We start from the raw sequence: 262,794 nt of genomic DNA on the forward strand, positions 1-262,794 counted from the left end.
CACACAAATTTTGGGCAGGAGACTTCTTGTGTGGACTGGGAGACCTGGACAAACAGAGGACAGGTGAATCTCCTCACCTCCTGAGAGCAATAAAGGACACAGGAGAAAAAATCTCTGATATGCCTTAAAATAATGTGGAGCAGCACTTTCCTGTGGGTTTTAGGACAAGGCAATCAGTCCCATTATTATTTTACTGCCATAAGGGAGCTCTCTTCAAATATATGGTGATAGAGCAATAATCTACAATGTACATCCTTATCATCACTTGTAAGTGAATCATATAAAACTCCTCCATTATCATACACCATAAAAAGATTAAGCCACATGCACATTTTAAGAGGTAATTATTACATTTAAAGAAATGAAACTGCATTCTGAATGATCTCACTACCTTATTTAGCGCAAGAGACTGCACCAATTTATTTTTTTCTATTAAAGCAGTTTTTCACAATTCCTTTTTGTTAGAAGATAAAAGCTTAAAGCCAAGCACAGCTGCTGAAAAGCATTAATGAAACCTGTGTCTGCCTAACAGAATCGAAGCAGTAGGAGAGGTGGCAGCTAGCCACAGAAAAGGGCAGATGAGATAGAGAAAGCAGGAACAAGGGAAGCACAAGATACCGGGAGATAGCAGAGAATTACAAATGAGTTACTTGTTGCCATCCGTTACCATCTATATCTGCATCTGGGAAAAAATGTAGTTTAGACGATTCACAGTTTTGGAAATGTCAGTGCATTATGATAATATCAAAACGGAACACCAAAATGTTCGGAGTGAATTACAACCACATTATATCCAGTAGGGTGTGGGAGACCTGGTTACATCTAAATAAACGTGCATTTGGAAACTGTCATTTATGTGGTTGGGTGCTTTCTCAAATGCATATGCATAGTGTGCTATTAATCAACTGTTTCTTACAGACAAATTAATATACTACTTTTTACATTTCTAAATTAATTTATATAATAAAATGTGTTCTTTAAATTGAAGTAACGCAAGTTGATGTGCTTTCCTTGGTGAAGCAGATGTTTTAATTGTTAGATAAGCTCCTAATCATTTGCTGACCTTTTTTTTTCCTTTTTTTTTTTTTAAGGAAAACGAAAGTATATGAATGACCTCTCCTCCCCATGGCTTTCAGAGCAGCTACTTTTCTTGAAGATTAGGAGTCTCTTGGACTCAAGCCCTAACTCCTCTTGTTTCTGCAAAGTAGTCTGAATTAGTTTTCTCCTTTAACAAAAACTCCTGCTGTGTTGGAGAATCTCTTAATTACTTTTCAAGCTTCTCCTGTTATTGTGGAACTCTATGAAAATCTGATTACAGTGCTAATAAAAAGAGTGAATAATTGTTTTTTTCCATTTCATCTGGAGGCTTCAAAATACAAAGATACACAGTCACATAGCAAGATTGTGTTAATATAAATATATAAATGGTGCCAAATGAGAACCTTATGTCATAAAAATTTAACCATGGGAGCTCTTGAATCCACATCCAGTAATGTGAAGGAGTAACGAACAAAATTTGGTGATCTAGGTGTTTGAAATTCTTTATCAAGGAAGTTTATAAGACTAAATTTTTTATCCCTTCTGGGAGCTAAGAAAAAATATCCTTATTTCCCACAACCTTTAACTAAAAAAAAGGGGGGGGTGAGGGAGGATTTTAGCTCCAAGAACACCCAACCAGTTTGAACTGCTACAGCTGATAGTGGTACTTCAGAGGCTGGTCTGCTTCCAGACATAAAGATTCTGAGCACACGGTCAGAGTTGCTTCAGTGGGAGCTGCTGTCTTTTTGATAGCAAATACAGACTTAAAGCTCTGCCCAGCCAAAATTATAGAGTACAAGGCCGAAATGGAATACAGAGCTCTACAGCAGGGAATTGCAAATCTTTTATGGTTTAGTGGGTGCTCAAATAAATCTTCATCTCTTCTGTATTATGTCTTTATCCTAGGCCAAAACTTCCTATATCCCTTACCCATGGCAAAGAAATTCACAAGTCCCCAAACCACGACTTAAATGCTGAGGGTCAGGATAGAAGAGTTTCTTTTTTTTAAAGATAGCAATGTGTCCGTGGGGGAGCTGAAGAAAGCTCCTGCAGATATAGCCCCAGATGATGAGACTCTTCACCGCCTCATTGGTTTTGTCTGTAAGAGAACAACTTCTGTTATTTTCTTTTTAAACTCTGTCTCCCCAAGTCAATTTGGGATGTATTTATTGTTTCCTCTGTAATTTATTCACTGAGTGAGTAGCTGTATATATGGCAAGGCTTACCCTACCCAGTATTGGAAATCAGTGGGAAGACTATAGAAATTTGTTTTAAAAGCCTTGCCTTGAAAATACGTGTGCCCAATCATCATAAAAAGCATAACAGCAAAAGGGTGGTGTGCCACATTTTTGAATCAATGATGCTGACATAAATATAGTGAAATGTGGTTGAATTCTGTGTTTAATTTTTTACTTTGTTTTTAGAGGAAGCAAAGTGAAGTGATGGTGCTTCAATAGCCATGTGGCTCTGGACTTGCACGGTGAATGCCAAACCAGGCTGCTCAGCATTGCCTGCAGGAATTTAGCAGGAGCTGAAGCCACCGCCTGCCTGGGAGCAGCAGATCCGCTGCATCCTGCCTGCGGGCTGAGCTCCTGTAGGCATTTTCAGAAGCTAGACATCTGCCTTAAAAAGTGGCACTTTGGAGTCATTCAAAATAAAGGAATGAAGGCACTCCACATCACTCTTTTCAGGCATCAGGCACGTTGATATATACAGAGCGTGCAACCTCACTTTGGTCCCCTGAGTTTTATGCCAGCATTCAGCCTCTGCTCCCCTGGTATTCAGAGAGATCTAGGTGCACAGGCTGCTCTGTGCAAGTTATTACTGCTTCGATGAACAGTAGCTTCCTGGGCCTCCCCGTGGAGAGCTGGGCAGCTTTTCAGGGACATTATACCAACTTTGGCTTCTTGAGCTTTTGTACTGAGCACAGAGCCCTTCTTGCCTGCCTGTGAGCCCTGGATATAAGGAACTATTGCGGTCCCACACCCACAGTGTCACATCGCCCTTTTCCCACTGCATGGCTTTTGCAGGCACTCTTGATACAAAGTCACTGGTGCTACAGCCCCGCGGCCCTCAGCATGCAAGCCAAGGCAGCAAGGGGTCCTGGTTATTGTTGTTTAGCTCTGAGGGAGAGGTGGAAAACACGTGTAAACACGAGCGCTTTGTTAACATTTAAATCTGTCTGCTGAAGCTAATGTGCCAGAAGAGGGAGAAAAAGTAAAACAAAGGCTGTTTGCTGTGCTGGCTGGCTGTCCTCAGGAGACTGACCCGCTGCCGTCACCAGCCCCAGCGCTGGCAGAGCACAGCGTTCCTCTCCTGGTCCTTTCGCCGCCGTCGAGATCGGCAATTCCCCACTCAATACCCTGCTGTAACAAATGGGTGGTGGAGCACTTCTCTGTGGTTTTGTTTTCTGTTCCTTTTTTTTTTCTTTTTTTTTTCCTCTCCTGTAAATTCAGAGCAAATTAGATTTGGTGCTCTGCCAAGAACAAAATACTGTCTATTATTGTGAGTATTGTTATGGGCCAGATCTTCAAATCTTGACTACTGGCAAAGTGTGTTTGTCCAACTATTGAATAAGTAAGGTATCTGATTTGGCCCAGTATCTTTTACATCTATGCCTTTAACTTTCTTTCCTTCCAGAACATGAAAGTGAATACAGTCCCTTGAACAGAAAAAGAAAGGGTAGGATTAAATAAGCCATCCAAGCAGTTCAGGATTCCCTGCTGCAACTATACGTGGCCTAGCTGATTTGACATCTCTGTTTTAAACAGCAAAATTAACTTTTATAATATACAAATAGGAGCTCTGATGATTCCAGCATTATGTGTATGGGTGGAATAAATCAAATCCAATGTGAGCACCCAAGAGGAGAATAGAGGTCTAAATAATGCAGTATCTAGCAGCCACAATAATAAGTACCTCGTGGAAAGTTGGAAATGACTTCTGTTTTCCTTGCTGCTCTTTCTAATGCTTGTAATTTTCCAGCTCCAAAGCATCTTAGAGTTGGGACAAAACAATCCTTACGACATTTGTTAAAATTTCTTTCATGTTGGCTTTCTGTAAACACTGTGTATTTCTAGCCAAAATCTCCCCTTTTGCACTTCACAAAAGGACAGAGCAGACAGCTTAATGTAATCCCAAAAGTTCAAATTTCAAACTAAGTTATTTTTTGACGAGTCTCACAAATAATTTTAAATCATTCCGAAATAGTTTAAACATGTGTGATATATGCCCAGACATTTAAAATTCAAAAAGAAGAATTCAGTAAACAAAAGTTTCATTATAATTGATTTGCCTATCTCTGTCTCACAAAATTTTCCCAGCATTGTCTGGGTGCGATGATGGCTGCTGTCATGAATACGAATTACATGGTTTAATATCTTCTCTTTGCTGTGAAAAAGTGATTAAAATAGAATTTTAAATTGAGTTGGTTTATAAAAAGGTTACGAGTTATTAGAGAAAATGTATTTTTACTGTAGAATTATTTTAAAATGACAGAATATGGAATGGAGAGGCATTCTAGAAGGACTGGAGACCTGCAGAGAATTTTTTTTTTTTGAGGTGAAAACCCTGGTGTTTTAGTAACAGCCTTCTTTGATAATCAGATTTGTTTTCAATTAATAGTCTGTTCAACATGTGCGTTGCATTATCAGGAACCGTTGTGCTTCAGAGACCTCGCAGTGAAAGCAAAGACACAGTAGAGGGTGGTGCAAAGACGTTGGAGGTGGAGGCAGCCACACTTGGGCTACACCTGGGAGGAGCAGATTCACATCAGCATGGTGCTGTGCACTGCGGCTTCTGCCAAGAAGCGTTTTAGCTTGGAGCTAGTGTCTCTGTGCAACTGGGATTGCCCAGGCCACATGAACATTACCCACTATACGGTATGGACAAACCCTATTTCTACTAGGGTAGAAAATAATCTGGAATCAGGTTGCACAGTAATACAGCTGACCAAATCCACAATGGCCAGGTTGAATAGGGTAGCAGCTAAGAGTAAAAAAAAATTGTTGAATCATTTCTTTGTAGAAAAGGGACTGAAAATAAGAAAAAAATAGCTTCTTTGTATTCCTACCCTTTCTATTCTTATCACTTCCATAACTGACCTCACAAAACAGTCACACCAGACATCAGTTTGCAGCTATTTCTGATGTCTTTATATGTTCTCAAGATAGCTGAGATGAGAAGGGGACAAAAAATCTAAGGCTTAGCCTATGTGAAAGAATAAATATTGGTAACTGATGCCCACGGGAGGTGAAGCTGAATGCTTATTCTGGCTGAGGAGATGCCAAGATCACTGCATTTATTTTTACTAAGAGTACCATCCTGGTGTTAACTGTGATGACATGTATCTCACAGAGTCACATAAATTAATCTGGATTTACATTGGTGTCATCTCTTGTTACATTCTGCTAATCTTACTGATGCTGAGTTCTGTATTACCTTCCCAGCCCAGATCCCTCCAGCAAAAGTGTTTAAGAACATGCCCTTCTACCCAATTTGTACTACTGCTAATTACAGAGGTATGAACAGTCCCTGAGTGATCACACTAATTTCCTTCAGCAAGTGGATGTAGGAGAGTGCTCAGCCTACTGAAGGTAATGTCAATGCCATCTCAGTTTACGGAGTTGATGTGTTAAATCACTTTGTGACTGCAGAATATTGACTATAAAAAGATTGAGATTCTTCTGGGTGATCACCATCTGGGATTGCTGATCTGAGACAAGGGTGTGAAAGCATGCAGCCTGTGTGAATTGTCTGTATCCTCCCAGTTGCTGCTGCTCTGCGTCATTCTTTGAAGTATTCCCCAAGGAATGGCATACTACCCAGCTGAATCAAGTACGGTTAAAGCTTGCCATAATATCACATTTCCAAAACTGGTCTATTTTAGCCTGAAATGAGTTATTTGCCCTTTGTTTGTATATCTTGTTTCTAAACCTTAAAATATGCCTTTAACAGAACAGAAAGAATTCCCCCCTGAAAGTGTGTTGAAAGAGATGTGATAAATCAATTAGCAATAAGATATGTAGGGCTAGCTTGTTCAAACAATTCTCCTCTTGACCCATGCTTTCTCTGAGTCTCTCTGAAATTTAATTAAAGAATATTTCAAAACACTAATTCTGAAAATATGGTTGATGTTTTGTGTTTAATCAAACAGGATGGTTTCATTCTGCATGTAAACTGACTTTAAGAAATCACTTTATTATGACTTGAAGTTAAAGGAAACTCCTTCTCGGTATTTGTCTTCCTCCCTACTAAGACTGATTTACCAAAGCATCCAAGTTCAGCACTTAAATGGCACCTTGGACCAAAGCATTTGTGCACAGACGTAAAACTACAGCCTGGGTCATGGCAGCAAACATAGGTATTACTCAAAAAGTAGTAGAGGAAAAGACACAGAGAGAGAAGTCTCCTCCTTATTTTGAGTGCTCTAATACAGCAGAGTTGTTTGGTTTGCTGACCAGTATTGAAGGGAGTAGAGACACTTCTTGTCTTGGGCAGTGCCCAATGAAACTGTAAGACAGTTGCCTTTCTTATGGTCCTTCACATCCACACACCTCAGATTTAATGTATAATTTATGTCAAGTCCACCACCCATGCAATCCCATGATATTATAATTAATTACAAAAAAAAAAAAAAAAAAAAAAAAACACCACCCTTCTGACAGTACTATTCCTGTTTTAATTCAACTCTCCATCTTACAGTTCTTCTAAGTTGATGTTAATCTAGAAATGTTTTCCACTTCTGAAATCAATCATCAATGAGACTGCTACTACTGTACATTAGGATCCCTTCTATAGGTTTCCAGATGTGTTAAAAGCATAAACCAAGGCCATCACGAGGTCTTCAGACTAAAAAGGAAGAGTATCTGCTCATAAATGCCATATTTTGAGAGGTTGGAGGCCCTATATCACTAGATTATGATACATCCCAATAGAGAGAGGGTACGATTTCAACTACTGCCTTGGATTTCGAGGAAATCTGACTTTTAGTGTGGATGGTATCATAGCAGAACTCATGCAGGGGAATAAATATCTGCTCTTACTTACAACTGCATGTCACCTCATGATGTTATAACAACAGATACAGTCATGCAGGAAACAGCACTAGATAGGTATCTGTTTGTGCTTTGCCTTTGAAGGTAGTTTAGATACTCAATGCCTGGAAGATAACAGTTCTCTCTGATTAACAGTCTCCCAATTCATCGTCAACCAATGATCTGTGAGTTAGTTTGTGAAGTGAGGGACTAAGGCATTTACTTACATTATCACATGGAAGGAAAATATGCACAACAGATTGGACTGGAGGAGGGAAGATCATCCAGGGACAAAGTCAAAAAAAAAAAACACGTGCAAAAAGAAAACAGGGAAAAATAGAGAGTGGCTGGAAAGGGGAAGGGAAGCAGGGAGGAAGAAAAATAGCAAGCAGTTCAGGTAAAAAGGCCATATTCAAAGAAAAACAGAGAAAAAAGTAGCAGGTAAAAGAAAGTGACAAAAAAAAAAAGTGAAATGAAAGCAAAGGCAAAGGTATAGAAATGTGTAAAAGGACAATGGGAGGCTTATTGAAATAGAAAGAGTATGAAATGCTCTTATTATTCACCATAGCCTTTTTCTTCCTAGTGCAACTCTTTTCCACTTGCTGTAGGGTTTTTTTTTTTTTTTTAGTTTTGTGTTTTTTTAAAGCTTGAAATACTCAGCTCTATGAGTTTTCTCAAGGTTAATGAAAGAGAACATTCCAGATGTGAAAATCTGTTTGCTACTAAATAAATAAATGAATAAGGCCATAAACTGACAGACAAGTCAAATTTATAATACAGTATCATCTGTTCGTTGAAGGGATAGAACTTTATTTGTGCATAGATACATTTTGCCTTGGCTAGCAACCTTTTAAAGCAACATCATGTGCAAAACAGGTTTTACACGGAGTTCCCATAACAATCATATTGCCTGCAGAAGGCCAGCTATGAAAGCAATCCCCGCCTTCAAAAAATAAAGTGTGAAGCCTCAGAAGGAAGCACAGAGGAATGAGACAGGGCTGTGGCTTTTCTATTTGGGTAGCTATATGAAGAGTCCTCTGAAGCAAACAACAAGCAACCTGGGGCTTTGTGTTCCTGGAAAATCTAAAAGACACTGTGAGCAAAAGAAGAGGAAAGTCCTACTGAGGTACGTGCCTTCCCAGAGTACATTTTCTTGGTACCAAGGGGCTCTATGTGACTTTAAAGCTGTGACAGATGTGAGGTTTGGATACTGGGGTATTTTAGAAACTATAGGATTGTCATGAAAGACTGCAAGAAAGAGAAAACCGCAATAGGATTCATTAAGAACACTGAAGTATCCACTAAGGACAAAGCTCACGCACCTGTACCTGGTACCTGCCAGGCACTCATACAGAAGGGCAGCATGTGGCAAGCAAAACAAGTTTGTAGATTGGTTATTGTTTTGAAATACATCTTTTCTGTAATACTTTTGCCATCAGTAAGTAGTAAGGTTGGTCGGTTTTTGATTAATTCCGTCTTTGTCCCTGATATTCAAGGCCAGATGCTGAAGCCCCTGGGATAACACATTGGGGCACACAGCTATAAATTTTTGCTATGAACAGCAGGGAACACAGGTCCTAATCTTGAATCCCACCTAAAAGAATACAATAATGCAAGATCTACAGCTTGTGGCAAATTATATTGAAGGGGTTGAAGTGGTGACTGCTGTTCTCAAGGAGTCCTCATAGAGGTTACCAGACTGCTCCCGGAGGTTGCCACCTCCTAACAGGGTGGGCTGAGCAGCTCATGAATCAGCTCTGAACCACCACAGCTTACAGCTTGGCCTATTAAGGTAAACCAACATTGATTTTGGTTTATGCTAAACTGTAAGGTTCAAGAGCTGATTCACGAGCCGTTCAGCCACCCCTGCCACAGGGCAGATGCCTCTGGAAGGCAGCTGGGTTGGGGGCATTAATTAAAATTCACGGGCCACTGCATTTTAAACTGCCATTAGGTGTGTGTCAATGTGTTTATGGGGAGTTCCCTGTGGAGAAGACCACAAAAAATAACAACCAAACAGAAAGTTACAGCTCAGTCTGAAACTGTGATAATCATCATTTGTAGCTTACTTAGCATCTCTGTCTTCCCATATAATTTTTAAAACTGTACATTAGTGTTGTTATCAAGAATACAGCTGTCATCTGCAATCTCAGATGTAAGTTTTCTTCTATTTCAGGAGTGAAAAAATGGTACCACAGTTTACCTTTATAGCTATGCTGTGGAAAATGAAAGTATTCACTGGTGCTTTCAAGAGCTATATTAATATTTTGAATCTTGATCTGAAGGACTCATAATTCTTTACAAATATTGGGGGGGGAGGGCTGAGCTTTTTGAAATCCATGTGACTATTATGAATATGTTATGAAAGGGAAACTAAGGAAAAGCTACTCAGTTTTTGTAGTCACACAAGTAATCTTTGCTCTCCTGACTTTACATCCCAACATTTACCAGAAAAGACCATTCATAACAAAAACTGAAACCACATGAAACTAGGCTGGTTTAGGGTTTCAGTGCAAATTTTAAACTTAGCCCATTTTTATAAAAAGGCTTACTATGACATTCATGAGCTTTTGCTTGAATCTAGATACAGTTCTGAGCAAACTTGCCTATAGATCTGGTTTGATGATCAAACTATGTAAAGTACATGAAACCAGATCACCCAAGATTTGATACTTCTTAGTCACTTTTGGTTTGCATTTTGGAGTTTTAGACCAAAATCATATTTGAGGGAATGAACTGTTATGAATCAGAATAAAGAAAATGTTTATGTGAGGTTCTCCCCATCCCAAAAAACCACAGACTTCTGCACAGTTCTCTGTTTTCCCTACAAAATGAAATAGTGCTTTAAACCTTCCTTCAGAAATAGACTAAATTCTTCTGTCAGAGGGCTTACCCTTGGTACAGTTTCTAAAAAGACATCCATTTTAAAGAGCACATTCCCTATAGTACATTCAGGACTGCTTTATTAAAATACATACATGGCAAATAATGTATGGCATCAATAAAAAGGTTTTATAGTGGCAATTAGGATTTGATCCAAAGTCCATTAATGTCAATGGAAATGTTTCCACTGATTTCAAAGGAGTTTGAAGCAGGCCCACATGAAGAAAATGTATATCTGCTTCTAGGCCTATCCTGGCCTGCCTAGGTGAGAAGAAATCCGTGTGTGTTTCACGTCTGCCCTACCTTCTGTGCTCTTACCAATGGATTTTTAATTGCCAGTAATGGCCAAACCATTATATTTAAATTGCCAGCCAATTTCTGGTCCATTGTTTCAGATTTGTGGGCTCTGCGAGCAGATGCCGAGGCAGCTGTGAAGCTCAGAGCTTCTGTGGCATTCACCTCACAGGAGATGTAGCATTGCAAGCCATTTAGCTGGTGTTCCCCGCAATAGGGAGCTCTGGTCCGGTACAACAGAGCTATCCAAGCTGCAGGCTCACAAGAGTGAAAAACTATTGCTGAAACTCTTCCAAAACCAAATTATATCTTCCATTGTCTCAAAGGAATAATAAACCCTGACTGGCTGATTGTGGAATATAATAATCATCTAGCTGAATTAGTGGGCATTCCTGGGAGTGACTGATTTCTGCTTTTCCCAAACAGCACTTTTTTTTTCAAGATAATAGTTCTTCTTATCTAAAAATCGGGATTTCTCTATACATAACTACATGACAACTAAAATTAATGTATTTAGAAGTGGTGAAATTCAGAATTATACTCCCTGGGTGCTCACAGTCAAAATGAAGAAAATATGGCTGTTGAAAGCTATTTTAGCCAACACACTGGTGGGGTCCCTAAGGCACCACCAGGCCTGACTGACCCTGCTCTCCCTGGGGATTGCCCATCCCAGGGTGGGGAGTAGATCTGGGAGTAGATCCCCCACCCAGGCCCTGGACCCCATGTCAGTGCTGAGGCTGTCAGCCCCTGCTCCAGTGAGGCCACAGCAGGGCAGGCCTGCCAGGCCAGGCCATGGGCCCCACCTAGGCAGACCCACCCAAAGGCCCATCGCCTGGCCTCAGTTTGTCCCTGTCCCCAGGAAGGTGACAAGTGCTGGTGCTGCCCTGGTGCCCCCAGCTGCCCTGCTCCTGTCTGGGGCAGTGGGACGGGCCTGCCTGCCAGACCCTGTGAATCCCATGGGGAGCCCCTGGCCCCAGAGAACAGCCAGCCATGGAAGCGCCCTGACACGCAGCACTGCAATAACATTTAGACAAAGATGCCTTCATTGAGACTGGCGATTCACCTGGAATACCAGGTCTTTTGGGCTCACTCAGTCTGAACTGGGCGCTTGAAAATCCCAATATTGCGTAAGTGCAGTCTCATAGCATGTGTGAATCAGTAACATGCATTTTGAGACTTCAATTTATTTTTCCAGATAACGGTGCCTTGTGGTATTTTCTGCTTTTAAGTAAGTGATGTCTTTGATCTTGTGAGTGGAACCCCAAATTTTGATGGCACCAAGCAATTTAACACCTATTTCTAAGCCCGATTATGGTTTCTCTATCCCACCTACAAATACTGGCCTCATAGAGCAATCATTCCCACCCTCATGAAAGAACAGGCATAAACACTATTGAAATGGGAAGCAGTTAGACTTTTCACCAAAGGTGTCAGAGACGTGGGCACAAATTGTCTGTTTTCCTGAAGGGACACGTTATCTCAGGTTGCTGCCTTGAAAACAGGCCACGGCATGGAAAGGGGATGGGGGACTTCTTAATCTCTCTTGCTAATGCTGTTCCATTTTGAATGGGATCATTAAATATTAAAAGAGTGAAAGATCAAAAGATACAGAATGACTTTTAGCCTGTTTGTTAGGCCTCTCACGTTTGCAGTTCCAATCCAGCGTAGACGTAGATATTTTTTAGAGATAAGAAGAGTTGGAATGAGAAAGACCAAATAAGCCAGGCACCAAAATGCCATAGTGGTTGAGACACACTTCTGGGAGTTAGAAATGGTGTGGTTTTGTCCTTTCAGTCAGCAGACAGAATTAAATCTCCATTCTCCACATTCTCAGCGATGCCTCCATCACCAGAAAATTGAACGGGCAAGGGTCTTCTGCTCATTTAATTCCAGGAGATGGATGTAGGAACCCCCTAACTAGAGGCCCCTACCAGCTATAAGTACATATATTTTTGGAAGATACTGTGCTGCTGTTATCTGTCTCCTTGCCACTTCCTAATGACTAGGTTAACCTGCTCACTACTCAACCAATTATTCGTGGACCTCCATTGTATTAATACCTAGCTCTTCTGACGTATTTCACTTGAAACATATGGTCCTATCTGAGAACTGTGAATTTCATTAGCCAATAGAGTTTTTATAATTAGAAATTGCAGCCAGGATCCCAAATTGTCTTTGTGGGCCTAGTCCTCAACAATGGTTTAGATTCCAGTTCGAAGAACCTTGCCTAAAACAGGGAATCAAGACAAAGAGGCATTTCAAAGAGAAACTGTAGGTTGGATTATCTAATTAGTTTCCACTAAACTATTAAACTATTAAAACTAGGTACTTTTATTTTCCCAGATACTGCCTATTATATTCATGTGGCCTGCAGAATCATTGCAATATCTTATCAACCCTTTTTGCTGGAGCCCATCTGAAATATGTAATCCCTCTTTTTATTTCAGGTCTTAGTCAAGCATCCAAATTTAGACTCATGCTCAATGATTGCCTCATATCTGTTCAAGCCTCAACTAACAGAAAAAGTTTGAGCTATGTCTGTATAGCTGAGATGAGCTGAGTCCAGCAATGTCCAAACACCTGCTTGCACTGCTTAAAACTGTGGTACAGGAAGAAGTCTGCTTGCTTAGCAAGTAGATGTACACCTGTGTTGTGCCTTGAAGCTTTTTCAAATGAAGTGCATGCTTCACCTGTGTCCTCCCCACTGCTTCCCCATGACTTCATCTGCAGCCCTGGGAACAGTCCCACAGTGTGATTAAGAGTGCCTGTCCCTCCCTGAAGTTGCTGCTTTCACTGCTTGCCTACTTCCTTGCAGGTCAGTGAGGAAGAGAAGCACTAGCTGCTCTGTTTCCTGCTCCCTGAAGGTCTGCGGGAGAAGCTTAGGGAAAAGCAGACAGGAGTTTGTCAGGGTCTACCTGCCTATAGGCAAAATCTTTTACTTCCTGCAACAGTAACCACTGAGGATGAGACAAAAGATATTTATTTCTTCCTCCATTTTTGCTTGTACTTAGAGACTGGTTAGCTACTTTATTGGCATTAGTTGTGTATAAGGTGCCATAAACCAGAAGGGATGATTTAGGCTCATCATACTGCAGACATTCCCTTTTATTCCTTCCAAGTACAGCCCAAAGCAGGCTGTCTGGCCAGGATCTTCAGGAAAGAAGTGCAAAACATGAGTAGTCTGACTTACTGCTGCAGGGGACTTCCATTTCACTGGGGGAATCCCCTGCAGAGAACATGTGGGTAATTTCCACTCTCTACAAGGCAGACAATCTGCTTCAGACTGATTGTGGTCCCTTGGGTTTCTGAAATACATTTGGTCAATCATATTGAAAGGATTGAACGAGCTTGCTATATGGGGTTTGGTTTGCCTTGGTGACTGCGCTAGCCTACTCCTTAAGCATGTATTAATCATGCATTAACCATAGAGGATATTAGCCCACATTCTCCTGGAACCTTAACTTTATTGAAAGGGAACAGGAGTGCCCACGGCTTCTCTTTCTGTGTAAAGATGTAACTTTCCCTACAGAACCACAAGAGATCCTCAGAATTTTACCCATTTCTAACCAGAAAAACAACTTCTGATCCTGTGAATTAAGATGCTATGAAAGCAAAAGGAAATAAGAGAAATGTGGAGGTGCTGAAGAGGGTGCAGAAATAACACCTAAAAAACCACAATTTTCTTTTCTAACCTATCATCACTTTTCAACATTCTCTCCCCCATATGGTGATGAATTAACACGGGCAATGCTGGGAATTTTTCCAGTTACAGGTCACTGCATTACAATAGCTTTGGAAATAAAGATTTTTCCCTTCAGTACATACAAGATGAGATTTTTAAAACTGTGTCTTAGTCTAGGAGTCGGTTGTTAACAACTTCTGTCTAGAAACTATCAGAGAATTATCCTGTGCAATTATCTTAAGTTGGGCTCTAAACCAGCACAAACTTCCATTCTGGACACTAAGCAGTGATTTATTCCCTGTCTTCAAGAAAAATCCAGGCTTTCATTAAGGACATGGAAGCAAGTTAGTACATCTCCCTCCCACCCATCCCTAATATGTTTTATCTTTATTCTTTACAATCCTGGATAGCGATGCGCCTGAGAGCCATGAGGATCTCTGATGCTGCATGGTTATTGTCCCAGTTGTTTCTCTGGTTCCAGCTGAATGACAGCAGGAGCTGTTCTGCTTCTGAGCAAAGGGGAGGAGGAGGAGCTGCAAATTCTTATTTTTTTTTAGGTGAGCACAGTGAAAGAGATCTTAAATTGTTTGCATCACAACTTACAACTCTGTTCATATTTAATGGCTTGAAAAGATTAAGGTGAAGAAATTCTAATAATTTGGGGGTTTACACTATTGTAGAGCAAATAAAGAAGGCTAGTAATAACTTGTCTCTGTGCCCACACAATCATTTTACTTCAGAATGCCATGAAAATACTTTAAACAGATTTCTGTCAAGGCAGTATTTGAATAATAGGCTTACCTGGTGTTCAGGATTCAATCATGTTTTCCATGACACAAGGTGTCATTTTTTCAAGGATGAGGACATATGCAATTAACTGAAAAATCTAATAAAATTTCTGCTGCAGATACTTTCCAAAAATCTGTCCTTGTTACTCCACTTCATTCTACATGATGATAGCTGTAAAACAAAATGAACATGAAGAATCCCCATCTCTGAATCACTCAAACGCTACTTCTTCAGACACAGCTTCAGACGGCTTCAGATATCAGGGTAACTCTGAATTTCAGTTTACATTTACCAACATACGGTGTGGCATTTGGCCAAGTAGTGACAAAAGCAAAGCAGGATCATAGAACAAAAAAATAAAAATAGATGTGCTGTGAAAATAAGCTAACTACAAATGGGAGGAAAAATTATCAGGGAGAAAAAAGAACAGAGAACAGGCCAGATCCTCTGGACTGTCCTTGTGGCTTTATGCCATCACAATAGTACAAAGAAAGCCAGCTATGGGAGAGGAATCCCTTAACGGCATAAAGCTACTGTAAAGACATGCCATTCTGTATTCCCCCTTCAACTCAGGATGAAGGGCAGGAGGGATGTCCCACTGCAGAAAGCTGCCCACTATCTGCTGTGGGGCCCAAAATGCATCAAATACATTAAGCAGCAGGGAAGAAACAGGGAGAGGGTGACACAGGCTGGGATAGCTCCTGCAGAGCTGACACTGATACAAGGTAAAGAATGAAAAAAGCACTGTCATCCCCTTTGCTCCAATCCTCTGCTGACAATGCTTCAGATGGATGAAACAATCTAGTTCGTCATGATTTGGTTGAAAGAAACTGACAGAACAACAGGACACCCCATGGATAATTGAGTATCTTCAACCTCACTCTTTAATATAAAACATTAAAGTTTTGAAAGTCAGATGCTGAGAGTTGCTGTTATATTTTCAGCACTATCATGGTTGAGATACTTCCTGGTCTTTTTCTACCTCAAAAAAACACAATCCCTTCAATTTGATTGGCCAAGCACGCAAATTTTTATCAGGTATAACTTGATCATGATGTACATTTACCAGCTTAAATAGCACTATTAAAAGGATTTCCCATTTTAAATGTGAATGGACAATAACTCATAAATGCAGAAGAAACCTCAAAGTTGCATTTTTCTATTTCTTAATTTGACATCTAACAATAATTCATCATTTAATTTCCATGTTTTTTTAACTGAATAAAGATGGGTGAAACTTGCCAGAGATGAGATCTCAGTACAGCTAAATATGTCTAAAAACCTAAATTGATCCAATACATCCTTAAATTAAACACTCTTAAATGGAAACTTGGCTCAGGTTTCTCCAACTTCATGAATTTTGATTGATGTATCTGTCCTCATAGCAGACACTCTAAATCAAGAGGCCTTAACAAAAGTGTCCTTAGCTGTAACGGTCTGACAGCATGACTATCTGTGCCGGGTGCGCTGAACCCTGGTGTGCTTCTCTGAGGAAGCTGTAAGCTTCTGTATGAGTAAAGGTTGTTTTGGATGTGTCCAGTATTGTAAATAGTGTCAGCTGCTAGAAACCACACAAAGCTGAGCAGGGAAAAAAAAAAAAAAGAAAAAAAAAACTGTAACCCTCCAGCATGGGTGAAACACTGGAGTATTGCATCCAACTTCAAGAGGGCCAGGATTTCACCTTGTGTGATCTAAACTGACAACAGCCTTCCAGAGAATTTTAAATAACACACTGTTGTACAACCTTTAACATCTGAGGGCCAAATGCATTATTTCAAAAGGTCAAAAGGATAAATATGGGAGCAGCTGACTACCCTGCCCTCTTTGCTTTACCACTGCATAGGTAGGGCTCCTTCAGAACCTTCACTTCTAAAATCACATGGCACACCTCAGCGTGCATGTCCTGGTCGTGAGGCAGGACAAGCCTTCTCCCTCGTTTGGTTGCCCTTAATTTAAGCTACCATCTAGGGCTCTGGGCCAGAGGTTATGCACCAAAAGAAAAAATCGGGGCCTGACTCTGAATGACTCAAACCCTTCATTTGGTGCTGGAACACTTCAGCACTCCCTTGATTTTTTTTTGGCACGGGGAATTTGTGACCCAGATTCTGGGACATGGTTTGGCCCCATCCTACCCCTGTCTGAATTAGGCTATTCACGGCTCTTCTCCCTCTGTGCTTCCTGTGGATTCTAACAGAAAAGAAGAGAGATAATGAAGCACACCGAACTGTCACCGAAGTGAAGTCCTGACACGGGCTGAGGAGTTGCAATAGGAGGGGTATTCTAACAGGAAAATGTACACCTCCTTTAAGGTACCTTTAAGCGATATTAAGGAAATGTGGCTGGAGACTCACTGAGAAGTGTATTTTTTAGCTTCCTGGATGGCTTTCAGGAGGTCTGTTTTGGAGTGCCTGAAAGAAAAAGGCACGTTTTAAATGATTTTAGAAAAGGGAACCGTGATGTCAAGAGCATGCAATGCAGCCAGCAGCCTTCCAGCATGATAAGAAGCATTGCTTGCAGAAGATCTGCACTGTTTAAAATATTTTTATGCATTGTATTCTGTTGATTACTTAGTTATTAGTGCTTGTAGAAGTCAACACGTGCCCACTGATAGAAACCCACCTCGATGACATCAGGGGCTCAGTAAAAGTGGGGAAATATACTGTAAATGCACACAAAATAAGTAGAACTAGCTGACTGTGGCGTTTTTAAGTTTAGGTGAAAACGTCACTGGGATTATTTAACAATGAAACAGGAAGAGACAATAAAGCAAGCTATTTCAAAACAATTTATCAACAAAGAGCAAGATTAATTTTATGTACAGAGAAACTGCAAAAATCACTTCTGCTGTCCGGATATAGCATGAGAGCCGGGTGCCAATAAAGCTCCTAATCCTTAAACGTCTCGGCAGCGCTTCAAGTTCTCAATTTCTGTATGTTTGGTAGCCTGGACTCCACCTACACCATAACCATGAGTCAGAAAAAGTATAATGCCCTGCAGCTCAAGCAGGGAGAAACTTTTCCTTCTGCATGCGGGATGGCAAGAAGGCGTTCGTAAATTCCCTTTCGCCGGCAAAAAGGGGGAAATATTTTGACTCCTCGACCCGCGGCCGGCGTGTTGGCCGAAGCCGGGCTCGATGAAGTAAAAGTTGAGACAGCACAGGTGAGCTCCACTTGCTCGCTACGCCCGGAGCGAAGCGGCGGCGGCGGCCCAAGGCTCTCCCTCAGCTAGGCCAGCGGAGCCGGCTCCCTGACAGCCCCGGGGGCCCTGCCTGCCCCGGGGGGAGCCGCTCGGCGGCGAGCTTTGCCCCCGGCCTCCCCTCACCTGGCCGCCGCCGCCAGCCCCCCGCAGCCCCCTTGGGAGCCCCGCGGGGCGCTTGGGCACCGTAGGGGGGGTCCCGCGGAGGAAGGGCCGCAGCTGGGAGGTCCGGGGCGGGGGGGGGGGACACAAAGGGCGAACAAACTTGGCACCGCGCGGCCCCGCGGATGCCGCCCCCGGCCCGGGGTCCGAGCCGTGCCGCGCCGATCCCAGCCGTGCCGACCCTTCTCCCCCGTCCCCCGTCCCCCCCCCCCCGCTCCTTCCTGCCCGTCCCCGGTGACCCCGCCCCGGCCCCGAGCTTCCCTTTAACGCGCGCTCCCGCGGACGGCTCTTCCCCCCCCCCCTTTCCCTTCCCCCGCCCCAACCACAGCGGGAGCGCGCACCCCCTTCCCCCATCCCCTCGCCCAAAGCGCGTTCCCGCGCGCCCCTCCCTTGAGCGCCCGGGCTAATTGGCTGGCGGGGGCGCGCGCGCGCGCTCCCTGCCTCCCTCCCGCCCCCCCCCCCCCCCCCCCGCGGAGGGAGGGGGGCGGAGAGACAGAGGGAGAGGGAGAGCTCTCGGGAGCGCGCGCGGCGGAGGCGTCGGCGTCGGGGGCGCGCGCGCGCGCGTCCTCGGCGGCGGCGGCTTCACTTCTCTCCGGGCAGCGGGGGCAGGAGCGGCGGCGGGAGCAGCAGCAGCACAACAGCGGCCGCCGCCGCCGCGGCTCGGGGGGGTGGGGGGGCAGAGAGAAGAAAGGGAGCGGGCGGCGGGCAGCCGGGGTAGGGCAGGGCAGAGCGGGCTCATGACTCAGTGACCGGCCGCTGCCCCCTTCCCAGCCCCTCGCCCGGCCACGGATCGTCCCGCAGCCCCGAAGCAGCGAGAGCGACCCGCGCTCGCCCGCAGGTAGCAGCCCCCCCCCAACCCGCCCCGGTCCTGCTCCCCCCCCCCCCTGCAAGCCTTCCCCCCCTCCCCATCCGTTTAACGACCCTCGCTCCCTACCTTCATCCCACGCCTCCCCTTCTCCCCGCACCCCCGAGGGCTGCCCCCCCTCCTTGTCACCCCCTCTCCCACCGCTGCCCCCCCCCATCCGGCCCCATCCATCCCCTGGCTCCAGCCTCCATTGCTCCCCGGCCCCCCCCCTCGCACCCCCTCCAACAACTCTCCCCTCGCCCCGCTGCCCCCCCCCCCCACTCCCTCTCTGGCCCCCCAAGTCCCCCCCCCCTTCTCCTTTCCCCCCTTACCCCCCCCAGGAGCCCCGCTCGCCCAACCCCCTCCCGTGCCCCCGCCGCCTTCCTCTCGCAGTCTCCTCCTCCTCCTCTCCCCCCCCCCCGCTCCTCTCCCTGCCGTGCCCCGGCAGAGGTGCGGGGAGCACCGGGGGTGCCCTCCCCACGCGTGTGCGGGGCCGGGGGGGGGCCCACGGGGCCGGGCTGCCCCCGCGCTCCCCCCGCTCCTTTGCGCTTCCTACTGGAGATGGAGGAAGGCGGCTGCTGCTGCCTCTGCTCGCCGCGGACCCCGGAGTGCCCAATTTGTCTCCGCTCCTAGGAAATTAGGGGCGCCTTGGGAAGGCATCATCGCCAGCTCGGCCGCCCGCGGGACCTTGCCCTGCCCGCCGGCTCTTTTCCCTCCGCTTGCCCGGCAGGGCAGGGAAGGGACGGTCCCCGCGGCTAAAAATGACAGGGGCCGGCTCCTTGGGACCCCCACGGCTCGCAATTTGCCGTCGAGGCAGCGCTCGTAACCCCCGGCTGTGCTGAATCATCCCGCGGGGTGCTGACCTCGCAGCCCCCTCCGGCCGCCCCTGGGGTCCGGGGGGGGGTCCCGATCCCCGCAGCCCCTCCCGGCACCCCGCAGCCCCTCGCCCCCTGCCCCTGCTCTCCAGCTTCAGGCGGCGCCTCGCGTTTTTCCGCCTGGCTTCGTGGCAGCGAAATGTTTTCCTAACGCCCTCGTTCCCCGCTTGATTTATTTATCCCCCCCCCATTTTTTTTTTTTTTATTCGTACCTGCGTTTGTCTCTTCAGTATGACCGCGTTTCAAGTGTCTGACTTGGGGCCCTTTAAAAGGCACTTCGCCGAGCATCCCTGGAGCTGTGCGTTATTGCTAAAACTGCAGATATCGGGAGGAGAGGGCACGGCCAGAGTTGTCTGGGTGTCAGAAAGGGGAACAGAGAGAGGAGAAGAGGGGGGAGGGAATAAGAAGCTAGCCAGACACCGAGTGACAGATTTAAGCATTTTCTTGCTGTAAATGCTGGCATTACATGTTACAGTAATTATATGCTCTGGGCTACTGTTACAGTGTTTGTCTGCTGGATAGTAACCTGAACTTATGAAGTGATACAGTTGTTTTGGGATAATAGTAATATTTATAGCCGAGATTATTCGCAGCAGATGTCCTATGCATATAGGCTTCATTAAAAATGCTTTTAACTTTCTGGCCTGCAGTGTTAAAGCATATGTACGTTGTGGAGAGAATTTTCTCTTTAAAATTAAACGTATTAAGCAAAGATCAGAACTAAAATCTAAAGTAAATGAAAGCCATCACAAGCTTTATTAAAAGAGGCCAGATTGTGTTTTAGCTATATGTAGAAGACTGGAACCTACTATTGAAATTTCATTATAGCTATTAAGTGCATATCTTGACTTGTCAGAGTACGGTACTTTTGTGTTTTATTACCTCTAAGTCTTCTGTTTCTTTTATCTTAACATCTGACAAGCAGGATCTAAATATCTAGACGTTAACCTGTGTACATATGTGAATTGTGTTAATATGTTGTAGCTGTACTGTAGGGAAACTTATTCCGCTAAGAATGAACAATTCCTTAATTTTCATGTTAGGAATCAAACCCGCCATTATTTCAGTTATCTCATGCAGCAGGCTGGCTGTTGTGTTTTAATATAAATTAATACATGAAAATATATTTCAAAAACATTATTTCAAAAATGAAATCCAAATGTAGCATAAGCTGATGAGGGGAAAGCTTGTACTATATCCATCACGTACTATTTCTTCTAGCGTCTAAACATTTTGAATGTTTCAGACGTTCAGGTTTTCCTTTCCGATTAGCTTCATCAGTTAGACCAAAAACCCCTTAATTCCTCCTGAAGTTAGTTGGACTGAGTTGTGTGAATAATGCCTGAAAAGATTAGTTCTTCACTCCATGCCATGTGCTGGTTGATAGCATCAGACTTTGGCAAGGCTTCTGCAGGATAGGAGCAAATTTATTCTGTTATATGCAACTGTAACTGTAACACTTAGGCCTTTTTGAAAAGTGCCCTTTTTAACATAACCCTGTTGGCATTGATGTTACTTTACTTTTCCTTTGCTGCCTCTTTCCATAAATAAGTGCAGGGAGACAAACTTTGTTTAATCCACTGAACGAGCGTGGCTGAGTCTGAGCCTGCAATCTTTTTTTTCTCCCTGGAGAACATATTAAAATGAATAATTGTCAAGGTGAATGGTTATGTTTTTAATTGTGATGGTGTCTGTATATAGGTAAAAGGAAAAGCAAGTCGAAGTTCACAGCAATTTAAAGCTCTTTGTGTATGAAAGAGCAAACTCCTGATTCAGACAGATTCGATCAGAAAAACCACCCAGATACATGGGGATTGCGTGGGTGTAAGCGAGTAACGTTTGGGCCTGTGTGCTTTCAAGGTGGCTCATTTGTAACAGAGGAAGATAGATAAAATACATCTATAAGCTGTGGATGTGGCCTTAAAGGAAGGACAGTGTGTGTTTTTCTTCTTTTTTTCTTTTTTTGGTGAAATTTTCTAACAGTCATTGCCACCACATATGCTAATTTACTAAGAGTTTTTCATGGATATCTGCCCTTCATTAGAGCAGTTTGAAGAGTCATGACAGCTGTAACAGTGGGCTTGTAATTCCTCATCTGTCGGCATATTGTTATACTATTTAAAATGAAGGAAGAAATGAAAATAGCTAACTAGTATCAGAAGCGTGCAAATAAAGTGTTAACTTGACTTCTGGAAATATACTGAGATTTCTTGTAGCTTGTGTTCCCTGACAGCTTTGTCGTCTCATGTCGCTTGAACAGAATTTGTCAGAAAAAACTTCTTGCATCCCCTACCAGTGTGCTTACCACTCTAGCAGCGTACCGTTGCAGTAAACACAAACAGATCTGTGTTAGTGCCTTTTGGTTCTGTGAATGTTTCCATCAAGCATGCCAAGATGTGGATTTTGTAATGTGGAAACCCACATTATAGACTTGGAAAGAGCCCACAGGTTTATTTCATATGGGATAGCAGAGAGTCTTAAGATAGTCATAGTTCTCAGTTTTTAACAACTGGGCTGGATGTAGACTGGTGGCGTGGTGATGAGAAAGTTAACTTATGATATGGCCGAGGGGTTGGAAAATCTCATTTACAGCAAATGGTATTATACTTGCACAATCATGTTTCCTGCTTAACTACAATAACTTATGATTTTCATATGTAGAGAGGATAGGTTTATTATTCATTTGGTATGGGATTTAAAATGACCAACTCCTGAATTATTGTTAGGATTTTTATGGCAAAACTCTACAGCACCTCAGTAATCTTAGTACTGAAATGCAAGCATTTCTGTATGAAGGCCTAAATCTTGTGTTCTATTTCCTTAAGGGTTGCAAGAAATATTGTTGGACAGTTTCTTCTGAAAAAGCTAACTTTTGTTGTTTGTGTTTTTCAGTGCAGCATCTGCCATGTCTACGGAGGGGCAGAGAGTTGACGATAGTCCAAGCACTAGTGGAGGCAGCTCTGATGGAGATCAACGTGAAGGTGTTCAGCAGGAACAAGAAAGGGAGCAAGTTCAACCCAAGAAAAAAGAGGGCAAAATATCAAGCAAAACAGCTGCTAAACTGTCAACTAGTGCTAAAAGGTACAGCGTTCTGTTTCTCTACCTTTCTCATTTTTTAGCTGGCCATCAGATGTATGTAGAGGTTCAGTATATTCATTCTCTTATTGTTTTATTATAACATTATTGTGTCAGTGTAATAGTCTTTTGAGGCTGGTCACGATAATGAGACCTGTATATTTTTTTCCTTTCTTTGACAGATTGGCTCTTTCACATGGTTTTAATAGTAGCTTGCATGATAAAAGCTGACATTTTTTTATTGCTAGTAAAACTCAGACAGTTTTGTAGCCTTATAAAATATATCTCTGTATGTGTACGTATGACTGATGTTGAAACTTGTCAGTGTAACTTACAGTTAATTAACCATAAACATTTCAGACAGTTCAGTAACTCAGCATGTTAGGACTACCGTAATACCTATTGCTGTAAAGTACTGCATTTCCTTTTCCCAGATGGTCAGGTCAGAGATATTTGAGTGAACAACAAATGCATGTTGGTTTCATTACTTTAAACTGTGGTCTGTTTTAATACCCATTTCTTTTCCGTCTCTTTTCTGCTTGAGAGGGAAGGTGGATTTGTGAAATAGCTATTTAAATTATTCTAAACTATCACGTCAATTTCCAGATAATGACTGTCATGCTTGGACCAGCCAGAGGGAACTTACAGCTTCGCGTTGCTCCATCAGTACGTGTAGGGGTGTTAGTCCAGGCAGCAGAATTCAAATTGGAGTACAGTGATTGTAGTTAAATGCTTCTAAAAGAATCTGGTGAGACCAATTCTGCAGACTGTCCTGATGCAGAATTCCCAGATCCTGTTTTTCACTAATTTAAGGCAGTGTAAACTGCAAGAAAAAACATTGGAGTTGTGCCACCGTGGTAAAGGAGAAGCATCAAGGCCATGTCACTGTAATTTATAACACATGCTCATAGGAAGAGGCCATAAATGCCGGTGTATGAGCATGTGTCTACATCTCATCAAGATTCAAGCCTGTGTCTTGGCTTAGTCTGGCCCTTACCATTTGATTACTTCTCTGTCCTGAACACTTCTGTCTTTCTGGTGCAGTGGAAAACTCATTTTATCCTGTTTCTCTTCTACCACAGGCACCTGCCTTACAGCTAGCCTCTGTGAAGCCTTTGCTTTTTTTTTTTTTTCTTTTTCTTTTTTTCCACGTGAGATGTGTTCTTGAGACCCATTCCTACTATGATGCTGTTTGGAGATTACCTAGTCGTGTTGGTTGTGGGATAGCTGGCAATGTTCCTTTCTGTGACTAAAACAAAAACCAAAATGAAACAACTTTCACTTCAAAGTGCGATGTTATTCATGTAGTTAATCCTCATAGTCATTGTTTCTGGGCTTCTTCTCTTTTGCCTGCTTCCTGCTGTTGTTATTTCACAATATTAGCAATATTAGACTAGACAGGATATTTGAGGTCATAAAATCCAGTTTTTAACATCTTTAGTAAAGAGTCTCTGTATTCTGAATTTTGTACAATGCCTAATGTGATGGTGCCACAATTCTGACAAGGGCCTGTGGACACTATCCTATTAAAAAATTAATAACGATATGTCAGAAATTGGTCTATTAATCTTAGCTTTGTATCTTCAAAGCTTAGAGCTTTTATCAACACGCATTTCACAGTGATAAAATTACTTAAACCTTTTAAAGTTTAATCATATCTGCTTATGGTTCTGCTGAAACTAATTATGCCAGCTGCTGACATCAGTATGTTTGCCAGTTAGGCTCTAAAGCAAGTTTCACATGTTTACTAATATTGAAGAAAAGCCTTTGATTCTGCATTTTAAAAGCTGAGATGATTTTTATAAATATGAGAGTTCTGTAGAAAAGGACATAATAAATAATACTTTTGAAAAAAATGTATTTTTAGGAGCGCTGGTTGTCACAGCACTGTGTAGAAATCCCAGCAATATAGTCTTTATAGTAGTATAGTGGTTTGTTTATTTGCTTTTTTTTTCAATAGTAGCATAGCTTTTTTTTGTAGTATTCAGTAGTTTGTGAGTGTGTTGGAATAAAGATAACCTTTCCATAAGCATTCTTAATCTGGTCAGGTTTTCATGTTACTTGTTGTTTTTGTTGTTTGCTTTTTAATTAAAATCACTAAAGCCTGAAGAAAGGAAAATCAGAAATTAGAGTAGAGATGAAGAGGAAGGGAGTAACATCAAGGAAGGAAAAATATATTATCACATATTGAGGATTCTATCCCTATGTGGTTGTTTTATATGGACAGTTTCTATACTACTCATTTTTGTTCATTAGAAATGAACAATATTGTGGGAATAAAGCTACATTCCTTCAATCGGAATGTTGTTTTTGGCCAGGTTTAAAAAAAAAAAAGTGATCTCTTAAAAATTGAAACAAATTGCAGCAATTCAGCTGTCCTAGTGGGGAAAAAAGACTGGATATAAGCTTAGCGATGTTTTCCTTCATTAGCTTTGTTAACTGTGGTTTTGTATGGCATTACACTAAGGTGACAATAATTTTCACGTAGTTAAGTGTCAGCCCTGCTGAAATCAGTGAAAACCCCAAACGGCAGAGCACACAATAGTTAAGGCTTTTGTCAAAATTCCTTAATTTCTATTTAGAACAGAGAGTGCTAACAAGTTAAGAGAAAATCTTTCTTTGGGCTTTAATTCGCAGACTACAGGCTTGGTTCTAACGTGAATTTGGAAGCCACGTTTTCACACTTGAAGAGCTTTTTCATGCATATGGAATTGTAGTCACAGTAGTTTTGGATTACATTATGCTACCTAGTGTATATAGGATTAGAATTAAGATTTGTGCATTTGTAGTTGGAATAATTCTGTTCTGCTTTTTATTTGCATGTTTATGTAGTCAATTAGATTTACTTTCAAAGAATTTCCAGTAGTATTGACTTTATATAAGTCAAGATTTAGCAGTGCTCTTTCTTTCACTGCGTAAACATACGCTGCTACCTTGTCTTGCACAGGAGTGTACTACACCAGCAATTTAATGCTTTCCAAAATGATTTTATTATGAAGGATATATGAGACTGCTTGAATTTGTATTTAAGTCACAGCAATTTTGGTTTTCTTCTGTTAGCATCACCATAGATGGCATCAAGAAGGCAGAATGCCATCACAAGCTGCCCTTCTCTGTTAATAGTTTTAAAGCTAGCTGCTATACAGGTGTAATAGCTTACAGCATATGTCGTACAGTGTGCCGGTCCTTCAATTTTCCTCACCCTGAGGGCATCACCCTAAATAGCAACCTTTCTTACCTAACATGTCAAGATTGAGAAACTCACTGCATATCACAATTACAGTTCAGACACGGAATTGAATTGCTGTCCTTGAAAACAGCAGGCATCTTGTTACCTCTTAAGCAGCAAATCTTAGCCTGACCTTTGGATTGAGAGAAGTGTAACCATTCTTGGCTGACACAGTAGCTCAACAAATAAATGCATTGTTTTGCTTGGCTCTTGAAGTTGATGGTTGAAAATCTGTCAACCTTAGTGTCCAGTCTTGGATTTCTTTTTATAAATATCTGTACTTAAAATGAATTGTGAACTCTAAAACTTAAGTTGTAGGCTTTTCTTGTTGCGTAGAAATAGCAACTAGGTAATGGATTAAACTTGATTAGAAATCAAATTAAAATGAGCTGGTTTTTTTTCACCCCCCTTTTTTTTCCCCTCAGAAGTTTATCACAGCACTGTTTCAAGGAATCTAAGAGTTATATTCAGCATGTTGAATATGGTGGAAAAATGGAGTGCTTTTTCTTATATGAAATATCGTTGTCATTTACATATGCATCTAATATGAAAGAATGAGTATTTCTCTTCCTTCATCATGAATCTAACCATCTTTAGAAAAATTCCATGCTCAGTCACAGTTTCTGTAAGATTAAAATTTATACTAGCGATTGCATTTCTTTATAACATGTTCTTCAGTATGGTGCATTGGTTCACGTAACTTTTATGCATAAAGAGGTATGTATTTTAGAAAAGTAGATGTGGTAAAATAGGTTATTGTTATTAGTCCTTTCTTGCTGCTTCTCCTATGAATTATATCGGGGAATCCTCTAACGTGTTCAGTTCTCCCTAAGGTTTAGAGAACTTTAACTGTTTCAAGAAGGAAACACCAGATAGTCCCCCTAGGCTTGGAACAGCAGTAAATATATGTCTGTAAGAATTAATAATATCTGAAATCCACAATGTACTCTCATGCTTCTGAATTTAGGGGTAAATTAACCTTTGCACTATTTCTTGAAGGCAAGTATGCTTGTTCTTTCCCATTAGTAAAGTGAAAGGAAAACACAGTAATAGCAATTTTTTCATATATATATATATATATATATATATGGAGAGAGGGAGACAGGGGAGACAGGCAGAGGTCAAATGACTTCTTTTAAGATCAAACAAAGAGCATCAGATCTGACATTGCAGATTAAATGTCCTGTGTGTACAGCTCAGGGCTTTGATTACCAGAGAGACTTCTCTTCACTGACCCACCTCCTCCCATTCCCCCAAATATATAGAGTAGACCAGCATGTCATTAATTTAAATCTAAAGTGTGTGTGTATAATTATTTTAATTTAGAGCCCTTTTTTACTCGCTGACATAACAGTACTTACTGAGCCAGAAAATCCAAAGAAAGAAGTGTCAGAGAGGACCCTGCAAAAAATGTCATGTTGCCAGAGGCCACGCGCTCTCGCGGTGAACCCTCTGTGGTCAGCAAAGGAAATGAGGCACATCCTCTCCTATGCCAAATTCTGAAGACAACTCAATGGAGATATGAAACAAGTGCCAGAGCAGTGGAATAACTCATGCAGACAAAGGCTAACTTGCGCATCAGAGGTCTCTGTCAGTGCAGGGCTCTCCGGGATGTTATCTGGTGATTTAATTGTAACTTTGAATGCCGTGACATGTGAACAAGCTATTGCATGTCAGCCACTCTACAGAAACTGTTTATGAATGTGCTCTCAGCATGAATGCAAGGTAAATTAAAGTTGCAACAAAAGAATTGTAAGGTGTATATATTAATTTCAGTCTGGATATGCCACAGAGGAGGAGAATAAGCATGGAGTACTTGTTGAGGAGTAGTTGATGGACAGTATCATATTAATGTTGCAGCTTGTTTGTGTAATAATGATAATCATGAATGAAACATCGCTTTATCTTAGATGCTTGCTAAAGCAATTAGGACTTCTGAACAAAAATAGAAAGTATCATCAGATCAATTTTTATTGCTTGAAGAAGCAAGGTGTTTTGTTCTTGCTTTCTGAATCACGGGAAAAGCTTGATCTAGGATTATTTTAGTGCTCTTGGCATTTGAAATTAGAAATTTTTTTGTTAAGCTAGAACAGAGGGAGAAAAAGAAAAGGCCCTGTACCCATTTCTTTTCAGAATGGAAAGGAAATGGACTAGGATTTAGGAGGATGATTGGAAGGTTTTTGATCTAGGGCTTAAGCTACACTTGCCAATCCATTCTTGATGTCTCATGGGCTCATTGTAATGCAATGAAATATTAACTGCTCCTATTATTATATGTAAAGCAAAAGAATTGTCCCTGACTCTGTGGAAGTTCAATACCATCACTCGCTAACTTCCCAAAAGGCAGAGAAAACAAATCAACCCATAAAACACAAAATTGAAGGAGGCTTCATGCTATTTAAGTTTTCTGTTTTGAATTTGTGATAGCATAAATTTCAAAAACATGGTAGAACTATGTCATAGACAGAAGAAATATTTTCAGCGTCTCCCACAGTTGTAGGATCTTCTTTCTCTTAAAAGGTGTAAATTGTTAGGATTGTTTAAATCCAGTGACTTTTTAAAAGAAACATAAATGTTTGGTGTGCTTAGACTTCACTAATCAGATTTTTCTTTCTAAAAAAGGTGTTGGGCTTGCAGTATTACTACAATGACTTACTGCAAATATTGATTAAGCAGCCTCTGTTTGTATCTTTACAAGAAAAAAAAAGATACTTATTGGTAAAATTCTACTTCCTGGAGATGTAAATATTTCCATGAATAGAATAAACAAATAAACATTGAATTTGTTTCTCTCTACAGGAATAACTGGTGTTTGTATGTAGGGTTGGGATGGACAGGGGTTGAAAGAAAAGCTAATGTGTCTGAAAGACTGTTTTTAATCTTTTCAACAATGTTGGCTGGTCTAATAAAAGATTATTACTTCTACCTAACAATCTTGCTGATGTATGTCCTAATTATTTCAGAATGTGAATGATAAAGAGTTGGAATTTCTGGTTCCGGCCAGTTCCTCTACTGCTTTTGGTTTGTTGATTCATTACAGCCATAAAATCAACACATACTGGCATAAGGGGAATTTTGATAGTGGCTGTGAGACTCCTTAGCATGTAAGGTTGTATTTGGATCTTGACATTACGTAGAGAATTAGTGTAAACTGCTCATTTCCGTGTTATATGTGCCAGTATATGTGAATGTTTATTTTGAGATACTTTTTTTTTTCTTTTCTGTATTTATGTGCAAGATGGGTGGCAGTCATTTTTAACAGGATGTGTGTGTACTTCACGTCAGACCTGAGATCTTTGGTTGTGGCTTGAGCACCTATCTCAGGAATTTGAATGGTGTTATCATTTAGGTTTTCTTTCTTAGTGTGGGGAATACAAGTAGTAGTAATCTGCTCCTGTAGTACATGAAATCTTGAGCAGGAGAAAGGGAGAAGAAAATATGGAGGGAATGCTGTCTTTTCATTCCTCCTTCTAAATGTTTGTGTTTTTGCCCAGAAATAGCAGCCTATAAAAAGGCCTTGGGGTATAGTTTATAGGGAGAGTGGCCATTGCGGTCCTGCATGTGGCACTCTGGCATATCTTTGGCAAATATAAACTCCTACAAGCTCCTTTGGGAGCTCGGTGAACTCCTACCATGTACACTTGCATTTCTATGGAGTGGGAGATACTGACTTCCACGGAGACGCTGGTATAAAGAAAAGGAGCCATATCGCCAGATGTGGTGCAGATTAAGAATTCAAGGGCTTGGCATGGTAATATAAGCCTTGTAGTACCCAGAAATCCATAAGAACTGCATTGCAGTGCCTGGAAGAACAACTCCAGCAGGGTGCCAGTAACAAGTGAGCATCGCTGTGTCGGCCTGCACTAGGCCAGTCCAGCCTCAGGCCTGTATCGGTGGCCGGGAGGATGTGGCCGAGCACACGCTCTCATGTTTGTGGATGATGGTGAACTGGGGGGAGCAGTTGGTACGGGCGAGGGTAGGGCTGCTGCTCGGAGGGACTTAGGCAGGCTGGGTTGACGGGGGACTCAAGAAATTCAACAGCATCCTGGCTGCGTTAACTGGAGCATAGTCAGTAGGTAGAGGGAATCAATCACCCACCTTTACTCACCACTCGTTAGGCTGCATCTGCAATAACCTTTCCAGTTTGAGGCCTATTAGTACAAAGAAACAGCACGTTCAGCAGTAGGGGGGCTTCGTAGCAGCCCCCCGACACCTGCAAGGAGACTATGGAGAAGGCTGGACCAGGCTCTGTATGTCAGAGCAGGGGTGAGGATGACAGACAACAATGTTGTACTGATGGAGCAAAAAAACTCAAATGCACAGGAGATATCAAGCTAAATGTTCTGGAGAGCAAGGCAGAGGGCTGTAAGGCATATAGACAGAGGGTAAATGGAGAATTAAGGTGTATGAGAGCTGAGAACCCTGACCTGTAGGAAAAGCAGGGTTTTGTAGGTGGCTGTGCATGGAATAACTCATCCGATATTTGGGTGCTCATTTAAAAAAAAAAAAGTTTGTTTTTTAGCATCTTAATCTCAAGCAGTTTCATGAAACCTTATAGCATTATCTTTCCATTAGAAATGTTAAGACATTATTATTATTAATTGCTGTAGAAATGTTTATGAAGTTGAATGAAATATTTTGCAAAAATAAAGTCCTGATGTCTTTTTTTTTTCTCCTTCTCAAGAATTCAGAAAGAACTTGCAGAAATTACATTAGACCCTCCTCCCAACTGTAGGTAAGTTCACATGGATTTCTTTTAATTTGGAATATGGAAATGGAATATGTGGAATTGTGGAAAATACATAGAGGACAGGGGTAACTGTATCCACTCCTTTATGCTGATGAGCAGTTTTGGAATAAAAGATGACAGATAACATGTTTGCCTGCATACAAAGAATTGATGTGACATACTTCCTGGTAGCAAAAGTAATGGTAAAAACTAATGAAAAGTATGATGTGTTGATAGATACAAGGTAAAAATCAAATCATCTCTTATTTGAGGTATTAAATAGCTTTTTTTTTTTTGATTCTGTGAAGTGTAATTTTGGTGGCAGTTACTGGTGTGTTTGATTCTTTTTTCTTGCAAATTGTTAACACACTGTGAATATAATGGAGAAGGAAAAATGCTACAAGCGCAAACTATTATTAATCTTCTGACTGTGTTTCTGGTGATCAATTATGATAGTGGAAACTTCCTGAAATGGAGGCTATCATCACATATGCTTCTTAATAATTACCGCTTTTTTTTAATTTTTTTTTTTGGTGAGGTATTTACTTAACGGTGTTTGTTAAATCTGCTTTGAAAGGAGTAATGAGGCAGGCCTAGAAAACCTCATTGCTTTGCAGCTGGGGTGGTGTGTGGTTGTTTTCAGATGTCTGTCCGGGGCTTCTTGCCCATCAGCTTGAGACGTGGTCTGTGCAGGGCATGCACGAGGGCTGCTCAGCACTGTTTGGTGAAGCCGTGCAGTGGTACTGCTGGCAGTGAGCAGTTGGGCACGGGGCAGGTGAGCAGCTCCATCCTGTCCTGCCGGCTGACTCCAGCTGATGTGGTTGCTCGCGTTTGTTCTATCGGCGTGGTAAAAGGCAAGATTGATAGAAATGGCTGATTGCACGCAGCTTTTGTAATGAATCCCAGTACGTTTCAGTATCGAATTAACTAAGCAACTGGTAGTAAAAATGACAGTTGGCTTTATTGTTTTGGTCTCTTGACAAAAGCATGTGTGAGAAAATATTCTAACAAGATTTGATGTGGTTGTGCTGGGTCTCAAGATGTAAGTCAAGTGGCTACATACTAAAGCATTGCATAGCAAAGTAGCCTTGTAATAATAGCATTCAAAGAGTATTTCAGTCAATTAGGATGAACAGTTCTTTGCTAGATGAAATATTTTAATAGCTAAGCTGTTCTGTCATACTTACGACTGTGTGCGATTCCAATCACTTCAAAGCTGTTTCAAACGGCAGGTCTTTACTTAGGTGTTGATGACTGATGCCTATTAGTGGATTGATTTGCTGAGATGAATATGAAACTTCAGTCTGTTGTAGAAGAATGCGTATGTCTTTGAACTGAGTCTAGAAGACTTATAGTTTTTACAGCAGTAGCATTTGTTCTGGTTTTCTGAATCCTTCCCTTGTAACAAAGCAGTTTTTTCAGTGTACAAAATACTGTTGTTTGCTTTTCTTTTGCTAGCAAATGTAAACTGAGCATTGGCTGTCTTAGTAGAAAGCCCTTTGGTGACTTGCAGTTAAAAAAAAAAAAAGTGAGCTGCAGATTTCCTGTTTTGCTTTGTTTTTGAATTATTTACACTAATGATAAAATAGCAATGAAATGCACTGCATGCTGCTGTTTTGCAAAATCAAAAAATTGCATCTAACTTAGTGTCTGCTGTGATCCTGATAGATAACCATTAGTAATTTTACTATTAGCAAATATGTTTTATAGTCGATTCGGAATTACTTCATTTAGTTTTATGCTCTGTTGACACAGTCTAAACAGTGTTTTCATTTGAACTTCATCTATTTTCTATTATAGTTAAACATTACAAAATAAATATATCAGCCAGACATGGTTCTTTAGCATAATGAAGAAAGCCAAGCTGCAATAGACTATCTCTTACCCTAAAGTATTGACACATACTTTCTTGTTTTTAGTAGAAGTTAGGTCATTGTTATAAGTGGTGGTATCTTTTCAGTTAAGAAGTTACATTTCATAAAAATAAGTTCCTTACAAATTAAGGCTGCTTGAAATGGTTGCAATTCCAGCCTCCCTTTCACTATGTGTCCTTTCTTATTTCAGTGGGGAATTTTATATATAAAATAAATCATGCTTGGGCAATAGCTATCTGATAAAGCTCCAAACTAAATGTCACCAGATGCAAAGGAAAACGTCAAAATTCACGAATACTATCTAAGCAGGTTCTTAGGAACTTTTGATACTCAGGATATTGAGCTGAATTGGAACTTGGGTGGAATATCGCAAGGTATGCTGGAAGACTTCCAGTTAACTACAGCAAGCCAAACCTTCGTGTTTGTCTCTTTCTGGGAGGAAAAAAAAAAGAAAATGGAACAATTTCTCTAGTACAGTAGCATCTCTTAATGGCATGGTAGGCTACCGAGTCGATACAAGCTCCAAGGGAGTTGCAGCTTCCACTTCTGCGGCAGCTGCAATGTTAACACTTCCCCCTCCTCATCCCCCCAAAAAGAATAGGCTATATAATCTTCTTGTTTGCCTGAAAGACAAAAAAAAAAAAAAAGTCTTGCTTGCACATGTGCTTTGTAATTGGCAGATTATCACTGCTGTGACTTGCAGCATCTTTTTCCAAAACTATGGAAAGCTGTGTATTTCAGAATTCATTTAAAAAATAATAAAAAAAAACCCTATCACATCCCTCTTTAAAAGAGGATTTAATCTCATAAGAAGTCAGGGTTGCCTGTTTCCCTCAGTAATGTATTTTGTATGCTGTAGTTTGTGTTCTGGCAATAAAAGGAGTCCTGTTGACAAACTTTGGATCATTCCCCAGGACCGAGAATATATAATGTACTAAGTGTCAGAAAGTCAGGTCAGGGGGTGTGTGGGAGTTGAGCGGTGTAATCATTGCTATTTTCGGAGGAAGGCATGTAAAATAAAGTCTGTTATACATCACGTTTTACAGAAAGAACTGGATGTTTTCTGGTATGTGTTCCCCCCCTTTTGTGCAGAGCTTAATTTATTGTCAAGGAGAGTCATGAATGCTAAGCAGGTACGTTTGTATTTTAAATCAGCAGCATTGTGACATTTTAGTTTGTCAGGAAACAATATAGCTAAATTGTAGAGATTTTGCAGCCTGCTCTCTTTTTTTTTTTTTTTCCTTCTCACTGAAACACCACAACTTGATTGCTGAAAATGTTGCGCATCTGATACCTCAGAGTAATACAGAGTATACCTTTTCTCACAGGTGATTTAAAAACAAACAAACAAAAAAAAAACCTAATCTTTCAGTATCATTTTCATATGTTGCACTGCTAGAATATAGGACTAGTTGGGAATTTCTGTAGCTAAAATAATGCCATTTAAAACTTTCCTATATTTTGAACAGCATCTTGTCAAAGACAGCAGATATCAGAATACACCTATTGTCAGCATTGTATACTATTTCCCTTCTTGCTGGCAAGAGAACATCTCTGTGGCAACTAATACCAATTGGTTACATGGGAAAATAATATCTGGAAAGCATTTCATGTATTTTTAGCTTCTTTCAATCTGAACTTAACAGCTGGAAACAAGGAGAGCCAGCATAAAGCGAATAGCAGCTCTCTGTGGACAACATTTGGAGCAACTGCTCAGAATTTTCCTATTAAGTCATTGTTGTTACCGATCTTCCTCTGTGTTTTCTTTTGATGTCCTCTGCAATAGGTGTCACCGTCCTTCTCTTTTCTGTGTATTTACTGCAGTTCTTTTTATGTGTATTCATTTTATTTCCTTTTCCCTGTAGCAATATGGGTGATGCTTGAGGCTCAGAAATAGACTTTAAGCAGCTGTGTAGCTTAGTGGACAAAATGACTGATACACGTTCCAAAATAATCAATTTAACACCCTGCATGTAGCTTTATCTCTTCTATTCGTTTTGAATCATTACATTAATTCATTGCTTCTTATGCTGTCCGCAAAACTGACAAACAACCAACATATCTGACCGTCGTATTTCAGCTCTGAAAGCCAATCACACTGAAAAGATTGCTAAAACTCAGTTCTTCTTGGGGTGATATAGAGAGGAGTCAAGTGGAGCGGGAAAATTATTTGACTTGGTTTAGGGGGAGAGGTCAGTGTGCCTCATGCATGCCTCTTGTGCTATTAATGACTACATTAAGGCTGACATTCCTGTTCAATATTGCTCTGGCTCTGTTTTTGTTAAAATGGTGAGGCCATGATCTTCACAACTCTAAGGGATTATGTGAATCCCGTCGATCTAAGTTCTTCTCTTGGGGCCATTTGTTTAAGCTCTTGCCTCATAGTACTTTAAAGCTAAGGAGATGGCACGTGTCAGGAGCAGAAAACAAACGTTAGCACGATTTCATAGGAAGACCAGAGGGAAAGGACTGTCAGCATTGCTCCCCAATGCAGAGTGATAGAAGTGCAAGGAGTTAGAGCAGCAGGTACGGTCACTATCTGTCATGCTACCCTGGCCTACCCAATTCTCCTTCATTACCTCTTGCTCAAGGAGATCTTCCCCTCTTCCCCATGTGCATACACCCATCTCAATCATGGATGCTCACATTGCTTTACAATGTGAGCAAATAGATGCCTTACTGTTTTTTGATCTGGTTTTGTTTGTTTTGTTTTAGATCTTGTGCTCATGACATCAGTTTCTTCTGGTAGGGATTTCATTGAAGGAGAACCTGGGTGCCAAATTCAAGTGGGGAAAAAAAAAATCCCTCAAGATATAGCAGCTTATATCTCTATTTTAAAATAAACTGCTCTCAGTGACTTTGATTGTTTTAGTTAAGGATGCATCACTTTGTTGCCACAGGCACATGACTGTGATGCATGTGATGCTAATGTGTGAGCAAGATGAAAACGGGAATAAGGAATGCTTTCTTTGAACATTTTTCTTCACAAGCATTTCCAGCTTCCTTGGCATAAATCTGGGCTCTCTTCCTGTTACGTTACATTACCCGTGGAGTTTACCTTCTGCCTATGTAGGCTTACTTTGATCTGCAGCTAATTTCCTATAACCTTTTAGAGAAAGTGTGACACAAAACTATATATAACTTCTCCTGGCTGGACCTCTTCAGAATTTATAGCAAATAGCAAAAATTCATCAAAAAGATGAGCCTCAGAGCGGTGATGTTAATGCTCAGGATCCCGTTGTTTTAAATCTATGAAGTATCAACATTCATTTGAGGGTAAAAGAATGAATGTAAAACCTTTTTGAGTGCCATTGCAACTGCTTTATTTTTTAATGTTGATTCCCTTTCTGCTTCAAAAGCAGCAAGGAACATATCCTAAGAACAAGTAAATTGATGATTGCACTGGGATTATATTTTATAATAGCAACTATATTATATTTTATCACTTGAGTTTGCCTGTTTTTTTATAACTATTATTTTGGATTTATTACCATGATATTCTGAAGTACCTTGGATGAAAAGGGTCAAGTTACATTTTAATATATAATCTTTTAATTCCTTTAGCTATTTTCTTTTAGGACAATACAGGAAAGTGTCAGATGTGCCTTAAGGTCTGAAATATGCAGCTCTACTAAAACATGTTTTAAAAAAATATCTGTTTTTGACTGTTGAAATGACCTTTTGATGGAGTATTGTTCTTGAAGTATCTGTTATTAAAAATAATGCATGCATGTTTCTTTTTGTGGGTTTTCCATGTGTCAAGATGCACTGTACTTAAATATCTAAAATATAGCTGATGTTTCTTAGTGATCTGATATCTTGGAAAATGTATGTTTGAGATGAAAAAGTACTAGACAGCACTGTGCTGGCCACTGCCTTTCCCTTTCATAGGTGTAAGATAGCAAAGAAACAAATTACATATTTTTTTTAATTTAATAAACTAATGTTTGAATCTCCACTTGAGTCATTTTCTGCTTGCTGTAGAGGGGGTGATTTTAGGATTGGCTAGAGGTAGCCCTCAAAAGCTGCAGGATCCGTTGCAGGCATTGGTGGCTAGAAGCCTAAGCAACCCTTAAAGAAGACCACTGGGGAGAGAGGAGGGGCGGGGGGAGCAGTAAAGGGATCCTGCCGCTGGCTGCTTGCCAGAACTAGCAACTTCACTCACCCATGACAAAACAAGGAACAGGCTGACAGCACCCATGGGTACCTCCTGGTGTAACAATACCACTGTATTATTCCCACCAGTTCTGCCAGTTTTCCAATGGTGACCCCTTCTCTCCTAGAAGGAAAAGAAAGAGAAAACTGTATTAGCAAAGAATGAAAATAGTTCAGCAAGCATTGTGTTAGTGTACATTTGGAAGAACAAGGGGATGCCATAACTTGTTCCCTGGAACAGCTGAACCAGAAGTATGGGTGGAGATTTGGATGTAATGAGGGGGTCATGATGATTGCCCGTTCTTTGAAGCAGAAAAAGACATGCAAGTGCCCAGAAAGGAGTTTATAGGGGACATGGAAGGATCTGTGGATCCTTGATATTTGTAGTGTGTTTAGTGTACAAGAGAATTAAAGCTCTAGTTTAAACTCAAGTATTGGGAGGGTGGAGTGGATGATTATACCAAGGGTAAAATAAAGTAAAACAAAAAAACACTCTAATATTTATGGTGCAGAAAATCCTGAACAGAGAAATTTTTCTTCCAGTGGGTTTATATCTGGTTCAACTTGTCTTTGTAAGCTACCCTGTTAGGAAGTATAACAAGGACAGTCCTCAATGCTTTCTGGTCCAGAATTTTTCAGACTACCTTCCATAGACATTTCTTTTGGCCTCTTATTTACCTGAAGAAAAACTTTTCCTGCCATCCTGAACGTGGTTTATAGCATAAAAATGATATTGTATGCATATGTTTTTGTAATCTCTTCAATACAGCCATCATAAAACACCAAAAACCAATGTCTCCCCACCAAAACCTAAAATAAGTGTGTCAAATAAACAGTCATTGCTTGCCAGCAAGGGAAACAAAACCATGTTGGCTGAGACTTTGCCTTGTTGTTAGGAGACTTGGTAAAGAAGTAGTTATATTTGTAGCTTTTAAATTCAGTTAGCTGTTTCTGTGGTGCTTTTTTCTATTTTTTTCTAAATGTAGTCTAGTGTTTTGTATGAAAACCACATAAGAGTCAATTTCTTTGCAGAAATTTGATAGAGCAGAGTTATTTGGAAGTGACTGTAGTAAGTATTGTTGCACTGAACAAGCAGTTACTTACATTTCATAATAATCATGTAAGAAACATGCTTTTATTAGCAACTCATTACCCTTTAGTAAATTACTCATTATTGAATAAATGGGGGAAATGGAAGGTACTTTGTCTGTTGGTTAGGACTGACAGCATTACTGATAATGAAGTATTTGTTTCCTTAAATAAATGGCACAATCTCAGAAGCGCCGAATACTGTTGAGTTCAGTACGCCCACATTTGATCAGAATTTGAATTCTGATCTTTAAAGTAATACTGTAAAAATATTTCCTTTTTAAGAAAACTTTAAAAAGGCACGTAAAAAAGTCATGTTATTTCCTGAATGCCATTGTGTATCTTTTATGTCTGCGAAAGAAAAACTAATGATTTTTTTTCCCTTGGGAATCTTAATAAATAAATAACTAAATAAATCTTTCTCAGTTTCAACACCACGATTCTGCAGCTTTTTAACAGCTGTTAACTTGCATACTTTATTCTTTCATCTCTTTGCTTGTTTTGTTTGTTTGTTTGTTTTTACATAGGCATGACAGTCTAAGGCAATGCTGTAATTTGTCTTTTATTCTTAATATATGCTAAATGTTTACAGATTTACAATTAATAGTCTAATGAAATAGTTTTCCAAAATCTCCTAGCAGGCAAGCTGCAGTTTAAGAATAAAAAGTCATGAACTAATAACAGAGCATGCTTTACAGCCTTTCGGGAACAAACTATGAAATTGATCTGGGTGCTGTTTTCTTGGTGTGCAATAAAACTTATTTATGCTGTAGTTACACATTTGCAGCTTTGTTACAAGCTTTTTGGGGTATCTAATTGGCTACAGCTTTGAATCATATCATAACACATGCCAAATGTTGCTAATTACAATTAAGATATCTACTTGAAATAATCTTTGTTTTCATTTTCTCTGACAATTTATTTTTTCACTTATTTACATGCCTTTAATTTTTCATTTTAACAGTTCTTGCAGCACTTTAATTTATTTTTGTTTCAAAGCTGTGGAATTGGATTAAACAGGGTTTTTTAAACACTTCCATGTTGCTTGGAAAGAAGCCAGTTACTGTGTATCGGCTTAATAGAAACCATGCTTAGCAGCACCTCACATATGGCAGCTCGTGTTTGTGTGGTAAGGCATTATGTATTTTAAATATTACCTTTTATATGATAGTCAAATTTATGCCAGAATCTGAAGTTTCCTCTGATTAATGTTAACAAAAATAGCATAGAGCCAACTGTTTCTGTTTTTTACAGAGAAATATGTAATTAAATACATGATTTACTGTCTGCTATGCACAAAAGCCGTATTTATGTGGCCTTTATTAACTTGAGATGCATGCAGTGCCTCGAGAAGGCTATAGGTGAGTGATAATATGCTTTCTTGATGTTTGTAGCCTTTTAATGCTGTAAACATTGTGGAGGCTGAGATGTTGATTCTCTAGCTAAGACTAAAATAGAAGGGTTTGTACCTAATTTAGGAGATTGAGTTATATTTGAAGAATAGGCTGTCCTCTGTTACATCAATTACTCTTTCAGTAACACCTGACACAGCTGACAACTTAGAGCTTACATCTTTCATGTTTATTTTTTAAGTTTAAAGCTTAGCATAACAGTTATGAAACCTGGACCTTAGTATGGCCTTTTTGAAATTTAGAGCTTTTAAAAGCATTTGTTCTAAATTGCCTGAATATAGATAGTCTTCTTATATAAAATCCAGTAGTGTCTCTTCATACAGAAATTTGTTTAGCTGAAAATGATGATATTGTTCAGTGGAGAAATAACCAAAAATTTCATTCTTTTGAAATTATTGCATTCCTTTTAGTATAGGTCCACTTTTATGAGAGTAGGGCTTTTTATATCTTCATGATTAGATGATATTCAATTTAACTTTTGTTGGGGAATCATTGACAGTAATGACCACTGAAAATCTATGTTCTGAATCTAAGAAAGGTGATTATCCTTCTTATTATAATTTTAAAACTGCCGAAGAAGATTCTTTTTTTTTTCCCCTATAACACCAGGGCTGTATTTAATACATCTGTCGTAATTACATGGGTAATGCATAAAAACATGTAGTAACAAATTAGATTTATTTTACATTTTACTGTGTTCTAATGCAAAAATGACAAAATTAATGTTTTATTACACTAACTTGTAATTAGTCTGCTAACAAGTAAGAAGGCAGTGTCTAGGACTTTATACTACTGAGCAAAAGAGAGATTTTTGAGTCCTGTTTTACCATAGATGTGATCCATAGAACTTAAAAATGCTGAGCACATATTATTTGGTACCTTGGGTAGCCTGCATAAGACAAATAAATATATGTATTACCTGTAAAATTAGGCATGTTATATCCCTTCAAAATTGTATGGATAGCATGCGAGTAATGCATTTAATTTCAGAGAAGTTTATGAATGAAGTATTAGATGTCCGCCTAGCACAGAATTTCAGATTTCTTGATTACAAATAACTGGTTGTTAGGCTCATGGCTGTGGTATTTAGGCTAGGGTTGCAAACCTGAAAAAAAAAAAATCAGTTTCGAATGTGGGGCTTGCAGCTAGAGTGGCTTCACAGGAAAGCCGGTTTCAGAATTAAGGTTAATGCAGCACTAGTTGGTGTAGTAACAGAAAGTAACAGTGGGTGGGATTTGCTAAAGTTTCTAGGTTAAGCCACTGGCTGGAGTTAACTGGACTTAATCGTTGCACAGAAATTTAGCTGAAGTCTCCAGTGTGAAAATGGACTGTTCCCCTTATTTCAGATTTTGCTGGGTAGCTTGAAACAAGTGGCATTCTTGATTGAATTGCTTTATAGAAGCATGTCTGGCTTCTGACTATTGGACAGGCATTAGCATTGATCCATGTTATACTGGGATAAGTTCACTTTTCTGCAGCAAGCATTGTAGGAAACATCCTGGCTTGCTCATTCACAATTCTTTGTGGGAGCATGGGCACTGTTATCTCCCACCCAGGAGGAGTGACTTTGGCTGGGTCAGCAACACACCTGCTTATACCTAATCTGCCACAGTGCTTGCCAAAAATGATCTCCTGGGGTCACTTTGTGCCGAAGGTACAAAGAGCATGTTCTTCATCTTGCTTTTCTCTTTCCTGAGGTTCTTGGATAAGGTCTGCTGTAATTTGGCTCAAAGTTAGTAGCTATCTCTAGGGGGGAGGAAAAAAAAAAAAAAAAAGAAATACCAACACCTGCTTGGCCCCCAATTAGCTGTTTGTCTTAATTATTTGTGTTCTGTTGCAGATAAAATAAGACCTGTCTATAAAATATTTGTGAAAGAGAGCTTGCTTCACTGCCATATCTTATTCACAGGGATGTCCTGTCGGTAGCAGTGAGAGCAGTAAAACACTGACACACAGTGCATATGTTACAGAAATGAAGTGTCATATCAAAAATGGCTGTAAACATTTTCACAGTCCCTTGTCATTGCAAGTTTGAAGGTGGGAAATTTTCAGAGAGGATGACTATTTTCTTCCTTCCTTCCACGTCTGGGGTGCCTTAGAAGGGAAGAAGCATCTATATAATGTGGTATCACAACGGGCTGTTGTGGACACAACTACTGTAATCTGTCTATCTGGGTATACCCTCCACAGTCTGATCTGGCATTAACTGAATTATAGGTCTTCTGATTTGTAAGCTGTAGTTGTGAACAAAAAGATCAGGTGATCAACGCTATCGTTGGGATGGGAAACTGTCTAGCTGATAGGCGTCACGTTATCAACTTGAAAATCTCATTTGGGTCTGGAATTACTGTATTGTAAATCAGATTTAAATTCATGATTGAAGTATAATGACCTAATGCATTACAAACCTCCCTGAGAGATACTTAATTAATAATGTATATTAACTGTGAGTGTTTAGGCATACATGTATGGCATACATTTTCAAGTAGCCACAAACACAGCCTCAGAAGCCCACAGTGTGAGGGCTCTAAGATGACGCATTTCTAAACTACTCTACAACAACCTGCTTTGCTCCTTGCTGAACACAAATAGCTGAGGGATGACAGCTATCTCAGTTTCAGTAGAATCTTTATGATTTATATGATAATGATAATTCTATTCAGCTGCCAGTACAGAGCACTTTGCAGACTGATATCAAGGTTAATTGTCACTTTGAGAAGAAGTGAAGCACAGTCTGCCAACCTGATGCTCTGCTCAACTGAGAAAGATAATTGTTATTCAAGTAGTATTTAAATGAGCTCAAATGCTGATAAATACACAACCAAAATATTTTATTTTTTTCCTCTCATGTTCATTCACTGTGCTAAAGAATGAGGTCATCACTGTGTATAAATATCACTAATGGACGCCGTAGTAAAAACATGCTGAGTATTTACAGAACTACAAGGAGTGGGTTTCCCCCAGTGTGGGCTGTGGGGAAATACTTTAAACTTGAGTTCCTCTTGTCAACACATCCTAATTCTTTTATGTCTGTGGTTGCTTTTTGCAGCTATACTGTTACCTTATATATGGTTTCTTATGCACTGTGACTTGACCTTACCAAGGCATCTGGGAGGTCATAATTTGTGCTGTGCCTTGCAAGTTGTTAGCGTTACTCCATGCATTTCATGCTGATTTGAGAGAGCCTTTTTTTAAAAAAAATATTTATTTATTTATTATTTAGGCCTTGGTAGCTATGCAACTTTCTAAGGGAGCTGATCAACTGTATAAAACAGCATAGTCCCATGTCCCAGAGAGCCACAAGGCTGTCCCGAAATTTGGGACTGGCAATGTTCAATTTACATAACTCTTTCCGCCTTAGGGTGTTCAAAATTAAGATTTTACCACATAGATTTTCTTCTTTTCATAATATTTTAATTTAATAGAATGCATACGCTTTGTTCCACCTGCTGTCCCCCCAGAGGGTTTTTTTTTTCCTGTGCTGTTTAAAAATTATTAGCTGCAGGGGTCTTTTAGCCTTGAGAATTGCTAATTCATTTTTATGCAGCAGTAGCTGTATCTAGATACTGGTGTTCCTTCTTGCACTGCAAAACTGACTTTACCCTTATTCACATGAGTACCCTTGGGTTTCTGATCAGTGATTTACTTGTTTTCACTAATATTTCAACGAAGTGAGTTCTGTTCCTTTTTTTTTTTTGTTAATTTGATGCTGTTTTTGTAGTAAATTTGTAACCGGTATAACTCTACTAGACAGACTATATTGTAAATATGTCTAAAACTTGTACAAAGCACATTAAAATGATATAGTTACTTTAAAGACTTCAAAAAGTAAAGAGAAAATGAAGTTATGCTGGTAATTTTTTTACCATGACTATCTGTGGATTCATGGGTAAGGTGTTTGCATACTACTTGTACTTACGAGTAAGTCATTATTACTGGTAGGAGACTGCTTTCTTCTTAATTTAATTCTGTCATTTAATATTCATTATAGTCTTATGGCTAAGAAACAAATTCTGAAATGGTTTCTTTTCACTCCTAAACACTTGCATACGTTTTTGTAACATTTTTAGATTCTGTATGGCTTAGTAGCTTTCCACATGACTAATGAAGATTTTAACAAACAAAATGGAAAAGGGCCAACTTGTAATTGTTAGTGCAGTGGCATAATCAGCCATACATGGTTTGTTTGTTATAGCTCAGCAATAGAACAATGTTTCAAAGAGAAAACATGCAGAGATGATTAGTAAGTACCACAATGATGTGAGACTGTCCAACTGCAGAAGTGCTCTTGTTGGGTTATTCATATGAATACTTAAGTATATGCTTACATTTTTCTTATCATAATGGACACTGCTAATGTCTAATTTTAGTAGCCATTTATATTGAGTTACTAAGAAGAAATAAATGATTATATTTTTTTTTGCTTGGTTAAAAGGATGTGTTGCAGACATGCCACAAATGCCATCTAGTAGTTTGTACAAAATATCAAACTGATTAGAGGTGACTTTATGCAAATATGAAAAGGTGATAAATATCCGTCAGGAGGACAGTTACTTTTAAATAACTAAATGTTTATCAGACATTTATCAAAAATATAAATAAGTAACTTCAGTTTTTATGTCGCTGGCGATTACCAAGGCTACAAAACAGGCATCTCTTCTTTATTTCATTGTCTGAAATAAAGAAATGGAACCAGAAACAGCAATATGGTGTGATAAGTAATGGAGAGAAGACTCAATTGCATAATAGTCGTTATTACTACTTTTGATTCTATTTTGCACGTGTTGCAAGCAAGCTTTAAACCAACCAACCACCACCACCAAAACACACAAAACCCAAAGCACAGCCAGGAAGTACCAAAACTGATACTGAGAGTTTAACCAAGAATCCAAACATACTGATTCTTAAAACTGTGCCATTGCTTGGTCACTTGAGTAAGTTTAAAACTTCTCGTATTTCGCTTTTAGAAGTTTCATTCTCCCCAAGAATTTCCAGTGACTTTGTGTCCTGCATTAAGATAACATTCCTCCAGCAATTCCTCCTGCCTTTCTCTCAGTTGTAGAAAGTGGTCAGTGACTTGAGAATTCAATATCAAATACAGAATGCTTGTATAGTGAATAGAAAAGGTACGTTTGATGCTTATCTGTGGAGAGACAATATATTAGTGTTCATTTTTCAAGAATAAATGCCGTTCAGCCCTAAAATTTCCATTGAGTTTAGAGTTTGATTTTGCTTACCTTTTCACTCATCTAGTTGGCTTGCAAGCCTTATGCTATTTTCTTCCAGCTTCTGTTACATGTTTTTATCCCTTTCATACAGTGACGTGATCCATCAGCTTTATCTAAATATGCAAGCCATGCAAGTTGATGAATTGGTTGAATTAGTTTTAAACTGATTTTAATTAAAAAGTGTCGAGATAGATTTTTGAATTCTTTTGTTTCTGTCTTATTTAGCATTATATTAAGTCTATTGATTTTAAACTGAATCAATGTAAACCTTGTTTCTAAATGTTCCTGCAGCTTTTTGACTGGTTTAGCTAAAAATAGTCTTAAATCATGTGTTTTCTTGAACTGTGCAAATTTATGCATAGGAGAGCCTTCATGTAGATGTCCGTTTTGCTATTTTCTCCTTAATTCTTCCTGAAGAGAAAAATAAAAAGTTGGAAACTAAGTAGTATGCTGGAGAAACACCAACTAACCATAGTTAACTTCTTTGTCTTTACAAATTTTATTGGTTTCAGTGATTTTATTTGCTGGGAGCCTTACTTTACCACAAAAGATACTTTCTGATGGCAAGCTTAATATGTGTCATACAACTTGATTTCTTTTTTGATGGAATCTGTTTTATGGTTTTCATTATAATTATAATGTAAATTGTTTTGTTGAAAAGTATGAATTTTCCAGCATTTTTGAACTGATCAATCATTTAAAAACTTAAAGGTCAGTTTATATAGTTTTGTGGGTTTTTTTGATTGAAACAATTAGGGTGACATGCAGCTGGCTCACATTCTGTGAGTTTTGCTTTATTTCGTATATAAACACATTCATTGCATATTTTGCTATTGTTGCACCATACTGTGCAGTGTTTCTTGTTAGACCTGAGTGCAGCTTGTGTTTGTGGATAATGAATTGAAACTAAAGGATGTACTTAAAGAAACTGTGAAATGAATGTACAAATCTTTTGCCCTTTTTGAATTCTGTTAATTTTGGCCTGACATTTAAATTCGTTAATTAAACCTCTGTTTGAGAATTTTGCAGAACTATTTTGTTTGAGCAGTATGTAACTGCTTTACTCACCTGTATTGCGTTATTTTATTTTTGGATTTCTAATAAGTGTTGGCCAACTGTTGTCTTTAACAGTGAAGTTTAATGCTGTTAAGTGCTTTCATCTGCTTACTTCAATGAAGTGACAGAGATGAAGAACTCTGTTCTTTTTCCTGAACATTTTTTTTTCTACACTTGACAGTTGCTGGACTTCTTTGCAATTATTGTATATCCTTTTGAATCAGAAACCAAGAGTCAGCCACAGTTCCTTAAGGATTTCTAAATGCGGCTCAAATCCCTCTTAAACATGTAACCCATTTCATGTACTCAGACACGTCTCACCCCAGTTGTAGATTGTCCAACAAGTAAATTCGGAGCACTTCTACAGAGTTGCTGGCCACCTCTTACCAGCAATGGTGTGGCTCCTGCCCTCCCTTTCTCTCACTGACACGGCAGAATGGTAGGAAGTGGTTTAGAAAAAAATCCCATATTACTCAAAATTTTCTTTTATATCAGAACAGTAAATATGCATTTTTTTTCTTTTCTGCTCTGAAGGAAGTAACTAAATAGCTCCATAAAAAAAAAAAGAGCAGGTGACTTGCTTAGACTTTAATTGCCTTGCAGTAGTATTGAGCCATCAGAAAGGCCTTGCTGATGAGACATTGCACATGTTGTGGGTTAGGTGAAGAACTGGTGCTGAATAAGAAAAATAATAATTCTGGACTTGCATTGTCTCTGTACAAAGCCATCTCATGGGCCACTGTACTCTTTCTGAAAATCATTCTTAGGAGGCACAAGTGGTATTCTCGAGATGGAAAGCAGAAACATTTTCCACCAAAGATGGGAGAAGAAGAAATGATTTTAGGGCAGTGCTGCTGATTTTCCATGGAGAGACTCACCCTTGCTCTCCCTAGGGAGAGAAGATGATGATTTGCTTGGGGGACAATAGTGTAGGATTCAGACTACATTAAAAATGATAGTTATGTTTTGTTTTGAAACAAAACGCTGTTTTGTTTCCACTCACAAATAATATTCATACGTTCACTTGAAAGACTATTTCAGATGAGTACAAAATGCATATAATGTAGGGGTGAAATTCATTAAAAAGTTTAAAAAATTGGAAAGAGGATTTTTAAAATGGCACCCATGTTACTTTAAAAAAAAAAAAACACTTTTCTGTTTTAGTACTTTTTGTTAAAAAAAAAAACATATTTTTAAGAATGCCTTTGACAGGCTGTGTAGTAAGGCAAGGTGTATTTAGCAATCAGGAATGCAGTTCTCCAGTGTTTGCATGATTTTGGTGTTGGGTTTTTTTTGTTGTTTTTTTTTTGTTTTCAATTTAATTTAACCAAATAAAAACAAAAAATCAGTTGTTCCTTTCAGCCCAGTATCTTTCTAAACCACTAGGATTTCATTTGTGGACAATTTGGTTCATTATTCTTACCGTAAAGATTTTGTTCTCTAATTCTCAAGACTTAACTGTTAACACTTGTGACTTTCATTTAATTGTCTTGCTCCCGGTAATTTTAATAAGTGGAAATTTTATTCTTTAACTACAGTTTAATGGAGAGCAGACAGCATACGCTCAACACTGTTTTAGATGAGCGTTAACATCAGGAGGGGTATGTCCTGTTGCTGACAGTTCAAATACTCCTTTAAAAGAGGCGTTTACCTGAGTTAATGATGTCTAAAGAGCCATACGATTCCTCATGTAAGAGCTATAGATTCCTGAAAAAGCTTTTGAAAGTATCCTTTAAATTGTCATCCATTTTGAAGTAACCTACTTGAAGATCCAGAGGATAAATTTAACAAGAGTACCTTTGCTGCCAATTTGGTCTTGTATACACATACGTATTGTAAATAGACATATGTTTAAGCAAGAACTCTATTTAGACCTTGTGGTTAGTGAACCTGTTCATCATTAAAAATGCCAGTGGTAGAGCATGTGACATAGCTGTGGCCTTTTCATACCACTGAAACTAAAAGAAATGATATTCACAAAGTAATCTGGCTAAATGTCGAAAGCAGGGGGAAGCTTTGAGTATATTAATTGGGATTTCACTGGGCTCTGTGAACATGGCAAGAATTTATATCTAGATCAACCACTGAGTTGCAATTGGGATTAGATTGTAAATTATCTACAACAGAATTTGGGGAAAAATACTTCTTGCAATGTTAATTGCCCTGAAATACTAACAACAGTAAGACCAATAAAAATATATTGCTTCCAATATTTCTCCTGAAGTAACGGGGTGGGAGGTGGGGGAAGGCTATTTAACATCTTTGGTAATAAGATGTTCATCCCTTGTGTTGCTTCTTGGCTTGTCCTAACCCCTTCAGTTACCTCCCTTTATTTTTTATGTACTACCACTTTGTGTTCACAGGGCAGGTAAGCCCTCTGGACTTGTCACTTAGGTCTATAGTGATAAAACAACACTACCAGAGGGCATTCTTGAACCGTGAAACTCAGTTGTTTATATTACTAAATTATTAGAACAGTCTGCCAAGGTGTTGGACAGCATCAACCAGTGTTCTCCTGAAAAAAATCCTGCTCATGGCTAGGGAGAGGGAAAGCTGAAAGACGTTTCCATCAAACAGTTGTATATGTTGAAGGGTAAGGGTGTATGGACACAGGCAATTCTGTGCCAGCTGGCCTTAGTGCCAGCAGACAGTCTTGGCATATTTAATTTACTGTTATAGGCACAGTCTTTGTCTTGTACACCACCACGAACAGAAACTGTGCGAATCTGGGCACCTTTCCATGCTGAGGGTGTATGTATGAGGGGTTATATATCACTTGTCTATTAGATTGCTTTCAGGTTTCTCCCTTACTGCTGGGTGCTGTTGAAAGTGTAACTTTTATAGCTGTGATTGGGCCATATTTATTCAGAGCAAAGGCCACCAGGTGTCTCTGGGAAATACCTCCGTGGGCCGTGGTTTTGCATAATTGTCTAGACAGGATGTTTTCGGAATGTAGCTTGCTCTCCTGAATGCAATGTTGTGCTAGGAGTTTGGTAATGCTCTACAGCAATAATATAGTTATTAAGTTCATGTTTTAAGAGACATGAATAACACTGATTTTAAAAGGTGATAGAAATTTCATGAAAATTGTGCATAAATTCAGAGAACCCTGTGGAAAGGGAACAAGGCAACTGCGTGCCTGGCCTCTACTGAGAGATTCAATCTTTGACATGTGATCCTAGCTGGCTGCCAAGAAATATCACCCATATTTTATTATTCAGGGTTGTTGGCATCAATGATGATCACTGTTGCTGGCCGTGCAATGTGGAAAGACTATTCCAAGGCTGTCACTTTAGGTATGCGTCTGTGGACTTTTCAGATTACATTAAAGGTGATACGGATAAAAAATAAAATAAAAAAAAGTTTTACTCAGAAGAGTATTGGTGTCACGCTTTTAACTTGTGTTGGCCAGAAGTATGAGACTTAGCTTTGCAATGGCAGAGTTTTATGAGTTTCACTCTTCAGATGCAGAATGTCTGAGAAGAGCTGCCATCCTCTCCCAAAGCAGAGCCATTGTTAACCTGGTCAAAAGTTACCAAAATGGGCATTATAATTCTTTAAATGGCTGCATGGTGACATTTTACATGGGAGCGTAATTGATGGTGTCAGTTTTAATAAATAATTCAGTAGTTCTTTCTCTTTGATTGTATAGCAGGATTTGTAGATGATAGAGGTCTGAGGACTAAGTGTGACTGATGAGAATGGATGGCATATTGTTATCAATCTTGTCACTTTTTACCACATGTAAAAATTGAATTTGAATTATTGACCATCCCGCAGCATACTTGTCCTCTCATTGTGTGTGGACTGAAAAATGCTCAGAAGGTAATTATTACACTTTGTGTGCCTGAAATAACTGAATAAATGCTAGTTATATAGCTTTACTGATATATTTTTGTTATTATTTACATGCTAAATGGATAAGCAAGCAGTAAAAGGAGAATCTGAAAATCACTTAATTCTTAATTTCATTGAATTTAATTTTCTTGTACTTTAGCTGAAAACGGTTACATGTATTTACTGTTCTGAAGTCAAACTACACTTCATGTAGCGAAAATGAGTTTATTTGAATCTAGTAATTATGATGAATGCTTTATAGTAAAATGACATGGCCAATAAATGAAGATGTTATAATAGCATTTATTTTTCTGTGTGACTCTGCTTGACATAAGAATAACCGTCTTTGGCTAAATTTGCCTGATTCCCCATAACTACCTTTTTTTTTGACCTTGTCCCTCATTTTTGCCTCCATTGCATTTCAATACTCATCAGCTTGGAGTCTTTTGCACTCTCTGTTCATCTTCAGTTCTTCAGTCTTACCAGGAATGCTGGTCAATTGCTCTTGATTCATAGGCATACCCTCGTGTATGGTGATGCCCAGAATTCAAAATATTACTGGATATTTCTTTATTTGGGTGTGTGCAGGGAGAGCATGAGATCATTTCTGCCTACCACATTTCTTGTGGTTTTGGTTTTTTTTGATTTTGTGTGTGTGTTTTTTCTTCCATTGGAGGGTTGTGTGGTTGTGGTTTTGTTGGTATTTTTTTCTTCTATTTCTTTTTTTTTTTTTTCCTGGATCTATCACTCATCCTTTCCGGGTTCACTGAGCCCTGAATATGTTTGAAGTAGAACAAATAAATTATTTTTCTCCTTTGAGAGACAATATATTATTGCAACTTTGGAAGTTGGTTTGTTTAAGGAGTACCATAGAAGCTTTCCAACCTCTTAGGTAGTTTCCCATAAAAGAAAAGAGAAGCTATTCCTGAAAATGTGGGAGTAGAAAGCTTGGCTTCTTCCACGTACACATAAGAGTGCACATGGAGAGATTTTCTCACATCATGACTCCTCATCCAGCGTAAACTCCGTTCATCCCCAAAGTTGTCCCTCTCATGACTCTTCCCTACACCACTTAGTCAACTGTGCTGTCTCTCTGCCCAGTGGATAGTGCTCGGAACACTCCTGAACTTACAGCTCTGAACTTTAGGCCCCAAGCTTCATCCTAACTCCTTTAATCTTGCTACCAGATCTCTCACAGTCCTTTTCTTGTTGATTCTGAGAGGATCCATGGGGACGAGCTCCTCCCAACCACTCTCCAAGAATCTACATGGATACCAAGTCAAGTCTGCAACTTTGATGCTTGGAAGGTGGACCATTCTGTGGTCTTCACTGGCACCATGAAGCTGGCTATGTGTTTGATAATGAGCCTCTTTCCTTTCCTTCCCCCTGCAAGACTTTTTTTCTCCTAAGCACCAGCAATAGGGAATAATATTCTGGATGTCAGTTGCCCTGTGCTGTGCCTGTAACTCTCTTGTTGGTGTACCTCTCTGTCTTTGTGAGTTGTGTGTGTGTTTGTTTTCGTTTTCACTTTGGCCAAACTGTCTTAAAAGGCGAGTATTTTTATCTCTGGCATCTATAAGCTGTCTGCAAGAGCAGCAGCTATACATAGAATTATAGAATCTTTAAGGTTAGAAAAGACCTCCAAGATTATCTGGTCCAACCATCCCCATACCACCAATATCATCCACAAAACCATGTCCCTAAGCGCCATGTCCAACCACCACGTCCAACATGTTGGACATGATGCGTTAACTGAGAAACCTTCAACTGCCAAGTTGGTCTTAAATGATTATATAATGCCACAGCATACTCCAGGAGTTATTCATGTTCATAGCTTCAAACTTAATGTACCTGTGTGTGTTCCAGTAGAGACCAGAAAGTTACTATAAGTTAGTGCACAAGTAGTAAGTAGTACATAGATCTTGTAGTCCAAATGGGTCAATGGCTTTATTGCCTCCCCTCACTATGAGGGATGCAAAATACTAGGGCATATTACAGAACTTCTGTTAAAGATAAAGCAAGCTTGAATTTAAGATTTGGTTTTGGATTATATTAATGAGAAACCTGTGGTGTTGAATTTCATGTTTTGATGAGGAATGACAGGATGGAATGGCATTTTGGTACACAACTGGAGCGCCATCAAAAATAATGCAGAATGTTGGCACACGTGAATAGAGAGTATTGTGAAGTTGCTTGCTCTGTGATGAAACTTTTTCCACTGAAATAAAATGCTGAGGATGTGCTGGTTGCATCAGTGGATAAGGAACTGTGTCCTCTTTAAAATGAACAACACCACTCTCCAAAGTTGTCTACGCTCATTCAATTTTGTTTATAATCATGATTTACTGTTTATATACTCTCCAGATTGAAAATCTATAAAATACCAATATCCTGAATAAATGTAGTCATAATACATTTACAATAAATCCATTTGTAATATGACTATCTGGAGGCCAGAATCATTTCATCAGGTGTAGACCTCAATACTGTGTTATTTTACCTGATGTATTGTTTCATTCACAAGCCAGCATTTGTATTATTTGCAGACATCCTAGCATAATATTGGGTTCTAGAAGTAACTAAATGGCAAATAAGATTATATTTTTGTGTGTCAGTCATATACACTCTGTACTATTTTCTGTAAGGATAATGGAATACTCCTCTATGGCTTAAACTGGCTTAGCTTCTGAACTCTGTTTTAAACCTTCATAGCAGTAAGCTTGTACTCTAATATTGTACTAATTTCTGTAGTGCTAAGCTTACATTTATTAAAGCTCCAGCTTCCAGTAAACATTTCTGTTTGTGAAGCCGTCTCCTCTAACTTCTCCTTCTAGCTTTCCTGAAGAATAGAAATATTTGTTTTATGCTGGTTTTGTATACCTTTTAATCTGATTTTCAATGGTAAAAGATTATGCAATCACAATGTCATTTCCGAAGTTTTTAGAGAGGAAGCTCAGTGGCTAATTTCAACCAATTTGACAGGAAAGTAGGAGTTTCAAAGATGCTAAATTCCTACAATAAGCCTACACAACATATGGCCCCGAGCCCACATGTAATCCTTGCAGCTATTGCTTTCGTGTGCCAGTGGCCAGGGGGCAACATGTTCTCTCCCATCAAGAATTCAACAAATTATCCAGAAAACTAGAGAGATGATTTCTTCTAACAGCTTCTCAAGTAAAATAAGCTCAGGGGTGACACAAAGGATCTACGCATACTTCTCTACTTTCTTTGGATAGGCAGAAGTTCCTGTTTAGGGATGTGTTAATATTATAAGGGAGCTAGTGTTTGGAAGTACTTCCATCTGTGTTCACCATAGTGAGGGATCTGCTGTTTTGAAAAGAGCTAAAACAGAAACTTTCCCTTGTACCTTTTTTCTCACGTCTGCCTCAGATTGCCAAGTTATCAGGTATTGTGAGAAAACAATGAGCTGACTGGCATTCTTTAAGTGTTACGGAGTTTCTTCTTTGAACTTTATCCTTCAGAGAGATGATAGCTCAGTTCTCATTCAGGCAATAATTTTAGAAAAAATATGCTTCTGTTAGGGGACTGTAGACTACTGTTTGGCTTATGATATGGCAGTTGACTGCCAGTGAAGTGCATTTACCTGTGGTGAGATTCATGGTTCCTTTGGTTAACAAGGATGAGAAGATACTCATTCCTATAGAATTATGAGCACTCTAAAAAAAACAGTTCTCTAACTATTGTGATTTTGATAAAAAGGCATTGCAGTATCTTTTTGGATCTGCAGATAAATGCTGTGGCTTCTGGCATGCTGTAGTCAATGAGATAAAAGTGCCCTCCATCACAATTTTCACGCTTCTCAGAAAGTAACAGAGTACTCTCCCAATACTGAAGCATATGTGCAAAACTGCATTGTTTTTCTAATTCAGCTGTCAGGGGTGTGGGATGAGTATTCATCTTCGAAATCATATAGCTGTTTCACTCTAGCATAGACCACATTTAATGGTAGAACAGAGAATCCCCAAACTGGTGTTAAGTTGTAGTGGTTGGTGCATTCTAGAGAAAGAAGAGACAACAAGGTGCTTATTCTTCATGTTATTAAGGAAACTGAAATTTTGGAATATACTTCCAAGTTAGTCTATTGTGAGGGGGAAAGAGTTCTACAGCAATGAACTACTGGTGTTTAAGGAAATTCTTGATTCTTTTTCTTTTCCTACTTCTGGTCTGTGTAGAGGTGTGAATTTTTAATGTCTTGTTCAGGTGATATGATTTTGGGGGGGGAGAGTTCTGTGAAACGCAGCTTATGCTCTTAGTTTGCCTACATATCCTTGTCAGTCCTGTCAGCTCTCCTTTCATGCCAGTACTTTTTCCCCCCAATAACCGGTCAAATTTCAACCAAAGCTGACAGAGGGAAAGTGGTTTCAGATATGTTAAATTCATATGAGGTTTCTAAAAATAAGAAAACTGATAAAAGAGAGACTTTCACCCTGTGGGAATATTAATGTGCAAATACAACTCATCTTAGACATTAGAGAATCCACATGGCAGTTCAGTCCTGCAACACAAACCCATAAGGAACTATCTGTTACTCACTGCCACTATCTTGTTTCCTATTTTTACCAGTTGATTTTAATTTTTTCTTCTTTTTTTTTTTTTTTTTGCTTTTGTGAGAACGGGGAAGAAGAGGGAATAAGAAGACACTGCTCTGTAAAAATAAAAACCTGTTTCACTTCTGTTTCCTTTAAAATTGTAGCAAATTTTGAAAATGTTGTTGCTGTTCTTTAAAGATAATACAAGGACTAGATGTCCATGATTAAACACAGGTTACAGTCGTCTTTTTTTTTTCTTTGAAAAAATCTTATGCTTTAATTGTTCTCTGACATTTGTAATTGGAAATACCTATTGTATCTCAGCTCTTCAAATAGAGTTAATCCAGCAGTTAAGTGTCATTATAGTTTCATTTTATTTTTAAATTAAAAAAAATAAAAATAAATCACTGCAATTGAAGTGCAACTAAATTTTAAAGACACACGTGGTGGGGAGAGAAACCTTCTGAAAGGGAAAAACAGTGGGGAAAAAAGTTATATTGCTTAATTCTGTGTTTGTGATTGACAGTTATGAAAAGCCCTAGTTATATCTGTGTAAACATATTGACACATTTCAGACTGGGCTGTAATGAGTCTCTCTCCCTGCACCAAAACTGAGAACTTCCTAGTTAATGTATTGATGTGCAGGGGTCTTGGATCTACCACAGCAATATACCGCTGTAGGTGCATTATATAATGTTACTTAAATGATTTCTGTTTCCAGACAAGCACAGGAAGGTGCTGTATAGAATTTAGTACCAAACTATATATACTTGGTCTTCAAGTTTGTAATGTAATTTTACATCTTTTGTTTTGTTTTGTTGTTTTCCCCCTATCCCTTTATCCTCCTCAAATACTAGTCAAGGCATTTTGCTTCTTGACTATATCTGGCCTACATTTGTGATTCTCAGTTCTAGGTGTCCTGCAGGCTACTGATTAGTTCATTCTGGACTGAATGTTAGATAGATAGGGATATCAGTCCACTAGGTTGTTACGTAGAAGGGGTAACTGATGTTACTCATGGTGCTGAGCCAGGTCAGGTACAGCTGGGCAGATTTTGTTACAGACCGTTTACCCAGGACTCTAGCAGTTCAGTTGAATACCCAAGGAATTGTCTGTAGGAAGAATAGGCATCAGCCTCCACCCTCCCTTGGATTGTAAGCCACTAAAGGAATTGCCTTTCTGCCAGTCCTTGGAGAGGAGTTTGTCTTGGGCCCTTTTTTATGCCAGATACCATTACTGAATCCTTACGGTTGCTGCTTATGTTTCACTGCCCACATTTATTTTGCTCTTATCCCTCCCACCCCTGCCACACTTTGCATGTATGCCGTGTGTTGTTAGGAAATAACACGGCGTGTCCTTCTGTCCCCTGCAATGTTTCACGCACTCTGCAAAGGAGCTGTGCTGGGTCAGGTGTTACAAAGCCTGCATCTATTGAGGAGCTGATCAGTATTAGAGCTAATGGGAGGTAGTTTTGCTGATAGTGCTGAAATCCAAAGACTAAATGCAGCTTTGTGTAAACAGATATGACACTGCTTTTTAATGTAATGTAAACAGAAGAGAAGCAGCTCCCTTCAAAAGCACTGGATTTCAACATTAGGATATATTAGTGAAATAAGTAAATAGTGTAGAAGCAACGTCTGCTGACTTCTGAGTAGGTCAAGTAGTATACAAGTGTTTTGAAAATGTGTATTTTTGTGCATGAGTATGTCTGCAACTCAGACATAGCTTCTGTAAAATGAAGACTTTCTTACTTAGCAACAAGCTTGCATTGATCAGAATGCTGCAATGTATTCTTAACCTGCACTCTGTTACTCTGAAGTCTTGTTTTGTTTTTTATTCCGTCAAAGAACTAAAATAAATGAAGGTATCTTATATTAAATAGCTGTATTTTAGCAGGAATTACCATACCAGTGTTCAAGACTGAAAGTTTATAATGCTTTTTATCCTTTCTATGCTTATCTATTTTAAGTAGCTTCAGTGCTCTGTGAAGACAAAGGCACTGGTGTACATGCCACTGATAATAGACAGTGTGACCATATCATGTATGCTTCCTTAATAATGTCTGACATTATCAGATTGATTAACTTGGCAGGGGGCCTTAATCAGATTTAACTACTGTTGGCAGCTGTACACTAGCAGAATAGTAATACATCAGGGAATAATATTGAACTTCTTTTACAAGCTGTATTAAACACGAAACTAAAAAATGTGTCATAGAGATGATCATTATTTCTAGTACTAATGTAAGGAAAAGTGAAAGCTGTACGTTGTTCACCCAGTAATGATCTCGGTTCTCTTTTGGATCACGTTTTCCCAAATTTTCTGTGGTCAGTAGTTCCAAGTACCAATCTTCTTTTGTGAAGAGAGTGTATTTTAAATAGTTATTTCTCCTTAGATTCAATGACCATTAAATCATTTAAGACTGAATGACTTAGACAGGCAAGAAGAAAATAATAAAAACATTTGTAGCTACAGATTTAAGCATGTATGTATATATGTGGCAAAGTAATAGTAGTTGTGTTTTGTGCTTTGTTTTTTTCAAGTCTAATGCCACATTATGACACGTTTCTTTCATTTCATTTGATACAGAATATTCCTACTATTAATAAAGAAAATGCAGGCCTCAAAAATGTTAATGTAACATTCATTCATAGATTAATAGGTCAGGAGGGACAATGGCGATCATCAAGTGTGACCTTCTGCCTTTTGCATGACATTAAGACTTTTCTGAGCTCATTCCTGTTTGAATTAAAGCATGCCTTCATGAAAAGATTGAGTTTGGATTGAAAAAATAAAAAATAAAAATGTCTCAGTGATCAGTTATCCATTCAGGAAAATTGCAATCCGGATTTGTTTAACTTCAAGATACTGCATTTCTTGGTATCTTTCTATTAGAGCTAGAATATAGTAGAACTGTATTACAGTTATTTTATAGTTATGTTAGTTTATAGTTTTGTTAGTTTATAGTTAATGTTATTTAACTTATTTTATGGTTATGTTAGTTTATAGTTTTGTTAGTTTATAGTTAATGTTATTTAACTATAGTTAACAGCTGTTGGTAATAATGCCTTGTGTTTCTGCATTAACTTTTTCTTTGAAATCAAAATAATTCAAGTTCCTAGAGTCTCTTGTTCTAAAGTAAGCTTTTTAGATTTTAATTATTATTGTACAATATGTTTGTGTTCAGGCTGTAGTGACACATTTGACTCTTCCTTTCTAAACTGGAATTTCTTGTTGTTCTGAAAGCACAACCTTCATTTCTGCATCTGCCATGTAAGGATTTGTGTTTCTCCATATTCCAAATCATACTGTTTGCTTGCACACATCTTATCAAGAACTTCATGTTGTTTTACCTAGGCAATTGAGTGTTTTCCATTTCTTCCATCTCTGTCAAAGCTGTAATTGTTATCAGCGATGATTTAGTTTACTTCAAGTCATGAATATAAATGTTAGACAGCAAAGGACCAAGACCTGATCTTGTAGGTTGCTGTCAGACTGTTTCAATTCCGCCTTTTCTGACTGCGCAAAAAGCCCTGCCATCTTACTTTTTGCCTTCCTTGTATCATAAAGGGATTTGGAAGAGTATGGCCTTCTCTCTTCCTTTCTCTCCTAGTAACGTCTTCCAGATTTCAAGTCCTTGATGCTTGAAGACCTGTAATTGATGCCCTAGACTAAGCTGCATGTGAAGAATCATTTCCTCATTAGACTTTTTTTTTTCCAATTTTGTGAAAATACTGTTCATAAATAGTCTTCTCATTGCTAAAATACATAATGGGATGAATAAATTACCCTCTAACTTGCAGAGTCTTCAGTGTTCTGTCTGTTTTTAGCTATCTGTCTCAGATACTAGGTAATAGCTGCTACAAGAGTGAATTTACAGAGATAATGCGATAAAGCTTACAAAAATTCAGAGGGGTTCAAGTACACCTTTACTGTCATTGCTGACAGAACAAAATCATTGGTTGTAAGTTGGGTGAGAAAATTATTAAAAGTGCTGATAAATGAATAATACAATTATAATGAAATATGCAAATTATTTTTAATAGAAATCTAATTTAGATTTTTTTTCTAGAATACTGAATTTCTCACTCCAAATGGTAGTGGTGATTACTGAAGTGATATTGGAAGTACAGCGATATTGCTGCTTTGCTGAGTTTGGTAATAGAAGTGCCTTGGGTAATGACAGCTGTGTGTGCTTCACTATATATAATAGAGACATTTCATTTATATAGTGTAAGCAAGCAAAGAGAAATTGTTTTGAATATCTTTGTAATTACACAGGAAAACTGTCAGAGACCTATAAAATACATAAGCATTGATCACTATAGCAGAGGTGAAAGAGAATCAATGTTAACATACACTCAGACAAATCAAACTAGCATTTAAGCAATTCAAAAATATTATGATTTCAATCAGATGCAGTAAGGACGATCAAACACGCTAATAGTTCTCCAGTATGCTTGCAAACCTGAGGGGGAGGGAGGTGGGAAGTATGGCAGGTTGATAACTGTCAGGTACAAGGAGGAAATGTTTCTGAGAACAAGCCAATGTTTAAGCAGAACGTTACTAACGTTGCAAGAAATGCTGGCATCTGGCAGTCGTGTAATTTATGGCAATGTATATTTAACTAGCAATTGCTCAGGAAAGCAACATATTATAAAAGAATACATACAAATGTTTTCTCTTTCTTGTTGTGGTTTTGTTTGTTTTCCTTTCATGCTTGTCCTTGTTTACCAGTGTATTATCTATGGGGCTGCCTTGCAGATCATGAAGGTGTTTTGAAACTGCTGTTGGATGACAGCCTTTTACAGATTACTTTCTTTGCATGTGACAGAAAAATATAGTTCCATGGCATTGTTATGATAGATATAATTCTTACCAGTCTGATGGTCTGGGAGCTCTGTAGGGAGTGCTTATATGTATTTACCGTGAACTGGAGAAGGTCTATTATATATACGTTTCATTCACTGTTTCACATCTTAATTCTCTGTTTTACTTAAGGCCAAATGAAAGTGGTTTGTGGGTCTGACTGAGTCACAAGGTAATAAAATAGTACAAAAAACAGCAACAATTGAAACATCCCATTTATAGACATATTTCATGCAGTGTTATGCAAATGCTATACCTAAATCAGTATTTCCAGCATTTATAGCTTCTATTCTGACTTGTTCAGGATAGATTTGAATAGCCCTGTTCAGGGTCTCCTCACTAGTACTTGTATGTTATTTTTAGCAGGTCAAACTTAAATAAGGTAGTAGAGGGGGGTATACTGAAGGGGTTCAGATAATCCAGTATGGCATAACATGGAGTCAGTTGTCGTCATTAAGGCAGAGAAAGGAATAGATCCTCTGGAAGGACGTGGAAGGTTTGCTCAGTGCTGCGTAGCACAGTGTATGGGATGCAGGGATCGATCCGTCTGAATTTCTACTTGCTGGTAGATGCTTTGCACCATGTGCCCATGAATATATGTACTAGTAAGAGAGACGTCCTGTTAGAGACTTTCCTTCCTTACTGGTTAGATTGTGTAAAAGATTTTTGCCTTTCATATCAGTCTCTGAATACAAAGTATCTGATGAATTTGCAGCTCCACTTGCCTCTAGCAGCTGGGAGGAACAGGCTGTCCAAAGCATTCTGTAGGCTGTGAGGCTGAATGCTAGGATTAGATCACTTGCTTCTTTTGCAGCCTGCCTGCTGTTGCTTTAAAAGGGGATTTTTTTAAAGCCTTTCACACAGTTCCCCAGGGTTATCTGGGTTATCCTGAGTTATCTTTCTTTCCAATGAGTCATTGCCACTACTCATGATAAGTTTTCTTTTTCACTAGTAGAGTGAGATCCACATGCTTCTTGCTAGTTGTCTTCAATCGTATGCCAAAACCAAAGAATTGCTAAGAAGAAGAAAAAAAATATATTAATTTTCATTCTGCTCCTGTGTGCAGCCAGATAGAATATTCTTTAGACTTGGGAATACAATCTTGCTGGTTTACAGTTGGTTATTAAGTTCATAATTGGAAAATTACATTTTTACCATAGAAAGAGAGGAAGCTATTTTTGCTGCAAAATGTAATTATTTTTCATAAAAACAATTCTCGAGTTAGATGACAAAGTGGTTATAAAGCATTCTCCACTTGTCGCTACTATTCTGAAGAGTAGGTTTTTACAGCCCTATTGCAAAGGAGCATCAGATTGTGTTCTAGGTGGTTGAGTTAGGATTCGAAGATAGGGCAAATAAATCCTGGAAATATAATCCCAAATAAAAGATCATACACTTTCTAGTAGGATGGAGGGCTCAATTTATTTAGTGTCTTAAAAATATCAGAACTTTATATCTGGTGACAAAGCTTGTCATTGTCAGAGAAAGCAACAGTAGTGTCTTGTATAAGATCTAGGGGAAAAAAAAAACTGAATATGAAAGGACAAAGAATGAGAGCAAACAGCTCTCATCAATAGGTGCGTTATAGTGAACTCAGCATGCTGGTAGATGTGTAGAACAGATCATCATTCCTCTAATGCAAGTGACATTTTCAGTCCAATATTTGAATGAATAAAATAAGAAATATGTTGAAAATCTATTTTTATGGGTGTAGTCTTGCCTTAAGTGAAAAATTTCCTTTTATATGAATTATATCTCTAATAAAATAACTAGAAATAAATTATAGTATTTTGGGTCAGGTTACTGCAGCAGAAATATTACCTTTAATATTCCTGTAGAAATACTTCCAGAATCCCCATTAAATCTGTGAAACAGTGGGGCATTCATTACAGTGTCAAACATTATTCCTTAGGTTTGGGCACTGAAAGAGAGAACGAAAAAAATCTGTTGTTTGGGAGGGGGAGGGAATTACTTTTACTTCAGTAGTCTTGAAGCTAAAATGCTTATTTTTTATCAAGAGTAAAGAAGCTGTTAATTGTTTTATAGAAGTCTATTGAAAATCCATTACTGTAAGGGAGGACAAAATCAGTTATGCATCTGTTCACATGTTTACTGATCCTTGGGAACAATGTCACCATGGATTAGAAGGGCTCTGTCTTGGGATCTAAAGATTTTGTCTTCCTCAAACTTTATGAGAGAGAGAGAGAGAGAGAGAATGGCTTGCAATGTCAATGAAGACACACTATATCCATTAACTTTGCAAGAAGGACATTGGAATTATGTTGTATTATCATAAAAAGTGCTAAATTGTTCCTCTTGGGAAAATGTATCATGAATTCGGTGGCATTTTACCTCAACTAAATAATTGATTTCTCCCTTCAATGGATAGGAAGCTTACTCGTGTAGCTGACTTTAAGTGAAAGTAAGCTGATCCGATCTCATCATTGTACAGAATTATGTGTTTGATAAATGGCTATTAGGAGAACTGTGTGGCTGAGGCTGACTGTGAACGCCCAGAGACATAGCTAGATGTCGAGGACTTCTGCTTAGGTGGTCTTAGCAACAACCTTGGGCTAATTTGGGCTCACAGAGTTGAAAACTGTGTCCCTCCAGGAAGCAATTGACATTGTCCCATAAAATGATGGGGCTAGACAAGGATTCAGACAGAGTTGTAGGTGGTCAATTAACACATTGGTATTGGTTGCTCCAAATTTACACTGGTAAAACTGCTTTAAGAGAATGAAAGCTGCAGTAGGAAATGAAATCTGTAGTAGTATGTATAACATATGTTTTGCTCTTGTTTTGTTTGTGGATCCTTTTCTAATTCAAATCTTAGCGGGCTTCCCTGCACCTCCATGAAGTTGCAGATCAGATCTATAGAATTCTAGATCAGGATCTTACTTTAATCAACAATTAATCTTAAATGAACATACTCTGTGGATAATTCAGAGTAGCTTGCCATATGTAACATGGATATTATGTAATTTTGTATTGGAATTACCTTCTGAAAATATTACAGTGCTCAATTTTTATATGCTGCTATTTAAAACACCAAAGAAAATAAACACAGATTTAAAGAGTCATCTGAGAATCTTTTTTTTTTTGTACACTGATGGAGTATCAAAAACAGAAACACATTTACAGATGTAGTTCATTTTAGCTTAAATGGTGTTTCAGGTAGTTGGACTTTCAAAAAACATATTTTAGCCAAATTCTTTACACAACTTTTCTATATAAAAATCTTGTAAATAAGCATCTCAACAATGAGGAAAACATTTTCAATAATTACAGGTTTCTCTCTGTTTAATACTTTTCCACAAAACTGTTTTCTCTTGACTTTTTCTCTAGACTACCATGACAATCCTGAGTTGTTATTCTCCTGGATGCTGAGGTCTGCCTAGGTCTTTCTGTGTCAGCATGCAAATTTTCATAACAAATTCTTTAAAACAGGAGGTTGCAGTCCCTGCTGTATTTTGCCAATGTGTTCAGATAAAAACTGCAAGACAGCGTCAGGATAAATTTTTGTGATGGATACAGCTACTAAGCTTTGGGGGAGGAAAAAATAGCTTTAGTTTAGGTTTTAAACTTTGATCCTGTTCTGGACAAAATTTCAGGTTTCATCTTCAGGGAGGATCAACAAAAGCAAGTATTGATTGCTCAGTTAGGCTAGTAAGGAGACTCAGCTACAAAAAGATTTTGGAAGAAACGTGAAAGAAAAAGTATGGACAAAAGAAATGAACAAATAGGGATGTTTTCTTTGCAGATGAGTGCTTATAATTGGATAGGATATCACAGCAAGAACTGGCAGGAGAGGAGAGATGGGGAGAGAAATTGCCGCATGTACAGATAGACTGGATCCTGTTTTCAGATCCTTAAAATTATTTGATTAGGAGACACTTAAACACCTACAGAGAAATGGGGAAGTGGGTGTTTCACTGCTTTGCTAGTACTGTGCCTGTCCTGTCCTAGTTAAAATGAAGAGAGAATGATTTCTAGAGGGCTTTGCATGGTGCCCAGAATGTCCGTTTACTTAGCTTTTGTGTGTGTGAGCCGAGAGAGGGGAGCTGTAAATGTAGTGTCCACAAGGATGAAGCTCTGGGAAAGTGTGATTAGACTGCTGCAGCATCTGTAAGCCAGCACCTAAGTTTGTTTTTTCTGCAAGGATTTTCAGACAAAGCCCTTGACTCCAGGAAGCATCCCAGAGAGGATGAATCAATACTTTAGGCCAGAGCACACAGTTCCTGTCTATTGGGGACCAGCTGAAAGCAAAGGAACTTCATCAGGACTAGGGGAGCCACATTAATTGTGCTTTTCTCAGAGTATCTGTGACACATTTCTCTCTGCTGACAGCCACAATAGCAGAGGAATGCAAACCACAGCTGGATCCCTAAGGTAACATTCAGCCTCCAGCAAAAGTGTATGCAGTTCTTCTTCTGAGCAGCTTCCCACGGGCTGTGGTCAAGCCAGTGGTTCGTGTTGTTCCACTGAGTCGCTCACTTCAAGAAACTTAATTATCTCTCACATTTATTCCAGATACAGAGAGTGTGCCTTGCCCGCCAGCTCATACAGGATTTTACCCATTTTTCGTCATGGCAGTATGTCTTTAGAATATAAAAATTACCATAGGTATCATGGTTGGCAATGGAGGCAGTGAAGTAATCTATTTTTCTAGTGATGTGGCAGTGCCTTCAGATGGAAGAAGTTCCTTCATACTTCATCAACATCTTTTCTTACGTTAGCTAAGTACCCTAAAATCCATTATTTTGAAATTGAAATGTGAAGTTTGATCTTTGTGTAAATCATAATGGTGGTGATTCAACAGGATTTCAAGACGACAAAACAGTAATGACATTCTAGTTCATGCAATAAGCATGCTGTTTTAAAAAGCTATGTTCTTGCAGTCGATAACTGGGGATATTCTATTGAGTGTGCCATTATTTTTCTCACTTCTTGTTAAGCTTAGAATCAGGTAAGGCTTAAGCATCCTTGTAAAGCAGTGTTCTGATTTTATGAGTTCATCTTGAATTAAGTATGTTGCAAAAATGAAACAAGGTATAGGGAACAAATGTAGACATCAGAAATAGAGTGCCAGGTCTGTAAAGGATTGTTCAAACTCTGGGTACAATTACGTGATGTCAAAATTAGTGTTTATACACTTAAGTTTCAGAATGTGACGCAGCAATTTCATGTTTTGTGTTACAATCCTTATGCTTGATCTCAACCTATACACAATCTTTAATGGATTGAGAATAGACTGCCTGAACAAATAACGGTTATGGAATTAGTACTGGGGAAAGAAGTGCTTTAACCAAAGGACTGAAGCCCCTAGTCCTGTTCTTAAGTAATTGGATTCAGTCATACTTTCTGAGACAATATTGAAAGCATAACTGTCTATATTTACTGGCACTTAGATTGGTTTAGTACAGTAAGAACAGATTCAGACCAGCGGGAATGTCACTTTGAAATACCCTCTTGTACTACATGTTTACCACTGTGTTACAAAAATGGAAAAATGGGTCTAGGTATGTAGGTGGATTTTTTTTAATCTCCAACAAAAAAAACATATTCCTTACACGTATCATGTTAGAATATTACCCAGTGTGTGTATATGTTTCTTGTTAAAAATATAATTACTATGTAGTGTTGTACACTTTCATTGTTGCTTTGCCACACTGGCTTGCAGTTCAGCTATTTTTCTTGCTTCAGGCTGGGTTAAAAAAAAAAAAAAAAAGCCTAACTCTTCTATTTCTCTCTGGTGTTGTGTGTGTTTTTTTTCTTTTGTTTTGTTTTTCCCCTTAAACTGTAATTGAAACACATATATGATACTTTTTATGTATCTATATTGTGGATGTATCCTGCTTAGTATCTCCAGGAAAGTAACACACACAAAAAAAGAAACATCCTGTTTTTGAAACTGGCTTTTGTAAATTCTCTTTAAGGACTTTGTAACAGAACTTAATGTATTCAGGGAATTTAAAAAAGGCTTTGGTCATGTGTAAATATAGTAGACGCATAGAGTGAACAAACGAGCATAGTTTACTGGGTCAATAAAACAATTTTCGTGAGCTCTAAACTTGTGTTTACCTGGTCTGTTGTAAATAAAAGAATTACCTCCCTTTGTAAATAAAAACTGGAAAATGGAAACAAGTAGTGTAAAGTAATAATAAACTTTTAAGCACTGATTAGTTTTAGTCTGCATGGATATTCTCCCCAAAGTACTTTGTCCTGTGAGAGGAAATAGGAATCACATCTTTTTCAAATGAACTTTATGAATCATGAGCAAACACTTGGCTCTGAACTATAACCTGTTCTCCTGGAGAGTACTCTCCCTTTGTCCTGGTAACCGTGATACTGTGGATTTGCCGAATACGTTGGAAGAAGCCCCTTAACAGCCTTTGAGTGCAGAAGAGGGGAAGCATCTTCTCCAGGTGGTGGTTTTCCCTCCTCATGGAGCAGGTACAGCAACGGCTGGTATGAAGTAGTTCTCTCTTGTGGAATGTTTTCTCCTCCTTTACCTGGTTTGTGTCATTCTTTCTCCGTGAGCCTGCTGCTTTTTATAAGACCAGGCTTCAATGTGGAAGCAGTGAAGGCCAGCACACAGAGCAGTACAGACCAGAAGAGCCTCCAGTGGTGGTATCTGGCCTGCTGGGACTGCTGGATCACGCTGTGGTTGTCTGTTCTCTTGTTCCCTATCTAGCTCTTTGAAGTGTCTATTTAGATAATTATCTCTCTTCTGAATTTGTTGCAATTTTTTGGCTTATTGCACCTCTCAAGATGATTAAGCAGGCCTTCCTAACTTCAACTTTACTTTGCAAGCAAAATTGGAGTAGGATTGGATTGTAAATGTAAAAGAGATGGCTAACCCGATAAAAACATGTATTGCCTCAATTTCTATATGACAGTGTTTACTGCTTCAGCCTGCTGGCTTTTTGCTTAACTAATCCACCATGATTTTACTTTTTTTCTTTAGTGCCAATCACAAATGTCAGATAATACACTGCATTTTAATTCTGATTTGAATCACTCCTTAAGTGACAAACAAAATGACTGCACATGAAGTGCCATATGTTTGCATCATTTCTCAGTATAGGCAACTTCAGTATAACTATTTCTCCCATAGTGATATATATATATGCAGTAGGGTGTCTACATGTGGGTTTGTATCTATTCCTCAATCACAGCAATAATGAGTTTATTAAAGAAAAAAAAGGGCTTTTTGCTTTAAGCCTTCAAATATGCTTTACAAATTCTACACTGAAGGCTTCTTGATTTTATCATTTTCCAGTCCAGACATTTATTTTTCTATTAACTTAATTTTTAAACATTTTTTATTAATTTAGTGCAAACAAAACACATGATCTGGTTGTTTTGACTGACTGCAAATTCTGCTTATCCTGTTAAAGGAAGAAAATCTGAAAGTATTTTTAAAGCTGCTCTCCCCACCCTGTGTTCCCTGTGGTAGAAATGTGCCTCTAGTGTTTTTGAACTGCTGATTTTAGCTACCTGGTAGAAAAAGGATTTCTTGAGGATGGTGAGGAAGAAAGCATAGAAGGTTGTCATGTGACATAGGTCAGAATAGTTTCCAGACATGTATTTTGGGCTGGAGAAATGTAGTATAAAGAAGGTACTATTCCAACTTGTGTGCGCTGATCTGACCAGGTGCATTAAAGGCTCTGTCCACTGGTGAATATCATCAGTTTTTGTGGTATTCAAGGCCTTGTAGCTTTATTAAACAACCTAATTTCTTACCAGTTTCCAAGTATTTGTCCGGTTACGTTCTCACAATGATCACCTTTGAAGATGCTACTTGTACAGAAGGTGCCTTTTGGCAAACAGAAATATAAGTACTGTAATTTAAAGTTGATGTGTTTTTGCTGGACCTGTTACCAGTCATTCAGCCTCTTCCTCCTATTTGTCATGAATGCGTTAGGGTAGCAAAAAAAGGGAACCTATTAGTGTATATGTCTAGCTGTGCTGGTGAAATAGACTGTTAAACATCTAGTACCTCCTAAATATCTACTGTGCAAGCGCAAGTGATATAATGGTATGGATTTCCAGAGTAAGTAGTTTCAAAATAAGACAGCTCAGAAGTAATTGATTTTCTCCTCTTTTCTCTTTATCTATATGTATGTGGGTATAACATCAGAATAGCGGTTGCAAATGCTTCTTATAATTTAAAGTGTTTCCTAAAAAATTTGCATTTAAAGTGCTCTAATACTAATCTACTATTCTATTTGTGATAAGAAAGCAAATATATCCTACTTGCCTGATAGAATGATAGAGATCAACCTGAAGTGGGCATCCTCTGGTTCTGGCAACAAACCTGCTGTAATTTCCCCTCTTTTCTGGGAAAATTCTTAACTATTGTTGATTTCAAAAAATGCATAGAATCCTTTAAAAGTAGAGAACATTTCTGGGCATTTCAGCTTTTGCTCAACCAAAATACTAACATTTTTCACACTACGTTTTCATAAATCTGCGTGTCATGACTTCAGGGTGCTGGTGTGTGTTTTCTGCTGGGGTGCCTTCACTCAGTGCTCCCTGGGCAGCTCTGGGGGGGCTTCCCCCCTGGTGCCAACCCCTGGGCTGCAGTGTGGGTATGGGGGCACAGCCTCTGTGGGGTGCCTGGCTGCAGCCTGCTCCCAGTTGTCCCTGAACACCAGCAGTGCCTGGTGAAAAGCACTTCTGGGGGAGCAGATGAGTGACCTCTAGTCTATTATGGATTGCATTAGTTTTCTCTTTCAAGAGTGGAAGTCGAAATCTGGTTGAGAAACCCTTTTACTGGGACTTAATCTTTAACTTTGACTTTTAGTTACAACTGGCATTGGAAGCCAAGAGGTTGAAGGGGCAAAAACAACCTTGAAATGGATGCTGCATCCCCTGCAATTTCACACATCTTGCCTGAACCACACCTGGAGAGGCAACAGCAGCTTCCTGCTGCCTCCCAGCACTGACAAATGGGTTCTGGCAGGCTTTAGTGCAACAGCTTAAGGTGATACCATCCCCAGACGCTTCTGATCTCTCTGCTGGCACATGCTACCTGGGAGAGGATGGGCCTCTGATGAAAATGATTTTTTTCACTGTGATGCCAAGATGTAAAGTGTGAAAATCGATGTGTAGACACATGGACTGTTTTCTCATGGCATTGGTAATCAAGGAGAAGTAGTGGGTAAAGGGAGATGGTTAAGTTTGTCTCAAGCTACTTCTACTAAATACATGTAAGCTCCTTTGTTAACATCTATGCAGCTAAACCTTAACTGGGAATTTACCACTGAACTTCTATTAGGTGTGGGCACCTACTTGAGGACACTCACTGGTACAGAGTGACCTATCTCATTTTCTGGCATTTAGTCATTAAACACCATTAGTCATTCCACAGTAGGAAAAAGTCTAACCTTGCAGAAAAATAAATATAAATTAAGAAATATATGTGCCCTTGCTGGAATACTGGCAGTTTTTCCAAGAACAGAAAATATATTGAAGTAATGAGATTATCCATATCCATCAGAGATGACAGAATTGTTCTGATTCTCATTAAATATGGCAGAGGGTTAGTAATCAAAGTAGGAAAAAAAGGGATGGATAGATCGCATAGTTCCAATCATTTCATTTGCTCTGAAAATTTTGCTGTCACATCATGGCACTGATTTATGTTCAGGCACACGTTTTCCCAACTTTACTATCTCTGGTTGGCTGCATCATAGTGCTGTTCCTTCATCTGTAATGATGGGCAAGGAAACAAATTTGGAATAGCAATAACACAAAGCTAGAGCTAGTGTAGTTCAGACAGTCTTCTAGTGCTTTATGGACAACGGTCTTTCTCTGTTTTTGCTTGCTCAGGAAGTGCATCATTGCTACGCTATGTTCAGCTTTTGTTTCCATGCTACCCTTGATAGTGTGCCTGCAGTGAGGCCAATGTGCCAGCAGATCATCTGCTGTCATTGAATGTTCTCAGATTTTTTTTTAAACCTAATTCACAACTGATTGTTTTGATACATAAGATATTCTTAGTAATGTTTTTTTTTCTTTTTCTCTTATGGAAGAGAGAGAAGAGGCTGTCATGCAGAATGTACAGCAAGAAATAAATTAATATTTCAAAGCCTTGTTTCCAGAAAGGCAGTTTTAAGTTGGACCAGGGAATATTGCTTATCATGTTAAATTAAAAGTGGTATTATTAAAATAAGTTCAGAAGGTTTATTGAACTTCCTTACTGTTCCCCCACAATACAGGCAGAGCGAAAGGATATACAGAAGTGATTAATGCCTCATCTGCAGCCTGTTCTGTTTTACTGTCATATAACTGCCAAGCATGTTGCTGTTGATCACTTTTGCAGCAATGGCACATTAAGGTGTAATGAATTAGCCAATTAAGCAACTTATATTTATATAAAGAATGCAATTGGATATATAAAATAGAATCAAGTGATGTTGTGTGCTGCTTGTCTCTTTGCTTTCACAATAATTAAGCAACATCCATGCTTTCAGTGCAAAGTGAATAGATAATTGAATAAGGTAAATAGTGAAGCCATTATGCAATTACTCACTTTTTTGGGTTATGTTCTCAAGGGTTTTTTTGCAAGAATATTCACCTACTGTATGCTGTGGATGCCAATATTAGCACTATATATTCTTCTTTTTATGTCAGTCTCCAGATTTAAAGCTTTGCTTCATGTTTTTCATATTTGTTAGATGGAGAAATAAATCTCTGTTTTACTACATATTTTGAAAAGTTTTCAAGGTTTCAATTTGTCTTGGGTAATAGCTTGCACGAAAAAACTTTCATGAAAGTGCTACTGATTTTTAACACATCGAGATTAGAGATCATGACCCAAGAGAAGTGAAATGATTTGTTTCTATTAATGTTTTGGTTTGTGTTGCCATTTGAAGTGGGTTTCATAATCAGAAGCATGGTCAGAACTGGAAAAGTTTGTTATCCTCTGTCCTCCAAAATTAAATTAAAGAGACAGGCTGTCATACTATATTGTGAAATAACAATAACTATTTTATTTAATTTTTGTAAGAATTCTGATGTAAGTATAATAAAACTGAAAAAAAAATGATGAAAGGATCATTTAGTTTCAGTTCTGCTTTGTGCCCCCCCTCCTCCCCAAATTAACATCTCCTTAAGTAACACTTCTAGTGATGTACAGAATTGTGCTTTGATTATATTGAGATTTCTGTGATGTCTGTGCAATGATTTGCATTGCTGTCAATAACCCTCACCCATTTTGGATTTCTGTTTAATTTCTTTGGCATTGATAAAAATTTGACTTGACTATTTATATGATTTAAGAGGATTCAAATGGTTGAATGTACCAAGTGGTAGAATATAATTTTTGACTTATTTTAAACTTTGTGCTTCTAGCTCTGTAGCTGGTTAGGTGAATAGGTGCTGTGCTGTTTGTAAATTAAGATCAGATTTCAAAGTTCTCCTAATGTATTCTGTCTTGCAAGGTAAGGAACAGTTTCCCTCATTTAAGGAACAACTGAATAAAGTTCTTCAGTGTGGACCAAGGACTACCAAAGATTCAATATGATAGAATTCTATAAAATCACCAGTTTCATAAGGAGGTGGCAGTTCTCAAAATTTTTAGATGCACAAATTAAGACTATCAAATGAAATTAGCAGCTAACTCATTTAAGAATAGTTTCACAGAATGCCCATTGAACCTGCGAAAGTCCTCTGTGACAGCTGCAGGGGATGGTAACACTTCAGGTGGAATCAAGGAAAGACTGGAGAAATGCACAGAAGAGAAATCCGTTTTACATCCACAGTGCATGTAGAACCTACTGTTGCCTCAGCCACAGAAGGTCTCTCAGCTGCACTGGAAGAAGTCAGAGATATATTGCATATAGTGACCCTGCTGTGATTTCAGGGAGTGTAGTGATAGGACGAGGACTAATGGCTTTAAACTAAAAGAGAGTAAATTAGATTAGATATTTGGAAGAAATTCTTTACTATGAGGGTGGTGAGGCACATGAACAGATTGTCCAGAGAAGCTGTGGATGCCCCATCCCTGGAGGTGTTCAAGGTCAAGCTGGATGGGGCTTTGGGCAACCTGGTCTGGTGGGAGGTGTCCCTGCCCATGGCAGGGGGGTTGTAATTAGATGATCTTTAAGGTCCCTTCCAACCCAGACCATTCTATGATTCTGTGATTGTATGATCTCTTCTGTGCACATCCCTTTAGGCCACTATCAGAATCAAGATCCTGACCTTGGGTGGCTGCTTTATGCTCCTGTATAGAGAAGAGTATGTTCAAACTTCCTGCTCAGCCCACATTAATACCGGTGGAAGTTTTGTGGATTTATTGGTGAAAAAAGGACACCACTAACTGGCAATCTGTACAATGAGAGCCATGCGCCTTTTTTGAACGCATTTGATAGATTACTTTTTGCTAGAAAATACTAACTTTGGTGAATGAAATCAGAGCCATAGTTCTGTTTAACCAGGCATATTAGTTATGTTTTGATTCATGTTTTAATGAACACAGATTTATGAAGTTTCTGATATGACAAAACTCTATTTTGTTGTCTTGCCCAGTAGCATGTAACCTGTCATTTAACGTGGAAAAATTGCTGACTTAGGAGATGCAGTTAAAATAGAAGTTGTAGAAAGCAGTTGGTTCACTGAGGCCTGTTTTTTGCCTTTTGTTGACACGAGTGGTTGTAGAGCAAAATCTTGACGGTCCTCAAGAAGTATCCTATTTAAATCTGAATGACACAAATGCTAAAAATGACCAGCAGGCATTACGTGTATATGAATACAGGCGCATGTTTAGACTGCTTCGTACAGCACTTAATGTTGAAAGTTTCCTTCTCTTGGCCATATTTTTGGAGGTTTACAATCTCCTTTCTTAACTGCCTGCAAACAGTCACCAGAGCTGAAGTGGTTTTGCATCATCAAAGGGGAACGATCCAGTGCTGTTCAGAGCTCTTCACAGCTGTGTGTAAATGGGCCTTCTGCAGTCACCGACAGTGCCAGCTTCTAGGCATGTGTAAGAAAATGGGATATCTTTTTAGTTTGCTTTTCATTATTTTTGAGAAGTGAACTCAGTTTAACTGCCAGAAGAAAGAATAATCTGTGAAGAAGTTAGTGTAGAAAAATTGGCAAAAGAAAGGTTAAGGAAAACACAGCAAGTAGCTGATACCTTAAGCTTATTTTGACCATTTTAATTTCTTTTCCAATTATGATGATACATTACCATCAAGATTTCAAGGTTATAATGTAGCATCTTGGATTAGTGGAGCAAAGCACAGCTCACAAAATCTCAAAAAGCCGTGGAAAAATTAATGTCAGGTTGATAGCAGTAATAAAATTTAACATTAAGGCCACTCACCAGGATTAATTTAAAGGCTGCTGTCATGAAATACCAGACTGCAATGAGGTACTTGATAGCCTACCTGAGCTACTGATAGGATGCACAAACATTTGCCCTCAGCCACAAAAACACAGAAAGCAGCCGATATCGCTGGTAGCTCCACTCCACCTCTTTGATTCCAACAGACAATGTTATTTGATGCATTCTAGGAAGACCAACTTCTTTTTGGTGATAAATCATGCCAAGTTATTTCACAGTGTTATTGTTCATGAAGCATATACTGTGATTTTATATGAATTCATTGTTTGGCTTCATTTTTGTGGTATCTTGCCTGGTTTCTAGTACCTATTTTGTTTGTTCTGTTTTTAACTAACTATGGAATTTGACTAGTTTACAGAGTCTGTTGGAAAAACAAAGCGTAGATGATTTTGCAGGTTTTGAAAGTTGAATTCTTGTTTTGCTGTGTTGCTTTGCTTTTTTTCCTTCTCCCCTACCCTCACCTTTTCAAAATAAAACTTCTCTGAAATTAGAGCAAGCATCAGTAATTAAAAGATAAAAAATTTCCTTAGACTTTGGGATTTGCATCTTTCCGCCTGTTTTCTGCTTCTTAGTTACATTAGATTACATTAACAGCAGAACATCACCTGCTACACTTACAGTAGGTTTTAATCTCCTCTGCTCTTTAAGGCAACATTTCTTTTAGATAGCCTTCCACTGACTGCTTTACTTTAGGTAAACATATCAGAACTGAACACCAGTGAGCAACCATTAACAGAGTCTCTACATCCCATCTTGTGAAATGAGTTGCTTTAGCCTGACCCTTTATTTCGAGGCTTCTGTTCTTCCTTTAGCCAAACTGCTTGGCCTCATGCCTCCCATGCAATGTAGAGGGCCTCCTTTGCTTGTTCACTTAATTCCCTTCCTCATTCATCATCACTGCCTTCCTTCGTCACCCCTACATGTGACAGATGCATGGCTGCTTAACACACTAAAAGTTGAGCATTGAAATGGGTATATCCAAAACCAGAAATTTAAATAGTTTAGTACTGGATCAGAAAAAGCGGTGTTTTCTTTTACCACATTTAGTCTGTATTTGGTTTGTGGGTACCTAGATTACTCAGTTTTCAGTTTACTGGCATTTATAACTAGCACATGCTTATTACAAGGTGTATGTCAGTTTCTTTGTAAAGAGGAACTCTCTTTTCCAAGGAAATTCCAAACCTTTCTTGCTTTGCTATGTCTCTCTTATCTCATCAGTTTGCTCTCTGTGTCATCCTTTTTTTTTTTATACGTAATAGCATATTTTCTGTTTCCATTGCCAAAATCTTTATGTGAAGTGGTTTTTGCTCTAAATAAGTGCTTTCATGAGGACTTGTATAGTCTTTACTGGACTAGCAACAAGAGACGAAAATGGCTGCTTGTCTTTGAGGGTTGTAGGTGCTCCACTACTAAGTTTCACTGACAGGTGGCTTGTCAAGTGGACAAAAAGAACAGAAAAATTAAAAAAAAAAAAAAAAAAAAAAAGGTGTAGGGGTATGGTGGTTTTTTATTGTTTTGATGGCTGTTCTACAGAATGCAGAATGAGTGCATTCATTAGTCTTCAGTGAAGAAATGTTTTTTTTTTTTTAAATGATTTATATTTATGTGAAAGAGGGAATTAACAGGTCAAATTTGTTCTAACAAACTCAGAATTATTTGGTGACACTTGAAATTACTGACATATGGAAACTGTAGTGAACAACGTATAGAAAATGTTTATTTCTTAATCTAATCTACTTCTATACTATTAATCTGTTCATAATGACAAACAGAAAGATAACTGCATTAAATACAGTTGTTTTTTCTTCAGCTCATTGGTACAAGAAAAGCCTTGTAGGTCCTGCTATTTCACACTTTTCATAGAATAAAAACATGGTGATTAAGTACTATATTAAAAGGTACACATAGCTGAAAAAGACTATAATTATGTGTAATTTCATAAGAAAATATTTTTACAAATCCTGTATTTCATATTTTATGTTCATCCTAATTAGTTCAATAGAGAAATATTAAATACTAATTTTGCCATGCCTGCCAAGATACCTGAAGGGTTATTTTAAAAGATATTATTAATGGGACTGGATACAATGTGTGTGGCTCCTTAATGATAATTAATTCACTCAAGAGACAGTCCTAATAAGCAGATGTGAAACCAGAATTTGAGACAGAAACATTCTGTTTGGTTGTGAAGTTCATCTGTTTTCTAGTACAAGTTTGCTTGCTCGATAAGTAATTCCAATCAAACTGTTTTGTGTACCCATCAAAAAGTGTTTTATCAGTATGTGTTGAACTGTAGGTGAAATTTTATCATGAAAAATTACACATATACTTCATAAATATTCCCAAAATTAAAGCTAATTTTGCTAGGCCTGCTGGTATGATCACAGTTCATTTACTTTGATTGCACTTATTTTTTTTGCTTTGCACCCAACTATTTCACTGTTACACCAGCTAGGTAATATTGATTCCTCACTGCAACAGTACTTAAAAGCTTTCATGAAAACTAAAGGAGTTTTTATACACAGCTGCCAATTTCATTTAGACTATTTTTAGGTGTCTACTAGAGTAATGGGAGATAACTTTTATTTCACTGAAAATATTAATTTGCTTTTATTTAAGCTTAGCAGTTTGACAAAAAATAAAAAAGTGTGGAGAATATTGCATTAAATATTACTAGGTTTTTCCATCAGGGTATTGGAGGCTTGTTTTATTTTATTTTTTTTAAGAAATAGAAAATCTTTTTAAACTGGTCATTCTACGTCAGTCTTCTAGACACTGGTCTTTTTGTCCTCAGTTGAAATATAAATTCATAGTGTCTGTTCTAGCTGGCTTATTATGTTACATGGTTTCAATAACGATAACAATGCTTTTTTTTGTATTTAACTCTAAAGAAAAATGTTGGTATACAAATCATACGCATATGAAAATAGAAAGAATTGTGTCTGAAAAGTAGGCCTATTAAATAACAATAGCATTAGTTATGTATTTACTAAAAAATATTTACAGTAATTTCAATGGCCTTTACAAAAGGAGAAAGAAGACTCAGTCATACTTGCTGCACATGTTATCCTTCAAATTGCAATGTTGAAAAATCTCTGATTCATTCCGTAGATAGCTGCCAGCATCTCCTACCTAAGACAAAGCAGGAAATTATCCATGTTGTTTTTTTGTAGTGCTGTTGAATCAGCTAAATGGATCCAAGTCTTAGTCTGAAATAAGGTCATACACAAGTTGTCTTTTAGAACATCTCGACTGTCATGTGCTCACTGTTTATACTAAAATACTAAAATCACTAAATATACTATTACCTCTCCTAGTTCTGACAAAAACAACAAAAGCATTTGAACAGAGATGATTAATTCACATAGTATGCTTTGGCTATGAGATAAATAAATTTCTTCATTAAAAATTTTGCCCTCATTTTTTAATTCTTTAATTGAAAACAAACCCAGATTTTTGAGTCAGACAAAATCTGCCCTGATGAACAAGATAAAATCTTGTAGTGATAATTTATGAGCTGCTGGCTCTGGAGCCCATACCAGCTTCTGTTCCACCATGATAGCTCTTTGCCAGCAGGCAATATCAAATCCCTTACAGTACTTTCTTGGTTGCTTTCATACTTCATCTTAAGTGGTATTGGAATACCAGTGGTTATTCTCATGGAATGGTGCTTTTCCCATTTCTGAATGTCTTTTTGATGTATCCTTCATAAGTGAAAATTAAATAAGGTTTTCTTTTGTATATTTTTTTCATAATGTCAGGAAAACTGTAGCCTGAGGAACAATTTTGTGTTATGATTTAAAACTAACTAGGTATTTTAATCTAGCTTGATTTGAAAGTTTGTTCCAGATTCTGTCCAGTGTGAATGTCTTCACTTGCTGTCCCATGTTTTGTTCCAGTTTTCTTAGCTGTGTTTGCTGAAAAAATACACTTTGTTTTGGTAGAAATGAATACCTTGGTACCTACTGTCAGGTCCACTGAGGGCTTTGAAAGTAAGGACACTTGGCGTAAGGTTTGGCAGTATCATCCTAATGAAAGATACATAGTTCTAGATTGTTATATAAACAGAGGGCTCTGGAAAGATGCTCATATTCAGGACTCAGAATTCATTCTTAAATAAGGTAAATTCAGAGAATTACAGAATGTTTGGGTTTGGAAGGCACCTCTGGAGATCATATAGCCCAATTTCTCTGCTTCAAGCAGGATTAGCTAGAGCAGGTTGCCAACTGTCCAGTTAGGCGAGTATCTCCAAGGATGGAGACTTCACAACCGCTCTATACAACCTGTTTCAGTGTTTGACTGCCCTCACAGTTTAAAAAAAAAAAAAAAAAGGCATTTTTTTCTGTTGAGGTGGAATTCCCTGTATTTCAGTTTGTGCCCATTGTGTCTTGTCCTGTCATCAGCCTTCACTTAGTGTCTCCCTCTTCTTCATTTGCTCCATCAGGTATTTATACATACTGCTAAGACCCCCTGAGCCTTTCTGTCTCCGAGCTGAGCAATCCCAACTCTCTGTCTCTCCTCATTGACAGATTCTGCAGTCTTTTAATCATCTTTGTGGCCAATAGCTGGACTTGCTTCAATGTATTCCATGTCTGTCTCATACTGAGGAGCCTAGATCTGAACCAAGCACTGCAGGTTTGTCTCACCAGTTCTGAGTACAGGGAAGGATAACGTCCTTTGACCTCCTAGCAATGTTCTTCCTAATACAGCTCAGGATGCTGTTGAAAACTTGCTGAGTGCGCTGTTGCAGCCATCAGGTTGGTCAGGCAAAATTTCCCCATCATGAGTCTGTGTCAGCTACTCACCCTCTTGCACTTCATGTGTCTGGAAACATTTTTTTAGGCTTAATTGTTCTATTGCCTTCCCAGAAACCAAGCTGAGACTGACTTGCCTGTAGTTCCGTAGATGCTCCTTCCTGCCCTTGTTGATAGGAGCAATGTTTGCTTTCTTCCAGTCATGAGGAACATCTCACTGTCACCACGACTTTTTGAAGATAATTTTGGGAGTGGCCTTTCAACATCAGCCAGCTTCCTCAGAATCCCATCTGGTCCCATGGATTTGTATGTGTTCAGTTTAAGTGTTCCTTAACCTGTTCATCTCCCACTGAGAGTAATCTTCATGCTCCAGACTTGCTCCCTGGTTGCAGGGGCCTCAGATTTCTGAAAGCTTTACCTTCTTTATTGAAGCAATATAACCTTTATGATCAAGACCCATGCCTATTCAGCAGCGCGCCCACATTTCCCCATGTCTTCCTTTTACTGCTCACATAGAAGACCTCATTGCCCTTCATGTCCCTTTGCTAGCTTCAGCTCTGGGTTGCTTTGGCTTTCCTAACCCAATCCTTGCAAGCTCAGACAGTGCACATATATTTTTCCTGGGTTACCTGGCCCTGCTTCCGTGTCTTATATACTTCCTTTTTGTGCTCGAGTTTTGTCAGGAGCTCCTTGTACATACTTGCAGGCCTTCTGCTGCCTTTACTTGTGTAAATTGCATTAGTCCAGGCAGGAGGTAACAAATGGAAGGATCATTGCCGTAATTTCATTATGCAAAGTTGTAAGTTTGAGCGGGGATTGTAATGGAAGAAGAAAGTTAAGGGTGAAAGAAGGAGGGATTTGGAAGTATTGCTGCAGGCAGTGTAGTGGAATATATTGTGAAAATCTTATTATGAGAAAGATTTCAAAATAATTCAGTACGCATACAGTAACAGTTATTGTAAACAGATAAACCAATAGAAGGTTATAGGGTGTTATACACAAAATTTTAAAGTGATTTAAAATATTTCCTGTAATTTACAATGTGCATGTCAAATTCTTAAGTGAAAATAGCTTGTCTGTATTTCAGTTGAAATGACTTCCTCATAAAAGCAGGTGGGTGAATGAGTAAGATTTAATGAGCTCGTCCTCAGGTAAGCATAGCCTGTCACCTAAATAAATACAGCGTACCTGCCCATGATGCAAAAGAAAATGGGAAGATTAATGATTAATGATGATTGCCAGCACTGCTTCAAATACCAGATTAAAAAAAAAAAAAAAAAAAAGGAAAGAAAGAAGGAGGGAAAAAAAAAGAAGTATGACACATTTGCCAGGAAATGGACAAAGAACTTGGAATTTTCACAGTCAATTTGACTTTTTTTTAATCAGGTTGAGATCTGTGCTATGATTTCAGTAACACAGTCCTCTGTGCATGCTGTAGAATTAACTTTATTTACTTTACCACAGTACTACGTAACTGTAATTACAGAGCAGAACCCTAGACCGCTGCTGTACTTAGGCATTTTACAAGTGAATGATGGAGGGAAGCAATATTGGCAAGTTGGAGATAAGAGCTGATAAAAATGAGAAATGGTCAAGTGGAAATAGGGCATGAAGTGAAGACAAATAGTTTGTATTTAATAAGATGGAGGAGCAGGTGTCAATGGAAGAAACTTATAAAGAGGGTTGCATGGTGATTCAAAGAGCTTAAGAAACTGATCCTTGCAGGTGCACTGCGAGCAGATGTGATTGTGGTAAAACTGCATTTGTTAAAGAAATTAGAAAGAAAAAGGCCAGAGAAATAAGAGATGCAATAAAGAAATGTGATGTGATCAGATCCCACATGGGAATATGCTTGGTGAAGGATGGGAAAATGTAAATTATGGGGTAGTGACAAAGAAAACGTTTAGAAATGGTTGAAATACAGAGAGCTAGAAGGAGACCCAAAGAAGAAATACCACCTTAACTACCGGCGGCAGGTTGAGGATAGTGCTAGGAGAGATGAAGGAAAGAGGATATGTTTGGTATGAACTGGCAGATGTTTTGAGAGATGTGGGTATGTTGTGATTTGCTCAAGAAAATGCAGGGTATCCAAAAGAATAGCAGATGCCCCAGTGGTCTTTGAGAAGTTTGTTTGGTGGTGGCTTTATCCAGAGGTAATGTGCAAATAATGAAGGGAATTAATTGGAAAAAGACAGAATGCTTCTTCCCTGCCTATCTTGCTTTCTTCCCTCCCCCTTCAAGGGATGCTTCAGTTCTCGAGTCCAGATAAATAAACTCCTCCTAAGGAGACACTTGAATGATTAATTAGAGAAGTAGGAAATGGAGAGATGTGACAGTTTTATGTCATGTGTCACCTACAGTATTGGGTTGTGATCTCATTTTACATCAGCTCAGAAGACCAAACTTGGGAAGGAGATGTAAGTATTATTTCAATAGCCAATCAATCATTTTTGACAATGGTGGGGGGCAGAGGTGATGAAAGGCAGAATGCAAATTTATACTGTGAGAGGGGCATGAGGTTTCCTTACTTACAAGACTTCTGTCATGTGTAAGTCTCATATTGTGGAAGAGGGTATTCTGATGGTCAAGTGTATGTGGAAAAGTAAGTTTCTTTCTATACTTCTTAATGAAAAATAGGTGACGTTTGTTTTGTAAGAGAAAAGATTAGAAGATGGAGGGGAAAGAGAAAGAGAGTGATGGGGAGGAGGTTGTGGAGGAAAGGAGAGTATGAAAGGGTGGATATACGATTCCTACTTGTTATCTGTCCATCTTCCTCATCCCTTTTATCTCAACAACCTTGCTGTTCACTGTAAATTGGTCTGATACCAGAAAATGGTGAGATACCAGGAAGGCATGTATATAATTGTCCATATGTATAAAACAAATGAGAAAGGCTGAAGAAGTAAGTGATCGTATTCAGGATTATATTTTACATAAAGAGAACAGGACCATGAAGTATTTCATTAGTAATCGTCAGTAAAATCAGCGGCTAAAAGAAATATGTGATTCTTTTTAATGGATTTCTTTAGCTTCCTCTTCTTCCCTTCCCTAGCTACAATAAAAAGTGATGCATAAGGAGAATGTTATCACGTGTATCAGCAAGCACGTATTACAGTGATGCTCGTGCTTTGCAGCCTGAGGGTTGAACATATTCTTACAGAAAGGTTAAGAGACCACAAAGTATATTTTGACATACTTTCTCGACCATGTTTTGTCTTCCTTTTTTGCACAAAATAAAGAAGGAATGCAAGTGACAGCAAGGACCCAACAAGGACAGTTAGTCTAGTGCACAGCCAACATTGCTGAAACCCAGAAGCAGGCAGAATCCTGGGTGCTGTGGGAGGAAAGCATCAATCAAATGCACACGAGATTTACCCACAGCAGTCTGATGATCTAATGTAGAATAATTTCTTGTATAGTTTGACAGGGAAGAAGAAGTGGAGCAGCGATGCTTTTAGGTTCCCAGACTATCCACTGGCTTCTGCTAGGCCAGCTATGCAGGTGAAGTAAAAATGAACTCATTTTAAGGAAGCGCGTGCTGTAACCGAGCTGTGGTTTTCAGCGAGAGCCGTCATGCCCTGCGAGGCAGCGGAGCAGCTGGGCTCCCTCCCCTTGCGGTGCTGCAGCCGGTGCTGAGAGCCTGCTGAGCAGCTGCGTTTGGGACAAGGCAGCAGTTGCTCGGATGGGTCAGCCCAGACCCACTAAATTGTGTATGACATAAGAAGTCTTTCATGCAAGTAATTCTGCTTTAGGTAGTGAATTTATATTGCCTCCAGCTGCAGGACTGGTTTTAAATTATGGAAAAGTACTCCAGTGTGTTTGAAACTTGACATTTCTCCCTAAATATTTAGGGATAGCAACTGATTTTGAATAATAAAGTTAGCATTCTTTGGGCTTGCTGTAGATAAACTAGGCAGAAGTTGTGACATAGGGTACTAAGCTTAACAATGTCGACAAACAAAATTGACAGTGTTCTGAGTCATCAGATTCTCAGCTGATGGTATCACTGGCTCACGCGCCAGGAAAACATACCATTGTTTAGGGGTTTGTTCTAACAATCCAAGAAATAGTTGCTATTTCTGCACTGATTCAAAACTTTGTAATTTGTTGTGATCAACAAAAGTTTAAAACTGAAATATTTCCCTGAATTTTCTTTCTCCTAGATTGCATGCATAAGGATTTGTTGTATCTATGCTGTGTGAGAGTTTTGGCTGATGATGTATTGTTATACAGAATATATGGGTATATATTATTTCAGAGAAAACAGTTGCAATGTTTTACATTAAGAAACAAAGAAATGCCCATCAGCATGGTCCTTTTCAGATGGAGGTAATCTAAGGAAGAAAAGATACTAAAGGATAGTGCATTATATAGTTTTGACTTGAGAGCTGCTTAACAGTTAGATTCTTCTTTCTCTTCAGTGCTACAGAACATAAATTGCCAGCATGAACTGCCCTTAAAACTAAAGGACAATTTAAATCCATTAATGAATCGCTAAGGATCTGGAAACTTTTAGAAATCATTGAAATTATCTTAGTCATCCAGGGTTTCTTTTGAGCTTATATTGTGTGACAGAGCTCTGTAACTGACAGAATCTTTACAAGCACATAATTCAATGAGGGAATTCTGCAGGTTATTTGCTGCTATCTGGCTTTCTTGACACATCCTAAAAACACTCTCTATAACGTAGCAATACAGCAGACTTCTAGGATTTTCTTGAATTTTTTCTTGAAATTATTGTAATACCAAGACCATGCTTTAGATTTTTATTTTTTTTCTGTTATATGTGGATTAAGCACTTGATACAGTCAAATAAATCCAGACTAAGTGTTTGAAGTTTTATGTAAATTCTACTTCACAGAATTAAAATAAGAGTGTTCAGAATCCAGGGCAGGAGAACACCACTTGTCAGATTTTGAGGTGCTTTTTTTTTTTTTTGTTCATTCTCCCTGGGAATAACTTGAACAGCTTGCTTATACTGATGGTAGAGAAAAGCCAGGGAAAACATAGGGGAAAGGGAGGGCAAGTAGAGGGCAAATGAGACTGTGCTCCTAAATTCAAGGTATACAGTGAGCTACTCTGCCATTGCTGCCTCACAGAACAATGAAGGATGTCTGATATCACCCTTTGGATAGGGTTGTCCCACCACATTTTGTAAGTGTGATAAATACACAGCCAAAGATTTATTTTTTCTTATTCAGAATTTTAGTGCTCGTAACTGGAAAAGATAATCACATTAGGGACATTAAAAATATATATATTTTGAGTATAATTAGATGTGAAATTATCTCTTCATTTGAGGAATGTTAGAGGTTTTTAGAAATGTTTTAGATCAGGACACCACAGAGAGGTCTTCTTCCTTGGCTGTTTGAAGTCTAAAGGACTGTCACTTTGTGCCACCAACTGCTGCACGTGGCTTTTGACTAGCATACCTTACAGGTACAGTTCCCCTTACTCAGATGGAAAATACTAATTAAAACCCACCATTAGTGTAATACGGACTTCAAAATATTTTTTTCAGCCAAACAAACTGAACAGCAGCATAGGGAGTACTCTGCTGGATTTGTGTGTCTTCTTTGTAGATGAAAAAGATGAGTAGATACATCCATGGCAATGGGGCTCAACCATCTGGACCTTTTCAGGCAAACCATCCTGCTGAGCATTATGCATCTCCTTCCCTTTTGAAGTCTGCAGAAGGGGGTGGTTATTTCTATGTCCTACAGTCCTGACCACAGCCTTGATCACCAGTTACACCAGCATCTACTGGTGCACATCTTGTGACGCCTCACTGCTTATGATATTTTTTCCTTCTGAAGAAATACCATCATTTTCCTAACACAGCAGTGACTTGTAGGATCCCATGTGCTGCCATCTTTGCTTTGCCTTTTCTGTGGTGTGTGTATTTGCAACTCTTGAGTGGAACATCCGTTTCTAATTTAGAATTAATTAATTGTTGTCTTCAGTTTTTGAGAATAAAACAGCAGCAGGTGACAGTCTGTACTTCATTACTGTCACTCTGTACTTGAACAATGCTTGAACAGTATTGGAGTTGCACCAGAGTTGGCCTTTTTTTTGGTGAGCAACTAGATCTTTTGACACTTCTCTCCATTTATTGTTTAAAGGAGAATAAGGAATAGCAGCCACAGTTTTGAACCCGTATGTAATGCTGGAACTATGGCTGCTTATTTCCTTAGTCTTCATTTGTGGATTTAGATGGATAAACCAATTGGAAACACAAGCTGATCTGTTCACATATGTGCTGTTAACCAGCAGCAAGAGCAAGAATTTTCAAGATAATGAAATATGAATAAAGTAACTCAAATTACCTCACTTTTTCTAAAATTTCCCAATTGAAAAGGAAAAATAATTTGAAGTTTCAGTTGGGACACAAGTTTGTTTTCAAAACCACTTGTTTTCTTTAAAGATTTTAATGATAAATATTGCATTTTGGGTTATTTTGTTTGTTTCCTTTTTTTACACAAGGAAAGTATACGGTTCCTTCTTAAATCATACAAATTTATATTAGTTTCAGCTTCTAAGCTAACATAATACAATACCTCTGGTTTAGAAATATGACCTCAGTAGATTAAAATAGTCGTGCTTTCTTCTAAATAGACAGTGGAAGTGCCATGTGAATGACAAATACTTTACCTGGGACTATCTGGATTCCTGCCAGGAATGCAAGACAGTTATCCAGAGCTTTTTTCCAATTATTTGGAATAAAAATTAATCTAGGATTATGTTGTATATTCCAGTAGCACCTCACTGTGCTATCAGGAGAATAGGTGTGGCCACTTACACTATTAGATTCTGTAACTTTGCCTGCTTGAAAGTAAGCCTCTTTGTATGTTTCCTGCACTTTAGCAGCTGTTAAACTAGGTGTATTTTGTGTTTCAGAAGTCATCAGTTTAATTTGTGTTTTCTCAAGAGCTCAGTTACTGATACTTTATTTTTGATAAGTCATCATAATGATCCGGTAAGTTATGAGACATTTTCTCTGACAATGATTCAGGAGAGTTCTCAGATTCAGTTTCCACAATATACCAATAATATATATACATGTATATATATATTTCTTTTCTTTAATCTCTTTAGCCTTCATCAGGAGAGTTTAAAATTTTTAGATATAGTTTTGCATTTTTTAATCATAGTTTCTACTCAGAACAACAGAATGTGGAAGGGAGGGTACCAAATGTTGAGGCAATTATACCTGAGCCATAAGTCTTTACCAGGCAGGAAAAAAGGTAGAAAAAAGAGCTCTGGGACTGCAGGGTTGGAGTAGAGATAAACAGTAGACAGAATGAGGAATACTCCAGATGTTAAAAAGACCTGTTAAGTTTGTGCTAATGACCACTAAGGTGCCTTAAATTTAATTCAGTTGCAGTGAAATAAATTTAATCCTGTTGCTGTTCTGGTATGTTCACATGAGAGACTGGCAAGATTTAGATTGCTAATGGTAGTGTGCCAGAAATAAACATTTTATGTTAATAGTCATGGCAGAAGTTGCATGTAAGGGGAGTCAAATTGCAGTGAACGTGCCCGAGCCTGACCGCTCACTGTTAAAGAGACGTCTTTCTGGTCTACAGGTCAACTTTATGCTAGGGTCCCCTAGAGGCTTCTATTTTCTGAATTTGAAATGATTTCCCAAGTAGGAATAAATTAGTCCTCAAAGTATCTGGAAAAGTAAACAAATATTATCCCATTTAAATTGTGGGAAAAGCAATTTAGGAAGATGAAATTATTTGTCACAAAGAAAAGCTGTATCAGGGCCAACAATTGAAGTCAGATTTCCTTATGGCATGTCCTGCTTTTTTAAGCCTCCCTCCCATGGCTGACATATGTCATCACATGCTATTGTCCATCAGTATTTCCACTTTGGATATTATTCACATTGTAATATGTTATCAGAATGCAAAGTCTTCCTGAAGGTGACCCTTCAGTTCACCCACTGCAATACTTATGCTAAAGGAGTGATAGATACCACAAAGTAAAGTGAACAATCAACTATTAGATCAGCCAGAAAAGTAGGACACAACATACTCTTTGCCACTGTCTTATTTACTTTTCAAAGTAGCTGTTTTCAAAAACAGTTTGTGACTTTTGTGTATACAGAAGAAAAGAGTTCTTTTCAAAGAGTGAATGTATTAAATATTCATTTATTCAGAATTCATATTTACCTACTTTAATGTATTTGTACAGCGGGAAACCATTTGTACCTTTTTAATTGTTATTTTCTCTAGATATTTAAGTCAATTACCACTGAGCAGTTACACTCCGGTAGCTTTTGTTAAGTTTGGAAAGGAAGAATTATGGAACTCAAAGTAAAGCAAGCAGCTGGTTCCCTTAGAATTAAACTCCCTTTTCTTACGATGACAGAATGTTCTGATGTCAAGGCTGATCATTTTAAAAATAACTGCTTAAAAATAAACCCTTAAATGCTTTTTCTTTCTAAAGCTTTTTTCTTGTCTCTAAATAGATGAGAATTTATTTTTGGATGCTGATGCTTAACATTTAAAGTTTGTTTACAAAGCTCTCACTACTTAATAAAAGTGAGGAGCTGTGAAAGTGAAATTCTCAGCTGGTGTGGTGCTGGATTGGTTGATACCATCTCACCTTCCATCTTCTGAATTCAGAAAGAGACCTACTGTCAATGGAACAGAGTGCCAAAGATTATCACACAGCTACAATATTTCAAGCCAGATTGAAAAAAATCAAATATAAAAAATGAGAATTGTTTATCTTATTTTTGGAGTCATGGCTTTCTATTTGGCTGCTATTGCTATTAAATTGCCTTTGAAGCAATAATAACGGATGGACTTTTCTGATGAGATTTATAATCACTGTAACATTTACTATGATAATTGCGGAATTAACAATATATACCGTTTAAAAAGTGAAGTGATAGAGATAGATATGGATAGATGTATTTTTTCTCTCATTTCAGACTGGGGTCATGTCCAAGTTATGTACTTCTAGAAAGTGAATAAATAATATTGCCATCCTTAAAAGGAAAACGCAGATCATCAAAATATCTTTTCTATTCAGATATATAAATTCTGGCCATCACAGCATTGTATCACTAGCAGCTTGACTCCTTAGTCATTTTGGATTGGATTTATTCCACTTTGAATTGGCCTCTGACTGATTTTGTTAAAGAAGTTATAGCTCTTTTACAGCATGATTATGATGGACTACTTCTACTTTAAATTCTTCGGAGTGGTTTCCAAACACACGAGGGCCACCAGAATAGCTACAGACACCGATGATTCTGAGTTACTCTCTAGTTCACACATGCCACCATACTACCATGAGCCTGTGTGTATTCATCCCCAAAACACGGGAAAATTATTTGTTAGTTATAAATCAATAACAAGTTGTTACACCAGATATACTGACTAGTGGGGGGGGGGGGGGGGGGCAGGGGGGAAGAGGTAAAGCATGTGGAATGCAAAGCCTAAAAAGGCCCATTTCCTAAATGTCAATCTGCAAGCATCTACAATATTCACACATAATGAATCTGTTTCTCTAAAGAAATCTGCATCTATTCAGTTATAACTTGTTTTTTGTCATCAGTTTCCCAATGGGTGTTTTTGAAAAAAAAAAATAAATACATCCTGAACAGACTGTATTTTCACCTTTTTAAATGCTTCAGAATTTAAAAAGGGCTGAAGTATTTACTTCTAATAATTTATGATTTATACAACTACAGTGATTTTTTTTTCTATGTTCCATTTTACATAGCTATATTTAAGTGTAGGTTTTTGAAATACCACTGTATTATGATAAATACATTAAGGGCATACTTGGGCCTGCCTATTTTGGGATTCAGTTTGCATGTTTGTGGCCAGCTAAGCCAGAGCTATTTGTTCTGGGCTAAACCCTAGTGTGCAAAATATTACTTGTTCCAGCAAGTGTTGGCATGGCCTCAGTGAGGGCTGGATTTTACAGGTGCAAACTGCCTGTTTCTCTTTCCCAAAGCTTATCATGTAATGATTGCAGCTAGTGAATATTGCAGCAGGCAAGGTTGAAGTTAGAATTATTAATTAAGCTCCGAGAGTCTAACTACAAATTACCTAGTCATTGTCACCAATGCTTTTTAAGTATACTACTCTAATTATAATTCATTACCTGTGCTGATCGAGCAGTATGTTCTGCAAATTCTCACTTTTAATTATTGGTATTGGAGCATGGAATCACTAATATAGTCTGGGACTTCGTAGGCTCCTGTGACCATTTTTCATACCTGGGTTCTACTTGTGCTTCTGTGTGAGAAAGTTATCGTATCAATAATTAAGTAAACGTCAGAATATATTATTTATTCAATATTTTGAAAAATATTTTAACTCATTTTTTTGCATAAACATGAATTTATTCTTTTATATTCCTTAAACTGTTTTTGAAAGCATTTGTTCATCTGCCTTTCCTTAATTATTGCAGGTATTTACTGGGATTCAGTTCTGCCTTTCATTTTTTCATATGCAAGACTAAGTGCAGGTTTAGTAAGAAACAACAGAAAATGTGACTGCAGATTTTTTATGAACTGTTAAAATATTCAACATAATTTCCTAAATATTCTATGTTATTTACACAGTGTTTTTGCTGTTTTGTATTCTTACTATACTGTACTGTATTTTTAGACAATGTGTGGAGAGGAAATCACTTAAAAGCATTTTCAGGGAAATTTATGTATATGGCAAAAATATTTAGCACAGAATATTTATAGAAGGCTAACAAAAAACCTCCCTCTGGCAAGTTTCTGTACAAAATACATTTAACTATGCGTTAACTTTAAAAGGCTTGTGAATTTGCAGGAAGAAGCTGTTGGTAAGGTCTATGTAATGAGATTTAATAGTTGCACTCCTAAATATTATATGCATATTTTATTAATTAATTTATTTAAAATAGAGCAGTTATCCATTGGAATATCATAAGACTTAATGAATGAATGTTTAATTTATTTAAAGAGATTTGGTATAATCTAGAATCAGTTTATTTTTATGCTTAATATACCTATCTGGGGATAATCCTAAATTTAGCAACTGTAAGTAGATTTAACTTGTTGTCTATAGAAAACAATACGATCATAATACTATACTGTAATAATTAGGATAAACAACAAATGGAACTCCACAGAATTGCATCATTTTTCATGGCACAGCTAAGGTATGCTTCGCTTTAGGAAAAATAATCATATTTTTGCAAATGAAAATTGTGACAATAAATGCTAGTGATTGTATCAATTTCAAGACTGCTGAAGTACAAGGTATCTAATATTAAACATTTTACTTCAGCATGAATCCTGATATTTTAAACTTCCTTGTTCGCAAGTTGCAGCCATGCTGTGCAGGTTTCTCAACAAGTATGTCTGCTGTACATTCCTGTATCTGGGAGAAGTGTTGCATTTAAAACTGGGGTATTTAGGACTGGTAGTTTTTATTGCTCTTTTGTTGATTTTAATCAAATAATCCTTAATGTTTCATCTTAATCACAGATTGTCAACCGGCATTTTATGTCTGGGCATTAAAAAACACTGTTGAAATTCAAATTTCACACCAATTATTAATTGTAACACATCCTCAGGGCTTTAACAAACATGGTATCCGAGGGTTAATAAAAATGATTTTCTAAGAAGGCTGTGCAGAAGCTTGCCTTCTATAAATAACCTTCATGGGTTACAGTACATACATTAGCAGCTCTTTAAAGTGTTAAGAAACAACGAACTTAATTCTCGTTTGTTTCTTTTCTGTTAAAGTATTTATAAAATAGGTTATAAGCACATTGATCTCACGCTTTTTCTTGTGACTGCGAATGTGTAGAATAATTGGCTTTCTGTCCCATTTATAAAGTATTCAGTCATTATCCCAGCGCATAAGGTAATACTGATGTTTAAAGGGCTTTCACAGGAGGAAGAAGTAGCATGGCTCAGTTTAGTGCATTGCCTGTCAGCATTTTATTTGTCTACAGAAGCATATGCCACAGCATTTCAGTTTTACTGAAGAAGCACTGTGTGCTCTTCAGTGACGAGGAAAGCTATAATAGGAAGTAGGTCAGTGTTTGAACGCAAGCCTCTCTCCTTTTTCCTGGATCTTTACTGATATTTTGAGTCTGTGAACATTCTTCCTCCTGAAGATGTTGCTTTATTTAAAAGAAAAGAGAAAGCAAGTGTGTTCTTCACTGTGTGAAGCTTTTGGGGAGTAAAAGTGAAAACTCCAAAGTTTTGTACTTCAGGTCTGGTCAGCTAAGGAAGGTATGTAGCACCATGAATCTTAATTTATGTCTTTACTCAAATGTGGCCTATTTACTCCAACAGACCAAAAGCTCCATTAAACTGACTGTAAGGTATGTATATGAAAAGAGATGTCCCATATCATTGCTGCATCTTCAAAAAATTCTGGGTGAAAGGCTAACAGTTAAAATGCTGCAGAGGGATGGCATTATGTTTGTTGCTGCATTCACTCGGTGTGCTCTGAAACTTAGTTTCTCATACATCATTACAAACTTGTTTTTTCTAGACTACCTGAGAAAGCAGAGTGCTAAGGTTTAATGGCTCTTGCCCCTGTTCTAGCAGAGATGGGATGCTCTCGAATGAACAAGTTATGGAATCCAAGTATTTCTTGACCCAGCACTGGTATAATAAAGCCTTTTGTGCAAACTTGTAAGTTATACATAAGGAGTTTTAGAGATAAGGACAACTACTCTGTTCATGTTATGAAAATAGATGGTCTAAGGAAGAAACGTGGTGATTGTGTTTGAAAAGAAAGAAGTGCACAAGCCAATAGATCCGTTTTCTGTTGCACTTTACCATCATTCAAAATAAAACTTCCGTTTCGTAGTGCTTATAATCCTGCTTATGAAGAGCTTCTCAAAAAGTCTTTATTCATTTGCTCTTCAGCAAAATGCCAGCTTTTTTTTTTTTCCTGCCTTTTTCCTTTAGTGAAGGAATAACTTCATATTCATAAACCACAAATATAGTTTTCCTCTCTTGCTATAAATCCAGTTAGGCATTAACATAAGTTATCAATATAGACCTTCCATAGTGCTGAAAATGCAAGGCGTGTTAACTTGGTTTTTGGACTAATGAATGGGAACAGATATTTTCTTGAGTGACACACATCCACAGGGGAAAAGCAGGGTAGTCATGTTATAAGAGAAAGGCCATAATGCTAGTCTGCTGCCTTGTAGTTTGGGGTATGCGGTTTGCAACTTTTCTTTTCCTGGACCCATGCGTTGGATCTAGTGGGTCAGCAAATTACATGTGTGTCCCCTGCTCTCATAGGGAAAAAAGCTGCAGTACTACCCACAAAAGCAAGAATTTTGAAGCATTAGCAGGGTCATGGGGCATTCAGAAATGGCCAGCTGATCTCTTTCTCTTGCTATGCACATTATTCTTATCACAGTGCAGTGCTTACTGGACCCACCAGGGATTAAGTCGTCTCAGGTACAAACAGAAGCAAAATATCAGTCCTTATATTAAAAAGCTGTAAAGTACAAAAAAAGGGAGTGAAGAGATGAAATTGTTCAGCCTGACAATGTCAGGGTATCTACACTGGTGAGTCTCATGTTTATCATGGCAAAGTTTTTATGCCTATGAAGAAGGAACTCCAGGTCTGTGCATGCAGCAGGTGCTCAATTCCTTCTTCTGGTTTCTGTAGGTGAGTCTTGCCTGTCAGCTATGTGTGGCAGAGGGTGCAAAGAAGAAGCAGAAGAAGCTCTGCACCAACTTGCAATAGTCTTAGGGTCATAAATGGTTCTTCTATCCTCTTTGTCTTCTCTTCTATAAAATTCAGAGGTAGAAGTGGAAGGGAAGGGCAGAAGGTGATGGAGGATTTATATGAAGTTTTTGAGAACTAAAAACTTAGGTTGCTGCTGTAGTACTGCAAATCTGGTAGTCTTTTTTTTTGGGGGGGGGTACCATTTTCTGTATATCTAATCAATTTCTGTGTGGATGGCATGGGGGAATTCTGGTCAACATTCATAACGGATATTGTCTTGAAAGGTTTTCTCCATAGCTCCTCTTTCCTGTCATTCCACATGTGTCTTTTTTCCAGGCAAACTGGAGAATTGAATTCTTGCTCTGCAATTTCTCAATGAAGGTTTTATTTCAAATAAGACATCAAATACCAACAAAGAAGATGCATAAATTCTGTCTCAGAAAGTATCTGTGTCACATCAGTAAAGCTTTTTATCCTGCTCTGCTTTAAATTGCAAGCACTCTTGGTCAGAAAATCAGATGATAACCCAATAATTTCATTCTCAAAGGCTGGTTCTGAAAAGGCTTTCATAATAGCTCAGAGACTAATAGGAAGAAGTATGAAATGTTGTTTATTTTTGTTCCCTAACTTGCTGCATTCATACTTCTCTAATTGCAAAACCTTGTGGAAACTAGATTTCAGACAGGGCCTGTTGCCCAGCTCTTAAGAAAAACAGGCAAACTACAGTTTCCATGGTTTCAGACACTGCTGTTCATCCTCTCAAGGCTGTTCTACTCTTGGTAGGACAAATTCAAGTACTGGGAATGTATGAAAGGCTAAAAGTGAGATTATTCGTTTTAGGGTTATTTTTTCATTTTCATCTCGTGCATGCTATAGCAGGTAGAGTTTTTTCCAGATTGTCAGAGCTAAACAGATATTTCTCCCAGCCCCATAAAGATTTCTCTACGATATTAGGAATTTGTCTTTCTCAAACAAAGCGGTCTTGCAAAGTTTTTTTTTCTGAAAAAAAGTTACATTAGTATTTGCATTAGAAGTGTTTTTCTTTGAAATTGGAGGGCAGTTTTCCTTTATTTATCTTTTAATATGTTTATTTCAAACAAAAAGACTTAGGTTCATTAGCCACAGGTTTCTGTTTCCAGAGGAGCAGCCTCCTCTTTTGGTAGATTATCCCATTTCTTTGAAGGAAATTGCATTTCCTGGGAAAGAAGAGAGGAGGGGTGAGGGAGAAGAAGGAGAACTCGTCTCTCTTTTTTGCCTGCCATTCTTGCCTTTTTCCAACACAAAAACACTTAAATGGTGTTCAGAATGTTCGGTCACCTCTGAAACAGCTGAATGTAGCTCTTGAGGATTGACCATTGCTTGCAAACTAACCTCTGTCACTGATTTTCATTTGTATTTTAATTATTTTTGTGGCCCCTTGGTAAAAACTTGGGAAGGACAGGATTTGTGATTTTTCCAAACTTTTGATGTAGCAAGAAACCCACTTGGCCTTTGCTTTAGCTCCCACATGTAAGACAAGTTCATGGGGTGTCAAAAGTTCCAGCTGGCACCTGGGTTTTCCTGATGGCTGTAGAAGTGGTGAACTGCAGTTAGCAGATGTCCTAGCCCTCCTCAGAAGCTGTTTCACATGTAGTTGAGTTGCAGAGGTCTTTATGCAGCCAGAGGCGATAGATGAGCATCACCAGATCCACATCACCTAGGGTGAGCTTTCCTGGTCCGGCTATCTGGATCAGATTCCTTCAGTTAATGTAATTGAAAACTTCATGCTACTTTAGATTGTATCCTTGATAATTTTGAGAAGATAATAAGTTAAAGCAATAAGTATAGAATAAAACTGATCTTTTTTTTTTTTCCCCCAATCCTTCTGGGGCAAGAGGGCGATGAGAGAAACTGCTGAGAAGAGACATCCTTAACCACCAGCCCATAAGAGAAGCTGTGAAAGCAACCACTTCTACGAGAGGAAAAAAACAAACAAACAAACAACAACAAAAAAAAACACATTTATTACCAAAACTCTGCCCCTGACTAATTAATACTGAAACTAATGTAATACTTGGATACTTAGTGCATCTCTCAGTTCAGTGTGCTGGTGTGTTATTTGCCTTTCGTAAGAGTAGAATCTCTTTGGCTTTTCAAGGCAGGAAATGACAAAATTGCTCATCAGAAAAGGGACTCCTCCCTGCATACTCGTAAGCATCACAATACTATACAGAAAAGAAATAAAGCTGAGGAATACCTACTTTTTTTTTCCCAATTAGTTTGCATGTAATTTTATGACATAAAACCTATTAACTATGTTTAAAAAAAAAAGTTTTTGTTGTTTTTATTTTCCAAAATCTGTCTTTTCTATTAGATATAGGCTGGCTTTATTATGAGAAAAATGCATTACTGGCACATAAATTATGTAAAAATGAGTTCTAGCTTACTAGAAAAATGTTCAGGGGTCCACAAGTTTTGGGAAAAAAAATCCTCTACTGTAGCAGAACCTTAATGTTATTGGAATATTACTTTGATCCAGTGGCCTATTATTTATGTGAAGGCAAATTTAAGTATCTCACTGTACTATTTCCTTCTTGGTGTGCCACCAAATGTCTTCTCCCCCAAGTCTCTGCTTAATTGCTGCTTCCCAGCACCACCTCATGAGCTGCTAGAAGCAGTGAACAGCTGCTTTCCCCACTGCCAAGTGCCACTACTTGGATAGTTAGCAAAAGATGCTGATTTATGGAGTGATCGGTTTCCTCTGTCCCAGAGGCTGGATGAGTCACTCTGGAAGGAGCCTTGTGCTCATTGTCCCTGAATCTGAGCTCATGCTTCCCCTGCCTTCATGTTTCCCACTGCTAGCACAATGAACTGTTCCCCAGGGAACTCCTTCACAGGGGGCAACCGTACCCTTTCCAGCACAGCTTAAAAGCGGAAAATAAGTATTTTCTCCTACACTGATGAATTGCCTGTCCAGCTGATTCTCTGCTTTCAGAATTGCTCACTCTTTTAGAGATCCCACGCCACCCTTCACTTCTCATCGGCTGCTAACCCTTTGAAGGGTCTTTATCGTTTATAGATGCAAATAAAGTCTTCTGGGGCATATCAGCTCTATAGAAGGAAGAAAATGAAAATAAACCCACTTCAGAGACTTGGGGATGCTTGAACTAGAAGAGACTGAAAATAGAAAGCAAATAGAGGAAAGAGATTGTGGTGCAGGGGGGGGAGACCCAGAACAAACAAGAAAGGTGACAAGTCTCACTATTTTAATTAATTTCAGGAGTTAGTTTTCACTGATAACTGAGCAGGTTTCTGGGGTTGATTTTGACTTCTTTATTGTTAGAGGGAGTCTGCGTAGGAAGCAGGGGAGGAGGGAGCATGCATATATTGGAAAGTGTGTCAGTGCTCTGACTCAACCTCATAAAGTGTTTCCATTTGCTTTGCTGAAAAGTAATAGTCGTCATCTTTGTTCCTCTTTCACCAGCCTCTGTCTGCCCCGACGCTGGGATCTTCTGGGGTTAGGGACTTTCCCTTCGTGACTGCCTTTGACAATGCATCTTGTGTGGCAGGCGCTGCCATCAAAAGGGACATACAGTTGAACAGTGTAAAAAGTGAAATGCGGTATGGGGTGAAAACGTTTTCTTATGCTGCTTCTCTACCACAACCACTTTCACTAGACTTTTTAACACCAGTGCTCCTCCTCTGAATACTTCCATCCTAAATTAAATGTTTTGTCTGTGTAAGAAGTATGTGTCGCTGATCTACTTAATGAGCCTGTAGTCTGAATAATTAGTATCAAGATCTGTAGATACTTAACTAAAGAAAATGAAACCCCTAGATTATGTTCAGACATGGAACTGAGCGGAAGTTTCATTATAACTTGATTGGTGGACCCCCAGTATTGGGGAGGGGTGAGGAACGTGGGGCATGCTTTCGGATGAGCAGAGCTTCCAGACTCACCCCAGCCCCGAGCTTCGAGTGAGTGGCTGCGCTGCCCTGGGCAGCTGCACTCATGCATGGGTGCAGCTTCAGGAGACAAAGTTTATGGGATGGTGCATCTCTTCCGCCTTTGTGTCTGTACTCAAGCATGCACCAGAGCTCCTGAGCTTCCTTTCTTCTGGGAAGAGCCTACAGAGTGCCACCAGCAGTGCGAGCCGCTGCAGGCCACATGAGTGAGGAGAGCTAGGCCTGAGCACAAGCTATAGCCACCGAGTCACTCTTTGGTGCCCATCACCTCTGTTTCTTTTCTTCTGTGCTTCGAGCCGTATCTAGTATAAAATGCAGTTCAGTTTCATCTGAAACCTCCCATATATGTGGGTATTAAATGTGCCTATGCTTTTATGTAACTTGCATTTATGTCATCTGGGCCTTTGTACCATGCTCAGGAGGACTGGAGAAAGATGATAAGCGGCACGTCCTGTACTGCTTTGGCTTTCTGTATCCAGTGGGACAGTTTCTGCTCTCTGCTGTGTTTCAAAGAGGGCTGTTGACATGGTGATTGTCCTATGTGCCAGGCCCTTACCTCTCCCAAAGGGCAGGGTGTCTCATAGTACTCTTCCTGCTAACAGACGTTAAGAACTCTCCATGCGCTAATGCAAAGGAGACAAGTAGGTTTCATTATTCCAACACCTCAGAATAATTCCTTTTGCTTTGGGTAAAATCCTTCCGATGATGTAATTAGACCAGATGTTGTGCCCTGACCTTTTCTTTGGTCAGCTTAACCTTTACTTATTAGATATCAGCACATGTTTGAGATAGATAAATGCTGCCATTATCATGTGTTCTGAAAAAATCCATAGCTTCCTCTCTCAGAAAAAAAACCTTCATTATTTTCTATACAGCTTTTCAAGAGTGAGCGCTTTAAAACAATAGATATTTGGTATTTTTAAAACTCTTTATTAGTGAGAAGCAGTGGTTTCAAATTTAGGACTGTTTAGAATATGCTGAAAGCAGATTTAGCGGACAAGAAACACAAGTAATTTATTACTGCTTTTCTGGTGCTAATTAGCCAAGATACATTGTGATCTGATTTGTGATGAGATTATAATTTTCCAGTATTTCAACTGTCTCATTAGCTTAATGTTTAAGTAATAACTTGCTTCAGAGAACGTATTTGATGTTTCAGTGTTGTTTTGTGGTTTTTTTTGTTTGTTTGTTTGTTTCAAATATATGAAGGAAATGTTTCTGTGTGTTTTTTTTTTTGGAGGTTGTCATGATATATTGAAAATTGTCATTGCTATAAGTTGTTGAATATAAATAGTCAAACCAAGACCTTTCAGTTTCATGAAAATGTGAATGTGTGTATAGGCCTCTTCTAAGTTCCCACAAATCTATAGTTACTAAATTAAATGTTTTTTTTACCCTACTGCTGCCCAACAAGCTGTATGATACTCATTCTGTTGTCTAAGAAGAATTTAGTAACATTAGTTTAGAGATTGTGCACATGAAAAAAAGATTTGTAGAAGCAGTTAATACTTCTGTTTGACCTTTTTGGTGGAAACAGAGACCACTTAGTTAAAAAAAAAAATAAAAAATAAAAAGAGGTTGAAAGATTTACAATATCAAATTAAAGCTGTAACATTTTATTTTCTTCCAAAGTACCTTTAAAAAAAAAAAGGGGAGGGGGGGGGCAGGAATTGGAAATGACTTGTTTTAAATCGTGTGTAGTCACACCTGAGTTTCATATAGGAAATTCAGGACTGCTTGAGCATCTTGGATTCTGCCAAGGCAAACCAGTAGTGTATAAAAACACATCTGGAATAGCCTTTGGTTTTGCATTTAGCTGTAAAATAGATATTTCAAATTTGTACTAATTTTGGTGTGGCTTATTTTATATTTTGTGTTTCTAATGCTACAATTAGATGAAACAGTTTGTGCAAAAACGCATAATTTTCTTTACAGTGGAAATAGGCAAGGTTTTATCGCAAATGTGTAAGCCAAACAAATTCAAAGCCTCTTAGCTCACTCTACTATTTTTCAGATTTACAGAGCTTGGGATTGGACAGGGCTCAATGCATCTAGGATACAGACAGGGAAATTGCCTGGAGCACATGGACTGTACAGTAGTCCCCTCAGTCTCTCCATCAAACCTGCCCTTGTTTGGAGGACAAGTCTTGATGTTTAATTCTGAAGCAAAGCATTAATTTGTGAACAGATAGCCTTTATCATCCTGCACACAACTGCATTTTCTTAATAGAATTCTTTACTTCAAAATATTAAATGATTGTTGTCAATTAGTTATAAATGAGACTGTTGCTGTTATCAAATAGGAACTTACGCTATTATTACAGCAATATTGAATGATTGTCAGTTTTTCTCTCCAGAAAGCAATCCGCTTATACTGTTAACAGTAAATAGCCTGGGAATTTCCGTCTCGATTAGCTACTGCTGAAATAATACTCAGCCTCTCTTCCCTCACGCCCACCCCCCAGCCACACACCAACCACACACACATATGTTTATGGTGTCATTAAGAGAAACATCACAGACATCACATAATAGTGAATCTGATCTGCAGAAAGCCCAAATTGAGACTGTAGTAACTTTCTAGTCCTCAGAAATAAGCGAACTAATCTGAATGTGGTAATAAGTTTGTAATCCTACAAAAACTTATGCACCTGCTTAACTTTACTCACTCTACTTAGTCCTCGTGCAGACATAGTAGTACATATATGTAGAAGTTTTCAAATCAGGGTCTGATACAAACCTGTAACACGAAAAGTAATTCACGCTTCTCTCAGTCCTCACACCATTTGCAAGAAAATGCCTGTAAAACCCTGTAATAAACTTTGGAATTATTCTAGTTTTTAATACTCATTTAAACAACTCTGCTCTAAATAAAGTATGAAAGGCAGAAGGACTTTGTGAAATTGGACTCTAAACCTGCTTTTCTATATATTGTTTTGGATAGCAGGAACTCAAGGTATTACACATAGATAATGTAATAAAGGAGACATCATTTTGCTAAATTTCAGCTTTGGTATTTCTTGTTTTTATCTCTAATCCCTCAAATTAAAAAAAACAATCTGTCTTTTTAAAATGTATGATGTTAAATTTACAGCTGTTACTATTTTTATTAGAATATACTTTTAAATATTGTTTCCAGCATTGTGTACCCTTTGGTTAATAATTTTATTAGGACTTGCTATGTGGAAGAAAGAGATTCTCACAAAGGAAATAAATGCCAACCAGGTGAGGAGGGGAGGAAGAGCAGCAGGGAGAATTTGTTCTTAACTGAAATCTTTCTTTCCCATTAGTCTGAAGTAGTGTTTTTAGATACGTTTGGCTGAAAGCATTAGCTCGCAATAAGTTTTTTTTTTTTAGTCAAGTGTTAGTAACAATCTTTTTGAATTCCTGAGTCTTAAAAAATGTTTAGTCGTGATGCTTTTTGTTCAGCAAGACATACAATTTAGTACAGTTGTAATGCTTTGAAGACACTTTATAACATAATTATAATAACCAGCAGATCCTTTCAATATTAATAGATGGCTGAAAGCAGCACTTTGACCTGCTTTCTAAATTAAATAAACTGAAATGGTGGCTTACAGTCATTCAGCCAATCTAAGTCTAGCCAAATACAGCTTTACATCTAGTACATCCTCTTTTCCATGATAAGACTCTGAATGAAGGACAATCTGCTCACGTTCCTTATAATCATATCCTTGTAAATATTTTCATCTTCTGTTTAACACAAGTAGGCCTAATGTTTTCCTGTGTTTCTAAATAATAGGTGTTTTGCATACATTGTTAATTTGAAAGTAGTCTTAAGTTTCCTCAAGGTGTTTCCGTATTATTCTATAGAGTTGTTCAAGAAGCTCTATCTGCATCCACTCTTCCATGTCTTGGGTGCAACCAAGGCATAACTGAAAATTGCATGTGTCAGAATGGGGGTAGTTAAAATACAAAACAGATATAGTACATGCTTTGGGTTGCTTCCTATGTGAATCTTGATTTAGAATCCTGCCTTCATAAAAGCAGGGAAATAAGATTCAGGAACGAGTGTTAACAGGGTTGCCAAAGTAAGGTCATTATGTTCATTTAAAATGTGTAACTGCACATCTGAATTTTGGTCATTTGAAATGGGATTTTAAAACAGATGGGTTGGAAATGAGCTCAACGTTGTGCTTCATCTAAATGGATATCAGGAGAAGCTGACGTGTGTTGGCAAGGGGCAGATCAGAACACAGAGAGGAGGACATCTTGGCATATGTGTTCTGTACCACAAGAATTTGAAGTAGAGTGTTATGATACCTTGGAGTGAGTATGTGGTGGCTAGAGGTAGGAAAAATGTAGGCTGGAGGTAGTCTTTGAAGTGAACTATGGCACGCATCAAAGCAGCGTTGCCTTCTCCTGCAGCTGCCGAGGGAGTGCTCTGCAAGTTCATGGGCAGAGAGACCAGTCAGCCTGTAACCAAAGCCTGGCCTTGGAGTTGTTTCTACTTCCACGCAAATAGGGGACTTAAAATAAGTTGTTATTCTTCCTCTTTCCCCTTTGCTTTCTTTCCTCCCTCTTCAGATGTTTCCCCTGCATCATTTTGGCAAATAGAACATCAGAAATGGCTTTGATAATGTCAACCAGAAGATCAAGATAAGAAAAATAGCTGTTTGAAATCTTTGAAATTTCCAATCTTCGTTCAATTTTGCAATAATCACATACTAATGGTAAGCTGATCAAATATATGTTTGGATGCGGTGGTCATAGGATTTTTTTAAAAAACATGGACTGTCTGCTGGAATGGAAATGATGAATGCTTTGCATTGCTAAAGATCTTGTTTTTGTCAAGCAGCTTCCTTTTCAGTATCTCAAATGGCCAGCTTTTGAGTCTTGCCATTTATTCCTTATGTGAGGCATGTCATAAGTTCCTCGAGAAACAGGAATACTAGTTCAGAATTAGTATCCAACATTCAGAAATCTTCAGTCCAGCAAGCTCTTACTAGCGTTCTTTTCTCCTCCTTTTAACTTGGCTGAAATTTGGCATCTTTCTCGTCTGTAAGTAACTATTTAACATTAACAAAAATTATTGTTGTGATTATAGCCTGTCCTTGATATCAGTCCCAGGTGAAGAAGTAGAAAGGATGATGCGGGTCTCTCTTATTACACCTCGTTCCTTTACTTCTTTATCATATACTGATCAACATTAGTTTAACTGTATATCCATCTTTATTAGATTACAGCTTTGGTTGATGAAAGATAATATTTTTGATACAAGATATAGAGATTGCTGTAAGGCCTTATATAGTACTGCCTGAAATTCTGATTTAAAAATAATGATACAAGATCAGTGTGGCATTCTAAGTGGATTAAAAATTGGCAAATGAAGGGATGTCAATATACCTGCAAACAATGAACTGCTTCTATTGGGATCTTGTTGGAATCAGTTCTTCACTCTGCATTGTATAACATTTTAATCAATCAGCTGGTAGAAATAAAATTGTTACTTAAAGTATACACTTACACAAGTAACTGGGGAAGTGATAAACAATGAACAACATGGGATATACTTACAGAACAGTTATCAGATAACATAAACTGAGCAAGCAAGATGTACATACAGTACATTATTCTTCAAGGAACAAGCTAAGGACATCTTCTGAAGTTCAGCTCTCAGTAAAATAATTCAGAAAGGCTGATGTACTCATTCTGAATTATGGTTGGTTTGTAACTTTGGTTCATAGTTGAGATTGTTTTGGCTTGCCTTATTTGTAGATTTGGGTAATTGTTGTGGATGGGTTAAGTTGATGGGAAAAGGAGTTGGTTGAAGGACTGTTTAATCTCAAAAATAGTTTAGGAATACATTAAGTGGGAGAGACAATTTCTGCAGCTGAACCATCTAATATACTCCTTCAGTTAGTTTGGTTGTCTGCTGTTTATCTCCAAAAAAAGACGCAATTAGGCTTGTGTAATGTGAATGCTAGTATGTTATTCAGAAAACAGGTTCACTTCCACATTCTTTCATAGCTTGGCATGTTGCTTAGTCTCTGTGTTTTAATTGCCTATATGTAAAATGGGGAATAATTACTTTTCCTATCTTGCAGAGTGGTTGTAAATATAAATTTACTGAAATTTTTCATATGCACTGATGCTCGAACAGTGGAAGCTATGTAAATGCATCATCCTCAAATAATATTTTCTTCAAAAAACATTTTCAAATACTTCCTTGTCTGCTTTTTAAAGCCTAGATAATAGGCTCTCACAGTTGTTTTTTTCATTGGACATCTTTAAGAAGAGAGTTGGCAAGCAAACAAGACAGATTTTAGTGGTCACTAGTACATGTTAATGTGCAGAAAAAATGCATTCCACTTAAAATATGCAGTCAATATAATTAAATTTTAGTTAAAATCATTGAATAGACGATGCAAAACGCAAAACATAGAAAATAGATTTGGGAATGTTGAAGGTATTGGGACCGAAAAATCAAATGCGGTAGTAAGAATTTAAAATGACCGAGAAGGCTTTTTGTCCTCTGTTTCCTCAGTTTTCCTCTTGTGCATCTGTTTTGCTGTGATCTTATGTGGAGAGCACATCTGAAGAGGAGCATTATATTACGTAACTGAATCACAGAAGTGGCTTGAACATATAAGAGCCTAATTAGTACAAGCAACTCCTCCCTGTAGAAAGCTGTGTTCTGTATTTAAACCACATGTACGTAATAACCATATCTGAGCAGGCACAGACTTTGTCAAGAGAGCAGCAATGCAATTGTCTGCTCTGTGCCCACATACATTACAGAGCTAAATACATTGAACTGTAAGATTAGACCATACTTGTTACCTTGGCCCGACTGTGTCTTGTGTTGATAGTGCACAAAAAAAAATCTATAAATATCCTGTTTTGCTGTGAAACTAAAGTAAATGTAGCATTTTCATTAACAGCATTTTGGCTTGACAACTTAATGCTTTTGTAGCACAGTGAGCAACTTGCTAAACATTTTAACTGGCCTCCCGTCAGATAAATTTGGTGGCGTAATGCAAGGTACAGCATGATATGTAGGATGGAGAAACTCTGAAGCAGTGAAGCAGTTTTTATTTCTGGTAGTATTTTAAAACTTCAAGGAAAAGGTAAGAATTGAATGTAGAATTAAGAACTTGCAATCATCTAATGTTCGCTGAAGTAATATGGTTTAAATATATGCCTCAGAAAGGAATGTATGCTAGCTGATGCAAAACATACTCATTACTAATACAGCGGTAAGTGCTGTAGACTTGCGCTTCTAAGTGCACGAGGCTTGACTCACTAAGGCCTGAAGCTACTCCAGGAAAGACATAAGCAAACCCAGTGCTCTTTTCCCTCAAGATTCATCAAAGGATGAGTCATCTGTTAAAAACAGAGTAATCATCAGGCTATTCTGCTTTTCTGCTGACTATTACTATTAGAACAAAGCCTTCAAGCAAAAAAAAAAAAAAAAAGAAAAGAAAAGAAAAGAGACATGGCTTTGATCTCATTCACGGGACTCAAGGCTGGTTTATGCTTTAAAGTTCTGCCATTGTGATTGTTTCAATCATACGTTGGAAAATATCGTGCCATTACCAGGCATAGCTCCAATGGCAAAACCTCTTGGTTTAGATACAGTTAACAGTGTCAAAAACCTCCCTTTCTGATGAAGTAATGTGTTCCATTCAAGACACTGGTATAAGCTCCAGTGCAAAGCAACCCTTTCCTCTCTCTCCTTAAAGCTGTAGTCTCTCAAATGTGGATATACCTTATTTCAGATGGCAATTTTAATAAAGTGATCAACAGTGAAATGACTACTTTTTACTTGGAAGTGTATGGAACAAATGACAACACCCAAGACACAGCATACACAAAGCAGGGATGAAGACCTTTAGACAACAGTCCAGGTGGGAAATAAACACCCATGAGTAATTACATGAACTCAGAGTCTAAGCAGTCTTAGGAAATTTCTGCAAGATCATTTTCTTGAAAAAAAATCTTCCTCTCACAGAAAAGGCAGTGTTCTTATTAGGGGTTCCCCTTGCCCCAGGCCCTTATGCTCAAGAAACTCTCCTGCGTAACAGGTAGATGAGCAACTTCAGAAAAACCTCGGTGTAGTATTTATTTTACAAAAAGAGAGAAATGTAGATGATGTTTTGTGAAGTCCACTGAGGATTTTTAACATGAGGTACTTCATGAAGCAAGATACTAAAACTAAGTAATATCACTAAGCTGCCAAATAAAAAGCCATTATTATGAATAAAGACAGTTCACACAACTCTCACAGTTCAGGGCTTAGAAAATCTTTTATGATAGCAGGTAATTTTTCAAATCCTATAAACAGACTGATAACCAAGATTAGTACTTCTTTTTTATATACACTTAGGAGGGCTTCAACATTGTGTTTAATCAGTTTGCAATTATATTTGAAGCATAGTTTTCAAAAATAGCAGTAGGTGAATTTAACAAGGTGAATGTCCTTCTGAAAATTGTATTTATTTAGGTGCTATACTTTAACTGCTGTTTGATGCTTCATTACTGGTATCTGTATCTGGTATGATAGACATTGAGATTACCCTCCATTTTACAAAGACAGAAAATGCAGAAAATGGTAATATACCAGAACATTTTCCAGTTTGGTTCCTGAGTGACAGCTGTGAGCTGTCTCTTTGTTAAGGCGTAATTTCTCATTTACTCAACAAGCCTGTCTCTTTTGCCTTGCATATTATAATCTCAGGTACAAGGAGAGAGACCTAAAATCACTGCGCTGATCCTTTGCTCTGCTGTTCTAGACAGGATGGCAAAACGGCCATCGTCATAGAGTGGTAAACTAAAGTACCATCTCCCTAAGTCTGTATACACCATTTCATCAAATGAACTAATTCTCCATTCTTTTTAAAAGGTATTTTCATAATGTCTTGCACAGTTGATTTTATAGCACTTTTAATATTTTGTTTGCTATAGAAATGTAAAAGTTGAGATGTCATTCACAGTCAAAATTGTCTGCTTTGGGGGAAGTTAAAATATCTTTCAAAGCAGCAAATGTAAAATAACTTTACCTCAATGACATCACATGCAAATTTGTAACTTCAGTGATTGGTTACATTAGCAATTAACAAAGACCTGAATGTAATTTCCTCCTTTTATGTATGGTGCAGTTTAACATCAAACCCTGTACCAAGAATGTAACCTAAGTAAAAAGTGTCATGCAACTTCTCATACCAGTAAGTGAGTATTGTATTGGCCAGAAGCTTGGATTTCTCCCCAGACAGTAACTTTCCTTGAAGCTTAATTATGAACTGAAAATTAAATTCATGTCAGAAATACTTTCTTATTATTTGGTCTTCCCCGTTGTCATCTTGGCAGCAGGATTTATTTCAGTCCTTTAAACACTCTATACGGATGGATGCCAAGTGTGCAAGCTCCAAAGCAGTTCTCATTATAACCTAACCTAGTGATAAGATGAAATAGCCGATGAAGTTGTATGGTTTTCTAGATTAGTCTGTCAGTGGATGATCTTCGAGTCAGGAAGGGAGGGTAAAAGTCCACGAAAGCTCTGTAGCGTCTATTTTTTTTTTGTAGTTAGAGCACTCCAGAATCACCAGTGCTCTTTAACATGGGCTGCATTATTCTGCAAGCTGCCAGGGGGATTAAGACCAGGACTCTCATTTTATACTTGCTTCCACCAGCTGTATTTCCTACTTGCACTTTGCTGCATGAACAAGATGTTTTCAAAATATTGGTTTTGTTTGACTTAAGAAGTATTTCACTAAATATGATGCAAGCCTTACATTAGCTTTTACCAAATGATATTCTTCTTTTTTTCTACTCCTGGTAACAATAAGGAAAAAAAGGCAAAATGATAGTCCTTTGGTATTACTTGTGATGAGACAGGATTTCCCAATATGTATATACTCTAGGAAAAGGAGGGTTACAATAAAAAATCAGTTATGTCTCTATTAAAACAGAATACAGGCCTAACTCTTTACTTAGAACATTAATTATGTGTGTATACATCTATATTTCTATCTATCTCTATGGAGTTTTGTTGGTGTTTTCTAGCTGGGCTCTATAAGATTCCCGCTTTATTCTTTTGTTGAAATTTGGAAAATGCAGTATATTCCCAGGGGTTAAAAAATATATAAATAAGTAAATAAAAACTTTTTTTCATTCTGTATCTATATTTCTTAAGGGTTGCAAGCCTTCTGATGCCAAAGTCTAGGCTAATAATTTTCCTGAGGTCAAGGGCTTAATGGTATTCGGTATATACTTCATGTTTCAAGAAATAAACACAGGCATATAGTTTGCCTATGCTTATGATAGTTTTAATAGATGAACACCTTTGTCTCATTATAGCAAACCAAAGTCAGTATTCAAGCTATTCATAATGTCAGGAAAGAGTAAGGATTCATGAAATTGTTCAGGCAATACTGTAATATTTAACAGCGTGGCTATTAGAGCTACATCGGGAAATACTGAGAGCTGGCTATCATTCGATATATGAAAATTATGTTGCCCGTAATAAAAACAAAAGCAAAAACCGCTGTTCCATTTTCATTTTTAAATGTTCTTCCTAGGTTGAAAATAAGCCAGCAATTTAAAATTTTACTTGTGATGTAATGTATCTGTCTTCACTAGAACTTCAGTCACTGGTCTTTTGAATCCCATTGTAGTTCTTGTTCTCAACTGTTGAATTGATACTACTTACTGTAGAGCTGAATACTTCTGCAACGTGATCATAGATTTCCTAAAGTAAACAGGTATTTTCTTATTAATTAGAAGAAAGAAAAAAAAAAAAAAAGAAACCTAGTCTTTCACTGAGACACACATTTTGTATTAGAATGCCAGGAATTTGTATTTTTATCCGTAACTGTTCTGTCAACACAGATTTAATTTTTGATTTAAAAACAGGACATCATGAGCCAGTTTATATGGGCAATATCTTCTCAGCTTTTATGCCTTGCCACTCAAGTATCTAAATAACAGATACAACATAAAGAAACATCTCAATATGCATTAACTAACAGAGTGTTTTATCTACTGTTTCATGGTAATTTATAGGCATATATTTGTCAGCTGTTTGACAGTAACACATTCAAAACATACGAATTTTAAGGAAAGCCTCCTAGATTTCAGGTTTACATTGAAAAAATCAAGATTAATTTATAATAGGCTAGATTCAGTGAAGTTAAGGAAAGGAGGCATTAAACCATATGTGTAACATCTGCATTAAGTTTTTTGGTTTTGTTTTTAATCATGGTTTGCAGCGTATTTAAACCTGCACATAAGGAGTTATAATTGCTTCTTTAAATCGTTCTTACTTTTAGCCTTCAATATTAAATAAGGCAGATACTCTTTTTTTTTTCTCCAGCAAAAATGCAGTGTTTTATATTACATCATTGTTGGGGAATACATCTTCTACATTTACTATTCCTCTGTCCTCAGTTGAGCAGTCTTTTTTTTTAAAAAAAAAAAAAAACAAGAGAGAGAGACATACATAGTTTTTAAAGTCCCTGTTGACACCAGCTGAATTTAAAAGTTTTTTCCAAAACTGGGAGCATGGGGGGGGGGAATTGTAATTTATCCCCCTTGAAATGGTTATGCAGCTTCTTCCTTATCCTCTGTGTAATTTATACAGTTAATAGGGAAACTAGTAAAGTTTCAAAAAATAGATATTTGTTGTTCCTTTACTTTGCTGAATTCAGTGACAGGAGCTCTCTGAAATAAAGACATTATAACACCTAAGAATCTATGAACCTATAATACCTATTTCACTATGAAGTGATCTGTGATATTTTCTGTAGCTACAAATATTGTTACTTTACAATTCTGAGACTTAAAAATCTTCAAAAGTACTTTCTCAGTGATCCACAGAAAAGATGAAAATCCCCCATTTGGGGCGATTCCACATGCCCCAGAGATACATGTTTATTGCACTTGGAAGTCAGGGTGCTTCAGGAGGATGTTAAACATTTATTTAGTAGGCTAGTTCCAGGCTTAGGGGCTGTGGTAGTGGGCACCTAGTGCCAAGCAGAGCACTCCTGTGTTTGGTGCCCGAGAGCTCAAGCCGAAGCCATGCTATTGCTTGTGATGTATCTGAGACTGGAGCAAGCGCAGTTCCCTTCCAGCAGCACTGGCTTGTGCAGTAAGGACAAGTTTAGAGAGAGGAATCTTGAAAGCTTTAAAAGGACCCTCCTTTGTTGCTTTTGTTTTAAATATCCATGTCTGTGCAGAAAAAACGAAATATTGTTCACACTCCAGGCTGGCTATTGTAAATGCACGCCTTACCAATTAACAGAACTGCACATGCGGGGGGAAAACAACGCTTTGTGTTTGACTGATCCTGAGATAGATGGTTGCATTGTTCTCTGCCTTCACCTTTTCTCCACTCCACCCCATTCCCTCCGTTGCACAAGGACTTTCCCTAGTTGTATTCCTTTCAAAGACACAAGCAAATAGTAAATGACACTGAAGCATGAAACTATGGTCCTGTAAGTCTGAATTAAGTTAGGACAACCAAAGAAATGTGGATTAGCTGCTATGAATTAATACAAAATATAGTCATTTTTCTGTTTTTATTATTTACCTGTCATTAATCGTACACAAAAGGGTAAGGTGGAAACTTTCACTGCAGAATTCCTCTGGGTGTTACAAGTGGCTCTTGGCAACATGATTTCCTACAATTTCTGCTGAGTTATAGGTACTCAGGTATTCTGATGATGCCAAGTGATGTAGCAAAGGGAAGACCATGGGATAAGAATGCTTATGAATTAAAGGCTTGAAGGCATATCTCAGATATTTGTACTTGTCTCTTCCATCCTAACCACAGAGTGAGCTCTGTCAGAGGCAAAAGAAAGGTATGAACAGAATTTTGATGAAGATGGTGAAGAAAACACTTTTTCATCGTCACTCTAGTCAGAAGGGGTCATAATGCGATCGTGTCTGGGACAGAGATATGGGCGTTAAGCATCTCCCATCCGCAGGGAGCATCACCCAAGCGTGCCTGTGTTGTGCAGCAGAGCTCTGCAAAAACTGCTGGTGACTTATTCGAAAGCTGGAGGCAGCATGGGCTTGTAGGTACCTAAACTGAGGAGTCCTAAAGGCACAGCCTGTTGGCCTCTGTGTGGCACGGGGCTCTTGCTGGCTCTGCTGCCTCTTCATCAAAGTTGGGGGCTGTTGTACTACGTGCATGTCCTGAATGTCCCGTGCAAACATTTCTGGTTGGTTTAGTCCTATCCTGTGGATCTCCTCACCACACCTCTTTCTTTGAAGCAGGCAGGCTTATCTCACAATTGAACCCTGTTAACATAAATCAGTGTTGGCATTTCATTTCCCCTACCCCCTGCTACCAAAAAAAAAACATATTTGCTTACATGGTTCCTTATGTGGGAGGCATTAATTTAGCCTAGGGTAAGCAGTGGTGTTCCTGATATTTCCCACCCAACAGTTTGAAAGCCTGTAAAAGCAGCCACCAAGATGACGAAGAAAGGGAGCAGCACTGAGTGAAGAAAATAGAGTTGACAAGTTACTGAAATAATCCTGCCTGAGTTTGAGCCATTAATGAGCAAAAGAAAACAAACCTCATCCAGAAGAAGACCGCCTGTCACTTTGAATGTTATGTTATGAATATTTAAATTAAAAAAAAAGACATTCAATTTTTCTCATCTGAAACTCAGAAACTAATAAATTGTTCTGTAGATAAATTATGTAAAAAGATGTCACATTTTTAAGGAAGGCAATGTGTTGCTAATTTGAAAGAAAAGAGAACCAAGTGAAGTTAGTATGGTACTTTGGGGACAGTGCAAGAATCCAGGGAAAATGAGGAGAACAGCCTCTCAAGAACTTAATTTTGTTTATTTTCCATAAAGTGGAAGAAGAACAAAGAAGTGCTGTTGCTGGGTACGCATGGGAAGCTTTTCTTGCCCCAATTTTTTTTTCCCATATGTATGTGGCTAGAAACCAATTAATGTGACTAACATGAGGCGACCATCTCGCAGAAAAAAAAAAGAATGAAAACATAAAGACATCTCTGACACTGTAGTGAACAATTTTGGCAGCTGAAGCTGTGTTTAATCTGTAAACAGGTTAGTAATATTTAATACTTCAATTTGTATGCTGGGAGATTTTCTTTTGTTCTTAACAATTCTATATTTAAGATTACCAGGGCTTCAGGCAGAACTGTTTGGGTAGTAAAGTGATAAACTGACACCAGAATACTGAGGGGGGAAAAAAAAAAAAAAAAACACATTACGCTAACAGCAGCCAACAGCAGTTAATGGTTTTCAGCTGTTGCAGATCTAATTGATCTTGTTGCTATAACAGAAAGCAGTTCTCTGTGATTCATATGCTTTCTTACTGGAACATATTCTACTCTCTTGCTGTTTTTAAGCCTCACTAACTCTGTTTTTTCCCTTTTCTTAAGTGCCATTGCTAACAACACGTTCTATTTAGAGCTAATATTAGTCAAATAAAAATTCTGTTAGTTTTCTGAGACTTAAATTTCTTCTCTTGATTAAAACAAACGGCCAAACTATTTAAATTCAATTGTACATTTCTTATACTTACTTATTCCCTCCTTTGAACTGTCACAACCAGCAGTCATTATTCTTGTTTTATACGTACCTTGAAATCCATATCTGCCATGTATCAGACCAAAATAACGTAAATATTTGCCATCGGTTGCAGTCTGATGTCAAAATCTCTTCTCAATTCTGCACGTGGAGCTTCCATTGATTTCAACAGCATACAGTACGTTTTCTGCAGGGCGTGCTTTGACTGATGCAACTGATAGAGCTGCCGGTGCCATTTGAAATCTGTATGCAAGCGCTTTTCACTTTTTTCTCTATAGTGTTTGTAAACTTCTGAAGTATTAGTTACATTTTCATAGAAGCATTAATTTGAATTATTTCACTGGAATTTTAGTGTTATTGTTATTATATTGGGGGAGTTGTTTTCTTGGTGTGATTTTATTTTTTGACAAAAGGAAACTGGAAAAAAAGTGTGAAAATAAATAGAAACTTGCACTGGTAGTTGTAATTCTAACTAGAAGAGATTTTGTAATTCTAAAAGAAGAGACTGTTTTATTCTTATAAATGTGAGGACGTATCAAAGGGGAATTTCTATTTAAAATGTCAGGAATCTGAATGGAAATGCACACTACTTTTTGGTATCGTTCAGATTTCATCTTCGCTTTAAGAGCTGTGTATATTCCTATGCAGGCAGACTGCTCTACAGAATGATTTTGCCTGCCAGTTTTGTGTGAAAAGAATCTTGGCTTCCAGCATGTGCTGTAGCTGCATTGCTCCCTATATTATTCAAGTAATACTATGTATTAAGAAACTTGAAGCATCTTTCTCTAGAAAAAAAAAAATGGTTTTGCAACTGTTGAAGTGGTGGAATGTCTCATTATACCTCCTGTTCATTTCTTTTTGTTTTTGCAAAGGCGTCCATCGCTGTACTGGAAGACATAGTAATGTTTGCAAATAGAAAAGAAATGGGGAATTTTTCCTTTCTTCCTTTTTTGCTTTTGTTGCTGTGTTGTTCTGATATATTTTTTTAAAGGTTGACACAGAGCCCCCTGAGAATTTTTAACATATGAGAGTAGATAACCTTGTTCTTTTGTTCACTCATCCCTGCCCTATTCTGATTGCCTGGGGCTGTTTTCTGAATATTCCATTTCATATCCGTTTAACACTTTCTCCATTCTTCTTTCTGCCTTCATTCATCAGTTCAGAATAATGTTACATCCAATGTATCAGCAGAAAGCATAACAAAGACCTTTCAGACATAATCTCATCAATGTCTCATTGAAGGAAGAGTCCCTAAGAACAAACCAAGGTTGTATAGACACAAACAAGAACCTCATTTCAGCAAAATGCCCAAGTTCAAATTTAGCATTTCCTGGAGTCTTTTTGCTTATCAGAGACTTGACATTTGTTAAAAGATTTTGCTGCTTCACCTATGACAAAAAGCGGTTACCTCCACATGCTGTTCTCTCTGGTGTCCGATACGTTTCTCACAGAATCAGACACCATCCGGCTGGGGAAGTATGGCAACATACAGCTCAGAGTAAAGCTTGGGCTTTACTCTGAGCCCAAGACTAAGACTAAGAAAAAGACTAGGAAGCTCCAGTATGCATAGTTCAGAATTAGGAGTTTTCCAGTTATTTTGAATAGCATCTCCCTTTTTGACCAAAAGAACTGCAGCATCTTGTCATCCTGGTTGAAGAAAAGGTCTTTTAATGAAAAGCTTATAAAGGGGTATCTTACTTTTGTGAAAAATGAACAAAGAAAATGAATTTCCTTGAAACATTAACGGTTTTTTAAGTCACTCCTAACTGGAACAAAGTGCATGCTTAAGAAACACCTTTTCCTGAGCACAGTATTTCCATTTTTCCATTCAAATACCTTCACAAAAGGGTGTAAATTTAACAATTATACTTAGGCAGGGCAGAGAAGAGTACCTAGCACAGCTGTGTAACCGTGTAAATGCAAATAACCCATTTTCATGAACAACACACATGTACCATTAGGAATGGCATATGCACTTTTAAGAATAAGACAACATTTAAAGTCACATTTTGTATGTGAGCTTAGGAATATGCCATATCAGATCTTAAATTTCAATATAAAAACTTTATTGGCAATATAAAAGTCTTCAGTTTCTTAGAGGGAAAACTGGAATACTTATAAGAATGTAACAGTAAGATAATAAAAGGCACAAATTCATCTCCTCTGGATTTTAGAAAGAGGCCAGAAGACAATCATAAAGTAAGGTTTTCAGGAGATGTACAATATTTTTTAACCAAAAAAAAAAAAAGTAAAACTTACCCTGCAAATGACACAACAGCAAATAAAGTTTACACTAGAAACCAAAGCCATCTGGCAAATTAAGTGAAAATTAATGATTAAAGAAAATCTCACTGTGTTTGTAGTGTATTTTCATCCATCTGTGCCCAATTATAAAAGAGTTGTCAAAGAAAGCAAGCCACTGGTGGTTAATTCCAAACTAATCCAGAAAGCCTGAAAACGTCCATCAATGCATTTCTTACAGTTTCTAATCTCTGCAGGTTTCTGATAAGAGCAGCATTAAACCATGGTGTCATGAATCTTGGCTCTCACGTTTGAAACTAACAGAGATGTACTACCTGTGATCATTTTAGATTAAGGAAATACCATCTTTCAAAAGCACACTACTGATAGAATTTATAAAAGGAAAAAACTATGTTCAGATCCATTTCTGTCATACAGTGCCAACATAGCAATTGTAGTTAACAATATCTAGACTCTAAAACCGTCAGCTGTGACCCGAGCAGATAGTGCTAAAGTGCTGTATTATATTTCCAGAGTAGGCGGTGTTGGAGAGGCAGCATGCCCTGCAGCAGCTCCATGTTGTGTTAGGTTCAGAGGGCTTTGCTGCCCAGGGCACCTTGGTGCATGGTAGTTTAAGCTGTGAGTCTGCAAATTTCCTGACACTTTACATGCTACTGCTCTGCAGTTTCACACCCTTAGTTCATTGCACATGCACCTATATAGACTTGCTCGGCATCCTATGAGTCACAGATCAGCCGTACATTGTTCTCTCTACAAAGAGGACACGGTTCTCTATTTCAAAGGGAAGGAGCTGGTGATAATTTTGCTCTTAGTTTGGGCTCTAAGATTATTTTCTTGTAAGGTCTAACTGTGACTGCAAAGCTGTTGGGACTTCTGACTACTCTTGCTTCGTAATAGATAACCTTCCTTGGGTAGGCTATCCTATGGTCTTTCTCTAGAACAAATGGAGAGGGGGATGCATCCAAAAAGCAATTGCAAAGAGGTGTCTACCTCATAAATGCCTTTTTGAGGTCCTTAACCACTAATTGAAATGGGAAACTTGTCTCTGTATTCTAAAGTTATCCGTTACGAAACTCCTCCTCCATAATGCAATTTAGTCTCAACAGTAGCTGCACAGCAGAAGAATTAGTGAGGAACAAGCGTTGGGATGGGCAAGTAATTCCATTTGTGTTCTGTGTTTCCAGATAGGGGTTTGGTGTCAGAGAAGCAAGTGACAGAGGGACATTAGGTAACAACATTAAGCAAGTCCCTTTGTGTGGACTTTTTAGTAGCTGGTTGAAAGGCATGAGCTTGCTCATGAGCCTTCGTTGAGTTGGAGACAACTTTTCTACCTTGGTTCCTCTCTCGTGAATGATTTAAGAGAGCAGTTTGGAACTGTGATCGGAAAAAAAAAATAGGAGAGGTGTCATTCTTCTCCAGCACTACCCTGTTCATTGTCAGACTCCTAGCATTGTCTCTGTAGGTTTTTTGATTTTTAGTCATTCTCAAGGTCTTTGTGCAACTTCTTGCTACTGGGGTTCATCTGACATGGTCTCCATTAGAACTCAGCCAGACTTGAAAAGATCATATGTATGAAATATCTACAGTTGTAAAACTTCAAAACTCAGTGACATCTGCTTTCTTAAATGAGCCTATATGAAGCTGATGTGCCCAACCCTTTTAAATAATGCACTTGAATTAACCCCTTACAATCTTCTGATAGTAGACAGCATAAATCAATGCTATCAGCCAGCTATGTAATCATAACATTTACAGACATCTCAACATCCTTCACATCTAGTACATTAAAATTGTCTGCTCAAACATAGACCATAGTTTGACATGTAATTGCTTTTGGCTGCAGTTCAGGCTTATACAGCCCTCGTAGCTCCTTGGTTGTGTTGGTAGAAGTATTTGTGCAGCCATGCAGTGAACCAGATCAGGGAGCTGAGCCAAGTTACAGAGAAAAAAAAAATATATATATATATATATTTAATAAGGTTATTTTTGAGCTAGATCAGTTCCCTGCACTGGCAAACTGGAGGCAGCAGCAAAAAGGCAGGGAAAAGTGAGAACTTATGCCAGCATACCATTGAAATGGAGGCATGTCAAGCCATGTTTTTGATGTAAACTTCCAGTGCGGTGTAAAAGATTGCTACATCTAAATACCAACATTAAATGGTAAGTCAGGAAAGCTCTTTGTTATTGTCAAAGTAGAAATTGCCACATTAAAAAATTTATCGAGAATGCAGAACTCGTTTTTTAAGCTTGGCTGTCACATTCTTTAGTAAACATTATTATTGTTCGGGGGGGTAAATTTATTCTTATGTTTCAGGAATGACTGATAATGCTATTTTAATATTGCAAATTAGATTCTGCTTCAAATGGAAAGCCCAAACATAGCTACAAGGGGCTAGATCATGCCTGAGTTATACCTGTGTATTCCTATTTACTTCAGTGATGCTGATTAAAAAGTAATTTAGGGCAAAATTTTGTCTGACAAGTTTCAGTTTAGTTCTTATGTACAAAGCATTCATTACTGCATATCTCTTAATATCATCTACCCCAGTAATGGCTTCATATATGAATTTTATTTTCAAGCCCTATAGGGATTTCTGTTGTGCATCCATCCAGTATTTCTGTAGGCATATGCAGTAGTAAAAGAGGAAATCTTAGCATGGTGGTTTAAAAGTCCAGACGTATGATTTCTTTTCTACTTCTTCACTTCTGTAGACCAGCACCATTTTGAATGTCATGGTGCTATGCACCATATGAGCATACAGAATTTACTTGACGCGTTAAATATTTAACGTCATCTACATTAACTGAATTTAAAGTTCAGGCCAGTTTAGATTGGAGGTCCTGAGGCCAGGGAGATACCTTCTACAAAGTCAGACTTCTTTTTCCTATTGAGAATAACAGTATTAGAATATCTTTTGAATACCTTATGAATACCCCTTATGAATACTTTTTTTTTTCAGGGTAGGACAAACATTTTTATGACAACTTAAATATTCCTTGAAGACAAACTTTTCTAAAATAAAATAACATTGTCAAATTTTGAATGGAAATCTACCATGAGCATACTCAATTTCCAACCTGATATTACTAACCTTAGAAAGAAGAGATCTATGGTATTTCTGTAGTAACTCTCACCTATATAATGTTACGAAGAGTGCTGCATGCTGAAAATTCATCCCTTCTCAAAGCTGTTCCCCTTCCAAACCTGTCTGGTGGGAAGGACTAGCACAGTTACTATTCCGTAATGAAGCCATCATCCTTCCAAGATTTATTTTGAAAATTAGGAAAGGTCTGCAAAAGTTTTATTGTTTTTCCTTAAGATTATTACAGCTAATTTTCTGTAACGAAAACCAATGCCTGGAAATAAAAGCAATACTTGGCATAGATTCTGTGTGTCAGCCCACTGGTTCATTTATGTGTAAGTACATATTTTTTATATGTAAGAATATATGTTAGTTCATTCATAGATATATATAAATCTATCTATGTATAGATACATATAGAAAACATGAAGAGTTTTTCTTGCATTTCTTTTTCTTTTTGGAGGGACAGGAAGCTAGAGCAGATTAGTGCTTCCTGAAAAATAAATAAGGAATTGCTAAAGCAGTCACGGTAAAATCAAGCCACAGGCAACTTGTATCTTGTACAGTAACATGATATTCTGGTTGTATGCCTGTTTAATATCTTTTAAGCCACCCTTGGGCAGGACCCCACTGTAAACAAGCTGTCGAGTTTGACTTGGAACATCCTTTTAAAAATAACACTAATAAATAAACATTCTGTCTTCACACATTTTGCTGCCAGGGATTCTCCATTTCTAAACTTATGAGTGTAATGATTTGTAAAGGTTTTTTTTGTGTTAACTGCACTCTCCATTTTTCATAAATATGAATTCTTCATTTTCCATTTGTTTAATTCTTTAAAATTAAAACTTCAATTTTACTTTATAATTATATACTGTCATTTTAATAACATTTTTTTAATTGAAATCAGCCCCGTCTGTTAAATTTTCTTTCTGGCAGTGCTATATAAATCAATAATAGTAATATTAGGTAATAATAGAAGAGGAATATGAGTCTACGATTATTAAGAGCTGAAGTAAAAGGCTGCACATAGAAAATAATTTGCTGCGTACAGCAAGTTCCACTGATTCAACAAAAGCCGTTGAGACGTGTAGCACTGAATGCCTTCTGTAATACTTCATCTGTGAACATTTATCTAAATGTATTCTTCAACTCCTCTCTTTGCTCCTCTCATATCCTTGTAGCTGCTCACTCTTCCCCGCTAAGTTTGGTTTGATCTGGTGTTCACTGCCCCCAGGGCTGTGCAGTGGGTTTGGGATCTCTCTGCTCAAAAGTAAAGGGCTTTTGGAACTGAGTAGTATCATTCCTTGTACCCTCAAAAGACAAATGAAAGGTCCCAGGTTCTACTTTCATGAATGGCCAAATGTTGCCTCCAGTAACCAGTACTTCTGTGCAAACAAACAGGAGTCTCCTTGGACTCCTTCAGTTTTTGTGAGCTCCATGCATAACTGAAAGAGGAATTGAATTCTTAGTGTGGCATTCCACCAGGGCTGCCTCTGAATTAAAAACATATTTGCTGAACAGCAAGTCCAATGGATGTATTTAATTAGACGAATTTGTGAACATCTGAGATTCTGTTTCTGCCGTGTTTGATAGGAAGCAGTTTGCTAGACTTCAGAAGTGACAAGGTTTCACTCCACATTATTTGATACTTAATTTGTGAATGACTAAGTCTTGTTTGCAACAACTCCTTAACATTTTTTAAAACTCGTTTTTTAAGCTGTACTAGTATTTAGTTTCATTATACCTTTTCCCTCTGGAGAAAACATAGGCATGGATACACAACATTGACGAAACTTTCAGTTTTATTAGGAGTGTATTTTACTCTGTGTGTGCACATGCACAGTGCTTTAGAAAATATGTAGACCCATTGAAAACTCAGCCTTTGATTAAGAAGAGTAAGATAACTAATTCTCATGGTTGTAGAGAAAGCCAAAAGAGTGTGCTCTTAAAAGTTAATAATGAAGTTAAATAAATGGAATCCTGAGCAAATCTTACAATTTTATCACTTCTGTTTGAGTGCTTCAAGTTGGCAATGCTGGGTTGAGTATTGTTTTTGTGTTTAAGATTTCTGCAAAGTAAGAATATAAGATAATTTTAAAATCCATGGAACAACTTGGAACAACATCTCCCTTGGAACAACGTTGCTCTTACAGTAGCATAGATGACACTGCTGTCAAAATCAATGAGAACTGCAGTAGAATTCAGTGAATTCTGTGTTGCTGTCACTTCACATAAGTATTACTGGCCCTGCAATGCTGTTATTTCTTACCGGGTCACAAAAGACCACAGTAGCATGTAAGATGCTCTGCGTATGAATGGTACTATGATTACAGAGTAGTTTCATTGAAAGACCTTTTAATCCTGCTGCTGGAAGTTTAAAAGAAATTCTTCAGCAGTAGTGGAGAATCTTTAATGAACGTTGTTACCAAGCTTTTGCTGGTTCTTTTTGAAAGACATATAAATATGTTTTAGAATGAATTTTCTCTGCTGTGTTTCTCTGCACACAGGATGAAAATGGCACCTCAGTATGGGCAATTGCAGTGTTTTTAAAGGGTCCTCGGCACAAGAAATATGCAGTGCTTTGTGCCCACATTGCTATGTTTGACAGTGCGATTTTTGTGACAGACTGGAACCATGAGATAAATTTCATTTATGATGCATGTTTGACTGCCTCACCTTCACTCTCCTCACTAGTCATTTTGATTTGGACTCAGTGTTATCTGGAAGTATCATGCTGTAAAATAAAGAAAAATAGCTCTCTGGGAAACATTTCTTTTCTCCTGCACCATATGCATTTTCCAAAACAAATCTAAAATGCTTTTGTCTTACTTTGTCTTACTGAGAGGTCTAAGAGCCAATCTTTCGTGAACCATTAAAAGCTTGATCTATAGAGCTGCAAATTCTGTTTGCAGGTATGGCAAGACATTCTTTTCAATTCCTGGTAGGTTCTGAGTTATTGGATGTTAAAACTGTAGTACCATGACTTATAGGGAATATATTTTAATAATTTTCACAGGTTATTGAAATATATTCATTATCATTTTATTCTCCCTTTAAGGCCTATAAAGTTGAACTCATGATAATAAAATCAAGTGGCTTTATGTGTAGATATTTAAGAAATAACAATAAAAAAGTAAAACTCTCTAACACAGATCTAAAATAGATTGTCTGCAAAATATGTTATAAATATGATAAACGGTGGCACAAAATAGAGGTATTAAGAACACTCCCTTGGGATGATCTCCATTAAAATAAGGGAATATCACCAGGTTCATATATAGTAAAACCTTAGCCATACAATTCATTAGGACAAGTGTAACAATTTATAGCCACATGAGTGTATTACACTCATATATGTGTATCTGACTTTTGTTATAGAATTGACAAACTTAATTTTCCTGCAAGTTCTGTTCTATCTTTAGCCTTCCTCTCAGCTGCATCAAGCATATTAAGTATTTGTTTTACTTTGTTTTCTGTGAATATCACAGGTGTTGGAACAATTTAATGTTGTTTTGATATAAAATTTGACTTACAATTTGAGATGAGTTATTGTTTTTTGATGAATCGTTATTTCTTTAGTTCAGTTTTTTAATCTTTGCTCTAATCTTTGAGTGCAATTGCCTAATGACGCTCAATTGGAATTTCACATTAATAAGAATAGGGTAGAAATGATGTCATAAGAAACTTGTACGGATCACATTAGACTTATAGATAATTGCTTCAAGATTTTGATTTTCTTATTCTGAAGTGCTATTTCCACCTCATTACCTCCAGTTTCTGCATTTTACATAAAGTCTGACTTCAGTACTTAGGAGATTAAGAGTATGTATTAATAAACCATATACCTTTAAAAAGAGGTATGGAATATATTCCCTGAAGGCCTGGTGGTTCGTGGTCCACAGATTATTTCAATCCTTCAAACCTAATAGAAGCTTTCATTCAAAGAGTTAGGTACGTAAGCCTCTGGATTCATACCTACCTGCCTAAACAAGTGGATACACCTCCATATTTCTCCTCCATTCCCTAATTTAGGTATGTTCCTGGATTCACGGGTAGGAACAGGTAGCTTTGTAGTAACTTTATGGCTGCTTCACTCTATATTCATGGCCCATTTTAATGGTGTTTTTTGTTTGTTTGTGTTTTTTTTGTTGTTGTTTTGTTTTGTTTTGTTTATAGGAAGGAAGGGAATTCATATGTGTCTATCCAGATGAAAGTTGCTAGGAATAGTTAAAAGGCAAAAAATAAAGTAACAGAGAATGAATGGCTAGCTTTTGAAGAACACAATTTGAGAAGGAGTCTGAAAGTGGAAAACCCTAGTAGCTTGGAAGATACACGTGCTGATCAAAACTAAATTCAAGAAGGAAGAGAAAATCAAAAACAAGGCACTTCACAAATTGAAAGAAGTCTCACAGAAAAACTAAGTTTCCTAAAACACTCAATAGCTCACACACTGTAAGTAAGAGTGGAAATAGGGGAATCTGATTACTGAGCTCAAGCTGAAGAGACAGACACAGAAGTGGAAAAAGGAACCAGAGCACTCTGCTGTAAAGGGAAATAAAGAGTTGACAGGATAGAGTGCAGAAATGACAAAAGAGTGTAGGTAGGCAGCAGAAAGGCAAGCAGAATGAAAGCTTTAATTTGGAGACAGCAGTCAGGAGAGACCCAGAATAGGAGATGATGCAGAGTTTGCAAGATTGAGGAGATAGTATTGCATTAGATAAGGTATATCGAATGGAGAAGAGAGTAGAGGAAAAGATACATAGTGGAGTGACCATGTAGAGAGAAGGGAGGAAAATTCAAAGCCTATCTCATTCCTTAGGTTTAAAGGCATAGAGAAGAAAATAGGAAAAAAGAGCAAAGCAGCACTTTCTTTTGTCAAGTTCGGGTGATGCTGAGACATCAGCAAAGTTTGTTTTTGTTGCTCTGAGGAAGTGCAGGATTAATCTGTACATGGCATCATTTCTTACAGTGGTAAGAACAGTGCATCCAGGTAGTTCTGCTTCATCACATGAGAATGGGAAGTGTGGGTTATGGGCTTGCTGACTTAATGATGAATAGTTTTACTAGTATTATTTAATTAAATATATATATACAGTTTTCTATTATATTCATTGTTCAATCTATTTATGCTTTAATATTAAGGGGTAATAAATAAGTTGCTCAAGTAACCACTAAAGTACTGAAATCATCACAATGAATTAATTAGCTGTTTTATTTGGGGGTTCTGATCAATGATTTAAATGAGCATCTTTAGTTTAGTGTGCACACTAAATATACAGGTACGGAGTAGTAGCGAAAAATGCATTAGTACAAAAACAAAATTTACTTTATGATTTAACACTAATCAACCATTGCTAATGTGCTATAAAATACTACTTAAGGTAGATACTGATTTCCATTATTAAAGTTAATGGTCTTAGTTGCCTCATCTGCCTTATTCCAATATATTAAGCATGCAGACCCCATAATTTAATTATCACCTGTTAATATTGGTTCTAAATTCATTTTTGTGCTTTTGGGCTGAAGCTGCAATGATGAGCCAATTAAAAAACATTATCTGGCTGCTCAAAGCATCACATTTGTAGTTATGCTCAATAGTACATGATTCTACAGGGACTTTCATGATGGAACATGCTGCCCTAATGCCTTAAGGGATTAGCTAAACAAAAGAAAAAATGTAAAGGAAATTTTAAATATTTTCTCTTCTGCGGGATTTTAATTTTCAGATCTCTTCCTTTGCTGTATGTTACAGTTTTCCTTGAAGCTAATTTGCATAGCTGTAAAAGTGTAGTGTGTAGCTGAATTACAAGAGAGACTCAAATGAGACCCTGGTTTTCTTTAAATCCCAGAGGAAGAATTTGGTTCAAGAATGTACATAAGGTACTAATTACAAGGATCGTGTTAGATAGCTACTATTTGAATGAGAGTGGTGAACTAATAAAATACAGCACATCATAACCTCAGTTGATAATGAAAAAACGAGCATTTAATTTATGTAGATGTTCTCAAAGCAACTTGAAAGGACAATAGCCACACATTGTATCAGTCTCATTACGTTGTTTATTAACACAAAAGACTCCTTTTTCTCTTACGTTATCAGCTTGCTGCTGACAGGGAATTTCAAGTGCAGGTGTTTCAAGTTAATCTAAATTTGTGCTTTTATAATGGATGACTGAGAAATGGCTGATGTAAACAATGTAGATTTGTTGGTGGAATATATGCATTTGGTGTAGAAACATGTTTGTTTTTGTTTTTTCTCAGTCTCTAATACTGTGATATAAAATTCCTGTCTCTTTGTGCCATGTAGTAACCTCCTGGCAGAATATAGAAATTAGACTATTTGGTCTCCTGTAGTTATGCCATCCTGCATAAACACAAGGATGGGTTTTAGTTTCTTAAGGAGTCAGTGAAATCTTCCTCCATAGAAAAAAACCTCTCTTCTGAAGTGCAGCTGTCATATTATCTCTTTTAGGGGCCTTTTTTTTTTTTCTTTTTTTTTTTTTTCCTTATGGTATAGTGGGGGAATATCCCTTTGCTTCCCTAATTCATATGAGGTATCAGGGACTTGAAATTGACTTTTACAGGACTAGTTCCTCAAGTAAATCAAAAGTCATGCCTCAGGACACTGCAGCAATTCCAGGCATCAGTATAGAAACATCTAGTTATTAGCCACTTCAAACTAACAGAAAGTGGAATTACTGCTGAGCATCCTCAGCCAGGTTTTAAATGAGGTTGGAGCTTTTCAGGGGAAGAGAAAGCTGCCAAAGATAAAAGTAGCAGCAGCTGAAGTCTGAGGGAATTCTCCAGCTGATGTGTGTGTGTTTGGGTGCTGGTTTGCTTTGGTTTGCTGGCTTTCTGCTTATCATTTTTTCACTATTGTGTTGTGGGCATGTGTTCTTTTGTCAGCGAAAGCTATTAAAAACAGAACAGGAACCCTGCTGTGTCTTAAAATTAAAACAGGGGGAAAAGGGTTCAGGCATGAGGAGAAAAAATCAAGCATAGATAAGAAATAAATGTAAATTAAGTTATCAGGGGTAAGTAATTTTGACCGCAAATGGAGAAATAAATGCAGCACACTATTCTTACAAATTCTTCTGCTTCTTTGAGTTGGTCTGGACAACTGTAAAATACATAGTCTGCTTTTCTCATGAAATGAGATGTACACAGCTTTTCTGTCTGTCATTTGTTCATTAGTTTGTTGTACAAGTTTCAACAGTGGAGCAGATCTGCTGGTTAGCTTTTCTTTGCCACTTCTCACCCACTTAGAGAAAGTCCGCAGCATTAACTTGAGAAATTCATCTTCATTTGGCCCCCATTCGGTTTCTAACCAATCTGTGCCCATACATCTGTGCCCAGAAATATTTGTAAAAAAAATGATAAAAATCTGATAGGTAAATGCTGGGCAGGTTGAGGAAGAGTAAGGAGATGCTGATGGTATTGCACTGAAGTGAAGCGAAGTCATGAAGAACATCTGACAAGACAGGAGATTATTGTGACAAAGTTTCTGGAAGGTGTAAGACATCAGGACGGGAAAAGTTTTCTTTGTATTCACTGTTCATATAATAACTTGGCTTTTTGGTATTCTTTAAGTCTGAAGGTATCTTTTAATGTAAACTGTAAAATTACATTGTGATAACTCAGTTTCATGAAACTCAATTTCCCTGAAGAACCAGAGTGGTATTTTTTTAAGTAAACAGAGTATCATTAGTATTTTCATCAATCACTGTGACAAGTGACTGTGTTATATGTCTTTATTAGTAAGTTGCCAAGACGGTTTGGCAAAATTGTAATGATCATAGGGATAGCACTTGACCTTGCAATTGCAAAGCAAGTTGGAGTTTACAGTGAACCTCTGCTGTTGTTGCTTCACTGTTTATTTCTAGATGGACATGTATTTGACATGATCCCATACTTTTCCATACATTTAGCTGAGCAAATCTAAGAAATCTAATTGAAAATTTTCCAGTTTAACAATTTGATCTTGTTGTTTAAAAGTAAACCCATTTCTTCAGAATCACAGCCACCTACACATCCCTCTGTGCATTATGAAATTTCACCATATATACAGATTTTTTTTATAAATATATGTATTGGGCACAGGATTATATACAAGAATTAATTGATTTGATATGTCTCTCTTTTTTTAAGAGGCATATGCCCTTGGTTCAGATAGTGTTTGAAGGCTTGGTCTCTCAACAAATTTTGTATTATTAAGCTATACTTTTTTGTATTTATTTAACAATTGTTATTTAGCATTTTAAAATGTTTGTAATGTGTTCTGATGAATGAAAACACATTAACCTTCTGAACAAGAGAGTCACAGGCTCTGTACAGCAGTTCTGGTTTAGATAAAGCTCCAAATATGCCTTCAAGGCTTGTTCTGAAGCTGCAGGAAATGAATTTGCATTCTAGTGGTACTGACTGGCTTTGACTGAATAGCTTTACTTTATACTTAGAACAGGAATCAAAGTGTTTTGCTCTGTACAAAAAATGAGGTCTCTTCTAATGAAGAGGAATTACTCTTTGAGTAGAGAATAATTTTGCTGAAAATTTACATTTGGATTAATATTAAGAACTCTAGCTTTTGTGTCATTATTTACTTTATTCTGGCTGGCCTTAATAATGGAGTGACAAGCTCTTTATGTAGAGTTAAAATCAGAGCATTTCCAATGGGCTATTTTAGAAGGAATTATATTGTTGTTGAACTAAATTATTGAGTGCTTATCTTCCCCATTGTGTTTATATAAATGTTGTACAGACAGCACAACAATTTGAACAACTCTTTAGTAGAGCCATGTGTCTTGAGAAATTACTTAGGCTGCCATGAATCTTCCTCTACATGGGGAGGTAGTTCTCTAATGGTCTCTGAATTTGAGCATTGACTAGCTGATGCCTTTTCAACATTAATATATTAACTGCTCACATTTTTAAATAGTTAAAAGATTCAGTCAACATTATGGAAATGCTCATTTAGAAATCTTAATAGTACAGGAGGTTGTGAAACTTCTTCTCCCTCCCATATTATGACTCATATATATCTGATAAATCCATTTAAGAATTGTGAGAAATTATTTCTATCTTGAGATATCCTATTTTATCTGGAAGAACTTTCACATAGGGAAAACGTAGAAAATCACAAAAAACTGTGGTAGTGAGTGAGACAAAAAGGAATAGAACTAGAAATTAGTATTTATCAATTTTTTGTTCTATGTAGATAATGTAGCTTGGATTATGACAGCATGTAAGTGCACCTGCTGTAACTGGTTAAACAGGAGGAGAGTTGATAATAATGATATCAAATGGAATTATTGTTTGTCATGTATTTTATTGGGATAGATTCTTTTTTCTCTATTTATTTAGAGGCTTTGTTTTGTAAGACACAATTAATTAAACAGAGAATAAATACCCAGAGGTCATTGTCCTATTAGCATCCTCACTTTTACAAGGTAAGATGACTTATCTTTTAGGATGTTATTTTTTCCTGAGGTGGACTGGCTGCTTTCAACAAGGAGTCAGATTTGAAAGCTAGGCATGCCCACCGGATTCAGAGCATTTCCAACTTGCACCCTTTAGACTTAGATGGTTTGTGACACCAAATCTGATCTTGAACTGCATGACTGTAATGCTGCTGTGGTTACTAAAAATATGACTGAACACTTGTGCCTAATTGAGGTATGACAAGTGGATATTTGAAGTATAAATACAGATCAGAATGAAAAAAAAAAAAAGGCTTTTTAAAATAAGTTTAATCACTGTACAGACTGTGGTGGCTGTGGTGCAGGTATCTGCAAACAGCCATTTAAGGACATGAGGGCTTTCACCAAAGCCAATATAAACATTGGATTTGAAGGAACTTCAAAGGTCACCAAATCCATTCCTCTGCCATGGCATGCAATATTATACAGTCTTTGCCATAGGCTGATCAGGTTCACCTATTAGATTCTCATTCCCTAATCTCTTCTTTAGGAAGATTGTTGTAGGACCTCATTCCTGTAATGAAAATTGCAATCCTTCATTAAATTTCCATCCTTGATTTATTCATGTATAGTTTCTACCTGTTTGTTCTAACACCAACTTTCTCTCTTAGATTTAACAACTCTTTTGTCCCCAGTACATTTGCTGCAAGCAATCATCTTTCTTCTTGGCCTTCATTTTTCAGCATTAAAAATAAAAAAATAAAAAGTTCCTTCAGTCTCCTCCCATACGATACGTTTATATTTGATCTCTGTAATAATCTTATTTGGCACCTGTTCAGATTTAAATTCATCTTTTTTTTTTTGAACTTGTATAACTGGAATTATACACAGTACTTCAGATGAGGTCTCACTACAGGCTACACAATGGTATGAATACTCCCCCTTCTTTATCAAAATACCTTGCCTTGCCCTTTTCATGGTCAGATTCAATTAAATGGCTCATAGTCATCCTGTGACTGACTAAAATAGGCTGCTATTTCCAACTAATGAGCTCCCAGTATATATCAGAAATTCTTGTTATTAATCCCATGTGCCCTTTGGACTATTACATTCAACCCAGTTCTGTTTCTGGGGTCTTTGAGATCATGCATTCCCCCCACAGGACATTCAAATCCTCCTCTACCTCCTGACTTGTATCCTCAACAAACTGCATTGGTGCATCTTTATTTTCATTCCAAGGTCATTAGCTAAAATATCAAATAAAATGAATCCCAAACTATAAACCCAGTATTTTTAGAAGATATTAGTCACCTTTGTCAGGTAATGATACTAATGGCTCCTAAGTGACCCAGGAGGTAATTTCTTTTTAATACAGTATGCACCTCTGTGAATCAATTCATATTACTTTTGAGCTCAGTATTTTATACCCAAATATTCAGTACTTGAAACTTAAACCTGGTGTTTCAAAAATTGCAAGGTCACGTCTGATACAAAGGCGTTCTTCTCTAAGAGCATAGCAATCTGTCCAGATTTTCACCAAACACCATGCAGGTTAGATAAATGGGCCTCTGTGGATGCAGCGTTTGGCAGATTAGATGCCTGTTATCTGTTCTCTCCACCCGCTAACATATTGCTAATTAGGTTTGAGAGTGAGGTGAAATGATTCATCTTAGCAGAACAGTGAGTGTCTTTAGTAAATCCTTACTCTACTTCAGTTCCAATCCACTTGAGAGAGGAAAGGAGAAAGAAAGTGAGAAATGTTTGTCAGATTGTGCATGTATTTTTACATTTGTTGCTTTCCTGTCCTTACCTCTAAAAGTCCTTAGATTATCATTAAGTTGATGAATATGAGATGTTTGTGTCAATTAGTAGTAAATGCAGGATAAATTCTGTGTAACCGATAACTGTACACTGGAAATGTGAACAAAGAAGTACTACAGAGAAATCATCTGTGTATTTGTGTAAATAAAACGGCAAGACAGCTAGATTATCTTTATGTAATGTAGAAGATGACTGCACGATGTGTAGAAAATACAAGTGCACAGACAACCACCCATAAATCTGACATTCCTGAACTTTCAAGCACTTGATTTTTCATCTTAATTAGGATTCTTTGAACACTGGTGGCTTTTTTGTTGTTGTTGTTGTTTTTTGTTGTTTTTTGTTTGTTCGTTTGTTTCCTTTTGCCTGTGTATGATACTGCATTATTGAGTTCTTCCTATAGCATCTCCTGTGACGGTTCCTCTTCCCTCATTTTCTTCACAGCCATAACTGTGATGAGTACGTCACATCTAATGATCTGTCAGTATGCCAGCTCCTTCTCCCTTGGGATAATCAGGCAGGTGATCTTCCCATGCATGTCCTGCAGTTTATGCTAAGAATGGTTCCCCAAATCGTACCATATGTACATATTCCAAGGCTGGTGTTTATAAATGCCTATACAATGCCATTTGCTGTATGTGATACCATTCTGCTATACCATAGTGAAGAGCAACATAGACAAAGTAAGTAATTGCAATATCTGCCTGAGATATGACTGGTTGGATTACAGATATTACATTTATATTCAACTAGGAGAACAATGAGATTGATTTAGTGCTCCTCACTTGCATAATACAATATGTGCTATACCATTTAAAACACTCCGTAATTGTTTTAGTCCTTTGTTGATACATAAATGGCATGTTTGTATGCATCTGTGTAAGCACCTCAAAGAATTTAACAAGTTGAAGAAATGTGTGACTGAATGAATAACATGAATCTTTTCATGAAAAAAAAATGTGCTTCTCGTGAAGATGTCTAACTTCTGATATTTATTGATGCAGGGGATGATATATTAGATAAGTGCCCCTTAGTCTGTGGTTTCACGGGATGAATATTGTCTGAATATTAATCTGTCAGTTTGTGGTTGTCTGGTGTTGAGCAAAACAGCAATGTTCCTGCTGTCTGTAGTGGGTTTGAGCTCTGTAGATCCAACTGATGCTTTTTCTCCACTCAACTGTGGACAAGGAGCAAAAAAAAATGTGCCCTACGCTCTTGTGCTTTGATAAAGAGAGGGGGAAGATGACTGTGAGCTCTTTCCTATTTGAGCAACTTTCTCAGAGATTGAGGAGGGGGAAGATAATTCACCCATAACTTTGTGTCCTTGCAACAGAGAGGGATGCTGCAGAGGCTGAGAGTTGTTCCTCCTAAAACTGCTCTTTGCTGTGGGAATTTCAGTCCTGCGGTAATGAGACCATTGATGTCACAAGCTAGAGCGACGGATATCCCCATGAAGCTATTTAGATTAATTTGAGGAGAGTGACACTACCAGCTGCCACCTTTTGAAGAGGCTTCTGAAGGTGTGGAAGGGGATTGGAAGTGCTTTCTTAGATCCTGGAACACAAAGGTAAAAGAAGCAGTGAGGGGAATCAGGGTTAATTAAGGCAGTCTTAAGACTAGTCATTGCTTCATGGCTCTGTTAATCATATAAGAGCTGCTGTGAGATTCTTGATGGAGAAGGCAGGGGCAGTAGCAAGTGATGTCTTTGCCTCTGATAGAGCAACAGCCTGCTCTCCTTGGAAAATGCAGATTTCCTGAAGCAGTTATAGCTACAAAAGAAACCTTTTGAATGCTAACTTAGTAGTTAAAATGTAACTCCAATTATAGGTGGTAAGGTGGGTTTTTTTTTTTGATTTAATCTCTTGGCATGTGTTTACCCCCCTGCTTCTGCTCCTGGTGGGATTCCCTAGAGCTTTGGATTAACACTGAGAAAGCTTTTGTCTTGGACTTTTTATAGATTTGTGAAAATGGAACTGTATTAAATACAGTTTTCTTTTAATTGAGGGTATAAAGCGTATTTGCTTATTTAAAGGAAAAATAGAATTTCAATCTTGAACTCTAGGACCCCGAGCCTTCAGATGAGGCTTGTAGTGTTTGTGTCCTACTCTGACATGCTAGGGAATGCAACCATTCAGGTGTGTTTAATGTGAAATTTAGTACAGTGGTAAATCCTGTTGGGTTGCTTTAATTTCACACCTGAACCACAATATCAGTGGGAGAAGAGAGTTTGAGATGGCAGAGACAGAGGATCTTTGAATTAAACTTCTCAGATTCTTTCAGTTTTCCTTTGGTTTCCTTTCATTCTTCTTAAAAAAAATAACAATAAAAATAAAAATAAAAATAAATCAAGTATTTTTAAAATTGTCCTAATGAAAGTGTAAGAAAAACCAACAACAGCAAAAAAAGAAGGCATGCACAAAAGAGTGAGAAGAAGAACTGGTTTTATTTTTACCCCTTAAGAAGGAGAAATGCGTCCAGATGTAGGAAAACCTTGCTTAGTTTCCTTTATGGCCTGAGTAGATTTGAATCAACACTTTCCGTTTCCTATGAAGGTGTCTGGGGAAACACTGTGCCCTGTGGCATATTCTAGGAAGGGGTACTCTTTGAGTTTCCTCATGTGCTGTTTGTGTTTCTATAAATAATCAGTCATCGACTGGAGGAGGAAAAGGAAGTTGGGCATATCAGGGCTGCCTATCTTTCATTTATTTATTTATTTATTTATTTACTTATTGGGTGTGTGTGAATTTATTCAAGGGGGGAGAAGAATTCCTGTTCTTCTCTCTCCCGTTTCAGAGACTAGAAACTGTATATTCTCAGAGGAATTTCTATTTATTCATTATCTTCTCCATAAATGGGAACTAAGGAAGAAGATTCTGTGGAGTCAAATTATAACCTGAATACAGATCTAACTTAATTTTTCATCACAAATTCATGACAATTCAGAGAATTACTCTTAGAGTCTTTGTCACGGTACTATGTCGATAATGAAAGAAAGTAGATATTCTGAAATAAATAAAAAACATATAAAACATTTTATTAGACATTTAACACATTACTTTAATCTTCTGATAGCTAATATTACAAGCAAAGCTATGTCTGGAGAGAGTAATAGCAAAGATCTTAGGAACTGAAATAATGTATTTTTAACATCCAAAAGAGGATTCAGAGAGCTGGCTGATTGTTATGAAAACTACTACTCTTAGTGAACACATTCAATTGGCAGAGCACTAATCTGGTGAAATGTAAAATGTTGTCGCCTAAGAATGTAATTTACAATGTGGAAAGCTCATTTAAATACGTAAAATAAAGCCATGAAAATGGACAGCATTGTTACAAATGAATTCTTGTAGATTTGAATGTAAAACTTAGTATTTATAGATACCTCACATTACACATTGAATCAGTAAGGTAATATTTTAATTATAAAATTCAGTATATCTCCATTTATTAGATTAAATGTATCAGATAGTATTTTTCAGATATTTTAAATAGTGTGTTTGATCTGCCCATGATAAAAAAGTGGAAGCTGCAGAAAGTAGTCACAGTTAAGAAAAGGACTCCAAAGCCTGAATCTTTTAAAGGTACAGAAGCTTCCTAAAATACTTTAAAAGCTTTAGTTTATCCTTTAGTCTGACAAGGTCTTCTTCTCTGGGCAGTTATGTGCAGCATTTTTTATTTTTTCCTTCCTGAACAAAACCTAGCTTCAAAATGTCTTCTCCTGTCTGCTTCTAGGTGTCCGCAAGGTGTTGTTTAATGGACTAGAAATCTTGAAAATCTTCTTGTTATTAAAGGAATGACAAAGTCAGCAGTGGGAGGGTAGAAAATGGAAGTGCAATTCTTCAGGGTTAATTGCCGCTTTGTTCCCCTTCTACAACTTTTCTCCAAGGTCAGGCTTTGTTTTGCCTGATATTTTTGTAGGAAGGGTGAGAAATTTTTCAGGACATCTGTGTTTAAGTGGCTAGAGAAGCCCAAAATTTGGGAGGCTAGATTCAAATTTGATCCTGGTGTAACAGTACTGATTTCACTTGACTTAATCAGAGACTTAGTTGGCCTTTGTGGTTTTACAGAAGCCTGTTTGCTAACCACATTGTGTGTACTACATGCGCTCCAGCTTGTAGGCACTTTGCTTCATCTGTTCCTGTAGTAGGGGGTGCTTAAAACAGTGTTTGAAGGATGATGTGTTTAAAAATTAATATTCAGCAGTTTTGCAATGAGACGCTGTGAGCGTATCAAGGTCAGGTGCGGCAGCAAAGCAGGGTTTCCAGTTGCTGTTTCATAAATTAAAACATCAAATTTGCCCTTGGTTGTTTTCGCTTATATAATGTTCTGTGACTAAAAACACCAACATGTTCACATGACGATTAATTTTAAATATTGCTAATGACCTTCTTCACAGTGATAGATACCCCACATTCAAAGCATAGCCTAGAACCATCTTTAATTCCCTGAAATTCCCTGGAAGTCACATGTGTTCAGGGGATTTTACGATATTTACAAGCCTCAACCCCTAATTTCTTGGTTATTTGAATCAGGACCTTATGGCTATTTTACAGCATTTTTCTGGTGCTCTGTGGTTGTTATTTAAGTTTTGCTGAAATGCCTAGCTATATTTATACTGGGTGTGTTTTAAATAATATGTCAGTTGTAAAATGTATTTGTCACATAACATATGTATCAGCTCATGGAGATTTGAGTCCAAATTCAGCAAAATTGCCCATGTAATTTATAAGAGGTCAGAGATCCTTCTGATTTTAACTGTAATCCCAAATCAATGAAATTCCACTTCTCCATGAAATTAAATTAGGATGAAATCATTATTTTGGGTCCTGCTTTGTGGGCATTTTCTCATATCTCCGTCTACGCCCTCTGAAAAGAAGTGCAAGGATGCTTTGGTAGGCAAAGGTAGATAATAAATCATTGTAGTAGAAGCTAGTAATGGGGTCATACACAAAATCATCTGGTTTACAACCCAATACATCAGGTACCTTTGTTTGCTACTGTCTTACAAATAGTTGTGTACACCTGGAACGTGTCTTTTACCTGGTGCACAAGTAACCGTTGCAGACATTCTCTCACAAAGACTCTACTTGCTCAGGTCTTTTTTCAACAGCAGTTCCAGCCTCTGTATATTCAGTTAGCCTTTCAGGTTATTATTACCATTATTATTGCTTCTTGTTTTATAACTGTGTCACTTCATCCTATAGCTATATCAAGCGGCTATGCCAGCATAGATCATGACACCACAGACACAGGGACAAGAAATGCTACCTCTGAACGTGTAATCAAGGCTTGGTTTCTCCCCAGATCTGCAGAGAATAAAGCATGTGTTTTAGATGGGAACTGTCAGATTCAAATACTCTGGGTAGTCAAATGAAGGAGGGAAATGGGAGTTACTGTGAGGAGCTTGGAACAACTGCAGGATTGGTTTTAGATTTTTGAATATTTTACTTTAAATGGCTTGCTTTGTATTTAATGCTTAGTCTGTGCTTTACTTTTTCATTTTATTATCTGTATTTGATAATGGGAATGGTTTCTTCATGAGTACGTGCCAGGTTGAAAGAAGTAAGTGGGAGATTTTGTCCAAGTGCAGAAAAAGAAGCAGATCCTGCCTACGCGTCAGGAGAGTTCGGCTGTGTTAGAGAACAGTGTCTTTTCAGAAAGCACTGATTCTCCTCTCGGTTAGTGTTTGTAATAGGCTGGATGCCACAAAGCACTGCTAATGGCCTATCCAGCCTTTGATCTTTGAGTCTGAATCCTGCCCAGACCAGCCTTTTGTGGCCTGTGTACAAGAGGAGCTCAATCCCTGTTTATTTCTCACTTCGCAAGTCATTGTTACACTGCTACTAACCTATGTATTACTCACAGCAAACCCAATCACTTTAAGAATGTTTATAGCGTGTAATTCATTGGGTTTTTCCTCTTGCCTGGGCCTAGCTGAAGCCCTGCAAACAAATCTTGAGAAAAGCTCTGCAAAAGTGCAGTTCAAAGATAAGAAACATTTCTTTTTTATTATTATTTTTTTAGAGTCTTGGCAACTCATTTGTGAGTTTTAAACTTTTGCTGATGGCAACTGATTGCTTCTCCCTACAGAGGTCTTGGCCATGAATGCAATAAGCGTTAAAAGATACTACTAATTCTGAAGAGTATCGGTATCAATATTACTACTTTATGTAAGAGCTACATTCCATACTGTTATGTCAACTTCTTTTCAAAGGCTAAAAATGTCACATTAAAGAACTTAACTCCTGGAAGATCTTTTTGACCCAGCCACTTACTCTATTCACTCATGCTTCAAGCTGATTTTTGAATCTTTTCTCTCTGTTGATCTATTTATTAAATTTTATTTTCCCAAAAAAATGATGCTTTGTACTCACATTTCCATTCTTTGTACTTCAGGAAAGCAGCTCTGGGACCAGGTAGTTTTGTGATTTTGATCTTCTTAAAAATCATTTACACTAGTAAAACGAAACCAGCTTCATATGTCAGAGATTTTTGCGTATTTGTACAACAGAAATATGTGCTTCGGTGCACATATGCAACATAGCTGTTCTTTAAGAACTGAGAAAATACTTGCAACTTCATGAAAAATGTTGCATAATGGAAGAAGAGACTGAGAATCCCAGAAAGTACTTTAAAATTTTAAATATTGCAGCTATCCTCTGCATTTCTAAGGTGCTACTACTCTTCTTTGCCAGACACTCCACAGCACATCTCACACCATTTATTCTGTGAATTACTGGCTGACTTGAAGCAACCAGTAAAATGTATTTTTAGACCTTTATGTAACTTAGAAACAAATTCTTCTCATTTTTGCCAAAAATCAACAACTATGCAGTTGTCTGCATAGAAATCAGAGAAGATGGCAAAAGGTGGAGGAGGATTACACAAGTGCGTGTGTCTTCCAGCCAGTCAGACAGCACTAAGCAAAGAAATAACCCCACAAGAAGAGCATACAATAAGGATGGAATGGCATTAATTCCCACACTGAGGTCACCCTTCTCCATTGAAGTATATGAGAAATCTTCTGGATCTAACTTTGTTTGTTATCAATGTACACTGTTGTACACATACGGAAATAGATTCAACTCTCTGGCTGCAGTTATAACTGGTGTCTGTGGCACTCCAGGGAGTCCTGCTTGGTGTTAACTAAAAATAACAAAAGTGCAACAGTTTATAGTAAAAGATGGGTCACGAAGATGCATTTGCACAGCCAGTGTAAAGTAAGGCAGATTTTTTCACATATGTATGGTCATTTATTATTGAAGTTTTACCAGCTTTATGGATAGGTAGTATTCACATACTCCAAAGGCATCCACCCACCTTTTCCTCTCTCTACTAGAATTTATTTGTGTGAAAAGAAAACAAAGTAAAGAGAGGAGCATTCTCCAAGAGGAATAGACTTTTAAAAGGAATTCATGAAGACACAAACGTGCTATTTTGAAGCAGCATGCACCAGTGGGCTTTCAGACTCTACTGTATACAAGCTGCAGAAATTGTTTAGTTGTGTGTGATGTTTTCTAAGGACTTGCACAAGATTCATTTCAAAGGAGTTGTAATTATATTTATATGTCTTTTGAGAGGATCTCTTTTCCTCAAAACCAAGCATTTACTCTGGTTATAAATGTAATCTTGGCATTATTGCTCAGGTATGCATGTGTTAAGCAATTATTTTCCATTACCATTTTTCATATTTCATCTTTAAAGATTTTTCCTATGATTTGTAGCTACACAAATGAGTCTCCAGGGATAAGTGAGTTGTGTTTTCGTGCCATTTACAGTCTGAGGAATTTGAGCTCCAAATTTCCAGTTTCATCTGACTACAGTTTATTCTTATTTGGGAAGCTTTCCATTTCTTGTATTCAGACTGTGAAGAAAAGGCTGCAGGAGTCATTTGAAGGTTAGAATAAAGCAGCCAAATAAACCAAACCCAGAGATCTTAGTTACATCTAGAAAGTGGAAATACCTGTCTTATCACAGTTATCCCTTATATATATATATATATATATATATAAAGAAAACCTCTATTTGAATGAGAGCTTCACTTTCTAAAACAAAACAAAATAAAAAAGCAAGCAACACACACAATTCAGAACAATTTCTTTCAGCAGGTGCACCACTCTGCGTTTTGTCACATCTCAGAGGAAATCATTCCTCTGATCCCCAGTTTGAATCTCTCCATTCTGCCAGCCTGAGTAAGCCTGGAAATGTAGGGCCAATTCCCTTGCATTTGCTATGCTGTTTGAATACTACAGTATTAAAACAGAGATCATTTTCTTCTTGTCTCTTTGTTTCCCTGACTTTGGTAAGCGTGGGAATTTAATGTGGACTTTGATCGAGTTCCATTTACTCTGAAATAACCATTGAGAAAGGAGTGCAACAAGGATCAAAAATTCCAGTAGCAGAACCTGATCTAGCCCCTTATTTAAGATTTATTTTGTTGTTTTCTGTGTTACTTACATTGTCTTTGATTCCTCAAGTGTGTCCTTGACTATGAAACTCCCTTTCTGTAGCAGCATAAGGGTTCATTCTAGCTGCCCTGACACTAGTGTAAGCCATCTGAAATGTATGTCAACAGGTGGGGTGGAGTGGCACACGCTTGAGAGTACAGGAATAGGCAAGGAGACATGGGGTGGATTTCTCTTTTCTTAAACTGGTTGGTTGTGTGACCCTAGAGAAGTTGGAGGACCTTGTATTGCATTGGTTTCCCTCTGAGTAGTGGTAAGGCACCTGTCATAAAGCATGGGAGCTTAGGTTAAAAAAAGCATGGAAAGGATTATTTTAGGAAGAATGGAAGAGACCCAGATCTTTGTTGTCCTTGCTGTTCCAGCTGTGTTTCTAGTGATTAGTCTAGCACTCTAATTTTATTTGTATGCCAACTTGATTCTATTTTGTCTTCTTAAGATATCTTTAAAGATTTTTAAATGCTTGTTTTTTCCCATCACGTTCCCATCTACAGCGTAGGACAGTTCATTTCATGCAACTCTTGTTTGTTTTATTCGAAGGAAAATTAGATATTATTTTGTTTTAGACAGTGACTGTTTTGACACCACTGTCTTGCAGTCATTACTCAAATCACAGAGTAACACTTTCTGTGTATGCACACAAGCATATTATAAAGGAAAAGATGAAAGACAATGGTTATTTCATTACCAGTGGATTTTTTCATTGTGGGTGTTACTTGCTCACCTGCTGTTAAATTGACCCACTGTAAAATTGATAAAAAGATGGTGTGAAATTGCCCTAACATACAGTCAGCTTGAGTTTTCTCTATGCCATTTACAAACACTAAACAAAGAGAGTTTAGTATGCACAAATATAAGTAGTTGGTTTTGAATGTTCCTGCAGCAGAGGCAACCTGTTATATTTACCTCAGATGTTTAAATAAAATAAAAATGATAAAGTCAATTTAATATGAAGGTTTATTCTATTTTTCAAGTTGAACATTGTTAGAAAGAAATTATTTGTCTGCTTGGGGAATTCCAAACTTTTAAAAAAATATTCTCTCTTTTTTCATTTTAATCTGGAAATCTGGAACACTTTGTTTTAATCAAGAGATCAATTACTGTGTTGAAAACTCAGCTTGACGTATTAGCCAGCTTGAAGAGAATGGAAACTGAAATTAACTTCTCTCCTACCCTCAGCCAGATGTTAAGATCTTCACCTTTTGATCCTCTGGGCCAGGCTTTGGGAATTGTGAGCTTCCTCCCAAACTGTTATGGTGTGCAGAGTCTGTAGTAGTCATTTACATGTTCGCTTAGTAGGAATGTGCTCTAGCTGTCTTTGGACCCTTCTGTTGACACCCTCATCTTTACTTTTAAATTCTTAAATAGAAATGAATCTCTTCTGAATACTACATTTCTAGAGAAAGATAATTATCCAAAACTCTTATTTATGTACCATTATTACAAAACATATTACTAAAATGCTAGAAACAAAAGCTCCTTAAATTTCTTCTCTACTGTGTAATACCTCTCCACCCCTGTTGCACCCATCAGTGCCCATCCTTACACTCGCTGCAGGGAGTTCCTGATCCACAGAGACAGAGACAGCAGAGCAGAGCAACTGGTTGCCTTCTTCAGGACAGTCCCAATCATTTCTCCATTGCTGAAGTGCCGGGGCACTGTAAGAGTACAAGTTTTGTGGAGATCCCTGAAATTCAGATCTCACTACTAGTCCTAGGCAGGGGGTATCTGTGACAAATCAGCTCATCCTGAGATGCAGTTACATGTGAAACCAGAATGACTTTTATAATATCAGATGTACAAAACTAGATTGGCAGAACATTTAATTGAATGGGATAACCCCAAACAATGCTGCTTCATCTCCTTTTTGTACAATGTGACGTGAGTTACTTGGCTCTCTGCTTGCAGGGCAGCCTGTCTGGGTCTTAGGTGGAATCTGGCTTATTCTAGCAATGTACTTGGTATGTCCATAATAAATATATATATATTATAACAACCAAAAGAATTCATGTAGAAAAGGCTGTTTCTAGTTATATAGGTAAGAAGCTATAACTTGCAGGTGGTTGCAGCCCAGATGTGGCTAGACCACACCACCACCACCAGACACACTACACCAATTAATCACACCAAAGCTTTTAGTGAATCCTTAGCTCCCCTGTTACCAGTGTCCACTGACATCTTTCAGCTCATTGAAACTGCACAGTGAGAAAAACTTCTGTTTTTAATGTGTGAAAGTTGTGTGGTTAGGAATCGAGGTTTTCAGCTGTCCTGCCTGCTCCACCAAGAGGAGTTTTCTGCAATACCTGGTCTCACGTGCATGTGCAATGCCAAGCTTAAGAGCATGTGGCCCGGGAATTACATAAAATGGTGAGCTTACAAATAATTAAAAGGCATTGAGGCTGCAAGTTATACTTACCTCTTACTGTTTACCTTGTAGAAGAATTTGTACATAGCAAAGTGGTGTGGTTTGCCATGTGTTAATGTTACTGCACTTTGCTTGAAGTTTGATACCTGTCAAAATGCTTTATTTTTACAGCTTTTGTCTGCACTTTCCTTAAGAGACCAGCTCTCTTTGAAAGTGTGAGAAATACTGTTAAGTGTGTCATGAAGGGACTGAAGGGAAATCTTAAAGCAGTTATGTTTCACAGAAATGCTTTCACATATTATTTCTGTAACAGCCTTTGAATCAGTGCTGTTTCAAGTACTGAAATTGAATCCTAGAAATATAACTCTCATAGGTACAATATTTTTGTAAACATTAATATATAATAGAAGGAGAAATAGGATTAAATCTGTCTCTGTGAAGTAGAAAAAATTAATGCTGAAGAGATTGGTGAAGCTGCTAAAACCAAATATATTTTATGGTATGTGATATAAAATTAAAACACTCCTGGAAGAAAATGTTTGTCAACCATAAAAGGGCATAATTTGTATTTATAGCTTTTTAATCTTATGGCTGAAATGTTTTGCCTTCTAAGTGGTCCATTGTATTGCTGTGATACTATGGGCACTGCTTAAATTCTTTCCTTGCTTTTTTCTTAAAAATTTGAAACTATAATGCAGTTTACTATTTCCAGAGTAAATATCTACATAGCATATTATAACATCCACAAATCCAGCATTCTCTTAGTTTACAAAACCTTCTTGGCTGGCACTTGACTTGAGAATCGTATTCTTTATTATTACACAGCAGAACAATTTTAATTGCTCCCTTGAATGTTACAATACTTCCAACCATGAAAAAAATAGCATAACAACCAGGAAAGTAAGTCTGCGCTATTTCAGTCCCTTTTCCCATTTGACAGTGAAAATCATATGTTTAAAAAAAGAGAAGCTGCAGTCATGGAAAAATAATTTTAAAAAGGTACTGCTGATGTATTGTGGAATGGAAGCAAGGAATTCCTGTGAGGATATGATTTACTTTGCTCTGCAAAAAGAGAAAAATACTAGGTAAAACATATGAATTAGGAAATCATCCAGTTAACTTTTAAAAGCTGTCCCTTACATATCATGAGTGCATCAGTTACATGAAGTACCAGAATATGTACAATAGAATGGACGGAGTGTTATCAACAAAATCATCTAAATGACAATTAAAAAAATACTTTGTGTGCTGTTAAAGAATAGTTTAGGACAAAAATAGTCAACAAAATTGAGAAACATAATAAAAAAGGATAAGCAAATACTAAACTGTTGAGGATAATTTAGGATAATGATAGTTTTAAGACTTAGGTACAGAACTTACAGAAGTTATATAGATGTTCTTATGTTGTCAGTCCTTCTGTGAACATTAAAGAAGGCCCTATCTTATCGTTAATCTTAAAAATCTTATCCTGATATTGATTCTTACTAAAACAAAGGCACTGCTTTCTTATTCCTCTGTATTGCAGAGTTATGTTTCTTGATGAAAGTGGGTGTTCTTTTTAATGCCTGGATGCAGGCGCTAAATGGTGGGTATGCTTCAAGGCAGTGATATTGAGTTCTAAGTCTGAAACGGAGGTATTTCTCCAGTAACCATGGTGCCCCAGAGAAGTTATCCAGGGAAGTGAGCCACAGTTTCTCAATACCCAAAAATTCTAACTACATTCCTTTTTTTAATATCTGCCCTCCTTCCCCTCCCCACCCCACCCCCCCGCAAAAAAAAAAAAAAAAAAAAAAAAAGCTAAAATGAAATATGTTGTGTGGCTCTCCAGTCATTCTATATGCACATATGGTCATCAAGAAGGCATATGCTGTTAAAAAGAAGTCTTTGTATCTCTTACTTAAGGTCTTGCCCATTTGTCAAATACAGAAGCTTCAAACAGTGGAGAACAAAATTAGTGCCTGATAATTTACCTGTCTCTTTTCTTCTTACAGAGATAAGCACCTTATCAGCCCTCTTCCTGCTAATACCCTACTTATTCCCCGGATATTGAATCCCTTTCGTTTGAGGTGCTCTGACTGATTAATGCATGTAATTAGAACAGTTTCCCCCACTTTGTATGTGGTTTTGAAGATGGTTGCTTCTAATTCAGGGTGGTAGGGGTTATGCATTCTTTAATCCCAGTATCCCAATGGGGACCTAATGCTGAAGACTCCTTCTGGAAACTCTCAGCTCCTCTACAGAGGTGTTTCTTCCAGGTGAGTGCCTGAAAGTACAGTTTAAGGCAGCTTTACCTAAAAATACTTTAAGGTCCTGCTCTTGCTTTGTCAGTCAGAATATGGTTGTAGCTGAAGATATGTGACTGTACCCAACTCTGTCAGACACATGCTCTATCTGGGCCATTGAAATCACTGGTAAATGTATTCTTTCTGCAGTTTTTGATAACCTGAGGAAAACTTTCTTCTCTGAATTAAATTATCGCCTAGTTTCAGTTCCGCAGTGTCGGTCATATCAGTGGAGACAGGTTAATTTACAAAGGAATTGGGATCGTGCCCACTCTGTATCCATATATATAGCAATTAGCCAGTAACACCAATGTATAATGTTGTATGCTTATGGGTAATTAAAGTTGTACTGCTTTCAGTATACTTTATGGTTAGAAACTGATGCAACACCATTTTCAGGATTTACTTCATGTCTGTTCGAAATTAGAGCTTGGTAAATCTTCACAAGCTGAAAAGAATGGATGTGGGCGCAGTGAAGGAGGAATCCTTCGGGCAGCGGGGAAGGCCAAGCTTTTCGGTGTTCTTTTTTTCAAACACTTCTTAGTCTAATGGTTGTGCTTCTCTTTCTAAGCACTCTTATGGACAGCAGTTGACTCCTGTAATTTGGGTATGAAATTTCAGTCTCTGCTCTCAGACATGCATCTCAATGTGATTACTCTAGAAGCTGGATTCAAACTTCATTGCACTCAACAGGAAAGAATCTGGTGCACTTCAGTGAGCTTTAGATCAGCCTGTTAGGAAAACCACTTGAAAATATGGATGTACTATTTAGACAAAAGGCTTGGCCCCAAATCTGTTGAAGTCAGTCCAATTTTTTCCTTTACTAAAGTGCTTTAATGAAAGAACTTACTTTGTAAGAAGACAATGAATCCTCAGAAAGTTCATAAATGTTTTGGTGTGGGTTTTTTGTCTTTTTTTATTTTTGAAAAGTGAAATTGACTTTTTAAGTCCTGAAATGAGTATGGAAATCCATTCCCCTTTCAGTTTAAAAAAAAAAAAAAATCATGTCTAAATTTTGGCATGTTAATCTGCTGCCATCAGTTTCAGATAAAGTACTTTAGTTGAACATCACGATCTGATATTCAAATCAGAGTGCTACCTTAAATATACCCCTCTAGGGTGAGGTACATACACCGTACATCTCACAGTGAGTTATAATGACTGTTCCAGAAGCCCAGTACAGAGCTTTATACAATGTCCTTGTGGAAGCAACGGAACCGTTTGTAGGGCACAGCTGTGAGTTACAGCTACTCTCCGGGCTGGCGCATAGTGTCACAGAGCAGTGGCAGCCCAAGTGCCCTCCCCTGGCTTGGTCAAAATGATGCTCTGCATCAGAAGACTACTGTGCACTGATGTCTCTCCTGCTAATTGGTGTGGAAGAGCAGTGGTAAAATTGATGGTCAGTAAAGGCATGCTTGAGATGATGAATTTACAAGACTCATTAACATTACCTAATGTTCATATACTCAGTGCAGTCGTATGAAACAATAGTCATTAAGTACAAAACAAAAGAATATTATTCTAAAAAAAGATTTTTACAATATGATATCCTCAACAACCTTATCTGAGGTGGAAAATGCACAGGCCTTTCACACAGTATGGCTAAATACGACTCTTAATCATATTTCATTTCCTCTCTCACCTCCTGTGTGACACTGCTTACAGATTTTCCATGTAATTACTGACCTCTGGCTATCAGTGGAAAAAAACATCTCACTGCTATATCTGCCCATTCTTCCTTTCTCTCATTTTGAGTACTTGTTTACCAGCTCTTAGGCAACCTTCACAATGTTATGTACCGTTCTGAAATAATTCCCTGGCTTGATGACCAGTTTGAAGTCATGTTCTTTTTCCTGACCTAACAAATAAATTCTGTTTTCAATAGTTTCCTTTCATTGAAGGTAGGTCTCAAAATTCCCTTAGTTTACCTCAAGTTACCTAAAAATATCAGCCTTTCATTTTATATCTCTTCTCATTTTATCAAACATTACAATCATTTGTAGGATGATTTGTAGTCAAAACACAGATGCCAGCTTGTTACTTTTAGAAGATGTAGTTACCAGTTTTAGAGCCAAACTTCATTTTCTTTTTGTGAGCCTGCACTATTGATCCATTTCTCTCCTGGGAAAAATGGGATCAATACCTTAAACTATAACTATTAAATGAAAGGATACAGGAGAATCTTATACTGTTGTTACCTGTTTTTCATTTTTTTAGACTCACAGGCTTTAAGTCAGAGGATACTACAAGGCAGGCTAATCTCCTGTTTATCGCAGACCCTCATTTCCACCACTTACCTTTACCTCAAGATTAATCTAATTTTTTGTCCTCCAGAAAGAGACCTTCTCTTTGTTGTAAAACATTAAAAGAATCCACCACTTCCCTGGGCAGTTTATTCCAGTGAATTCACTTTCACTACTAAAACACCATAGTTTATTTCCAGTTTGAATTCATCTGGTTTCAGCTTTCAGTTGTGCATTACAACACTCTTTTTGCTAAATGAAGCTTTCTTTAGAGTCCAGTATTCAGCAGTTTATATCTTTCGCTATAAAGCATTTTTTTTTCCAGACCTTGACCCATTTTTATGGTTCTTTTCCTCACGCTCTCCAGTTTTTCCAATAGCTTATAAAAATATAAGCTCCGGAACACTATGCCAATGCCATCTATATAAGTAAATTTTTTTTCTGTATTGGCTGTATGTCCTTTTTGCCATGGCATAATGCTTAATTTTGGTGCTACATTGCTTATCCAGTGCCATTTTTTAGAACCGTGATTTTACAGTCCCCCATTTTGAAGACCTGGTGCAGAATGCCCGCACGGTGCGTTCCGAAATGTTTGAGCAGGTTAAAACACTGAGCGTGACTGAGCTTCGTTTATGGTACAATCCAGATCGCTCCGCAGTCCTTTCTGCCCCCCAGATCCAGATACTCCCCAGCTGTATCTGCATGAGACAACGTCGGCTAGAGGCACGCGAGGCAGCCACAATCTAAAAGTAGCACTGCTGAGTCAGCACCCGTGCGCTGCATCGCGCCGGGAGCTGGGCTGCGGCGTCCTCACCGCACTGCAATGTGCTGGGAATGCTTACCGATCCCCCCTGGGTCTTCGTGAGCTCTGGGCTTCTGCAGCGTCCCCACATCGTTTTACTCATCACCTGTCTTTGTGGCATTCTTGGGGTTTATCAGAAATTTCAGATCGCTGATGAAAATGATTAAATAGTGTCGGTTCTAATACAGCTCCCTGGAAACGGTGTTAGAAACACCCATTGAATCATGAGCTTCTCCTTATTCATGGTCATTATGTGAATGCAAAGCCCTTAGTAGATGTTCTCAGATGCAGCTAAATTAACAGCTAAATCAGGAGTTTACTCGGATGTGGGACTCCACCTTTACCTCAGCTATTCACGTTTCAATGCACTTTCCCATCATTCCCATCTTAAGCCTGTCTACTGATGATCTAGAAACTGTGTAATTCCTTCTGAGGAAGCAAGCCTCCTTTTCTCGTAAAGGCTTTTGAATTCATTACTTACTCCAAATGTGCAAACTGCTGCCCTGGAATTTCTCCACAGGATTTGTAGCAAATCTTAAAGCATACGACTGTATCCAGTAGTAATTTGAGTATATACATTTCAAAATGGTACTTACAGATATTAACCATTTAGACCAACAATAAGGCACAGTATTTCAAAAGGCTGTTAAAGTGTGGAAACAAGTTTCTGCTACATGCAGAGCGTTTTCGCCATCAGTTCTGTGATGCAGTGCTTTGAGCATGTAAATTGTATGTAGTAAATCACAGAGGGAGAAGTAAAGTGAAGGTGTTAAACTCGCGATGACATGGCTGTTGTCAGCAGATGATAGGAAAAACTGTAAAGTAATCTTTATGAATAAGTAGAACAAAGTTTGTCAAGTATTATTTTTGTGTTCTGGGTTGCACAGAATTGTGTGGTGTACTTTGCAACTTCTCTGGTGGACGAAGCATTTTACAATAAAATATTAATGCTTCTGACATTTTGCCATGCTGAGGGGAAGAGGCTGTCCTTTGAAAGCGGTCTGCATTAACACAAATACCAGTATTTTTTTTTAATATTGACTTTGACATTCTTGCAATAAATTAAGATTCAGTGCCAGGATTTTGAGTTTCTTCCTTCTTATGGTTTCTGCTATATGACACCAATTTATCAAACTTAAGTGGCCAAATCAATAGAGTGTTTCCGTAGCAGGTAGTAATTGCTTTAGACTTATTACCTATACTAACAGACTTTGAGTTCTTACCATCATTCTTCACTGGATATCCCAAGCTGCCTTTTACTAAAAGGTCTAGGATACCACTGTTTCTTTCTTAATACTTGTTAAGGATTTAAGATTGCTCCACAAGAACTGAAACTGGTGGGTTATTGATGCCTACTGTTCTGTAATACTTAATGTGTGTACTTATGCAGTAGCTGCAGTCTCCAGTTGTTTATGTTCAGTCAATACTGTGAGCACATTTGCAGTTAATTTTACGCTTTTGTTCATTAGAAGAAAAATTGTCCTAGATAATACTTTCATTGTGCTCACCCTTAACAAGCACTGTGCATTTTCACATTCACTGAAAGATTTATTGGTGCTGGTATTAGAGAAATTTAGCTTTTATGGCAAGTAAAAAGTGTTGTTTTCTCTCCTGAGATAATGACTTGTACACCGTACACTTTTATGGCATCCACTAGATTTTTTTTAAAAGAGCTTTAATTAAGATTGTGGTATCGCATGACATAAGGAAGCAATGTTTTTTGCCTTATCTCACAAATCAAGATATTAAAATGGATTAATTAATAGATAGCTATGGACTGGAGATCTTATTAGTAGACTAAATAGCTTATAGATTAGGAACTGGAATATAGGATGTTGTAAAGTGCAGATATTACAGCATCTTTAAGTACATTAGGTTCAGTTAATGCTTTCATAGCTATTTGGCTAACTTTTGCTTTTTGACTATATGCCTAAATAGCTCTTTCCTTGTTCATATACAGGCAATAATGTTAAGCTCCTCACTTGCATCAGAGTGGTGCTGCTGCAAAAAAAACAAAGATCCACCCTGCCAGAGTAGGCAGGTCAACTAAAATCCAAATAGCTGGACTGCTACTTTACTGACATTTTCCTTAATCCTGTTTCTGTCACCTTACAGAGGGAGAAAACCCAGGGTGACCTTGTTGCACTGAACAATTGAACAGCAACAGGAACAAAATATTGTTGTTTTTGTTTGTTTGTTTGCTTTTTCTCTTCTTCTTGAGGAAGTCTTACTTTACTCAACAAAAGTGATACTATGCATTCCTAGCTTTCTGTCCAAATTTGTTTATCTGTCATAAGGGACAGAAGGAAATGTAAGTGAAGGAAAGGAAATCACGTGTGGATATGTAATATTCATACGGACTAGCAGACCATGATGCTTTGTGCCCAAACTTGTGAGAAATATGTGTAATTCTTAACCCTGAGGAGAAAAAAACATACAAAGCTTTAGAAGTCCAATCAAATAATAAACAGAATATTTAAATAATACAGCAATGACAGTAAATATTATGGAGGAATGTTTTTATTCTCATAGCTGTTAAAATTTTAATGCCTATTCCATTTGAGCGGATACTTTTTTCACAAGAAACAGAAAGATCATCCATTAATTTCAAATTGCAACCTTAAACTCCCTGGAATAGGAAGCAACTGCCAGTGTCTGTGTGCAGAGCTCCTGCCACAGTGAATTTCCAAGTAAATATGTATCATGTAGTAAAAAATGGGTGAAAATAATGCAGATTCATGAACTTTGTGAGCCCCTCACTATCACAGTAGTGTTTAAAATCTTCTGGCTATCTAATCCTACAGCATATTTAGAAAACGCACCAGCAGCAATGCTGGGAGGCCAGCACTTTACATTGAAAGATACACGCAAAAAAAAATAATACAAGGCCAGCAAAGGATAAATCAAATTTCCCCCACATCTCTATGCATCTACTTTCCTAAGCTGGTAAAGCACTGGACTTCCCTAATATCTGAAAAAAATAAGATCCCTAAGTTAATTCTTGTGTAAAAATAAATGTGTCATTTATCTATCACTTTTAATGTTGTCATTTCTTATTAAAGTGAATGTTCCTATGTTATTTATAGAACTTCAGATTTGAAAGCTTACCCGTGAAGCCTGAACATTTGCCAGAATTACACTATCAGTCTGTCTTGGTGATGGCCAAAAAAGACAGGAAAACATCTTAAGATAGCCTAATAAAATAAAGTTTGAAAAGGCAGGAAAGAGGGGGTGTATGTGTATTGTCATTCGAGTTAGCATTTAAAAGCAGATCACCAACCTGTCAGCAAATTGGAGTGGGAGTCTGACCAAGAAGAAGAAAAACTGGCAAAAAAAATGCTACACTTTGAGCAAATGAAATTTCAAATACCTTTAGGAAACTAATAAACATGATTTGAAGTAGTTTAGCACTGTTCAGTCTTCTGTGAGTTACTCACGGGCAATTTAATAAAAGTGGTATATTTTGAAAGGTACTGCCAAAATGCTGAGCAGTCTCTTTCCGCAAAGCATTTATTAATACCATGAGAACACCACAAAAAAACTGTGACATTTTATGAGCATGTCTATTTTGCAGTGGTGTAATATAAAAAAAAAAAAAAAAGTATTCTAAAAATTCATAATGGCCAACTTTTATTTATTTAGGAAATAACATGCTCACCTGATAAACAAAAAGGCTATTCTTAAATTTACAGCACCCTTCTTATGGAGATTCTCATTTCATCGTGAGTGTTTCTGTGGGATGTAGCAGAAAAGATAATACTTAAAAGCACTCTCCACACCTTTATGTTTCCTAGTTCAAAGACATCTTTGGGGATGGTTGCCACCTAGTTGTTAAAATTCGAGGTAATAATAGTTCCTCTTCTCTGTCTTTCATGCCTGTGCTGATTCTGCATTACCAATGAATAAAGTGCAGTAATAAGATTGTGGCTTTTCTGCAAAACTCAACAGATTGTTGAATTCATCCAGAGAGTAAAACTGTTGAGAAAAAATATTGTTGTTTTTACTTAGTTATTTTTCCAACCACAGTTGTATTGTAACAGCTCTTTTTTTTTTTGAGTTGTTTCATTAAACAGGTTGAGAAATATTTTCGTATTTTCATACCTTCCTAAGCTTATAAAAATATGACTTATGTGTTTGTATCTAATCAAATTCTACAGACATGGCCAACGGGAAGCACAGTCCCATTTCTTAATATTTGGGGAAGAAAAAAGTCCATGCCTATGATCCTGAATTTCAGGTCTATATTGGGAAAAAGAATTCATAATTATATCATATGTGATAGTCTCAACTAAAGTAGCAGATGAACAGTCTGATGTTTCAGCCATTTGCTAAGATGTGTCGCCTCCTTACCAAAGGAAATAAATTACCATAATGACAACCTTAGAGGCAGCAAAGATACGGTTTATGAGGAATACAATATGGTCAGAAAAAAAACAGTTGCTTTGATTTGTGTATTGTTGTGTTTCCCTAAGGATGTCATCTGTAGTGGATAAGTATTTCTAAAGATTGCCAGAGCAGTCCTGTAACCTCTTTATTTGTTATCTTCGTAAGTTTACTGGGCACATGTAAAATAGTGTTTGCTGGTAGTTCCAGTAATCAAAAAACTATTTAATTTGCCTGAAACATGCTCTGCCATCAGCAGGTGAATGGCAGCCCTATCTAGAAAGAAGGCTCCAAGTTCTTCTGGTCGCTGCCTTTACCCTGCTGGCTCACTTCCCGGGGTGCTCTGCTCCGTTTGTGCAGGTCTGTAGTGGGGACCCCCGACTACGTTGCAGCCACCTGGCCCGCAGTGGGTGCCCGCAGGTAGATGAAAGAAGAGCATGTACCCAAACCCACGGCTCTTCTCTCCACCTGTGTCGGCTGATCTAATGAAAGAAATTCTTCCCTCCTTGAAATTTCATTTGCCTATTTGTACACTGACTTCTTTGAATTAGTATGATTCACAGCTCCTCTGCTGTGAAAAATACTGTTTATCTTGTTGGACTAGGACCATGCTTTCATTAAATGCAATGACTGTATTACCGAAAGGGACCTCGACCTTTGATTTGGTCGACACGTGGTTTGACCTCTTGTTATTGCTATATCAAAAATAAGAAGCGGCTCTCATGGGTTTGGTGAGATCAGTGTGTTTAGCTCTAGTTACTGGACAGATGAGGTACTAAACTGAGTTGACTACCAAGCGATAAGTCAGTGTTAGCAAAAGGATACATGTCATATAAATATTTAGAGTTAAAATTAAAAATATGTCAGATAGGTCTGCTTAGCAGTATACTTGAGAAAAAAATCATTCTCAGTAGCATGTATTCTGGAAGCTGAGGGGGATGAAACTTCACTGTAGAGAATGACAAGAAAAACGTTGCCCATCCCTGTAGCTTGGTGTGCGTGTCCACAGCAAGCAAGTGAAATACATACATAACTGAGCAATGATTACCCCTTCCGTAACAGCTGAAGTTATTAAGTTATTAAGAAGTATTGAAAATTAAAAAAAATTAAAAAAAAGAGAAAAAATATATGATGTGGGTACAGGGAGGCATGGGCAATAAGTCCAGGCACCTTAAACACACTTATTTTATTTCTTTGTGTGCATGGATTTTCTTTTGTGCAGCTGTTGGTTTGTGTTCCTTGTTATGGACAGAAAATTTCTCCAGCAATACACCCTTAACTGTGTTGTTCAGATATTGCAGTCCCTTTTCTGAAGTATGTCATCAGGTTTTACAAGTATTTAGTTCTGCTTTTTTTAGCCTCACCAACATTTTGTACGGTATGTTAGCTCTGAAGGTTTGTAACTTTCCGTGAAGTTAGGCTTGTGTCATTTTTTTACAACTTTTTCATTTCTGTATGTGTCATGTCTGAAAATAGAACTTTGTTACTGATATTATCATGGCCATCAATGCCTGAATATCTTTAAAAATCCAGACTGATGAGCCCTATTGCATTCAGAGCCTGAAAATTGAACTCTGCATGCGCTGCTTCAATTGCAACTACTATTAAAGGCTTTAGGAAGCTATTGCCTTCATCAGTAGCGTTTAGGCTATCTAAATCTCACAAAACAGAGTTTAAATTCCTGACAAAATGGAAGCTATTGCATTTAATAAAGCGTCACTGTGTGAAGAAGTTGTTTCTAAGTATCAGGAGAGGAAAGATGATGGGTTTACAGGAGCAAGCAGGAAATGTGTAGAGACTGTCTGAACTAAATAATTGTACAAGAGAATTAATTGATGCTGAGCTCTGCGTTTCTAATCTGCTTTGTGAAGTATATGTCCCCATAAGCACTAAATGCCACAACAGACCTGTACCTCAAACTCTGGATTTGTTCTTTGGGCACTCAGTCTTTTACTTTCCGCCTCCAGAAGTCAAGTGTTAGCAGTCAGGTATTACACAAATATCTTTAAATTTCGCAAATGTTTGTTTCATCTCATAGTTACAGAGAAAGACGAAGACCATTTCCCAAGATATTTAATAAATTCCAATCCAGTCTTTGAAATTATTGCCCAATTGAGTGCCAGCAAAATACAAGTTAATGTGTCCTTAATTTCAACAGTCCATAATTTTGATATATTTCAATCTTTATGCTGATTTAATATTTTCAAGAGCATGCCTGCCATTTGAGGAAACATTCAGAATACGTTTAGCATAATATTGTGTGGGTTAAATATTCGCCCCTGTTATTTATGTTCTTTGACCCTGTCTAACAGAGATGTAGTCAAGGACCTACCCAAGGATCATGGCCACTTAGGTACTGAATGATGCAATAAGAAAGACTTTTTGAATGCTGGATCATTTAGCCTCTGTTGTAGTGAAAAGCAAGTTTATGCTCATGTAGGGTTTCTATGAATTTTTAAAGCACACTTGAGGTTGTACAATATGATAATGACTGCATTAATGTCTCCAAGTGCCGTATTTGGTCACATTCAAATCAATATTTGGTATTACTTTGAAAATGATACTTTAATTCTTAAAATATGTTTAGCAATATACAAATGAGATTAAAGAGTTAGCACCTGTCTAATCAGAGGTCTTCATTTTACAATACCTGTATTTTTAGGGCTTTGATAGCATGAGTTAATAAATCAAAATCATATACTTCCAAAATAGGGCTTCATAAACATTGTTTCATAAAAAAAATTTCCCTTCAGTGGCATGTTTCATTTGCAGATTACAAAACATTTTTATGATTTATGATCATTAAGGAAATTAAGGTACTTCATGTTTGCTTTATGGATGGATGTAAAACAGATTAGCATACCAAACACAGAGATATGCTCTATTAATGAAAATGCCAATTCTTTTTTTTTTTTTTTAATGATGTTGGGACTCAGTTTCCCCACTTGATACAGGTTTTTAATGCCTTGGGAAAAGTAGGAAAACAAAGATATATCAGTTTACTTGATAATCAAGTTCTATAACTATATGCAAAATATCAAAACCCTGATCAATTTAATCATGATTGTTACCTTTTCAATTTTAAGAGTTAAAAAAGAAGAAAAAATAGAAATATTCCCAACAAATTCTAGAGATTCATCAGAAATAAGCCATGTCAATAGTTCAGATGAACCACAACTGATTTGTTACATTACAAGGAATGAAGAAAAGCACAACTACAATAACACAGAAGTCAGCTGCTTTTTATTTTTATAATACCACTAAAATAACCTCAAAGGAAATTTAAATAGCTACCTTTAAAAGAGCAGTAAGTATGTGCCACATCTAAAAGGAGAACACGATGTTTAAATTACTGCTGTTTGTATGTGGCTTCAAAGTATTTAGGAGGGGAAAAAAAAAAAGGCAAAATATCATTGAAAGTACAAATACACAATTTAATCCTTTAATAATAAAAATAAATAATTATCAGGCAGCCAAATATTTCATTTAGTCTGATATCCAGGGTACTACATGCATCATCTTTATGCAAAAATGTTTGTTCTTTTTTATGATAAATTAATTGAAGAAAGAAACTAAAGCTGATTCATTCAAGAAAGTGCCACTCTATAACTTTCATCTTGAGTAAAATTTCATTCTGTGGAAAAAAAAATGAATTCCTAAAAAGCTTGTTTAGTCACATAAGAAATGATAAAAGGATAAGGTATACATCAAGTACTCGATGGCAAAGAGCAGTGTTCAGCCAGACTTGAGCAACGGGCCTCTTACTGCATACTGTTTGTTGAGTGCTTGAAATTCCCCAGAACGTAGCTGAAGATGAGTCAAAAACTTAAAAAATCTGTTTCTTTTTGGCCAAGTAGTTTTCTTTTGTTTGTTCGTTGACCATTTAAAGTTATTTTGGGAAAAAAAAAAGGATATAAGCTAGAAGAAATGTTAAACAAATAGACTGAAGGAGGCAAAGACAAAATCAAATGAGATGTAAATAAGACACTTTCCAGGTAAAGTTTTTAATCACCTAGTTTTTGTAATGAATTATCAGTCTATATGAATATAATCATGCAAAATATCCTGCAAAATAATCAATACATAAAAGCTTATTTATGTAGCTACGTAAAACGGAGACTGTTGTAAGTCAGTGGTTTGAATTTAGGACTGTTAATTTAATTTTACACACTGTTCAGCTACAAGAGTCCAGTGCCTAACTGTTGAAATTTGTTTTCACACACAAATAAAATGCTATCTTTGTAGTATTTCTTTAGCTTAATGCTTTTGCTTAATTGTTGAATCCAGATGTTTCTGAGCCTCATATAATCCAAACAGAATGATTTTGTTCATATTTATGAAAGTAATGCCCCGTAGCTATAAAATAGTAAACGACTATTTCTAGCCCCCACTCCCAATGCTTTTTCGGGGTACATCACTTTTCGGGCCTAACTTTTGCCTAATTTCTTATTTCCATTTGTGTACATCGATACATGTAATGTTACAGGACTCTATTAAAATATCATCAAGCCAAACAAACTCCAGAAGAGGTAACCACATTGAAAACAGACCCCTGGACTGTTAATGATGAATGCACGCAGTGTTCCAAATGGACACAGCCACTTGTTTGCAGCTGGCTTTGGTCCTTACTAACGTGCAGTGAGAGATGATGAAAAATACACGTGTGTTTTCCTAAGACATAGTATATTTTCCAAAAGCTGCAGTGATGTCCACATGTGTGTATGCATCTCAGTAGATAAGGCTGTTAGCTGGTTCCCACAGATGCAAGAAACAGGCTTCCCTGGTGGCAGTGTTTGGTTAGAGAAGGTCCACGTTGCAGACAAGCTGGAGACGTTCCCAGCAAGATTCTTTCAGGGGAAGATGTCCTCATTGGCTTTATCTTCTTTTTCCTCCCCATTCCCATACCTGTGGGGTATGGCCCAGTTCAGTGACTGCAGAAATCCAGTCAATAAATCTAGCTAGAGTTCTCCATGTTCAGCCTTCACAACCAGTTTCTGGTGTGATACAGACTCCTCAGGAATATTCCCTGTACTTGTCTGGTGGTTGTAATGTAGTTGATGACACACACATTATACTGTTTATGCTATACTTTTAATCACAGGGTTATCGCTGTTTTCAGAGGATTTGTGTAAATAACAAATTTGGGTGGATTACACTAAATATCATCTGTTGTCCAGGAAAAATGGAGATGATAAAAAAAAAGTAATTTGTTTTCCTTGAGATAGATTCATGTAAAAAATGTGTGACAGTGGAAATCTGGGGTCTAGTTTCTGGATAACACATTCTTAATCTTTCTACTATCTGTACTAATTTTTATAACCTTAAGTTACCATTAACAGAAGTTTTTACCCCAAGGCAATGTTTCATTTAAACTATGGGAGCAAAATAAATAAACTAAAGCACTGGAGGTTTTCTAAACTGTGAAAAAAAACAGAAACAAGATATCGTAGTCCTCCATGGAGGAAAGACACTGTAATGACAGTCTCACGTAACTAGCTGGAAGGATTTGGGCAGATTTCTAAAGATAAGCAGTTTAATTCTAAATATTATGACAAAATCCTTGTTGTCTTGGCAAATCCTAAGAAATGGGCTTTATGGAGGTGACCTACTTGGAGTTGGTGGGAATGGACTCACATCTGTACACCAGTTGAGCCCTTACTGGAGCCATTCAGAAGGGAGGAAATAACTAGCATTTACCCGTCTTCAGGGCAGATGTTACATAAATTTATTTGTTATTAAATCAGCAATTTTTATTATAATAGCATTGACTCTAGTACACTTATTATTAAATTCACAAATAAATCATACAGACAAAAGCTTACAGTGTTTGGTACACTAAAGCCATGTAATATATGTATATAAGATAATGAAATCAATTAAATATGGTACAGGTCATCTAAAACTAACAGAAAATTCAAGATTCCAAACTGTAGCAGATAATGAGCAAGTTCTTAGTTATATACCTGTATAGTTATCGTAGTTTTACAGAAGGCACAAAAACAGGCTGGTTGTAAGTTTTAATAAGGAGGACAATAAATAATAATACCATCTTACTCTAATATTTTTGTCATTATATGAGATAAAGACCTCTATGTCTGAAATTGATCTAGGCTTAGAAAAATCATTCTCCCACTTGAAGAAAATGTCTGGTGCTTTTTTAAAAATACTATATTTACATTCAGGAGGAGTGCTTTGTTTGTTAAATTTTTTCACATAACACATGTAATCCATGAAGTTAATAGTTTAAGTGGATTGGGAACTCATCTGTCTGTGATTTGTCCAGGGTAAATGTTACTGAAATAGTCTCATGCCTCATAATGTGGAGACAGGGAAGGAAAACTGAATACAGGGTGTTTCATTTGCTGTATCTACGACTAAAAGATAATGAGATTTTTCCCATATGTTGTTATAACAAAACAGGTTTGTCAGTATTTATTTCTTCACTTAACTAGAGTGGGGTTTTGTTTCACTTTATCGCTTAATTTTGATATGAATTGTTTTATTGAACTGAATAATGATTCAGTTCAATAAAACAATCGTAGATAACAAGAATGTGTCCTTATATGAATTTCCAAGTGCCTGAATAAGGCATTTGAGTAGCATTTTTTTTAACTATGCTGAACTATGTCATTTTTTTCATAAGTTTTAGCTTCAGCATAAGTATTGATTTGGAAATAGAGAACTGAGTTCACTGACGTATCTTGTCTAACTCCTATTTCACTTGTCTAGACCCAGGAATATTGTTACCAGATGTGTGCAAATAAAACACTGTTTTCTTCTTTTGAAGATAGTTAATGATAATCTATCACTAAATAAAGCGGTAGACAGTCAGCGTGGAAAGGAGTCTAATTTGATTTGTTGGAAAAGGGAGGGTGAAGAAACCTTGGCAACATGAAGCCATCTTTGGGAGTGTTCAAAATAGTTCATGAATAGCCTGAAAATTGGCAGCGTTAAATAGAAATGAGGAACTTTTTATAGGGATGCAATAGCAATTAGCTTTGCTAGTTTGTGATGGTTTGTGTGAACTAGGAAAATTTTAATCCAGTTTTAAATACCCGTTTCAAATTAGTACATCACTTTCACATGTGTATTAGCCTTATGTAAGGCATCAACGTTTTGTTTGATTCCAAATCCCTACAGAATGTGAAATAATAATATTTTTTTTTCCTTTTAATCAGAATACTTTATACCATCTTTTAAAATTGTAACTTTCAATGAAAATACTTCACATACAAATCCAGAGCTAGCTAAAATAAAAAGCTGTTTGTTTGTTACTTATAATCATAGAGGAAGGAGAATTAATAACATATTGGAATTAAAAACAGCAACAAAAACACACAAGATCTATATGTAGTTCAAATTATCTATGTGTTTGGAGACATTTTGGCAATTCTGATTCACCATTTCAATTGTGTGTTTAAGTGATTTGGAATATTTTATAAAAATCCCACTATGAACTTAACAACCAGCAGAATCTTCACTGAGTTTTTTGCTGAATGTTATTAAAATCTCTGTTATTTTGTTGTTTTTATATTCTACTAGCTGTAACAAACAGAAATTCTGACCTGTATAATGAATATTCACAGACCCCATCCAGAGAATCTTTTGAATCTGGAGGGACTGATATTTTCACTTTCTCTTTTTAGATTTTATTTTCCAGAATTCATAAATGCTTATTTTACATTATTGGACACTGCAACATCAGAAGTACTACGTGGTTCTGACTGCCTTTATGAAGCTGAATTTTGTTTAGATAACAATGTGATTGAAAGATAGGATAATAGAGCAAATGATAAAATAGTCTTTCATGCAACAGAAAACTCAGTAGGATGGAAAGAGAGGACCCAGTTACGGCTTATAAATACTGAGTAACGGTATAGATGGAGGAAGGAATTACAGTCTGGGAAGATATCAAGACAAAGAATAATGGCCTGAGTCCACTGGAAGAAATTTTTAACAAGGGACTATAATGGTCAGCTGATGCAAGTGGTAAATCCCTGATGCAGTCAAACCGAGGAGCACTCGGTCGGAGCAATCACTGTGACCAGTCATTCCCAGTTTGCTGATTGTATCAGTTTTGCAGAGAAATTTAGCTCTCTTACTGAGAATGAGGTTTTGCCGGGCTTGAACAGAACTGGCTGATGTCTTTCTCCCACACTTTTTACAACCCACTGCCTTCCCGTCACATGTCCTGGTGGTCTGTTTTTCTCGTAATTTTCCTATATTCATTCTTAGCTACCAAGGTGCTGTGGTGTGGCCCAGTTCTCTCAGGACTGTGACTGACACCAATGGAGCCTTGAGCAGCAAGGTGAGGATGATCCCTCACCTCATTCAGGGAAATAATAAAATCAGATCATAGTAAAGCAAACTAAAAGCCACCTCGCAGCTACAGGCCCTTCACAGTTTCTTGGTTTTTTTGTTGATTTGTTTTGTTTTGTTTTGTTTTTGTTTTTGTTTTTTTTGTGGAGAGGCAAGCGGGAATGCTGCTGGAGAAGAGGGGAGGATGCAGGCTGGTGTTTGGAGAAGAGGGGAAGGGAAAATGAATGACAGCACTGGGTATTTGGACAAGAAAGGGAGAAGTTGTCATGTAAGGATGTGTAAGTGTATGGAGAGCTGCTCTGATACTCACCTGGCTGATCCCTGCAGTAATCAGATCAGTCAAAATAATAGAAAAAATCTCATTCTTGAATGCAAGATGTGATAGTATTCCTCCGGCACCATATGACACTGCTGATTCAGATCCCACCTGTTGAATTACCAGGACCTTTTGAAGTGCCTCAATCCTTTCGGCAGGTCTTCTTTCCTCTCATAGTATCAGCTGTGTTTACTCTACCATATAGGAAGATCACGGATTTAACATTGTGGAGTATGTGTTGTTTTGCAGGGGTGCAGAAACATAGAGCAAGTTCATACAAGGAGAGGAGACCTGGACAAAAATACGTGAGATTTGCAGATGGACTACCAGAACATAAAAAAAATAGTGGGATGATAGGCACTGAGTAGCTGTAGTTACGTGTGTTGTTTTGTGTTATTCTTTGCTATATAAACACAGTTTTATCATTCAGATGGCATATGGTGAATAAAGGTAAGAGACAGAGTTACTCCTGCCATCTGCTGCTCCAGAGATCATTGCCAGCATATTCTAACTCCCTTTCTGCAAGACTAACACACTTTCAGATCTGTTTCTTAAAGAATTAGGTTCTAATTTACAAGCCTGTATGCTGTTTTTTCATAAAAATCAGGTTTAGTCAGGTTTAAAGATTTCAGGAGTGATTGAATGAGATAGTTACAAACTGCATTGTTTTGTTTTGTTTTTATCATTTTATTAACTCTTGTATAAATTTCACCTCTAAACTATTCTTTTATATTCCAAAATGAGGAAGTTCTGGGAGGAACAGAACCGCTGTCATCTGTTCAACTACTCATCTCAGAAACAAAACAAGTAAACCAAATTACTAAATTTGACCGAAATATCAAAGAAGTTGCTTTCATTTTAGAAGTCGGATACTCACTATACAGCATGCTTTTGGAAGAATTAATTGATCAGATTATTTGCAAATCCTTTTGACTGCTATTCAATCTGCCTTAAGGCTATTATGTTAAGAAAGAGGAAAAATCTCATGAGAAGAATTTTAAAAATTAGTTTTTCAAAGCATATTCATGTTTTTGCATTCTGTTAGTCAGGACTGAGGATTTCAAACACTTGTAATTATAATAGTCTTAAAGAAAATGTCTTCAACTCATCCTCCCAGCTTTACCTGAATTTTCTGCACTCCTTCAGTGTCCCAACCGCCACTTGAGCTCTGATTCTTGTCTTGCTCCTCATCAACCTGTGTTGTTTCAGGAAGAATATTTCATTTTGGTAAGCCATCTGGAGGACTGCATAGTTTCTTCCCTTTGGTAAACTATGTGTGTTATGGAAGCGTATGTATTTCCATTAGGATGAACAGACATTTTGGTGATGATCAGGGATTTGAAGCTAATTGTTTTGCTGTCTCTAATTGGCTTGTACATGCCTTTATTGTGACAAGATGAGAATTAAATGGCAGCTTTTTTAAGACCCTCTTGCTAATTTTTGAAGTCAGAAGAAGAGTGCTTGCAGTGCAGAAATACCTGCCTATCTGTCGTGGAAAAGTGAGGAAAAGAGTAACCAGCAGTATTTTTCATATTTTCATCCCTCAGAGTGATGAGAGGTTTTCTGAAAAAGAAATAAAAGCACCGTAACAAAAGAGGTGAAAAAGAAAACATTTCTTGCAGCCTTTATTCCAAGGGACACACATTCTGGCTTTCTGCCAAAGTAGGCTTTCCAAAGAGAAAGGAAAATCCTCAGTAGCCTCTCTAGAAGATGCGTTTCTCTGTTGTTGTTGAAAAGTTGCTATTTGAGCCCATGGCAGAGGGATGCGTGGCAGTGCTACCGCTCAGCCCCAGCCCAAAACCCCATGGGAGCTGAGGTTGCTGCATGCCAAATGATGGTCATCATTTGAGAACGTGTAGAAGTAAAAGACACCATTTGACAGTTTTTACCCTTTTAGTTGCATTTTTCCTTTTTTTCCCTTAGCAGTACCGCCGAACAAAACATAGTGATCTTTAATACTGTTGCTAACAGTAAATGCTTTGAACACACACCATTTTTCCTATATGAGGTAGTTAGAGCCTAGCAAAATAATGCCTAGCAGCACAGTGCCTAGCAAAATAAGAGACATCCATTCTCTCTCTCTGCCATTCTACATCTCTCCCTCCCTGGCTTCTCCTTTCCACTCTCCCTCTCTCCTGCCCCTTAATTTCCCCCCCTTTTTTTTTTTTTCTTAATTCCTTATTCCTTAGCTTCAGAGGGTTTTAAATAGCCCCTACAGGAGAAGAAATGCGCTTTAAGGAGAGATGCACGTAGGTCTCCAGAGTACAATAGGACCATAAAATCTGTCTCAAAGGCTTAATTAAGTTTGCAATTAATTAATATTTGCAAACCACTTTGAGAATCTGGGTGCAAATTATTATTATTTTCATGATGTCACTGGTGAGACATGGACAGGAAGTAGAAACAAAAGGATAATCAGTAAATTTGTGAAGAGCTCCCACATTAAGATCATTAACAGTTGCATCTTTTTATATACCATTTTTATCCAATATTAATTTTCCCACTTCAGTGAACAGAAAAGTGCAAGAGCTCAAAATTTATGAAGACTCACCAGCTAATGAGGTAGAAAATACAATGAAAAGTGAGAGGTGGGGGGAAAACAAGATTTTTTTCAATGATTTTGAATATTGGGTAGGGAACAGGGAAGAGTCATTTGTAGGACTAGTGTGTAATTTCATAATCTATTATTATTATTATTTGTTTACACCTTGTAAAATCTTAAGTGCTGTCCCCACACAATTTCCTAATTTTGTGAAACAATTTTGTTTTAATACATACAGGCATAAAGGCTTTAGATAGTCCCCAACTGATTTTCTCTGTCTGATAATAATATATTGGACAAAATAGCATTGCTATTTGTGTGGGAGTTAATGCTTTTGAAAACAGCTAATACACTTAACTACAGTGTATTAACAGTGGGCGTTCTGCTTATTTTTATTGCAAGCTTTAGCACTGTGCAATTTTCCTGCAACATGTTAACAATAATCCACTTCATGCTGGCACTTAAATATTTATTGAGCATTTCAGTAAAAAAGTTACAGGAAAAATGGTTTTTTTTTAAAAAAAAAGAAAAAGAACAACAAATTACATCTTGGTGTAGCATGCTGTCCATAAAAAAAAAAAAAACAGTGATGATAAGGTTCAGTTCTTAAGATGAGTAAGAACTATTAAAAAAAAAAGTTTTAAGCACACATGGAATGTTTTTTGCATTACCTTCACTAAAGAAATAATGGTCTGACAAAGAAATGAATTCTACAAATTCACACCAAAAATGTTATTGCAATCCTTGGTTAGCACTGAGCTGACCATTGAGGAAAAACTGATAAAAAAGCAGAAAAGGACTTGCATGTGTTCCCTTCCATGTCAGTGGGGTCCTGACGCACTGTGGAATGGAGCTTTGATTGCACCTTCATGCAACAGGATGATAATGGCCATAGCAATGTCTAAAATGCTGTGATGCTGTAAAATAGCCTTTTAAGTAATTGGTTTGAAAAATGTGTTTTTACAAAGCCAATACTGTTACAAGTTCCTGGAAGGAGTGAATGCTTACAGTTGGAAAAAGCTCTGCATGTCGGCTTCTGAATACAAAATTTGAATAAAAAATTTGGCAGCTTGGCTATAATCTTGGAAGTGTACACAGAAAGTAGTGGGAAGCAGTATCGTGTCCTCCCAATTTGCGTAGCAGCAGCTCATGATATCCAGCAAAAGTAGTTCTACAAGAAGGCAGCAGTACAAATGAGCAAGTCTGCATAAAACCACACAAGCCTGCTAAGACAACAGGGAAGCAGTGTTCAGAAGTCAAACATCACTCAAACATTGTACAGGACAGCTGAACACAAGGAAGCTCAGGAAGTGCTTGTTTCATTTGGAGTTATTGCATACGGCCCAGACACATTGGGCAGCGCTCTGGAAAGTAAGACCCTGTGTCACTGCCTCTGGTTGTTCAAGGGAAATCCCATCCAGCTCCCATGGCAGATACACCTAAATGAAGGGTAGAATAAGTAGGTTATATTTAAACTGCACATTTGGTAGACAGGTCTAAAGCCATCTGCTGTCTTTCGAGCTTTTGAAACAACTAATTCCCTAGGAAAGTCGTACTAATTTATCTGCAAACTTGACTGATTATCTGTGTGTTTGCTCTTGCAATTATTGTGATCATCAGTCATTCTTTCTGGTGTCCTCACCGTGTTGTAAAACAGGACTGTAAAATGTCTCTCCATAATCAGTTTCTTCCTTGCCCTATATGAGCTTTCAGATTAAATTCTGTTTGGAAGGTGATGAAGTAACCATGAAACTTTTTGTTTTCAGTTGAGTAAAGCAAGAAACCTGGCTTACATTTGTCAGTTTTTTAACATATATTAGAAAAAACTCCTTCATGTAATAATACCACAAAAGTTTTGACTTGCAAGCCTTTCTTTCATGCTTCACTTAGTCTTATTCAAATAAAGATGACTACACAAGTAAGACTGATAAATCTCTGTGCCCCCTACTTTCCAGGGTCTCTTGAAAGGTTTACAGCAGTTGTTTACAGTTGTCCTTCATTAAATTTCATTTAATGAGTTAAGTGCATCAGTAGTCCCTCTGATACCTGACAAAAATTATAAACATCAGAGAACAGAAAAACTGAAGGCCTGTTTTATTACCAGTCCAGACTCTCCTAATGAAAACCTCACTAAAGATGATCCTTAGAGAGAGAACTGTGCAAGCATGAAGGAAAATCGTTATCAGATACGGTCTTTACATTGCCTTATGCTGTGTGCTGCATCTCCTTTTACTGTGCCAGGCTACAACCTATGTTAAATAACTTTCAGAAAAAAATTTTGCTTGAAAATGTAGAAACATGTCTGTGCCGTAGTCCCTGGTCCCCATACATGAAGTGTGGAATGATTTATGAAGTCTGGAGACCAGCTTCTCTGTACCCCACTTTGAAATTAGGCCCTGAGTTTTCGGTCCCATGAGCCCATCCCTTAAGATGTCTCGGTATACAATAGGTGTTTAAAATGTTCCTTGAACATCTGACATATTTAAACATACGTTTCATCTTACCTGCCTTCAAAGAGCACTTAAGTAACTCAGTACATATAATCAAACATGTTTTTTTTCTGGATGATTGATTATCATATGCTTTAAGGCAAGATTCTTTCAGTCTTGTCTTTTTCCTGGTCCAAACTAAGGCCTACGTTAGAAGGGTATGGATATGTGTAGAGTTTATGCGGTAATCATCTTTTGCTGTCACCATTTTAAGTCACCTTCCAGACAAAAGAAATGCTAGCTGCTGAACAATCTCCGTAATTAACACAGGATTGATTGCTCTTCCCTCAGTCCCTACGCTAATAGGCCGCGGTGCCCGGGCCTGGTTGTGTTTCACACGTGTGTACCACCACCATTCCTGCCCTCCCGCAAGACAAAGTCCCTGGCTTCTGATTGTCTTGCAAGCATAAGAGACTGCAGAAGAAAGACTTCATCCCAGTTTTTGACTTCATCAAAACTGAATTGAAGGCCCTCTGCGTGGAGGGCAATGGCTAGGAAGTGTGATCCAAGCATGTTACTAGCTGTAACTGTTTGGGGTAGAGAGATCATTTGTATCTTCTGCATAATAATTGTCACAGATCAAGTTCTGTTTTTTTTTTTTTTTAATGGCATTTAGAAGAATTATAATTTTATCTTTTATTAATATGTTATATTGGAGAAATGAAACTAGAAATTTGTGCAAAAATGGTTAGTAATGATTCAATCGCAATTCCTATTATTCATACTCATGCCATAATTGATACTGATAAAAAAGCGGAAGCCTTTTGTTCAGTCCCTCAGTGGTTAGAACAATGCAATCATGTATTTTATTTAAAACTTTGTAAATTATCTGTTTTCTTAAATTGCAAAGGATCCATTTCCAAACATAAGCATTCTGAATTATAATCCCTTGATTTTATTTTAATGTGAACAATGCCATTCATTGGCTGTAAGCATATAGCTAAAGATCTTAAATTTTAACAATGAGCGTGTTCTGTGTTTAATACTTACAAAGATATTCAATTATATGCAGCTATTTATTAAGTGGAGAACTAATTGAATGTCACTGTTAAGCAGCATGTCCCTGAAATTTAAAAAGAAGTATGAAGAACCTCAAGAGACTGTCACACAGTGAGGGAGTAATAATACGAGAAGAATGGGTAATATACTCTAAGAAGACTGTTGTCCAACATGCAGTAGACTACTGTAAGCTCTCATTTGTTTTAACTCGGTCTTTTATACTTTTTACTTTTTATATACTTTATATACTTTTTTTTTATACTTTTATACTTTTTACTTTTATACTTTCACATGTCATTGAGTAATCCTGGGCAGAGGGCTGGGAACTGAGAAGAACACTTTATGAGTGGAAGATTCCTGGATAACCCATGCGGGATGTCTTCATTGCAGCACTGGCACAACGCACACAGAAGGGGGCCAGTGACCCCTTCCCCTTGCCCATCCCTGTTTGTCCCCAGTGTAACAGGGCTGGGGTGTTCTGGGAAGTGAAGTGTGTGGATTTGAACCACATCAGGCTAAGGAAGGGATTAAACCAGGGCTCCCCATGCCCTCATATAGTGACACTACAACTCTGTTTGACGAGGAGGCATATATCTTTTTTTTTTTTTTTTCCTTTGGTTTTCAAAGGAAGAAGCAAAGCACCTAAGCAAGTTAGGGTGGATCTAGGGCTTGAAACCCTGTCTGACATGGGCTTTGCCTTGCAGGCCATAAAAAGATACCTAAGCTCGCAAAAGGAGAGGAATTTAAGGCACACCCTTCTCTCAGTGTTTCTCTTGGCCAGTTTCAACAGCTCCCAGCTCAGCCTTACTGTCTGCTCTGAATTCCTTTCCGAGGCATCTCATTCTCCCAGGGGCAGGGACCTCAGGCACTGAACCCAGTCAGGATCAGCTCACTCTAGATGCCAAGCATTTAGCATGAGAAGCAGTGCCCCTCAGTATGGCGGAGCCCAAATCCCTTCACACATTCAATGCCAAGCACATGCTAATCCCCTGCTGTTACAGAAAACATCCCCATTCACTCAGTGACAGACTGGCCACAAGCTGTACATGACACTGTGTATACCATAAGAAGAAAAACAGGCAAGAGGGAAGTTAGCCTGTCCATTAAAAAAGGATATGGTGTTCAGCCAGATAATAATGTAGACATTGCAGATGTGTTAAAGATGCAAACAAAGTGACAGCAGTCATGCCTTAAAAAAGTATGTGATGCGCAGACTCCAAATGCAGGCTCTGGTGAGCGTGAAACAATTTTAGAGAATACTATTTTCACAAAAATGGGAGAGGGAAAGGAGGAAAGAATAAAATCTGATTGCTGTATGGTTTTGATTCTCCCTTGTAGACTTTAACACTGAGCACTGAAAGTGCAGTATTTGTACAAAGTGTTTCACCGTTAGGAAAAACAGGAGTGGTTGTAATTGAAATAGCACCTGGTTTTACTGCCTGGTTTTATTATTTTTGCTACAACATAAATTACAGCTGATTATCATTGATTGTTTTTGCCTTATTTACATTATAAAATGTTGTCACTTTAATTAAATCCCTACATGTATTTAAAACCATCACTGCCATGTAGTTCACTTATGCTGATACAGAGGTTCCTTACGTTTGTGTATTTTTTCACTTTCACAAAGGAAGTAACTACAACGCTGCAGGTATCAATAAAGCCCTACAGTTTTATGCTCACTGAGTCTTCCAAGCAGAAGTGTCTCCGTACCAAAATAGTGTCGTATAATGAGTGAATTCATTGTACAGGAAGAATTTCAGGTAGAAATTGCCAGACTCCCAGGCATAAAAATGATGCCAGCAAACTTCCTCAGAAACCCAGCTCATCCCTGAAGTTTTGAATAACAATAACAGCCCCATATGCGCTCCCTGCAGTACAGAAGACACAGCTGGTTGCCCAGAGCTCCTCACCTTAGCATTTCTTATGGTCCCATTCTTCAGGTTTGTGATCAGTCGGGAAGAGTGAGTTGGACCTCAAGTGACACTGGCCTTCGGGCTGCTCCCCCTGGTCTTGGTAGCTAGGCTGAAACCACCCTCAGCTCTTCCCTTAGCATGGGTGTTAGAGCACAAAATGCTCTTTTGTAGCACTGGGGGCCTGGCACTGTACCTGCAATCTTTGGGAAATGTAATTTTTTTGGCACTCGGTCTTTTAGCTCTTTCATAAACCTCTTTTTATATCTATATTATTGCTGAGAAAACCAAACATATTTTTCTCTTCCAGCTTTACAGTGTACCTGAGAACCAAATAAATACACAGTCTGAGTCTCCTTAGATTCCTATCTTCAGGTTATTATTGTGTTCAGTGAGTTTGTGGTTTGATATACTGATAGTCAAATGAAAAGATTGCTGTCATTACTGGTAATTTACAGCTTCTGTGTTTGATCTGTGAAATGTACTTTCAAAGATTAAACATGGTCTGTTAGTTGTACAATTACCTGAAACTTTTTAGGCTGCAAATTCAAAAAAGAGAAGCTGCTATTTTCCTTTAAATTCCTGTCTTTCCCTCCCAGCCCTTGGTACTGTGAAATGGCACCTTCTGCCCTTGAAATGGTGTAACTCCTAATTCAGATAGCTGGAGGTGTTTTAGAAAGTAATCTTATAGCCCTGCTTTCTGTCTTTTATGAAAAGTAATAATTATCATATTTCTTGGATATGGGTCTCAGTCATCTCTCAAGCTGCATAATATGGATGGGAGCTCCACAGGCAACACTAAAAAAGATTTCATTAGCAGGCCATGATCTTCAGGCTTTCCTTTTGCAGACAGCTAAATTGACCATATGGTCTTTGCTTCACATGGACTAGGACTTACTTTGAAAATATACGCCTAATTTTTTGGTGAATTAATTAAAAGATTTTTCATCTTACTATAAACTTAACAATAACTGGTATAATAAGTAATACAAGGGATGCACCAAGGGGTGCACCAATGTCTTATTCTGGCTTTTTTTTTTTTTTTCGTAATCCATTTCAGTAATTACAGTGGTAATATTTAGGAAAAAAAAAAAGCAATATTTTTAAAACTTTTTTGGTTTTATGTTGGGAGAATGTATCCTGATTCTCAGAAGTGTTTACAAACACTGCTAGCCAAAAGAAAAACATTTTTAAAGGTTGATTTTTTGATAGTTTAAATAGTAATACTGGGCTTTGAGAGACAGTGTGGCTGTTTTTTCTGTACAGCTAAATTAACCAACTAAATTTATATTATAAAGATGGAAAGGAATAGATAGTATGTTAATTCAACTGTGTTTCCTCAGCCCTATTCTGATACTTACTATGTAGAGATGTTGGGAGGGGGTCTTTTTTTTTTATCCTTAATTTTCTATGTTTTAGAGCATAGCCTAGTCTTCCAGTTACTACTAATTCTAGGAAAGTTCCACCTGATGCACCAAAACAACTGCATGGCAAGAGGCTATAAAGAAGAGCTCACATGGTGTGGAGGGAGTCGGCTAATTTCCTCCCAGTGAACGAATGACCCATGTGACCAGAAAAAACATTATCCATTCTACTTCGTGGAAGTGGTCATCACTGAAGTGTTAGAAACAATGAGCTGGCAAACGTGTTAAAAGCCTTTGTGCGAACACCAAACCATGTTTCACTTGAGCTAATGTTTTTAAGAACTCTTAAAATAATAAAAATAAAATTAGTGTAGGGACAGTACTTAAAACAAGAGACTCAACTCACTCAAGAGCACTGATTTATGATGGAATAGGCAGGAATAGGGATGGAAAACATTGTTCAGATTCATGTTTAATCAGACGGAGTGCTTTTAATTAGCCAGAGAGGAAGATTGTGAATATTTCTATTTAAGTAAGTGTTACTGCTCAGAGAAATGCTTTCATCATCAGAAAATGATGGGCTCACTTGGCATAAATGAAGAACTCATTATTGGTGTCTTTTAACATATGATGTCTTTTAACATTGCATGTACTAAGTAATAACAGGGAAGATGAGGCACCTGATAACTCTCAGCTTTTTTCTTTCTTTCTCTTTCTGCCTTTTTTAAAGCTTGGGTAATAATTGAAGTATAATTAGAGAATTTCCTAAGATCTGGATCTATTTAATTGATTTAAGCATGACTATGCTGAAGATTCATTTCAGTTGTTGGTGTTTTTAAATCACATGAAGACATTTATCTTACTCTCTTATTTTTTGAGCTGCTCATAAAAGAATATTAGAAATATAATCAACATAAGACTAAAGTACCAACGTGGTATTGACATCATTAAAAATTAAAGTTGTGGATATTACTGAATTATGTTTTGACTTTCAATGAAATGACATTCCACTTCTACAACACTTCTGTTGCAAAATATTTTCTAAATCTGCAAAGAATATGCTGTTAATGTCACTAGAGACTCCTTTTTAAGTTCTCATCAGTGTCTGAGAAATAATAAACACTTTTATCTAGGATCAAACATGTAATATGAAAATTGACTTTTAGGAAAATAAGGTCTTTTTCAAATAAAGTATGGGGCTGTCCTGATGATGTTAGTATTTGTATTGAAATCAGTACTCTGTCAGACTCATAGAAGGAAAAACCGCTAGGAATACTGTAATTGTATTACTGGGGAATTCTTCATAGGAATATTTAGATTCCTACTAAACTCCTCGAATGTTTCCCTGGACAAAATATTTTGTATGGACTCAAAACATTTTCCTTTTTTCTAATTTATTTAGTTGGGATTTTGTTCTTGTTGTTGTGGCATTTTCCCTCTTACTACATTAATTAATTTCTGCAAGATGATATTTTTCCCACATTGTGTGGGAGATATTGAGTTATCGTGTATTTTTTTCTAAGTAGAAAGATGTATTACTAAAATGGCCATAAGTTCAGCAGATACAATGCAGTGGTGACTGCCTGTTGCCAGTCTGTCCCATGGTAAATGCAATGGCACTTACCTCTGCTTTATTCCAGGCCAAATTGTCTTGAATAACTTTGCATTTCCAGTGTTTGCACATCTGTGGGAAGTAACTTGTTAGCCTTCTGTTTGTGTGAAGATGGTCTCCCCCAACCAAGGATATAAACAGATCCTATGGCCAGTGGTTATAAGGCTGAGGAAGTGGTTTCATGATGGATTTAAGCCTATTTAAATCCCTGGGATCACTGAAGGAGGTTGTCCCTCCCTCTGCTTTATCCTTCAGCCGTTCGCTGCTTCCTCTCTCCATGCCAGCACCAGGCTTGTCAATTCAGGGAGCTGCTTCAGCTGAAGAAAATCATTTTTCTTTTTACTTTTTTCTTTTTTTTTTTTTTTTCTGGTCAGATTACTTTTCAGACCAGCTGCACAGCTGCCCAAGCACTGATGCCAGCACAAACAAGGGAGCTGGAGCACACAGCCACAGAGAGTGGGAAGGGTAGGACTGCTGCTCTCGGTAGCAGTAAATAAGGTTAAGTTACTCATGAAACTGCAGACTGAGTATGAGACAAAGTCTAAGTCAAGATTTCTGATTTATATTTTCAAATCCTTGAATTTGTGGCTAATCATAAGTGAACAGAACTGGGTGTGATTTGCTGTTTGTTTTTTTTTTTTTTTTTTTTTTTGACTGAAACTATTTTTTCCATAAACCAAGTAGTTTTCACTGGAAAATACATACATACTGATTTATTTTATTTCCCATAATGAATTAGGAGGAATTTTTCCCCTGAAACTGTATTAACTTGGCATTTCAGTTTCTCATTGTTAAATATTTTCTCAGGACATTTTTCCTCTTGAGGAAAAAAAAAAAAAAAAAGGAGCTTCATATCCTCATTTTACAACTGGATAAATGAGAGCAAGTGAAATGAATTGACTCTGCTGCCCTGTGTGATTGCCCAGGAACCTGTGGCAGTCAGGAACTGAACCCAAATCTATTGCATTTCATTCCAGACCAGTATGAATACAGCCAGGGACTGCAAAGCCAGAACATTTCCTTTGAATGGGTTACCCCCAACAAAAGTATTATGAGTGAAACTTCAGAAGAAGTCCATCTTTTTCCCAAAATTGTTATGTAAGCCTTTTGCAGCAAGCCTCCCGCAGTTCTCTCCATCGCTTTAGTTCCAGCAGATGCGGATGTTCCTCTGTTTGGAGATGACCACCAGAGTTTGTTAGGCAGCAGCGTTCCTGGGCAACCAACACACTTCTGTTCAGCTTCCCTCACTTGGGAGAATTATGGTCTGTATTAGAAAAATCAATTAACAATTTGAGAGGAAATTTCAAATTTAGATGTTACCCACAGTGAGGAGAGCAAAATTAACTCATTTAATGTCAGGCCTTCCATTAATTACAGAATTAGCCTCCTGGCACTTGGAAATAATTTAATACGGGTATACATTTAAGGTCCAGAAAACTCTGTGACCTTTTGCTGGCTGTCATGCGGCCTTCAGCCTTTGAATTTGATCTTCTTCTGGTTAGGATGTGAGCTGCAAGGCACAGTCTACTAGAAGCAAGAAGGACTGTCTGAGAGTATTGCAATTACAGAAGATTAAAAGGAAAATGCAGCAACTGGGGGGATTAAGAGAGTCACTCAGTCAGGGCTTATGTCTGTTCAGCCTAGAGGGAGAAAATAAAGAATTCTTCTCTTTACTGTAGAGTTGCCTCCCGTTTGTTTCTTTCTTTCCTTTTTCTTTTTTCCTCTGGCTTCCCTGAGGATAAGGTAGACTTGAGTTTTACAAGCCTTTAGCTATGTCATGGATGTGCAGCGTACACCAGGCAATGACTTCCTCCTATGGACAAAATGATGTCTAAGTACGTTGCATCACTCTAGTTGACAGTTGTCCTGTGCGCGGGTGGCCTGTTGGAAAACCTATCTCTTGGCCTTGCCTTGAATGTCATTAGTCATACAGGAAATGTCATACAGGAAATTAGTTAGTACAGGTATACCTAGAATTTTTTCTTTAACAGATACAAGTGAAATTGATAAAGTCCCCACATTTGTGTGGGTAGAACAGATGTCCGTAGTTACCCAGTAATACTGTTTTCCTTCATACCACTTGACTGGCCACAACTGAGGTCCAGTTCTCCTCAATTACCCCCTTTTCGTTCCATTTGAGTCCATGGCTGCGAGACTCAACACTAGAATTTGTTTCACCTTTACAGTATAGGAATAGTTTGATATATAGCATCAGCATATGCCTTTTAAACATAAATTGCTCTGGTCTATACCAAAGAATTTTAACTTTCTAAAATGTTGTAGCAGGGTTTTTTATCTTAAACTACCCACAGGCAGAGGATAAGAAAATATGGGTATTTCTGTGAAGTGTTCCAAAGTTTCTGCAGAACTCAAAACCGATAAAGTGGCCTTCTGGGCAAGCTCTGTAATACATACCTCACCCACTGGACTGGAGTGAACTCAAAAAGTATTTCCTGTGTTGGGCGCCGCTGTTTCCGGAGTCTGACTTTGAAGATCAGAGTAAAACATATGCGTTTGGGTTAGTAATTAAGCAGTTATTAAAAGGCTTTCTTGAATCATGACCTAACAGACTAATTTTGGAACTGCTGGTCAACCACACCTTGGCCTCAAAGGTATTTGTGAGGTCTTCACATTAAAATGTCTAACATAGTTACTCAAAAACAGAGGCGTCTCAAGTGGGAGATCAGTTTGATAGTTTGAGACTGAACTTTCTTCTTAACTACAGCTTGTATATTTGTCAACATTCTTGGAACATGTTTTGGAAATCTGAATTTTTTCCTTTTGCTGGTTACTGTTTTTTGATAGCAGCCAGGAATTCTGTAATCTAAAACAGTGTCTTTAGTCTGTCATTGTGGTGGACTCCATTTTCTAGGAGGACGTTTTCCTCATCAGAATTTGATTCTACCAATGGGGATACAGCAGTGTTGAGCAACTGTTACAGTTCAACTAGATTGGACTCACATAATGGTATTAAATTTTTTACCCATCATTTTGCAAGGAAAATACATCAACATCTTATTTTGCTCTAATGCAGAAACTCCTTGAATTACATGATGCTTGGGTTTATTCCTGGAATTTTTAACATGCGAAATTTATTTTTTTCAAAAGCAGTAGGATATGTAGACTGTTGAGATAAAGTACTTAACACAAGGAAGTTTCAGTCTGAAATCAATTGAAGATGCTTGTGATTTGGTCTGTCTTGTTTTTTCTTTTTTTTTTTTTTGGCTTATTTTTCTGTCCATTTAGGTCAGAAACTTGAAAATAACTTTCCTACTGCTTTTTTCCTTTTGTGTTCCAGAAGCACCTATCCCCTTTCAGGTCCCCTCTCTAAAGGCATATAAATTTGCACAGCTTTCCTGTTTGCCTCTTGTTCTTCACATTGTCATCAGTTGTGACAGCCCGTTCTAGGAAGAGAAGTGGTTGAGCTATACCGCCTCTGGTGGCAAACACATTTGTGCATTCAACTATAGAAAATGCAAAATTATATTTGTAAAGAATATTGAAATGAATACAAAGATCCTTCCAATTTTGTTGAAAGCAGGATTGGGACAAATGGTGAATGTTTTTAATCTCTAAAGGGAAAAACTTAATCCCAGAGAATGTTCCAAGCTTGAAACACTTTATTAGGAGCCTGTGCCACCAACTTGCCTGTATTCAGCAGTAATAATCTTCTACCTATTGCTAATCAGTCCTTGCAAGAGAAATTTTGCAACTATTTTGTATCACCATAATCCCTATATTTCAAATGTGAGCCTGTAACACAAGAGAAAGAGCCGGAGAACTTCTGTACACCAGAACTCTTTCCCCTTTTGCATGCCTTTATTCTTCCCTTAGATCCAGGCAGAAAGTCCTAGGAATTGCTCACTGGTGCTGTAATCTCTGAAGCACAAGGTCTGAACATGTCTTCCTCACTATGAGTTTGAATTTGAGTTCACACTTTCATAGAATGAGGAAATGAATACAATTTAAGTGATTGAATGGTACTCATATTCGGTGTTTCATTTGTTTGTGCTTCTATTGTTAGACACCCAATAGACAGTGTATGAGCACGCTCATCAGTTAGTATCAGCACAGGAAAAAAAAATTTCTAACTGTTCCTAGAACTCATATTTCAGAGGATGAGTTTCCAAATAGAGTGAAAGAAGTTCAGAGTATGATGACTTTTGGCACAGCAATTATCAATAGTATGAAACTGGTAGGATTTAGGGAGTATTTCAATGTCAAGTTCTCAGATGTTTGCTTTTATACACATCGTCGGTTTGAAGGTAAAATCAGAAATCTTAGTTAAACACAATAGGATTGGAATATATATAATTCCACAAGAGGATAGTGGTCTAAAAGGAGTGCATATTTGAGAAGTCAAGTATTTGTCAATTCTTGTTTGTCAATGTCTTGTTCTTTCACAGAGTTAAGACTATGAGAAACTACATAGAAAAATCATGAAACTGCAAAGTCAGCATTGATCAGCTCTAACAACTGCATTCCCTGATTTGATATGGCTTTGTGGATAAGTGACAAACTTACTATATTTCAAATGCAATATTTTTTTGTGCTTTAAAGGTCAAATGTTAAAAGGTTAAATGTTAAATATATTGCATTCCTCATCAACATTGCATTTCATTTGCCAGCTGGAAATTTACTTTGACTTTGTATGTTAAAAAAGGGAAATGGCTGTGAGCTGTTTCTTGGCACAAAACCATAGTAAGGAACAAGTTCAGTAAAAAAGTATCATGACCTGAGTCATTTCTTGCTCCAGAAAATTATTAAGTAAGGACAAGAAGATTGTATTTGTCAAGTCCTCTGTGTATGTGACAAATGCTGAACACATTAAGTCAGCAAATACACACTTGCAACAAATAGGTAATTCTAGCTGCTGATGCATAGGTTGTATGCTTGTCAGCAAGCAGAAACCACTGAAGAGGTAATGAGAAATCTTAAATAAGAAACAGGTGCCTCTTCTCTTACAGCCTTTAATTTTTGCTTAAAGGGGTAGCTGTCAAAGCATCTGCTTGGTGGCTAGCCCTGCTCACTCTAGAGGTTGCACTAGTGTAGTAGAGCCAATTGGCCATGCTGATACTTATTTAAAGAAAGTCATCAGGAAACAGAAAGGCAGCCGATCTCAGAATGATTCTGAGGTTACATCACTTCTGAAGACGTCACGTATACAAAAAGTACAAAATTGTTGTACGGATTTTAGAAACAATACATGCAAGAAACTATCACTCCGTAGCAACAGGTCTGATATATTTGCCTCACTGTCACTGGATGCGGACGTTGATCTGATACAGAACAACATGATTGTATTTCTCAAATGGCCAGTTAAATTAAGACAGGTTTCAGTGTTAAAAACTTCAGACTGAAAAATATAAGAGGGTTTTCTTCCACATACATGTCTTTAATAACATCAACGTAATATGAAAAACAGTAAATTCTTTCTACTGTCTACTGCAGTCACACAGTCCATACATAGATCTTGCAAACACACAAACTTAGGTAAGAATGAATGAACGTGATACTGCAAAATCTTATTTAGCCTAGTGAATAAACACCTTATTTCCAATTCACATACCTTCTGTCAGAAGTTATTTTTGATGACTGTCAAAATATAATGCCAGGACAAATTCACTCCTTCTTCTATGTTTAGACATAACATTCTCGTTAGATGCTCCTATGGTAATATTACAAATTTTAGTGGTTATCAGGATAGCAAACCATTTGGGAAGCTGACTGAAACCTCTAGGTTTCATAAACAAGTTTTGAAGAGATCATTTCCTCATAGCTTTTTAATGTGACTTTGCCAACATGTTTTGAGAAGTCCTGCCTCATTATAATTTATCTCTTCTGTGTCCAGAGCCACAGAAGAGCCATGATAGTAATATTCAGTGGTCACCATATTCAGCTGTGTCAGGCAATTAGCCCAGAATCAACGTCACACCACTGTGACACACCTATTGCTTAAATGATGCTTTTTCCTCTTGACTTTGAGAAATTCCATAGAAATTACCCTCAGGGTAGATGTACATGATTCTGTAGGGTAGATGTGTCTGGTTCTGTGAGAACCAGATTAGATGGTGCCAGGTATATCCTGAGCTGAATACATCAGTGCACAATCCATTTCTCACACATTTATGAGGTCAGAAGAATCTCCTTTACTTTCTGCAGATTGGCAAAGTGCAGACCCAATGTTTTTTCTGAGACATAGATAAGTGAGTTGACTGACTTTGAGCAGCTGTGTCTTTTTCCTCATCTTGTAATGCAACATTTTCATTTTCTAAATTTCAATAATGTTTAGAGATGCAGAAATTTTACCTACTTCATTCCCTTTTTTACTTTTTCATTCCCTTTCTTTCTGTTGTCTTGTCTGAAGAGAGCAAGCCTTTCATAAAGTTTTCTCTAAGGGGAAAATGTCTTCTGCATTGAACTTCAAGGAATTATTTTATGCTACCTTTCATCGGGTGATATACTGATAATGGTGGTCTTGGTGACCATACAGAGTTTTGAGTAACTATCTTTCGGCTTGTATTTAGACTTTTACAGCTCTGTGATTTTACACAATTCACTTTCATGATTTCCAAAGATTATTTCCATAGTCTTTTGCTTTTCTAATAATCTTAGTGAGCTAAATTTAATTCTTAAGTAAGCTAGTACCACTCCAGTGGAGTCTGTGAATTGCATCATGACAATGTTGGGCCCATTACTTTGATTTATGAGAGGGTTTTTACATACATATGTATTAGAACCTTTTTTTTTTCATTCTGCTGCAAGCAGCTCTAGTTGGTACACATAAACTGTTGAAAGTGTATATATTCTGATAAGAACACGCTGGGGAACATGCAGAGGAGTAGGTGTTCATTCTAGTGAAAATGAAATCTTGGAAATGTGTGTATGCCCATCGAACTTCATGTACTGTGATTGTCCTGTTATTTTTGAATATAGAGTGACAGTATATATGATAGGTACTGTTCAATTTAAATGGGAAGACCAGAGTATATAAAAGCCCTTTTTAAAGATAACTTCAGAGTTAAAACCTTCTTCATTTGAGACCTTCCTGTTACTATAAACTGCGCACTAGAGCTAGCAATGAAACTCTCCTTATCAACACCCGGCAGTTTTCTGTGGGAGTGGACTTCATCACTTCAGGTTGCGTTTTCACTGGAGCAGATTAAATTTGTGCAGAAGTCCTTTAGGTGTCCCCTTGAAAGACAGCCTTGTTGACATTTTGGCATTGTCTGTCTGGCCAGTGTCTTACAAGCTACTGTGTAGACTACAAAAACCCTAAGTAACCCCTCTTTTTTTGACTGAACCTCTTGCCATACCTTCATGCAGGGGAAAAAAAAAATTAAGTGTAAACACTGTTTCTAAACAGTCAGGTATCTTCTCTTCAAAAGATTTTTTTCCATAAATTTTTGTAGAGTTACTTTTAATTTATATTTTATATTGTCATCTGTTCTGAAGAAAAGATGTTGATTTTAACTATATGGGGGTCTTACATTTACTTTCTTGCTCTGATTGCATTACTATAGACAAGTGTGATATAAAGGTAGTATTATTCTAAGCTCTGTTATTAAGCAAAAGTATTCTGTGCATCAGTTTTCATATCGCTAATACAGGGACAAAAAATCACAGAGCTGCAGAATCCTCATATGAGAGATGTTATATTATTCATTAAGGGAAAATTGCCAATTAAAGCATATTACAAATGGTTCCACTCTAAGTAGTGTTTATTCTACCCGTTGACAGAGATTTTGCTCACCCAGCTTAAAATAAATAGATTCCTTATAACCAGTGAAAATGGGCAGAAGTATTCTGCTCATTAGAGGTACCACAGTCTGTTTTCTCATTTTCCTCTCCCTGCAGGATGTATTGCAATGAGGCTGAGCCTGTTTCTACAGCGAAAAGTCAATTACAACAGGCAGCCACTAGCATGCCAAAGTATTGTGGTGAAGCTGTTAGGTCCCTTCACCCCGTCCCCTCAAACGTGTTTCCCACGCACTACGGCAGATGCAGATGTTCGACACGGCACGTCCTGTTTGTGAACTTCTGCTGAACAGATGAAAACCTGATCGTAGCATTCCCGCTGAACCGATAACAAGCCTTGTGCTCTCTGCCTGCTGTGGGTACTAATCTCATGTTCCATACCCACAAAAACCGACAACAAAACCCCCTGAAAATCCAACATGAATCTCTTAGGACTTGTTCTGAAATATTCCATCCTTAGGTAATTGAGTTTATTCATTGCCCGACAGAATGGGATAGACCTTTCTCATTAGTGTCTTGTGGTAGTATACTGGCTGAAAAAATAATGCTATAAAATAATGTATTTCAGTTGCTGAAATCAGACTTTTCACTTAGCTGTCAAAAACTGCAAGCTGCAGCTTGGAAGCATACGTCCTACAAAGCTCTCGTCCTTAAGTAGCTTTCTGGGCAAAAAACATTCACATCCATATATATTTTTTGTGCTAGGTCCTAACATTTTGTAAGGTCTGAAGATAATTAATGAGTCGCCTTTAGAGTATTGTGAATATTTTCATTGGCGTCGCCCATGAGAAAGTATTTGCAGTAACGTGCTATTAAGTCTTACATACTGAAGGGCAATGACTGCAAGCCGTGGTACATGTGATTGTGGGGAGACAGCTTTATAGCATTATTCCATAACACTTGGAACCCAGGCCTTCTCCTCAGTAGTAGCTGGAAGCCCATGGGAAAGGACTGGGTATTGCTCAGAACCATGCTCCTTTCTCTTTAGCCTGTCTCTATACCTAATGCTATCGAATGAATGAGGAGCTCCCTGACCATGGGTTGTCAAAGTGTTTGAAAATCTATTCAGCAAGGAAGGAAAAGGCTACATGCCCCTGCTCTCTGGTCAGGGGCTTCTGGTTCAGTTTCTGATGAGGTGAACTGACAAGAAATGTTTTAAAGAAGCAAAGTCTTTTCTTTAAAATGATGAAGTAATCTCGGATTTTTATTTGCATGTCTATTTTTTGGATGTTTATTCTTGGGCATTGATATTGGCTAGTGTAACAGAAACTCCCTGGAAAAATGATATTATTAGGCATGTAAATACATTTTCTAAAATTTTGAAGTAGTTTTAAACCCCTGAGTGATAAATTACTAGAGAATATTATAGTGAGTTTCACTACAGCTGCCTGAGCATGCCATAAGAGTTACAAGGCCACTTCTACTCCTGATGTGATTATGGGGGTAATAAGTTAAAGTGTCAACTGAAGCCCCAAACCACTTGAATTTTATTTGATTCATTAGTAGTATATTAAACTGAGAAATGTATTTTGGTATTGAAATGTACACTAGATAGCTATAACAAGTATGCCAATGCCATATGTAATGAATAACTATAATGTTTTATAGCCCACAAATGAAAAATACTTGTGGCTATTACAGGGAAACAGATGAAAAAGGATGAAAAAAAAAGTCACAGATTTCTTAGACAAGAGATGCGTCAATACAAAACTTTTGATTAGCGTTGTTGGGAAATCCTAATTTGTCTAAATTGGTAATCATAAACTGAAATTGTATTTATGGCAGTGTCATCTAACTTGCACTAAATCTGCCCTGTCATTTTTTGGAAGTACATGAAATTTCAGGCATAAAATTATTTATACAATAAGATATATGGGCTTCTGAGTAGTAGCTGTTGATGTTGCTAATACTAGCTCATTTGCAAAAACAAACAAACAAACAAAAAAACCAACAATAATATTTTTAAGCCACTGCTATTTCCCGCTGTTTATACTGTTTTGTTTACCACAAAAACCTCTGGACAATGGCAGACAGATTTTGAAATACATGCTGTGTCTAATTTCTATTTGTAAATATTATCATCCTGTATTTAAATGAAGTATTTGTGGTCACATCCAAGGAGGTGGCTGGCCACTCACATTTGTGAGCCCCACTCAATCACACAATCATGTTTTTAAGGAACATAAGTTTAGTTCACCTGTCAGTTTGCCAGGATCTCAGTTTTCTGATTTTCAACAGAAACAGTATTCCTTTGCTCAGGACTTTTGAGATAGAAGTGGCTGAGAAGTAGGGTGGGTTTCTGAAAGGGTATGGGATTTTTTGGCATTGTTTCTATTTGAGTAGTTTATTCACTGGTAGTGCAGTAAGCCAGAGCACTGGATTGGCATAGATAAGTTGGCAAGTTTAAAAAAATACACACTAAAATAAATAAAATAAAGTTGACCTCTAAGCCAGACTTCTTACCTTCCTTTTAGTTTCTTTTTCTCATTTCTAGTGCTATTCAGTGTAACTTTTTACCTCTCTGGAGAAAATATTCAAGCATTGCAATTTTTTGAAACTGTAAAGATTTGCGTCCTAAAGTCCACAATAATCACTGTGATTGATGAGTTGAAAAGAAGTGTAAAAATCCAAATGAAAATACAGATACTCTTTAAATAGAGAAAACTCACTTTCAGTAGTGCCTATCTCTGGTGGATGCCCGTCTTGGAGAGGGCCCCCAGGCAGCCGCAGGTGGGGCTCTGGTGGCTTGGTGGGCTTTGGCATCGCTGTGGAGCAAGTGTGGGAGCACCTCCATGCTCTGACAGTCTTCCTGTGCCTCTTCCTTCACCTCTTGAGATCACGGAAATACTAGAGTTGTCCCTTAACAAGGGGCAAAGCTTTCTTGGAAAGCACAATGGGAGAAATTGTTCGATGAATGCACTGCATTTTTCACATCATAGTTATCCACTCCCACCTTTATTGCACTGGGACTGATCTTGCCCCAGATATTTTGAGATTTGGCTCTCTGAAGTGTTCCTAGGAACATGTGGAAGGGAAGCTGTTCATCCAGCAGTTTCACAGCTGTGTTTCTCTACCTTAGCTTCACAATCAACAGCTCTCTGAAAACATACATTGTAATTGTGCTTAGGAACTTCACATTTGAATATTAAATAAAACAATGAAGAAGTTTAAAGCAACAGCTGCCCTTTGTGCTCCTAGCAGACCCCGTAGAAATCACTGCAACATTTAACAGGCCCAGAATCCTGTGCTGGTTTTAAGCCTATTTTACCATTGTTGTAGTGGAGGGATGCAGAGCATCCGAGCGCCTTTGATGAAAGGATGACACACAGTGTAACAGAAGTGAGATGCTGCAAAGGCTGTGCAGGTTTCCTCCTGCCCCTGCTTATTAGTACATTGGATTTTCGACAGCTACATTAATTTCAGTTGTTTTTGGTAGGAGCTTTCTTGACTTTGAAGCTTTGTTGGTTTGTTGTTTGTTTGTTTGTTTTATAATCTGAGAATACAATTTTAGAATATACTTCCGAATGTGGTAAACTGAAAGCAATTTAAAGTAGGTCACCACAAATTTGAATATACAATTGCACATGCAAGATCCTTTTATGAGACTCACTAAAATGGGAGATTTTAAAATTGAAAGCACAAATGCTTGCACGTCGTGTGTGCTTACCGGTGGCTCACCAGTGCTCTTGTTTGTGCATCTCAACATAGTGAAAACAGTGGGAGTTTTGCCACTGCCATCACTGAACACGGGATCAACTCTTGATCTTGCGCTGAAGTGAGCCTTTGCTTCCCAGGGAAGTTGACTTTCACATCTTCTCTGCCTTGTGGTTGAATACACCTAGTTTGGCCAACAGCAGAGTGCCTTAAAGGAACACATAGATCACAGTGGTCTTTTTAGGAAAAAAGAAGACAAAAATAAGTCTGAAGTATCCCATGAGGGAAACGGTGCTTCGGGTATTAAAGACTGCTGAGTTGACTGTTTCTTTGTGTACGTCCTATCTTGAGGTAATTCAAGATCAGCTGCGTGTGGAGCTCGTGGTATCTCTGTTACACAGCAGTGTCACTTGACACCAGTTAAAGTCTACAGGGAATTTCTCCGTTCTGACATTTTCCTGGTCATTTTTGCTACATTTCGTGAGAACATTTGTTAGTGTGGCTGAGTGGTGGGTGGCTGTCCTCAGAGCACAGCTCCAGCCTTGCATATGCTATACATTTGGCTTTAAATACAGCATGTATGTGTTTCAAGGGAACTGCGCTGACTTGATAGTGCTGCCTGGGGGAGAAAGAAATGCTTTCAGGCAAAGATTGTCATGGGCCTTGGAGTGATAGCTGAAAGTAGCTGGCCTTATTAAGTGAAGTTCCTGGAGGTGTTTACATGTCTATGCAGCTGTAAAATAGCCTGTCAGCAAACCTCTTGTTTTTTCCCCCCTTTCTCTCAGTTCTGTGTTTTAAGTTGATTTATATATTGTTGTATGTGAGCTTCTGTCTAGAAGAAGATCAAGAGCAAGAACTAAATCCCATTTGTGTTACTCATGTGGTTAGTTTGGTTGCTTTCAGCGTGTCTACTTGAACAAGTAAAATAAAAGCAGATTTAATTCCAAATCCTTTTACTGACTGGCAGGGAATTGTACTTGTTGACCATAATAATATATTAGCTGGGTAATACATGCCATCTATAAATGATACACATTTTTTAGTCATTAAGTCACGTTACAGAGTACCAAGTTTTGCCCTCAGCATAAGTACTCTCTTGCAGCCACATCTGTCTCTTCACTATGCAGAGAACATGAAAGGAAAATTGTGTTTTACCCTATTATCTAAGAAATTGCAAAGCTATGAAAAACAGATTACTATTAATAAACAAAATTTTCTTCAAAAGGCTATGCATACAGTTGTGAAGAAACAGCTGCTCTCCCTTCCAGAATATACAATTGACAAGTATATTAATTTTAAAAAAGATTATTTTGAAGGCATCAAAAGCAGAAAAAGTGCAGAAACAGTGACAAGAATACATATGCACACTGTTGTGATTCAATACAATCTGACAGAGAAACTCTTTTTCCTCGTAATACATAAAGTTGTATATTTATATCTTTCTCAGACAGCTAGATTTCTGCTAAATTATCACAAACAGTGCAGGTGAACCACTGCTGATTTTGATCATAGCCGAGTTATTTAAACAGTCTTTAAATATTTAAAGGCTTTAAATGTCTCCACTGCAACTTCCCTCTGCATTAGGAAAAAAAAAAAAAAAAGAAAGAAAAAAAAAAGACCTTTTTCTGTTTAAACTATTACACTCAACACAGTGGTTGTGAAGAGTACCCAACTGACCATTGCAGGGATTAGTACAGACACATTTCCACATGCCCTGAGAATAACTGGCGAGGACAGGCAGCTGCACGGCACATTTTCCCACAGCCTTCTCAGCGCCTCAGCCACGAGGTTGTATATGCAGCCAAGGAGTATTTCTTCTTCCATACAGACAGAGTTGCCAGAGAGGTTGCAATCAGCAATGATATTCTTATGACCTGGGACATTTGTCCACTAAGAGGTGGATTTGTTAAAAAAAAACTATTCATCAGACACAGACCACCAAAGAGCCTCGAAGCACTCACAGTTTGGACAAACGCCATCTAGGCTAGCACTGAACCAGAAACCACAAGATGAACATTTCTGTAGCTCATAGCCAGTTACTCCAGTCATATTTGCCCTCCTGTGAATACCACAAAGAGGAGAAAACAACTTCTCTTTTTGTATAAATCTGACTCTTTGCTAGTGCTTAATCCTTTTCCTTTATTTCCTCACATTATGCTCCTATCCATCCCGCATGCTCTTCAGTCCCCCACCATTTTGTACATACATATTTTTAAATCCATATTTTTAATTTCACTTATTAAGTCTTTCTGAAAGTAATAAGTTGGAGGGAGCCTGAGTGTAACAGACATTGTTCATAACATGATTACATGTGTCACTATTAATCATTTATAGAAATGCATCCATGTTATTGTGAATCCAGAGTGCAGTAATTGGAATCATAATTGGAATCATCTGCTGTTTGCTTTGAATATACAATAATTAAACAAGCATGATTAGGACAATAAAGATAAGCAGTATGATAAAGACCAGTAATATAACTCTGGTGTTCACAGGTTAAGCGACATGTTTTTTTTCCTGTTGTGAATTTCAGAATGACTAGCATCATGTTGTGTGGTCTAGCTCTGACTCAGACTGGTCGTTTGTCACTTACTGCAGTGAATGCACACCACCAGTAATATTACAAGTGAATAAACACTGATGAGAGAAGGTATCACGGGCAGCTGAACCAGGGAGATGAGCTGGAACTGAAAACGGGAAAGAAAATAACAGTAACGTAATTTTTATCACGCAGAAAACATCTGCGTGAGTAATGATTCCAAACTGTTGTTGCTGAGGAAATTATAATGGTAATTTCAACTATTGATGGTATTGCATCTTGATGTAGGGAATGTACACCATAGTTATATACATAAATATAAATTAAAAGAAAAAAAAAAGAAGAAAAAAAAAAGAAAAAAAAAGGTTTATCTTGGTGAAGTTTAATTCTTCTGCGAGATTGGTTGATTACAACTTGCAGGTTAGTGTTGCCTCTCCTGTACTAATTAGAAATGTTGACTTTTCATTAGAGAAGGTATCGCTTCTAGAGTAGGTCATGCAGCCTGATCCCAGAGACTCCAAATCTATGGTGAAGACTGCTTTTACAAACAGGTACCTGCCCTCAGCGGGGTGCATCCCTGTCCCCAGACAGTCCCAGTGGCTGGGAACTTGCTCCTACAAGCCCTACACTTCCATGATAGCTCTCAAATGACAAGCAAACATTCTTCTTTTCTTGATCCCATTTTGCCACCATCCCTCCCAGGACTACTTTTCATCCTAATGCTTTGGAATAAAACCAGGAATGAAACTAAGCCATTAGGGTTTTCTAATATGAAGTCCAGATCCTGAGATTGCAGTGGAGATTGGTGTACTGAGAAGAACATAGCCTCATACGTCCTAAATAAACTCACCTCTACTGCAAAACAAATCAGAAAGCTGTTCTTATGGTGGAGGCTGTGGCACAACCAGCATTTCTGAGCTGCTGACAGTGTTAGCAAGTTTACTCCATAACTCCAGCTCTGACTTTGAGAGGATTTCCAGTGACCTGAAAACACAAAGCTCAGTCCAGCGTAAGCCCCTTTGTAACATCAGCCTCAGAGACGCCCCCAAAAGATTCTTGGAGATAATTGTCCTGATTGTTAGAGAAATGAGAAATTCCTGTCTATCTCATTTTCTGTTTACCCTGCCATGGATAACTGTCCATGTCCAGAAAGGTCCCCCACCCCAGAAGAGGGGTACTTTTAAAAGCCCTGGCAGTTTTCTAATGAAGCAGAACAAGCCACCAAACCAACACACAGTCTTACTTAAACACTCCCGAAAAATCTGCAAGATCCCCATTTTTTTGGACTGGTCAGTCAAGTGGTACAAATTCCTCAGTCCTCACAGAAACCACAGAGAAAACCGCCTGTAAATAGTGGCTTTTTTCTGCTAAATCAGAATGTGGTCTGCAATGGGGGTGACCAGTCTCAGTGAAAAGTTGGGAAATTTTAAGTTTTTTTTTTTCACCTTGGTCCTGTGGCTGCTTTCCATATTTGAAATAAGAGAATAATTTCAAATGAAGAACAAATGTTGCAAAAATGTGTCAGTTTGCCAACAATTTCCAAGTATATTTTCTTCTGTTTACCAGAGATCTGGAGAAATAAGACAGCCTCTTAACTAAATTGACTAAATAAAAGGAATCTGCTTTTGAAGTATATGGATTTCAGAATCAAATTTCCTTTTTCTGTGCCTGTTGGCTTTATAGGCTTGTTTACTCAGGAGGAAATGACTTGTTTTATAATGTGTTTAACATCATGTTAGTTAATCTATGCCATAATATAGAGTTGTTTCCTTGTGTAAGCAAGCAATTCACATGTAAGCATGTGTGAATCTCTTGCCGAAATTAGGGGAGTCTGTATTCAAGTCTGTTCCTCTGTTTACAGGATGGGCGGAAGAGCTGTGCTGCTGGTCACACAGTTGTATCAGATGCTTGATATCTCTCTGTGAAAACAAACTTCTTTGATTTTTCCTCTCATTGCTTTCCCTTTTTAATATTTTGGGCCAGTTTCACAACCAGCTTATCTGTAGAAACTAAGACTCTAAAACATAGAAACTAAGACTCTAAAACATAGAAAAAGGAAATATCAGAATCAGGCCACTTCAGAAAAAGCTACACAATCACTTTTGTTGCATAAGATTTCAAAATTTCCAGGCTCCTATTTAGACAACTGCCTGTAGATGGGATTATTAAAGATGACAGGCTTGAGCAAATCAAACCTCTTTATAGGCAATTTGATGAATTATTTCCAAGTAGGGGAAAGAAACAATGACTAGTGGTTATACAGAACCAGCTTTCTGAGGAACTGAGAATATACAGTCATTGAAAAATATTTCTGCTTTGCTTGTAGTATTCATAATCGTCAGAATATGTGTGTGTGCATATATTAGAAATCTTCCTGTATAAATCTTTCTCAATTACTGAACTGGATGAGTGCTGCAGAATATCTTTACACTGACGTTCCTTAAAATAAGATACTGTAGAGATCTTTTTTTGGATACAACTAAAAAAATCCTTATATAACCACGTTGAATTTCTCTGGCATTTGATGATGTCTAAAGAGATTTTGCTTCAGTAGTTAAGTGTATGGAATCATAATTATTTTATTTACTTAATTTTATAATTTAATGGCCAATAATAACATGAAAAATTGAATATGCTAAACCAAGGGTAGTCAAATATTGTCAAGTTTAAATAGATTGAAGGTAGCAGAAACAGAAAAAATCCTCAAAAGCATAGTTATACTCTGTTTTTATGTATTAAATCTTATGTATTATATTAATTTTATGTATTAAAAAGTATAGAACCATCTTTGCTCTGATGTTGGAAACCAAAATTAATGACCTCATTAGTTTGAATTTATTTACCACAGGTTTCTGCAAGTTATATCATTATATGGTATGGTTTTGGACATCACTAAATGCAGTCTCAGAAAGCCACTATTATCTTGTGTCCAGGATCCTGCACAGAGAAGGATGAATATTAGCTTAGTCACAATAAAGGGATTACAATTAAATACCTTCCTTATGTATTAGGAATATCTGAAAAAAAAACATAAAAAAACATAAAAAATGCCTGAAAATCTTTTGCCATTCATACTTAAAATGTAAGCTAATCATAAGCTAATCATAAGAAAATCAAGAATACTGGACGTGGAACAGTTAAACAGTTGATGAAGTTTAACACAAGATGTTCATAAAGTTAGTTCACCTTCTATAGTTTCAAAGCAGAAAATTGGAAAAAGAGTAAAAGTCTTTGTTTTTATTCCACTGGCATTTCATACTGTAACAGTAGGTAAGATAGACATGTTATGGGCAGGCATTAAAATATGTCTAATGTGCTGCTGCTTTGCAGTTCATTTTGTAAACATTGTAAAACATACTAATAGTCATTATATAGTTATTAGTTTTAATGTAATGCACAACTGAGGATGAGTGATGGAAGTGCGTTTTTTTTCCCCCACCTCATCTACTTGCTGTTGACCCCCTCTATGTGTGGTGGAAACAAAGAGCCTTCTACCCATGGGGTGGGCTGGTACACACTGTTGTATGTTAATGCACCTGCCTTCACCTGAATTCTCCCACCCCAGAAGCTGAAAACCCAAGTCTACTCTTGATGTAGGGTCTCCCGATCAGCTCTGTGGGGAAATCCCACAGTTCCTCATCAGAAAGTGAAAGAGACTTTAGCTGAAGTTCAGCCGATCCATCCATCACTAGTACCTTGTGTGTGGTTGTTTTCTTCCCTTTTCATCATTTCTGATGAAGAGCGGGAGTTTGGAATTATTTTTATGTAAATGATCACTTATGAAATTGATTTCATATCCAAAGGCTTCAATATATTCCGTGCATGAATTACAAGTCTTTCTTGTCTGTCTGAGTTGGGCTGCCTTAGCCCTGTCTCTCTCTCTCCCCTGTGCTCCCTCTAAGGTTTCCACAGAAACTAAAAAGGCAGTGCTGTTTTAAAGAATGCTTTCTTCCCCACTGCACCTCTTAAATCTTCTGGCTGCTGTGGGGTTTCTGTGCTATCTGTCCACACTCAGTCACCTCATTCTTTTAAATTAGACTTAGAATTTAAAAATATAATGCCTGATGGTGCCACCCCACTGTTTTGGGTCGTGTTTGCTGTTTGACTTGGAAACGATAGAATGCTAAATTACAGCTGGTGTAAGTAAGGGGAAATGTTGTGAAATTAAAAACTAGTTACATTTTGGAAAATAAATTATTGTATCAGGAAAGAAAAAAAAAATCTCAGGGAAAAGCAAATTGGGAATTACAAGGAAATAATGCCATTTCTCAAGTTGCAAGGTTAGAGGTCATGTTAAAAGGTCCCAGGAATGTCTGTTCATTTATTTGTAGTGTTTTTCATTCCTAGTTACTTGTATTTTCCTCTTTTCCTAAAATGTGGCTACAAACTATGCTTGATAGAATTTACTGTAGAGAAAAATCAGCCTGATTAATATTTTATTTAAACTATACAGGTCATTTCTGGTGTTATAAAGGAGCTGAAACTGCAGTTAATGGTATTACTTTAGAAGAAATGAAAAAGAAAGAAAGAAAGAAAGAAAGAAAGAAAGAAAGAAAGAAAGAAAGAAAGAAAGAAAGAAAGAAAGAAAGAAAGAAAGAAAGAAAGAAAGAAAGAAAGAAAGAAAGAAAAAAAGAAAGAAAAAAGAAGAAGGAAGGAAGGAAGGAAGGAAGGAAGGAAAGGAAGGAAGGAAGGAAGGAAGGAAGGAAGGAAGGAAGGAAAAGAAAGAAAGAAAGAAAGAAAGAAAGAAAGAAAGAAAGAAAGAAAGAAAGAAAGAAAGAAAGAAAGAAAGAAAGAAAGAAAGAGAAAGAGAGAAAGAAAGAAAGAAAACATGGCAAAAGGGAATCAAGCCCATAGATATGTAATAAGAGGCAAATCATTGTTTCCGGCGATGAACAAGGAAAGCCTTCTGTGAAGGGTTTTAAGTAATTTTGTTCAGCTGAACAAAGTGGAGAATACTTAACAAAATTGCCATTTTAAAAATCTCATTGTGAATACTCAGCATGCTGTGATCATACACTGTGTAATGGTGTTTGCAATGAATAAATTGCTGTAGATACTATAATATAAATAACTGTTTTGTGCATTAAGAAGCAGTTCTCTTCATGATGGTTTCTGTCTCAGGAATGCTCTGAAGACAGGACTTTAGAGAATAAAAGCATCGAAGTACTCTCTGAATAATACCAGTCTACTAAAGTGCTGGGATACCTTTAATACTTTTTAGTGTTATTACTTAGAGGTGAATAATAAAATCTACTAAGTGACATTTGCTTTGTTCTTAATCTATTTGTTGTTTTTACTGTGGCCAAACCTCATGAATTTTAAACACAACACAGCTTCAGCAGGAGGGAACCCGTGTTTCGGGTTCCCTTAATAATTTTTAATGGCTCCAGTGACAGGCAGGCAGAGAACTTTAATCACAAGAAAAAAAAAGAATTTGCCTCATACAGACTTTTGGCACGCTGAGCTGGTGTGCTGCAGGTTTGTTGCAAGGAAGAAAGTGGCTGGAAGCCCCAAAGTTAAATTGTGTATCACTTTTGATGATAAATGTACCCCTAAGAAACATCTTGCTAAAACTAGAGGAGGCTAATGGTGAAACAATGCCATACTGTATGGAACACAATTGCTCTCAGTAAGTATACAAAACAACATCTAGCATTACCCAGTAATACGTTGCTGCGCCTTTGACAGCTCATTGGGATCAGTTGTCCTCGGTGTTCTTCCAGTCACATTTACCATGAACACATGTTCCAAAGTGCAGATGAAAATGGTAACTGGCTTCAATAAAAAGCATTTGATAAAAGCAGGTTATAACCACTTTGAAGGGATTGTAGCATGAGTTAGAAAAATGTCTTAATATCCTTCTATTACTGCTTGCCTAAAAACACTTTTTTCTATTTTTTTGAAGTTTCTTATGGAAAAATGGTCTCAATCACAAAACTGGAAGAATGTGAAAAAAGTCTTATCCAAATTTTTCAGCTGAATTCTCCCACTGTAATGGAAGCTAAGTGGTATAGGGGATTGGTCTGAGTCTCTCTTCCTGCCAAAGCCTTTCTGAGTGACAAGTGGCCCAGTTGCTTCACCCTCAGTTTCCGTTATGAATAATTAAGTCTAATGAAAGATACATACCACAAAATGGTGCTTACCTTATCTAATTATGCTGATATTCCAACATACATAAATTCCCAGTAGTACAGCAGGATGACCAAATATAATGGATCTAGCATAGACCCAAGTTTGAGTGTTAGATTATGGAAAGCCAAGCTTTTTCACTGAAGTAGGGTCTAGTTAAAGGAAAGTGAACATGTCTTTAAAAATATTTTTTCTTAGAGTAATTCAGATCTCTTGGGCCTCAAATTTAGTGCTGAAAAATCCCTAGCTTTGGTCTAGATTGAATCTAGTAAGAACCATGAGTACTTTCCAGTATTTTGATAATAACAGGTTTTGCACCACATAGATGAACAAAGTGAGATAAAGATAGATGAACAAAGTGAGATAAATTAAACAAAAAAAAAGAGAAAGAAAAAAAAAAAAGAAAATGAATGAAAGAAAGAAAAAAGGTCTTAGGAGTTTCCACAGGAAAGAGAAGAGGTTACACATTCTAAAGGTACAAATCTGGGGAAGGTTTGTTTCTTGATGATAGGTTAAGTCTTCGATATTATAGCCAAAGTACAGCACTTCTTTCTAATTCTGAAGGGGTTTATGTCTTTAATTGTTCTTTGATTTTACTGCTAGGAGACTAGGCTGCTAATTTTATTCATAGCAGAGATGTTATTAACCATACAACTGTGCCCATTGCCACAGGCAGTCTCAGTGCTCTCTGCTATCTCTTTGTTTTTGTTTTGTAGAAATGTATTCCTTTGGCTGCTGTGGCAACTGTTTATTACATACATTTATAAAAGTACCTACTGATATCACTGGAGCATCTGGGTAGGCAGCTGTGACTCCCTTTCCCTTCCCTACCCCACTGTTGCTGCAGCACCCGTTCTGCTTGCTCTTCATTTTGTACGTCTCAGAAGAGGGGCAACAGAGAAGGAAAGAAAAAAAATCAGTAACTGCTGTACTGTAATAAAATCCCTCTGCACTATTTTCCACCCCCTCCTCCTTTCTGGAGAAAGACAAAAAATAGCAGGATGTGTTGATGGCTGTTGATGAGAGAAAAAGGGGGTGTTATGGAGAGGTGGATCTGCATGAACCTGAAAGGAGGAAGCATCCTCCATGAAGAAGGAGCAGTGAATTCTTACCATGCAGAGAGAGAAGCAGGGAAGTGGACCAAGTGGCTTCCAAAATACCAGAAAGAGAGAACTGGGAGGAGGGCAGATGACCAGATGTCTGCATCTGTTCCAATGACAAAGATGCAGCAGTGGGAAATCAGGGCGGAGAACCACAGTTGCCCATAGGAGCATGATGCTGATGCTTCTTGGTGGTACTATTTTTGTGTTTTGTTGAACAGGGCTGGGCTGGTTGTGCAGGTCACCTGGTAATGGTAGCTTCAGCAGGCCTCCTGCTGATTTACTTCTTTCTGTCAGAGGTCTTCCAGCAACCACTTGGCCAGCGCAGACCCACTGCTGGTCGCTTGGCAGTCCCCAGGCACAGGGACAGCCCTGAGCTGTGGTGTAGACCCAAGCAACACTTTTGCTTAGCACCACATTCAAAAAGGAGAGCAGAGGTATATACCAGGCTTATTTTAAAGAGACTTCATCTGAGTTTCTCAAAAGATGTATCTCACTGAAAGCTGAATCTGCAGTCTTCTGTTTTGTCACATCCATCCTCTTCTCTCACCAGCTGCACTCTTAAATTATTTTGCCAATCTCCCCATCGTTTTGTATGCACTTTGCCCTCAGGGCAAGTGGCTTCTCAGAAGCATTCACTGAGGGCAGCTAGAGGCGGGATCAACTCCAGCATAACTTTAGATGTGCAAGAAACAGGATTGCAAGAAATTATGTTGTATGTCCTTTAAGTGAAGGTGATTCTGTGGTGGGCTTCCCTCCTCGGAGAGAAATCTCTTAAATAGTAAAGTCAAGGCTCCATGTAGTAATAGGAAAGCAAGAAAAGAGTTTAGGGTGTGACCCTCTTCTTTCTGCTGCTGTATGTTACCAAAGAGAGTTGAGAGGGTCTGCGTCTACCATGGACTACACCTCGTGCATGGGAACCCCAGTTCTGAGGTGTGTTTCTGTGTGCCGGTGCAGTTCAGACTAGATAATGCCATACTAAAAGTGAATTGCCATAAGGAATGTCACAGAAAGTGAGTTACTGTGAACAAAGTTAGTATAGCAGCCTGGTCCTGCTTTATTCCACCCTGTTATGAAGGATGAGGATAAAAATGAATTTAACTCACTCAGTCCAGAAGAACCTTTCCAGTTCTTTCTGAGTCCCGAGGAATGGGAAGGCTTCCCGACCATCCTGCTTTCCTGTTTTATTTGGCTGTATTGCCTCTCTCCACACACCATTTGTGTGTTGGAACTAGAATGTAACTGAAGTTAGAATTTCTTTTCTTCTTTCTTTGTTTTGTGCTACAGGCTTGCCTTTCTCATGTGCTAAAGAGTACAGTTACACTGTAAAAGAAGTGGATTCCAGCAAGATTAGAGACCAAGAGTAGAAAGGAAGACATTAAACTAGTCCTTATTTTCCACGTCACCAGAAACACAGCATCGAGGTTATGCTACCTCAGTTATAGATGCTGGGAAAGCATGCAATCCCTCATCAAGAAACATAAGTTAGATTAGGAAATAATAACATTATTTTGACTAACTTATTCCATATGACTACTTGATAAACATGTGGGGTACCATTATTTCTTTGACTTTCTGTATTTTCATTGTTTTGATTTATACTCTGGAAATGGAGTAAATTTATATACAAATCAACTCTGATAAAACTAAAAATCAATTGTACTTTCATAACTTCTCCAGATAGGTTTTCATCTGGTATGTCTCATAGATGCTGTTGTTTACATACAGCTTGCAAGCATAATTTTAAATTGAATATTTTAGTATGTTCTAAATGCAGTGAAAGCCGCTAGTTTTTTTTTTTGTTTTGTTTTGTTTTGTTTTTTATGCATTGTACCAGACAAGCAGTTTTTAGCAGCACTACTTTCAAGTAACTGCCTGCCTAAAACATGTTGAGGGAATGGAAAATACTCAGTGCATTAAGCGTATTTAAAGCAAAATGAATTCAGTTATAGTAGCATTTAAAGTATTTTGCAGCTAAGTGCAACTGATGTGCATACATTTCACTTGCAAGTATGTATGTAGGAAGCAGAGGCAGAACTGAAGTATACAAGGAGAGGCAAAGGAGGGTGAAGTACAGAGCAGACCATTTTACATGTATTGACTTAATTCGCCTAAATTTCACACACCAGTACCGCTATCCTTCTGAAAGGGGCTCCACATCCAGCCTCCCCCAGCTCTTCCAGCGAGCAGAGCCTCCCTGGCGGGTGGAGCAGGCATTGTTCTGTGGGATGTTTCATCGGCTATGGGGGAGTAAAGGCAGCAAGGAGCTATCCCTTGATGAGCCATTGATAACTTGAAGTCTCCAGGGCCTTCCTGCCCCGCTGCACCCCTTCAGCTCCCACCTGGGAGGTGGCACGGGCAGTGCTGAGAGTGCCATCCAGCGTGCCACAGCATCCGTACTGCCAGACTCCTTGCTTGCTTCACTCTGCAGTCACCAGGGCTTCAGAAACGGAGCTTGAACTGGGAGGCTGAGCTGCTGGTCAGACAGCAGCTCTGTCCTTACCCTAACTTAATCCTTACAGCTCAGCCACCTCCACCTGGAGCTGCCACAGCCACCACTATTTGTCCCCTGATGCTGACCCAATTAGCACCAGGTTACCAGCATGCAGCATGTATGTGCTCCGGCTCGGGTCAGTTCAGTTCAAAAAGAGTTAGCCTGCCCTTTGCCGAGCAGGTGCACATCTGAATCAGTCCTTCCAAAGATGACAGGACTTCAGGCACTGAGACTTTCAGTTTGCTTTCTTTGAGATCCGTGGTTTGGTTGCCAGTAACATTAATAGAGCTGGAATATAAATCACAGTGAATGTAAACCATTTGGGCTGCAGCGTGCCGGGCAGATATCCATGCAGAGAGAAGGGCAATTAAATCCTCTTGCATTATAAACCTTACAGAATCAGGCTCTGGCTGAGGTCTTGCACATATGGGAATTTTCTCTGGTGAAGCCTGATGAGTTGTCGTTCTTGTTGCCAATAATGTGGATAAATAAAAGGCTTAACAATTAGGAGAGAAAGGAAACAGAGATAATACACCTGTCAAACTTTTTGTATTATTAATGTGCAAGTGAAAAAAACGTTATGCTTGTGCATGCTGTTGCCCTCAATACCAGCTGTTGACTGTGCACATGAATCAGTATTTTACATGGGCTGAACAGCCCTGCTGCCAGCAAGCACTCCAACAGGCAACATCGATAACAGCAGTCTACCCACACTCCATACAATTCCAGCTATTCTTCAAATTAATAATAATACTTAATAAAGCTTCATCTCTCATTTGCAAAGAAAACCTTCAATTAATGTTAATCAGCATCCTCAGAATGTGATCAGGCTGAGCTTGTAGCTGGACGTGCCGAAACAGTTCAACTGGCAGATGGAGCATTTTCCAACTATTTTAATTAATGACTGCTCATTTCAAATGTTAATGCAATTAAATAAATAGGCAAAACAAATAAAAATAATGTACATTATGAAAATGCTACTACCAGAGGCAGTTTTGATCAAAAAAGTGAGCCTTGCTCAAACCCAAGAAGGGCCCAAGCATACCCTGCTGGCTAGATAAGCTCTAATAAAGACAGGACTTGCTTTTGTTACTTGCTTTTTCCAACCATTTTTCTGGGATTGACATTTATATCACTTCCATTTTAACCTGCTGGCATCAACTGAGTCATTGCTTCTCCAAGTATTAGAACATTTTTCTGCAGAAAATGGGAAAGGATTTCCTTCACATGAGATAGGCTTTTTTCCGGGTAAGATTTAGACTGCCCCTGCTTCTTGCCTTTTGTATTTGAACTAATTGCCTTATTTTTATTTTTTTTAAAGGGCTTTACTTTCTGTGAACCTTGTATACCATAGCACTGATGTAGTCCCACATTCGTTCGGGCTTATAAAGAGTTCAATTAGCCCCTTAATGCCTAGTTCAGTCACAATTAAACCACCTTCCCTGTTGACTCAGGATTGGTCTTTCTAAAGGCAATGGAGGTGTTTTTAATTATTCGTTCTCTGGTTTGTTTCTTACAGCAGTCTCAGCTGTGCTTTATTATTCAAAGGTTAATGCAAACTGAGAACTGGGTAAATTAAATTTGTTTGCCAGCTAACAACCTGATGTATTACAGACACTGTGAAAGATGGATGGATGGATGGATGGATGGATGGATGGATGGATGGATGGATGGATGGATGGCAAGACTTTTGCTATTGTGACACTTGAAAAGCCAGATTCTGTCTTTAAAACAATTGCTAGTTTTGGTTCTATGGATGGTAGATAATTGATGTTTCATAATGTTATATTCTCTGTAACCCTTTTTTGTTAAGAAAGCGTGTAGTTTAGAAAGCCAAGAAACATTAACAGCTATTATAGAAAATTGATGTAGGTACCATGACTAATGAACTACGCCACACAGTACTAAGTCACTGCGTTGTATGCAGGGAATCATGCAGTCAGAAGTTTTAATGAAGGGAGCCGAAGGAATTTCAGGTGAAAGAGGGTTTTATTAACTTTCAGTGAACAAAATGAATAGTTGAGCAGTGAACATGACATGATGTCGTATAATAATTGTATGCCTTGGGTACATTGTGAGGCATGGAGCATAGCCAAGAGCTTTCATCTGTTCTACACATAGGGTTATTTCACAAACCCCTGCATACTGTGGAAATCTTTATTGCAAACATAACGAGAATAGTTTCACAAGAAATGCCCTAAGACAATACCACGTCATTTATTTGAAAAATCTACCAACACTGCATTCCTGTAGAAAATATTAATCAGATATCCAGAAGTCACTATCCCAATTGGTCCTAATTAAAATTCAGGTCCTGTATCAGTGACTTGTATCAGCAGGCTGTGAACCATAGTCTTCGTATTCCTTAGGAGGCCACAGCCACCCTGGGAAAAATATGTCTTTCTGTGGACAAGCATTATGCTGTATGAAAGGAGGCTACACTGGCTTTTGGAATAGTAATGCCCAAAAATATTAGTAGTTTTTAATTTGTTGTTTCCAGGCACTGAATGTATCGGTGAGAGACTTTTCTTGCTCCGTGTATAGGGTTATATTTTTTACATTTTAAATATTGTTTCAGTACTGTGTTTTTAAATGAGGACTTTGAATTAACATAATCCAACAGTTGAACCTGCTTCCTGTTATGATTTTTAAGATAGCATAACAGTTGCAGACTAAAGCAGCCTTCTGTACTAATGACTGGACGAGTCCTTAGGATAGTAACTTAGAAAGTGAAGCTGCAAGGTCATTTGTACCATGCTGTCTTTAGTACAGTGTGTACTGTATAATAATGTGTGTAATTACACTGCTACTGACTGATGAGGTAGGTGGATGTGGATGTAGGTGAAAATAGGGTGGCTTGTGAGGCAAGACAGTGACAAGACATCTCAGCAAAGTCTCTGTATCCTTGTACTGTAAATACTTCACATTTGCCCACTAAAATATTTGAGATAAGATGGTCAGGAATTTTCTGTGCTTATTTGAATAATTTATAATGTGATTTTAATACTTCTTCCTGGCTGAATATATCACTTCACTGGCAGAGCTTAGGACGCCAGTGACATGTTATGCAGGACTAACTTAATAAATGTGATACACAATTTTAACTTACAGCATTGTTGCAAAACCAGTGGTACTGCTAGTAGAGTGTAACTGATGCAGTGTTTTCTTAACTGTATGTGGTCATCATGGTTTTTTTGTTTGTTTGTTTTCTATTTTAGTGCTGGACCCAAAGGAGACAACATTTATGAATGGAGGTCAACTATACTGGGGCCTCCAGGGTCAGTATATGAAGGTGGAGTTTTCTTCCTTGACATTACCTTTTCACCGGACTATCCTTTTAAACCACCTAAGGTTAGTAGGAGGATATTAAAAGTCTAGTAGGAGTCCTTTCCTTGTGATATTTTTTAATGTGTATGTTGGTATAATGCTGTAGGATGAAACACAAAACTTTCAAGGCAATAATGAATATTTAAACTGAGTATTTTGATGGAACAAATTTAAATAACTGCTTAAAATTTGCTTGCATGTCTCCAGTATAGCTGGATAAATATGGATTTATTTAGCAAATGGTTGCATAATTTCCAGCAGTTATTTGTTTGACTTGGATTTGTTTCTAATATGAAAGCATTTATATTTGAGTTGCACCCTTTTTAAGCAGCTGAAGGCACTTAATCTTTCCAGTTGACCCATATCATTCACCAGGGGTCTGTGGCAGTCTGACAAAATATGCACCTTTCGTGCTACTCCATATAAATTACTTCTCCAGATGCAAACTACACTACTCTTCATGAAACTATAATTAATTGCTTTCCATCGGTTTTCTGGAAGACTGTGGAAATATGGTAACAAAGACGAGAAATTGGAAAGAAAGACAACGACTTACAGAATTCCTTGCAGATTTGTTTTCTAATGCTGTCAATGATGACACTAACCACAAATGTAGAACTGTTCCAATAACATGAAGCTGGCAGATCATTACCATGATAGAGTAGGCTCTGAATGTCATACAGGAAATACCTAGTGGTTTTGAAGACTGGAGAAACAGAAGTGGGATGAAATGCACTTGTGCAAAATGTCATTGATAAGCAGTACGAATAATGGCTGAGAGATGGTGTCAAAATGGGGTTTTATTGGTTGATCACAGGATTATTACAAACTACCAGTCTAATGCATCTGTGAAAAAGGCAAATACACTTGTAAGATGCATCATCTGGCATTTCCTGTAGAGATAAGGCATTGCTGGCGTCATACACAAGACATTTGTAAGACCTAATCTGGAAGACTGAGTACAATTCTTGACACCCATGCTCACTATCATGAATAGAAACTGGAAAATTTACCCAGCAGGGCTATTAATAGAATCAAATAAATTGATGGGCCTGTCTATTATGAAACAAAGTGAAGAGAGGTTAATTTTTCACCTTCCAAGTTAGAAGAATGAGGTTTTGGAATAGGTCTTCAAGAGGACTTATGGGAGTGGAAATACTTCCCTTCTTTTTGACATGTTTGTGAAAAGGTTGATACACCATGGTTGCCCGTAATAGAGTAGTTAATTCCTATTTGATTATTGTGAGTACACTATTGAGAGAGGAGCATTTATAAACAGAATTTTGATGCTACAATAGTAGTGCTTATAGTAGTTAACATTATTATCAGGAGAAAGTTTTAAAAAAGAATGAGAGAGGTGAGTTCAAAGTACTTGTCATTCTGTAAACTGCACTTTCCCAACCAGTGACATAAAGACGGGACAAAATCACATTTTAGGTAGCAGATGCAGATGGCCTAACTTTGTTTCCTACTTCTAGCATTCCAGTTTAGGGAAGCTTTGAGGTCACGGACAAATATTGCAGGGGTTGTACACCCTGCTGACCACAAATTTTCTGATTTAGATAATTATGATATTCAGTGAAGAAAGAATTTGAAACTTCATAACTCCAAGCTTCTCATTCAGTCAGTTAAAGCATTGGCACGCAGCTCGGGCAATGCTCTGTTCTTGCCTTCCTCTCAGCCCAGGCCGTTCTGGCCTTTGTTATATGAGGTCCACCTTGACAGGCTCCTTCTGTTTGCTTCATTGCTGCTTAGTCTGTGTGCAATAGCTATAATGCAAGAGTTACATTCAGTACCCTAGCCAGTTAAAAGGAGAATTATTTAGTGGGTATTGGCATATTCACTGGCTGTATTTCTTGAGTATTAAATAGAGCACATAGGGATATTTCTCCTTCCCTTTGTTGAGTCTGTTGAATATTAGTCAATTTATTCAACAGCATCCTTTTAAAATAGAAGGTGACAGTCCAGTTTGCTGTTTCGCCAGTAGATAAAGACTTTTTCAGTCCACCCTCAGTTGTGTTTGGCAACTGTATTATTTTGAGACATGAGTAATGCAGCTGTGCATTGCTTATTAATGAAATACCAAGCAAAGAGGTGGTTCTTACCCTGCTTTGTAAAACATTTTTGTCTGCCTTTATCTTGATGCCAGTTGTCATTCTAAGAAATGTGTGCATATAAATCATATGAAAATGTACTGATTGATAAAGGACGAGAGAGTTGATGATACCATATTGTATTACTAAAAGGGCAGTATTTATGATGAGGGAAATTGTTATCTATAAGAAAGTAATGAGTACATGTGCACAGGGGACTAGTGTCAGATAGAACTAATATTTCACTAGCATATTTTGTACGCATAGATTCTTATTCTTTTCACTTGAGCCACTGTCATAAATAACCCGTGTTTTCAGTCCTGCTTTAGGAGCTCTTAAGCTGTTGCTACTTCATTACACATCTTTCCCAGATTCTGAGAAATTGATTCACAGGTTAAATAGTCTGGGAAGTCCCTTGAATAAAGCAGTGTGGGAAGACAAGTGCTGGCCATAAGGTAGCTTCTGCTAGTCAATATTGTTGGGAAACAGTACTTAAATATTTACTCCAAACACTTATTTCTAGCAAAAGAAAGGTATTGAGTTTGTGGAACATAACATATGGCATTACGGTACAGTGCTATCTGTGTCACCGGGTGCTGGCAACTCTTCTACTTTACCACAAGATTTGTGATATGTGGGGCTGTTCTTAAAATCATGGTGCTTAGAGTTATGGGAGTGGATAATGATAGATTTATTTTTTTCTAAGTATATTCCACTCCTCGTGGCTCTATCAACTAAAAAAAAAAAAAAAAAAAGATAAAATACAAAACTGTGGAATGTACTAGGAAAGTCATAAAGTATATCCCTGACTTGGCAAGGTTACCTCCATGTCAGTACACAGCAGAAAAGGTCTAATTCACGTTTCTTGCTATGATTGAATTCATACATTCCTCCTGAGATTTCTGTGGGCCACATTCATCCCTTTCTTACTATGAAGTAAGGAAGCATTTAAATGAGTACTGTCAAAATTGATCTTCTAAAAATGTGACCACAAAAGACCTGGGAAGAAACAGAAACTGTATTTCCCAGATGCGATTACTTGACCCAGCTTGAGGTTCCAAAGGCAAATGCCCATGTCACATAACATAGTTACTGTTAAAGGACCTAATACAAAGTGTATTAAAATCTGCAGAAAGATTTCCACAATTCCCTTTCCTTATCCTTATTCTGAGATGTTGCACACTCTTTTATCATGCGTATGTATGTTGCAAATGCATGTTGGGAAGCAAAAAATAATTTTTAAATTAGGAAAAATATATTAAAATTAAATTCTGGATACGTATCTTTTTATTATTATTATTATAATTTTTAAAAATGTGGTGTAGCCATTTTTTTTTGTATTATACAAAGATTTAAATATTTTCTAAAAGATCCAAATTCTTTCTATAAACCCTGTTGATGCTTATTCTGATCATTGGGCACCCTGCTGCGTATTGGAAAATATGAATTAAAATTAAAAAACTGAGAGCACATTTGCACATGAAGAAAAGATGTTTGAACCTATGTTTTGAGCATGGGGGGATTAGCAAATATATAAAGTAATTTTCGTTTGTTCTTCTAGATAGTTAACCTGCTTTCTTCAAATTTTACACCTTTATCTCTATTTTTCATGTCCTCTGATTGCACTCTGTGCCTCATTTTATGTTCATAGTTTTGTATACCCAAACATCAGGCAATCAGGTTTCCCCTCAGTCTTTCCCCTACAGGTCATCAGTTTTCTTTTTGTCTGTCTTTGTACTGACACCTGTCAGTGTCTCTAAAGCTGAGCCATAAGCATAAAATCAAAGTAAGTTATTTTTCAACAAAGTAGGAGATACCATGTGATAGGTCAGATTATAATTTGCTCTCGTGATATTCCTTTTTTCCCCTTTGAAGTCAGTCTATTTCAGTCTTTCAGCTTGGTCTCATGCCTTGAAACCAGACTCCAAGCGCTTTCTGAGCCGAAGTGCAGTGACCCTTTCAGCTCTGCTTGCCTTTAAGACCCATGGCATTTTGCTTTACTCACAAGAGCAGAACCCTGGTGCGGAGGAGAGAGTCCTTCTTCCACAAGGAGCTTCTCTATGTGGGCCAGATGCAGCTTGACCAGGGGTGACAGAGGCTGTCCCAGCCCAGCTCCAGTTGCTTTGTGTAACCGGAGAACAAGATTTTTAGAACAGCTCATCTGAGAAACGACAAATTAGCTTTGGCTTTCTGGGAGGCTCTACTCAATTAAAAATCCTTGCTGGCCTCCACTGTGAGGAAGCTGCTGTAATGCTGTGCAAATGAGCTGAGCACCCCCTTGGCTGAGTCAGCAGGAACAGGCAGGCTGCAGAATTGCCCCTTCCTTTGCAGCAGTCCCCCAAGTCTCATGCTGGTTTTTATGAAACGAGGCAAGAGGAAGGTGTGGAACAGGTAAAGCAAGCCATAGATACGCACCTGATCTCACCTTCTGCTAAAGGCCAGGTGCCGGTGAGACTTCATTGTTGGTCACTTTGAGGCTTCGCTTCAGCCACAAAATTCAGCATCTGTCTTGTAATGCAGCAGGCTTTACAATAAAGAAAGTTGCGGCCTGTTCAGAGCAGCCACTTACAGAAATGAATAAAAATACTTAGATGGCCTGCCAAGGAAATAACCTTGCATTTCTCCAATGCCTTAATGACCCCCCAGCCTTTTGTAGAATTACCTTTGAGGTTTCTTTTTCCTGCTAACTACCTTCCTTTCATCTGTAATGAATTCAGACTGTTCCTCTCCTTGGCTTTTACAGGGGAAAGCTCTCTCTTGTTCTGCTGCTTTCTGTGGGGTATTGGATGGGATATATAGTTATGCATAGAAAGGTGGGTGTGTATGTTTAGGTGTATGTGTGTATATATGTATATATATATATACATACATATATTTGTATGTGTATGTATACATATATATGAGTAGGAGGTATCGAATCCTTCAGTCAGCCTGGAGAAGTTCAGCTAATTTCTCTCCTTGGTCCATATACAAAACCAGTGAATTCCCCAAGTATACAAATTTTTTGACCTGAGGTCCTTTAAAGTTTAGCCATCGTGACAAATTGACACCGTAACATTATACAGGCTATAATTGTTGAAGGAAGGGCAGTAATTTCATTATCCTGCACACTGTCCCACCAGACCAGGAAGTCTTGGTGCAGTCTTTCATACAGGTGTTTGTTTGCAGAAAACTGAGTGCTCTTCAAGAGCACACTCCCTCCAGGAGTTGTCACTACAGTGGTGTTTGCATTTTCATCAAGAATAATCTTTATTAATAACTTCTACTCAGATATTTGACTGTGTTCAGTCTATTACAGTGTCTATTCAATTTAGCTGTAGCTGATACAATATGGATATATCCATCATTATCCTAGTACTCTGCTAGCTTTATTTTTTAATTTGAGTGATTTATAAAATCTCTTAATCCCAACTCTACAATTAATCTTGCTAGGGACTTTAATCTCAGCTGACTGAAAAATGGTCCACAGGACTTGAAAGCTGCAATATGCTAAATCACCTCTAAATCAAAATTAAAATAACAGAAAACTCCATTTCCTCCCTGTACATCGCGCATGTCTATCAAGTGACTGAAAAATTGTTCTCAGCATTTGAAAGCTTAGCTGTCTTAAATCAACTATAAGGCTGTAAGGAGAGTCTTTTTCCTTTGTAACTATGAAGTGCAGAGTCTATGGAATCTGGACTTAATGGCAATATTGAACATCTCTTCGGGTTTTTTTCTTTGTAATCATCATAACACTAATCTCTATGCACAAAATATCATTACGTGGAATCCTTCTCCTGCGGTACAAACTTTGTAGGCAGGGCTCCAGCCCACCTTCTCTTGCCCTCCCTGTGGCTGTCGCCATGACAAGATCAGCCTTCAGACACGATGGTCTCCTGTTACTGCCATCCCTGACACCCATCTGCCTCGTCACCACTCTTCAGGAAGCTCTGCATGCCGTAGGCTGCGTGTCTGCAGGCAGTGCTGGACCTATGGGGCAGCGCACAGCACTGGGCCCGGGGTGCATCAGACCCAGGTGGCTCCCTCAGAAACTTCAATGCCTCTCAAAATGACAGCATCACAGAGATGTGGAGAATGGAAATGCAGGAAGAAATACATAAGGCAGAGGAAAGGATCTATAACTATATTTTATTACCAATAAATGCAAAGGTCACATTTGATAGAACAATATCCTGTAAACCTCTGAGATTTCCTTTGCATTTAGTTACCCGAGAGTTCTTCTACTAAATGCCAAGTTGAATTGCCATTTCTTCTAATGAATAGCCTTCTTTTTCACTCTGTTTTAATATACTAATTTATATCAGTAGTTTTTATTTTTTTAGTCTTGATGAAAATGGCTCTATCCAGCTAAACTCTTCCTGCTTCTCCCCTCGCCCCCAAAAAAGCTTAGAAGGTTCATAATTTCTTCCTGTTTCCTATAAATACCCAGCACATTAAGCTCCCCATGAGGACCTGTAGAGTCATCTTGTGGGGGCTCTCTTCTACCTCACAGTGATGGTTTGCATACCGCCTGTCAGGTTCACTTTCAAAAGGGGACATGATGGCTATCAGATGCTTGGGAAACTAGGTATTTCTCTTATATCACATGCGTTTTCACTACTGCATAAAAATCTACTCATAATCTAAAAATACATCATACATCGATGTTCGTTCTCATCTTCTTTTATGCACACAGATATATACATTTACAGATGTGAGAGAAATAATTTTATTTATGATATCACTACAGAATAAGAACAAACTAGTAAATGTTCAAAACCAAGTCAGCTACGGTTCTGAGGGGAAAGAGCACTTTGGGGACTCAGAGGAAGTGCATGTGGACGATTCAGCCCACATGGTTTATTCTATGAAAGGGAGGATTTGTTTTGTAAAAGTTAAATGGTCAGTAATTCCATAAAATTTTGCTTTCTCTATAAATGGACTTTATTACTGACTTTCCATATACAGTTACTAAATATAATAAAGATTATGCTGGCTATAATTAAAAAACATTTAAAAAACTCATACTGACATTGTCAGGCAAAGCTTTTGACATTTTGCATCATAAAATAGTTTCTATTCTGAACCTCCCTTACCTGGACAGTTTTCCATTTCCTTTATTCTCTCCTGCTATTCTTTTATTTTCAGAAAACTGTACAATTTAAGTTAATTTTTTACTTGCCCTCTCAGGTACATCAAAGATTAGTTAAATTCCTCTTTACTTTTTCTGCTATTAGATCTGTGTGCAAACTGGGTACATTTCAATAAAGTACACATTTAGTGTTACTGTGCTTATTGAAATGTATGTTTTTTTTCCTGCAACAGTCAATTCAGTGAGACAGTGTGAGTAGTTACTCAGCTTCATAATTACCGTGGATATAATGAATAATTACTCACATTGCATACCGTTTCGTTTTCAGCAGTGTTAAAGGTTAACTCATATGAATGCTATTACATGCCTTTTAAATCATGATCGCTTCTGGCTAGTTATGTCTCGCGTGGTGCATTTTGTTACAGAAACCACAGAGTAGTTTGCATATCAGACTTTTCTGTAGGTCAAACAAAAGTAACTGTAAGTTATTATTTCCTGATAATGTTGATGACATATATTTTCCTTTGATGTAAGAAACTGTAGCTATTACCAACTGAAGGTTTGTAGGAACTGGCTGAAGTTCATTTCTTGGCATATATTTAAACCGTGCTCTTTAACAGTGATCATCATATGGTCTGTCATTTATTATGCACTTTATGTGATAATCCATTAAGTATCTTAACAACTGCTCATGTACATGCTACAAATCTGTAGTTGCAAAACAAAGATGGATCATCTTGTTGTAGAAAGGCAGCCTCAGCACTGGATATAGCTAAAATGAAGTGCACTCCGTAAGAAATTTAGGGATGATAATTAACGTAAAGGTTAACATGGACATTGTGTCACTCGCAGCTATAGATAATATTCATTCAGATTGTTTTACAGTATTGCTGTAATATTACTAAAGAGCAAAGGCCTGATCTTGTTTTTATTATTCTTTCTATTTGAGAAGACAAATCTATTGCCCATAAAGTCTGAAAAACTGAGATGGGAACTACTTGCTCCCTCCTGAGCTCCATGAACATCATCATAAAGGGCATCATATTTTTTAATATATATATAACCTTTTATGTATGCAGTACAACTTCGTCCACTTCAGGTAGTGCCACTGTAGTTTTATTAAAACAGAACTCCTGGGGAATATTAGAGAAAGACAGAAGTTTCATCTCAGGAATGCCTGCAGGATTGCGCCCTTGTAAGAAATGAAAGAGCTTGAAAGGAAATTTTGCAAAACTGCAGGAATGAGAGCCCTGGGATCTCAATCCTGCTTCCAGTGTTGGCCAAGCAAAAGGGGTTTGGTTTTGTTTATTCTCCTGTAGACTCTGAATCTTTCATCTCTCCCTGCACAGTTGCCCAGCTTCAGTGGGAGCAATGAAGAAAAGGGGATGGGGGCTTGAACCCAAACAGGATGAAGAATGCAGTTCCTCAGTGCATGCTATTACGCTCTTGCATGCTAGTGTGCAAAACCAGAGAGTCATTTCTTCTTCTAGACATATTTTTAAGAATTATGACTGAATTCAGTGGAGTCTGAAAGTGCATGGGTTGTGTTTGCAGGACCAGCCCTTTCAGATCTAAAGCAGTGCCTTTACATGCCTGTCTCTCACTGAAGTTTAAGCCAGTCACCCACACGGCTGCCAATGACACGGTGGCTTCTTGGGTTTACACCTAACATATGAATTTTACATGCAAAACAGAGATAGTGAGTGATTTGAAGACGTGATTTTCCTTGCTGGAAAACTGGTGTTCAAAATCACCCTGACATACAGCAGTGATTTGTCTTGTCTCCGATCAGTTGCCTCCAGTCACTCAACTGAAATCCATTTTACTTTGCCCGTCCTTGGTTTTGTAAACAGTCTTTTTTCTGTCCTAAAACTTACTCAATGAAAAGCTTTACATGTACTTCTTTTCTCTGTAATCATTTTCTCTCCCCCTTTTAAATACATAACCTCATTTTCTTCTTAGAGACTATATAAAGTTGTTTCTTTTAATTTGTTTAATTCTGTTTTACAATACTCAGAAGGGTTTAGCATTCAGCAGTAGGTAAATAGATGAGTTTGTTTTTATTTATTTCCAAATATGAACATAAATTCTTTATCATTACCTTTCAAAAGCTTCTTTATAATACTTCTACAGTTTTCAGAAAGTAGTCCTATTTTTCCCTATTTCCTGCAATTCACATTTCTCTGACCTGCACTTTTATTCAACAAAAATGAGATATTCTCTAAAAACTGGAGAATCAAAGAGAGTAAATCCATAGAGGGTACTTATCTTTCAAGAAAAAAAAAAAAAGAGATAAATTACTCCTCTACCATTCAATTGTCGGAGGATAACTCCTACTATACACCCACACACTCCCTTGAGCTTCTGAATGGGATTGTTTAGGTGTTTTCATTAGGGGATAAATGGAATTAGAGTGCATCATTTATAGGAACCATTTAAGTGGCATCAAAGGTTAAAATATGACGATATTAAAGAAAACAGAGTTCCCCTGGAACAGTGTTATCACTTGACTTCTCTCTACATACATAACAGAGATGACCCTGCATAACTTTAAAATGTGCGTATGGCCAACGCAGCATCCTTGTCAGCGTTTCCCACGTTAGATGCAATTTGAGGCAATATCTGGATGAGGAAAGCAATATGTCATCCCAGCTGTCCTGCATCTTACTTACATTTCTCTGGCATATGAAAATGGGATGGGGCTTCTCACCTTGTCCCTTTTTACAATAGCTCCTAAGTTCATTACAATTTCACTTTGAAATTGAACAGATCTGGGGGTTGTGTAATTATCCCCAGGCCAGAGGTTGCAAGGTAACTGAAGGTAATGGTTTTCCTCCAAGCTGCCCCAGTTGCTGAGGAGTCGGAGTGGGGAGCCACCTGATTCCTCACGTGCCAGCTCCATCAAAACCACCAACTCTCCACAAAAGGGGGAGAGGGCAGGCATTTCCCAGTTTGCCACAGGACATGGAAATCTGTGGGGCCAGTCCTAGCTCTACCATTTTTATTTATCTTTTCTGTGGTTGTCTATTCACCCTGACCAAGGAGGCCTGGGCGGCGTGTGCCACCGCCAGCCATTGCAAGCTCTGTGGCATCTAGGGGCAACGTCACCTCCCACCACCCGTCCACAGTTCCTGACGTGTCATTCATACAGCTCCTTCTGAAATTCTGAAAACTTCAATTTTTTGTTGTTAAAGTGTCTGTGTATTTGTACAGGCATTGCCAAGTGTGCTGGCATGTTTGGCGAGTGAGTGACATCTGTCAATGATAAGCAGTGATCCTTATCTTGTGACTGGGTGTCCTCCTCAGTGTCATGTTTTAAGGTATACTCGTAGTGAAAAAACCTACAGTTCAATTCTAAGTATTTGCAAAAAATAGCCTTGCAACTACAAACAGATGTAATCCCACCTACATTTATCCACTAATAGCCTAAGATGACAATGGAGTGTTGAACCGTTTATATAAGATGTGAACTACCTCCATTCATTCCAGTGGCTCTCCAAGTCCTGCCAAATTTCCAGTGTCCCTTCTGGGATGTTTCAAAGGGAACATGTGGCAATGTGTCTGTCCTCTAAGCTGACATCAAAAGTTACACATTAAAATACAGGCTCACATTGATGGCATTAAGTAGGCTACAAGCTTAGACTGACCCCTATCTTAAAATAAATTGGAAGGTACAATTTAATTCATGCAAAGTTTACTCAGTGTATTCAGATATTGCTGAATAAAGTCCTCAAATTGTTATTCATGGAAGCATAGGAAAGCACCTTTTTTCAGGAAAAATAATTAAGCAAAAACTTTATTCCAACAATATACTAAGAAGTAAGAATATAATACTTATAATTAAGCCAATACTGAAGTGTTTGCCTGAGTCTTGGTACAGCCTGCTGTGAAATATTCCCTGATTCAGTGTTATATCAAGTATTAATAGTGCCTTAGAGTTAATCTGTCTGGGGACCTAATGAACCTAATGTTTACAGGGTGCTCCTCCACACCAACTCCCTTTGTGGACACTTTTAACACACTTAGTGTAAGGCAGTTTGCCACTTCTGTGCATTTCTAACCTTCCTTATTCACAATAACTTCTCTTTGTAGATGAACATTTAATTTTATCACTGAACACTGCTTTCTTGATCTGACAGAAGACTTTTCACTCCAAATGCTGAATGTGCTTGGAGTTCTTATGGGAGGAAAAAAAAAAAAAAAAAAAGAAGATTGTCTGGCTATAGTGTGTGGATGAATTGAGCTCATTGTGCCAGAAATATTTAAAATTCTCATAAAGGTATTGGAAGTGAAGCACTTAGGCTGGAAAAGAATAAGTGAAACCACAACATTAGGGGAAAAAGGAAAGAACTTCTTATGAATATGTAGAGTACAGAGCGGCAAACTGTTCAAGTGGCCTATCAGTTGGCAATACCTTTAGCTGCATGTAAAAACTGGTGAGCTTTTTTTGTTGGGATCTTTGTCACATAGCTCACTGATCCATGACACTGCACTCCAGGAATGCTTTCCCAGATTTATGTGGAAAAGTACTTACGAGAATAAATATTTCTTCTTGAATCTAGCGCTGTAATACCAGAAATCTACTGCCTTTTCCTTCCATTATTTTGTCAAAGCGCCTTGATTTAATCAAAAGGGGCAGAATTGCTCCATGTTAGATAGTGATTTTTTTCTTAATAGAGGTAGAACGGGTACCGTGTTATTTCAGTTGTGTCCTCTGTTCTGGTTCTTGGTGAGTGGCCCGATCTTAGTCTTCCTGAAATCACTGGGAATTCTGGTATTAAATAAAGCCAGAAAAGGGGCATGCCTGCCATCAGTTTCAATTTCTATCCAGACACAGATTTATCTGCATGGTAGAGTAGGGATAGGTTCATAAGTACTCCCAGTTATTAGCACTAGCAAATTCTAGTGAAGAATACATGTTTCTGAGATTTGAGGTGTGCTTTGCCTGTGGTTGTCTCATGCCCCCCTGCCTGTCTATTGGCTGATGAGGTAGACCACCAAAATAATACATCTTAATTTTAGATGTAATGAACACATCATTAAAACTATCTGGTTTAACTTGTCATTTGTGTAGAAATGATGGAGAAATTAATCTTTCATGGAGATCCCAAGATGCAGGGGTTTTGTATTGTCCCTTCCTATCCAGTAGCCCCAGTACTTATTCTGAACTACACAGAGGACTTTAATAGCTGATATTATTTTAAAATAAAAGGTCTGTATCTTCCACTTGATGCAGAAACACATCATTCTAGACTAAAAGAAATGAGCTCCTCCTCAGTGCAGTAAATATAGGATCACCTGGGAGAGAATATAAAATGGGTACTGTGGTGGTTTCACCCTGATGAGCAACTAAACTCCACCACAACTGCTCCTCCTCAAAGGAAGAGGGAGAGAAAATATGATGGAAAGGGCTCAAAGGCTGGGATAAGGACAGGGAGACCACTCACCAACTATAGGCACGGGGAAAACAGATTCAGCATAGGGAGATTAATATAATTTATTGCCTATTTCTAACAGACTAGGGCAGTGAGAAAATAAAAGCAAGCTAAAACCACCTTCCTCCCATCTGCCCTCTTCTACGTCCTTCCCTTGAGCGGCACAGGGGAACAGGGAATGGGGTCTGCTCGGGGGAGCCTTCCTTTTCTTTCTTCAATCTGCTCTCCCAGAGGACCACCCAGTGTCACTCATGGCTGGGCTCTGGCCAGCAGTGGGTGCCTTTGGAGCCTTCTGGAGCTGGCTCTGATCTGACATGGGGCAGCTGCTGGGCTCTGCTCACAGAGGCCACCCCTGCACCCCCCTGCTGCCAAAACCTTGCCACATAAACCCAATGCAGATACAGAAATCCCAAAAATAAAATACACACACACAAACACAAAGGTATTTGGAAGCGATTATACCGATTCAACTGTGACTTAAATTTGGAAATGAAGAATAGCCTTTTTGTTCCCATGGAAGAATAATGAGATCAGTGGGACCAAGGCAAGAGGAAGCTAAGGAAACTTGGAAACTTGTCCCATTCTTACATTGCAGAAACCAGTTCCATTGCTGGCCACAATTGGAAGAGGCAGACTTTTATTTTGTAATGAACATCCCTATTTTGCTCAATCTTTAACTGGCAGAATAGTGTAATTTCAACCAGGGAAGCAAAATGGTCTTTTGTGTAATTTTTTTTTTAATTGCTTAATAATCATGTAATTATTGGCTTGTACACCACTGCACTTAAGACACGCTATCTTTTCTAGGTAACGTTTCGGACAAGGATCTATCACTGTAACATTAACAGCCAAGGCGTCATCTGCCTGGACATTTTAAAAGACAACTGGAGTCCAGCATTAACCATTTCTAAAGTTCTCCTCTCCATCTGCTCCCTCCTCACAGACTGCAACCCAGGTAAGACAAATTAACTTTCACATTTGCGTTCATTCGTGGTTCGTGTTCTGTCAGCGTTCTGTCAGCTATTGGGATACGGTTGGTGCACTGTTCTACTGCTATGTACTAAAAAAAGAGACAAAAAAAGTAAGTTTTAAATTCATTTAAATTGAAGCATAGTAAAGAAAGAAAACACAATTTTAGGATCTCATGTGCCTTTTTAGTAGTTGAAAAAAATATCTGTTAATTCAAAAGTTTAATCAGTGGACAATACCTTATAGTAGGCACTAATTTGGATATTACAAGCAGGATATTAGTACCAAGAAATATTAATGTGTTAATAAATACTGAAAAGGAAAGCTTTCATTTAAATATGCTGATAACGTTCTCTGAAAAGAATATTAATAGTGCTGATGATGATAGATGTCTAACACAGACTCTACAAATAATGAAAATTAATTTAAATGAAGTTTATTCAATATCCTGGACAGCCAGTATGAGTATTCAAAGCAAGCTGTCATTCATATTAAGTAGCATAGCACTTAACCTCTTCCCTCAGCTCTTTTAGATTTGTTTTCTGCAGTTGACCACTAGATCTGTAATTTGCACTTTCTCTTACCCTGTTTGCCAGTGAATGGTCTGACTGTAGCCATGGAAAATTGTAATATATAGAAATTACTAAAGAATCATTTAAAGAAAAACTAAGCAATCTGTTCGCATATCTTGAGTGTTCTTGTGGTTTTGGTTTGGTTTGGTTTGGTTTTTATTGTAGACTTGTTTTGTTTTATTATTATTAATTTGCCATCTAGGTTTTAAAACTTCAGGTTTCCTGCTTCTATACTTTTCTCCCCAACCAAAAGGCTAAAAAAATGCTTTTCAAAGGCCAGAATGTGAGATTCCTGTGCAGTCAGGTGCCAAGTCAAAGGCTGTAACAGGAGACTGAGTTATTTCAAAGCTCCAGATAAGGTGAAAGTGGACTCTCGGTTACAATTGGCTGCATTTTTTTTTTTTCATGTGGGTTTGTTACTGCATGTAGCATTAAAAACTGCAGCGTTCTCCCAGCTGAGAGATGGAGCTGTAGGGGATCCCTGCAGTCTCATTCCAGGCACGTTTATTTCAGGAGTGCTTGCTGGGCGCTCTCTGTTTACCTCTCAGGAAGATTGACTTCTGGCAGTGCCACCCCAACTGATGCAGAGGTGCCTGTACAAAAGCAGGTGGATTGGTGACATAAGCTTAAAGAAAAGCAAATGGATATTTGCTCAGCTGTGTTAAGGTCCAGGTAAAGAGCTTCAGAGACACTGCTGTAAAATCAGTAGCTGTCTATCAGCAAATACGGCCATTTCAGGATTTAACAGCAGAGCTGTGTCGGGGAGTGAGGAACTGGAAGTAGATGTGCACTCAGTTGTGCTCGCCTGTCTTTAGAGGCAGGCATACAGGCAGCTTGAAAGCTGGCCAGTTTCAAGCAATGATTTGAAGTTGGGAAATTTACTATCTCTGCCCTCTCAGTCTTTTTCCTTCCCTTAGGCTAGTTTACAGATGTTGTTGGCACAACAGTGAGCAAGTAGGTCAGAGGAACACTGAAAACTGTTACCCATAGGATATGATCATATGCAACAAGTTAATGTACTAAAAATGGGAAGTTACTCTTCAGTTTCTTTCAGTTAGTAGCCATAGCAGTCACGACTGTAGTAAGTCAAACAATTTTATGACCTTTCATTTTCAATTTAAACATTCTCTTTAAATACGAAGTGGTTGTGGATTTTGTTACTGTGCCCTGTTAAAATTTTGCTATGTTTTTTGAGGAATTAATGTAATTTCTTTACTTGTATTGTGATTTCCCCTCTTATGAGGAGCTGACGGCAGTAGCTGTGAACTGCTGAGTCATTTTTGCCTTCCTTTGAGATGACTTGCCTAGTGTTAGATACTTTGTTTTTATTAAAAAGTGAACTTTGAATTTTAGCGATCTACAACACAAGGCTTCTTACCTTTCGGTGTATTGCCTAACATGCTACAGCCTGTTCTGGCTGTACTGCTTGTCCCGTTCATTTCAGATGAAATTTTATCATTAACAAATCATTGGAATAGATGTTCCTTGCCATCCAGATTGAATATGATTGATTGATTGATTGATAGATAGATAGATAGAGAAAGATAGGAATATGTATCTATATATATCACTGAGATATATATCATATACTTATGTGTATTATTATATATATATATATGTATGTATTTTGCTCTCTGTCGGCTGGAAGTAATTTTCTAATCCCCGAGTCCTCTCTTCATCAAACTAGTTGGCTCCTTTTTAAAGGCAGCAACCCAACAGGGATCTCGATTTGATAAGCAACTTTGAACTCTTTGTTCACTATTCATCAGACAGAAGTAGATCAGGTCAAATGGAAAGGCAACACTGAATCTCCCACAAACATAAACACTTGGGATGGGTGCGTTTTCCACCCCCAGCCCCTCTGAAGGGAAGAATCAAGTATCAGTTACCCCCAGCCTTACATTTATGCAAATCTTCATTAGAACAACAAATAGCAGTAAGAATGGCAGCTAATTAACCCTCAGTCATACACAGTGATTAAACTGAGCCAGAGCACAGCTGCAGCTTCGTTGGCAAGCACTGCTATTCTTCTCCAGCAGGCTGAGCAAATGAAAAGAGGTATTTGCTCCTGCCGCTTCTGTCATTCACACAGCCATCTACAAAAGCCACGGAGAGAGTCTCTTTCCTCCCTGGTTATACATCACCACCCTTTGTTCCATATCACTCAAGGCAGGAGCTAGCTTGTCCGTTTTAAGCAACTCATATAATCCTTTACTCATAAGCTGTCTCAGACCCTTCACTCCTGATTGTTATTAATTGTCTCTATTTTGCTTGGCTGCATCAGACGGTAAACTGTGTTAATGAAATGTCTGAATTTTGTAACAGCTGGCTGACTTTTTTTGTGGGGGGAAAGGGTGCCGTAGTATTTGTGTGTAAGTGAACATGTGTGAATTATCTGTCAGTGCAGGAGAGCCAACTGGAATGGTATCAGAGAGATGGGAGAAATGATGGGATGCGCTAGCATTCAGTTTGGGGATTACTGCCTCTCTTTAAGGTGGTACTCTGGGACACAGCACACATCTCTTCTTCAAAGCAGGGCCCCAGTCCTGTAAACATTTCGGCATGTGCATGAGCAACCCTACAAAACCTGGTAGATGCATTCATCTACATAAAACTGTGTGTGTGAGTAAGTGCTCGTAGGCTGTGTGCTCGAGTGATGAACGTATTTACTTCCAGTGTTAGCTGCTAGGGCTTGCCTACATGTTAGTTATTGCAGAGTAACTCCATGTGTGGACACTCCCTCTTTTGAAAATATATTGTGAGGAAAAACTGTCTTACATGGAGTAAAAGTCAACTGTACATTAATTATGGAAAAGTAGCCCTGGGAGTATAAATTCCCATACTACCTTAATCCAAAATAGCTTTCAAGTGTGGATGGCCCCTGGGGTTTTGTATTTTTACAGAGATTGAAAGAAATTAATTATTTTTATATTTAGACAGCTGATGATGATGAGCTGGGTTAAAACGTTTACTGCTCTCTGTTGGTCATTCCCATCTCAGCCCTGCCAAAGGTTCTCAAGTCTTATGGAAAATTCTCATTTGCTTCAGAAGAAATGAACTGAAACACTGACAAGACTGCCCTGAAACTTTTTCCTTCGCATGGCCTCCTTTTTCACACATGCAAAGTCTGAACTTTGCTGGCCTGGTTGTCCCTGATGTCTGAACAGTCTAACGTCAAGCCACGTCTGCTTAATAACACATGGCTAAGCCTTGATTAGGACATTAGAGCAAAACCTGCTAAATCTCCATCACTTTTTTGTCATTGTTTACCTGTAGTTAAGTACCTTTTTTTGCACACAACAGTTCTACAGCCAGTAAGATCTCTATCCCTTGATTGCTCCACCGGCATTCCCTACCAGGAAAACTGGACCTGATGCCTTGGCCTTGCTGCTGCCCCTGGTCCCTGCGGGACAGACTGTGCCCCGTGACCTCATTTGGGCACTGACAGGCACCACCTTCCAGATGGGGATTTGTGCGGTGCTGCGGGAGAGAGGGTGGGAAGGTACGGCCTGAGGCTGTAAGCAGCCATGGCGTTTTTTTCCCCAAAGTGTGTCTGGTTCCACTGAACACTTGGCTGGCCGCTGAAACACAACTAACTACTGAGAGGCTGTATGAGCTTCACTTTCTTCACTCTTTAGAAACCTCTGCCAAATTTCTAGCCTAAATTGATGCATGGGAATTTTATACTAACTTGTTTTTCAGCAACTTTTATCCTATAGCTTAAATTACTATTTTCCCTTGCTGTTTTTCATTCCTGCTGTATTAATGAAGATCCACCCTCTTTCCTCTTGTCTTTATTTGCTGCACACTAACCAGGCCTGTGTATATTCACTTCCACCCATGAGACGGCCTTTCCATTCCCCTTATCACCCTCGCTGCCCTCTTCTGCCCCTGCGTCAGGCTGAAGTCATCCTTCCTGAACGTGGCTGATTTGTGGGGAGTTCATCAGTGCATGAGGCACGGCTAGACAGGCTAACCTGCTGGTGGTCACCATCATCCGGACTGAAAAATTTACTGTTCCCAGTTGGACGTTCCTGTCTCACTCGCAGCCCTGCCAAAGGCTGATTCTTTCTTAGCCCTGTCATTTACACCATTTGTCTGCTTTCTAACCCAATTCAATGAAATGATTCAGAAAGGGAAAGGGACAGGGACAGGGACAGGGACAGGGAAAGGGAAAGGGAAAGGGAAAGGGAAAGGGAAAGGGAAAGGGAAAGGGAACGGGAACGGGAACGGGAACGGGAACGGGAACGGGAACGGGGAAGGAAGGAAGGAAGGAAGGAAGGAGGGAGGGAGGGAGGGAGGGAAAAGAAATAAAGCTTTTATAAGAATACTGCATTGACCTGTGGCAAAGAAAATGAGCAAACAAGTGACAGCAGTAACTGCTTAACCTGGATCAGCACTACCCAGGTTAGTTGTTGTGACTCTGCTTTTAGATCCCACAGTGGCATATTATATTAGCAGTGTAAAGCTGCTTATCTCCTGTTATCCTTTAAGCACCACAGAAAGTGTGAAGCAGTTTGTTCAGTCATATATTTAAAGTTTGCTGTGAACATAGTTTCAGATGGAAGCATGTGCATGTCCTCAGCAGTGAGAGCACGCATAAAAGTAAATGAGCTGGATGGATATCGCTGCATTACTTTGATGTGAGTCCCATCAATTTTTATAGGAGTTCAGTTGCTCAGCATGTCTGAAAAAGTAGACTGTTTATGTTAAAAAACTTTGTGATGCATGTGTGGTACTCAAATATAATACCTCAGTTAGAAGTATGCATGCTGTTTTTTACAAGTACTGCCATGAATCATGACTATACTAGATGGTTTCATACTTTGTTAACCCGCACTAAGTAATATGGCTGTGCATTTTAATGACTTGCATTTATCTAGGCACAGGTAAACAAAGTCAAACGACATCCTAAGGTTATAGGGATTTTAGTCATCTCACTAAGGGACATGAGACATGCTTTCAAGCTTTCTTTATGTTAGTCATCCTCATGTTTTGCCTTTATCTTTCCCAGAAACTTCATTGTTTTCATCACAGAAATGGTATAGTTGGCAGTTACTGATAACGTATCATCATTGCTTTTCAGTTACTATTACAAGTTATTCATGTGGTTTGGCATGATTTAGGTTTGCCTAAGTATTTTCTGCCAAAAAAATACTAGTACCCTTACCTCCACCTGCATGAGGGTGCTGGAATTAAGAGATGGGCTACAGTTATTACAATATTTTTTCTTCATTTTTTTTTTCTTTGTTGCTTTCCTAAAGGTTTGCAAGTCTCTATACTCTTACTGCTGGGAGTATAAAATCCCAGCTCTGTCATCCTTTGCAGAAAAGGATTCAATAGTGTAATTTAATGTATATCTTTGATCCTCAGTGGGATCAGAAACAGCACTTTGGAGAGTGACTTTTCAACATAAGCAATAAAAGCCCTAAAAGCCTGAGTGGTATTTGCCCTGCTACAAAGCTGCTGGAATTGCTGCTGTGTCCAGGAGCTTTGCAAAACCCTAGTGGGTGGGAAGAGTTAAGTCAGACGAGGTGCGAGGGAGAGGCTCGGTTTAGCATACTGTCCCGATTTCCCAGCCATTCCTCCCTCTCAGCCAGCAGCGTGCTCTTTGGGAAGGAGCCTGGCGTTGTGCTGCAGTGCCACAACACCATCCCTCGGCAGGCCCACCGTCAGCAGCCACCCCAGAGCTCACTGCTGGGAGGGCTCCAGCCGTGATGCATGGCTGCGTGCCTAGCACTGGGCCCAGGGCACGCGGACAGACTCGCTTCTAGGAAGTTATGGGAGCCTACAGTCTGAATTTGTGGTAGGGTTTGGGAAAACCAAGCCTCATCTAAGTGATTGTAACAGTTCCTGCATCACTAACTAGTAGTATATGCGGGTGTGTTGGCACCGGCCCATGTGGATCGGCTGGTTGAGGAGGTCCCTCACTGCCACCCACAGCACCCATGGACTGGGCCTTGTCCCACCTCCGGCACAGAGAAGTGGGTTCCTGTGAACCCTCTCAGGAAAAACCATCTGCTGAGAGGTTGGGTTCAACTGCCAGCCTTCGACTTGATGCCCCTGGACATGGTCCCTTCTGATACCTCTTCAGGGTGATCGCCTCTGGTACAGGGGCAGTAACATCCAAAACCACCGTGGCCGCTTTTAAAGTGAGCATCTGTTTTATCTGTTTAGATTCCACAGGAACACAGGAACAGCTCTGTTTTCTCAGCCGATAAGCTCCAGCCATACCGCCATGCATTTTAACGGACTAATAGGTGTCCACTGTATCAATAAAAAGATCTGTTTTCAGAATTACCGAAAGATCTGAAAGCACTAGCCTGTCCAAAAAAAGAAAAAAAAAAAAAAAAAAGATTAAAAATAAATCTAAGGCAGCTTAATAAAGGAAAATGTAACATAGCTGTAAAAACAAAATCTGTTCCATGCTGGAGTGTTTGGCTCCAAGCGAGGATTTGGCTGACTTGTGGTCACAACTCTGCTGTTTGGCTTCCATGTCCTAACTCTAAAATAGCTACCCAGCCCCTGGTAATGAGGAACAGGTCCGTGCCCCTCGGTGCTCGGCAGGCTGGAAGTGTCTGTTCTTTCTTCTCTTCTTCTATACATCTAGACCTAAGAGGAAGCATGCATGATATTTGTCCTCATCTGGTGCTTCTCCATAGCAGAGGCTGCTTTCTGTCAGCGCCGGTTCATGTCAGATGTTCCTTCTGCAATTTTTTAGGCTTTCCAATTATCATTCCTTCTTTTCCCCTCACCCCAAGTTGTGAAGTGAATTTAGAAACTCTGGATGACAGCAAGTTTAAGGGATGAGCCACTTCTCATTTTCCTCATTCCTGTAATTTTTCCCTTAAAGGCATAATCTGCACATTTTGCTGCTATCAAAAAACTTTACTTAGAATCAAATCTAATTTTTTTTTCTTCTTCCCATTTAGCAGCTTAACAGCTTTGTTCAGTTTATTAAAAGGACTTCTGGTCTCCCCTGTACCCAAATATATTTTCCACTGGTTTGTAATGGAATGTGATTTTCTTTTAGAATATTTTTGTCAAGACATACAGAAAACAGGAAAATCATAAATACTCCTTCTGCAATAATCCAAACCATGTTTGAGTACATTTGTCAAGTGTGGTGAATATTCTGAATAATGAGCAAAATTCTTAGAAATTGGCAAAATAATATTTAATTTGGTCAATTCTATTAGGCTGGCTAACCACTGATGCTTTGATTCTTCTCTGGCACCCACAGGCTACCAGTTGCCTCGTCATAGTACAGTACTATCAGATTTACAACAAAATAACCTCGTTTTGCCATATATCCCTTTTGTAAGCAGCAGAGGGTTGTGTAAACAATGAAATTGCTCTGTTGTCTGAGATTATTTATATTCTTCAGCTTGGAGCTATTTTTCCCTTTTCTTCAGAGTTTGTATACTGTCAGGAAATGGGATGGTTTCTAGACTGTTTCAGCACAATGGAAAATGTTCTCTTTGTATCTTGAGCAGCAAAAAAAAAAACTATGCCTTGTCACTCAAACATGGCAACAAATAAGAGATGGCAAACAAAAGTTAGAACAGTTAGGAATCAGCTCATGGAGTAATGTTGTAATGTGGTTCTAAGTTGCGATGTAACCTTTCTGTCCTTTTTAAAATCTCTACCTTGGGATGTCTCCAAATGGATTTAGCTCACTTCTGAGGCTTTTTCTTAACAAACACAAAGGTCGAGTGTGGTCTCTCTGCTATATTGGCACTACTGGATTATAAGCAGAGTGGATGGGTGCACGTGGCTGACTTTCACATAAAGGCCATCCTAGTAAGTTGTCCTAACATAGCATGAAAAGAAAATGAAACACAAAACTGATCATTTTAGTTCTGCTCTCTGTGACTGCAGAATGACAAAGTCCAAGACAGGATTGCCTTGGGAAAAAAACGCATCAGCATCCATTTCATTCATATGAGCAAAGCTCATGGTTCTTGCTGGCTCTTTTTGCCAGAAAGTACCTATTTGTCTTTAAATACTTCAAGTTCCCATGCCATTTCTATAGAACCTACTGAATATCTATTGAAGTAATATGTACATGTGTGGACTGATTGTATGATATGTTCTGGAGCTGATATTTACTAATTCTTGTTAATCTATCATTGCCTTCTCTTTCCATACCTTTTAAAAGATATTGTGCTGTGCTATCTGTACCATACTATGGTATATATACTATGCTAATTACTATACTATGGTTTTACTCACATATAGTTTCTTATCTTATGAGCTGGACACACAGCACCAATATGTTGAAGAAATTTAGGCATCTAAAGATGCAGGCAGACAAGCAGCAGTTTTTTCAGTACTCCCAGGGGGATTTAGGTATCTTAAGTCCCTCTAGGGACTCTGTACGGTCAGGAAACTACAGACTTATTACACATCTGGTCTTTATGTATTTGCAGACATGCACACCTGTACGTTTTAAACTCTGTGGACGTAACATATAAAAGTGAAATTAAACATACATAAATGCAAGCAATGCAGCAGCACATTATGAAAATTATGCATAGATAAGCATTAAAAGAGAATTAATTTGCTTGTCCATAAAGAGGTGATAAAAATGTTATGAGATTTTGTTCCTATCAACGGACCAAGTCCCCACAACATGAACTCACGACTGTGGGGATTATTATAACAGCAGGAAAAACATTTGTGAACTGTCATCCTTTTAGTATTTCTCAGGAAAATATGTCTTGGAATATCTCCTAATTATGCGTGCAGAGGGAGGAGGCTTGGATCAGGATTGCTGTTTATGTTGGCCTAAATCTTTGCTCTTTTCAGTTACATACTGACAACACCTTATGGGTAGAAGAGCGTTGTTCGGGGGCATAGAGGCATTTCACGTGTTGAGATTTATACTGTTCAAAACTCACAAGACATTGTTAAAAAGATTAGCACTACTACAGAAATAAGGTTGTTTAGAAATATTTAAACATGCACACTTTCAGAAGTCTGCAATCTGTTTAAGTATATTTTTCTCTGCAATGTGACTGTAGCTAACTGCATAAGAATATTGGTGGTTTTATGTACTTTAGAAAGTAAATGGCAGAGCTTAGTTTTTAAAAATAAAATGTTCAATCTGGATTTTGTGGTGTCTAAAGTCATTAGCTATAGCTCCAGATACCTGTCACACATGCTCTTACCCTATCCTTTATTTTTTATCTGGTGTATCTGTAACTCTGCAAAGAATGATGGTTAAAAGGAACAGTATAGCCATTCTCAAGCAGAAAAACAGTCATGCGCCATTCAGTAGGTATGTTGCCTGCAACTGGTTATTGCTCAGTGGTTCAGTGAAAAGTGTAAAATTCCCTCAAAGCACTTCACTCACACGTAATATTCGAGAGGAAATTCCCTCTTAACCACAGCTAATGATCAGATTATGTGATGTAGCATGAGCAGTAAAAGCCTTAGCAGTGGTAACTTAGGTGGTGCCATGACTAGTGTGCTTCCTAATCCTTTCTTAATTTTCCTAAATTACCTTCTAGTATTCCTACACTGTATTCTTGTATGTGTTCAACTATTTGGTGTATGAAATATCTACTTCATTTCAGCCTTCTCTAAATGTGTTGATTTGTTTTTGTTTGTGTTCTTTCCTCACTATGAAAGGATCAGCAAGACCACTTCTTTTTAATAATCTCCTTTATAAAAGTACCTGTCACATTTTTTTTGTCTTTTTTTTTTCCAGACAAAATAAGCTTAGATTTAATCATTCCTTAAATGGGAAAGGTTTGACAATGCTGTTAATGATTTCTTGTCCTTTTCAATAAATTTTCTACTCCTATTGTGTTTTTGTTTTTTTTTTTTCATTTAAGGCAATGTGAGAAAAATTGAACTTCAGATATAATAATATGCAACGATCAATGGCATTTGATTAAATCAAAGATTGACCAAAATCCAAAATAAATAAAGAGGCCTTGTACATCTATATCAATAAATAAATGTAAATGGACTTTAGCCATCATGAAATTAAAAGTACTTGTAAAAATGCATGAGCGATAAATGCTACAAATACAAAAGGTTACAATATATTTTCCTGCCAATAAACATATGTAATTTAAAATAATGCCAGTGGAGATTTCCTATGGTATTACCATAGAGGGAAGACAGGTAATTTAATGCATACCCATAGTAAATCTTTGTGCAAACCAGGACCAAAATAAGTCATCAATGTTAAATATTTTACCAGGTAAAGGGTTTAGATAAAGCAGTTATTTCATATATATAAAATATAAAGTCCTCATTATGTGTATTTTGTTTCATGCAGATTTTTTCTATCCAATGCAGACATGTTCCTATTTACACTGGCTTAGACAATTCTATTTCCACTGATGAAAATTATTCTTGTTTCCTTAATGGATATATTTTCTCAGTAATAGAACTGTATATGTATAAGGGAAAAATAATTAAAACTAGAAAGTAAATAATGTGAGACATCATATTTTGTCTGTATTCCTACACTTAATTCTCTAATCTCATAATAATTTTATCTAATATTCATTATTTCAGTTAGTACAAATAGCTGAAATCTCAGCTGGAACAAATTGGCATCACTCCTGCTGAATATCTTACCCCCGATATCTCATTTAGACTTTGTTCAATTTTATTGTGTTGGTTTTTGTTTGTTTGTTTGCTTGCTTGTTTCTTTTCCTGCTATGCCTTTTCTTACATGAAGGCAAGGGCAGAATTTTAAATGTATTACCATACATTTCTAACTGTCTATGAGCCACCTCCAGGACACTGATTAGCACAACTATTTTAAGGCTACTTCATCCTGTCCTTAAAATACAGTTATTCTTGTTTCACCATAGAAATCACACCATTGCATATTTTGTAAGTTCCTGAAAAGCTTGCTAAATTTGGCTCTTTAGCAGATTCACAACAAGAATGTAGAGTCAGTCCTGACTAAACTAAAACAATATTTATAATCCTGGGTGTAAATAAGCTAGCTATTAAATCATTTAGTCTCTCACTTCCTTGAGTAGGATTTCAGAAATTAGCATTCCTGAGTTGTTCAGATTCTACCTTTAGAGATGATTTACGCTACTGCAAGATATGTCTTTTTGTATTTTGCATGGCTAATTTTCTACATTATTCAGCAGGGGAGGAGGAAACAGTTGTTTGTTTTTTCACAGTTTTGCAGATCCATCAAAGGCAAGAAATAAGTCAAATTATATGCAGTGTGTGTTTCAGAATCCCTATTTTCATAGCAAATTAAGTTCAGGTGCATTAATCGGAGTAGGCGACAGTTACTTAAATAGCAAAGTGTATGGTGTAACTGTCCTAAACCTAAAGATGGGCTGTAATGTAAGATTTCGTTTTCATATGGGACACAGGAATAGAACTTTGATTAATAAATTGTTTGTAGAATGTTCCATCAGCACAAGGTGTAGAAAAAAAGGCCCTTGTATGGATCGGAGCATTTTGCAGCTTTAAGATGAATTAGATTTTGGAGAATTCTCAAGGGCAGGAATCCTCATCACATGGTTTTTATAATACGGATTAGATAAAGTGGCATAGAACTAGAAATAACTGTAAGACACAATATTATACTAGCAGAAGGAATGCCCTTATGACCTTCCATGTCTTTTTCATCTCTACCTTGTACATTTTTTCCTACAGATCAGTCTTAGCACTTTATAGGCCAATGCCTGAAATCCCTTGACAAATTGACTATCATTTAGCCAGGCATGATAATGGAGTCAGTATGATCCCTCACACAGGAAAGATAGGATATCCAATGGAAGTTATTTTACCTGTTATTAAATATAAAATTATCACTGTAAATGTCATAAATTCCATCTTCATCCAGAGTTGTCATGTAACTTCATTGCAACTAATCCAGGAGCCAAACCTGCCTGCATGATGAATGCTAATTATTTTGTTTAACCTGTTTTTCCTTCTAGTCCTATTAGAACTTGTTCTTAATTAAGCTTAATTATATTCATGTTCAGAAGTTAATTTAGAAATGGATAGTCCATTTGGTTACTAAAATGAGGTTATTTTCTCACTCACCTGCTGCTTCCTCGTTGCCAGAGCTGGCACCACCCTGTTCCCGTTCTGCAGTACTCCATGTCACCTGAGTACTTAGTATCTCCAGAAGTACTGCTATAACTAGCCTGTGTAAATATTCAGGATGGTACCCCACTTTTCATGCTTTATTGAGCCACTGTGCACTGGTACAAGCATCTTCCTTGGATGCATCTTTTGGTAGGACATCGTTGCTCTATATTCTGCAGCACCCAAGGGATCAAAGTTCACCACTCTGGACTGTCAGAAACCTGTCAAGTGTCACACGTCACTGACTCCACAGACCCCTCTCCCATACTCTGCTGAGAAGGCACCTGTATTTCGTACATTCACAGCACAATAACATTTTGGGACGCCTCCTCTAGGAGAGTGTGAGACACAGATACAGATGGCAAGCATGAGGTACAGTCTCAACATGCCATCACACAGCCTGGCTCAAATGACCCGTGCCTGCATTCCTTAAAAGCCCCAAGAAGTCTGCCCCATTAAAAACCCATCTGGGCCATGGCGACAAAACCCCTGAACATAGAATCATAGAATCATTTAGGTTGGAGAAGACCTATAAGAACATCAAGTCCAACCATTAACCCAACACAGCCAAGTCTACCACTAAACCATGTCCCTAAGCACCACATGGTCATTTCCAGGCATTTTCCTTCCACTGCCTCGTGGTGCAACCTCCTTCCACATGTTCCCTGGGAAGAACGGAAAAAGAGGCAACTTAAATAGATGAGTTTAAATAATTAAGAGGCCAGACTATTTTTGAGTTACTGGAAAGCAGTAAGAGGTGTGCTAATGCAAGGCACATCGAAGTTCCTATTCCTGTTCCAAGGGATGTTCACCTTCCCAAGGGATTTCAGGCCCTGGACTATGGAAAGGGAGTCCTATTGGTATTAATAGGACTAAAATTCTTCACCAACCTTCCTCTTTGTAAGTAAAAGCTTCTTGTATTCCTTTGACATTCTGTATGGGATTCCTAATAACAGTTTTGGATTTAAATGAGTTGAATTAATAACAAGATTTAAAAGGACAAGAAAGAGAAAATCAGATTAAAGCAAAATAAGCAGCATTCATAATGTATGCAGGCTTTTCTAGTTACTCCCTGGATTAATTGCGGTAAATGAACAAACGGATAGATTCAAGAGCAGGATTCAGATGACTCCTGTATCTGACCTAAAATGACCCTGATGTGTCTAGGTTGAAGATTTTGGTATTGCTCACATTCAAACCCTTCTCCTAAAAGTGAAGATACCTTTGGGACTCATTTTCCTCTCACCATCAAAACACAACCAAAAGACAAGACAATGCAGTACCTATACAGTAATATTCGCACCCCTCCCTGTCCCCTGGAAATCCACACAGTAGGTGGATCCTGTTGGACCAACTGGTTTCTTGCAGTTGCAAATCTACATTTGGTGCCTGTAGTTATGGGATGTCTGACAGTATACAAAGCATGGGCACGGGAAATGCCTTTATACCCAGTTACTTTGGGATTAAACTGTTCATTTGGGAAGTTTAAGACTCACAGGTCACCCCTTTCCTCAGAGATGGTAATTAGTGGGAAGTGAGAAGAGATAAATCCAGAAAGAAAAAAAAAACGGTTCTTTTTTCTTTAAAAGAAATAAATTTTAAACACACTGGAATTCATATAGAATACCTCTCTCTCCTTCAGTAAATCTTGAGACAAAAATAAACATCCACAGGTGGTTGTTGTTTTTTCTGAAAATATAGTTATCAGTCTATGGATACATGCCAGTTACAGTATGGATCTTAGCATTTTGGTTGTTTGACAGCATTTTGAGTAATTCCCTTATTATCTACTCAATGATCTTTCATGAGGTGAATGCATATTGTTATAATATATTTGCTGAAATTTTATCAAGCCATGTGCCATGTAATGTTTTCCATATCAGGTTCTTAGTTACTAAAACTTTTTTATTAATTTTTTTACTAATGACAATGACTGTTTCTCAATCAAATTCATTGTTGTGAACAGATACTTCACTAATGTATCCATGCTTTTAATTTTGAAATGCATCCAAGCGTCAAAGTAAAGTGTGTTATTTCAGAACTTTAATTGTTCCAGCATGATAGCACTTCTAATAGGTGCATGTTCTTCCTTAATTAAAGACAACTCTTCAAGATCGGTACACTGTGCCTCGTTGATCCATGATTGCCTCAGCTAACTCCCAGCCAGCCCCTGAAGTTTATAGAAACCCTGCTAAAAACTGCAGACAGAAAAAAAAAAATGACAAGAATGATTTCCCTTGGCAAGATACAGAGATGAATCACTGCCAGCGTTTTCTTTTAAGAGCCATGTTAATAAAATTGGGCCAGATAATACTCCTTATTTCTGAAACATCTTTTTCTGAGGCAGCCTCATATTTCACACAGATCTGTGGTAGGTAGCCTGACAGCAATCAAATGCAAGTCTAGAGAGAGGGATGAATTTCTCCTTCCATATATCCAAAATGTTTTAGTAAATGGATGTTTTCTAAACTGGATTTGCAGAGCGCTTTTATTTTTGAAGATAGGTAACATCTTCCTCCAGACATCAGTTTGGACATTGGAATCAAGTCATATATGCCTTAATATTTGTGTAACAACTCCTCCAGACACTATATGAACTAACAGAAGTCAGGTGTGTTTCTGACGATTCCACAGAACTCAAAATTTAGAGTGAAGTCATGGCGTACAGCCTCTTTATGACACATCTATACAGCCACATTTACTACAGTAGCCAGATAGCTTGCAATTTTTAGTGTATGTATTCTCAGAATATCCTGTGTGGTGGAGAAGCATTAGCTCACTTTTACAGATGGGAAATTAAGGCACCAGTGTATGACCACTTAACTTTCTTAGGGTCATCATGACTACTTGCAAACCACGAAGACCATGAAGCACTCCAGAATTTCACTCCTTGCAAGCAGCGTGATGTGACTGCTTCCCTGCTTACCTGCCCAGACACATACCCTGGCTGTACAACAGAAAGAGACCTCAGGATCTTCCATTCTTTATCATGTTCTCTTTCTCCTTCTATACCTACCCTGATCTTTCCCGGGAAAAAGGCTTTAGGTGTATAGCTAGAGAGGTAGGCAAGGACTAGATGATTGGGTGACCAGGCCTGTGGGATGTACTGGTGAATACAACTTAATAGGAAGCCTTATGCAAAATCATAAGTCTCCTTTATCCCTATGTTAGCACAGTGACCACTAGGCTAGCTTTCCTATCTATGGAAAAAGCCTTTTTGAAAACTTAGGCTTTAAAGTTATACACCCTCCAAGCTATTTTATATAGCACAACTTTCACTTAGTTCCCTGACTGCGGAGGTGATGAGTGTAAATGTTCAGATCTGCTGAGACCTTGTCTCAGGTTCTTAAACATCTGCCCTGTATTTCCTTATTTCCCATGTTATACCTGGAAAGACAGTCCTGGGTTTTGTCTGAAACTGAGAAGTGACATAACAAAGTCAGTCTTTGTTTCTTCTGACTCCAACACATTAGATCACCTAGTATCTAAGAAGAATATGTCAAAGGATATCTTACTGAATCTCTCATTATTTTTCTTTTGTGGGAAGAACCCTTGAAGGACTGTTGTGGTTTAACCTGGCAGGCAGCTAAGCACCACGCAGCCATTCAATCACTCCCTATACCCCAAAGTGGGATGAGGGAGAGAATCAGAAAAATGAAATTTAAAAAAAGGTAAAAACTCATGGATTGAGGTAAAGACAGTTTAATAGGACAGAAAAGGAAGAGATGATGATGATGATAATAACAATAATAATTATGATTGTAATTATAATAACAATATGATATACAAAGCAAGTGATGTGCAATGCAATTGTTCACCACCTGGTGACTGATGCCCAGCCAGACCCTGAGCAGCAGCTTCTCCCCTGCCCCCCAGCCAATTCCCCCCACTTCTACTGTTCAGCACAACGCCACATGGCGTGGGACACCCCTTTGGCCCGTTTGGGTTGGCTGTCCTGGCTGTGTCCCCTCCCAGCTCCTTGGGCATCCCCAGCAGAAAAGTCCTTGGCTCTGTGTAAGCACAGGGTCATATGGTTGTCCACTTCATCAAAGCCACGTCAGCCATAGCAGAGAGCCTAATGAGGTACATGAGCTCTAAAGCAATTCCAGCAGGCGTATTTTGATGTTTTAGCACACTGACGTAGCCTATATATATTAGAATTATTCTGTTGAATGTTGAGCTGTGGCCAGCGAAATCTGCACAACTAGTTCCTGAAACAAGAAGCAGAGTTTGTTACAGTCCATATCATATGATTTCTGCTCTAAGCTATAATTGCTAAAATGGATAATAACTTCACTGACTTTCTAGAATTTGTTCTTTTCTCCTCTAAGGACCACTTTTTTTCTTTACTGAAACAATCCATTTTATTTGTTTTGCTTTTTATAGTGTTTATTGATCACTTCATCATTCTTCTGTACAGTTTTCAAAGAGCCTCATAGATGGATAAATGCATTATCTATGGATAGTTGGAACGGTGATTTTATGAAAGCCGGGAATAAATTGTGCTTCTGCTTGTAGGGTGTGTAAAGCAATCCAGAGCCCCGCTACTGCTCTTTGTTCTGGCTTGAATCATTCTGTTGTTCCAGTTCATAAGCGTGTGTTGATCAGACTTCCAACTGCGAGGCTAGTTTTATTGCTGCACAAACAGGGATTAGTGCCACGCTGTACTCGTTTTCACTCATGCCCTGATTTTTGAACACTGTTTTTGAAGGTGAAAGGTTAGTGGAGTAATTCAGTGTGCCACTTCACCTGCCTCTGCCTCCAAAGAATTACTTAGCCTGTGCATTATTATTAATGATAGCAAGAGAGAGAGCAGCACTGCTACTATAAGATCACCGAAGGATCCTATGATGCATTTCACATGCCTCATTTTCCACATCAAGACGCACAGTATCCTTGACATGGTCTTCTAGGAGTTCATTAAGTTGAAAATAGGTGACATGTGGCAAACTGTGGAAACTTCCTAAGGCAAAGTGACACTATAAATAAAATTACTCACAAACAATTCATCTTTTCTTAATCCCTTCCTCTTGGAGTATTAAATTGTTCTATGACATATTTGGCGTAGCATGTCTGGCATTGCTTTTGACTTCAGTTTTCACTGGCTAGTGTCCCTATAAGACAAGCCTGGACATCTCTGAAAACAACATGAGAGTATAATTAGAGACAAAATATATTTTTAAAATTAAGGATGTTTTTGGTGTGTATTAAGCTGCCAGCATTAGCTGTTAAGAAAACTGGTGTTACAGAGAATTATTAGTTTCTGCTTTTTTCCCCAATCTTTTTTTTTTTTTTTTTTTAGTTTGGCTTTTGGGACCTATTTCTTAAAGGTTGGTACAATATTAAAAACCACAAAAATTGGATTCAGAAAACTTGGTTTTCACTGCAAGCCATTGTGGGAATATATACTGTCCTGCACTGCTATTTGCACTGAAATCACCAAACAAAATGTAGTTATTAAAAATATTAAATTTAATTTGGGGGGGGGGGTTAATTTCTGGGTAACCAATCCTGCCTATGCTGCTGTATAAAGATGATTCCAAGGCAGCTGTACAGTAGGTGACATACGGAACACCTGCACTTTTCCTTAGAAGAGTTTGAAAAAGCAAGCAATCCCGATTTTTTTAATTCAAAAAGCAGTACAGCAGAATACATGGAAAGAGACCTAAAAAATTAATCAGTATTCCAAAAATCAAAATCTCTTCTAAACATGTAACTGAAGTCCAAAGAGATTTTTTATTTAAAAAAAAAGCTTTTTGTTTTTTTCACACAACTGGTTCAAAGAAAGGAAAGCAGATTTAATTTTTGGTGACTGATGTTTCAGTACAAGTAGTTCCATAGAGCCTCTCAATGGGATGCCTCTCATAGCTATGAGAAAGGAGTAGTTTATGGCTCAAGAGACAGAATAAGACCTTTCAAGTTGCATCTAACCTTTGGAAATTCTTCCAGTTTAATTCTGCTTCATCAGCTGGAGGCCAGCTCTTCAAAATTCCCCCTGATACAGAGTTGAATCTAAACCCAAACCAAAAAAAAATAAAATACATATATATATATCAAATATTTGGCTAAAGAAACTATGAAATTTTTATAGGGCTGTGGTTTTTAGTTTTTAAGGTGCTCCAGAAATCTTTCTGAGAACTCATTTCTGATGGCGTAATAACTGGCTCCATCAGCTGTTCTCTATTAAAACTGTAAAATGCTGCAATAGAAATATTATTCTATTTTATAAATGCTCATAAATATATATATATAATGCATACAAACACCCATAATGTACATTTTAAGTCTAAATGTGTGACTCGTTAACCATATTGGCACTACCAATTGGAATTTCATTGCATATCATGTGGCTGATGGAGAAGGCACATTGAAATCAAGCTGTTAAATACACTATCTCCATTTTTTATTTCACTAGAGTATGTTTGCTGTATTTTTAAAAGAGCATTGGAAAGCCCAGGAGATGAATTCTGCTCTGAAATTGCTATTTGCTGACATAGAAATAGCTGTAAAAATACAAGCAGAGAAAAATACAGCGTAGCAATATATTTTCATTTATTTGGGGGAAAAGTAGTTTTAAAGAAGAATTATAGTCTGTCTTCTGGATGATAAAGCAGTGTAACTAGCATTAAACACAGCTGAAATTTTGTAATGACCAAACCTCAGCTCATCCAAATCCCCAATAGCATTAACTCCCCAGAATTGGGCTGTAAATTTGATTAGCCTCACAACAGATATGAGATACAAATGTTCTTCCTTATACAGTCATATTAAGTGGCTGCAAAAGAAGATGACAAGTCATTGCAGGGCAGCACATCCAACCACTGAAGAGAGGCAGGAATTCATCTCACCCAGCTCTTCTCCCCATCACGTGCAGCACACAATTGCTCTTTGTTGTCCGAGGTTCCCAAATATGCAGCACTCCGGTGGGGTGTCCCTGTTTGGCCACAGGACAGAAGGGGAGCTGTGTGTGGAAGATGTCACACCATGGCCACACCAGCTCTCAAGCCAGGCATGGTGCGTCTGGGGATCCGAGAGGTCCCAATATACAAGCATCCTGCCAGGCTAGCAGTTGCCCATGGTGTGAATGGGTTCATTGCCCATGTTTCCAAGAGTGGCATTGCCTGAGACTGCATGTGTGTCAGTGTTCTCCACAACGTTTTGTTCTGTTTTCGCCTTAATTTATAGCATTTGGAATATGGCTTAATTATGCTGTTCTTATTAGTAATTTATTGTGGCTTTATTGTCATTTATTTCACTAGGTCCTGCTGATAACACATTTCTTTATATTCTGAACCCCTGGTTTTCACTGACATTTGGACAAAGCCCCACTGGGAGTAGATTTCTGAAATGAACCCTGATTCACGGAAGAATTACACTACTTCCTAAAAAAAAAAAAAACTGCTAGAGTGGTTTACTAATTATGCAAACAAATTTCTAACATTGAGAATAAAACCACAGATAAATACAAATGGAAAATAAGAAACAGGTTTACAGTAATGAGGAATGGAAACATGGGAAAAGTAATTCTGAGTTTTGAGATCCAGTATTCCTTTTCACCTTTCAGTTGGATAGTTTATGCAGCAGTCGTTTTATAACTACATATTTGGCCCTGCTAATGATGATTTCACAATGCTCCTTGTGCTGTGTAGCCCAGCTGAGAACCGGCCGATGCTCAGCCATTAGCCAGTTTGTAGAGGGGGCAAATGGGTACTATTCTTTCTTCCTCTTCCTCGGTCTTTTGTAGGACTTGAACACTATGGGCACAAGCTGTGCGTATTGAGGATGAAATCTTCAATATTATTTTAATTAAGTTGCTTTTATTTATATTATAAATGTCATTTTATGGCCTGTTGCCATGAACTACGTAGAGATGGTAACTCATGACTCACTAAGTGGTGAGAGATGTCTCTTTGGGCCTGCTGTCCAGCTGCCTCCTCCAGCAGGGACATTGTGGCTTGGGCCTAAAGGTGCCCATCTTCATGCAGGTGCAAAACGAGACCATTTGCATGTCTGGAGTTCACACACCATCCGTATGTCCACCAGCACAAATGCAGTCTGCTGTATCAACTTGGCCAGTGTGCCACTAGTTGGGCGACTCTGATCTGAAGTGAAAAGTTTTCTCACCAGTTGTCCTGACTTCCCAAACAAAACTGTTGTGCCTCCTGATGGTTTTATGGCTTCACAGGAACTGCTAAAATACGCTGGCTCTTCCAACACCTGTTGAAAAGTCCTTATTAAAAGTCCTCACAAGTAATGACAACACAACTCAAGACCCTCTGGCAGAGATGTGACTTAGGAGCCTCTCTGGCAAGAAGTATTTGTCTGTTCTTTCAGATTGGGATCTCAAACTAGCAAGTGAATTTGCCAGACTGTGGTTTTGTTCTTTTATTCAACGTTGTTGTAAGCAATAAAATGTATAGACAAGCTGCCAAATTGCAAAGAACAATGTTATTTCTGTTATTACTGAGAGCAACCTCTAGCAGCGTCCAATCCACAGCTGGCTGTGGGTGCCGCTGGTCCTGCTTATGGTAGGGCAGGCAAGTACTGCTCCTTGCGTCAGCACTCCTGCTTCACACAGGCAGGTGCTGGTGGAGGAGGCCCTGACTCAAGGCATCCACGCCAAGATGATAGTTGATTCACAGACCACTCTCTTGGTGGGAATTTACACACCTCCAGCAAAAGCTAGATAGACCTCAAGCATCTTGCAGGTAGTCACCTGTCACCTCCACTCCTTCCCCAAATACAAAACAAAACACACAAAGACAAAGGCTTACAGCTAAATATTTCTCTTTGTCTTCACAGCCAGCATCATCACCAAGCCATGAATTTAGACAGTATTTTAAAGTACTGCACACAGTTACTGCTTTGGCAAAAAAATCATCTTTCCTCAGGCTGCTTCATTCCCTTCCTTCCTCCCCTCACACACATGTGGTAGGGAACCACCATCTTCACTTCAGCAATATGGAGGACATCATCAACACATGGATCTGGGAATTCTTTCCACAGGAGACACAACCCATTGTGTCTTACATTACTGGGCTTCAACTGATTTCCCCGCTTTCATGACAAAAACAACTCTCGCTGATTCAGCCGCCCCAAAAGAAAGTAGCCACCCTCCCATGACAGGAGGAGGTAAGAGAAGGAGCCTGTACTTCCCAAATCCTCCCAAAGATGTATGTTATTGAGATAGTACTTGCCGTGTTCCAAATGACAATGCCATGACATTCTTGCAGGCAGTCACCATCAGCTGCTTCAGAGGCCAAAACACACCTCACCTTTCCCAACAGCATCAAAACCAACAAATTCATCAAATTTTGCTCCAAGGATTCCTTTTGAGTTCCACCCATAGTCTCCATTTCTATGTAGTTGTGCGGAAATGTTTCTTCAGGCAGGAGGTTGTGGGAAGTTGGAGCAGTGCTGTCAGACTCATCCCTGAGCTATACAGTCACTGTGACAAGGTTTCCCTCAGGCTGCTCCCTAAATTTTTATCAAGAGAAGTTTTGCCTTTTCCCATTCCCCAAGTTGCTCATTTAGTTCTTCTCAAACCTCATTCCAGCCGTGAACAACTTTGCACTCCTTAAACACCAGTAAAGTGTCAGCCTCCCATCTGCACAGACCAAAATCCTTCCAGTAACCCCCCATATAGTTCTTCTCCTTGTCTGAGGAGCTAAAGGTTATATACTTTCTATTCTGAAACTTTTAAAATGGATCTTAGCTCAGCTATACCTCTTTGATACCCGTATGTGTAAAAATAGCAAAGTCCAGGCCTCGATGACCTCCTCTGGATATATTAAGATATTGAAGTTAAGCATATGCAGTAAGTGCTTGCAGGACTGAGACTACAGGGACTTAGCGTGCCATAGCTGCAGTGGTAACTCGCCTTACTAATTTAGAAGGTGCGAATTTAGGATTCAAAGCACAGGCTCTTCTGAAAGTGCAGGGTACATATTCAAAGCAAAAAAAATTTTTTCATTAGATATTATCCACTAATATTCAGTACTGTTGGCAGTAAGCCAATCAATTGATTTTTGGCTAAAGCAATGTATTTATCCTATCATAAACACTTATCATCAAACAAACAAAAAAGACCAGATTTACTCTGCTTTGGAGAGAGCCTGACATCTCGCTCCGGGAATCTCGGTGGTTAATAATGCTGTGCAAACACAACACTCAGATTATGACTGTACCGGGGAAGCTGGTATTCATATTGTTCAATGGCACCATCTTCAGTCAACTGTAGAGCTGATTATTAACTGCTGCTAATAAGAAGTCAAATGTGTCTTGCCTAAGTCAGGGAAAAAATGGTAACAGTGCTACTGAACTTGCATGGTGTGGTGATATAGTCTCAGGAAATGTACTGTTGCAGGAGAACTATCAAGAGTATGGGTCCCCCCAAAAAGAAAAATCTCTGTGCATTTCATCTGCATTAAACTGAGAAGAAAAAAATGTTGCCTGAGAAAAATGTTGATTGCACAGTGTCTGTTCTGGGAAAGTCTTTTCTTGGTTTGTTTTTCTTAGAGGGCTAACTGATTTTATTCATTTGTTTGGGAAGTAATTTGTAGATCTAGATTAATGTAAAATTACTTTTTCTGTTTATTCCTTCTTTTTGGAAATAGAGAAGTAGCCAAAGAAGACTGAATCATACAGCATTCTGGCCATATGAGCACTCAGAATGGTCTCACAAATGAAATGCCAGTTCCCAAAGTTTGGAATAAACTTTTGCTGCTTTGAAAATAGTACTCATTGCCCCGTGCATTGCCCGTGGAAGTTTAATACCATAACTAAATGACTTTTAGTATGTTCATTCTTATCACCTGAAATTCTTCTCGCCACTTTTAGCTCAAACTGAAATTATTGGAACATTTGTTCGTGCGGCAGAATTTTAGAGAATGGTTCTAGTCGTATGTCTACCAAAAATGTATAACTAATTGCCCAGCCAGCTCCTCCCCTTCCTCTTGTTCTTTTCCTCCTGTATGCATGCGTGCTTTCAAAATGAGAATAATATATGTAGGCACCTTGTTCTTACAGTTAAAGCCAAGAGAACAGAATAAATCTGAACCTGAGAATAGCTTTTTCATCCTTCCCAAGCTGACAAGCATTTAATGGTTTGTGTTTCCTTTTCAGCTGACCCCCTGGTTGGAAGTATTGCCACTCAGTATATGACTAACAGAGCAGAGCATGACAGAATGGCCAGACAGTGGACCAAGCGATATGCCACATAGGAACCTCCTCTAGGATTTGCTGGACCTGTGCAAGCACATTCACTAAGTGCATCAATAGCCCTTCCCTTCATTCTTATTTTTTATTAAATTTTGAACCATTTTGTGACAAAAGGTTGTCCTTACTTTCTTTTTGTTTTTATTTTTATTTTTATTTGTTTGGGGGTTTTTTGTTCTGTTAACTTGAAAGTTGTTTCCCTCAAATGTAGACAGGGAATTTTGGTTATCAGTGCAAAGAATGTTGGATCTGTAATAGTATAGAGCTTTGTCACAAAGCTTTGTATTAATGTGTGTTTTTTTTTCTTTCATGTGGTTTTTGGGAAAACAAACAAATTCAGAATTATATCTCGTTTCTACTTAAATGTAGTGTTTAGGGTTATTTTTTTGTACTGAAGTCTTTAATGGTGGGTGCATGCTACTGGGAACAAGTTTTGTATAAAAGCTTAAAATCAAGAATCACTGTGCATTACTAAGACTGTGTTTATCACTAGCCTTCCGTTTCCCACACAAAAGGCTATTGCGTTGAACAAATTAATATGTATTTTGATTTACTTAAAAGAAAAGTGCTTGTAAATTTCTTAGGGACCTGCCACTTTTGACTGTGGATCAGTTGATGTACACTTGTATTATTAAAGCACTCAATAAAACACTGTGGCTGATAAATGCGCTTTTTGCAAGACGGTGCTTTTGCCTTTGTGCAGTATAGGCTGCCTAGTCCTCACATAATACAACTACAGGTTAAGCAGCTATTTTTAGACCTAGATTATTCATTTGTTCTTAACAATACATTTCTTAACTTAGAATTCTTCGTTGTGTAGATCTTTCGTATACAAACATCTTCCAAATTTTAAGGCCATTTTTTCACATGCTGGTGCTCAGCTCAGCTATTCTGAAGCCTCTTGCTGAATCTTTTGTACTATAGCTTCGCCATATCCATCTTGTTACTTTCAAAATGGTTGGCTATAAAAATAGCCTTGCAATGGAAGCAGAATATTGATGACGATTTTATACAGCGGGCCACATTTTGCCTTTCTCCAAGCTCTTTAATTGTAAAAGCAACTGTTATTTAAAAAAAATAAATGAAGGTTTTCGATGGGAAAATTGAGCCCATTGCACCAATCATTCCCAGCTCATTCAATGGCAAGGGTATTTCTATTCAGATTTGACCTTCAAGCTAATTTTAGATATGCAGCCATAGAAGGAAAACTTCTTCTTGGCTAAGGAAATGTGTGGGTGTTGTGATTTAGAAAATATATACTGTGATGCTGATATCTAAATGTTCTTTGTGTTGCAATGGCATCCTGGAAAATCCCTGTCTCATATAATTAAATGTTACAGATGCCACATAAAGTGCTTGGCTGCCCTCTCCCTCTCTCTCTTCCTCTTACATTTAAGGAAGAACTTACCTTAAGGATGATACGTTTCAATAGGAACACCATAAACTTACATGGAAACCCAGTCCCATTGCATGCCAACCCAGCTTTGACTGTCCTGAAAACTAAAGGAGTCAAGGTGACAGCACGGTTCCCCTACACCAACCACCATGCGGCTCAGCACGGCCAGGCTGTTCTGCTTTTCCCTCAGCCATTTGCTAGTAGTTGAACAGCTGTGCATCTTGAATCTACGGGTGAATTATCCTCTGTATGAATAGAAGCTGAATTTTATTGTAGGTAGTGTATTATTTTTCTTGAAGAAATAGTCAGTCTGTTTTGATCAAAGCAAATGGAGAGTCTTCTGGTGTCTGCAGAAGCCAACTGCTTACAAGCCCAGCCAGGCCAACAAATCCCAGATACAGATGTGAAAGAGTAATAACAATTTAAAAACAAAACAAAACCCGGAAGACAGACTTCTCTGATCTAGAACACCTTCTCAGGACAACTGCTGTATGTGCTTTCCTTGGAAGTTGCTTTCACCATCCAACTCACCACGAAGTGCCTCCAGGTCTGAAGGGAACCTTCCTGCTGTAAAAATACAACAAAGGAGCAAAAAGATTAAAAGGACAACTGCATCTTGCTCAGTAGAGTAACAGCATTACTTCTCCTGTTATCCCATCTGCTAAAGAGATTCGTGCCATGAAAGACCTGTATCCCCTGAGACAGCAATTAATGGCCAATTTCAGGTTTCTTATGAATTACTTAAGCGTCTGCTGCTCTGAAGGCTTTATTTACACCCAGCTGAATAGAATGCAGTAATTTCCAAGGTACATTTTAAACATGTTTCACAAAGAAATGTTCCTACTATCATCTATTTTTTTGCCAAAATGTAATGAAGACATTATAAACAGAAGAGCCAATTGTACCTCTAATGAAGATGTAACTGAAAGACTGCTGAGGTACGTTGGAAGCGGAATCACAGAATGCTTAATAAATGTCTGTTCTCAGTCCGTCAGCTCCAGCTCACCTTCCTTGCTGATCAAAAGCTGCACAATTCAAGTTTGCAGGTAAGTTGCCCTCTGTGTGAAGCTGAACAGTGTCTTTGTCATAGATAATATAAAACTACTGCCTTAAGAACTGTGGGGATCTCAAAGAAATAATCAGAAAGGATCAACCCACGTTGATTAAAGCAGATGCAGAGTCTTCTGGCGTCTGCAGGAGCCAAATGTTTGCAAGTCTGGCCATAAAACATTCTCCTCTATTTGCAAATCTGCTCTATTTGCCTCCCAAGTAATTCTTTTTCTTCATCTGCTAAACCTGGGGAATATGCAGCATTATTGGAAACCTGCTGTTGTCGCTGAGGAGAAATGAGCCATCCCCAACAGAATTCAGTCTGCCACCAGAGCCTCACTGAAAAAAAAATATATTGGCATAGAGTCTTTTTCATCTATTTTCTTTCTACCTCTAGAAAATACTGCATATTATTCTGTCCTGCCTTTGTTTTCAGATGCTCTGCAAATTTAGCTGATTCCTGCTTCCTCTTTTATGCCATATCATCTTCTTTCTAACTTCTTTAGATGAAGTCCACATGCTGCCCTCTTGTAACTGGGTATGAAGATCATTCAGATGACTCATACAAAGTAAAACATAGTCAATAGTATACAGTTGTCTAAAACTGTCCTTTAAAGGCATCTTACAGCTTTTCTGACTTCGGCTGCAATATCCGGTAAAGCAGCATTGACTTTCCTGTAAGCCCTGCTAAATGTCACTGTCCCACACCCTTGGAGTACAACTCAGATGAAGCAGAAATCAGGGACCTCTCCAAACTGTAAGTCCTCATTCACTAATTATTGAGGTGGTTTTCACATCCCTGTGTCCTACTGACCAGCTGATTTCCCTTTCCAGAACATAACAGAATAACATAGCTCAAATTAAGGTACCCCAAAACATCCTGTATTTACAGAGACAGCATTTGCAGAGGCTGCTCCAGGAGCGAGTTTTAGCAGCTCATAACATTTTGATTGCATGCATTGTGGGTGATTGCATCCAAATGGTTACAATCCACTAGAAACAGCTGCTGTGCGTTGCATAAAGCAGGAATAATTCCTGTTCAAAGATCTTGCTTCAGGTTTTCATGCTGTGTGCTGCAGGTAGGCTTCCTACCCGTGCTCCTCCCAGAACAGGGAGTGCCGCGGGCCCAGCGCGTGCTCTGGGTGCAGCGCGTGCTCCCAGTTGCTATTTCAGCCTGCTGTTACAGCACACAACCCTCTCACTGGCTGTCTTATCTCTGTCATTAATCCCTCTGACTCGCTCCTCCTTCTCATGCACCCTCTCCTCCCTGGCTGCTTTCTGCTGCTTGACTGATTCATTACTCTCAGCTGAAAGGCCACCCAAGATACTGATCCCAGTTCAACAGTTCTTCCCAAAGTTGCCCAAGCATTAAAATTTCCTTCTCCCCCAAAGACCTAACTAGGATGTGCCCCAGGCCCCCTCTGCTCCCTCTTGCCTGAGGCAGTGCCTTCTGGAGCAGCAAAAGCAAACACAGCTCCACTGGAGGATGGAGATGCCCTGTGATGGTTCAGACCGTGCAGCAGCTCCCAGCTACTCCAGCCCCAGCATTGTACTGGGGTCCCTTTTCTCCTTCCCAGTTCTCAGAAATTTCTCCATGAAGTCAGACACCTTCCCCCAGGCTCAATGCACTTTTCTGTGTTTTGCTTTGGGTACATTAGAACAAGGACTCAGTAAAAATTCTGGCACCTCCCAAGTCCAACTGGCCAGCCTTGGCAACCGTGGTTCCTGCGGGGCCAGCTCTACCTGCTGGTTTTCTATCCCGGGTTGCTCTTTCTCCTCACCTCCTTCTCATTTCCTTTCATTTCTACTCCTATCCTTTTTTTCCACAACAACTGTACTAAATCTTAAAACATCCTTCTCTGCCCCGTCACAGCACTGTTCTTGCCCCAGTGCTAACGAGACCATGTCACGTAACACTGGGCCTCCCAGAGCTGCTTGAAATCCCCAGATTTTTGAGTCTCAGAAGCAAGAAGAAGCTTTGTATGAATTAAGTGCTTCCTCATTGTGCCACGCCTGGCACTGGCTATAAACTAAATCACTTCTCCCACACATGTCATTAGCAGTAATGAAATCCGTGCTGCCCTGCCTTCTTAGCATGACATCCAAATGCAAATGCATTTCCTCAGCTCAAATGATCTGCAGAGCTAGTGCAGGGCTGCCTGGGATGCCTTCAGCAGCCTCTCTCAGGTCACAACTGGTATATATTTGGGAACTACCAGTTACCAGGAAGAGTTTTATGACACCTTTAAATCCATCATTCTGCTCCCTAATTCCATCATGAACTTTAATAGGGAGCTGCAGCACTTCAGGATGATGAAAAGGGCAAAGCAAAGCATCCCTTTCATGTCTACTTTGATTGTGAAAGAAGATGGTCATGGGCTAATGGAAGGCTGAAATAAAGACAAGGCTACTAAGCCATCCTAATCCCTTGCCAGTCCTAAATTAGGAAAAAAAAAAAAAAAAAAGATTAAGTAAAAGCTGTATTTTGTTCTACAGGTTTTGGAGCACCGAATTAAAAAAAAAAAAAAAAAAAAAAAAAAAACAAAAAGAGACACCACTGTCACAGTTGTCCCAGTAGTCAGCAAGGTCAGCAAGATCACGCATTTCTGGAGAGGCTTTCCATGGACGTGCTTCCACCAGGAAGAGCTTCCCCACAGCCCCATCTCCTTCGCCTCTGTCCAGCTGCACACGGGGTCCCCCCCTCGGCAGTCCCTTGGGAAACAAGGGCTGGAAACACGCACCTCAGGTCACTCATTGTCACAGCTCCTCAAATACACTCATTCACAACAGGCATTTGTTGCTGCAGAATCAGTGCTAGGGTCCCCTTTTGTGTCGCTGAGGACCTTGGGGTCAAGAAAAACAAAGGGTCACACTTCAGCTTCTGTGAAATGCCTCTTTTCTTTGCAGTTGACTCATACCCTTTGTAAGCCCCTGAAGGGAGTCTCTTAGTGTGAATGGAGCTCCTACCACACAGATTTCAATGCAGCCCCCCCTCCTTTCTCTGCTTGTCATAAACAGGCACAGAAATCCTTGGCCCACTGCACTTCGGAAACACCTTGCCTGTAGCAAAGTCTAACTGCGCTTTTGCCCATCTTCTAACTGTTCCCATTTGCGTTTCATAGACACATCCCAATTATAAGAGCCTTTCTCTAGCAAGCACTCCTCAGCACCATTGACCTGCAAAAATATCCCTTCCTTCTTCCTTTGGACCATATGCAAGCTGCTTGCCTTCTACATCAGTCATCCCTGCTTCTCTTCTGCTGTTCCCCAGCTCCTAAATCTTCTTCACTTGAGCTTCAGCAACACAAACCCCTTGCTAAGGCCACCAACACACCAAACACCGAAGTCACCTCTGCTTCAGGCTCCTTGCATCCCACTGCTGTCTCACCACCGTGTGCGGACATCTCACTGAGGAAGGGAAAGCTGAAGCCAGCACATGAGTTTGCTGCCATCCACACAAAAAAAAAAAAAAGGAAAGAAAACCTACTTTAAGCTCAGTGGTGTGAAAGATCAGGCACTGCTCTTGCTGCTCAGTGGTTGCACAGAGGCACAAATGCTGTCTCCAGATATCCTGTCTTCCAAGTTCACAGCAGCACTGTCCATTGCACTTGTCAGAGGAGTTTTGTAAGTAGTAACAAAATGGATTGTATTAAATGCCCTACATGTTGCTTATCTAATAAATACAATGAAACTTTCAAAAAAAATAAAAAATAAATCTGTGTGCAGAGGGAACTTCATCATCTTTTATGCAGGAATATAATTGTGTGAATTAAAAAGTCTCTACTGTTTCCTGTTCTGCTTTATTATTTATTGTCCATGCACTACCTCTTGTTGCAGTGTTAGAAGAAAATCTTCCTGAAATCTACTTAGAATTTAAATCCTTATTGCAAAGCAGCAAAGAATAATCAAAACACCCTCTGTCATATCAAAGTAATCTAATCAGAGAAGCTCGTGGAATTATTTATATACATACGTTCTTATGATAATTCAATAATTGATACGCTTAAAGAAATAATCTCATTTTCTTCTATTTCAGAATATACATCATGAAATACTATATTTCATTACTGTGTAAATTTGCTGCTTTATCTATTTAAAATAAATACAGATTTGAATAACTTCAATAAAAAGTTTTCTAGTGGAACAAGATGTTGCTACTTGTACAGCGTAGTACTATGTGGACTTACTTGTCTTAAAAAATTTAATTCTATTTCTAATGTTTTCCTCTCAATTTGTATAAAAGATTGGGAAAGTCTGCAAGCAAAAAATGACAGCTGGCACTTGAGTTCTGCTAATGTCCTGGCTATTGCTGCTATGTGTAATAACTACATCTTATTTTTCAGGTGGTGGCACTGAGACTCTAGAGGCAGAGAACATGGGATGTAGTCAAAGCCCAAGAGGAAATTAAAAGTAAAATAATTACAGAAATACACACTGGGCTTATGTGCTACCCATATCCTCCAGTCATCTATACATCCTGCAGCATCCCCCCTTAGGGCAAGACAAACCCTGCTAGCTGCAGGATATTGAACTGTTTTAGAAAAACGTATCACAATTTACTTCTTCCAGGTCTGATAGCTTTGCATGGCTCTTGCTCGCGTACCAGGCCCATGGCTGTGACCAGAAACATGAAGCCCCAATCCCACCAATACTAGGGGTGTCCCTTGGCAGGGCACCTCCGTGTGCCCCTGCAGAAACCTCAGTTCCTGGGGCTGCAGGGATCAGCCCTGCTCGCCTTCCTCCTGCCAACCAGCACTGCAGCTGAGACCCTGGGTTTTCAGAGCTACCATGTGGCTCTGTGACCAAAAAGAAACCTGGAGTATTCCACTACATGCTGATGGCTAATGAAGATTTTCCTACCCTGGTAAATATAAAATGCCTGGCCAGGAATAAATTGTCCTGGTCTTGACGTTTTTATAAGCAGTCACTTTGGCTGAGTGTCTGGAAAATTACTGAAGTCTCTGGCATGTTCAAATTCAACATAACAGAATCAGAAGGATTTTTCCAGAATTTTGAGACCACGCATAAAGACAAAATTGCCAGTACGTAATGCTCTCCTATAAGATATTTCTTCACATAAGGACAAGTCAATCTCCCCTCTGTCCCAGCAGTACCACGTAACATTCACAGTGCAGCTTTAGCAATCGCCATCCTGGAGAATCACTGTTAAGAAAGTGTTGGTGGTTGGTTTGGGTGTAAAGAGGGATTTTTTTGTCTTTTTAAAAAAAAAAAAATAGCATACACTACCTTCGTGCATGGTGCATCCTTTCCTTTTCTTTTCCCACCTGCTCTGCCTCCCCCCACTCTGGCAATGAAAGGACCATTGGGCTGAGCCTGGGCATCCGTGCTACATGCACCTGGATCTAGATGTGACTTCTCGGAGAACAAGGAAGTTTCTTCTCTCCAGATCCTGCCAAAAATGTGTAACCACTGCAGCTGTGAGACGTGACTTAAAATTCTGTTCTCAGGCAGCCTGGTGCTTCCTCAGTCCTCCTGAGAGCATAAATAAATATGTCCATGTATGTGATACATGTGTATTGATGCATGTTGTATATATACATATGTGTGCCCACTTTGAACACACACTGGTGCCTCTAGGACCAACGAGGGGTTCAGCCCCAAGAGCACCCAACAGCGTGATGGTAGGTGCAAGGAGGGGACAGCACTGCAGGAAGTAAAACAAAGAAAACATTAACAGGAACTGATGAGGAGGTATATAGTAATAAAACTTTTTTTTTTTGGGGGGGGGGGGGGGGGAAAGAAAATTAGGATCAAAATGTCACCCAACAGTAGTAAAGAAATGTCCCAAAGTAGAGCACCCCTGTCCAGGCAAAAGGAACAAGCCACTTCCACGGGACACAAGGTACATCGCCCTGAAATTTATGGACTCACCTTGCTCCATGGAGAGAGATGCTAATACTCAACCTAATTAGAATTATTAAAATTTTTACAAATATTAAAAATCTGCTAAAGCAAAATCATTTCCCATACTGAACTACTTTGCACTATAACTTGTCTTTCAAAGACCTGTTCATCCAAATGAGCATTCCCCCTCCCAGAAAGCAGCAAAGCCCACCATGAGGCTGTTCACCAAAGCAGGTTTGTGTTCAGAGGATTGCTCTCCTTCGTCTGTCTCCTGTTGCCTTTGTAATGGTCCGACCATTGGGTGAGTGGCATTTTCACCCTTATGTAGAGAAGGGGAAAAAAAACAATAATCTCCAGATCTTTATTAAATCATTTGAGGAATGTAAGATATATTCAATTCAATAATTCTCCGGGGAAGTGGTAAGGTGATAGTGCCTGGTTGAGATGGCTTCCCCCACGCCCTAGGGCAGCTCCCACACTGCTCCACCACCTGAGCAGGATGGACAGACCACAAGACCCGGGCAGAGGTCTCAGTCGACCTGCTGTGTGGCTACAGGCATGCACCGTGAGCCACACACATCTCATAGATCAGTGCAACCACTCTCCGTCCACCAAGCTGAGCGCATGGAGACTTCTTTTCAGAATTAAGACCTTTTATATGGTAGGTAGCTTTGTCTGGGAGGAAGAAATCAGCATTATTTTCTATTAAAACTAATGTAAAACTCACAGAAATAAAAAATAGTAATAATAAAAAAAAAGGATAAATGGCTGTTTATCTTATCACTAGTCCTCCCAATATTTATGCATGGAAATGTATTTCGTTTGTGTATATGAGATCTCACTAATGTATCTGCTACAGTTGGCCAAATAACTTTTCTCTAGGATATTGTTTTTCCTTCATACTTATTTGTTTTTAAAGTACTTTACTTCTTAAAGTGCCTGCCCTCAGTAGGGGTCTGCTTTAATTTCACAGAAGTACTTACAAACAGTCCTCCACGGGTTTGCCACTCAAATGCCGCAGCACTGAAAAATCTAAATATAAAACACAGCATAAACCTAAAAGTAATTGCCTTACAGGAATTGATGTTTATTGTCTCAGCTGACAGAAAAAGAAAAAAAAAAAAAAAAAAGAAGCCAAAAGCACACGGAAAAGTAAATGGAATGAAGTGCCAGTAAGCTGAGGTGCCATTAGCAGCATAAGGCTGCTGTTCACCACGCGCTGTGTTCGGCTGGACCCTAGCACACAGGGCAGGTCCCCTCTGGCCGCCGAGGTGACACATGCCCTGTGGCGATGCCACCACTGCCTTCAGCGTGCGGTGACGTCCCCCTGTGCTGGCCGCTGACCAGGAGCCAAGGGGGCCAGGCGCTGGAGCTGCAGTTGGAGCCAGGGCGAGCAGGCCTCTTACGTTAGGTTGTGGAAGGCTGCCTAATAGAGCAGTGCCTTTCTGTTTATTGGAGTTTGGCTGTAGGCAGCTCTTTTTTATTTTTAGACTCGCTCTCTGAACTTAATGCATGCCGCTTCTTCGTGATTTGGCTCCAGTAACACCAGCGTATTCTAGGCCTGTATTTAGGTGCCGGTGTCACCTGCAAGCATCAGGCCGCGTTAGAGGGACGCCCTCTGCCAGGCCCGAGCCCACCGGCCTTCCCCACAGCCCCGCTCCCTCTGCCTCTGTTCTTCCCCACCCAGCTCTGCCAGCAGTTGGGCTTACTGCTCCCTCTCAGCCTCGTCTGCCCCTCATGTGGTGGAGAGGAAAAACATAAAAGAGAAAGGGTTATAAATCCTTCAGTGTACGAAACTTTTTGCAAAGTGAAAAGCTGTTTTGTTCCAGCAACCGAAGCCTTGGGAGGTGCCCCAGTGCTCAGATGACAGTTGATAAAACTGTAGGATGTATTTTCTGTTTCAGGTGAAAGCTGACAGTAAATGGGAGGGATTTATGTGCAGCTAAAAGGACAGAAAGTGTGAGAGACCTCTAAAGCACCGGGGCTCTTAAATGTGAATTAGAAGGGAGATTGCCATGGTGAGATAATGGTGGCCTTGAATCAGCTTCTGTTCTGGTGTAAAGGACCCCCTGCCCGGACACTTCTCACTCAGTTAGGGTGACCACCTTAATGGACGCTGTGCAGGAACCATCCTGTAACAACTGTGGTTTTCTGCTCTCTTCCCTGTAGGTAATACTAAACTCTCTTACGGGGTTCCAAAAAATAAAGCAAGTTGCTTACACAGCCATGGCTTCCATCCCAGCTGTGGAGGGATATACATTCTTAATGTTAAATATATACATATATATTTATTATTTTTTACAGGAGTGAAAAAAGGTGAAATGCTTTAGATAAAACCAGAAGGTGGTTTCTCCATGTGGCATCCAGTGAGAGCTTCCAGGCCAAGCAGCAAAACTTGAAGCAAAGCAAATAACAATGTAGTATTAAAACAAAACATGTCACGCAGCTGGAATAGGTGATGTTACCTACCCAGCCTGTTTACAACGCTGAAATGCCTGTAGGTGATAGCTCTGTCTTGGAGGAACTGATTCATTACCATTCTTTCTCTCTCCATATGCTGTTTCCACAATGAATCAGGCATTGCTCAAAACTATACTGCATTCAGAGCTGCTGAGAATTAGCTGAAGTTGATTAAAAGAGCAACTTTGGAGAGTTTAACTTTACTTGTGATAAAGTCTAAGCTATTTTTGCTATTTTTTTGAGACATAAGCTGGGGAGAGAGGGAGCTGATCTTTATAAATCTTACGGTTTTCAGCATAACCCCAGCTAGTTCAGATCTAACTTGGCCTTTCAATGGCTGACCTCTGAGTTTTACTGCTACGTGAATTGGTGGGGAGAACTGGAAGGTGGCCCTGATGTTAAGCAGTGAGCCTCATCATCCTTTGGGCTATTCACTGACAGGCTCTTTGTGAAAATCAAGATGAAGTTCCTGGGAGGCTGAGGCTATCAGCTCTCCACGTCTTCCAAAACACACCCTTGGCCCAGAACAACTGGCTCAGTGGGAGATCTTCTAGAGCCAAGAATTAAACCTCAGTTTCCAGTCCCTTACACATGACATGGATTTTCCTATCAAAAGGCTTACTTCTGTCTATTCAGTATGGGCTCCTAGCTTACTCAATGATAAGCAACAATTTTCTTCCAGTTTAATTAAAACACTTTTGTCTGCTAGGATGCCAATGAAACCTATCTTAATTGTACTGCCAGTCACAGCTCTTTTGCCCTGTAGGCACGGTGGTCAGGCTGAATTTCTAAACAAGAAAAAAACTGATGAGAACAAGTCCTGAAGATGTTTCATCAGTTTATAAAGTGTGTGAGAATGGAGAGAAAAAAATAATAATAATGCAAAGGTAATATGTCCTGAAAAGGGAAAAAGATCAGCAATTCTTTCCCCAGCCTCCAGTCTCTTGCAGAAGGGAGCTTGACTCTGGCTTGGGATCAGCCTTGCAGGAATCCTCTCTCATCTCTCTCCTCTCTCTTTCATCTTGCTCCAGCACTGCTGAGCAGCCCTGCTCTGGCCTGTTAATTCTGGTTCTCCCTCCTTTTTCCGAGCCACTTTGTGCAATACTCTCGTTTGGGGCATGCAAGAACGCTTTTTGTTCTTTTAGCTGTTCCACAAGATTACTTGTCTTTTGTTCTGTGTCATGCAACAAACCCATTGGTTTAGCGTCTCCTCGATAAGCAATTTGCTTTTCCACACATTTCTGGAATATTTCACAGAATTGATTTGCCTGAAGATGACTTACCAGGGCCCTGCTAAGTTTGCTTGTTCTGGCGGAGCACACCACTTCCTTTGCTCATTTCCTCTCCTTTACCACATTGTCACAGGTTGTAATATATGATAATGCACATGAGGCATCATTGCTATTTATAGGTACAGACAGCTACATGTGAGGTGTGGAAGATACAGTGCTACATAATGTATGTAGAAAAATTCTTTACAGATGAACACTTATCCTCATATTTAAAAGACTTTCTATGTCATCAAGCACTGGCATGTGAGTGAAGGGTATCCTGTGGAAATGTCAGTTATCTTCAGGCTGTGTGGTTTTGCTTTGCTTTTTTTTTTTTCGTTTCTTTGTATTAGGTTCTGGTACTCTGAAATTCCTTTAAACTGACCTTCTTGAAAGATCTGACTTAATCCTTGGCCTCCTCATCCTACACCAGGGCTAGCAGAATTGCCCCGTAGGATGCCGCTGTGTAACCAGGGCTGCCGGATCCTGTGCAGAGGAGCGCGGCTGCTCAGCCCTCGCTGCAGCGGGTGGCTTGCTCTCTTCAGTGCAAAGCTTTGTCTCCAGTTCTGTAGCCCGGGCCTGAGGGTAACAGGGACTCAAATGTGTACAGAAGCCTGAGGGTAGCGCTTGACAACAGCACTTAGCTGATCTAATGGCTCCCTGGTGTTGAAAGCGAGCAGTCCGCACCGCCAGCCATGCATTGCCGTGCTGGTAAAGGCTCTTGCTGAGCTGCATAAGTTTCCTGACCTTGCAGAAACCAAGCCTGTGTGTGTGTGCATGTGGAGGGAGGAGGGTCAGGCTAGGCTTTGGATAATTCATCAAGGGCTGGGATTAAGTGGCTTAGCTGGAGGTAGAGGCAGCGGGTCCACAGCAACGAGCTGCCAGCTTCCTGAACGCAGCTCTGAAGGGCATGTCTTCACCATCCCACCCTGCCGCAAGCCTGCCGTTCCACCCCTGCCTTCACACCGGCTCCGGCGTGTATCTGACCTCGTGACGAGTCACATCAGTGTGCTAAATTCATAGAGGAGGGCTGGTTTTTTTGGGTGTCAAGGGTGTGCGTTCCCAAATGGCTCAGAGCAGGGCGAGACAAGCACGAGAGCTGGCGCAAAGAGGGAGACGGGGAATGTGCATCCAGGGCTGGGAAGGCGGGTGGGATTGCAGCAGACAGCAATTAAATTGGTTTAAGCTGTTGTTTTGTGGAAGCCTGAGCCAATTTTAGGGGCGGCTTAAGCACAAGTGTAAGGATACAGTTAAGTGCTCTCCCAAATGAAAGCATTTTCCTCAGCAAGTCTAAATAGGAGCATTGTGTAGCTGTTTTTCTTGATTTTACAAATACTCACATGGAGAATTTTTTAATGTTGCATGTATTCATAGCCAAGGAGGCAGCTCCTTAAGAACTGCATCCCTGTATCTGCTCATCACTGCGACGGCTGTGGGAGCAGTGCCTCTTGTCAAGAGAGGTTTCTGCTAAAGACCTCCCGTTGCCTCCCCTTTGGAGCAGGACAATCCCAGTATGGAGGCTGCGTCTTCTGGAGAGCAGAAGCAAAATTTTCTCTGACAAACATTTATCAGCAATATTTTTTGGCACTAGCCTTTCTCTGTTGCTTCCCCCTTGTCCTTCCCCCGTTGCTTCCCCCTATGTTCCCCCTTGTCTTAGAAAGGAGGACTCATTCCCTAACTGTACCACCTGCCCTCTGCAGAGCCTGGGGCAGGTCGCCTGTGATAGCAGCCCTGGGCTGTGTGCACCAGCTGATGCTCGAAACACAGCACCCTTCTGCAGCTCTGCCTTGGCCCTTGGAGCCTGCCTGGCTGCTGTAATCTCTGAAGCCCAGCATCAGGGTCCCCTCTTATCTCTCATGCCAGTGTGAGTTGATCTCCGGACGGATCTGCACATGAATGGCCACAGATGGGAAAAGTGGGTAGGGATACAGGCTTCCTTTGTGCCTGTCACTACCAGAAGTGCCATTAAGGAGCATGCCAAGGCCTTAATGAAGCAGCGCCGGGTACTTTTTCCCTGTTGCTGGAGCAAGCCAAAGGGGATGGGAGCATGATGCCTCGTGTTGTTTCAGCCAGGGTCTCCATCCAAATGGCAGCTGTTCTGTTCTTACACAGTGGTCCAAAAACAGTGGAAATGGCCTCAGCAGCCTGTCAGGTCATTTCATCTAGGAATCTTCTGGCCCACAAAAGCTGCTAAGCATAATTACGGTGTCCCCAAACCAAACATTAATAAAGGAACTGTCAGTATCTGAGGCACTTCATTTAGGGGCTGATTGAAAAACAAAATCCAAAAACATCAGTGGGAATGCTTTGTTGCTTTTAGCATGTTTTGCATCAGCCCATGGAGCCCAGGTGTTGCCATGTGTTGTGCAAAGTCTGTGCGTGATTTCAGAGCTCCATGCAGCAGCAATGCACAGGGAAACCTGGAGTATTTGGGTGTCTAACTACAGCTGGAGGAAAGCAGCGTTACAGGAATGAAAGCAATCCTTTCCCTGACTATTCACAAATATATGCCATACACGTCTCCTTTTGGTACACTGTAGCTGATCACATCAAGCTGTAATGAGGGGCTGCAGGGACAGAGAAGTAACCCGTGCAGTTGCATGGGATCTCACCCTACAGCTCATTATATCGAGGTTGTGCAGAGTGTGCTGTGTTGGCACCACGGGGATACTCAGGTCTGGATTCACTCTTCACCCTGTTTTCCCTATGGCAGCTGCAGATAGGCTATTGATCTTTCTTCTCATTAATCAGAATAATTTTGAAGAAAAAAAAAGGGGGGGGGGCTCATTTCCTATCCATTCTTCCCCTTAGTTCTTTAATTTACAAACATCTTTATTTTGAGCTTTTCCTGTTTCCTGCCTCCTTTATGAGGCACCGTTCAATGACTGCTGCTTATTTGGTAGTGCCCTGTGACTCACAAAGTGACGGGAGTTCTGCTTTGCAAAGCGTTAAGACGGGAGTAAAAGAGGAGAGAGGAGGGTCCTGCTTTTGTACGGGACTTGCTGTGCTAAAACTTGACCAAACTGCTGGTAAATGGATTCAGTTGTTTGGGGTGGGGTGGGAAACGTGCAAGGTTTCAGTCATCTTTGGGGTTTCCATTTTTAAATGCAAATAAATGCGTCTAGCTGGGGAATATATACTTCTCCCTTTACTCCAACTTCAGAATATTTAACTACGTTCACATCCTCACTGTTCAGCAATAAAATGCTATTATCCTCACTTCATTTCTTACCCCCAGAAAAGGAGAGAAGGCAAGAAAGGCACAGGACTAGCAGAACCCAGGCCCAAGGCGAGAGGTTTATGATGCCAGAGCAGATGGAAGCTTTGTGTCTAAGCAAACTGCAGCAAATCTGTGTGCTGAATGGAGAATTTTCTACTTTGCCAGAAAAAAAATGTGAAACAGAGAGGCCTGCCTTCTACTTCGCATTTCATGGACTGAATCAAAGACACATGGAAGAACCCCCATCTCCTTTGGATCCAGGATTTGTACTTATTTCATACCGATAGGAATTACATCCAGTTATTCAACTAAATGGTTTGGGCTCCCAGTGACCTTGCAAAGAAGCTCACAGGTTGCACAGGTGGAGGAACAACTGAAGCAAAGAACGGGCTTTGGGTATGAGAAAGCCACTGAGCAGCTTGGAATTGCAGGCACCGAGGGGCTTTGGAGGGGCTGTGGCAGCCTAATGTTTAAATAACTGTTTAAACTGGTTGGAATAACAGTTAGACATGAAAAGATTAAAGCTCCTTTTGTTTTTCAGCGCCCCTAGAGCTTATGGCTGAGCAGGTGTGCTGTGGCTTAGGCACTGAGACCGTTGCTCTGAGTATGGGCTTGCATTTTGAGCCCACCATCCAAGGATGGAGACTTCCCACTGGGCTGGTATTATTTTGGCTTGTTTCATTTTTTTCCTTGAGTTCTCTCTTTTTTTTTTTCCCTCCCCCTTTTAAAGAACTTTTCTGAAATTAAAATAATTGCTTCCTTTTTATGCAAATCGAGTGAGAGACTGGAATGAATTGCTGCTTTTCATGCTGTAGTAGGCTAGGTGTGTGCAAGCACCAGTTAGTGAACTCCGTAATGTGATACAATGTTGTGGGCTTTTTTTATATATACAATACAAAATACAAAGAGAAGAGTGACTATGCCTGTTTCAGGTTTGTTTGGAGTCTTCTCTGAGTTGTTTCTTTATTAAGCAGTGAGTCACAAGGTGCAACATGTGCGTTGTGACTCTTGATGGGCAAAATCTTTATCTTATCACCACATGCTTTCAGTGACATTCCCAGTATTTCTAAAATAACCAGTATGGTATTAAACACAGAGCACAAAGCAGAAAGGGAGCGTGTTATTTATGAGGAAGTTGTCAAGCTATTCGCTGCTGTAATATTGATGAGGCTTCTTGGGCAGCTCATGTTAGGATAGCACGATAGGAAATGAAAACTTTCTTATGGCTCTGAAGTCAGCGCTTGGGGAATGTGATTTTAAATTGCTCAGCACCTATCCAGAGGAAACCAAAAGGATGCTGCCAGGAAGCAGGTGTTGCATCTAGCTCTCAAACTATGTAGCACGTTTGTAAGGCACTGCTGAGGTCACAGGTGCTATTAGGAGGTGGTGGGTAGCTGTGTGCTCTTGATTCCCTTTATCAAAAGGGATTTGGGTTTATTGCAGAAGTTCTGACAGCTCAGCGGTGCTCACTGCCTTATTGTGCCTACTGCAAAAGGTCAGCAGGTTCTGGCTCAGGCAAATGCTTTTCTGCCAGAGTCCTCCTGACAATAAACTATAAATGTTTTGTCTGTCATAAGGTGATGGTAGCTTGGTATTGCACAGCTTTCTTGTGCTACTGGAAATGTTTTTGTTTATATAGGCTCTTCTGTCTCCTAGACTTATCAGCCTGGCAGCAATCATAAAAAAACTCCATGGGTTTGGGACTTTCTCCTGATGTTTTCAGAGAAATTCTAAAATGTATTAGTTCTCTCACTGAGTTACAGTTTGTTATTCTGAACTCATGAGGAAAAAGTGGCCAGGGAATTAAAACTGAAATCTCTCTCTACCGTGAAAAGCGAAGGGAGTTCCCCTGGGGGTAATCTCGTGGGACTGTGCCTGGGGCACTGCAGAGGGCTTCGTCACACCCAGCTCTTCTGGCTGACCAACTTCGTCAGTGATTTCTGTCTGGAAGTGGCAGGGAGGGGAAAATCTTCTATTCCAAGGGCCTGAGCCTATCTATACATCCAAAAGTGAAGACTGTAAATATGGGGTCTGTTGACTGAACTAGCATCAGAGAACTAGCTTTGTTAGACACTGTCACCAGACTATCTAGTAGCTCTAGCATCTAATAAATGGGTATTTGCATTGTGTGGGAGTGAGAAATTCCAGCTATTAATATTCTGGAGCCTGTTTTCCCAGTGCAAACACACTTACACCATGCCGTTCATAAAATGGTCTCCAAGGGCTTGGGGAGAGAGTGGAAAGGGTACAGAGTTGCCACCTGAGGGGGTGAAATCCTGGAACCAGAGGACCGTAGTGATGATTTCATTGTGCAACAGGCTTGGGCCGTTAGTAGGTGAAATTGTGCCAGTGTAAATGCTCTGCTAGCCAAATGCATGAGATCCATAGTACTCTGAAGACATGAGCAGATCCAGACACTGACCTTGGAGGTGGAGAAGAGCTGAAGAACAAAGTTATACTGGAACCTGCTTGTAGAGCAATACGGGAGACTCCTCTGCATAACTGTTTTGGAGGTAAGCAAATAATGACAGAGACTCTGATTCTGAAGGTTACCCAGAAGTTTAATCTGTAACTGAAGTGTGAAGTGGGGAATGAGGATGTACAATGTTAAAACAGACCTGAGGTTGCTGTTTGGTTTCCATGCCTACAGGGCCCTGCACTCAAAACAAAAGGAGGGGGCCAAGCACCACAAGACCTCTTGCAGGTTTAAAATGCATAAAAATAACAGCTAGAGAAATAAAGGCCATTCATCTGTCTTTAAACACAATCAGCACCTCTGCTTTTTGAACTGAAAGCTCCAGATATGTCAGAAGTTCTGCTGAACCAAGAAAACAGGTTTTTGGGGGGAGAAGCAAGCCTGATCTTCCTGTGATGAGAGATGACGACTGAAGATAGAAGGTTTGGAAACAGCAACTAGAGCTCACAGGCATTTCAGTCCAGGAGTCAAAGATGTAAATCCTTTTCTTCCTCCCATCTGCCCCATACTGACTACCCTGACCAGTGATCTAGGAGGGGAGAGTGGGATGAATGCTTCCTGCTTAGTTCCAATCCTGTCAACTTTACATTCTTTGCCACAGACCGATAGACCATCAAGAGGAGGATTCCCTGTCCTCACTCACAAGAATTTCCTCAGTGTGCATTTCGAGGAGGCATGCGTTTGGATCTTTTCTGAGTTAGAAAATAGTCAAGCCCAAATCTCCCTGTCTCTTGAATCAGTGCCTGAAATGGAAGGCCACCACTTGAAAGGCTGCAATAGTGTTTCCGTGCTATTCAGGAGGTGGCTTGGAGCTGTCAGAGGTCAAACAAGCAGATGTGAGCCTTCCTGCAGCCCTCATCCACAGCTGAAGTTGGGGCATGGGAAGAAGTCTGGTGATCACCTCTGTTGTTCATATTTTCTACGGGATCAGTCTGGCAGCTCCACACCGTACAGCCAGGAGGCCTGGGTTTCCTAGGGGGTGTTTTGGATCACATTTTAGAAACGTGGCCTCGTGTTGTACCTATGTAGGCTACTACTGGAAGAGGTGAACCAGCTCTTCTCTCTGCCTCAGCCATGGCTTGCAGTTTAGCTCTTTTTGCCTCAAATCTAGCTCTTGTACAACCATAGGCAAACCAGCACAGCTTGCTAGCCTGATGTCAAGGGGTTCCGAGGCACGTGTGGAAAGGGCAGTTTTCTGAGAAACTGGGCAGACTTGAAACTGAGCAGTGCTGGCTGCAGAATCACAAAATCCATACTGAAGTGCTGGGGATGTCTCAGCAGACAAACAGGGTTAGAGAGGAATTTGGGACGGACCCTTCTGGCAGTGGCCTTCAGGTATGATTAGGAGAGGCAGTAAGCCCCAGCCCCAACACTGCCCTTTACCCCCCAGCTTCAGGCAACTCCAAAGGTCAAGAGTAGAAAGCTGTACCTAGAAGCACCGACTGATCACAGGCTTGTAGCTCCTGACCCCATAAAGTGCAAATTATCCCATGTGCAAGGGAAAGAGCCTTCAATTCATCTCCTAGGCAGTGAACTATTTTCAAGATCTGGCCCTGATAAACTGAAGGGCTTTTTTGGCTGCATCTTAAGTGCAGAAATTCAGTGAACTGGACGTTGGTGAGTATATTCTATGTATTTCTAACAATTTCTTCTGTGTGTTCTTGGAGAACAATTATGCTCTTCTGTCTACTTACATTTCATTTCTCTCCCTGTCTGTTTCTAGTTTAGACAAAATGATTATTTTTTTAATTTTTTTTTTTACCCTTAACACTTTTCTCAAAAGGTAGAAAATAAAGTGCTCCAGTCCTTCATAAATGCTTTGTTTCTGCCCTCCTCCCCCCAGCTCATTCGGTTGCAAGTGGAATGGCACATGTTGTCAGATACCCAGCAAAAGGAGAAGTACATAACCCAGAACCTAATAAAACAACAAATCTAGTGTGCCCTCCTGGTCTGCAATCCTTCAACAAGCTCCCTTCATTAAACATAAAGCCATGTGTTTCCTACAGCAGATCACGTCCCTGGTGCCACAGTGTGGTATGTGTTGCTCTCACTGTATTTCATGAGTTTTTTGTTTGTTTGTTTGTTTTTAATTTACAGCAACACAGTTTTTATTCTTACAAGGATTCTTGAAAAAGTACCAAAAAAAAAAAAAAACCAGGAAAAAAATATATGGGCAATACTGCTGTCTCAGAGACCTGTGAACTAACTAAAACTGCTCTGAGCAGCACTGCTTGCAACTAACCTTGACTACTCAGCTTTATTCCTGGAACTGTCCGCAACAGCCCAAATATGCCTTATTTCTTCAGGCATTTTGGGAGTCCAGGTGAGAATCCCAATTAAGCAAGCTGGCTCCAGTTGTGTGTTTACACTGTGATACCCGTGAGCAGAATTTATCCGTGGGCTTCCTGCCCCCTCCTGCTGCTTATGCTACATTTCCATGGCACGCGTGGCGATGGAGCACCCAGGAGGACTGACAAGTGGCGGAGATCTTCTGCTTGTGTGCTGCCACCTCCCTTGGGCTTTGGCCTGCTGATTGCACTACTGGTTGGAAGCACAGGCTAACAAGGTTTGTGGCCTTAAGCCTCTAGCTGGTGTTCGGGCTGCTTTGGCTAACTGACAGCGCTGGTGAGCAGAGGGCACAGACAGAGTTTCTTTATATTTGATTAAAGAATGAATTGTTGCGAGCAGAGAAAGAAAACTGAGCTTTCTTGTAGAACAGGTTTGCACTTTGCCATGTGGGTATTTTTAACAATAAAAACAGTTCTTTAGAAATGACTGTGGTGGATTGTAACTATTAAAATTGCTTTTTTTTATTATTTTATTTTAAGGTGAAAACACCATATAAAGCCACACATGTAATTCAGGAGGTAAAATACATTGCACTTCATCAGGAGTGTTGCTTTTCATTTACAAGCACAGGAGAATGGTTTTTCACTACCTGAACTGCCTCCATTTTTCTATGCACAGCTCTCCTAATCTTATCTCAGTGGGCCAAAATTTCTGCTGGATTAAATGATAACAGTTAGATTATCTCCAACGGTGTCTTGGTCTTTTGCACAAGCCCTGCTGTTATAAAAATATCTGCAGTGTTTGTTGATCTATTAAATTTTGAGTAAAAAAAAAAAAAAAGCCATAAACTAAAAGGGTTGCTAATTAACCACAGAGCTGAAAAGTTAAAACTGTTACTGCAGACCCATTCTCAGTTACACTAACATGAGTGTGAAGTAATTTTACTAAAGCCAGTGCTGTTCCCAAGGACTTTCACCACTTTATCTGCAATCAGAATCCTGCTCAGTGTTTCTGAATGTCTTTTGTCTCGGCTTAGTTTCAGCCCACTGACACATCTCCAACTTGCAACCAACCCATTGGCTTTCATGAATGTCTTTTTTTGTTGAGAGCACTGCCATTTTGGTTTCCATTTAAAAAGAATGAAAAGATCCAATTATGCAAATTAATTTTAAAAGCTTTATCACCTCTCTTCCGGGAGAAAGTTTATTGCACAAAGGTTGCAACAGACTTAAAGCAAGGCTTCTGGGGCTTTGAAATGCATCCCAGTGCGACACCCGCCTCTGCCCAATGGTGAAGCCGATAGGGACAGATGAAGGAAGAGGGATGGATTAGGGTGCCACCCAGGAGCCCCGGGAGCTGCAATCAGGTGGGTCAAGCTTCATAGTTTGGCTGGAAGGCTTGGAGCTTGAATCTCTGCCCTATTATTTAACGCAGGGCACTGAGAGGAAGCAATTACTTTGGAACAGGGTGGAGTCTATCTCAGGAAAAGCATGTTCAATCACAAGCTTATGTTATTTAGGCTTTAGAAATTATCCACTGCAAATATTAGGCCAAGACAGGGAAGAGCAGGGACACACTAAAATAATATTTGTAAGTAATATGTGCTGTCTGTGACGAGCAGGGCTAACTACCCTTCCTCTCGTTTCCATCTGACATGGGGAAATGCTCTCACAGTGATGCAAAGCTCAGGAGCTGGCTGGGTGAAAACTCAGCAGCTGTGAAAGCAGCTCCCGTCCTTCCTCATACCTCCTTTCCCCATATCCAGCCTGTTCCTAACGTTAGGTGAAAGCTGCTCAAGTAGCAGAAGAGTTGCTCCTCACTTGTTCTAGCAAGCTGTGGAAAGCCATGGGTCACAGGGACGAAAATAATGCTGAAATTAAACATCTATATCATGGCAGCTACAAAATATCTTCAAGCTGCTGCTGAAGTAAAGAAACCAGAGATGAGCAAGTCAGGCTGCAGGGTGCACCCGGGAACCCAGAGGAGTCAGCCTGGACCTCTTTGTGCTGAGCACACAGATGAGAAGATGCAGCAAAATTCAGAGTGGGAATAAAACTGTTGGGAGTTCAGGCGTTTTCTATATCTAGCCTGGGAGAGAGGGAATTGGGGGGAATGATGCCTCTGTGGTGCCACGAGCAGCCCGGCTTCATGCAAAGTCTGCTTACAGTGTCTGCAGAAAGCCTTCACTGCACTTTGGCTCACTGTGATCTCAGCAGTCATAAAAGAGCTTGTTTTCTCACGTGTCATTTGGCGTCCCCATTGCACATTTACTGGAAACTACTCGTTGGCTTTTGGAAACGAGCTGTACACCAGACTGGGCGGCTCAGGGCAATGGGTGAAGAGCTAACGTGTTGCAAGAAGGTGATTGTGGCTGGTGTGTTGATGGTCACACTGATACCCACATGTTATCTAGGCAATGGTCAGCAGGCGCTAAGGGAAGATAAGCTTACAAAGAGGACTGGAAAAATGACTTGCAGGCTTGCTCGGTTCACAGAAATCTTCCTTTGTAGCTATATATATCAAAAGGTGAAAAAAGCAGCAGGCTTTGGCAAATGCACTCCAGTTGAGAACACTGCTCTGGAAATGTTTCTCAAAAATGGGGTGGCTCTTACCCTTCCCTCTCTGGATGTTGATGGGGTAAACCTGTGGAGTTGCCCTGACTATTTCATACAGATGTAAGTGAGAAGACATAGAGGTCACCACATCACTGTATGTGTTTGAAGTAAACTGAGGATTTTGGAATGGGAAGTCTGTCCCATTGATTTTTTTCCTTTTAAATTCTGACATTTGTTACTACGAAAGAAAAGAAAAGAAGAGAAAGAAGAGAAACAGAGAAACACAGAAAGAGAGTGTCTGCATTTATGTGGAGCTGTAACTCTCAAACAGAAAAGGTTTAGTGGACTTTTCAGACAGAATGACTCTAAACATCCTTTCAGCATGTTGTTTTATATATGCTAGCATGCTCTGGCCTCTGCTGCAATAGACAACCCCAATGTTGTAATAAGAGCCCTCAAGACTCTACAGTATAAAAAAAAGTCACAGCATTTGAACAAGAAGTGGTCTCAGGATCACCTTCTGCTGGGGTCACTGAATGTGCTACTGCAAGGGAAAAATCACTCTTGCATTCGTTGTTAAATGCCTTTCCTGTTGTTCGTTTAGAAATTTCAAAAATTGCCCAGGTTATAATGAAATAGATTCCATCATGAATTAAGAATCATGACCTAAGAATTTATATGGCTCTGGAGAAAGTCCCTTATTTGCAAAATCCCTGTTGGAGGACTGCACAGATCCCCCCAGCAGCTGGTGGTGGGGAGTTCCTGGTAGCTCCCAGTGCAGTCCCAGCTCCATCCAGAAGTCAACCTGACAGCCGTGCACTGGCCGCTCCCTCAGCACAGCTCACTGTGAAATCACTGAATTGCCTGAGGCAGGAAGAAGGGCATCAACCCTCTGTCAATACTGGTCTGTGCAGAGCTGAAACTTAAGGCAGGATAGAAAAGGGAGGATCCAAGACACCACGTGTACAACGGGGCTTTCTCAGAGTTGGCAGAAGCCAGAGACTGAAGATGAAGAATGGGGAAAGAAGCCCTTTGATTCACCTGAAAGTCTCGATGCTCCTGATACTACATTGCAGTAGCCAGAGCATTAGGGTGAGTCAGGATTCCACTTTGCTCAACATAAAACGAGTGAGCAGAGAGGAGAGTGTTCGGGCAAGCTGAAGTGGGACAAGGCCAGAAAATGAAGAGCAGACCCAGCACAAAGCGAGTCGAGTTTCTTCATAATGTTGTTGGCTCAAGACGGTAAGGAGTTCAGACAGATGGGAGCTTTCATTTTCTTACTTTTCTTTCAGGATGAACTGTGGATGAGCAAATCAGCGTCTGACCAGTGCTTCCACTCCTGGTGTTGATGGGTTCTGTTGATTTTTTGGGGTGCTGGGTTTTGTCTTTTTTTTTTTTTTTCTATCGCATTTGTGCCCAAACAAGCTAACCACTAAAACAAACTCCAGCACAGCATGTTCGGAAGTGGTTTGAATATGCTGAAGATCAAAGGGAGGTGCTGCCCAGTGTTTGATGTACACTTGTTTTTAATTCAAGGTTAAAGAAACAGTGAAAGCAAGGATGTACAGAATAGCCCCTATTGAGAACGCATCTGGGAGGTGAGGGGAGAGACATTCCTCCCTAGAACCCCATAAAACTACGCACATATGCTTCTCCCTATTGTTAATCCCTTTTGCTGATGCGATGTGGAGGAGATTTTATACAGTGGTGCAAAATGGAAATCTCTTGCAGGAGGAAAGAGTGCTGCAATCCCAGAGGGACTCTTATGTTCAAAACAAAATACAACAATGGAGTTAATTAGCATTGCATGGTTCACAAAATCCCCTCGAGGGGATCTTTCTCTGTTCTAAATCATCACTTGTATGTGAGATGGAAAAGCTCCCACTGAGCAGGCCCCTTCCACAAACTTTTAATAGATATTACCACGGTTTTTCATCATTTGCCATTGGCTTTGAGAAAGGTAACAGCTGAGCCAGGGCTATTCAGCTGCATTAACCAGCTGCATGTTAATACAGAAATGCTCTCCTGCTCCTCCCTTCTGCCTGCAAACCTCCCCCTCCCCGCCAACAAATTAACCCTTTCCTGCCATACTTTTCTCTGCCGCTCTGACAAAGATACAGAGGCAGAGGGCTGAGCAAAGGCAGAAAATTAAGCAAGGGAGGACCTCGCTGTGATTAGTTGAACTTATCTACAGGTGAAGGCACCCAGATGCTGCGGATACACCCACCTGGAGGGACAGCCCCAGTTCCAAAGGTCTCACCGCTGAGCAGTGCCAGGACAGAGGGCAGAAGGCCAAGAGGAAGGACCTTTCCCTGACAACCCCACAGAAATCAAATCCGTGCCTCCTGATGTCCTCGCCTGCTGTTCCTCTTGGAGCCTGCTGGCACAAGACCCTCAGCAGGCCCAGCTGAAACACCCTGTGCCCACACGGTGCAGTTTCCCCTGGGCATTACCACCGGAGACAATCCGTGATCTGCTCACCACCAGCACATGCTGTGCAAGGACTAACACTTCTCCGCCTGTTCGGTTGGCCTCCAGTCACCCTCCCACTCTGCTATGTGCCATGCCAAAAACAATCAGTACCTGCACGTCCCTCCACCCATTTGCAATCATGCTGGCCAGATGGCCAAGTCTGCCTTTCAGGGCGGGCGTGCAGTCAAGAGCAGCTTGCTCACAGCCACAAACTACTAGGATCACCACAGATATGACTGTGCTGCAGTGCTGACCTGAGCCTCGTGCACCACCCTGCTGCTGATCCCGCTTCTCCTTGCCTCCTAGGGAGAGCCAGGAAGCCCCGAGGAAATATTGCAGTATGGCATTCATTGCAAAAAGCCACAGCTGAGGAATTGTTGGAGGAGGAACAAGTCAGGGCACCTGGCAGGTCTCAGTCAAGAGCTTGGAGCTGAAGTGCTTTGTAAGGGAAGAAGACAGACTCTGGCAGGGTTTGTGCTGCTACCAAATTCTGGTAGGTAAGAGAGGGTTTTGTCATGGGTCTCTTTCATTAAACTATGTTTTATGATGATTCTCTCAGGTTATCAAGACTGCTGACAGGGCATCTGGGAAGGAACTCCTTGCTGGTAAGCAGAGCTAACTGTAGACTTCTCGTAGGTCGGGGAGAAGCTAGGAGGTAAGCCCCCTTTTTCCGTTTCAGCACTGGATGTGCTTACAGCTTTCTGTCTTATCTGAGCATGTTGAGCAAATCCCCACACCAGGGAGCTGCTGTGGGGCCTGGGCCCCGAGAGCCACTCTGCTTGTAAGCAAGGACTTCTTTCTGACACGAGAGGGAAAGCCGCATGGAGAAGGCAGGCTGCTCACAAGTAAGCAGACAGACAGGGCAAGGGACCTCAGGTATCTGCCCTCCTTTACATTTCATTAGTGTTTAAATGGTGATGAGACTGATGTGAAAGGGCCTGTGAAGGGTGGTGATCGGTTCCAAAAACAAGCCATCTGCTGGCACAAACCACCTTCCTCCGGCTGTGGCTGAGCTCTGGGCTGCCCGCTGCCCCCTCGGCTCCCCTCCTTCCTGGTTCTCACCTGGCACGCCACAGCGGCATACCGCTGCCTTCCCCTTTCACACACTGACAGCGAGCAACCAGCCCAGGGTGAGAGGAAATGGTTAAGCACATCACTGCTTTGAGAGTCCTCCTGAGCCTCCCACAGCCCTGCCACTCCTGCTCTCTACTTGCTTTTTATCATTTTCTTCCTTTTTGCCCAACGTGTTAATCCCCCGCTTCTCCCCCTGCTCTCAGGTGCACAGTTTGGTCAGTGGCATCCTTACTGCCCGTGGCAGATGGGGTTGGAAAGTCCCCCAGCCCTTGAATGCTGGCTGCCATTTGTTAGTGTCCTGCTTTGGCCAACAGGCTGCTCTGAGCTTACAACCTTGCAGAACTTGCAGCGCTGATGACATAATATTTCATGGCTTTGCAGGCGCACTCAGAGCCCTGTGTAGTATGTCCCCAAGCATTTTATCACAGCACGTGAGGACAAGTTTCACAGTATTCTATCTAGGCACTTCTCCTGGCCCAGAGCCTAGGCGTTTGAACAGTAAACTCTTTTTAGGACTCATGTGAATGTGCACAGAGACAGCGAGGCAAGAAACACAGGATATAATTAACCACTGAATTTCTTGCAATCATTGCAAAATGCCAGCAGACACTGTTCATCTCTACAGAGAATATAAAGTGGAATTTAAGCACAAACAGGACTCTGTTCTTGCTCTAGCAGCCTTACTCTCAGATGTTAGGGGCAGAGGCGGTTTCCTCGATCTCTCTGCATGCCCTTTCTTTCTTACATCTTCTTTGGGAATTTGTTGTTGAGAAGCTGCTGGTGCACAGTCTGCCCTGGTACAGACCTGCAGAGCCATTTGAAGATGTGATCTGTGCTGCTGAAACTCAGCCTAGTTTCTAGAAGCAATTTGTGGAAGTGGCTCAAATCTTAGGGACCTGACTGCGCAGAGGACTTTTCTGCTGTAGGGCAGAGTGTATCTGCAATGCGCTGCAGCTAATCCACAGTAACTCTGCATGCAGCATCTTTGCTCCATTATTATAATGAATTTTGCACTTCACTAAAACCCAAACCCAGATTGTCTGCACAGGGGGGCCTTTTCACAACTGCTCTTCCTGTTGACTGAGTTTTCTTGGAAGGAAATTTTGGAAATCCACAGTGTGGGCAAGCCTTAAGTGACCACCTCCAGTTCTTATTTTGCTGCATTGTAGAATCGGCATGAAACGAATAGCAAAAAGAAATGTGAGTGTAACAACCTGCAGTAAGAGCTGCAAGGAAGCTGCACAGGTCTCATGAAATGCACCAAGATGCTGAAAGGTTCAGATAGGTGTCTAAGCACCTTGAGTGGTGTCCAGAAGAAAGCTAATGCCCTATTGTTTGAAGTTCCTAAAACTGTCAACACACTGGGAAAGTCCCTGTAGAAAACAGGCCTGCATTGACTAGTCCTCCAGTGGTCTTTCCCATCTTTCCCTTCTGTGATTTATGTGCTCATAAATTCCTCTGTACTGACCTGGAAATCTTGCCTGGGACTGGGATCCAAGAGCACCATGGTGGAGTTTTGTTCGGCCATCCTTTTTGGCTCCCATTGCCTGTTCTCTGCCTGAATTTTGATCCAGGAGAAGATATAAGCCAGAAGCATCGTGTCCTCTTCAGACAGGAAGGCAACATTTTCCTGCGGGACATCCATCCGGATCAGTTCTGCCCGGTGAATGCGGGGAGGTGCAATGCCCTGTCACTGCCCGCTGCTGTCCTTGTGTCTGCTCTCCCCATGCCCTGGGTCAGCTCCTCAGCCTCAATTCTGCTTTCTGGTATTTTGGGGTGACTGCACCGGGGCAGGACTGTTCTGGATTCAGAACAGGTCAACACCCAGTACAGGCTTTTTGGAATATTTACTGCATATTATTTTTCAGCATGAAGTTTTCTTTCTAAATAGCAAAGGGGAATTGTTTGTTAATGCCACTCTGTTTCATATGAGCTTGCCCAAAGCTCTTCTTTGCTATGTATACAGCAGTGTATTTGCATATCAGAAGATTTCACATAGCTTCTCAAGTTACCGTACGTGCCTAAATGCTTCCAATTGCCACAGTAACATTTTGAAAAAAAAAAAAAAAAAAAAAAAAAGCTTTTACAAATGCTTCTCCAGACAAATCACATTTTAGCAGAAGCAGAACAATTCTTCTCTCTTAGAAAGATGTTTTCAACGAGGCTAGAATCAGTACAGTGCTTAGTTACAATACCAGGGTGTCAGATGTTTATTGAGTCAGCAAAGGAGATATAAAAAGAACTGGCAGGGCTCTGCAAATCACTTTGATTTTTAGTAGTGACTCTACTACGGTAAACAGTAAATAATGTAAATAGCAAAGGTGTTCTCATTCACAGAGAAATGAAATGGGAAGTCAAAATCCTTTTTTTTCCCTTGTGATAAGAAGTCTTTTGAAACCCTCTGATGCCATTTCTTATTCCATCAGTATTGCATTAACTTGATATGTTGCTGTTAAACAGCCACACTTAAATACATCACATGGATTAATGCTGGCACTTTATCAGGTACAGTTTGTTTCCGCAAGACATCTCTAGACATACAGAAAGTGCTTGAAATGAGGGAGGAAGTTTCTCCTCCGCGCTGGGTCGGGGGGCTGCATGTATCCAGCAGGAATTCCTGGAGCAGCCTGACCAGCGCCAGGCTGGCACGGCTGTGGCCAGGCGGATCAGCTGAAGGCCGGCGGATCCGTGGGCTCTGGAGGCTGCTCCCGCTGATGTGAGTTAGCACCCAGTGGTACAGGAAGGCCACCACGCTGCAGTTTGGGCAGGTGTAACTGCACCGCAGCTGAGGTATAGGCTTGGTGAGCTGCCTCGCACTGCCTCTGCTTAGCAGGTGTCGCCACAGGTAAATCCACAGGCCTGAGGAAGGGAAGAAGCTGCTCGCATGAGAGGGTTATTTCATCGCTGATACAGGAAAGCACTACTAACAGTGAGTCACTGGGCACTGCGGAGCAGTAAATAAATGCTGTGTAGTCACTTTTCATTTGTTTTTTTAGTATCACCAGCAGAACAAGAGCTCCTCCCAGTCCAGGCCCTGTCCCATTCTGGTTCCTCTCCCTCAGGCACCCAGCAGCCTGGCCCTGTAGGACCGGGGCCACCTCACAGCTGCAGGACCACGGGTGGACAGCCCTGTCCTGCCCCCCCGGGACGTTCCCTGTCACTGCCCTAAGCACATGGATCCGCACACACCGCCTCCAGCTCACGGCAGGGCCTGCCTGCCCCTCTCTCCAGGAACATCACCGCATTACGGCCAGCCCTGGCTCGGCGCTGCTCCTGTCACCTCGACCCGGTGTCACGGTGTCTGGTGGAACAGGAAAGGTTTCTTTTCCAAGGGGAAATCCAAACGCCCCAAAAGGAGGTCCTTCCTCCTCTGGCAGGGTTTTCAGCGCCCAGCCTTGCAGAGCAGGGCAGCCGGCCATTTCCTTCCCTTCCAGCCGCTGCCGACACGCGGCTGGGCAGCTTCCAGCCTCCTCTGCGCACATGTTCTGCAAGTGTTTGTCTTAGCGAAGTGGAAAGCCAGCCGCACCTTGCAATTAATAAATATGTGTCAAGGCTCACTGCAAGCCCGATCATTATCATTACCCCAAAATTAGAGGGCTGGCACAGTCATTGAGACGCCTGAGGGTCTGATCCTGCCAGGGTGCTCGGTGCTCTTCATTTCTATGGGCAGCAGGAGTAGAGATCAGGAGGGAATTACAGGACCAAACTATTCAAAGGGGGACTTTTTTTTTTTTTTATTTTTTATTTTTTTATTTAGTCTCAAATGCTGAAAGAGATTGCTCCTGTCAAGAGAGAGTTGCAAAACAGAATTAATAGCTAGGGGCTGTTCCCACCACTGCTGTAACGTAGTGCCTCTCACTTGACAGCAGTGGATTACTGCTGATTTACACCAGCTGAGAATCTGGTCCTGGGCTGGTAAATATGAAATGGAGATTATAAAAGGAAATTAATAACAGTGAAAGCTAACCTGAAAGCTGGAAGCATATTCAGGGATTCCCCTGTAGGTTACAGTGCAGCTGTACAGGGCTTGAGTTGAATTTCTAATCCATCTTGATACCGACAGGTCAGAGAGCTCCCCATTTTATGCATGGAGCTCTGCCCCCCTGGAACCAAGGTCACGCAGATGTACCTGGAAGGAGGATTTGAATCCTCAGGCCTGATTATAATTTGCAATGATGCCTCTTTTCACTGGAAATGTTGCAATGTTTACCTAACTCATTGTGAACTGCTGGAACAATAAAGAAACCATGCAGACAGATCTTCAAGGGTGGTTATTTCCCTGAAAATGCGGAGGGGCCATATTTTTAAGATATCTTCTTTCTAAAAACATCTCTTCAGGTCAAGTCCTTGGCTCTCCTTGATTTCTTCGAGAGTTAAGCATAACTCCTGCATTTAGTAGGATTTGTGGAATAACTAGTCTTGCGGTACCTTCATAAATTGGGAAATCCTACCTTTCCAGCAAGCAGGGGACTGGGCCGTGCAGCAGGACTTAGCTGCGTCCTAAGGAGCAAGGCCCTAGTCAAAGCTGCTGTGTGAGGGTTGAGAACTGAGCGAGCAGGATGGAAATGAGCAGGTCCTTGATGGAGAGTGATAGCCTGGAGTATACCATCGGGCGCAGTGGTGCTTCCACAGGAGTGCAGGAGAAGGTGCTTACTTACCATTACTGTCCTCCATCTCTGTCAGTTTGAGCTCTACTTAGCACCATTCAGAGCAAGGGAAGAGCTGAACTGGGTACTGGGGAAATGATTTGAAAGGAGAGCAACCCAAGAAACCTGCAAGGGTTTCTGAAACAGCTGCCTTGAAGGAGGCCTGCAGCCAAAACCCAGTACAGCCCTAGGTCTGGGGACTGCTCCTTGAATAAAACAACAATGGCAACTCCTCCAAGAACTACTGCTAATAAATCACTTGTTACCCCAACCTTCTGCCCCTTTCTAATCCATGCTAAAGGCACTGCTACGATATCAAAGCCTATTGATATGCCCCAAGCCTGTTGCTGTTCAAGAAGTGTTTGGACAATGCTTTTAGATAAATGGTTTAATTATTAGGTTGCTCAATGTGGAGCCAGGAGTTGGGTTCAGTGACCCTTGTGGCTCCCTCCCAATTCAGGATTCTATGAAAATTTCCATTTTAATGTGCTCAAAACCCACATGCTCTGTGAAAGGCATAGTTGACTTTCTTATTTTTATAACACCTGTTTGCATCTCCACACATAGCAACTCAGAAAGAAGTCTTATGTGTACAGCTGTGTCAGACCCCTGAGCAAGGTAGCAGAGAAGTGCCTTACTGCAGGGGCTCAGTGCTCCCATGTGTGTCTGTGTCTTGTGCCCAGCTGCCATCTGCTCCAAACAGCAGAGCCCTCACTGAGCCCTGGATCAGGCACTGCCACAGTTTGTAGCATAGCACCGCTTAGCCCTCATCATCTGCATCTTCTTATCAGCAGGCTGCCCATAAATCACTGAAAAAAAAAAACACAGCCTGGTTATTTTCCTCTAGATTTCTCCCTCAAAGATCTCTTTTTATGATGCTCTCCCCCAAAACTGCACCCCAAACCTGTTTATGGTTTACCTCCTACAGTGCTGACACTGCCTCTGACACTGTCTATTCTTTTAAACTTCTTTAGCCAAAAGGAAACCTTTTTTTTTTCTTTTGTTTTCTGTTCATACATTACGTAGCAGGGTTGTATTCTGTCGTAGAGTGGGACTGATGTGTGAGCTCTGTGGTAACAGAAATGTCATTATTAGTTTTTAATAAAATGAGGGGCTACTTTTTCATTTTGTGGTAAGGCAGCAGGAGCAGCCAGTTATGAGTTCCTTGGTATCTCTATGTTATATTGCTTGTGACTGAAGTTAGTTGACTTGTCTGTGCTCTTTAATGGGAAGAAGTATTCTCCCCAAAACTGTGTCAGTGTGGCTGAAATTCCCTATGGCACCTTCCTACTTCTGGATAACCCAGCCTTCACTAGAAATCAGGTTCCTTAAGAGAATGGGGACAGGGGGGACCATCTTACAGGAGATGCAGAAAACAGCTCTGCTGCCAATCCTGCATGTCTCTTTTGAGGAGTACTCCACCATCTGACACAAGCACAGTGCTGCTGCCTGGCAAGCAATACCCACCTCCACCTCAGCTCTGCTCTTTGGGACTTTCCTGACCCTTTGCCTCAGAGCCTGTATTTGGAGGGCCTGTTCTGCACAGGATATCGAAGACACTTGCTTTAAGACCTTGTTTGTGCATTTTGACTGTAGGAGATGATTAAATGAGCTGATTAAAACCTAGATCCTCAAAGGTATTTAGGCACCTAAATCTGGTTAAGCCTATTCGATCTCAGTGGGGTTAGGTACCC

The 262,794-nt window shown here is 38.9% G+C and overlaps 1 protein-coding gene across 2 annotated transcripts; it reads left to right on the top strand.

Annotated features, from left to right (window-relative positions):
- The first annotated feature begins 18,661 nt into the window (after positions 1 to 18,661).
- Positions 18,662 to 230,991, top strand: UBE2E2 (ubiquitin conjugating enzyme E2 E2). 2 transcript variants are annotated; one of them, XM_066991894.1, is made up of 6 exons: positions 18,662 to 18,916; positions 22,695 to 22,878; positions 30,786 to 30,836; positions 192,771 to 192,903; positions 206,289 to 206,436; positions 230,234 to 230,991. In XM_066991894.1, the coding sequence occupies exons 2-6, from the start codon at positions 22,703 to 22,705 to the stop codon at positions 230,329 to 230,331; spliced, it is 606 nt and encodes a 201-aa protein (XP_066847995.1). In that variant the 5' UTR covers positions 18,662 to 18,916; positions 22,695 to 22,702; the 3' UTR covers positions 230,332 to 230,991. The 2 variants fall into 2 exon arrangements, with proteins under 2 accessions (XP_066847995.1, XP_066847994.1); XM_066991893.1 differs by having other exon boundaries at positions 18,669 to 18,916; positions 22,690 to 22,878.
- Positions 230,992 to 262,794: the final 31,803 nt, after the last annotated feature.

The sequence above is a fragment of the Anser cygnoides genome, chromosome 2 (assembly GCF_040182565.1).
Source record: "Anser cygnoides isolate HZ-2024a breed goose chromosome 2, Taihu_goose_T2T_genome, whole genome shotgun sequence".
Lineage (NCBI taxonomy): Eukaryota > Metazoa > Chordata > Aves > Anseriformes > Anatidae > Anser > Anser cygnoides.

Bases quoted from the DNA above. Each gene is read 5' to 3' on its own strand.
- UBE2E2 (XM_066991894.1), top strand. From the start codon at position 22,703: ATGTCTACGGAGGGGCAGAGAGTTGACGATAGTCCAAGCACTAGTGGA. The intron at 22,879-30,785 runs GTACAGCGTTCT...CTCCTTCTCAAG, and splicing joins CTGTCAACTAGTGCTAAAAG to AATTCAGAAAGAACTTGCAG. The intron at 30,837-192,770 runs GTAAGTTCACAT...TTTCTATTTTAG, and splicing joins GACCCTCCTCCCAACTGTAG to TGCTGGACCCAAAGGAGACA.